Source organism: Ciconia boyciana, chromosome 7 (assembly GCF_034638445.1).
Source record: "Ciconia boyciana chromosome 7, ASM3463844v1, whole genome shotgun sequence".
Lineage (NCBI taxonomy): Eukaryota > Metazoa > Chordata > Aves > Ciconiiformes > Ciconiidae > Ciconia > Ciconia boyciana.
In genome coordinates this window covers 66,956,623-67,239,163 of record NC_132940.1, presented here as the reverse complement: position 1 = coordinate 67,239,163, position 282,541 = coordinate 66,956,623, and the positions used below count along the sequence as shown (strand labels likewise).

At 51.2% G+C, this 282,541-nt stretch overlaps 5 protein-coding genes and 2 long non-coding RNA genes across 33 annotated transcripts; 6 read left to right on the top strand and 1 right to left on the bottom strand.

The window, feature by feature from the left end:
- Positions 1–2,862: 2,862 nt before the first annotated feature.
- SUCNR1 (succinate receptor 1) lies at positions 2,863–7,524 on the top strand. Its single transcript, XM_072868587.1, has 2 exons — positions 2,863–3,008; positions 5,184–7,524. The coding sequence occupies exons 1-2, from the start codon at positions 2,898–2,900 to the stop codon at positions 6,132–6,134; spliced, it is 1,062 nt and encodes a 353-aa protein (XP_072724688.1). The 5' UTR covers positions 2,863–2,897; the 3' UTR covers positions 6,135–7,524.
- Positions 7,525–13,599: 6,075 nt separating this feature from the next.
- On the top strand, positions 13,600–19,420 carry LOC140654842 (uncharacterized). Of its 2 annotated transcripts, none has more exons than XR_012043543.1 (4): positions 13,600–13,802; positions 13,960–15,979; positions 17,507–17,564; positions 18,172–19,420. It is a non-coding gene; the product is annotated as an uncharacterized lncRNA (long non-coding RNA). The 2 variants fall into 2 exon arrangements; XR_012043544.1 differs by having other exon boundaries at positions 17,225–17,564.
- A 5,725-nt stretch (positions 19,421–25,145) lies between these two features.
- LOC140654843 (uncharacterized) lies at positions 25,146–27,498 on the top strand. Its single transcript, XR_012043545.1, has 3 exons — positions 25,146–25,304; positions 26,163–26,387; positions 27,159–27,498. It is a non-coding gene; the product is annotated as an uncharacterized lncRNA (long non-coding RNA).
- Positions 27,499–54,309: 26,811 nt separating this feature from the next.
- Positions 54,310–165,738, top strand: MBNL1 (muscleblind like splicing regulator 1). 19 transcript variants are annotated; one of them, XM_072868593.1, is made up of 12 exons: positions 54,310–54,444; positions 83,073–84,018; positions 85,996–86,076; positions 134,829–134,999; positions 140,994–141,194; positions 148,266–148,523; positions 149,606–149,659; positions 150,583–150,736; positions 156,508–156,543; positions 157,242–157,336; positions 160,734–160,808; positions 162,362–165,738. In XM_072868593.1, exons 2-11 carry the CDS (start codon positions 83,845–83,847, stop codon positions 160,788–160,790), a joined length of 1,281 nt encoding a protein of 426 aa, XP_072724694.1. In that variant the 5' UTR covers positions 54,310–54,444; positions 83,073–83,844; the 3' UTR covers positions 160,791–160,808; positions 162,362–165,738. The 19 variants fall into 19 exon arrangements, with proteins under 19 accessions (XP_072724694.1, XP_072724709.1, XP_072724693.1 ...); XM_072868592.1 differs by lacking the exon at positions 54,310–54,444 and adding an exon at positions 62,610–62,799; XM_072868590.1 differs by lacking the exon at positions 54,310–54,444 and adding an exon at positions 62,975–63,131.
- Positions 165,739–207,681: 41,943 nt separating this feature from the next.
- P2RY1 (purinergic receptor P2Y1) lies at positions 207,682–211,763 on the top strand. Of its 2 annotated transcripts, XR_012043419.1 has the most exons (3): positions 207,682–207,924; positions 208,671–209,945; positions 210,457–211,763. XR_012043419.1 is itself a non-coding variant. In XM_072867697.1 (2 exons), exon 2 carries the CDS (start codon positions 208,739–208,741, stop codon positions 209,828–209,830), a length of 1,092 nt encoding a protein of 363 aa, XP_072723798.1. In that variant the 5' UTR covers positions 207,682–207,924; positions 208,671–208,738; the 3' UTR covers positions 209,831–211,763. The 2 variants fall into 2 exon arrangements, 1 of the variants encoding a protein (XP_072723798.1); XM_072867697.1 differs by having other exon boundaries at positions 208,671–211,763.
- Positions 211,764–259,749: 47,986 nt separating this feature from the next.
- LOC140653958 (uncharacterized) lies at positions 259,750–271,525 on the bottom strand. Of its 7 annotated transcripts, none has more exons than XR_012043296.1 (5): positions 271,047–271,512; positions 269,891–269,979; positions 263,903–264,130; positions 262,063–262,179; positions 259,750–261,493 (listed from the first exon to the last, which is right to left on the bottom strand). XR_012043296.1 is itself a non-coding variant. In XM_072866780.1 (5 exons), the coding sequence occupies exon 1, from the start codon at positions 271,387–271,389 to the stop codon at positions 270,487–270,489; it is 903 nt and encodes a 300-aa protein (XP_072722881.1). In that variant the 5' UTR covers positions 271,390–271,525; the 3' UTR covers positions 259,753–261,493; positions 262,063–262,179; positions 263,903–264,130; positions 269,891–269,979; positions 270,341–270,486. The 7 variants fall into 7 exon arrangements, 6 of the variants coding, with proteins under 6 accessions (XP_072722881.1, XP_072722884.1, XP_072722885.1 ...); XM_072866780.1 differs by having other exon boundaries at positions 259,753–261,493; positions 270,341–271,525; XM_072866779.1 differs by having other exon boundaries at positions 259,755–261,493; positions 264,048–264,130; positions 269,891–271,524.
- A 26-nt stretch (positions 271,526–271,551) lies between these two features.
- Positions 271,552–276,457, top strand: RAP2B (RAP2B, member of RAS oncogene family). Its single transcript, XM_072866786.1, has one exon. The coding sequence runs from the start codon at positions 271,788–271,790 to the stop codon at positions 272,337–272,339; it is 552 nt and encodes a 183-aa protein (XP_072722887.1). The 5' UTR covers positions 271,552–271,787; the 3' UTR covers positions 272,340–276,457.
- Positions 276,458–282,541: the final 6,084 nt, after the last annotated feature.

Genomic DNA, 282,541 nt, shown 5'->3' with positions numbered 1-282,541 from the left:
GCCATTGCAAACTGCCACATGTTCGCCACTCCGCCTACCTGTATTAGCTAAATTAAGTGTTACGGGGAAGTGGCACGTTCTGCAGCCAACCTCCAGCACCCTCAGTTAAAAGGGGGGTGAGCCTGCATCTTCTCTCCTGGTTCCCGTTACTCTGCCTTGACGAACGAGACGGGCGCCTGCCCCGCCAAGCCTGTCTGTCGCCTGTGCTGTCCTTTTCGCTCTGTGCTCCCAGCCCCACCGCAGCACTTCCCCCTGCCCGTCCCCAGCGATGCTCCTGCCGAGGCGGCGGCCGACCTCGCGCCCGTGCTGCGGGGACCGCGGGCAGGGCTGTGCCAGCCGCTCCCGGGCGGGGCGGGGGTGTGGTGGGGCAGGTACCTGCCACTGGTCCCAAACCTGCCCACCTCTTCTGTCCATTTTTTTTTAATCTCATAGTGGGAATTCCCAGAGCTCTTTGAAAGCGCAGTCTTTCACTGGCACTCTGCTTTCCCCTTCCTCTTGCGCTTTGTCCAAGTGTACTTTTTGGCTGGAGCCTTGGGTCATTTTTCTTCTGAGCACTCACTTGCCACGTACAGGAGCTCCTTAGCACTGCAGGGCTATTGGGTAGGTGGAGAGGAGAAGGGAAGTGAACCATATCTTCTCAGTTCTTAGTATTCCCTTCTAAAAAGGAAGGAAATTGCTTTCAAAAGCGGTTTTAGTTAGCCATGCAGTGGCCGTGTTTGCAGACAACCCCAAAGCTTTGCTCTGCTATGCTTTCCGTGGCAGTGACCCCCTGGAGAAGGCTCGATCCCTGCCGGTCAGGATGAGACTGTGTGCTCTTCCCTGCGCGGTCAGGAGCAGGGATGAGCCTGGGAAGACCGCAACCCTGAGACGGAGCGGTCTGCCCAAGAACCGGGGACACCCACCCCAGCGGTGCCCTGCCTGTGGCTGAAACATCCCTTGCTCCTGGGCATGACCTTCCCCAGTGAAGGGACCGTCCCGGCCAGAGCGTGGTGCAGCGCCGCTGTCACCCACTGTCACCTGGGCTTCTGCTGCAACCCCTGGGGCTCCTCTCCCGCCTGAGGAAGCCTTGCCCTCAAGTACACAAGCTGTACAAAGGGCTAACCTAGCAGAGGACAGCTTTTTTAGATACACTTAATACATCGGAACTTAGCTCCAGTTTGTTTGTCCCCGGCGAGGGGGAAGCAGTGGATCGGTGCTGCGAGGACGCACGGTGCCGCTGGGAGCCAGTCACCCAGTGCAGCAGCGCCGGTACTGCCAGTGTTTTCCAGACGCTGCACGCAATCCAAGTCCTGCATGCGTGGCCTGGTTTTGCTGGGACTGGATGGAGCAATTAGATGCCAGCGTACGTGCGCACGTTGCAGATGCGTGGCCATCTGCTCGGGGCACGGCAGCAGCTGGCTGGGTACCTGCAGCTGATTCTGAGCAAGCTGCTGTTAACAGGTGAATAAAGCACTTTTGGCTTGTTTACTAGGGGTGATTAATAAGCCCCCTCAAATGCTGGGATTTTATTTTTCCTGCAAAGTAGGCCTAGCGACTGTACATGCAGCCCTGCAGCCTGCATACAGAGTGAAACGTTTTTTCTGTAGCAGGCTGAAAAGAGCTACACTTCTTATATGAGCCAGGAAAGAAAGACTGATCCTTTTGTCTTCAGTCATTAATGTGTATTGACAGGTCACACAACAGCAGCAGCTTTTTGGCTTGAAACCTCACTTGAAGCATGCTTATGCACAGCAATAAAAGGTAAGTGGAAGTATATGAAAGCTTACATTGCACAGCGCAGGATTTTCTAAGTCTCCCCTGGATACAAACCTGCCCTGCAGCAGTGGAAATCCCAGGCGGGGAGCGTCTCACGTGTGTCGGCCGCACAGCCACCCGGTCACCTTCAGCCCAAAACACAGCTGAGATTGCGCTCCTGCTCGGTTTTATGCGAGAAAACTGCAGCACGCTCGCTTTCTCGTGCAACTATCGGCATTTCCAGCCAGGACACCCAGGCTGGGCATGCCCTGCCTCAAGAAATTGAAACTTAATCTTTTATGGAGGGCCCTGGGGCTTCTGGGCAGTGGAAGACAGCGGTCCACAGGTAAAGCCACGCATAAAAACACCACTGTATAGTTTGAAACCAAGAAATGATTTTTGTGCTGATATAAACTGGTTCAGGTGTGTTAGTTGCAGTCTAGCAGAGTCGTTTTGCATGAGCAGCATTTATTCTCAAACTTAAAAACATCATAATATTACATAGCAATGATGAATAAACTATCAAGCTTTGAAGTGCTAAAATGTGTTACTCTGTGAAAACTAAGTGCTCTTCTTTAGCGCTCTGCTTTAATATAATTAAAATAAGCTGTTTTAATGGGTTTGCTAACTACAGGATGCCACTGGGCTGCTGCATCTGCTGCGTTGATCTCTGAGCGTAACAGGAGAGATGGTGGTTGAAGAAGACTGGGTGTAATCGGGACACGTGCCAGCAGGCTTTGCCCTCCTGACACCTCTGGGGATCTCTCAAGGCGCGGGATGAAGAGCAGCACCCTCTCGCTCCTCACGCCTCCGAGAAGCAGCGCCGGGCTCTCCACCTCGACGGCCGCTGCAGCCCGCCCGTCGTGCAAAGGCGAGTGCTTTGCACGGTGCTGTGTGCCCCGCGGCTCGCCGTGCCATCTGCGGGTTGCCCAAAGGGGACCATTGCACCCCAAATTCTTTCCGGGGCTCCCCACGGCGCGCGGCAGAGCTGCGGCCACCCCGGCCGGTTTCCAAACAGGGCTCCGCAAAGGGGAAGTGTTTGTTTGCGCTCTCCTTGGCTCAGCACGCATTCTGCAGTGCCTTCCTCCCACGAAAGCTGCCCCTGTGTCCCGCTCGGCCAAACAAATCGCTCCTTTGCCTTGACTCATTAATGATTGAATCGTATGCAAACTAGGTTAAATGGTGAGCCGGTGCTGCGCTCCGGGGATCCCGACGTTCTCGCCACGGCACGGCCCGGAGTGCTGATGCAGAGGCAGCGCCCAGACCTGGCGATGGTAAGGTGTCCTTGTCCCCCGAGAGCTGGCTTCTCGAGGAGACGCCGCTAGTCCTCTAGCGAGGCCGTTTCTGAACAAAGCCTTTAATTGTTTTACCCTGACTGCTTATTTTAAAATTGATTAATCGGTCTTTTTCTAATAATTGCCTAAATCAATGTATCTGTCAATACGGTAATTTTTAAATTATTGTTTGTATTTAAAGTGCTAATGTTAGTGCAGTGTTTTCTAGAATTAAAATCTCTCTGAAGCGTTGCGTTTCTTCTCAAGAGCCTGAACAGCCAGTGTTGGGCTCGGTGCTGCACGTGAGGTTATTCTGACCAGAGCGAGCATCCATGGCTATATAATTTGTCTCCTGCAGCACACAGTATAAGTGTAGATATTCGCTGGATGTAACTTTATGAAGTTTTGTATATGCTGTACTTTATTCTGTCTCATGATCTACCTTTAAAATAAAATACGGTGCTTTGAGAGCAGGGACCTATTAACAAACTCTAGACACCAAAACAATTTTTAAAATACTCAAAACAATTAAGTGATTTGTGGAGACTGTCTTTAGCAGATTTTGTAGCAGTCACATTGCTGCTCGTTCAGAGCTTAGACTTAGCTTGACTTCAGTTTTAATCTAGATCCCATTTTTCTAACACTTTGGTTTCCCCTGCTTTCTACTTGTTTTGCTAATATTTTAACCAAAGGCTCTTGCTAAAAGCTTGCTTTATCTTGCAGTTCCCGGGCGGGTGGGTGCGGGCGTCTCTGCCTGGGGAGGGAGAGGAGTGAGCACTCGAGAGCCCACTCTATTTCTTTCCCTGTAGCATGAAAGCATTTTTTTAACCAGCCTTTAGAAAGAAAGCAAAACTTGTCCTCGGGCAAACTCACAGTTGGTGCAGCTTCCTAGAAAGCTTTGGTACTTCAGGAATACCGATGTGCTACTTACTTCCAAGCCGAAAGGAGAAGCGGTTTGTCTGGAGCCAAAGCGAAGATGAAATAGCAGCGTAGGAGGGGTGGCAGCGGTGCTGGCAACCCTGCCGGGAGCTCTCCTGGCTGCACGCAAACAGCCACGCGTTTGCCGGCCCGGTGCTCAGCGTCATCCCGGCAGGGAACGGCTTCTCCTCCGTCTGCTCCGTGGGGCTGGGCTTGGGGCACTGCGTGATAGACGGGGTGAGGGCTTAGCAGAAGCTATGAGCTGTTGTTACCTTGCTATTAAAATAGTCTAAAATACACGCTCATATACTAAAATATTCTAAAATGCATACTCCTTATACACAATTCAAGGGGATACTGTGATTGAATAAATCATATGCAGTGTTCTCAGTTCATAGGAAGTTTGCGAATCTGGCTTTGAAGGTTTTATCCTGATCTTGGCTCTGCTGTCCCCTTAACTACAGTCCCTTTCATACCAGTGAGGACTCCGTTGTAACTGAACCTTCCCTTCTTGAAAGGGCTTTTTGTAGAAAACAGAAGAGACGTGTAAAACCTCAGGAGCAGCAATGCCCTGTGCCTGCAGGAATGGCTCAGAAGCCCTCCGGCACGCCTGCCGTGGCGCGCAGGATACGCGCTTCATCCTCACGGGGCTTTCCGTGCAATTCTGGTACCGAGTGACCAGCAAAACCGTACAAAGTGCACGATGAATGGTTCGATTAATTTAATAAACACGTTCTCTCCTGACTTCTTAATGAATTCCGAGTAATGCTGGCAGAGCATGGCCATATTGCTGCTAATGAGTTAATTCTTTATCAATCGTGCCAGCGGACTTCTGCTTTAGCGATGAGTGAGGAGATCATGGGACAGTGGTTGGGTAACAGGGAGGCAAATGACTTCCAGCTAAGGGCTGTGACAAAGTGGTGACAGGCGAGTTTGACTTTCCCAGCCTCTGGTACTGCCTGGGCTTGGCCGAGTGGCAGCTGGCACGTTATGGCAGATGCCTTCAGGTGATGCTCTTAGCTCAAACTCCTCACACAGGTTTTTGCTCACACAAGTTTTCGTCTTGCTCGGTAACTCTGGTCAATAGCTAAAAGTAGAAATCTTGTGTGTATCTTCAAGTTCAAGGCTCTATTTACCATATAAGCTGTAAGGAAATAGCATGCTATATTCACCTATTACAGCAACAATACATAAATAGCCATGCAATGATATTTTACAAATTTTTGGTGTGTTTTTTTTTTTCTTTTGACTTTCCAGGCTGCGAACGGGACAGATGGCTGTTCGCTGATGAACAGAGTCCTAGAAAGGTATTATCTTTCCTCCATGTACAGCCTTGAGTTCATTTTTGGCTTCACTGGAAACACCATTGCTGTGTTTGGCTATATTTTCTGCCTGAAAAACTGGAGCAGTGGAAACATCTACCTGTTCAATTTATCATTATCAGATTTGTTATTTCTGTGCACTCTTCCAATACTCGTGAACAGCTACTCCAGAGATCAATGGGCAAAGGGGAGCATCTTGTGCCACAGCAACAGATTCCTGTTGCATGCAAACCTGTACAGCAGCATCCTTTTCCTCACCGCTATCAGTATTGACCGATACATGGTCATAAAACATCCTTTCAGAGAACACTTTCTACAGAAGAGGAAAACGGCCCTTATCGTGTCTGTTGCCATATGGATCGGGGTCATCCTGGAACTGCTGCCTTTGATGTATTTCCTGGAGCCTGTAACGCCTACCAATAATTACAAGTGTCTCGATTATGCAAGCTCTGGAGACCCCGCTAAAAGCCTCATCTATAGCATGTTCCTGACTGTCTTTGGGTTCCTTATCCCTCTTGTGATGATGTGGTGCTTCTATGTGAAGATGGTTCTTTTTCTTAAAAACAGGAGCGAGCAACTTGGTTCCCCTCTGACACTTGAAAAACCTTGTACTTTAGTAGTCCTCACAGTGGTTATCTTCTCATTGCTCTTTACTCCCTACCACATAATGCGCAATATCCGACTTGTTTCCCGAATACCAGCCTTGAACGTATCTCAGTACACGCAGGACATCATCCAAATCCTTTACATCATCACGAGACCCATCGCATTCTTAAATAGTGCCATTAATCCTGTTTTTTATTTCTTAATGGGTGACCACTTCAGAGAGCTGCTGATGGCAAAAATAAGGCAGCTCTTGAGCAGGCTGACGACCACCAGCAAATGAACGAATAAGGAGACCTCTCGTAGTGGGAGACGGGAGGAAAACCTCTGAGGGAGAGCATTCACCAATGTACAGTGCCGTTTTTTTAGATAGCTTTATTTGTGCTGTAGAATATGCGTGAGCCGATTGTGTTCCTCTAAATGCACTTGTTCCCTTATTGTACAGGAGACCTCCTTTTGCTAATCTGATTCCAGCAAACCAGACGTGATGCTCGCTCACAACAGTACAGCGGGGAACCGTGCTCTCGTAGCAGGATACACCGTGGCCTCTTAACATTGTAAATTAAAGCTCATCATGGTAGTTCTTAGAGGGAAAATATGCTGCTCTCAGATGGCTTGCTGAGCCATAACTTGATGCTGGACTGGACCTAGGCTTGGATAAAATGTGCCAGGGGCACTAATTCACCTGGTCAACACAATCGGGGGATCAGGGTTGGGTCGTCTTTGTAGAAGTGTTTGCAAACTCTGCATCTCCTGGGAGGTTTACCTTTCAGAGTCAATAACTGGGACAATTTACATCTCCAGCTGATTTGGCGAGGGCTGGCATTGCGGGTGTGGCAAAAAAGGAGGGTATGCAAATGGCTGGGTGGACGTTTTGGTGGCATTGCCGGAAGGGCGGCAGCGGCTAGGCTGCTGGTTTTGTGAGGAGTGCAGGAAGCCGTAACGTTTGGTTGCTGGTCTTAAAGCATTTCGTGGAAGCACCGAGACAGCAAAGATGTGTGCGTGTGCGCAGACAGGTTCTTTCACACGTTGATGTTAAAGCTGGATTCAGCTTGCAGAAGCAAAAATAAGAAAATCTATTGTTTTAGTTCTTAACTGAAATTTGCCTTTGTACATCACTGGGACAGCTATGCAAGCCCATACTGGTGTTTTCGCAGTCATTTTTCAAAGTATAGATTTACTTAACTTTAATGTAATTATCTGTAAGTGCGAGCAGAATGTATAGCTTGAAGCAGAATTTGGACCTCACAGTTAGAACTCCATTAACAGTTCTGGTAATGAAACAGGAGCTAACGAGGAGCCAGTTCTCTGCCTACCATCCCTGCAGAATTGTTGCAGCAGCAGAAGTTACTCTCCAATTGACGGACCTGACTTCAAATATAAAGGGTGAAGAGATCGATGAAGTAATATGCTTGTACGAGCTCGGGCTCGGGAAGGGCCTGCCGAGAGCACCGGACGGAGCGTGGGCAGGGCGCGGGCAGCCCCCTCCTCTGCCTGAGTTCCAGCAGTTCGCAGCGAAGCACGCGGCCGCGCTGCCCAGGGGCTCGCCGCTCCCCGCGGCAGGGAGGAAGGACTGCCGCTCCAGCTCATCAGAGACAACTTTAGTTCTGCTTTCTGACGTGTAGTCCATCCGCAATACGCTTAAATGTTGCACTGATAACTGCCTGCCTGATAATAAACTGTGCATCCAGTTAAAACAAAAAGGCTCCTTTGTGTTGAGAATTTTGTTTTATACGCTGTTCTCTGTAACGTCCGTGAAGCCACTCTACCTGCCTTTCTCCCGCTAGCGGTAAGACTCCAGAAGCCGGTGAGAAAAAGACTCATTTGGCTCAATTTGAGGGATAAAGTCGCCGCTTTCCTCTGCGAGAATCTCGCACGGAGACCCGTGCCAACGCTCCCCTGGGGTGCCTGGAGGCCGTGGCTCGTGCTGGGGGCCGCGCCCAGGCGGCCCCGGGGCCCGGCGGGGATCCCCAAGCGCGGGGCGATGCTGCTGCCGCTCCCAGAGGCGCTGCGGGAAGGGTTTTGCTGTCACGTCGCGCCAGTCTCTGCCGCACCGCTTCCCGACAGGTTTGCGGTGGGAGGGCTGTCCTGTCCTGTCCCCAGCAACGCCTCTGGCACCGCTCTCCGGTGGGGCCAGCGGTGGCTCCCGCGCCGGGAGGGCACGGCTCGGGGGCTGGAAACGGCAGCCGGGCCACGCCGGTGGGGAGAGGGGAGCCCGGGGAGTGCTAACCACGGTTTTGGAGAGAAACGTGCGTAAATCCTTATTTTCTTCTCTCTGTTTGCTGTGTAATAAATCTTTATACATAAGTCACTAAATCACTCTGTCAGTGGTAGAAAAAAGATCCGTCATGTGTGTCATGGCGGCACGGCCTGGGGCAGATAAGGCTGCGTTGAGTTTCCGTTATAAATACCTCCTGTTTTTTAAGGACCGTTGTACGCAGCACCAGGAGGCAATAATTCACCTGGGTGTGACACTGCACATGTTCAGCCCAATACAAACGAAGCTAAGAGCAGAATTTCCAAAAATGAGTCAAATATTCCCTTTGTAAAGTTGGAGTCTAACCCACTAAAGAGGAATTTTCTTCCAGGGAAAGCACTGTCCAGCAATAAAGATTAAGCTGAAACACCTTTAGTAGACTTACCTTTGCCTTTTGCAATGGACGGAACAGGACTTTCCAAAGAAATGTTTACTTTCTAAAACTGTAGCTATTTGGGGCTTTCTTCTATCAGCTCAGTGGCTTCTTTTTCTTGTGAATGGGCTTATGTGGGCCACAAGAGGAGTTGGTGGTTTTTGGTTTTTTAAATATGTACATGATCCCATAGCAGAAGTGGAAAGGCCGTGTACACTCTGCCTGGACGTGCTGTTTGTATTTTTTTTCCTGCATTAGAGATTTGTGGTTGTCAGCTCCCACACCTGACCGTCCCTATTTGCTTTCACTGCTGCCATCCAGCTTGGGCTCGAGAGAGAACGTGAAGAGAGAAATTTTGCATTTTCGACACAAGCCCGCTTTCTGTTTAGCCTGATTTCTTGTGCGTGTCTCGCGTGGGAACCTGCCGAACCAAATGCAACGCCTGTCGCTCCGCAACGCAATTCACTGCACCTTCTGGTCAGCTGGTCGCCTAGCAGAGTTATTCATGAGGTCAGTGTAACAAAGCGGTGAATATTGTTACTGCGGGAACGCCGCACTCGGTTCAGTTTGCGATCCATGCAGCGTTCCTGGGTTTACGTAGGCGGCTCCCTGGCAAGAGGCTCACCGTGGCTCCGGGTGCCCTCGCCCCAGGCCCGTCAGAGGCGATGCCCGTTGTGGGCAGTTTGCCACGCGCCCTTCTTCTTGGTAGTAGTGTTTCTCTTCTGGCGATTGCAGCTATCTCCACGGGGTGCGGAAACATCTTTCTTCACTTTCTGATGTCACGGGGTAGTTCCGTGGTACCAGCCATCCCTTTTTTCCTCCACGTGACGGCCGTACGTGCTGGGCGGTGAGATGGCAGCAGCCCCCAGTCACACAACTGCTGGTTCAGCACCCGCATCTCGGCTGCGGATGGGAAAGCGGAGGGAAGGGGCCGCCAGGTGCTCATTCAGGCCCCGTACCGAAGGCAGAGCAGGAAGGAAGGAGAAGGCAGAAGATAAATAAACCTTCCCTGCTAGCCGCTTTTCAGAAAAAAGCTTGTGCAATACTCGGCTCACGTGGTGCTGGCAGCTCAGCCTCCCCAGCAGCTGCGTGTGCAGACGCGCAGATGAAGACAGGCAGCTTCCCTGGGAGCATCCGCATTGGTAATTTGAAAGGATCTATTTAATTAGGCCTGTATGAATCTGAAATGGTAAGCCACAGCCTACTTTTAATGATACTAGAAAACACATCTCTGCCCCTTCAGAGAGCATGCGGGATGGCCAGGCTTGTTGGGGAGCAGAGCTGACCCTGCCTGACGCTCGCCCCAGCTCGTTCCTGCCCGTGGGTGGGCACGGCATGCTCCGAGGCAGGCACGGGCACGGCATGCTCCGAGGCAGGCGCAGCCACCACAGCCACGGCACAAGGACATGGTCCTGTCACAGCATTATCAAAGCAAGGTCTGGTTTTCCCGTCAGCACACGCTGGCAGCTATTCTGTTACTGCCAGGGAGGTGACTCTGGGCTCTTCATATAAATCAGGAAGAAACTTACAGTTTTGCTTTTGTTTTTTTTTAGCCCAGAAAACAGTCGTGCAGAAGCTCGAGTTCCTTCGACACGTGGAAGGTCTGGGTTAAGATGTCCCCTCAAGGCTGAGTCTGCTGGAAGAGACTGTCTGCTGCGACATCCAGGCGTCACTGCCCTGGTCCTGCCGGGGCCTGGCCCCTCCGCTGCCCTGCCCAGGCTGGGACGAGGCTGGACAAGCCTCCAAGTGACAGGGCCGGAGCCACAGGCCGCATGCCGCTGCCCTCTCCCCACCAGAGATGCATGTGTACAGCACGTGGCATCCCGTGTCTGGGTGATCGATGGCCAGGAGGTATTTTTCTTCATAAACAACATGTACTGACAGTTCTTATGGATTAATATGTTCAATTATTTGTTTTTCTGTCCATTGAGGGGAGCAGGGTCATCTGCTCCTTATTAAGTGCATTGAGTCACGAAGGATACCTGCCTGTGTACACACCGGTGTCGCATTTACCCACACGGCTATTCCCCGTCGGCTTGGTACCCAGCAAGTAATCATCATCTCTAAATATAGGCTCTTTCTGTTAATATATACTATATATCCATCATAAAAAGGGTGCAAAGTTAGGAACTAGTGCCTGTGCATCTGAGAGCCCAGCCCTACTTAACAGAACTCCCATAGATTATATCAACTGTTTTTTGTAATAGTGATGCTATTATCTCTCTAGTATGCGTACTGATCATATCATGGCACATGAAATTTTAAAAGACAGAGGCTAGCTAATTAGAAAATTGGTTATTAATTAATTTAGCTGAAACTCTGAAGGACTGCAATAGCTCTACCTTAAGCAGAAGCAGGCTGGCAGCTGTTAAGCTCAGTTTTGTTTCTATGCAATTAAACTGCCAGAAGAACACTAAAAAATCGCATCAGCCATTCCCCATGAAGCGGCAGGATGAAGCTGCTGACAGGGGCCAGCCCTGCTGCTCCAGCGGGGTCTGAGGGCCACGGGGTGAGCGGGGCCAGGCTCAGCTGGGCGCAGGCTCCGTGCCCCGCGTTTCCCCGCTGGACCCAGGTCCTGCAGCCCGACCCAAAACCTGCTTTCGGTTCCCACAAACAAGCGGGATTTGGAGCCGCAGAACGAGAAACTAGAACTATTTGCATGCCCTGACTAAGCGAACAACACCCTGGGGCTCGCTTCCTTCCCAGAGAGGAGGGCAAGCCCCGGAGCTGGCACCTTCCTTGGCCATGCTCAGCATCCTTCCACGCGCGGCGGGTCTGCCAGGGGTTGGGCTGGGCTCTGCCCTTTCCAGCACCCCCAAGGGCAGACCCGGCTCCGGTACCCTCCTGTCCAGCTGAAAGGCCGTTGTCTCAGCTGTAACAGAATCAGCAGCAGGTAATGTTTGCCTTTACAAACAGTGTGCTGAAACCTCTGAAACCATTTTGAGAGTCAGGATTATACATCCCGATGCTTTCGAAAACTGTCTTTCACAGCACTACCTATTATACAGGCTTGCAGCACCTACAGATCCAGGCACTGTGGAAAACCAACATCTTCTGAGATTTCTCATGGCAGATACCATTTCCCATTTCAAACATTTTTGCCAAAATTCCACACGGGTGACAGTTGGTTTGTGTCTCGTATTGCCATGTTCAGTGTTTCCTTCTTTTTCACGTCTTCGCTGCAGATGCTGTGCTCCAGCAGTTGGATTTGTGGGCCACCTACGATGCAGGAAGGGGAACTTAGATTTTATTGACCATTTATTCTAAGACCAGCTGTTGTTTAATCCCAGGAAATATTTTCTGTTTAATAATACAAAAATACGTGATCTCATAGGATCACAGGATAACTCGGGGTAGAAGGGACCGCAGATCACCTAATCCAAGCTCCTGCTCCAAGCAGGAGGTCAGACCGGTATACCCACAGTAACTGTGAATGGCAAGCCTGACTTCACTCTGCCTCAAGAATTAGACGTACAACAGATATGGACATATAGCCAAAATAAAAATCCATGTTATTTACACAATTAAGTTTTAGAACCAATCTGTTCAGAAGGAAAGAAGACAATGAATTGTAAATATTAAGCAATACAGACTAGTTCCTTCTAGAAGGAAAATTTAGCAAAGGACGTTCATACTGTGTACATCACCAGTGTCAGAAAACATAGGAGTGGGGAAGAGCTGGCAATGATCGTATTAAACTGCAGATATAAAGTAAAGCCACATAGTAAGAAACCTTTTGTACGTGCACCAAAGCCCAGAGCTTTGCCCTTGCTCTTAACTGAGCCAGGTCTAAGAATGAGCCCGTGCCCAGCTCAGACTTGGTCGGTAAAACCCACACCCCAGACCCGAGCTCTTCGTGCTCTCCTGTGGCTGAAAGGCAGCACTGCAGCAGCTTGTGGGGCCATAAAGCAAAGGCAAAGAGAAAAAAGGGAGTTTAATAATCTCTTAGTAACCTACTTCTGAGTCTGGTTTTATCCTGATTATACGATATTGAGTAATATAAAAAATTGATTTGAACCCTTTCGATAATTCGAAATTGTGCCGTGTGCAGCTCCTGCATCGCCCAGCCCAAGGTGAGTGTCGCGGCGGCGGCGGCAGCAGCAGCGTACTCCTCTCCGCTGCCGCCCCCGGTTCCCTTCAGCTCGCTGCTCTGATCTCTAACGCGGCTGCAGCAGACCTGCCCTTTTCTTCTCTTGGACTTCATAAAAGCCATTCTGTTTAGCTGGGGAGCTCCTAGACAGAACCCAGACACCTTGGGTGATCTTAAGACCTGTTGGGCTCTGGTTCCTTTCACCTTCTGAGATAATCCTGGTTTGTCCCTTTGATTTAGTGGCAGTCTCTAAAATCCCCATCTACTTCCATTTCCCCACACTAGTGAAAATTCTGATCATTACACATTTTACTATGGTGCTTCTGGTCTTGCAATTAAAAATAGCAAAAATGTGACAAAAAAGGATCCCTTACAGAAATTATCTCGAAAATGAATAAATAGTCTGTAGCATCCAGCTAGAAAAACATGAAAGGTTCTTCCCAAAGCGGCTAATATTCGAGGACCGTTTTCCTCCCTCCCAAGTTACTCTCCGCAGATGGGCCTGTTTTGCTTTCAAGGGGCAGGTCCCAGGGCCTTTGCATGAACCGGCCGCGTCCCCCTTCCAGGCGAAATGCATAATTCTGTGAAAACCACCCCAAGGTAACAGCGCTGCTCCCCCGCCCCGGGTGCCGTGGCCTTTCCAGCTCTGCGACCCCTCGCAGGCTTTTGGCTTTGCTTTGTGTGTCCCAGGTGACATTAAGATAAAAACCTCGATGTTAAAATTATGTATGTGTGCTCCTCTCTGCCTAATTCTACTCCTGAGTAGTATACAGACAAATTTAAATAAAAAAAAAAAATCCCCAAAGCACAAGCTCTCCTGAGGGCTGTATTTCACCTAGGCTGGGCTAAGTGGGGCTGAGCCGGGGTGCAGGCATGGGGTAAGCGCGATGGGCTGTTGGTGTGGGTCCTCCCGGGGCCGAGCCACGCAATGCCCCGTCACTGCCGTGGCCGTGGCCGTGGCCCAACGCTGACGCCGGCCCGAGCGCCCCGGCCGCTCCCTGTGCCGTCCGGCGCTGGCCACCTCCCGCCCCGCTCGGGATGTGGGCACCAGCACCAGCACGGGCTGGACACGTGTGTGCTGGGCTTCGGTTCGGGTCCAGCTGGGGTTTTTTTGGTTTCATTTTGTTTTGTCTTCCCTCATTTTGGGTGGGGACAGAAAACCCGGCCTCCAGAAGAACAGGAATTCAGCTGTGAGTCAGACCGAAAATAGTCCAAGTATGTTTCAGTGGCGGTAAGCAATCTAAAAATAAATGTTCCTTGTGACGAGCAGTGCTGGGTACGGCAAGGGGTCGAGTCGCAGCACCGGGCGCCCTCAGCTCTCCCCAGTGCAGAGGCGTGCTCCGAGCCCGGCCACTGCTTTTAACCACTGCTTTAACCACTGTTTTTAGGCACCTGACGTGTCATTCTGAAAAAGGGAGAGTTGCCTTCCAGGAGACGCCTGGTTTTCGGGGAAGGAGCTGCGGGAGCAGGACCCGCCTTTAGAGGGAAAGCACAGCTCGGCTCCAAACCCACCTGTCAGAGCAGCGGGCTGAAAAATGCATGAGTGTATTTTTTATTCATGCAAAACCCAAGCAAACCTCAGCTGCTCTGCAGCTCGGAATATGTAAAATGTCCTACAATGTTTTTTCTGACATTTAGAGGGAATTTCCAGGATTTGCCGTTGTGCCCATTGCCTCTTGCCCTGTCCGTGCCCAGGCAGTGCCGCTCCCCGGCACACCTGCACTGGGAGAGGAACCCCGCTCCTTTCCCCGCCAGCTCTCCGGCAGTGCTCTGTGCCAAGGCAGCTTCTGCTCTGCGTTACTGCAATAATTATTTATAAGAATATCTTTCCAGAAGAACAGGATTGCCCACAGGCTGCCGCAGTGGCTGTGGGCCTAGTGCTGTGCCATGCGAAGGCTGGCTGCCTGCAAAGTCAGAAGAAGCCCTGGAAGCTGGAAATGAGCTCCCCGGTCAGCTGCGGTGTACCCGCGCCGCGCGTGTGCCAGCTCCCGGCTGCGCCCGCCGGCCAGGCTCCCTTTGCTGGTGCTGCCCAGAGAGGTGGTGGGGTCACCGTCCCCGGAGGGGTTCAAAACACGTGTAGACGTGGCACTTGGGGACGTGGTTTAGTAGGCACGGCGGTGTTGGGCTGACGGGTGGACTAGATGATCCTCGAGGTCTTTCCCAACCTTAATGATTCTGTGATTCTGGGCTGGCACCCTTCTGCGTGAAGTCACACCAGGGTATTCCCGACAGTGGGGCTGGTACAGCTGGGCAACTTCAGATCTTTTAACTGATGTTGATAGTGATGGAGATTCAGCTGGCTTTTGCTTGTTTTCAATTTGGTTTCCACTTTCTAAAAATATCTAAGCCAAATAATCTTCCTGAAGCCCAGGAGGAACTTAATTCTTTAAGAGAGGCTGTAAGCCAGCCAAATGCACTCCTTTGTTTAAATGTTATCACCTCAGCCGTACCCCGAGGTCTATGGACAGCGTCTGAAGTGTGCAGTAAAAGACACGCTGAAATGCTTGCCTTCCTACCTGTTTGTTCAAAGCAGCTTTATAGCAAGCGATCGGCAACACGGGTCTGTCCTAAATGCATGAGCACCCTGAGGACAGGACAGGACACTGCAGGTGACTGATGTCATGGGCAAGGTGGCTGTTAGACTCATCTTAATTCTTTTTGCTTTTCCGTGTCTTATCTTGATTCTGATCCACATAAGTGGAGCCAGACATTTAACCGCTGCTTTTGACTCACGTTGTCCATTCCTGCACTCTTACTTCACTTCCTGACGTAGTCGCGTAAGAATGGCAGGGTGGGAAGTCTCATGAATAACCTTCCAGTTGAAATAATGAAGTCATTTGATAAATAAAAGCAATTCAGCACCTTGCATGCTGACTTTTGAAATAAATGCTGCGCTCTCAGCTACTGTAAGGCTTGATCTTGCAAATTCTTTTTGCTTCCTGGAGACCTGCTCTGTTTTGGTGAGTGCTGTTGAGCAGCAGACGGCGCGTCCCACCTGCTGCCGGCTCGACTCCTTCTTGCTGAGGGGAAGGACGAAGACCGGGCCTCGCACAGCCCAGCTTCTCAAGCACCTGGAGGCCACACGCCGCAGGTGCTGCTCTGCAACCCACCCGGCCAGGCGCCGGAGCGCCGGGGCAGGGGCTGGGGAGCGCCCCACCGCCTGGGCGAGGGGCCGGGGGTGCCAGCAGCGCCGACGGGCGGAAGAGGGGACGGACCCCCTGCCCCAGGGGCCAGGGGCTCCCCGGCGGGCAGGGCACGGCTGCTCAGCAGGGATTAAATAGGAAGCGATGCTGGCCGCCCCTCTGCATGAGGACCCCCCACCCCACGCTGCCCGCAAGCTGCGGGTGCTGGGCGGGAGCACCCCGAGTGCCGTGCCAAGGGCGCATGAAGAAAGAGCCAGCTGAAAAGGTAAAACGAGATTACAGTTCTCAGATGTCTTTTTCTAACTAAATAATAAACCGCAGCAGAAAATTTTACTGCTGAACGTGGCGTTGCTTGGGAAAGCCTTGTTAGATGATCTGCTGGAGAGACAAAGCTCATAGGAGCATTTTGTGTGTTGTTGGGTTGTGGTGTGAGCCAGCGGATGGCAATATGAGTTGCTGTAGAGAAACAAAGTGACCCAGTTTGGTTTATCTAGCAACGGAAATAGATATTCGGTGTTCATGCGGTAATGTGAAGGGGAACTGGTCTTTGCTAAGATGCTCCTGGAGGAGTGCTGGGCCTCTGCTTGCGTTGCTCCCTGAAAACACTTGATATAACAACAAGATAATCTAGATCTGGCTAATCTCCTGTGTAATTATTTCATATCGACAGAACAGAAACCACTCTTTGATGTTCTCTAATGACACACTTAAACTGTTAGCCTGCTAACTTGAATCATGCTGCCTACTTGTGATGCTGAGAACTGAAAAAGCTAAAGCTAAAAGTGACTGTAATTCTTAGGGACCAGGTCTGAGTTATAGGGGTTGACAATAAAAAACTGCTGAGGTTCAGCAACGAGATCGATTGTGTGCTGATTACTTGGCTGCTTCTGGGATATGGAGAAGCTGAAGTGGCTGTGCAAGTGCAGCTTTCGGGGATGTAAAAGGTGCAATACTCAGTTATGTTTAAGGGCACCTAAAGTACTTTTTTCTTTGAAAATGCTAACCCTTTACAACAGCAGCGAGGATGACTTAAACTTGTAAGATTTTGTTCAGTACGGATTTCTCCACTCAATTTAGGCAGAAAAGAATGTTTAAGTTGAGTACTTGTTGAAGAGCTGGGGCTTTTTTCCCTTGTGCAGAATAAGATGCTGAAATCTGCTGTTTCTTTATGTAGCATTTTATGATAATATTTAATGTAAAGTAAGATTTTAGAGATTTATTCCTTCCAAGATGTAAATGTAACCGTTAAGCCCACTCCTCTGCCAGGCTGTGCGTTTGTCCCGGCGGCTGAGCGGCCCCAGGACGGTGCGGCTGACGGCACCTGGAAACGCAGCCCGTGCCACGGTTCTGCGGGCAGCGGGGGCTGGCCACGCGCAGCCGGGTTCCGGAGCACGCTGAAGTAAATCCAGAAACCGGTGTAGCATGAGCTAGCGTCAGAGAAACTTGTCTGGGGTTTGATGACAATGTGAATTTGACAATACCAAATTTTGATACCTAGATATATTTTCAGAATATTTCAGTGTCATGCCTTCCTTCGCCTCTGTTAGAAGAGTACTTGGCAAAAGAGTGCCCGGGTGGTGCTGGCAGAAGAAAAGGCTTGTGTGCACGGGATGCAAGTCTCAGGTGTAAAACTGAGCTCAAGCGCGTTTTGGCTGCAAATGCTTAAAATGGACCATAAATGCCAAAATCAGTAAATTAAGCATTGACCTATTACTGTATTGGCTCTTCCATGATTTATCATCTGACGTGGATTAAGAACATCCTTGGCTATTGACCTTTCTTTTCCTTTTAGTGATGTGTCATAGATTTATTTTTAAAACGCTGGCTTTTGCGTATTGCAGCATATCTCGGTGAGTACCTGAGAAGACGACGGAGTCACTTGTGTATACACGTCGTGTAACCGCACAGCTTTAAGGACAGCGCTGACCGCTGCAGCAGCGATGCCATTATTGACCCTGTTTGCAGCTCTCAGTGCCAGCCCCAGCTTCCCCGCTCCTTGCTTTCCAGCTGCTTTCATGCCCCCGCACTTGTAGCCGTTGCAGAACAGGCGATGCCCGTGCCAGGGGGTTTGCAAGTCGCTGGGCGTCCTCCCCCCCAGCCCTGGCGACCCCTCTGCAGGCCCGATGGCAGAGCCGAAACGTCTCGCCTGTGCCTGGGAGGGCAGACGCAGAGGTTGTAATAAAAGCTACGGGGAAAGAATATGTCGGTAATAAGAGACTGTCACCTAGGCTGAGTGGCTGGGGCATTGCAGCTTCTTGGGAAGATTCTGTCACGGATACGGGGAACGAGAGGAGAAAGGAGTAGCCATTTCCGTGGATTGACTTTGACTTTGAGGAATCACTTTAAAAAAACCTGTCCTGGGAAACGTTTAAGTTTTTAGAGTGATTCATTTGAGTGGAGGGCGAATGCCGTTCAGCGTGCCCGTAAGCCTAACGCTTGCCTGTTTTCTTCCCTTAGACAGCACTTTCCCCTGAGCCTGACCCCAGGAGCTGCTCCCCTGGGGTGAGGATGTGTTTTGCCGGTGCGGCTCCGGGAACGAGAGCCTTGGGCTGAAGCACGCCGCCAAACACGGTTCCGCTCGGGTGCCATCAGCGATGCCTGCAGCGTGTCAGACCTAAGCTAGCGGGGAAGCGTGCGTTTAGTACCCGTTTGATTTGCTTGCTGTGCGTACCAACCCACACAACTTTCTTTTGAGGTTACTTCAAATGGGAGAAGTCATTGTGGCACACAAACTGGGTTTGTTGGGCTTGTCTGACGCCGAGTCAGGAAGTGGGAAAATTCATCATCATCTTCAATAACCTGCATGTGCAGATGATGCAATTCTAAAGCAAAACGGAGAAATAATATCAGGCTGGAAACTCTTGACTGAAAATACGCTAGTGAACGATATTCCTGTTTGTGTGAGCAGCTGAGATGGAGCAAATCAAACACTTTAAAGGCCGTGGGTTGCTCTGACGGCCGGTGTGTGCTCTTTCCATGTTTCGTCAAGACTACCTTGTGACTTTGAAAACGTGACAGTGACAGTAGCAAAGCAGAGGAGATGCCTGAGCAGATGGCAAGGGCATGGGATAAGGAAAATATACGTCACGTACTGGAAATGCAGATGAGGGTTCAGATCTTTGTTTCGGCGCGTTACAGGACACGCAGAGCATCGCTCCACGGTCCGGGAGCTGTCAGGTAACGTTGGCCTTGACCGGCGTTTCCAGGGCGTTTGTGCCCCACTTCACCTGCTGACACACCTCATCCTTATCCTTCCCCACGACCTTGCAGCTTAGGCTGAATTTGCAAAGACATCTGAAATTTTGAAAGTGAGCAGTTTTTCTGTTATTTGTAGAGGTAACTAAGTGGTGTTTGAATTTGAAAACCTTTAGAAACAGCTGGGGTCAAACAGCACCAGATTTGGTTGGCTTAGTGAGTACTGACATACCTAAGTGTGAAGCACGTTTTGTTTCGATATCATTGAAGGAATTTGCTAATATTCATACCTGAAATTTGGGAACATGCTGTATTTTCAGATCAGCCCTGTGAAGTCTTTTTTTTTTTTTTTGCATTGGAAGTAAACTGTGGATATTCACTGTGCTGTAAATGAAGCAAAAACTGGTATGCCAGCATGCCCCAGAGGAGGGCAGGCCACAATGCCATATTGTAACCGGAGGACTGTAATAAAACATGATTTAAAAACATTTTGTGGCCAATGCGACCTTTAATATCCCCTGTTACGACCAGCAGCATCGCAGGAGAGATGCTTCGGAGTCAGGAAAACGAAGTGACCCACCAAGCATTTGTTACCCAGGTCATTTAACAGCTCCCCGCTCTTGTTATCCCTTCCCTTCTGCTGGTTTAAACACCTGGTGGTAATAATTTGACGCTTTTCATTTTTTCTTCCCTTCAGGCTTTTGCACGTGTGTGTGCGGAGCCCAGCGCTGGCCGGTCCCCAGCCCTGCGCAGCCGTGGAGGGGGCACCCGCACCGGTCCCTGCCTGCGCCCGGTCTGGGGCTGACCCCCAACCCTGCGGGTAGCCTTTGCTACAGCAGGGTTAGGGGAGCCCTGGGGTAACGGCGTGTCCTCGCCTGGGGCGGATCACGCCGGCAGCTCTGGGTTTGGGAGCAGCAACATCAGCCGGCGCTGTCCGAGGAGGGACCGGGGGGCGATGCCCAGGCCGGGCACGGCGGGGGGCTCGGCTGCCGCTGGACACGCACATCTGGCTGCGGGCTGGTGACTGCAGGGGCCGATTGACAGCTGCACTGAGAATTCACAGGGCAGGCCTTGCCGTATCAACATGCTACCATTGTCTACCACCTCCTTTCATAAATGTGTATAATCACATAAGACATATTAAAGATACAGAAATATATAACCCCCCCGTATTATATAATATCTTATATGCATAAAATATATATATTATGAAATGATATGTATCATGTTATATTTGTATCATGTATCATATATTTGATGCATGTATCACGTTATATTTAAATTGGTTCCATGCCCTTGCAGTTGTTTTCCCTTCCCAGTCATTCGTAGTGTTCCTCTCGTAGTCCTCCTTTTTTCCTCCCCTGCCGTCCCTTCGCGCCCCTTCCCAGGCCCTACCTGCTCTCTCCCACCCACGCCGGCCAGGAGGCTCTCGAGAACCTGCTCCGGCTGAGCCGCGATGAGCCTGCAGGACCTGTCCCTGCTCCAGCACCGGGGGCCGGTGCGCAGTAGGGCTTGACGGAGCCTTTGCTCAGCACCCCCTTGCACCCAGCAGCGACGCCTGCTAGCGAGCGTGCTGGCAGGGCTCCCCTCCGCAGCTGCGGAGGTGCGGCCACCGGGACCACGACCCAGCAACCCCACCCTGAGGAGCCCCTTCCCTTTGCCTGTGAGGAAGAGGAGTTAAAATACGGTACGTGTTATTTGTTGAACCCTAAAGCTTGAGATGACGTTACCATCGGTCTATGAGACTGCGCAACGTAAAGCTTACAGAGGAGCTTCATTAAGAGCAGAACCCAACAGCAGTACAGCTAGTGCTGAAAGCAGCAGCTATTTCCATAATTAAAATCTTTACCTTTATAGGTTTCTGAATTAGCTGGAAAAAAATATTGCCCCAGGCTCAAGCTTGCCAGTCGCATTCTGCTTTCCTTTTATTTCCGTAGACGGTAAGTTTTGCATGTGCTTTAACAGCAGTAATTCCATTTATTATATAGATCATTGTCTTATTCAGGTGTGGATAATTATGTTTTGAAAATGGCATGTGAATTTTTAAGACAAATGTGGTGCACATAGGCAGCATTCATACTCACAGCATAATGTGTTAAACTCTATCTGACCTATAACTCGAATTTTAGAGTGCCAGAATATCCACTGGCATACTATAGTAGGTTTTAGTACCTTTGAAGTGACAATATGAAGTGACAATTAAAAAAAAATACTGTTTCAGAATCCCTGAATGAGGATGCAAAAGAAGAGCTGTGATCAGGTTGCAGAGAACTGGGAAATTCTAAGTAAATAATTGCTTGATGGTCATTATACTCAATATTCTGGGTAAATTTTTACACTTGTAGAGCTGAAAACATCAATTAATGGGCCTATTTTTGATTATCGTAGTAAATCACTCAGAAATGTGCAATAAAGTCTCCTGACACGTGGAGCCATCCCAGCAGAAGACTGCTCTAGTGGGACGTAGAAAGTGGGCAAGAAGGAAAACCCCTGGTTTAGGTAACACCTCGACTGACAAAAACCCGGTCCCTGTCTTCTCTCCCACCCCAGGAGGGGCTGGGGGTCCCGGGGCCGCTGAGCTCCCCACCGCCCCTCGGTGCCCCGCAGCCGCCTCGCCCTGCGCCGCCCCAAGTGCCGGAGCGGGGGAGACACCGTCGGCGGGAAGCGAGGGCAGGAGCCACGGCGCTGGTGGAGAGGGTTTTAACCGAAACCAACGCCAAATTTCTTGTAATAATACAGCAAGTAAATTTGTGATGAGACGAGCGCAGGCCTGAATTTGCATCGCATGAATTACAGGCGATGCTAAAAGCAGTGGTCCCTGTGGGCTGCTGCTTCGAGTTTTCGTACATGGTTACTACACCGCCAGCCAACATCGCTGATTTATTAGATATCTCCTGTGGTTTCTGCTCTGATGGATTTGGGTTTTTTAACAATGAACATTAATGTGTAATGGCACTGTATCCAACTTATAAGATTGTTACTTAGTCATCTCATGTATGATTAATGCATGAGATGATAAATATGATAGGATGAAATATGATAAATCACTATTTGCTAAGATACTTTCAGAGGGATTGAATAGGATTCTGCATTGCAAAGCACGTGGCTGCATGCTAAGCATTAGGAAGCTATTAGAGGCTTTTTTAGAGAAGTTTAGAATTTTTTGGTACAAAATTATGCACTGTATGTCTTGCAGTGGAAAACACTGCTTTAATAAGCATATTGGTATTAAATTTAGTATGAAATTGGAAATAAGAGTACTTTGATATGGTGTATTCCTTCCTTCTGCTTTTCCAGCAACAGGTTCCTGGTGACTGATTATTCTCATCAACAAGCTTCTGTAAGGGCTCACTTTCCTCACAGCATGTGTTTCTGCAGCCATAGCAAATGGGAGGTAATGTGCAAAAATCCTATTCCATAGAGCTGGTTTGCAAGTAAAAATACTCAGAAATATCCCGTGTAAATGGAAGTACGCAGACGAAATTTAAGCCAAGTCACCAGCCAGCAGCCAGTCGGCCGAAGGCTCTCCGGGGGTGCCTGTGCCGTGCTGCGCCTCCGTCCGCTGCTGCCAGGGCAATGACTCCGTGTGGGAATCACCAAATCTGCGTTTCCACCCTTGTAATGGTAGCTGATGCAAGCTAGCTTTAAGAAAAATTTGGACTTTCTCTTTTTTCCTGTAAACTAACAAACACCCCCCTGCATCTTATTTCCTCTAATCAGCTAACGGAAAGTTTCAAATTGAGATTTCTTTAAGTGATGAGCCTCGGGCTGCTCACATCTAATCTGTCGCTATTGAATAGCTCACGGCACTTGACGAGTTTACCATTCTTCTAACCAAAGCAAGCTATCAGGATGCCTGATTGTTTTTTACGGGCAGGTTTACTGGAGGAAATCCTCCTTCTGAAGGAGCACAATGGCTGGTGATTTCTCCAGGGTGAGCAGCAGCCAGTAAAAACAAGCATTATCCTGTTACAGTACATTTCTGCAAAGACCTGAATTAAAAAGCTTATGTATGAGGTTCAATTACCATAATTTTATACCTAATAACGTATGTTTGAGTGGAGAGGAAGTACTTTATCAGTCTAATTTTTTTATGGTGTGTGGAGAAATTCTGGTTCCTGTCGTGCCGGTATATTTGCAAAGCCGGTATATTTGCAGGGAATGATTCAGGTATTGACTACCGCAAGCAATGCTCTTCTGACTGAGGTTTGTGTATAGAGTTCTGTCACAGGGAAATAACCTTTCCTGATATGAGAGAGCAATTTATTTTCAGTGCCCGTTTGGTTTTCAGGTTGTTTTCTCTTATCTCCTTTTAATTCATCTTTGTGCATTTTAGGGAGGTCGTTATGAAACTACTAACAGCATGTTTAGTCGCCCTGTGGCAAGCTTCAGTACCTCTTCGGGAACGGGGTTTTGCTTATTTCACGGCGCTCTTCTCCCCGGGCCAGCAACACTCCTCCGCTTGCCCTCCGCGCCCGGGCGCTGCGCCGGGAACCAGGCCTCCCGCTGAGCCCAGCCCAGGCAGGCTGGCATCACCCGGCTCGGCCGCGCGCTGCGGAAGAGCCTTTCCCGGCGGCTGTGGGAACCGCGACGCAGGAGCCGTCCTCGCACCCCGGTGGGTGTCCTCGAGGGATCGCACCCGTGCCGGTGGCGGAGGCTGCTTCACCCCGCGGCTCCGCAAGGCAGGGCCCCGTGAAGCCCCACCTCGGCTTTTGACCACGCGAACCCCGGCAGCGTGGTCCGCCCTCGCGCAGGGAGAAAGCGCCGCGGCACGGTAAGCGCAACTTTGTGCTGTAATAGGTTGAAGGTGCGTCACGGGAAGCGTGGATAACCCTGTCCGTGATGCTGCGGGGTGCTCGAATAGCTCAGGAGTTACGCTGTGAGCTCAAAACAGGCATCTTCTCCCTGGGACGCTTTGTTCGCGTAGTAGGCACGCTCACCGCTGTCTGTGATTTGCACCTTATTCCCAAAGGTATCTTGGGTGACTTTACTGAAATTTGCATGCAGAAAGCTTAAAGGTGTCTCCAGTTCCACGGGGCTTTTGGACGCGAATATAAAGGGGGCAGGAAATAATTCCCTGTGCAAACGGAGCTGAGTGGCATGAGAACACCAGCTCTTGATCTTGTACTGGCTGTAACATCAGCTTAGCATCAGTTTGCATATTAACACCCGTGTTTTGGAAGGTGCCTTTTCTTTTGAAGGCCTCACTTGAATGACTGCACAGGCAGCCTCCCTCCCGGGCAGGTCTTCCAGCCGCGGCCGCCGGTCGCGCGGTGCCGTCCCGGGGACCCGCAGGCTGGAGCCTCCCTGCAGAGGAATTTTATTCCTGGCACAAGCCGCCTCTTCCTGGCCCGGCTCTGCCGGGAGGGGAGGCGAGAAGAGCGCTTCTGCAGGGAGCTCTCCGGGAAAACCTTCCCATCTTCTGCGCAGGGAAAACAGAGGTGCTGGGAAGGACGGAAGGACGGGGCCTTTAAAAAATATCAGCAGGCTGTGCCGCAGCCTCGTGCCGCTTCCGAGCTCTGCGCTGCCTGACGCGCTGGGAAAGCAGACTGCCTCGCCGCCTCCGTCAGAGGCCGTGGCCCCTCGGCGAGCGCCGCAGCCTGCGAGAAGGCAGCAAATCTGCACTGAAATATCGTGAAAATACGTCAGTCCGCAGCCCTTTGGGGATTTAATAGGCACAGACACGGTCCTCGAGTCCTTAGTGCACGCGAACCCACTTGAGTTCGTGGGACGCCGTGGGTGCGGCGCTGGCAGACCCGGGGCCGGGGGGCCGGGGGGGTCGGGGTCCAGCAGCGGCCGCTGTGGGGGCAGCGGGTGCTCGGTGCCTGCAGGTCAGACATGGACATACATGGGTCCCGCTCTGCCCTAGAGCTCGTATATGGCCAAGGGTTCCGGCCGATACGTATGTTTGCTGAGGAGAGTGCTTTGCTGGATCGTTGTTCTGAAAACTGAAACGGGATTGTGAGAGTGATTCTGGTTTGGGGGTTTTTTTTCTCCTTTACTGGCCTATCTGGACAGGATTTTTTATTTATAGTTTTCTTAAAAATGCAGCTGCGCCAGTCACTGGGTCCTTTCTTAAGCAAAGAACTTGGCCTGTCTGAAGCCGGAGCTGCGGCCCGGACTGCCGATCCCTGGGGACGGCTGACCAGGGAGCGTCGCTGGTGACGGAACTACCGCCTGAACCGAAACCAGGAGATGGGGCGCTGGCACGTTCCTGTTCGGCGTTGAGCCCTCTGGCTCCGGTGTGGAGCGGCTGGAAGGGGGAGACAAGAGAGGGGCTCTTTCTATGGGAGTTCAGCAGATTTATCCCATTTAAAATATCAGTGTAATGCAGAGAGCTGCTTCAACCGAATGGGAAACCTGTTTCAGCAGTTTTTAAGGACTAAAACATAAAAGTATGGTGGTAGTGATATTTTTCCTAATTTTGCTTTCCCGCATGCGGTGAAGTTCGCTGTTTCACTATGATAATAGCCCATGAAACATGATCTTCAGGCCATTTGGGAAAACGATGTGCTGGAGTGTTTGCGCCACAGCCGATGTCTGTTCTTGGCAGCTGCCTGGACCAGCGTCCCGCTCTGTTGGAAATAAATCCTGCGCAGAGCCGGAGCCGCCTGCCCAGCCCGGAGCACGCAGCAGAGCCCCAGTCAGCGGGGCTGGGGCCGGCAGGCGCTTTTCTGGGTTTTTTAGTTGGAGTTCTGTGAACTCAAGCCAAGGCGTCAGTGGGTGTAACTTAAATAATGCAGATATATGGTTCTTTCAACCAGCCAGCGTGGTCTGCCGTGATAGAGTATTTTATTCGAGTTTACTTGCTCCATGCCTGCAGAGCTCATCCCAAACCTTAATTTGACATTTGGGCCGTGAAGGTGGCACACGGCTTGTTCTGCTGTCCCTCCTGCCAGGGCAGCCGGACAGGGAGACGGCAGAGCCCTCCGTCCCGCGGCCACCGGCGCTGCCCCGTGGGAGCCCGGCGCCAGGGCAGGGCGGCTCCGTCCCGCGGGAGGCGCGGGACCTGCAGCCTCGGCCGGCACCGCTCGGGCCTGTGGCGTTGGCGTGGCACGGGCGAGGCTGCGGGCGCGGCCGGGAGGGACTCGCGGGGACGCCCGACGGGAGAGCCTGCTCCGGGCGTCGGACTGTCAGCGCGGTGCTTCTTGCTGCCAGTTTTGCTTCACTTAGAGAGGTGTCACAAAGCATTTTAGATGGCTTTATTTCCGTAAAATCCCTCTTAATTCCCAGCTTTTGTTTATGTTTTTCAGGATAAGCATTGCGACCCCAAATGCCTGTCCCAGTCCTCGTCCTCGCCTTCGCCTAGGCCCAGCTGCACATCGTTCACCTTCCTCTTCATCTTGTGCGTGGAGCCCGAGCTGGGGGGGCAGATGCCCCCTCCTTCTCTCCTTTGTTTTAATTTTTGTTATTTCCTGGAGTGATTTCAGTGGTATCCTCAAAGAAGCCAGAAACGAATTTTCCAGTTGCCATCCGAGGTTAACAGATCCTTTGTTTTCTCCTGACTGCAATACCTTTGGGCATAGTATTTGGTAGGGCTTGGCAGGGGAAGAAATAACATCAGAATTGACCTTGGTACGAAAATAAATAGAGAGGAATGAATGTTTAGTTATAATTATCCTGTTCTCATTAACAGTTCCTCTGCTTACTCTAAAATATATGAGGTTCCAAGGAGTTTTGTGTGACTTTTGTCGTATTTATGAAAGTAGCTTTTCAAGACCTACCGCCTGTGCAAGGAAGAACGAATAAGCCTGCATGCTTCTTAAAACGCTTTTCAGACTGCTCTATGTAACACTCAGTATTGCTTTACACAAGCCAAAGAGCAAAATAAACAGACTTAAATGCTTTCTTTTAGCTACTTTTTTCCTATTTTGAATTCTATTGAAGGGAAATCAGCTTTATGACAGCTGCTGCATATCATGACAGTGATTCAACCTGTTGTACAATGTACTGATATCATGGAAAATAATCATTTTCTGAAACAGTGTGTCTAAGCATGAAGTACTTGAATTTGATTCCTTGTGCTGGACTTAAATCTTATTTCTTATTTTAAAGAAGGTTTCCGCTTTATGCCTTTAACAGGCAACCTGTAAGTCTGTTTTAATGGACTTGCTGTCTGGATCTGTACTTTTTATTTATGTTTGTGTCTTTCTGTAATCTCATCTTTCATATCTTTTCTTCTTCATATCCGTCTTTAAAACGTAACAACGAATAACGATGCCCGCGTGATTCGGGACTCTGCTCTGCAGAGCAGGCTGGGCTGTTGCTCTGCTCTGGGCTGCAGCCCGCCACGGGGAAGGCTTCCAGCCTGGAGCAGGGAAGAGACAACCTGGCCGAAAACGCAGCGTGCAGGAGCTTGACTTCAAGCACGGGTAAGAAATGCAATGTGTTTGTGACGTTCCCCTGGTCTTCATCCACATTCGGTACTTTTCCTTCAGGCACCTGAAGGCTATTAACTAAGCAGCGGTGCATTACAGATATTTTGGACTTAGGAGAGTGACATCGGTGACCCATGACGGCAGCGTCTCTCCACAGCTTTCACCCCTGACGCGCTGCTTGGTGTAGGCTGTACCACGATACAGTACAGTAATGGGAAGGTTTGGAGAGCTTTTCTTCAGTCGGATTTTTCAATACCCTTATGATCAGAAGTTGAATGGAATGATGTATTTTGTTTTATATGGAGAAAGTTGAAAAGGTGTTGTAAAAATCAGAGAACTATCCATTTCTTTAAATAAAGTAACAGGAAATGTGTGCATTCTTCAAATCCTGACTTTTTTACTGTAATGAAACTGCCTGCTGTTAATACAAACCTTGTGTCAGGCCAGCGCGGTCACAGTGGAGGAAGCACAAGGCAGGGCAGGGCTTCGGCGCAGGCACGTGACGATGGTGGGGATCTTGTCGTGCTCAGCGCCTGCTTCACCTCTCTTGGGGCAACTCAGGCATAACCTCAGACGTGAAAATGAGGCGTGATTAATAACGAAGCATACTTACTATGTCTTCTCATTGCAGCTATGGCAGCACCGTAACCAACCCTGTGCTCGGAGAGTGGCGTTCCCCTCCTTTACCATGGAGAGCCAGGCGACCCGAGGGCGATGGTGCCAACGATGGGTTGGTGATGGTGCCAGCAACGGGTCGGCGATGGGTCAGTGATGGTGCCAGCGATGGGTCAGCGATGGGTCGGTGATGGTGCCAGCGATGGGTCGGCAATGGTGTCAGCGATGGTGCCAGCGATGGTGCCAGCGATGGGTCGGTGATGGGTCAGTGATGGTGCCAGCGATGGGTCGGTGATGGGTCGGCAATGGTGCCAGCGATGGGTCGGCGATGGTGCCAGCGATGGGTCGGTGATGGTGCCAGCGATGGGTTGGTGATGGTGCCAGCGATGGGTCGGCAATGGTGTCAGCGATGGTGCCAGCGATGGTGCCAGCGATGGGTCGGCGATGGTGCCAGCGATGGGTCCGTGATGGTGCCAGCGATGGGTCGGTGATGGTGCCAGCGATGGGTCGGCAATGGTGTCAGCGATGGTGCCAGCGATGGTGCCAGCGATGGGTCGGCAATGGTGTCAGCGATGGTGCCAGCGATGGTGCCAGCGATGGGTCGGTGATGGTGCCAGCGATGGGTCGGCGATGGTGCCAGCAATGGTGCCAGCAATGGTGTCGGTGATGGTGCCAGTGATGGGTCGGCGATGGTGCCAGTGATGGGTCGGCGATGGTGCCAGCAATGGTGTCAGCGATGGTGCCAGCGATGGGTCGGTGATGGTGCCAGCGATGGGTCGGCGATGGGTCAAGGTTTGGGTCCGTTTGCAAACAGCAGAGTTCTTTGCAGTGGGAGCGGTTTGAAGCTCACTCTGGCCACGAGAGGTAAACTCAAGGCTGCAGTCTGTGAATCCTCAGTTTGTTTTTAAACTGTGACAGCTCAGTAATGTTAGACATGAAATGCTTGAGTTACATGTCAAATAGCAAAATAAAGGATAAATGTATTGGGGTATCATAGAAAAGTAATTAATTACATTTTCAATAGTTTAAATAAGGTAAATTTCCATTAACATCATAACTGCAGAGTCAATCACAGGAAGTGTATCTTCAGGAATAAAAAACTCTAACAAAGCAGTTTTTACATTCCTGCTGCAAGTATTTTTGAGTTTCTTGTTTATAAAATAAATAGCAAAAAACCCCAGATACTTGCATATTTATCTCACTGAGCAAAATGCACTGCCCGCTGGCTTTGCCAGATCTCCTGCAATTCAGTCTGCAATAATTATTAGCAGTTAGTAGGAAGCTAAATGTTTAAAAACATTGCTGAGAAAATTACCAAATAGTACCTGATTAGCTGAACAACAACAAAGCAGCTTGACTAGTGTTTTTATCTAATGGGAATATCAGGAAATAAGTTGGTGCTTATTAAATCGCCCTACTCATAATGTAAGAATAAAAAAACCTGCATGCACCTTCCATGCTGTAGTGCTCTCCCAGGTTCCTATTATAAGGCTGCTTTCCTGGAACCGATGGCAGGGTTTCCTGCAGGCTGGCAGAAGACGTTGCCGGTGCCCCCTCCACCTCCGGGGACAACCCTGGCTCGCTGGACTCGGCCGCGTGGAACCGTCCCCACCTAAAACCCCGGCAGCCTGCCCGGCCCTCGCCCGTGAGCCGGGGCCAGCGTTTCGGTTCTGTCCCCTGCCCTCCAGCTGCCTGAGCTGTGCGTGAGCAGGCTTTCCTCCCGAGAACCTGGCTAGAAACCTCCATCTCGCCGGCGTAGCCGTTCATCTTGGCCGCCCTGTTCCTCCCGTCCGCCCCCTCCCAGCCCTTTGCCGGGGCCGGGGCTGTGCTCTGCTTTGCGGGGTGGTCGTACAACGACTGGGTTCGTGCCCCGCTCAGCAGTCAGTGGCACACCGTGCGTCCTGGTGATACAGCCTTATTGCTTCCCTCCGGGCTCCCTTGGATGGCCTTCGGCGTGCTCATTGCGACCCGCGCCTCGGCTTCTCGCGCGTGTCGCCTGAGCTGCTGCAGAAGCACAGGAACTTCGAGGTTAAACCTTTCTGCCGCGACCGTGTGTTGAATATACAATGTAAAGCCGAGCAGTTTCTTGTGCTTAGGAACGAAGGGTTTGCTTTTCCATAACCCTGCCACGAATTTTGTTGTTTCCTGCAGGATTGGATAAAACCCCAACATAAATAATATTTAAAACTGCTTACATTTACTTACTACTCGAATGGCACTTCACCCATTCTTTCTGTCGGTGGTTAGCGACAGCAGGCTCGTACTCATTTTCTTTTATTTTGTGCTGCGCCTAACCCAACCGAATTCTTCTGCGTGGCTGCTTTATCGGAACCGCTGTCCCCCGCAGGCCGTGCCACCCGCGCCGCTGCAGCGCCCGCCCGCCCGGCCCTGCCGGCCCGAGCACTGGGCCACCAGGAGAGCCCAGTGGGACGGCCTGGGCTGCCGCAGGGCTCCAGACCTGTCCCATGTGCAAGGACAGGCCTAGGAAGATCTTGCAGGAACAGGATTAGTATACCGACAGGCTAGCAGTGGAGTCATGAGAAGCTTTTTTTTCCTGAAATGCCCAAATCTTTCAAAACGGAGGATTCTGAGAGGACAAATGTGAAGCCCCCTCCGCCTGCACGCCCTACTGACGGCACTGTGACTGCTCTAGGTGATCGGCATCGCTGCCGCTTCTGGGACAGGGCCAGACCAAGACACAAACGTGCTCCAGAGTCCTACCCAAGATGGGAATTTATTTTCAGCTTGGAAAAGTTTTTGAGCCTGGCAAGAAAGCTGATCAGTCCCGTGGTCAGGTCATTTTCCAGCATACATCAGCTTCGGACGTGCCTCTCCGGGGCAGGAGGAGAGTCTGGCAAATCATCACTAGTGTCACTCCCTCCGGAGTGGAGGACCTCGACACTTTTGAAATGGGACTTCACAGCTGGAAAAAATACCTCTGCTTTCAATATTATCCAATAATGTGAGGTGGTTGTGAGAATGAGGAAGTCTGAAAGGATTTTTTTTTTCCCCTTCATTAAGTCAGAGTTTCTACCTTCACGTCCTTTCTGACCTTGGAGACAGACTGGTAAATCCACCTGAAATCCATCATGGCCACCGCCATCGGAAGCACCTGAATAACAGCCCCTGGATTAGGTAAAATAAGGGGTAGCAGCTCCTCTGTGCTAGCAGCGGAGCCTGGAGCGCGAGCTCACGGTCGCACAGAGCGGCCAGGGCCGCGGTGCCAGCCACCAGGAGGGAAGGTGGGGGCTGGAGCCGGGCTTTCCACCCCTTCGCACTGCTCCAGGCACCGGCAGCCGGGCTGCGCTCCTGCGCGTCTCGCACCGCTGTGGGGGCAGCCTGGGAGATGTCGCCTCGCTGTTTACAGCTCTTGGTGCTCTGAGACAGCAGCGGCTTTGCCAGCGCAACAAGGCTACCGTCCCCCCTAGTCTGCTGCAGGGATCCCCGCAGAGGTTCTGGATCTTATCACCATTTATGTCATTGCGTGTTCAGTTCATTCGGGAGTGGGGTCACCGGGCTGCAGGCAGCCCCAAGACACCTGGGAGCAAAGCAGGAGGACGGAAAGGCCGCTGCTGGAGGTGGCTGAAGTGCTCTGTCAAGCACGGCTGCAGACGGGGTGCAGAGGGACGAGCTGTAGCGGGGAGCCTGCACTGCGTTTCTGAAGCAGAGATCTCTGAGAACGCGGCCGCTACCCCAGGAACGCTGGGGGGATTCTGCCCTTTGCAGCTCCAAATGAGCTTTTGGCAGAACCCAAACGAAGCAGCCTTTTCGTCTTGAAGTTGTTTCCACTGTTGGCCATCTCAGCTCTCCATCAGTAGCCTGTTCCCCAAATTGCTGTTACTCGGTTGATCCCAGAGGAGACATTTACCAAGTAAATTTTTCAGTTAAAGTGATCTTTAAAAGCAGCTGTTGAATTTGACCTTCCTTTGTTTGCTGCTTCTTCCGTTAGCAACATCTGAAGTTACTACCTCCAGCGCCGTGCGCCACACGGAGCAACAGTTCGGCTAATTCTATTACTGACACACTGCCGCAGCCCCGGCCCCGCCGGTGCCGCGTGGAGCCTTACCGGTTGTGAAGGGCTGTGGATCACCCAAAGGCTCCCACCTTTTCCACAAAAAAATAAATAATTTGACCTAATATTCATTTACCTGAAACCTGATTGTTATGACACGCTTCTATGCTCACTACTTAAATATAAAGTGTACAACTTTAAATATTGAGTTAGACAATCCAGCTTATGTTTACGGAATAAGCTAATCTTTAACCTGAGGCTCTAGAGATGTTGCCCTATGCCCCGGTATGTCCTTAGCCTGCGATGAGTGCGGCAGCGGAACTCCACCGAGCGAGCACGGTTCTGTTGTTACTTCAGTGGCACGGCAGGCTGTGGAAGGGCTGCCTCTGAAGCAAGCGTTTCCAGCATGCGTTCATGAGCCCGAACGCTTTTCGAACGGGATGGCTGGCTGTTTCTACAAACACTTGCGTCATAGAAAAACAGATCGTGGAATTTTGGGGGTTGCATCAAAGTGACGTGAATGGCGTGGTCTCGGTCTGTCTGCTGGGGTTTGTGTTTGTTGCTGTGTTCTGGGTAAGTGGTGGGTACCTCAGCCCGTTCGCAGTTCTCGAGCAATGTGTGATTACAGAAAAATCCCTGAATTTTTTTCTTTTTTTTTTTTTTGACGTGGCCTGACTCAGATCCTAGGTCAGAAGTAATATTTTTGTTGTCTTCCCGTTTTTTTGGTCTGATAACTTTTAATTTGGGCATGAACTTTTAATTTGGACATGAAAGGATGGGTCTGGGTGTGCGGACAAGGGCTGTTGGCAGGGGAAGTTGTCGTAACGAAGCAGTGTGGCCTCTTGAGATGCTGTGAACCCAACGCCAACCCCAAAATACTTTATCTGTGTTGGTTAATTCCTCAGACTGGGAAAGTATGTGCTATAAAAACGCTTGTTTGGAGGGTGTTTCAGAGCAGATGATGTGTTTGAAAGTAGGTCTCAACGAGACCCCTGAGAATTAGCAGCGTCTTCTAAAGAGACTGAGGACTATGGTTTACTGACGAGACAGGGAGTTACCGAAGGGTGAGGCAGTAGTGAGCTGTGAACTAGAATACCTTGGAATGTGAATTTGCAATCAGCAGTGACTGAGAAATTTCCTACAGACATCAGATTTTGATGTAACTTTTGCACGGGAGCCGGAGCCGCAGCTGAGCCCTGGCATCTCTGGGACGAGGGGTGTAACTGCCGACATAACGCTACAGCGCTTCCCTTCAAACCTGCATTAAGTAATGTCTAAATATTTGGTTTAAGCCACAGGACCCCATTTTCTGCTGCGAGCTGTAAAGCATAAAGCACTGTGCGTGCCTGCCCGTGGCAGCCCTGGGTGGTGCTGGCCGGGAGGGCTGCGGGGTGTGGGGACGTGCCCGGCTGTGCCGGCCCCGGCGCGGGGGCTTGTGGCAGCCTCCCCGTCTAACCCATCCCCGCGATGGATCCAGATCCCGCAGCGGAGAGTTATCCCTTCCAGCGTGCTGCTGCCGTCCTCACGGTTTGACTTCTCCCCTTCGCTTTGGGGCCCTTAATGTGTGTTTGTGTAGGCTGAATAAGCATTTTTTTCCTCCAGATGATTACAAGTGGGGTAGATGGAGGGGAGCGTGTGCTGCTTGCATTAATGTTGTTTACAAGACCATTCTTTGCTGGGGGCTGGAGATGCGTGCTCCCACGCCCGCGCCGGAGCCGCCCGGGCACGGGCTGCCTGGGCACGGAGCCCCAGAGGAAGCTTTGGGGAGCGGGGAAATGCGGCTGGGAGAAACGTCCATTCCTACGGCGGCGGCCCTAGGACTGGCAGCCCCAGGATGAAAGCATGTCTACAGCCTCCGCCAGAGCCCCTGGCACCCGCTCCTGCGCTCTGCAGATACGCACTTAATTGTCTTCCTTTTCCTTTCTCTTTTTCGGTCTTTTTCTCACGCTTCTAACATGCTGTAGGGTATTTGCACAATAAGGACTGTTGTCATCTACTACTGCTATGGCAAAGCATCAGATTTAATGTAGATTTTTTATTTTAATTTGAAAGACCCCAAAGCCAGGCTGTGAATTCTTGTTATGCTCAGCACCCTTTTTGGGGCAGGCTCCGTGAAGGGCTGCTGAGAACAACTGCTGTACCCCGGCAATACGTCCATCGGCGCAGACGGACCCCCTGACCTGTAGGAACAGTCGATTCGCTCTTCTGCAACTCGGAAACTGGTGTCCAGCACGTATAGAGCTTTGACTGTTTGTCATTTAGGGACTTAATCACTATGGCAATGTTTTGTAACTTCTAATTACAAGTAATTGGAGAGTAATTCTATTACTGTCTGCAGTAAGGCAATCAACAAATTCCCCCGCATCCCTGTGCATCCTTCTGTAGCTTGCATAGAAAATGTTTTTCAACGAGCAAATTTTTCATTACCTTAATAAGAATATTTAGTGTGAGATTCTGCAATTCAAGGCTTTACCATAGTGACAGTAGCCACAGAAGCCAAACCAAAGTTCTCCCGGCTGCGCTGCCCCAGCCATCGACAAAGAGCACAAAGCCCTCTTCCTAAATATCAAGTTTTCTGGTAGCTTTAATAAAGATTTGGGGATTGACAAGCCACATGTATGGCGGGGACAACACTATACGAATTGTTTGGCCAACCGCTAGAAGAAAAAAAATCACTCAAGCAAAATGTTCTTTGATTTAGAGCACTGCCTAAACAAGGTCACTTCTTCCATTTAGGATATTTAAGAGTATCATTCATCTTAACATATTCCCAACCAATATTAACTAAAAAAAAAAATTATTCAATGATTACAGGAATGTCTGCTTTCAAGAACTCTCATCATTAAAGTAATTTTCAAAATACAGAAACCTCCCAGGCCTGAAGACTGGGAATGTAGGAATTCATCTGCTTCTGGAGCCATTACCAAAGCCTTGCAACGTGCCGGGGTTCGGCAGCCGGCGGTGCAGTCCCCGCTGCCGCGGCCGGGGTCACGCTGCTGCGTGTTGCTGCCGGGGTGGGAAGTCCCATTTCATGCATTGTGTTTCCTACCGTGATTCCACGCGTCGAAGCAGGAAGCCACGAAGAGGGCAGAGATGTAGTCTGAAGCCGGCAGGGTTGTAATGCAGCGCGTAGTGCTTCGCGTACAGGGGACCTAATCGGCAAAAGCAACGTGTACCTTATCGGCCCTCGCTTTATGCTTTATTTTTTATGAAAACTGCTGTAATGTTGTACTTACAGAATCCTGCCAGTCGCACTGCGTGCAGAACGAGGGATGCTCCCGCGCGCCGGCGGGCAGGACGCCGGCACGGCTTCTCTTCTCGGGTGTTGCCCAGCTCTGGTGGCTGCTTTAGCTGACGGTGTGTTTGGGATCGTCCCGCTTCTGGGGAGCGGGAGCGACACGTCCACGGCCCCTCTGAAACACCTCCCATCCCCTCGAGGTCCCCGGGAGTGAGGACGAGCCCCAGCACGACCAAAACCCTGAAACCCTGCCGTGCAGACCCATCGGGTGGACAGAGTCGGGGCATGACGTGGGTGGCAGACCTTGATTCGGATTATTTCCCGTTACTAAATACTTGGAAAATTTAGAAATCCCAAAGACTGATGCTGGCGGTGATGTGTATCTCTGAGGCCCCGTTTCTCGATTTTACTACTTTTAGGTTAACAAAACGACAGGATTTCCCCGATTTTTGTCAGCTCTTCATCTTGGTCATTTAGGGATGGATGAGTGTGCTACTGCACTTCCCCTAAGTATGCAAAATAATCTTTGGGTTTTCTGGACTGGATATAGATTTGTCTCATTTCTATAGAACACAATTTTCTCTTTTTAAAGTTTACGGTCTCACCGTATCTAATGTCCACTCCTTTCCTTTCTCTTACCGTGACACTGAAAACCGATATTTAAAAAAAATTTTAAAATAGGCCAAGTGGCTAATGACTAAAATAGACAAACCACCATTAAATAACTGTCACGTAAAGAAATTAAGGAGGGCAACAATGTCTGAAACCATAAAGCTGTCCCCTTCCCTTGGTCATTTAAATAATGGACGATGCGAAGTGACTGCCTCGCGTGGGGCTGGCGGGTGGCTCGCCCGCCCTCCCCAGATCCCGTGGGCAGGGAGCGATGCAGCCCTCGGAGCGAGGGAACGGGGTGGGCCGTGGCATTCGCGCAGCCACGGGGTGACTCCAGCTTCGGCGTGACAGCGCTCGCCATCCCGCTGATGAAAACCAGAGCGGAGCCAGCCCGCGGGCGAGGGGCAAGCGGGGAGGAAGGGGGGGCGGGCATCCCCGCCACGCTCCCCGCCTCAGGCTGACCCGCCCCGCTCCCTGCCCTGAGCCCTGCACAGCCTCCGAGCCCCTCGCACCCGCAGCCCTGCCGCCCTCCAGGGCCGGCAGCCCCTGGCAGGATCGGCCCGGGGCTCGTCACCCTCGCACCCCAACGCCTCTCCATCCCCGGACACGCTCCGGGTTTGAAAGCTTTCAGGGATGTGCTGTTTTGCAGGGGACGTCCGAACCAGGGCGGCTTTACCTGAAGAGGAATTGCAAACCATCTATGGATTCGCACAAAGCTAATTAACCCCGTGCAAATATTTCCCTCTGCCACCCTGGGGGTCAGACCCTGCCTTCCCGTGGCCCCGGGGTCCTCCCTCGCGTCCCCCCCCTCTCTGGGCGGCTGCTCGCCCCTTCTGGGGGTGAAGACTTGCAAAGGGCAGGGCTGGTGCTGAGCAGGAATCGGGGTTTCTGCCCCGCAGGGCCCCGAGCAGCCCTGGTCAGTCCCTGCCGTCTTTGCCTTGCCTTTGCCGTGTCCTCCCTCCCGCCTCAACGGCAACAGCCTTGCCTGGCTGGGGAACAAGCGCAGCCTTGCTCTGCCATAGCGGGCAGCCACGGCGAGGCCACTGTCTCCTACAGTGTCCTGTCCCGCTGAAAGCCCTCGCGCGAGCTGCGGCCCTGGCAGCGCAGACGTGGCTCTGGGCTGAAGGCGCGCCCGCAGCCGTCCCCAGAAACGCTATGCAGAAGTTAAGGAATCTCTAAAAAGCAGGTAGCACCTCTTGTGTGGCCTGCTCCAACAGTCATCTATGTAGTACTTGAGCTGGTTATTAATTTTTAAAAAATGCACATAGAAGAAAAAGTGGAGCGGAGTATGTGCAGAAGATACATTGATTTGCAGCGGGAGGAGAACTTCAAGCGTCACTTCAATAAAGCGATAAAAAAGTGATGCTCTTTCCCAGCAGGGAACTAACCGGTCCACCTCGGTTGTCTCACGCTGCCTGAGCCTTGCTCTTCCCTGGGCAGCCCCCGGTGCCCGGGGCCGCCCTCCCGCTCCGGAGGGGACGGCGGAGTCGGTCCTCTCCCGGGATGCCGCCTGCAGCCCTGCTTCCTCGAGCAGGTTCAGCCATCCTCCCCTGGAGCCGGAGGAAACGTGCAGGAGCTGAAACGTGGAAACCACCCCCTCGCCACGCTTTTCCTTCCCTGCGAGCCGTGCGCTGTGCCGTCAGTCTGACGCGGAGCCGAAGCCCAAGGCCTTTCATGGCAGCAAGCCAGGGCAGGTCCTGCCACCCCGCTCCCCAGCCCGGCCCCCCAGAAACAGCAACCCCAAACACCGAGACACAGGTATTTTTTCCGTTTGAGCGTTCGCGGCTGTGCTTTGACGCAAGAGTGCCCCAAAGCCTTGCATTTTTCTACGCACGATTCCACGATTCGGGCGCGGCAGGGCTTGCCTGTTGCTGCTTCCAGCGGTGCGAGCAGGCAGGGAGGGCCGCGCCCAAGCAGGCTGCGAGGGGCTGCGGGGCACCCCGGGGTCCCCCAGCCCTGCCCTCCGTCTCCGCGCCCTCTCCCAGCAGCGCCGCTGGTCGACGGAGCCGCGGCCGACGGGACGAGGGCAGGGCGTCCGGCGGCCCGAAATGGGCTGTTTGCAGGAAGATTTATGAAACGACATCTCCGGTAGCAGCCGGAGAGTCTTTGCGGCGCTTTCGCAGAGCCGCTGCCGTGCTTCGCTGCCCGGCACGCTGCCGCTCGCCGCCGGCCCGAGCTGGGCTGCGGGCAGGGCGCAGCTCCCAGGCACCGCGTGCCGCAGCCGCCCCGCCGCCCACAGCCCGTCCCTCGGGGCCAGGCCGTGCAGCCAGCCTTAAAAGGAGAGGCACGGCATTTCCCTCTTGGCACAGGGGCCTGGCGTTCCAAAAGGGGCGTGAAACGGCCTTTGGCTTTGCCGGAGCCGGCAGAAGGGGTGCGACACTAAATACCGGTGTGCAAAAATGCGTCAGCCGCCAAAACAAGGCGTCTGGCTGGAGCTGGGGTGCTGCTGTCGCCAGAGCTTTGAACTCCCTTGCTAAAAAAATGAAAAAAAAAAGCATTCTCTTTATTTGGCTAAAAATATGTGGGGCACAGAAAGTTATGTCTGCTATGCTCATTATAATGTAATTATTTCAGCGCATGTGTAGGCTCACCTGGGCTATCTCTCCGTGTTCACATGGAAATGAAGCCTGCCTTTGCAGCGTAACGTTAGCCGCCCTCCTTGGCGGGAGGGAAACCCTGCTCCCTGCAGGGACCTCCGTCGCGCAGGGCTGCGTGGGCACCGGCAGAGTGACTCTGCATGAAAGGCTGGGTATTATTTCACTCTGCATGAAAGGCTGGGTATTCTTTTGGAGCCGTTCTGCTACTCACAGCGTTAAAGTGAGCCAGCAACATTAACAGGTCTCCGCATTTCAGCAGTAAATCCAGCCAATACCGCTCTGGCGAGCTAATGTTAATCAGCTGATGCTGCTGTAACAGATGTCAGAAAAAAATGATAGTTGTCCTTTAGACTGTGATCCTTTAAAAACGTCTCCGCTCCTGAAATTGCTGTATCCTGTGTAAAGGAAGAGTTGCCGCGTACCTCCACTTGTGCAACTTGGCGATTTTGCAACAAAATACTTTGAAAACGCAATTGCTTTGGATCGCAGATATATAAGACCTTCCCGCGAAGCAAAGGAAATACTTTGATAAAATGCCAAAATGCCAGAGCTCTCAAACAGATGAGAGTTTACCGCATCTGTTAGCGCAGAAACGTACATGCTGCTAGTTAAATATTAAAAGCGATTAATAAGTAGTTGGCTCCAGTGTCTTTCCATGAAGAATTCCTTCATTTCTAAACGTGGCTGGTAAACTATTTGATGCCTCCACTCGAACTGCAGCTCAAGATGTCACCTAACTGCTGAAGCATACAACAGCACCTTGCTGGTTTCACCAAATCCCGACGACGGTCGGGAGGGCTGTCCCGCAGGCGCAGGTCGTTCTTTGCTCCGGCTGTTGCTCTGTTGCTACTGGCACCGGTTGCGCAGGCACGAGACGCAGGGCAAACCCTTCTAGGGGCTCTGGAAAGGCTTGGCCGTTCCCTCCTTGCAGCTGCTTGCTCCTATGGCAGAGCACGGGGAGGGGCGTTGCTGGCGTTCCTGCACGCTCTCGGAGACGCAGGAGGCGGGAATGCCGGGCAGCCTGCTTACGGTGGGTGCTGCCCAGGGCGGGCAGCCCGGGTGAACCCATGGGCAGGGCGCGGGTGTGCGGGCAGGGCGCGGGTGTGCGGGCAGGGCTGGGCAGGGCGCGGGTGTGCGGGCAGGGCTGGGCAGGGCGTGGGTGTGCGGGCAGGGCGTGGGTGTTCAGGCAGGGCTGGGTGTGCGGGCAGGGCGTGGGTGTTCAGGCAGGGTGTGGGTGTGCGGGCAGGGCGCGGGTGTGCGGGCAGGGCGTGGGTGTTCAGGCAGGGTGTGGGTGTTCAGGCAGGGTGTGGGTGTGCGGGCAGGGCTGGGTGTGCGGGCAGGGCGTGGGTGTTCAGGCAGGGTGTGGGTGTGCGGGCAGGGCGTGGGTGTTTGGGCAGGGCGCAGGTGTGCGGGCAGGGCTGGGTGTGCGGGCAGGGCGTGGGTGTTCAGGCAGGGTGTGGGTGTGCGGGCAGGGCGCAGGTGTGCGGGCAGGGCGTGGGTGTTCAGGCAGGGCGTGGGTGTTCAGGCAGGGTGTGGGTGTGCGGGCAGGGCTGGGTGTGCGGGCAGGGCGTGGGTGTTCAGGCAGGGTGTGGGTGTGCGGGCAGGGCGTGGGTGTTTGGGCAGGGCGCAGGTGTGCGGGCAGGGCTGGGTGTGCGGGCAGGGCGTGGGTGTTCAGGCAGGGTGTGGGTGTGCGGGCAGGGCGCGGGTGTGCGGGCAGGGCGTGGGTGTTCAGGCAGGGCGTGGGTGTTCAGGCAGGGTGTGGGTGTGCGGGCAGGGCGTGGGTGTTTGGGCAGGGCGCAGGTGTGCGGGCAGGGCTGGGTGTGCGGGCAGGGCACTGCCTGCTGGGCTGAGGCTGAGGCTGGGGCTGCCCGTGCCACCTCTCCAGGCGGCCGGCACAGCCCTGGCAGCCAGGGACTCTGCTGTGGACTCCCACCAGGCAAAAGATGGGGAAAATGATTTTTTTTTTTCTCCTGAATTTCTGCGTTATTGCCCACTGTGGGTTTTCAGAAGGATTCTTGTCCAGGATCTGAATTCCTGCAGGGTCTCTGCTTATTTTGGTCTCCTTCATTTCGAACAAACAAGCTGGAGTCATTTGAAGTGCAATACTTCAGGCAACTAGGAATTTGCAGCTGCTGCGTTGTTATAATATTTTGGCATAAATAGTATTTTTCCTGGGGAAAAAAGGTGAAAGAGCTCTGGCGGGGGGGCAGAAAAGCGCCTGTGCCCAGGCCCACACGAGTCCCTGGGCGCAGGGCAGGCGGCAGCGCCTTGGGGCGATCCCCAAATCAGCCCCCGGGCCTGACCGGGCTGGCGGCGAAGGCGTGCGGTGCAGGGTCTGGAGAGAGCCGAAGGCTCCGGGGCAGCGAGGCAAACCTCGCTTACCATCCCTGTTCCACAGCGTACTTACGGGAGAGATTTGTTGCTGGTACCAGTTCCCAAGTGCTGTTTTATTTTATTGTTCACTCGAGTGGCTGCGGGACATTTCCTGCTGTTACAGTAAATGCTGTCGTGTGCTCCCAGTGTATGAACTGGGCGCTCGGGCTCTTTGGAGGGAGGGAAATAAGGTGGAAGGGAACGTTTCCGTGGTACAGTATCAGGCTTTTACTGTTAGGTGAAAAGGCCACTTGTGCAAATCCTGTGGGTCTTCAACTGTGAAATAGCATACAAGTCTGATACTGTGTATTATTCAGTTAAAAAAAAAAAGAAGTGCTTGGATTTGGCCCGTGAAGGCCAATTTAGAATACTGAAGGGATGAGTTTGGCACAAAGAAATGATGGTTGGTCACCGGTAAGTAAATGTGATACTTGCTGGGCTCTTCCTTTCTTATTAGACCTACAAGAGTTGTTCAGTGGCTGTCCAAGGCCTTGTTTGTACTAAGGCTTGGGAAGCTATGTCTTGTCTGCAATACAGGGTCATAAAATGTAAAGAGTTAGCTTAACAGACATCTGTATTTAAAAAAACCCACAAAACCCAACAATCAGTTGTTTTCTTTCTTTTTGAAGATATTTCTTTCTTAGATGAAGGTATCGGAGTTGCCTCTACTTCTGGCTGGCTTCTAATACCAAGTATTTCTAATTCCAGTAAACATTTAAAACTGTTACGGATTTGATATCGGTTTGAAAACAGAGTTATTTATGCTGATCTAATTTACTTCTGGGGGACTGTCATAGACTGCTTTGTTAAGAATTAAGATTTAAACATGGATAGAGTTCAAGTGTTGTTAAGGAGGATAAATGGAAATGGCTGTTCATGAAGCTTGCCAAAGCCCGTCGTAAGCGGTGGCAAGGCTCTAACTTAGTGCTGGCACGACACGTCACTTCGAAGGGTTCTCGTCGCCTGCAGGGTGTCCTCCGCATTGTAGCCGCATTTCTCCTTCCGAGTGACCTAAGCCCAGCCTCGGCTAGGTGTGCGCGAGTCGAAAGCACGTGCCTCTCCTGTTCTGCTTAAGAGAATTTCTGTACATTTGGGGAAGCTCAGTAACAACGACCATATAGCAAAACGTGGGAGGTGCAAACGCGGGGAACAGGCAGCGCCTCTCGTGGCTCTTACAGCCGGGTAGCTAATATGTGACACGGTAGGCTTAGGGATGAGATAGAAGCGTCTGAAGTTATGGTCATACAAGGTGGTCGGGTAAGATGCTGGCGTGCTGAGGACGGCAGGAGACGCGGGGCCGGCGGTGCCTTCCTCACCCGCAGAGGCGGGGACGCTCGTGGCTCGCACCCTGTTTTCACAGCTGGAGTGGGGGGCATGGGCCAGGTGGTGACGTCTCCTCCCTTAAGAGGCTGCTAATTAAGTGACTGCTTTAGATGGGCTGCTTTGTGGTAATTAAGTGGATTCTTTAGATGCTCTGCTCTGTGGTTTCATAAAATCTGGAGAGTCCGATGGCTCCGGAGGAGGAGGTTGGTAAAATCAGAGCAGAGTACCCACAGCTTGGTCAGGCTGTGACCGGAGCGATGGCTTCTCTGCGCGCCGCAGCGACCGCCGTGAGTTACCGCCTGGGTGGGGCTCAGGTACCGGATGTGGAGAACTACATCTGTACGGGATTAGGAGAGTAAGAAAAGCTCTTACACCTATAGCACACTAAAGACCCTCTGCTTTACTCTTGTATTTAATTGGAAAACCAGTCTAGCATGCACATAACGCCTCCCAAACTAAGCTATGATACTGAAGAAGCACAAGGGGAGAATCACATGAAACTTCTGGCTGGATGACATGTATCTCAATTTGTTAAGGATTAGTGGCTTTGGAAAACATTAGCAGTGGGTTTGGTGGCTTCCAGAAGCCTTACTGCAGGGGGTTGTATCACCTTGGAGGAGAAAAAGAACTTCCTTCTGCAGTAAATTCAGTTCTAGTCTCCCTGCCGAAGCAAAGGAAGAAATAAGAGAAGCAAGAGAAAATGAGCCTCTTGATGGAAGTTATAACGAGCGAGGGTTTATGGTGAAGTTACTGTTATAAACGGACAGAATGTTTGATAATCTGCCTTAGAAAGTGGTATTGAAGAGACGGCTCTGTGTGGATTTATAGAGGATGAAGGACTATTAAAGGAGGTCAGTAATAAATATCTCTTCACTGATGTCAGAGGTGTGAGGTTAAGTCAAATCACCTTTAACATCATTAAGGATGTGGAAGGGAGAGATAATTATGCTCTCAGATGGCACAGCTCGGTAGGGATCCCCCAAATGAGGCGAGCTTGTGGGTCAGGTAGGGGCGGAGGGGCAGCAAGCTGGCGGGCTGCTCGGAAAAGCCCAGCCGTGCCCGCCTGCGAGCGGCCGCGAGAGAGCGGAACCTGGCACCAGCGACGCAGGTCAGACATCGACGTGCGCAGCGCGGCCGCCGAGGCAGCTCAGGTATTTGTGGCTGTGCACAGCTGCGCGCTGCGACCCGTGCGCCGGGAGGGGAAAGCCGTCCTCCGGAAAGCTGCTGTGCGGTGCCCGGCATGTGCCGGCGGCATCCCAGGCACCGCAATACTGGCAAACCTCGGAGCTTGGGGGGAGCCTCGCCCAGAAGATAAGCGCGCGAGAGAAATGAGGAACGTTTCCAGGAGGTAATATTTAATTTGGCTGAGGCGGTGTGGGCGGGAATGTGGTATTGCTCTGAAAGAACAGGGAGGCTGTGAAAAGCAGGGAAGGAGAGGAGTTACGCTGGCCGTTTGCCAGGCAGGGGGGTGATAACAGGTAGAATTGAAAAATAAAATTAAATAAAGCACTAGGCCTGAAAATCTGCAGAAAAGCTCCACGGTGGTGTACTGCACGGCAGAAGGATCGCCCGGAGAAAGGAGCGTGACACCATCGGCTGGGACCCGCGACGTAAGGCTGCACAGAGCTCCAGAAAACGTGTCGGGAAGCGACGGCACATGCTTCCTTTTAGTAAACGGAGATAAACTTTGCTCATTCCTAAAAATCTATGAGACTGCTATATTAGGCATCTGCATTTGTCTCGTGAACAAGGCTTAAATCACTCTATTCTCAAGAAGTCTGTCCTTTGAGAGGTCAGCGTTGGCAGGATTATTGCAGTAACAAACCCGTATTCCTCAGGAAATAATAAACACTTCAGCCTGGTGATTCACTTCTTAAAGTCCTCGGGATTTAGGAGAAATGAAATTAGTTGTGAATCTTCGGGGGGAAATGGCATTTTGAAGGGCTGTAGCATTCTCAGACTGAAGCTCTTCGTTATTCCCATGGTGTGGAATGAGATTTTGAGAGTAATGTCAAACAGCAAAGCTGTTAGTGACAATGAACGGTGTCACGGGTCTTATACCAGTATTTGATACTAAAGAAAAGGAAAGGTAGTTCGATAACAGAAGGTCAGGGTGGAGGAATGAACTGGTAACCTTACCAGTCCAGTAACTTCGCATTAATGGAGCACTGTATATTGCTCCTGATAGGAAATGGGAATATTTCTGGTTCCAGATTCACAAATCGAGCTAGTTCGAAGGTGAAGTAAAGCTGTTCTCCTGTACTATTAAGAATGAAAGGCATGGGAGCACGGCTGGCTTGCCTATTTTAAATGCCATGTTTACGTGGCGTGTGTCCAAGGAGCGGAGTAGTCCTGAGTATGAACAGACTGCAAGAATCAGCTCTTCGGAGGACTTGTCAGCCTGCTCCCCAAAGCGCTCGCCGGCTCACTTTTTAAGACTATCTATTATTTTATGCCTGGATACATTTAGTTTAAAAAAAAAAGTCCAGCAGAAAGGCCTTTAACAGCAATCAGCATTGTTTGGGATTTAACTTTTGAAAGGCAAAAATGCAAAACACAGAAGCCAAATGAGTATCAGCCACGGTCCCTGGTGTATTTTGCATTTCTATACTGCCCATCTTCCATACTCAGGAATTACATGTTTTACTTCCTTGAGCCAACCTCCTCCTCCTTGGACTCAATGATCTTAAAGGTCTCTTCCAACCTAAATGGTTCCATATCAGATGGAGCTCTGGGAAGGAGGAGAGGAAATGGCCTCAAGTTGCGCCAGGGGAGGTTTAGACTGGATATTAGGAAATTTTACTTCACTGAAAGGGTTATCAAGCACTGGCACAGGCTGCCCAGGGCAGTGGTGGAGTCCCCATCCCTGGAGGGATTTAAAAGCCGTTTGGATGAGGTGCTCAGGGCCATGGTGTAGTGGTGGGCTTGGCAGTGTTAGGTTTACGGTTGGACTCGATGATCTTAAAGGTCTTTTCCGACCTATACGATTCTGTGATTCTGTGAAGCCGAGGTGCTCCCGCTGCTGCCTGTTGACAGCAGAGCGGATGCGCCCATGGCGTAACCCACGGCCAGGCAGGTCTGAGCTGGAGTTACTCAATTTCTCACAGAAAACAGGAAAGTTGCCTAAACAACACAAGAAGGTACAAGAGGGTCTTTTGCAGCCCCACTTTATTATTACAAATTACCCTGGTTTTTAATAGAAAAATATGAGGATCCTGCTACTAGTTCCCATATCAGGGAAGAGACCTTTGTTTCCAATCTGGATCTGTTTGACGTGAGATACGGCAGGAAGGCAAAGCTGTTATCTCCAAAGACTGGGACGAAAATGAGGAGAGAGGATACACTATCTCCTAACGAGGAAGATGAGAGATTGTCCATATGTTTCCCACGTTTCCTCCAATTCAGATAACCCTTTGCAAATTAATCAAAATGTCCTTATTCTTTTCAAGCAAAACAAAATGCTTCTGCCCCTGAAAACTTTTGAAATCATTATTTTTCAAAATAGAGCCAAAGAACTCACCAAAACTCAGAAAAATCATGAAAAGGACAGAGTCAGGTGTCTGGCCAGACAAATGTCAGCTTTAATAAGAAAGTGTTAAAGCTATTGATCTATGCAGAACAGAAAACTCTTCAACACAGAAAAAGAAAACAGCACTGTAGGATCAGTTCTGATGGAAACGGCCTGGATTTTTCCTTTTCCACTGGGAAAACAGTAGAATTCAGGAAGTTCTAAAGGGGTTTTTTTTCTGTTTTATATTTTACTAGATCAGCATTTGAACATGTAGCTTCAGCTTAATATATTGGCTTCCTTTTTTTTTTCTATTGTCATTCATCATCATTCCCATCCCAAAGACACAAACCCCAGATTTAATTGCACAGCTTTTGTACGCAGTGTGGTGTCAGAGACCCTCTCCTTCCCGTGCTCTGCTGTGCCGTCAGTGCGCGTGCTTTCCAGACGGCTCCCGTTGCTTCTTACCGGAGCAGATAAAGCATCGGTGACTATATTTTATCCTTAATGGGGGCTAGCAATTTTTTCCGGTATTTAAAGACAGTCTCTTCTCTCACCTGATGGCCTCGGCAGGCTGGGACATCCATTGACAGTTCCGGATGACCCCGCGGTTGTCTGTGCCGTAAGCGGCGCTGCCCCTCGTTTTGGGTGCGAGGGGCCAGGGCTGGGTTTGGCCGTAGGGAAACGGGAGCTGGGAAGCGCTGGGACTCCCCTGGGCGTGGGGCCGAGGCTCCCGGGAGCCGCCTCCGCGGGCACCAGCTCCGGGCTGGCACCGAGCCCGTCCCGCAGGACCACCGAGCGGGGCAGCCGCCCGGCCCCGGGATGGCACAGCCACCCGTGCCGACCCAAAGGGCCTTGCTGGGCTTCGTTAAGGGCTCCCAGCTTGGTAAAAAAAATTCTAGAACAGAAATTGAACCTGACACTGGCACTTCCCAAAGGGGCTGGCTTTAAAGACTCCCGGGTGGGGATGAGCAACCTCGAGTCCTGTCGTCACTAAAATTTGGAGAAACACACAACGCAGGTTGTCGTTCGGATTTCCAGCGACATCCGGGTCTGCCCCATGCCTTTTGGAAGTGAAACGTTTAACTGTCTCCTTAATTTTTAGTGATTGCTGTATGAAAACCATGTTAGAATTCTCATTTTTACAGAACAAAGTATTTTAATAATGACCCTATTTCATTTTTCTAGATATATACTAATTTGGTCATTTTGCAGTTCCTAGGCGTACTCCAAAGTTTGTTTCCTTCAGCAAAAGGTTTATTAAGGCTTTACCATCTCATCAAAAGCACAGACACGGGTGGCATAAAATGCAAGGGGTCTCCAGGGCAATGGAAACGCTAATTTTGAAATGGTTTTGGCATGTCATAGCCCTTCTCTGCTAGTGCTGTGAAATGAGAACGGAAGAAATGAAAATGCAAATTAGCCTGCTGCCGTTAACAAACAGTAACGTGTACAAAACTGGAATGAGGTTTGTTTTCAAAGGACACTAGCACAAATCAGCTCGTATTGTGGGGTCGGGATCACATAGTGTATAAACATTTTTGTACTCTGCAATCCTGAATTTTTTTAACTATGGACGATATCTGTGATGGAAATGCCACTTGGTAAGAGGTATGCTGGTGGGGCTGTATACCAGAATACAAAAAGAGAGAGAAGTTGGTATATTTTGTTTCTGCTCAGCCCCACATATGCCACTGAAGCAGAAGTACAGTGGCTGTCCAGCTTCTTTACCAAGGAGCAAGCCAGCTTGGGAAGATGTTGGCCAGTTTTACAAATTCCCTCATAGGAGAGTGCTTTTTAGGGGGGGTTTAGAATCTTTTAGGGGGTTATATATAGCATGGGGATGTTGTCTACCTCGACTTCAGTAAAGCCTTTGACACGGTTTCCCACAGCATTCTCCTGGAGAAACTGGCTGCTCATGGCTGGGACGGGTGTACGCTTTGCTGGGTAAAGAACTGGCTGGATGGCTGGGCCCAAAGAGTGGTGGGGAATGGAGTTTACTCCAGTTGGCGGCCGGTCACCAGCGGTGTTCCCCAGGGCTCAGTTTTGGGGCCAGTTCTGTTTAATACCTTTATCAATGATCTGGACGAGGGGATCGAGTGCACCCTCAGTCAGTTTGCAGCTGACACCAAGTTGTGCGGGAGCATTGATCTGCTGGAGGGCAGGAAGGCTCTGCAGAGGGACCTGGACAGGCTGGATCGATGGGCTGGGGCCAATTGTATGGGGTTTAACAAGGCCAAGTTCCAGGTCCTGCACTTGGGCCACACAACCCCATGCAACGCTGCAGGCGTGGGGAAGAGCGGCTGGAAAGTGCCCGGTGGAAAAGGACCTGGGGGTGTTGGTTGACAGCCAGCTGAATATGAGCCAGCAGTGTGCCCAGGTGGCCAAGAAGGCCAACGGCATCCTGGCTTGTATCAGGAATAGTGTGGCCAGCAGTGGTAGGGCAGTGTTTGTGCCCCTGCACTCGGCACTGGTGAGGCCGCACCTCGAATGCTGTGTTCAGTGTTGGGCCCCTCACCACAAGAGAGACATGGAGGGGCTGGAGCGTGTCCAGAGAAGGGCACCGGAGCTGGGGAAGGGTCTGGAGCACAAGGCTGATGGGGAGCGGCTGAGGGACCTGGGGTTGTTCAGCCTGGAGAAAAGGAGGCTGAGGGGAGACCTTATCGCTCTCTACAGCTGCCTGACAGGAGGGTGTAGAGAGGTGGGGTCGGTCTCTTCTCCCAGGTAACAAGTGATAGGACGAGAGGAGATGGCCTCAAGTTGCGCCAAGGGAAGTTTAGACTGGATATCAGGAACAATTTCTTCACCCAAAGGGTTGTCCAGCACTGGAAGAGGCTGCCCAGGGCAGTGGTGGAGTCCCCATCCCTGGGGGTATTTAAAAGCCGTGTAGATGCGGTGCTCAGGGACGTGGTGTACTGGTGGACTGCCAAGTGCCAGGTTAATGGTTGGACTTGATGATCTTAAAGGTCTTTTCCAACCTAAACGATTCTGAGATTCTATAAAGGTCTGTGTGCCTCCTGGCTCCTTTTAGCCAAGGAATTTGCGGAGCTTCCACTGAAGCTGGGAGGTTTATAAATGAGGTTTGTGACGGCAGCGGCTGGTGCGACTTTGTGAGACCACAGGAACAAAGTGGCTGTAGGGCAATATCAGGCTGCAGTGTGCCTGCGTGGGTCTGCCGTGCAAAGGTGGCTTTTCCCTGGTGGCATTTCTAACGATTTTCCATGGGGTTTACACAGACTTCTTTTCTGTGTTAGTGGGACTTTTGTGCAGAGCTACCTGGGACTCTTAGGAACTGGCTGAATCCCTGCTGACTTTCACACAGTTTCCCTGGAGAATGATTTAGTTTTAGCTCTTGTTACTTCTTGGCTCCGCTGTCCTCTTTCAGGTCCTCTTCTGTTGGATATGGGATGTCCTAGCTGGGGAACACCATATATGCAAGTGATGGCCAGTTACATCCTTCATAACATGAATGCTCTGAAGTACCTAGGTGATATTTCTTATATTTCTGCTTCTTGCTCAAATGTCTCTTTGACACAAAACAGGTGTTAATGAGAGTTATTCCCCCCTAAAATACAGAAATTCTTTGTTTAAAAAAAACACCACCAACCAACAACAAGAAAACCCCGATTATAAACTTGGAGCCTTTCAGCATTATGGAGGATATTTTGTTTCAGCAGAACAGTTTGCTTTATGAATCTTTCATCTATTCTGCAGCCGATATAATTTGCATACTTATGAAATCATATTATTAACTGAAAAAACTAAGTACTGTAGGGCTGTTCACAAACCATGAGCAATCATGACCCTGGTTTTGCCAGCAGTTTCCACAAGAGCTGTTGAACTGGACGCTTGCTTGAGTCTCTGCCCGCACAGGCAGCAGCGGCGATGGCGTCGGGACTGGCTCGCCGGGCGGCTGGAGAGCAGGTCACAGCTCCCTGCACCCGCTGCCCAGCACCGAGAGGCTCAGCAGAGCTGCTCTTCCTGAATGGGGCTTTTCTTCAGGCTCTACCCGAGACCTGCTGGTCTCCCAGGCTCTCAGTAGTCAAAATGTACATCTTCAGGTCATGTTTGCCCACCTTTCCAACACCCAGATTCTCTTTATGAAGTGGCATCTCGAATAGAATAATTAAAAATACGAGAATGATCTATTACAATAAACCAGAAGCCCCCCAAACCATAATACGCGTTCAGCCCTGTAGCGGCAGTCCCGGTTTGTGGCTCCCCAGGCCCGCGGGGTGAAGCGTTCTGCCCCAGAAGGATTGCTGGGGGAGGGAAGGAGCCGAAGCTCGCCCGGGGAGGGTTATCCCCCACCACCTCCCTGCTCCCGCAGCACCACGTGCTCCTCTCCTGAGGCTTTTCAAGCGGCTGCCATGCCATGCGAGGGGTCCTTCAGAGCTTTGTCACATGAATTACTAATCGAACGTCTTGACATATTTACATTTTCAAACCAAAAGCCCAAGTCAAAAGCCCAAACCCCTGGAGCGCGGGCGCAGGAGGCGGGCGCGGTGCCACAGCGGCGGCGTTGCCGCTGCCACATGGCACGAGCCCAGGGTGCAGACACCTGCCCTCGGGGTGGCACGCGTGGCCCTGCACGGCCCCGGGAACGGACGCATTCACGGTCCTCCCTGAAGATCCTTCCTCCACAGGGTTAGCAACTGCTAATGACATTTGCAGGGGAAAAAGCGTTTTGCTCAGCTCTTCTGCTTTTGCATACTGTTTTGCTCTCTGGCATCATGTTCCCCTGTTTGCGATACAGGCATCTCCACAGCAACAAGTCACACGCAGGGCTATGACTTCAGCCGGGGAACATGCAGAAAGCGTCGATGAGCTGCCAAGCAGCAAAGATATTGTTCCAGCAGGGATGCAAAAGGCAGACGGTGACGCTGCGCTTGGTGTCTGGCTGTCCTCCTTCTGCTGAGCTCCCGCTGGAGGTAATTTAGGCTCAAGAGAGAAGAAAGCCCTTCTAAAGGAACTCGTTATTTTAACATCTGCGGAATAAGGCCTAAGAAAGACCTCAGGCTTTGGACAACTCTTTAGGAGTAATAATAATAAAAAAGGAAGAAGCTAGACAGAAAGCGTTGCCGTCTGACCGACCACCATAAATCTCCCTAAGCAGTCTGGTGTTGACAACGCTTCAGCTCGGTGCAGAAGAAACACAGACAAGCAAACGACAGTCTGAGCAAAAATGTGTCAACAAGTTTGTCTTTAATCAGTAATTAATGAACAGTTTTACTCATTCATCGGAGCATGGAGACTTCCCCAGCTGCGGTTCTGACACTGCAGGGAAAGCCCTGTTCTAAACATTTTATAAGCCCAGGTGTTAATATCACATTAAAGTGAATTACCTGAAGAGACAAGGAGGGGTGACGTTTGCTGACACGCTATGCCCAGCAGTGCAAGAACTGTACGACAAATGAGAAACCTCTCTTTGTCATTTTAGCCGTGACTTTCAGGCCAGCACAGGACCCCTCTCCGGGGTCACCTCCGTTCCGACGGAGACCTCCAGGGCATGCTGGACTCCTGCACGGGCAGCTGGCACACATGGAAAACCGTATGTGTGGCTGAAATTTCCGAGCGCCTTTCACTCTCGTCAGAGGTTTTACTCTGACCAGGCTGCGGAACCTCTGAAAAGCCCTGACAAATGACCAGCGTGCCTGTGCTTTGCCTGGAAAAAGGCTTCTGGATGGGAAAAGTGGAGCTCCCTCACGCGTGGTATCCACGTCCTTGCAAAAATGCACCAAATTCTACACTAGGAATAGGTATTAGAAGAGTGTTCCAAAATCTTAGTAAATCAAATCGGCTTATCGTTTACATTCTGCAATTTATGTGTATTATTTTGTTTATTAGCAACTGAAATCAAGACTAAAGATTTGGATCTTTGCAAAGTTCTGGATCTTGCTTTACGTTTGAACTCCCCGTTTGGGAAAGATTGCTGGTTACCAAAAGGAGAGAAGCACATTTTGCTGGAAAAGGTAACTACGTTTTTCCTGCTCTGTTTACTGCGTTCTTACATCAGCTGATTAAACTAACGATGCAAACCCCAGAAGGGAAAGATTTTATCCTTGGAACTGACAAAAATAAAGTTTACCCTGTGCCTCGCAGGGCACGTAGTAACACGGAATAGTCTCGTATGCTACATGGTCCTGGTAGACTGGGGGTACGGTGATACTTTGGAAGAGATAAGAAAAACAAGATTTTAAAAGGGATAGCTCTTTGATTAAAAAGCTTTATGTTGCTGAGAAATTGCATAAAACCACTCAGGCGCACCAGGCCATTTTCGACTCTCTCGACTGCTCACCTGCATCTGGTGGCTCAAGAAGAGTTCCTTAGCAATAATATTTGCAAGACTTTTATCTTGTGAGCAGCACTTTGCCGGTAAATATACGTACCGAGATTGCACACGCTGCCTTCTAGCGTTGGCCGCAAACGTCCCTGCGTTGGCAGGGTGCCGGCGTGCGCCCCGGGCACGGGCGGCCTCGCCTGCGGGCAGGGAGAGCGGGAGCTCTGCACAGCACCCGCCGCGTCCCGTCCCGGCGAAGCGTGCTGCCTAGGTGCGTGAATTAAGAAACCTCGCCCTGTGAGGGCATGGGAGGACGTCGCTCCTGAATCACACCATTGAACCGCAGCTGCCCCGCAAAACGCCTCTAAGTCCTTAAAAAACATTTCCTAGGGTTGTCCTTGCGAAGGTGTATTTCATTAGTAGTTGTTGTTTGGGCTTTAACATGGGAAAAGCCTGGTTTGGAAATCATGTCCTAATTTCCAGGTCTAAAGGTGAAATGTGGTGTTATATAACGTGCCAATGTATTAAACTCGGAGCATCCTGCTCCCTAAAAAACAGCTTTTGGTGCTTCATCCTGTAGGAATTAGTAGTTAAGCCCCTCCACCTGCAAAACCAATGTAAGCCTAGTACAGTAAATGGATTGTGCTAAGCACTCTACCTGTTTCTGTTATTTCCCAGCAACGGATCCTTGAGAGATGCTGTCCGCAACGCTCGGTTCTGTGAAAGAGTCAAGCTAGCAGCAAGAGCTTAAAACCTTCAGACAAGGGGGACCTTGGGGGCTGCTGCCGAGGACCAGCACGAGGGTCAGTGCTCCCCTACCTCTCCCCCGGCAAGAAGCCTTCCCCCCAGCCAGCCCGCGGTGCGGAAGTTTGACAGCAGTTACAAAAGGCAGCCCTGGTGCTCGTGCGACTTCTCCTTTCCCCGGCGTGCGGGGCTGTACCCCTGCCCTGCTGCTGCTGGGAAGGGCCACGGCCCAGCACCGGTCCTGCCTGTCCCTGCCAGCTTTCGCCTTCCCACCCCACCTCGGGCTTCGGTGACGCCGATATAAATGACCAGGTCTGGAGAAACTGCATTTCGTGAAACGGCAGCTCTTGCAGCGACGAAACCGTGCAGGTGAAGAGACGTCCTCCCGGTCCCTGGCAGCGGGGCTGTGCCCGCTCTGCCAGCACGCCAGCTCTGGGGTAGCTGGTACGTGCCACGGTGCTGGGAGGGGTATGGAATGGGCTGAGCACTTTTTGGGAAACTACTCTGTTAACTCATGCAGCATCCTGTAGGATGAGACGGTGAACCTTTGTGCCTTGACACCAGCCTTCTGACAGCACGCCAGTAGTAGAGGGAGACACTGGTAGAGGAGTGGAAAGAAATAACAAGAAACCCTGTCCAAAATTCCTGCCAGCGTTGACTGCAGCATCCCTTTGCAGTGGTTTCTGGGCTGCTTTTACCTGCAGGTTCCACCTCCAGCACACCCTGGAAGCACGGGCAGTTAAGGGACGCAGCTCCCGAGAAACAGGCCGCTTTGCCAGCTGAGGTCTCATGCGCCGTACCCCGTAAGTAGGCAGCCCTCTTGCACCGTGCGCGGAAAGCGGCTTACACAAGCAGAAAGGAAGCCAGACGGCGTTTCCGCTGCAGCCATGCCCGCGCTGCTGCTCCCCAGCTGCCGCCCACACACCGCTCCTGCCCTGCGCGATACCCACCACGGGCAGCCGGCTCCTGCCGAGGCGCTGCCCCGGGCTGGGAGCTGCTCTGCGGTTTCACAAAGGCTGGCGGTGGCTGGTGGAGCCGGGGGATAGCGTTTCCCTCCCTGGGTTGAGCAAGGGCCGTTTCTAGCAAGTTCTGCAGTGCGCGGCAAGCTCTCGGTCTGCAGGGCTTTGGGCGGAAGGGCTGTTGCTCATGCAGGAAGCCTGGAGATGATGGCAGCCGCAGCAGAAATAACACAAATGGGTCTAAATGTCTCTGGTCGGTGAGACCGGCCGTGCTGCGGGCGCTGCCGGCAGCGTGCCGGCGGCAGCGCCGGCCGGGCAGCCGTTATCTGCAGCTCGCAGCAGGAAGGGAGCCCCGGGGGCACCACCCCAACCATCGCCCCATTTCCAGGGACTGCGGGCGATGGCCTGGTCAGGCAGCCTGAGCCCGTCCCCCCGCCAGATGCCCACGGGCAGATTAACAGGTCGCAGCAGAGACGTCTTCAACCGGTGCATTTCAAAATGCGCATTTGTGCCCGAGACGCGAGCTTCCCCGGCAGCGAGCCACGCTGCAACTCGAGATGTGGCTGCAAGGCAAAAGCACTTCCCCTTGCGTCTCTTTTTTTATTAGCTGAAAGTAATTTTTGCTGCTTTAAGAAAATATATATGCAAACTACAGCCCGTCGCCATGGTTACTGCTGTATGCTACCGCGAATAGCTTATTTCACATCCTTAGACCTATAGGGTTTGGAAAGCGTAATTCTGGCCTTTCACCATTTCCCCTCTCGCTAGGCCACCGTCCCGCTGTTGCAAAAAAAGCATGTTGTAATTAGCCCCCGCGCGCCGCCGGAGGAGGCGGTGGCTGCGCTGCCAGAGCGCTGCAGCACGCGCCGACGCACCCCGCGCATCGGGCCCCCCAGGTAAGAATCACGCTTTTCACCCCACTTTGCGGGCCTTGCCGGCCATGCAAAGTCGCAGCAGAAGGGTGTACGGTTGTTTAGTGAGTTACGGTAAGCGTTCAGAAAGCTAAATTGTTTTATTATGTCTGCATTTCATTGCGCCTGCTTTGGCATACAGGTCTTGCTATCTGGAGATAAGTTAGGGAAGATTTAAATAATATGTTAAAGAAAGGAGCGCTAAGCGTAAGGTTTTGTTATGCAAAGTTTAAGTAACAAAACTCTGCAGTTCTTAAGAGTATTAAAAGTAGTGGTCAGATTGCAAAGCAGACCCTTCCTGGCGCTTGCCGGGGCCGCAGCGGGACCCCCGCGGTGCGGAGCTCCTCCGGGACCCTGAGCGAGCACCAACCCGCTCCCAGGCATACGTGAGACAACCCAGCGCCGGAGCCGGCCGCTGCGGGACCAGCGGGTGCATCGTCCCCTCGTCTTCTGCTTTACTGTCGTTTTGTCAGTCAGTCTCCTGTGGCGCTTGCTCCGCTGGAAAAGTTGAGAGAAAGGCTTTCGCGTGCTTTCAAGAGCCCCATGAGCTGGTTTAACAGTGTGTTTGGCGCTGTTGGTGGAGCGGGATGCTTGTGCCGAGGCACCGCCGCCGTAGCTGTGCCGCAGCGCGGGTGTGTTTCTCAATAGGGGCCGAGCGCTGCTCCCCCTGCGCGAGGGTCCCCGCCAGCCCCGGGCGAGGCGGGTGGGTGCCCGTCCCCGGAGCGTCGCTCCCCAGCCCCGCTCTGGCTCCCCAGGGGTTGTCGATACAGCCCACAAGAAATTAAAACGGCATTAATCCCTGAGAGTGAACCCTCGGCTTCCTGCCGTGAAACGCGCTGCTGCCGGCGCATGTCCCACCGGTTTTCCGTGATTAAATACGACGTCGGATCGCGGGCAGGGCCCACCCGGACTGAGCGTCCGCGCTGCTCCCCAGAGCTGAAGTGGACCCCGGCCCTGCCAGCTGGGCTCCAGCACGAACTGAAGAGCAATAAAGAAATCATCTTTCCAGAGAATGCAAAGGACGTAGCATATATCATAATTATTCGCTGTGAAATTAACAGTGTGGATTTTGCTCATTTATATGCTTGTAGACTAGTAGAGATTTTAAATACTGTATTACTTTTAACAAAAACATTGTCACTTGATAGTTGCAGGAGGCTTTAAAATAAAAGGACAATACAGTGGAGGGGCCAAGTCTGAAATTTGCACATTATCTGTACTAAAATGCACGTGCAGATAATATCATTGAAACAGAAAAAAAATCCCTTAGCACGGTAGTGCGGAAGCGATGGCCTCCATGTCGCTGCGAAGCAGAAGCGGAAGTTCGTTACTGCAGAAGTTGCACTGTTAGAAGAGGTGTAACGATTGCTGGCTTTATTGGCAAGAGCGAAATTTAATGTCAGACCTTTTCAGGGAACTTGAGTGTGGAACAAATAACAGCCTAAGGAAGCGAATAGCTTCTCCGGGATCGTAATCGTGTTTAGTCTGCGTTTGAAGTAACTTGTGTTACTTTGAAGTAACTTGTTACTCGTGCGCCTTTTAGTAAAGGTCAGGGGAAAAAAAGGAAAATTAGAGTACAAGGTTTATTTTGTGACTGCTGTCTTTCAGCTGTTTGTTATGATAAAATTAAGGCACGAGACATATTTCAAGCTAGGTTGATTTGCACTGTGATTTTGCCGTAGCGGTTTGAGAGCCGGGGGTGCGGCAGCGCCCTGTGCCCCTCGCGCGTGGGAGCTCCGCAGTGGTCTGCGGCGGAGAGCAGCCGGGTGCGGCCGTAGCCGCTGCGCGGATCGGGAGGGCAGGCTGCTAAGGGCACTGCGGGGCTCTTAAGGAGTTACCCGTTAAGTGCTGTGGGACTGGAAGTATTAAGGAGCGAAGCTTTGCTTTCGGATGCACAACCGAAGTGCCTGTGCAGCTGAACAAACCCTTCTGCGCCCGTTCCCGCCCAGGGGTGCTGCGGGCACCGGCGCAGGGCAGCGCAGGCGGGGAGTGTGCCGGGCACGGGGCACCCGAGAGGGCTGACGGTTCACCGGGCTGCTCTCGCCCAGGGCCAGCTACGCAGCTGGCTGGAGCCCGGGGACTTTTTCAGCTAGTTCTGAATTAAATTAGGTTCTTAGCTGACTTTTTTTCTTGTTCTTCTTTAGCAAAGATTCCTGTCTGACCTACGGTCTTACTCAAGCAGGAGCAGGGGTTTGCAGTAAAGCGCTGGTGAAGCCGAGCTGGAGGCTTTGGTCCTCGCTGGCTGCGTGGGCGTCAGCCTGTGAGCTCCAGCCACGCTCGCCTGCCCGCCTGTAGGCACCAGGTCTGTAGGGACCCTGAGGCTGCGTGGGCGGCAGCAGGCTGCCAGGGTGGCTGCTTTTCTGGAGCAATGACTGAAAAACGGTTGCCGAGTTGGCGCTTAAAGTAGCCGTGGTTCGTGCATCCCAGGTTACCTTCTCCTGCCCATACTGCATGTCTTAAGAAACCCGTCTCTGAGGGAGGGCTAGAAATGATCTGCGAGGCTTCCATTATACGAGTTTCTTAATTCTGCACACTTAAGTCATCTTTCAGAGTATTTATCACATTTGTAATGACAACGAGAAAATTTAAATGTATGTTCACCTTAAGTCCCTAATGCCATGCCTGTTACAGGATGACCTGTCGCTCAGAGTTTTCGCTTTAAACTTTTCCCTTCAGATAATTTTGAAATAGGAACTGAAGTGGGAAGTGCTTTTATTCTGCTTGAGGCGTAGCTGTGAAGGGGATGCTGACGGCCACCCTCACGCATGGCACCCAGGACACGTTGGTGGCCCGCTGCTGTGCTTGGAGGGCTTTTGCCAGCCTGGGCTGGATCGTCGTTGGCCCTGCAGCCTTCCTTGCCGGCTTTCGGAGGGAAGGGCAGGCAACCGTTGCACAATTTTTGGAGGTCAGACTCTTGCTTCACTTGTGCGAGGGCTGCGTTAGCTCAGCCAAGAGAGTTCCTCTTTTACGCTCCCGTTGTAATAACACATAGTGACTTTAAAACATAAAATGTCTCACAAAATACTTTCTCCGTACACAACGCGTTTCTTTTTCCCTCGTCTGCTAATTTATGTCTTTTTGTCTGAATGACATATGAAGCTAAGTGTACAATGACATATTTCTTTATCTTTCTCTGCTGGAAGATAATTAGTGCATTGTCTTGTTTGGGATCCTAGACGGTAATTATCATTATCAGATGCTAGGCTGGGAGACCCCTGGGTCGGAGATTTCCTTACGGTTTCCTCTTTGCCATGCCCTGCCTGGACATCTTGTTACTGCAGAGCTGGTGCCTGGCATCTGTGCTCCAGGGTCTAACCCCCTGCAACCTATATAAACCTATGTGAAACAGAATACATTCACTTAATGGGATAGAGCGAGAAATGACATCTCCGATGAACAGGGCATAAACCCGACGGTAAGGCAGGCTGGCCCTGTACCTTGTCAAAGAAGGGACGTGTTTGAGCAGGGTTCCCGGCGGGAGCCAGCCCCAGAAGAAACGCCCGGCGGTGGCAGCTCCGGCAGGGCTGGCAGGGGAGGCTGGAGGGCTGCTGCTGTCGCAGGCAGCAAGGACCAAACCCAGCAGGCGGGCCGCTGTGTGCTGTCACGTGGAAAGGGACTTGACGGGAAATGAAATTAAATAAACCTAATTACCAGTGCAACCAAATAACGGCTGTGGAGCTGGGCCCTTTAAACGGGGGGTGAGGGGGCTGGCTAGGGAGCTGCCATTCCAGCTGCGGGCATCTCCGTGTCCACATACCCGCTCTGCTGCCGCTGCCGAGGCAGGACAAGGAGGCACAGTTTAGACACCAGTTATGTTTTAAAGCTAGCTCTGTCTACAGAAAAGGTCATTTGTGCAGACACTGGCCTACTGGAGTTATTTAAGAGAGGCCTGGGCAGCGAGGAGTTTGTACAGAAAACTTTGTGAGCAGAACAACTGCTTTGAAAATGCCCAGCGTACTGATGTAAGCATATAGAAAGGAAACAGCCTCACGTATTTCTTTGTGATAGAACAGAAACAGGAAGAGCAACAAATGATCCATTACAATATTCGTTCCCAGGGACTGTCAAGGCGTGTGCAGCCAGTGCTAATGTTATCTGAGTGGTACATCTGTACCGCTGCCGCTTTATATAATGACAGGCAAAGTCATGCATATCAGGCAAATATAAAAATACAATGGGATACCAATCGTCATGAATTTTTTACCGATCTGGATTAAACTTCTTTGAAACACAAGTGTAAATTCATGGCGTATTTTCCTGAAAGAAAAAAGAATGTTTCTTTACGTCCTTTCAGTCTCCAGTTTCTATAAAAAAGCCAAAGAAGTTAGAAAATACCAGAAAGCTCTCCCGGTCAGCGACGTGCCTTCGCTTCCTCGGGCACTCAGCACCGCAGGCAGCTCCGAGGAGGGACGTGCAAGGCATCCCACTTCTCGCTACGGTTCAGAAGTGCTGCGCGGTCTGCTGCAGGGTGTGATTAGAGCACGCAGAAAGAAAAGTTAATTATATTAATGCCGGGCGGTATAATAGAACAAAAAGCCTTAAGAAGGAAACAGCTGGAGTTCAGCTCTCTTGAGCAGGTAATATTATTTGTCTCCCAAAGTAAAGTGAGGAGTTACTCATTAAAGCTGAAAAGCACGTTCTCACCTCATTTCACAAAACATAACTCTTTGCTTAGTTCAGCCCTGAGTACGGATCAGGGAAAAAGGCAAATTTAAAGGCAGATTTATTCTAGTCTCCAAGCTTAATAAATTTGAAAGCAAACAGCAAAGTGGTTTGGCTTATTCCGTTACGGGTTGGAGGATGTGGCAGATGTAATTCTGAGCGATCATTTGAAATTCAGAAGTCAACAGAAGCTCGGTATCTATAAATGAATAAAAGTAGCGTTCAGTTGGAGTGGAGATGCCACTTTAGTACCGATTTTTTTCATTTGTAAGGTAAAAATAAACGTATTCTGGAACAGCTGAGTATGGGTAACAAGTGATGCTCAGAATTACAAACACAAATTACAAGACTGGGGGGGGGGAAGACAAGCACAAGAGGGAGAAGGTGGAAAGACAAAGCTCTAGTGGAACTACAACCGCCAGTGTGTTTGGTAGAAAAAATAAAGTTGGAACAAGGTGTCTGTGTTGACAGAGATGTTTAACACCAGCAAGTTACACTCCTGATACTGGAGATAAAGCCTTTGTCTTTTTCCTTGTCTTCCCTGATGTCGATGTGCCTTGTCCTTTCCTTGTAGTCTGCTGTTCACGTTGACTGGGCTGAACACCAGCCTCACAGTTTAAAAAAATACATGGCGTGGGAGTCCCAGCCTCCGGAAACAGAGACAGGCTGAAATTAAACCACGTCTGAAAATGGGAGCCTGCCGGGGGGAGGGAGGCCGTGCGTTCATTTTCTGGCAACAGGGCACCACTGCACGACCGCTGCTTGTCACAGCATCCAGCCCCAAGCGCTGCTGTGGCCGTGTGCTTCCAGTCGAGAGAACCCGGTGCGGTAGTAACAGTGAAAATAGTAAAGAACAGAGGGATCAGAATTCAGAATAAAGTCACCAAGGAGCGTAGGGTGTAAAGGACAGAGGCGTTCGGAGTATCTGGTGTTTCCGCACAAAAGGAGGTGCGCAGGAAGAGGGACGTGGGGCACGGGACATCCCAAGCAGCACGTGCACCGCAGCGTTCAATCAGCCCCTTCGGGGAAGCGCTCGTGCTGGGCGGGGGCGCTGGCCTGAGCTGTTAGGGAGCTAGAAGGGAGATCAGACCGTCAAATTTGAAAACTTAACCACGGAAAAGCCTTCCATAGCTTTTTGTGTTTTAATTTCTGAAGTGCGTGGTACCCAGCTCCTTGCAGCATGCTGCCCTTCAACCCCTTCTCTCGCCGTGCATGCCCCCGTGCTGCAGTCCCTGCCGGTGCAGGGCCGATGCTTAACAACTACGGGACTTCAGAAAAAATTGCCTCCTTATAGCCATTATGATGTCTTTTTCGCACGGTGTAGATTATGCTGGCAGCAGAAGTCGTTTATAGGATTCACGCTCTTTCTCTCCGTGAACACTCATTTATTTGATGGCTCTTCATTTTCCCAACCAAAGTGAGGAGCGAGCTCTATGGAGGTGGAGCTGCGAGCGTTTGACACGTCCATTTGATAATGCTTTCCAAACCTAAGAGCGGTTAAAGCCTCTGTGGAAGCTCCCTGTGGTAACCGTCATTCCTGCGGAGAGGCGGGAGCGCAGCGCTGGCAGCCGGCGCCCGTGGGCAGCCGCGCTGGTCATCCGGCAACCCGCCGCGAGGTACCTGCAGGCTGGGGCCGGGCATCGGCACCCGCGGGAGCTGCTTGGGCAGAGCCTGCGCCGAGGGGGAAGCAGGGATTTCCTTGGCTTGACTAACTGGCCTACCGTTACATTTAGTAACAGGGACCGGGGAGGAACAGAAACTGTTGGAGCGCTCGCCATAAGGTAACGGTTCTCTGAAGTCTTCCCTGTGGAAGAAAACAGAAACTGAAATTGAAAGTTTAAGGGAAAAGAGAATAATTGAGTTTTTTTGAAAACGCATGGGCATATGCATTGAAATGTACTCAGCCTTATCAATAAACAGTTGCTGCATATGATATAATACTTTGAGAAAAAATGCTAAGCGAAACATCTCCCGGAATCATTGCAAATATTTGTAGGGTTTGGGTGTCAGTTTGGCTAAGGCACGACTGCTGCCTTGATATCAAAAGACAAAGTCAGAGAATCCTGCCACTGGTTTTATTAAAATAGTAAAATACAGATAACTGAAAAACATAGTTTTCAAAGGCATGGGAATCTTTTATGGAAGGAAAAAAAAAAAAAGAATTAACAATGTAAGAGGTATATTGTGAGCCTCGGGGATGGAACAGAGTGTACACTTTAAAAGAGAAGTGTAGATCAAAAAGAGTAAACCTCGGCAGGGTCAGAGGAAGAAAGAGCTAGAAGAGGGACCACAAAAGGTCGCTTCATCCATTCCCTCGCCCCAGGCAGGATGGAGTGTACCTAAATTACTCCTCGAGATGAGTGTCTAACCTTGATTTAGTACCCTTGTCAGTCCTTTTTTTTCCTCTAAGTCCAGCCTGAATCTCTCTCCCTGCAGTTTAAGCCCATCTTCTTGTCCTCACCACCATAAATACAGAGACAAGATTGTTCCCTGCTCTTTATAGCGTCCTTAAATCTTGGAAGATCATTGCTGTGCTTCCTCCACTCCTGGCGCTGGCAGGCTGCTTCCAGTTCTTTCCATCGTTTCGTCCCCACCACCGTCCCTGGAGCTCCCATCCCGCTTCCCGCGTCCCGGCGGGCTGACACCGGTGGGACGGGACCCCGCGTGTCCCCCAGCCCCCCCCGCCTGCCTCTCTGCGTATTTAGGCGCCTGTCCTTCTCTTTCTCCGTCCCTTAGGTTAGTGCCACATTGTTTTGTTGAGGTTCCCTCGCACGCGGCCCTAGACGGGAGCGTCCTGCAAGGGACACGTTGACATTGCGTCCGACTGATCTATACTATCGTAGCTCCTTTTTCTGCGCTGCTCCCGTCGGCGTCACCGGCGTGGCGGGACCGACACCTGCCCGTGCGACACTCAGCAGCGCGGACCCGTCACCTCGGTGACGGGCCTGCCGGTCTCGAAGGGACAGGGTGGCTTCGGAGCCCGGGGAGGCTCAGAGCAGGGCCCGGCTGTCGCGGTGGGTGCCGGCCACCTACCCTGGCTGGGGTGCGTGCCGGGTGCCCCGGGGCAGCGGGGACCCCCCTGCCCAGGGCCTGCGGGAGCGCCGCGCCAGACGGCACAGCTCCCCGGGGACCCCGGCTGCGCCGCCAGCCTTCGGGCGGGCCTCGCTGGGACCGAGCGGGCAAAACCCACCGCCCTGCAACGCGCTTTATTTGCCAGGGAGCGGGGAAGGGGACGACAGCGCGGCCCTTTTGCCTGCTCTGGGAAGAAGACGGGTACTCGTGCCTCGTTAGAGGAAAGGCATTTGGGGGGGCCTGGAAAAAACAGCCTTCAACGGATCATGCCGGCCGAGGCCGGGCGGGCGCGGGCCCGCGCCCAGGCCGGGCGGCGGTGCCGGCGGGGCTGTTTTGCCGGAGACATTTTCCGCTCGCTTCCCTCCCCCCGCTTGGCTTTTTTTTTTTTTTTTTTTTTTTTCCCTTTCCTCCGAAACCGGAGGCGGCGGCGGGGCCGGGCACGTGTGCTGGGGCTCGGGCACCGTGACTCATGAGGCGCCGGGCCGCTCCGCCGCGGGGAGGATGAAGGAGGCGAGTCCCCGGGGGAGGGCAGCCCGCGACGCCCCCGCTCTTCACCTTGCCCTCCGCTCCGCGTCGCCCGGATCCCGCCGGCTGCGCCTGGCTTAGGTGAGCGCGGCCGGGCCGGGCCGGGCCGGGGCTTGGGCCCGCGCTCCCCGCGGGGCCTGGGCCGGGGCCGGGTCTCCCCGCGGGGCCGTGACAGGGCCCGGGGCTGCCGCGGGGCCGCGGCCGGGGTGCGCTTCCGGGCGGGGCGGGGGCGGCGGCGGAAGCCGGGGCCGGGGCCGGCGCGGGGAGCCCGGGCCGCTGCCGCCGCCGCCGCCTCCCGCCCGCCGCGCCGGCGGCGCTGTCAGCATGCGCCCCTGACTGGGCCGGGCCGCCGCGGCCGCCACCGCCGTGCCCGGGCAGGGCCGCCGCCCGCCCGCCCCGCGAGCATGCCAGAGGTGAGTGCCGGCGGGGGCGGCTGCGGGTGCCCGGCGGCGCCGCTACCCCCGGCCCGGCCCGGCCCGGCCCGGCGGCCTCCCCCGGCGCGGCGGCTGCGGCGGGCCCCGCGGGCGGCGGCCCTGCCAGGGGCGGCGACGCGGGGGAAGGGGCGGCTCTCCGCTCCGCTCCGCTCGCCGGGGGCGCGGGCCGGGCCGGGCCGGGGGGGCAGCCGCCGTCCTCCGCCGGGGGGGGCGGGGGCGGCGCCCCGGGGCGCGGCCCCCCGCCTGCCCGGCCGCCCCTTCCCGGCGCCGGCGGAGCCGGCGGCGTTACGGCCCCGGCTGCGGCAGCTCGCCGCGCCTGACCCGCCGCGGGTGCCGGGAGCGCTTCCCGGCCGCGGCCCCGCTGCCGTGCGGGGCAGGTGCGGGGGCGAGCGGCGGAGGGAAAGCCCCGGGGGCGGCAGCGGCGGCGGCGGCGGAGCTGGGCGGGAAGGGCCGGGCCGGGCCGGGCCGGCGGCGTCCGGGGGCCGAGGCGGCGCGGGGCGGGCGCGATGGCCGCGGCTGCGGCGGGGCTGCCCGCCCTGGCCCGGGCGGCGGGTGCTGGAAGCGAGCGCGGTTCCTTGGGTTGGTCCGTGAAGGCGGGGGTCACTCCGCGCTCCGGGGCGTGCCCGCCGCGGCGCTGAGCGGAATCCCGCCCTGGTGCGCGCTCGCTGTGCTGCCCGGCCCCTCGGGAGTTCCTGGGTAACTGGGGGAAGTAGAGCTGCTTTTTTTTTTCTTTTTAGAGAAAGTCCTTGAATTCGGAACTTTGCTTTAGTCTAGTTACTGCAAGCGGATCGGTTGGTTAAGATGTTAGTATAGCGGAAGAGAAAAATGCAGGGATGTCGTCTGTATAAAATGGCTATTTTAGATAAATACATGATTCTTCCTTTGAGAAAGAAATTATTTCTGTCGGTGATTTTTGGAGGGGGGGAATACGTGCTGCAAAACATACGGCAGTAGCAGAAGGGCACAGGTGAGAAGCAGAGAGAGTGAACCTGCACTGAGCAGGTTTAACAGCGGGAGGTCATGGGCAGGGGAGCGGTATGTAAATAATGAATAAAAACCTTGAATAAATAGCTGGACTGTATTTTCTTTAGCACTACGGAAAAAAGGCTCTAATGAAATGACAGCACGTTCCAAAGTGACAACAAGGAAATCATTTGCATAATTAATAATTAACCGGTGGTACTTATTACTGCAGGGGAAGTTTGAGGGTGAGAGCCTGAGGCCGGGCACTTGGAAGCAGTGATGGATCGCAGGAGCCGCTGCCGTGCGTGGGCTCCGTCTGCTTTTGTTCGGTGCTGACCCTTGCCAGAGCTGCTGACGTATAGCAATATTACGACAGTTTAAAGTAGATAAAAGAGAAAGAAATGAAAGGCTCGGCATCCCTGGTTTCACTGAAGTGGGTGACAGACTGCTGTACGGGGAAGGTTGGGACGTACCGGTGCAGAAGCCCAAGGTGTCGGAGTCCCTCCGCTCGCAGGGCGGTGCGGGCTGAGCTGGCAGCGCTGCCCGCGAGGTTTTCTGCAGAGTGGAGCACCCCGACGGTCCGTCTGGAGGGGACGGGGATGGGGATGCTGGGGGTACGCTGAGCCGAGCTCTGCCGTTGCTGTGTGTGCTTGTGCAATTTAAATTTTGAGGCCTATGTCACTCTGCTTTCCTCAGCTCGGTCAGAACATTGTAAAATGGAATTGGGCTTCCCTGGATTTAAAGGCTGGGCTTCCGAGCTACAAAACTTCTTTAGGCTTAGTTGAAACAAAAGATGTTTAAATGGAAAAGCGATGGCGATGACCGAACATTCGAAGTTTTATAACCAGTTAGTGTCCAGACTTGAGAAAATTTTGAAAACTGATTACCCTGTATGTTGTATGTATGAATTAACGGTAATCGTGCAGCCTGCCTAGCTTGCGTGACACCTAAAAGCACAGGCTTGTGCGGTTGTTATTTACTCAAGCTACTGAGGAAAGATACGCAGGCAACAGATTTCTTCATCTAATATGTGAGAGAGAAGGCGACAGGGCATATTTATTGTCCCGTTTCCGTAAAGCCGTCATTGGATTAAATTTATTTTGAATGGCAGGCAAGGGTCTGAGTCCAAGGATGCTTAGTTGTACTATGAGGCAGTTGAATCAATGGGCAAAATTGGGGCGTTATGTGAGCAATTTGTAATTCACTTGAGTCAGGAAGCAGTGTCAGAGCTGTCCCGTGAAAACCTCCCTCAGCTGCAGCGGAGGGTATGGTTTCCATACGTCCACTGCGCAGCGCCGGCATTCCCTGCGGTGGGAACAGCCTGGCTTTGTGATTTCTTTTCATTTACCCACAAAATCCTCCTTTATGCTCGCTGTCTCAGGAGTGTTGTGAAGCACAGCTGTGCCACGTGTGGGATCGGCACGAGCTTCGTGTTCTTCTGGGCTGAAAGCTGCGTTGCAAACATGGGGGATCGCCGGTTCAGCTGTATGCAGCGACTGCCTACAGCTCGGACCCTCCTGGGCAGGTGGCTGGCCCGCGTTCTTCACCCTTGTGGCAGAAGACGTTAGAGTTTTCGATCTAGTAGAACAAGGCAATGGGTAGTATCTGTCTTAAGGAGTATCGGCAAAACAGTTTAATTAGCGGAAGCAGAGAATTTTAATTTAAAATTTCTCTGGTATAGTATTATCTAATTGTGGAAGTAATCGTAACCATAATTCCGAATAGTCTTTACTCAAATGTGTGTCTGTAGGCAGTCAGGGCCGAGAAGCTGTTCTTTCGCTGGCTCGCTGCGGTCGGTGTACACGTCGTGAGGGCGTTCAGCCCAGTTCATCCTGGTGCGACTTAGGAGATCACGAAAGCATAATCCTAGGCAAGATACTTGAGTGGGGGTTTAGCAGGGTGCTGTGCAGGTTGCTGGAGTACCTCGCCATCGCAGCAGCCGCAGCACAGGCGCCTCGGAAAGGCCGGGGCTGCGGGGAGGGCTCGGCGCTGGGCCGCGGGCAGCGACGGGCACACGGCCCTCTGCTGCTGCCGGCGGTGGCATGCCTGGGGGGCACGTGAAAATTTCAGGGGGTCTTGCTGATTTTTCTTTAGACTGGAAATGCTCTTAGTTCGTTCTGCTGTGGGAAGTTCAACAGTATAATCGGAAATAAGTAAGTGTGAACCAAGCTGCTTTGAGCGTTAAATGTAGACATTCATTTTCAGTTTTGGAGAAAGGTTTATTTTGTTTTGCTTTATTCCACCTCTTGAATTCCAGTACTCTACTCCACCTCTTGAATTCTAGTACTCTGTTGCTTCGCTAAGTCTCAGATGCTGTTCATCATTTACTAGTATTACTTGGTAGTAATTACCGAGTTTATCTTTATTCTGCTTCCTATAGCGAGGCCAAGGATTGAATAAGCTAACATTTTTAGACCCCTCCATGACGAATACCACACACTGACAAGCATTTGAAAGTAGCAGGTGCTGCTGTTGCTTTCTTTTAAAACCTGTTTTGCATGGAGATTTCTGGTGCTTGTCCAGTTTGCATGTCTCAGGAGCACTGACAATGCTGCTTTCCAAAATTTCATAAGCAGGGAAGATACGATTGGAAAGAATCCATAATGTAATTCACTGCAGTCCTGCAAAATCCTCCAAGGGATTTTGAGAGAGGACTGGTGAATGTACTGTTCTGTGGCCTTTGCACAACATCCGAGCTGCATCACTTTGCGTCCCTGCATCAGGTGCAAGTCTGACTTTCCTGAACTTAGAGCCCAGGTATACTGGAAACCTGGAAAATAAATTTGAAGTACAGGAGACAGTGATGCATCACACCGAACAGCTGCAACAAACACTGAACGGTCAGAAGGGTGCTGCTCCACAGGGCCATTATTTTGGTTGTCCAGAGGAGACAGACCATTAAAGCTGCGTGGCTTTTACCGTATCGTGCAGGATGGGCGATGTGGCCACAGTAAAGGTTCTTAGACATGTGGTGTAGATGAAGATCTCGTGGTCAGTTCAGATTAAAACATACGCTTTCCTCTCTGTTTTTATTTCCTTGAAGTACTTGTTTTATTCTGCTGCTTCAGATTTAATGCAGAGGTGGTAAGGACACAGGAATGTCTGTAATTAGCAGGATGAGCCTTAGCACCTCTTGATGTCTGGAATAGAGGATGATTGCTACTTAGGAACCACATGTATAAACTGCAACCATCATTTTTCTAACAGCGCTGACACCGAGGAAGTCGCACGTGTTGGATTATAAAAGATGCCTCGCAGTAGCTATTCATTACCTTCCAAGGCTTAATATGTGTTTTCCTTTGCCTTATGCACATGTTAAATGCAAATGCTATGAAGAGGTGATTTCGCTGTTAACAAAGACCAGCTCATTAAGATAAAACTGCAAAAATGTTCTGTTCCCTTTTGTTGTCATATTTTTGTGATTTTTTTTGTCCATGCTGAGGATGACTTCTGTAACTATGAATATTTACCAAAAAATCCCCGCAACTGCTCCTGTCCAGAAGGAATTTTACTGTGGTTGTATTTTGTATATTTTTATGATGGTTTTCCAGTATGAGCAAGGAAGGACACTAATGTCAGCGATCAGGTGTTGCCTGAAATGATCTGCTTTTGTCCGGTCGTTCGTTTGTAAGCGATGGCAGAATAATTCTGCACACAAACGTGCAGGTGCTGCCAGAGGGCTCGGAGATCTGCCAGAGGGCGAGCAGAGCTCGGATGTGTCGATCCAGGATCTCGGTTAATGTGCGTTATACCCCTAACGGCTGCGAGGTGTGGAATCTGGCTGGGTTTGAGCACTTCCCTAGGGACTCGGATGTTCAAATCTGCCCTGCTATTTTCAGCCCCGCGCAGGGCAGAGGGGCGGCAGGAGGACCCGGGGCAGGCAGAGGTTCCAGGGCTTTCCTTTGCCTGCGTATGTGGTGGTCTCCACTACTGGTGTTCCTTAGGGATTAGAGCAGTTGCCTATGATTATTATCTTTTTATTTTCTTAACAGTTATATATTGTAAACTTAATTTCCCAAATAATGCAGCAAAGTAAACAACATTTCCTTCCTACTACCCCATAATTATTTACTGAAAGGGTAAACGTGAATGGTTTTTCATTGCTGTCCTCGGTGACATTTGGAGTCTGTTCTGCCATGAATACGTGCAATTGTAATTCCCATTAGTGTCAATGAGAGTTCAGAGCAATTAACAAGGAAAGAGAAGGGACCATTAAAACTGTATCACAGTTGTGAGGAAACTTTAGTACATCCCAAGTTAAAAAAGTACACATTTAATATAAAAAGTTGAGAGGTGAAGGTTTTGCATATGGCATTTTATAATGGAGCGTGGTTCCTGGTAAGGATGTTAAGGCGAGCAGTCGGTGTCACCCCTTCCCATTCTCCCTTCAGCAGTTTGTGCAGGGTGAACGTCTTGGTCATTGCTTCGTTTGGAGAATAAAGCCGGCGACAAATGTTGTTTTACGCTGTTATGTGCATTCAGAACCAGCAGTAAATTTTCCTGCTCTGAGGCTCATCTGAAATTTCTTGCATAGCTTCAGCGGACGCAACAGGCGAGCGACAGCAGCAGTGCTGAGCTGGTGTGGGTCGACGCACACGAGGCTGTCTGTGCCCGTCGGGCGGTTTGATGCCTGTGTGAGGGTTTGAGGTGTGCTGACCTCAGGATGAAATCCAGCTATGTATCGGGAGAATTGCTTTTCCTCTGGGATCAACTATTGCTTTAAATGTCTGCTTGCTGTCAGCTGCTACCCTGTGAAATAGTCTGTGTTTCAAATTATGTGCATATGATGCATTGTTATAAAATAATATTTTTATCCAAAATATCTTTATGTTAGGTAGCTGGGAAAACTCTCTTTTAATGTACTATAAAGAAAAAAAGTCAAAGTTTGAAATAGACATTGTCTGTCCTCGCTAAACTCTAACTTAATTTCTCACTTAAATGCAGCTTGAATTTTCAATGGGATGATTGCTATTTGGTGTTAATTAGAAAGAGCAGCAGCAGTTTATAAGGTAAAAGTATATTCTGTCACTAGGATGCTAAATGGTGCGCTCAGAGTTCGTTTTCGTCTGAATCTCCAGATTGCCCAGGAAAACAGAGGAAGCCAGGACTGAGTAAACCAAAATTGGCTGTGAGTTTTGTGTCGCCAGCTTGTCATTCCCACGAGCCAAGTGTATAATCAGCGTTAACCCAGCGCGGGGGCACGGCCGTGCTGTCCCCCACTGCGCGCAGCCCGCCTGCTGGCTCGGCCCCCCGGGTCCGTGTGTCCTTCCCCAGCCCCGCTACCTCCCGCAGCTGCCACTCGCTGCTGGCAAGAAGTCTCGGAGAGAAACAACTTCCAGCCCTTATTTGAGCACTCTCAGAAAGCGTGCAAGCGCTCTTACGACCTTATGCTTTTGGCAAATATGCCAAATACTTCTTTTCACAGAAAAATATTTTGGGACGTAAATATGCAAGCTGTATATCAGTGGCTGAATCGGAGTGAATTTCAGCACAATAAAAAGAACTAAGTACTAGACAGGTTAAAATATGTCTAGTCATTTGACATTTTGAGAAGTGAGCTTTCACATAGCCCTCCATTGCTAGCCCAGCTTTATTTGCCTCATTTTACCAGTTCTTTGTTTGAATTTACAGGTGGCAGTTTAAATTTCTACATGTAGTCCAGGTTTTCCTAGTGGAAGCATACCTTGCTGTCTGCTGCAGAGGGAGACTGCTGTTGTAAGAGGAATTTTTTTCCTTTACGTACTTGTCATTAACATTATGTTCGGAGTTGGTTCTTACAAAAGTGTGTCAGTCTTGCTTGCAGTGGCACAGGAAGAAATTAACAGAGTGCGCACTGAATTTTCCCCTTATCTCACTATACCACATTTTATATATCTTGTAGTGAGATGTTTTGTTTCTACGGTTTCAGAGTTCGTGTTTCAGAAGATTAATAGACTTAGCAGCCCTGTTTGCTAAGCTTAGTGATGATAACAATGTAATAAGTCATGAGGCGGTTGCAGATCATCTGGCAAGGCAAAATATGCCTTGGGCTTGAACTTGGAGCAGGTATTTTTTGGTGAGAAAAATAAAATGTCTAAAGCATTACAAATAACGCGTCCTGACTTGGGTGGCTGTAAGTTCAAGTTTGCCTGAAGAGCCTGCATGGGAAGCTCTGTTGACGGCATCTGCATTCACCCTCTATACAGATAGAGAGAGACAGCATTTATAAGGTACACGTACGGTATTTAATGCAGCAAGTACGAAGCGCAGAACGGTTCCTCTGGCTGAGCTCGGGTGACGATGCCAGCGGTGCAGGCCGGAGGAGTGGAGGGCAGCACGGTGCCGGAGCCCGGGCTCCCGCAGCCGTTGGAGCGGCTGGAGCGCTCCGCACATTCCTGCTGGCTCCCGCGCAAGGGAGTCCGACTGTGAGCGGTGAGTAAGGACTTGGGAACCCAGAGCATGCTTGGGCTCTGGGCCCAATCCTGCTTCCAGAGAAGTTAACGGGAATTTTTCCTTCTAAAAAAGGGAGAGCGATCGGAGCTCGTCAGCTGGGTTCTGCAAGGCCCTCGGCGCTCCTCTCTCAGGGTCCTTTAACCCCGAGCTCCCCCTTTGCACGGGGAGGAGATGGTCCACGGGCACGCAGCCGAAGCCCGCCGCGGGTCAGCCTGCAGCGGGGCGCGTGGGTCGGGAGCTCGCTCCTGAGACCACTTTAGCTCTGGCATTGCAGTGACAGAGTTATCTCTGCTGCAGTGACACCTACACAGTGTTCAAGGAGATAAGCTTTTCTTTTAAATGTAAGTAAAGTGCTGTAGGAGAAAATGAAGTTTGCTGCGTTAATTGGGTCTAGAGGTACCCGAGGTCTTGAGCCTTTAAACTCCGCGCTCCCCAGGGGCACCGTGGAGGAGCGTGCAGGCTCCCGGAGCTCGCTGAACCAGGCAGATGTGTCAGGTTTTCCGAGCAGGTTGCCAAGCTGAAGGCAGCAGTAATTAGGCCTGGATTCACCATAGAAAATACGTGTCTCTGTGTGCGCAGGCGCCCGAGAGCCGGTGCTCCAACATCTGCTGAGCTCGCTCGCGAGGTGCGGGCGGGATGGCGGCCGCTCTGGGGCTGGCTGTGCGGAGCCGCCCGCCCTTCCTCCTCCTCGCCCATCCCCGAGGGCCGGGGCTCGCCATCCCAACTGGCACTGGCTGTTTCGGTGTTGCTTGTGCCATCTGGTTTCCATGGAAGAGAGGTCCTGTCAACTGCACGTACTGATAAACACAGCATGATTTACTTGTGAGAAATAAACTCTAGTATTTTTTTTTTTCTGGGACTCGCTGAGGCTGGAAAAAAAAAATCCGAGCAAAAAATGTTTCTCCCAGTGTTTGGAAGACTTTTTTAGTGCCTGGGCAGCATTCTTGACTTGGTGTGATCGCTTTTGGTTTTCAGTGAAATCCTTTCCATATGTGATTTTATACGGGAATCCTTCAGTGCTCGGTATGTGGGCAAAGCTTAAACTGACTCTGAGACTTTCTTCACAAGCAGTGAAAAATCAAAGGTAGTGAGTCCGTGATACTGACAATGTAATTATGTGCTTTTCAGCTTTTTGATGTGCAACAGTTAAGAATGTTCTTCTGGGAGTGCAGGCACTTGCTGCTATGACTTAGCTTTGCAAACTGCTTAGAAGAAAATCCCTGGGAAAATATCTTGCTTGCTGCTTATCAGCATTTTATTGAGCTCCTGTATTTATCTGCAAATATATTCCATAAATAAATCTTTAATGATGCGATTTTTTTGTGAAAAGTAGACGCAGCTCTGTTCAATTCTCCTAGTTAAATACAGCTAATGGTGGCAACTAGAATACAAGAATTAGAACTTCTTTCACTCATTTTTCTGCATGACTGACAAAATTATTGCTTTGGGTTTGTTTGTTTTGTTTTCTACAACTTCTAAGCATTCTGTCTTTAATCAGTATTTTTATAAAAATTGCTTTTTCTTAAATCCTTTCAGGAGCTGTTTTCCAAATATTCCGTGTCTTTTGTGTAAGACTAGAATTTTAAACTTTCATATTCAGTATTTTTAAATGGCTTTTAGAGGTAAGAGTGAGAGTACAAGGAAAACAGTAGTCTTTTGAGTTTTTTCCAAAATTCCTTCAGTGTGGTGTTCAATTTGGGTAGCTCGCCCAGGTACATTAATGAAAAAGGGGACACGTCAAGGAGAACTCAAGTAGAGGATAGAGAGGAATCTTCCACGTGAGAAATGCTTTGGGAAAGCAGATAAAAATTGCGGAGGTGGACAGTTACGATAAATGCTTTGGGTATTATGCAAGCCCCTATGCTTGCCGTGCAGTGCCAAGAGCATCGACTGGGCCGGTGCTGGGGGGCTCGCAGGGGCCAGTGCGGAACCGCTGCGTGCTCTCGTCCCTCGAGCTTGAGCCCTGGGCGGCCGTTGCGCCCGCGCCAGCTCCCCGAGCACGCGGGCTCGCACCCTCGCCGTCCGCTCGCCGGGGGACCTCTGCCGCGGCTCTTCTCTAGAAAGAAAACAGACGAGGAGCTGCAGAATTAGCGTGTGGCGTGAGTGGCAGCGGTAGATGGGCTCAAGCACTTTTTTGAATTGGGTTTTCCTATGGCATCATTCTTCAAGCTGTTATTTTGGATCGTTTAACAAATAAGAATGTTTAAAGTAACTCTAATGACAGGGGTATAACCTGAGTCTTTTAGACACTTAAAAAATTGTCTAAAATCTTTGGTCCACACCTGTGGTCCTTTGACACGTTAACATCGGTATTTTTATACTGTTGTAGCAGGCTTTTTGGGGAAAATGATCCATTTTTACGTTGCATGAATATATAGAGGCTGATTCTTCTGCTAGAAGAATTAATGGGATTTGAAGGTTATGTGTTTTGTGATTTGGCACCGGTTGAGCATAAAAAAGTTTGCCTACAGAGCACGCAAAAAGGACACAGTTCACTCCTCCTTTCTCCCAAAGGAGATTGTATCGGAGACCAGATCGCAAGCCTTGTGTGCAGGGCTTTGCTAGAGCGGTGGGAAACGCCGCTGCCTGGGCCTGACCTAAGCAGAGCCGGCCGGGCGAGCCAGTCGCAGGCACGTGTCGCTGGAACAAGAGCGGTCCGGCAGCTATTACAACGCGAGACCATGAGGAATACAAGGGTGCCAGAGGGTAATGAAGGGTCTGCGTTCATTCTGCCTCAGAGACATTCCTTGATTATTCCGTGGAAGATGGGAGCTCAGAAACAGGTCAGATAGCTCAGCCGTGCAACACCTGTAAATAAAAACGTAGCAAGGCGGTGGGTTACGACCCAGTCCATAATTCAGAAACAAAACTTATTAAAGATCTGACTGGCCGAGCTGGAAACCCCCTGTAGCTACCATTTGCGGTGACGCAGAGGAAGATGCCACCACGCTCACTGCTCCTTCCAGCAAGGCTGCTGCTTGCTCTTTCTCTTTTTTTTTTTTTTTAAATACAATCAGTTTAGTGGGCTGATATAACAGCCTGTGGGTGATCTTGCGTGCCTTTGTGTGTTACACCAAGGGTGTCCCTGAAGCAGTTTTTGCTCGGTGGCCCCAGGAAGGCCCCAGGACCCCGTGCCGGCTGGGGTTTCTGCTGCAGCGCTGTCCGCAGGGCTGCAGGCGTGACGGTGTTGCAGCTCCCTCCCGTGTGAGCGCAGACCTTCTGGAAGGGCTGGCTTCTGGGCCTGAAGTAACCAGAAATCTCTTTTTCATCCTCTCCTAAGTTCATCTTTATCACTGGCAGCAAAAGGCTAAAAACAAAAGAAAAGTTGCACGCAAGCATGTACTGAAGCAGCATTACACCAGCTGGGCCATTCAGGCATCGGGGAATCCACGAACAAAATGAGTGTTAGCAAAATTCATCACCAAAGCCAGCTCCTGATGTCATTCCCAGAGCCTGACTGCTCCCGGGAAATTGGAGAGCCTGGTGTTGGGAAGGCTACAACCCAGGAGCTGCTTTTCCTTCCGACTAGTCACAGTCTCCGGAGCCGGGGAGGAAGGCTAGCCTTAAACCCTGCGTGCTGCGCACCGGCGTGCCGGGAGAGCGTCCCCATTAACTGCATCGCTGCCGTCTCTCGCACTGGGAACAGCTTGCTCAGAAGTCCCCTCGTGATTCACCTCCGTCGGTCGTGGCGTTTCTTCTGGCTGAGGTTTTGTGCAGAAGAAGCTGTTCCGAACAGGGGCCGTTAGTGGGTTGTTTTTCATGATTATTGTTAGCTTCGTGAGTCTCGTGATTCAAGATGAACAAGCATAACAATAAACCATAGCGCATACTGATTAAAAAATGGTCTCAAAGACATTTTTCACTTCTTTCCTAAAATAGGGCATAGTCATTCAGTTTTTAGTATTTCTTTTTAATTCTGGTGACTAATTTGGAGGTCTTCCTTGATGTCTGAAGACACACGTATTTATTTAGCTTGGGTGAGATTGTTCACGATGCAACATTAATCGCATCAGCAAGTGTTTCTGTGCTGCTGAGCGCTGTACGTGTCGTGGTCTCTGTGAAGTGAAGGAAAGCATCTCCTGAACTTGATCAGTTTTGCTGTAAACAGAAGAATCATTTTGCTCTTACATTAGTGCATAACAATTATCTCTGGTGCCTCGGATGGTGACAGAGCATAGAGAGTTAAAAACCCCATTCTTTAGGATCTAGATTCTTACATAAATAATGAAAAGAAATTATTTTAGATTCATTGTATTTTCTGATAAGTCGTATAAGTTTGTACTACCCTAGAAGGATATGACTGATAAATATAAAGTAAATGTAAGGCCAGAATGTATTAAAACATAGAAAATACTCTATTTTGGCTTTGAGATTCTTTGAGAAACAGAAAGCTTTGAACTGAAACGCAGTTGTCTTCATCTCATATTTTGCAACAGATGCTGGAGTAGTTTTTCCAGCACCGTCGTTGCCTTGTGATTCCTGTAACGGTAACAGGAGTCGGGCAGTTGTACCCTCACGCCGAGCTGGCGATGCGTCGCTGCTCTGGGTGTCCCCGGCGTGGCAGTGCTGCGACTGTTGGAGACTGGGGTGATTTCGGAGGCGCGGGTCCCCCGCGCCCTTACTCGGGAGGTGCTGCGTGGCGGTGCGCTCGGCGGTGCCGGGGTGCCGGCTCGGCGCTGCCATGGGTCTGTCCGGGGGAGTGCTGCTCTCCTTCAGCCCCTACCGCATCGGCCACCCCATTTTCACCCATTCCCATGTAATTTTCTCATCCTTGAAGAGAAGCATGTGACTGTGACAGCGTTGCCACAGCTCACCGTTCCTGAGCTGAAGTGACCAGGCCATCGAAACCTGAGTTCTAACTCGCTGTCGAAAGCGGAACTCTGTATAACGTGTTCCTCATTATCTGTATTCACGTCCCTTTTTGTTTGCCCTCAAGTCAGATGCAAGATGAAGCAATGCACGTAATTATAACTCCTGGTTGGCCTCGCTAGGAGCGTGCCCGTTGATGCAGCCGGCAGTTAGTGGTAAGGTGCCCCGCACCGCGTGTTGCTGAAGACGCCCGGTCCTCCCTGGCAGGCCCTGCCGCGGCGGTCCGTCTCTCCACAGGGTGAGCAGGGGTGCGCGGCCGCTCGGGGGAGTGGGACGACGTGCCGGTTCAGAGCAGGTGACATGAATGGCTTTTTTTGTTTCTGGTAATTAAGTCCAGATTTAATCTCGCTGATTAATTTGACGTGTGTAAGGATGTGGTGGCTGTATCCAGACTCCTAGTTCGTAATTATTCACATAACAAAGCGATCATCATGTGAACGGGCGAGAGCTTTGAGGGTGTGCCCGGGCTGGGGCAGGTTAGCGAAGCGAAGTGGAGGAGCTTGTTGCCTGGAGCAAATGCTATTAGTAATAAATTAATAATAACGTTAGTACTGACCGTGTATATGCCGTCATCCATCAGGTGCTCACCAGGGTGGTCTCTTGACTCAGTTTACCCACTGCTGGGATCCAGCCGTTTCTGGGGAAAGAAAAAGCCACCCTTTGCAACCAAGGCCTTGTGGCAGCTGCTTCAGGAAGGGAAGTGAAAACCGATATATCTGATTTTAAAATTGGGAACCTTTCTAGAGGTAACATGTAGATCTAATTTAGAACCTTAGTAGTAATGAGGTGCCAGTATATTTTCCCTTGCTATAAAGTAGATGTTAAGGCATCTGACCTGCAAGAAGCTAGGCTGGGTGTCTGCTGCATCTCACGCGAGCGAGAGCTCCTCCGGGTCACTTTTCCTCCCTGAAACCATCGGCATCAGCTGAATTCAATGTTAGAGGGAAGCAGTTGCTTCCCTTGCTGAGTCATGGACGTTGCTTTTTTCTGTAGTAGTTGTTATCATGGATGATGCTAATAATCATGTTTTTAATATATATAACACTTTATATATAGATACACGTGTACAGTTAGCAATCGCCTGTCAACATGGGAGTGTTTTTCAGTGGTGTGTAGCTATCCTTTCTGCCCCTGGTACAAGTACCTCCCAGTTTTGAGTCTCAGGTGTGGGACTTGTCCTGAGGTTCAGCATGTGGCTGTCTTCCCGAGGAAAACACCCGGCAACTGCTGCATGCGGGGCGTTCTTTATTCGTATTTGGCTGCATGATCAACAGGCGCCCCAGCCTGCTCCCGCCGAAACAAGCAGGAGAAGTAACGCATAATATAAAGTCACACACGTGCGTGATGCAGGACAGAGTAGGAAGCATTTTACAGGTGAAATGTGCCTTTCTAGTGGCAGGGGACAGCGTGGGGCGGACGATTCGGAGTGACCGACCTGCCGGGCCAGCCATGCTGCCCCAGAGGAGACACTGGGTTTGTGGGAGACTGGTCTTGGTGCGATGCCATTGCCGTCGGTCAGCTGGCTCCTCTCCTGCATCACTTGGCTTACGTGCATTTGTAGTTAATCGAACAAAATGTCTTTAATGCACAAGAGTCTGATTACTAAATAGCTTTTTACTTTTTAGAAGGGTACATAGTTGTTTGTGTATAGTTACGGCCTCTTAAATGTCTTTGTATAGAAACTTAGCGTTTAAAATTAATATTCATTAGAACAAGCACATAAGACTGATTTTAATAAAAGAGCTTTTGGTTATTTCAATTCGGTTTGTTTTCTTTTTAAAAAAACCTGCTTCTCAGAGTTTTAAGTTAAATGGATAGATTACTGTTATTTTTTAAGATAAACAACTTTTTAGACTTGCATGGGAAATGTCACTTATTTTATGGTTGAAATTCCCCTATGCCAGTAGAATACAGAACTTTCTGTTTCTAAAATATATTATGTAAATGTTATGGTAAAGGAATTGTAGTAAAAACATATCCATACTATCAGAAGCAATATTTGCAACTTCAGTGATGTGGATGGATATGTGAATGCTTTGTAATACATACATCAACGGCAAAATGGATTAAATGCAGAGCAGTCCTTCCTGCCATTTTGTGTCTCTGGCTTACCAGTTGAAAGAGCAGAATAATAGCCAGTATACACATTTCCTAGTCTAGAGACAGACACTGACCTTTCCCTGTTTTAGTTTATGAATACACGCCTATCTAATGCTGTCAGATAATGCGAGTTCTGCATGTCTCCGAAGTCCCAAGTTTTGTAAAGGAGATAGATATATACCATCGGTTGTAAAAAAAGAAAAATGTCAACAGGCATATTTCTTGACTTCAAAGCTTTTTTTAATTACAGTAATAGTGGTTCATTCATAACCATCTACTCTTTAAAGGAGAGAGGGTTTATGGAATTTGCAGTGTAACTTTCTGTCTTGAAAATAGCATTACTCTAATTAATCTGAAGTAAGAAAGGATTGGGCTATGGGATTTGTACGTCAGTGCCACTACACTGTTGTTAGAAGTTGGTTCACAGTTTGATTAGGGACGTAAATCTTGGAGAACTGATTTCAAGGAAATACCTTATTTCTGCACGCTGCAGTAACGCGTGCGCAATTGGGGGCACTTACTTTACGACACTGCCTCTTTTTTCATTATTTATCCAATTTTCATGAACCGAGTACACTTGGATGTGTTAAATTCAGATGTAATGTCACAGTTAGGTGTTTCCGCTAAAACGGTTTCAGAAACTGTGAAATATATCAAGATAAGAACACGTCTGATGAGGATCTGCCTAAGAAGCCCACTGAAGTCAGTGGGAGGCTGCGCTGCCTTCCCAAGCAACTCTGTCAGAGCTAAAACAGTACAGAAATAACCTTTAAAGCACTACTACTAGTGCTACTACTACTAAAACTATGTATATTATGCGGAATATCTGGGTCATAGAAGTAGTGTTGGCGGTTTTTTTTACAAATCCGGTGTGGGACTTGCTTAGTAGTTCAATGCTAATAAGTGCCTGTAGTTTTACCAAGCTCCGTGTACGTCACGAGTCGCTGGGCTGTGGGGGGCTATGAAACACATCTCAGCTGGTGCAGTACCGGGGCGTTCCCACTCCAGAGGTGGCTGTTCTGTTCTGTGCGGCTGCCTTTGCGCTCTGCTTTCTCCCCGATACATGCGAAAGTACAAAACTGAGAGAGGGGTCTGTTTGCTTTCACGTCCTGTTGTATCGGTGTAGTGGGTACAGTTCCTACAGAGATAGAGTACAAGACTGCTTCGGTTTGTTCCGGAGTAGTTTACTAAAGAATATTCTTCTTTAACCAGTCCTTCACTGTTATGTGGCCAAGATGTTAATTAGCTCATTGTTTCTGCTTAATTTTGTGACAGCGCTATAATTATATCCCTCAATTGTGCCATAAAGTAATTGCTGTATCTTTTCCAAATTTTATGTTGAGATATGTTATTGGTAAACTTTGAATTTGGCAGAGGTGTTTTGAAAATACTGTAAGGCAGTCAGTAATTTTTGTATTTCTTTACTTAAAAGAGCCATTTGGCAATTTCAAGCTTTGAGACTGTACTGTCATTGTAAATAGAATATTGATTTTATTCCATTTCCTATCTCATTAGAGTCATTGTCATGAGGATGAATTCACGTTGTGTAATTATCTGTTCTTGCTGACAGTTCTCATGTCATTGAGACTGGCATTTTCAGCTTCCACTTTCTCTGAGCATAAAAATAGCATTCTTCACTGCCATGTTCTTCTTTAGTGTTGTGCTTTTTGCCTGTCCAGCTTTATACGTCTTTCTTTCTGAGAGACGTGTGTGAATTGAGATAGAGAAAACAGGAACATCCAGCAAACCCAGTTACAGGAAGAGTGAAAACAATGGCTCCTCAGGAGCGGTTCCCAGTGCCGTGAGACACCCCTGTTCACATACCTTATTTTTGTGTCAAAGACTGTAACGAGAAGAGGAGGAAGAACGTATCATTAACCTGGCTGTACAACATTTCTTTATAGCAGTAACGGGAAGTAATAAAAATTGAACATATTTAATCAGAACTTAGAAACCATAATCACATGGTCCCTTCTGTCTTAGTTTCACTTTCTTGGGCATTTTCAGGTAACCTTTCCATTGATTTGTGAAGTTGTTTCTTAATCGTTTTCATTGACCCAGCTCAGCAGACAACTAAGTCATCTCTCTTACCCTCTTTAGGAATGACTTCTCAGTGTTATTTCTCTCTTTTGCCTTTTCTGAGAATCACTTTAATTTGCTTTCAATATTTTTAGCTTCATTTTCCTTGTATTCCCAATAATCAGTGAAGGCAAGGTTATGCTTTGTCCAAACCGATGTTGCAAGAGTCCCCAGACAAGTAGCAAATACTTTCACATTTTAAAAGGTGAACTTAAAAAACCACCCGTGGATTAGGAACAGCCTTTAGTGCTGAATGGCCTGCTAGATGGAGTCTGGAAACTGTCAGCCCCCAAATAAATTTTAATTAAAAAAACCCCATTATTAAAAATCAGCTCAACCCCTTTCCTGTCATCTCACTATGGTTCCTCTCTCTGGATTTGTTGCAGTCTTTCCCAGCGTATCAGGGACAGCCCTGAGACACATCCCATGTATCTGCTGGGGATTTTCCAGTCAGTGGTATCCTGTAGTATTTGAGGCTTACTGGGGACTCCTTATTGACTTGGAATATCACCAGAGAATTTCAAAGTGAGGGGAAAATAGTTTAATGCAGATTAAAAAACTATAATTCTGTGCTAACATCTTCCTTTATTTAGTGGAGATATTGAAGATACACCTCTGGTCTGAAGTCAGTCTTTATTTTTGCTAGAAGGCTGTTTTTAAAGCTGACATTGCTGGCTATGTTTTCAGGTAGGTAACAAATTCTGGCAAAACAATTTTTCTTCAAGTAACTGTGCAGACAAAATATACATCTAGCATTTCTTCACATTCAGAAGATTTACCTCTGAGGCATCACAGCTCCTCGGAGTAATACTTATCTTTTTGTAGCTGGCAGCCTGAAGAATGAAGGGTGAAATTCAGCCTTGTTTAATGCAGTTACAGGTATGTCACTGACCTCAACAGGAGCAGGATTTCGCTGCAAGTGGCTAGTCCCTCTCCAAATAGAAAACTTATTACAAAGCTATGAATAAAACATAGTTTTGTGACTTTTACCAGGAAGATTACTCCTTTCACTACATGCGAGCACAATAGTTTTAATTTGTTTTCATTTTGTATGTTGCCTTCATGCTATCTTTCTTTCCTCCTAAGGGGTGACCCCTCTTGTAATGAGAGTGAAATTAAATATTTTGTTTTGAAAATGTGGCCTTTAACTTGCTTTGGCTTTAGCATGTAAAATATATGAATTGCTGCTGTAACTCTTTTTGGTGTTTGGAAAAATCAATGGTTGGTATGGATTGTATACCAAAGTGATGAACAGGAGATAATCCCTGCTTAGAGCTGTTTCACAGCTTTGTTGTAGAGAGCTCTTACTGCCTGCGTTGGCATCGCCCTCTCCTGAGGGTCTCTCAGGGAATAAATGTTCATAACAAAAGAACACTCGGAAGTCGTTATTTTGTGCTGTGCAAGAGCCACGGTAGAAGGAAGCGGATACACCTATCATCTGTACCTGTGGAGGACAGAGTGAGTTGCGGTACACCTTGGCTGGAGGCTGGGTGATGTGTTTTAGGCTTCTGAAAGCTCTCTGATGTGAAGGGCAGTCCCACACAGGGCGGCTGGGGATGCCTGGAGCCTGTCCCACCGGGGTGCCCAGGTGGGCCTGCTGGCACGTGGCCGTGGGCAGGCGGCATCGTGAGGTCCTGGCGTATTGTTCTGTGCTTTCGAATCTCTTGGTGCTAACCCATCACAGTTAGGTAGCGTGGCACCGGTGGGAGAACCAGACTTGTTTGCCTGAGCAGTTGTTCCGGGACGAGTTTTCAAGACCCGAGTCTCTGCTGCGTATCCCCAAGGGCTGATCAGTAGTGACTGCTGGCACGGGGTGACTCTGACTTTTGAACTTCAGGCAGTTGAAGCAAATGAGTATCGGTGTTTACCAAGAAGACACCGAGCTGTTAACTTGTGCTTGCAAGTAATTATGCGCAGTTGTTTGTCTCCTGCTAGCGGGGATTAAAAACGTGGGCATGATTAGAAGTGTCCTGGCAAGGAAACCGTAGCGCCTGTTATAATCTTATTAGCTGTATTAGGTGTGCTTTACTTCTCCTGTAGTTTGTTGTTCTGATCACTGAGGCCCTGGAAAAAGACTCCTCGTAGATTTTCCTCACTCTGGGTTTGCATCCACGCTGACCAGCATCGCTCCCCAAGACGTGTTTGCCATGACAGCGTCAGTGACGCCGCTTTGGGGAGCGGTGGTGGTGGGGAATACGAAGGTCATGGAGCAGTGTCTTTAGAAAGACAGGCGTGTGAACAACCTTCCCCCCAACGCAGGCGGGCGGGACGCTGCTGGGGGTTGCGGTGCTGCAGGAGCAGTCCCGTTGTCGGCGTTGCCCACGGCTCCGGTGTCCTGCAGCGTGCTCTGCGCTCCGGGCTGCTCCTGTAGGGTCTCTGGGCTGGGACAAGAGTTACGGTTTCTTACAGAGCTCTGTTTACACGGGGCACCGGCCTTGTGTGGCACAGCTGGGCACCTGAAACTTGTCCCGACGAAACACCTGCTCCACCTTGGCGTCCGAGGGGAAAGGTTTACCCTCTCATTTCTAGATGCTAAACGCCTGGGTGTTTTTTAAGTGGATGGCGTTTATCACGAAGCTTGTAGTTCACCTGCAGTATGTTAATGGGAGGAAGCAAGCAGAGTGCTGAGTAATCAGTCTCTGCTGGAAGGGGCAGCGCACATGTGCGGGCACGGTATTTCCTGAGGTCCTGCCCGGGTACAGGACCGGTTTGCGGTGACCCCAGGTGCCTGTCCGGTAGCGAGGAGGGCTCCGGCCGAGGCACGCTTGCGGTCTGGGGCCGTCAGCTGCGGCACAGGGCCCAGCCGGTCCCGCGAACAAGCGGCGCGGCGGGGCTCTCCTTCAGAGAAGCAAGCGCCGGCGGGAGCGGAGGGGTGGTGCCGGCCGCGCCGCCGCCTGACCCCGGGCGGTAGCAACCGCACGGTAACGCCGCGCCGTACCGGGCTCCCGGCGGGGCGGCGGGCCCGGCGTTCCGCGTCCGTGCGGGGAGCCCGTACCTGCGGGCCGCGGCCGGCGGGGGGGGCGGCTCGGCGGGGCGGGGCGGCGCGCAGGCGGGCGGGCCAGCGGACGGTACCATTCCCCGCGCCGCGCGTGGGCGCTCCGGCGGCGGCGGCGCCGCCATGGGCCGCCCCCCTCGCTGCATGCCGGGTAGCGCCCGGGCCCTCCCGCTCGTCCTCCGGCGGCCGGGCGAGCCCCGGCGGGCGGGCGCGCTCGGCGCTCGGGGCAGCGCGGCCGGCGTCTGACAGGCGCGACCTTTCATAAGACGGCCCCCGCCATTGGCTTCCTGCCCGGAGTATCGCTGCAACGCTATCTGCGATTGGCTCGCTCCCGATCATGCCTGGCTCCGCACGGGGAAGCGGCCCCTCTCCTCGCAGCCCGGCGGCGGCTGGCGTGAGTGCCCTGCGCGGGACGGCGGCGGCTCGGCGGGACGCCCCGAAATGCCGCCCGGTGAATTGTAACGTGTCTCTTCTCTCTACAGGTTGGTACTAAGAAGTGCCTTTCCTGACGTCTCTGCTGCTTGGGACCGCTTCTAGAGCAGCCGCTGCTTTTTGCCTTGCTTGCTGCCAGCTAGACTGCGACGACAGCGCATCCGCCCGCCACCTCTAGCCAGACACCCCCACTGCCGCCCAAAACCGAGAGAAAGGCGCGATCGGGCCTTGCCGTAGGCTGCTTTACTGTAAAAATAAAAGTTTGCTGAGAAGGTCAGATATCTTCTGCCCGAAAATCAAGGAGAGGAGGAAAAACAAAAAAAAAAATCCAATCCCGATCGTTGCTCTAAACTGCTGCATCTGTCTATGCCAAACTAATCGATACCGATTGCACCACAAAACCCCGTTGCAAATTCAGCTGCGTGGAGATTACCTTTCAGACAACTTTACTGAAAGCAGCTTGGAAATCCCGTGTCAGAGGGTCTGCCACGTTTTCATGCTTGCATTGAGGGCTCCGGTTGGCACTCAGGATGGGTTACTGAGCGCACGAGGCTAGTCCCGGGCCACACGTTCACCTTGCTGGTAATCCTAGGATTTCTCTAAGTGCGAAACCTCTGTCACTTAGCAGTGTCACGCTCTGAACTCCTGGTGGCACGTCTTTTCCTTGAGATCGCGGCCACCCGATTTTACACGTACTTTTAAAATAGGGAGTGGGGGAAAAAAAGTATTCTGGAGGTGGCGCTTTCATCATTTCCAGTTTATCAGTTCAGCTACTCGTTTGTCTGTTTTATTGAAAATTTTAACTACCTGTAAAATCTAAAGATGGCTGTTAGTGTCACGCCAATTCGGGACACAAAATGGCTAACGCTGGAAGTGTGTAGGGAGTTCCAAAGGGGGACTTGCTCACGACCAGACACGGAATGTAAATTTGCACACCCATCGAAAAGCTGCCAAGTTGAAAACGGACGCGTAATCGCCTGCTTTGATTCATTGAAAGTGAGTAAATATTATATTATTTTCAAGGATATGCAGTTAATGAAAGAAGCAGTTGTAGCCAGAGAAACCCTGCAGCCCGAAAGGGAGCAATTGCTGGCTGCCAGCAGTGGGATGTTTTGCTGCTTTTATTTTATTGATGCTTGTTGATTTGTTTTGCTGTTTTCCTCGGGGGAAGGATAGGGGGAATGAAGGAAAAATACTCCTGGCGGGGCTCGGATCCTCCGGTAATGGCTACAGTGACCGGTTCTTTGCCTCCAAATTATTCTCTGCCCGTAGCTGGAATAAAGGGCACTTCACGTAGAAACAGCAAAGTCACTGTAAGGATTCTTTGTTTTTAATAGCACAAACCACGTAAGCAATATGAGGATTTGTTTCCATCTCGTAACTACCAGCGGGTTGTTGGTGTCTCTAGACAGCTGATGGTGAATCTTAGAAGAGTGTTTTCCTCCCGGGGTTATTTGGGTGTCTGTGAGCACCCTGCTTGTATTTCTGTGCTTGGAACTGCTGTGGTTATCCTGCCTTTTTCACAAATGCACTTGCTCGAGGGAAGGACAACGCTTAGCAGAAGGCAAGGTGCCTCTAGACGTGCAAGCAGGGCTGTAGCAGGGAGGCTACAGCCTCACTGTGATTTTTAGGAGGCATATGTGAGTTGGGCGCTGTAAATGTATGGCTGCTGTTTTACTGTAGCTGTAGTTTCAGTAATAGGTGTTAAACGTGTGGATCCCAGTGCCTTCCCTTCATATTTTTATGAATTAAATAGTCTTAACATTTAAAATACTCATCCCACAAACAGTACAGAATTAATTCAGTAGAGTCATAAAAAAATCAGAAGTTGGGAAACAGAAATATGTCTGTCAGGTTTTTTTCTACAGTATAATTTTCTCTTCTTGGGACCAAATCCCGGGAAGCGGAGTAGAGCCCGAGTGCGTGGAGCTGGCTCACGGCAGAGACGTGCTCCGGGGAGGCAGTTGTAGCTGTAAGCAGCTACTGCCGGTCGCGTGTGCAGCCAGGCCCGATCGCAGCGGGAGCTGGGCAGGAAGTGGGTTTGTAGCGGTTTTATATAAATCCTGCAATGCTCCTGCGTTTAAAAATGTGTCTTGTCGCAGGTCAGGGGTAGAGGGTGAACCTTTAAAATGCTCTCGGGCCCGAAATACCCAGCCCCACCACCCCCAGCCATGTTTTAACTTATGGGTATTGAAATGTTTTTGTTTGTGTTGCTCAAATTTATTTTAAAATTACAGTAATTATAATGGGGGGGGCGGGGGGGGAGAAAAATACGTTTTAAAACGTGGAAATAAAATGTTTCTATGCCTTAAAAGAGTGTTGGAGTTAGGAGCAGAGCCGGGGGCCGCCAGCGCCGATGGGGAGTCCCGGCCCCGAGGCGTCACCCTCGGCGGAGGAGCGGCCCAGCGCCTCTGCCCGCCGCGGCCACCGGCCCTGGGTGGCAGCGAGCCCGCCTGACGCTTTCTCTTGGCGGTGAGGCGTGGTGTGGTGTTGGCGCGGGCCAGCCGCCGCTGCGAGGATGCCGCACCGCGGGCACCGCCGCAGCCGCCCCGCTGGTGTGTTGGCAGCGACGGAGGCTGCGTGGCCTGCTGCAGCGGGGACGGCCGTGCTGCGCGCTGCACCCGCGGCGGCATACCTGCCGGAAACGCGGGCCTGGCCTGGGAGACTTAAACCTGCCTCTGCGTGAGAGGGTGTGAACGTGAAGACGCGTTTACTGGTAAAATAGTACCCGCGGTATCTATCCCCTGGTTTAATTTCCCACTGAACTGGTATTGGATTAATTTCCCACTGAACTGGTATTGGATCGCCAGCGCAGTGCGGTCACAGCGGCCTTGCTCCGCTGGCCTTGCGCTTTTCAGAGCGAGGATCCAGCCGAAAAGGTTGAAACAAGACGCCAGAGTTAATTGGACGTGAATCTCCTTCGCTATGGGAGGCAGCACCTGAGTTCGCTGTACATCCGCATCCTCCATGCAGATTTCTGATGTCCGTGGTGGTCAGAAGTGCCTTAAAATCTCGGTGCTGGAGGAGGAGGCCAGCGGCGCTGGAGCCAGAGCGGTACGTGGGCTTGCGTCTGGATGAGAGACAAACCGGGGACCGGCCAGGCTTCCCCGTCCCCAGCGGCACAGCTGGCTCTTCTGTTGCCATCAGCAAGGCTCTTCTGTTTCCTTTTTTAATGAAGGAGGCAGTTATCACCTTTGCAAAGAGCTGCAAGGTCCGTGGATAATAACCGTAGGTAACGTTACAGCGTTATTACATTGCTTCAAAATACCCTGCCGAAGAGTCTTCTGTTGCCCATGTAAAGCCAAACGCAGCAGCCGAGTTGTAAGCTGGGAAGGAATCTGCTATTTAAAAATCCACTGCTTACCAGATACGTTTACTTGTGTTCATGCTAAAAGGTTTACTTGTGGCTGAGGTGCTTCCTCCGGGTGCTGGAGAGTCTGCCGGGGGATCCAGCGGATCCCCTCGCTGCAGCCTGGGAGCAGGGCTGGGTCGTGTTGCTGCTGCCCTCCTGAGCGCCTCTTTTTTTTAGTTAAATAGCTTCTATAATGTATGAAAATACCTTTGGTCAGCAGAACACAGAGTATCTCTTCATTGAATTCCCTGTCCAGTCCTCGTGGTAGAAAAGCAGTTACTCAGTTTTGGTTTTGTTTCACATCTTTGTCGATTTTTGTGTGTGCTAAGCTAAGCAAGTGGTAGTTACTTTGTTACGTTTTCTGCAAGATCACAAACTTTAGATGTTAATGCAAACATAGTTTAGGGAAATGTTATACCAGATTTGTCTAGACCCTGAAAGGTCAGTTAGTAGTTTACCAAAGGAAAAAAAAAAAGATTTTTGATTAGGACATTCAAAAGTAATTTTTAATATTTCAGTAATTCAGTGTGGATGTAATGTCCTTGCTCTTTCCTAAAATAGCAGTACACCTAAAAATTGACCTTAATATTAAAATAACTTATTTCTTATAAACATATGTAATATTAGTACTAACTAAACGGCTGTTCTTGCATTGTCTCTTGGACATAAGACAGATATTTAGTCACTGAATTTTTCTTTACCAACTATGGATGCATCTTTCACTCAGAGCGCTCCCAAAATTAGTGTTAGTGTGCCTTAGAAGAAATGCTTTGCATTAGCTGACACCAGGCAGGTGTGTGCTAGCGCTGCAGAGAGCCGCAGCCCCCGACAGCAGGACTTGCTCATGAGCTGGAGATGGCCGGTGTGCTCTGCTATATTTAGAACATAAACAGGCAAAGCAAATACTTTCTGAGGGGACCCCGTGAAATGGCAGTACCCTTCAGCTCTGCCCGGCAGACTTTGGCCTCCGTCCCAGGTGTCCTCCGCAGATGTTGTGCAGGGACGGAGCGCACGGAGCTCACAGTGGGCCACAAGCAAGTACGACTCATCTGGTCTGCTCGTAGGAGGTAAAAATAGATTTCAGAAGTGGAACTTTCAGCCTGGGTAAAATATTTTTCTTTTTTTTTTTTTTTTTTTTGTCCCTGTGAAATGAAAGCAAAAACTGTGTATGTAGGTCTAGAGCAAAAATAGAGGGGCATCTACTCCCGCGATCTCTCCTCCATGTTGTGTTGCCACCTGCAGGCACCGTGCCGGCGTTTGCCGGGGCTGCTTGTGGAGCTGTGGCACTGCAACATTGATCTCGGGACACGCGTCGGTTGTCGGGAAACGTGTGCACCTGCGTGTGCACCTTACGGGTTCTTTCTCAGTTCCGAATTGGCAACAAACAGCAGTTGTTCCATGTTAATTGGAAGTGTGGGGGAGAAAAAGGAAGACACGTACATTTCTGTGACCTCGAGGAGGTAGAGCAAGGAGGAGGTCAGGGCCATGTCAATCAGAGCAAGATTTTATCATCCCTCTGTTGAATACCCTGCTTCATAATTAGTCGTAATGAAATCTGCAAGGCTTTCCTTAGGGTAGTGCATTAATCAAGATAAATGCGTGTAGGATAATCTAGCCCTTAGATATTAGGAGGATAATTTTAAAACAAGAATGATTATGTAGTATATTCAAATTGTGTGCTTGAGTGACTGAGCTCCAGCTCTGGCTCTGCGTTGTTTAAATGCCGTAGGATTTTTTTCCTAAATTTGGATGCCTAAAAGCCTGTTAAACTGTCTACAGCAAAAATAAGCTCTTGAGTTCCTAAATCAGGAAACCGGTTTGCAACAGAAATTAGACTTTTAGCATCATTTAAAAACATTTTTCTTCATTTTTTGCTTGGAAAAATACACCCAAGTAGGATTCATTTTTGAAATTACATTAACTTCATCAGATGTTCCGATAGATGAGTCATCTGACGTTTCCTGAAAGCTGAGATAAAGATGTCTTAACAATGGGGAGATGGATGTCAAATGCAAATCTTGTGGGAGGCTGCAGATGCGCTGAGGACACCCCGGCAGCCTGCCTGCAGCTCGTCTGTGCGCGCCACATCCTTTGCCTGCCACAGGGTCTTTCCTAGCCATGTATTTTTGAAAGTGTAAAAACAACGAGGAAGAGAGTGGGGAAAGGGTGATGTGGACTCAGGCTGGCTTTTCTGTGGTGCTGCCTGGTTGCGGTCAGCACTGCTGACCGTGGGCGTTCTACGGGGCGCAAACTGTTGTGATCCACAACACGCCGGTTCTAACTGATCGGAACTTCACACGATTTCAGTGGACTCTGTCAACGGTGCAGGCTTTGGGCTGAAGCACACTTTATCCCTTTGGAGCTAATGTTCACTATGGGCACTGCAACTTTCAGATAAATTTTTGCTCTCTTAAGTTATGCTCCTGCTAAGGCAGCTACTTCATGCTCGAGTTGGATGTCCCAATGAAATGTAGAAGTTTTTCCTACTCTTCCTTCAACAGCTGAAAAGTCCTGAAGTTTCACGTTTTTCTGCTTTTTTGGAATTCTGAGGAAAAGCTAGAGACTAGAAGTTCAAGTCTGTTCACTGATGGTGTCTGAGTTTGAAGCTCTGGTGCCTTGTGTCTAAGATCCACCAATACATAGTACGTCAGTATTTTCTCTTCTGTTGTAGAAGTACTTAGTTTTTAAAAATGAAACTCCTGAACTCTGTAAAAGGGACATGCCACTTTTTACCAAGAAGCCTTACAAATATATACATGCATTATTATTATTATAGATTAACTCAGTGAGCACCTTATTTCTGCCACCTCAGAGTTGTAAGTGTTAACTGTTCGAATCTCTCTACTTCGTCACTGCTTCAAGGAATAATGATTTTTTGACTTGGTATTCCCCTTCATGTTGTATTTACCTAAGGGTGTAGAATAAGGACCTTATTTATTTATTTTAATACAAAGAAAAGAAAATGATGGTAAGCGTATTTCACTAGTAACATGAGAATGGCAGATCATTGGCTCTGTAGTCTTTTAATTGAGGCAAAAGAAAAAATCCAGCAACATTACACTGTTAGTGTTACAGACCACTTTAGCAGGTGACTCCCTAGTAATGTTAACTTTGGGGTGTACAGCATGACTCGAGTGCAAGGCAGTAACAGCATTCAGGGTGCAGAGGTTCGGTTCGGCTCAGGGGCTGGGAGGCAGATGGACGCACGTCTGATTCCAAGGAAACTCGTAAAGCAGTAACCCTTGGAAAAAAATGAAAAGACAAACAGTGTTCAAATTCCTAAGATCTGATTTGCCATTTTTCTCCTCTTCAGCCTGTGCATCTGCCAGTAGGCTGAGCTCCAGAAGAGGAAGCAAAGGGAAAGTGGCAAATACATTGGGAAAATAGTGCAATTGCTAGGCTGAGTGGCAAATAGTCCATTAAAAAAACAAACAATCGAAACCATGCATGTTCCTCTGTGGGAATATAAATGGCGTTTTGAAATCTTACCAGTTATTCATGACAAAAGAGTTATGGCTCACTATGGTGTTCAGAGTTCATATTACAGTTTCAGCTCTACATCTGCAGGAAGAAATTAAAAAAAAATTAAAACATTGCATTGCAGCATTTGCACTGTCATTTTTTTAGAGGCTGTACATAATAGAAACCAGCGTGGGTTTCTGTTACGTACACAACTCTGCTGTGTACAGTCAAAATCTGTAGAATTCTGAACTAATTTGCAGGGGAAATTGAGAGACGCATAAAGTAAGAAAACCTCATGTCAAGAATATTCAGTCATTTGTCCCAAGTCTCCAGGTGAGTGGTCAGAGCAGCCTGCGAGGCCTCTCTCCTTCCTGAGATGACCCCAAGTCTTTGCTGCTCTGTTTTTCTGAATACAGATGCCTTGTTGCCAAGGATCACTCTAAAATTTGTTGGAAGCAAGAAATGACATCCAAGACCGAATGATCACATCTGGTTTTTGACTTTGGAGAAGCATTAACGTTTCTTCATTGGGACTGCATAGCCTTGTAGCCCAACAGGATGCCTTTTAGGAAATACTGCCCTGGGTGCTTCTTAGAAGTCTGTGCGTCACGTCAGGAATAGCTCCCGCGTGGGGCCGTGTCTAATGTCTGAGAATGGCCAGTCTTGTAGAGAGGAAGTTTCAAAGCCAAGGCAAGTCTGCTGCCCTCCTACCAATTCGGTCAGACTGTGAAAACCCTGTTAAGAGGAAAACCAGCATTGTTTTGGGGATGATTAGTAACGGACACCTCTTTAATCCTCTCTCTCTCTATTTTCTGTGCTTCCTTCTGTGCCGCGTTGTTTTTCCCCATGGGTTGGTGACGGATGCGTGGGGCCGGGCTCGGTGCAGAGCTGAGCGCCTGCTCTCCCGATTCGCAGCAGCGGTTCTCGCCCTGGGAACCAGCTCCTGGCACCGTCCCTGCACCGTCCTGCTCCTGGTCGGGGCCCAGACTTGGGGAGGGCAGCAGCGCCCCGTGCTCAAGCACAGGCTTGGAGTAGAGAAGGCTTTGGGGAAGAGCAATTAAAAAGTATTCCTGTGTATCCTCCATCTTTCCCCTGCTCTGTGTTGCTTTCAAAGGGAACAAAAGGCAGAGAAAGCAGTCTGGTGCCGGCTGGAGCACCTTCAAGGGGGGAGCGCTGCCTGCGGTGTCACGTCGGCGCTCCCGTTCCAAGGACCAGGATCCCAGACAACGTGCAATTTCAGTGACACTAATTGCTTGATTTTGTCCACTGATTGCCTCGCTGTGTGTTTCCTCCCACCGGGATTGTGTTACAACGCTTGGGGGAAATAAGAGGGTGATCTTTCTAGTCTTTAAAGGATATGAAGCCACCTCGCTGAGCCTCTGCCCTGCTGGCTGTGCTAATTGGCGTGCTTGCTGGCAGCCTTAATGGCGAGGGACTGGACTTGTACAGGTGAATCTGCCCGCAAGCAGCACAGCGGCAGCTGGTCCCCGCTGGCCCGACTGTGCCAGACCCGCGCGATGGCTGGGGGATCCAGGCTTTTCGCTTCTTCATCCAGGGCTGCCCAGCAGCACTGAAATTAGTTCCTGTAGAAAATAACAAGAGATGCTTTTATTCTGATCCAGAGTTCTGTCTTTTTCCTTAATTTGCACAGTGCCACTTGAAGGGCTACTGCTGTTGAAATAAGATTTAAGTAAACACTGAATTGTAATATATTGAAACATGGGATTATGCAAATAAGAAAACCTTTTTGGGGTTCATGTTTCAATTTATTGAAATACTTATGACATACCCTCTTTGCTAGGGAATATCTCATTATTTAACTGATCAAAATACTAGTTGCGGTAATTGAAGCAACTCCAAGATTTTGATCAAATAGAGGAAAATACTAACATCTGATAAAGTGGATTTTTTAAAGAGGAATAATAAACCCAGCTACTTCATCCGCAGGGCGTAGCAGTGCTGGAGTGCTTCGCACCAGCAATGGCAAGCTGTGGGACGCAGCAGCTTCGTGAGCTCCTGCTGCGTTGGCAGCAGCGACGTAGGAGACCTCGCAGGACCGCTGCTTCACGTACCCAGGCAATGCCGGCTGAGCTCCGGGAGCTCCGGCGCGTCCCCGTTGGGAGCTGCCCCGCGCCACCCCTGCAGGGGTGAGGGGCTGGCAGGGTCACGCAGAGCGGTCTGTCATCCGACTGCGGGCGGGCAGCAGGGCTTCCCGAGGGGCAGCACGACAGCAGAACCGGTGGGTGCCGCCAGAGGCATTGCCCCCCCGGGTGTCTGTGAGCCCAGCCCGGAGCTGAGATCTGCTCCAGTACAGAGGAACGGAGCTGCGTTTCACGGGCGCTGCCCCGAGAGGTGGTGTCCCTGCTTCAGAGTGAGTAGAGGCATTCCTGGATGTAGCAGATATATTGATGTGGTAAACAGGATCTGTTTCCTCAGATTGCATTTTTTTTATATCCCAGTCCCTGCGTAAACTTCCTGGTTGATAAAAGTGCTGAACTCAGCAGCCTTTTGCACCCCAATGCACTTTGACTGCCAGCTCTCAACCCTGGAGATCCTGAAAAGTTCTCTCGCTTTTCAGAGACGGGATGCTGGGAACACTAGTGCTGCTCCGATGGGAAAATGCTGATACTGTAGAAGTTTGCTCAAAGGCTGCTGAAGAGCGGTGGTGCTTTAGCAGGAGGGTTTGAAGGGGCCGGCTGGGGTAGCGGGTTTGGATCGAGCTTGCATCTCGAGAGCACTTCAAGTCCCATGAAGTTCCTGGAAAGGCTCTCTTCAGCTCCAGATTCCTTTGGACCATTCCTAACTTGGCGAAATAGTACAGACAGTTAGTAAAAAAGGAAGAGTACTATTGGAAGAAAGGAGCAGTTTTTTGAGGAAACAAAGCCATTTACTTTTTGTCGGCATGATTTCACTGAAGTTGAATGGGATTGTTTCCAGGCTTAAATATAAACATAAATAATGGTAAGATTGAGATTTAAATTTGAAAAAGAGGAACGGCAAAGTGTGGAAATTGCCCTTTATGTACATGCACACTGTCTGTCCTGCCGTGCTGGCTGCACGGGAAGGCACATGTCCTTATGTGCCCAGGGGGCCAGGAAGTGGCTGATGTAGAGAGGGGACTGTGGGACGTATTTTGGATCACAACTTGGAGAGGAGGCCGTGGGGACGTATTTTGGATCACAACGTGGAGAGTAGGCTGTGGAGACGCGGGAGGTGGATGCCTCTGAGGCCACCTCCATTGGGGGAGATGCCTGCGGGACCGGTAGGACCAAACGCTCTGTTGAACCCGAGATGGAAGATGGCAGTTTATGGCTGGGGCAGATCATGGGCAGGAGGTGGCTCAGGTACAAGGGGGTCTGCAGCGTACCTGGGGAGCAGGATCATTTGTTTGTGGACACTCTGAAAAAAACACAATCCAGGAGCAGCCACGCCAACCCAGGGTAGCTGCCGGTGTAGTAGGTAACCACCACTTTGCAGAAGTAAAGGTCATTGCTTTCTGCTCTTCTTTCCTCTTTCCTGGTGATGTGTTGAGTTGCTGTCCAAGGGAAGTACCCACCTGCTGAACTTCAGGGACATCAGAAGCCCTATGGCATTTTAGTCCCTAGCAATATTAATGCTTCTTCAGTTTCCAGCTTTTCCAGTGTTGTTTTCCCTTTCCCTGTCCTTCCTCTAGATGTACGTCCTTCTAAAAACATCCTCGGTCTTGAAAGCCCAAATACAAGCTGATCATAAACATTACTAGGTTAAGGTTGCAAGAAGGCCCAAGAGTGAATTTTAACAAATTTAACTAGTGCGTGCTTTATACGCGCTGGAGAGAAATCTAAGGAATATCCACAAGTAAAAGTGTGCAAGCGAGCAAACAGAGTTCCATGATGAATTTATAACAGTGGTTACACTCTGCCAGCACAGACTGATAATCCATTGCAGAAGTCCATTTCTTTACCGTGACGGGATTCAGCCTAAAATCCTATGTGATACCAGTGCTAGTCTTCTATACTGGGCGAAGGAGAGGTTGCACGTTTATTTTGAGAGAAGTCTCTCCAGCCTTGACTGGCCCATGGAGAGGTTTTTCACTTCACAGGAGCCTGGCAGATTTTTCGCTCTGTGTAGTAGCTAGCATAGCAGTGTCAAGAACACTGCGTGTTTTTCCTTCGTTCGTTAATGTAGTGTGCACGTTTAACTGAAGTCTTTTGCAAACAACAGACAGAAGAAAATAGCCTTCTGTGAAATGCTTTCTGGGACCTTGAGACTCACTATAAACTGACATTGGTGAAGCAAATACTTGAACAAAAACAACTGTACGCTTGGTCCTGCTCTTCGAGCAGAATTGAGCTGTCAGTGTGCAGCAGCTCCGAGTGCAGAGCGCGTTGTACAGCTGGAGACAGGGCGAGCTGAAGCGGGGCAGGCTGCGCCGCTCTTCTGTCACTTCCCATTTTCTATGGTGGAATCGGGGTTTAGAGCCAGCTTTTGATGGGTAAATTGTGTCTGTAATTCAGCTTTCTAGTGGTAGAGCATGTTCAAAAGATCATTTGCATTAACATATCCTTGCTTGTCCGGTAGCCTGGTAAAATCTTCCCTGCAATGAGCTGAGTTAAGAGACAGCTCGGATTTTATGCAGTGATTGCAGCCGAACAGAAATACAGGCAAGTTAGGAAAAACCCTGATTGGGCAAACTGAATGATTAAAGATTTCACACTCAAACTAGACGCTCCTCGAAGGAAACAGAAGAGTCAGTTCTTTGCATTTATTATGTTGTTATTTATTCCTCTTGTTCATTGAACGCTGAGGCTGCGCCCAATGTTTTATGGAGCAGAGTAACATGTTTCCCTTGCAGAAGGCATGCAGGTAATGGATGGACGGATACCCATGGATGTATACGGCAGCTTTATTTCAAAGTGAAGTACCTTAAAATGCAAAGCTCTTTTTGATAGTGGAGTGTGAGGAATTGTTTCATAGAAAAAGAAGTAATTTGTGATTTAAATATTTCCAGTTGATGCTGGGGGGCCTTGTGGTGGGGTTTGTCGGTCAGGGGAATTTCTCACTTGGCCAAGGGCCAAGCGTTTGTTGCGCAGAAGTGAATGTGCATGGAGCTGCGAACTGGCAAAATATACCTGCAGCAAAAGGGTAAGCACGCTGCAACCAGAGCTAAGTATTTTAGTCTTTTTCTGTGGCTGGACTGAACAGGAGGAAAAAAGGGATTTTTAGAGCAGTAGCACCATGCAGCTTCAGTTAAAACTGGCTTGAGAGCACTAGTTGAAAGGGTCTCCAGACTGTGAAGCCAACTCAGCTTTTCCCTGCATTGAAAGTAAAACTATCTGCACTTTCCTACTGGTACTAGCAAAGGTAGTATCAATATAGGATTGGATGATGGTTTAAAATATGGCTGGAAAAAGTGTTTCGAAGTATGTAAACCTTCCCCCCCCCCCCCCCCAGTAACTTCCTTGTAACAACTTATTTACAAGTTGTATTTTGTGTTCAGAAAACATTCTTAGTGTTGATTTCATTGATGTGCAAACAGAGCAGTGAACACGAGGGTGCCATTTCTGCTCTCTCCCCTGTGAAAATGCACGATATATGGAGCAGTATTTGTGCTGAGGGGAGGTAAATTTGCAAGGAAGCTTATTGAACTCTTTAGGAAGAATAAACCTAAAGGCATATAAAAGTGTGATAATGTTGGTGAGAAATCCACCTTTCTGCATGCAATTGTTAAATAAGCCTAATGGCAACAAATCAACTAAAATACGTGTTAAATATGAGGAAATGGATGCGCTAAGCAAGGACCATTTTCAAAATGCAGAAGAATGTATTACTTGAGGACCGAAAGGAAGCAGAAGGGGAAGAGCAAGACGGAAGCGCAGCCAGCGCGACCCGGCAGCCCGGGCAGTGGGGTCTGTCAGCTGGCGTGGAGTGAAAGAAACCCTCCGTATTACGGCCTCTGGGCTTGGACTTGGCCCCTGATGCAGCCGCCAGCTCGACCCGTGCTTCCAGGGGCGGCCAGGGATTGCCTTGCTCTCGGGAGCGGTTGTGGCAGGCCTCGGTCAGCCCAGGTAAACGGATTTCAAACATACTTAAATGGCATCCCCGTAAGATGCAGCACACTGCACTGGCCATTTGCTGACACAGTGAGAGGGCCCGTCTGAAGCATCATGAGTAAAACGGAAGGGAGACAAGTAGAAACACGTGTAGTCTTTTTTTTTTTTTAAATCAGTGGTTTTCCTAGTGACTTGAATGAGGGAAGAAGAGAAGAATGGGTGCTATTGCATCAGTTGGAAAATAAGACCAGCCATATAAATAGCCTGCATAATTTTTCAGAAATATCTAGATAAGTACGTGAGGGAGAAGGGCACAGTGGTTATATATAACCCAAAATTTAAATGCCTGCACAGTGTGATGCAGCTGACTTTTGTTTGTGGTAGAGCTACTTGTGTCATTAAAATAAATGAATTGGCAAAAGTAAGAATGCCATTGTGAGAAGGCAGAAATACCAGCTTTTTGGCAACTGCATTCAGTTTATTAGATCATGGATTACTGTGTTTAAAGCTTTCCTGGAACATTACTTTCCTAAAGCCTGGAAATTGACTGAAATAGGCTGAAATTGTACACAGAGTCACTCTGGTTTATATACTCTGCCTGCTTCAGAGGTCTCACAGCGCTTGTGTTCTCTTGCAATCGTTTAGCTGCCGCCTCAGTTACATTTCAGCGGAGCAGGACCTTGCAGCCCTCTGCTCAGAGGAGGGTTGCCTTCAGCCTGGTGGAGATGCTGCGAGAGATCCCTCGGGTAGCGGTCAGAGCCGGCAACTGCCTTTTCCTATAGTCGGTACCACTAAAAGGCATTAATTAAAGTAGCTGTAAATGATTAAGGCTTTTTATGTGCCTGCTTCCTTTGAATAGAGATGAGCGTTCCAAAGTGCAAGTTGTATGCAGTGTTGCTCATTTTACTTTTAAAAGCACGCTTTGAATCATGCAGATAATTAATTCAAATGCTGATTTCAAAAATGCAGAAAAAACTGGTTCAGGAATTATTTCTCATTTGGTTTTAAAACTTCCTTGAAGTGCTGGGGGTTTTTTTTGGTGGGTTTCTTTTTTAAGTATCCACTGCAGGTATAAGTTGATAAAGGCTTCTTTATGTCGAAGTAAACAGCTCTTCCTAAGCAGGTGTGCCAGTTGTACTGGTTAAGGTCCAGAATACTAGAATTTCTGGCTGCTTTTTTATGTCACATCTCCTATTTGAGCTATGGATGGCTTGATTTTATACTCAGAAAAAAAAAAAAAGAAGGGAGAAATAGAAAGAAACTTTATTGAGTATAACCTCAAAAATCTCATACCAAAATGATCTGGAAGAGACACATCATGAAGTGGTTAATCATCATTAATATTCATTTAACTATCATCACGATACTGCCCGCGTGGAGGACCTGGTCAGACGGGCGGTGGCAGGGTGTTCGTTTGCCCCGGCACACCGGTTCCTTCGGGCCGTGCCCCATCCGCGCTGGGCTCTGTGGTGCCGGCCGGCACTGAGCGAGCGGCGTGGCCCCGCTGGAGTGCCCGGAGTCCGTGTTCGCTTCACTCTCGGGGGTAGCTCGCCAGCAAGTGTTTTTTCAAGTACATAAATGTTGACAGCATGGGAGCCATGAATATTTAGATGAACAAAATGTGTTACAAGTAGTTTCTTTAAAATATGTACAACTGTGTATAGAAGGAAGAACATAATTTTAGCTGCTGTATGCAAGATTTTGAATGCATATACTGCACTTACTCCTTCCTTTTTAAAGTATTTCTTGAAATCAGAAGTTTCTTTACTCTCATTCTATTTGTTATATAAGAAATTAAACCAATTTTCTTAGATCTATTTTTATTTGCTGTAGTACATTAAAGGCACGTTTTTGCAGGAAGTTCCGTAAGGAGGGGCTTGGTTGGTTTGTTTGAATTCAAGGCTGGAAGAACAAAGACATTTGGGTGCTCAAATTTTTATGTAAATGGCCTTATCGTAGCCAGCTAAGGAACTGGGACATTGTTAATGCCATTTTGCCTCATTTTTTACAATACATTTGGCTGTAAGTGAAAGCAGATAGCGTATTCATGTGTTGGGTTTTGGAGGAGAGCTGGGGGACGAGAGGAGGAGCCGCTGCGGGGCTGAATGGATCAGCAGAGCGGGCTGCACGCTGGTCCCTCACCCCTTCTTTGCCTGTGTGTTTCCACGTCACATCTCGGAGGAAAAAACCCCGTTCAGACAGAAGGCTGCAGCTATCCAAAGGGCGTCTGGCTGTAGCGATGGCTGGGTTCGATGTTCTCGGGCTGGTCGGTGCCAGGCAACCTCTCGTAACGGTGGGACCGGTCCTCCTGCTCCCGAAGGCGCCTTCGCCTCTGGGCTTTGTCTTGGTGGGGATCGCTAACCCCGTTCCACAGACCTCTGAGCTCGGCCCCCGCCACGGCTGGGCTCCTGCAGGAACCCGGGCACCTGCCACGGCTGCCGCGACGGTTGGCCCCGGGCGCGGGAGCCCGGCTGCAGCTGCGAGCAGGAACCGCAGGAGGCATGGCCGCCTCTGGCGTGCCCGCTGCCTCACCGAAACCGCAGACAGGCACCGGCGTGGCCGGGGGAGCGTCACCACTGCTGCCTCCCCACGCGGGGCTCGGCGCTGGCGTACCCCTGCGCCGAGGTAAATCACGGCGCTGTTAGCTTCCCGGCTTTACCCCCCTCCGACAAGCACGGCACAGGGGGTCTGCGCGGGGGCCGCGGTCGGCACGGGAAAGTGGCCCCCGCGCTGCCGGGCTCCTCTTGGCCACCGCACCGTGGTTGAGGCCCTGAGCAGAGAATGGGCTGTGGCGGTGGTGGCCGGGCTCAGCCGCCCCTCCTCGCCCCGGGGCTGAGCCCGGTCCTGGGGAAGGTGCTCGGGGGTGAGATGGCGCAGGCCATCGGTGAGAGGGCACGTTCAACGTGCACGGAAATGGAGATCATCAGAGGGAAGTGAAAAAAGAAAGTAGTCAAAGGGGAAGAGGAGGTGACGACCACGGGCCTTCTTCAGCTTATAGAAATAAAATGTGTAAGGAGGTGATTAAATCTCTAAGTAGAAAAGAAGACAAAGCAGAATAAAGAAAGGAATTCAAAGGAGAGACAGAAGACAGAAAAAAGGCATGAGGTTGAAGGAGGTCAGATGCTGTTACGCCACCTGAAAGGTACCAGAGGAGAAAGGACTCTGTTTTAAAAGTGTGAGCAGACAGAAGGGGAAGAAGCAGAAAGAGTAAAACACAAAGAGACGTCGAGAACTAAGCTCCTCAGGGCGATGCGTTGGTTGGATGCAGCATACAGAAAGGCTCTTAAATTCCTTGAGAAAATGCATTTCTTCTCAGTTTCTGCCAGCTCTTTTCAAGACAGTTTTTTGTACCTAGTCGCAAGCATGGTTACTGGTGTGTTTTTAAATATATCTGAAGAGAAAACTAATACTTGTTGATGGATTTTTTTGAATATGGAGGAAAGTGCACCTAATTTTGCCTTGCTGGAAACTTTTAACATTTGGCTTACTTAAGTAAGGCACTGAAAATATGAGGGGAAGCAGAGGCTGCCTCTTAATGTTTCAGGCCATTAGCTGAAGATACTTTTAATGTCTGTAACAATGTAAAATATTTTTACACGGTGTTTGTCTCACATTTATCGTTTAGATGTTTCTGGTGATTTTAGATGCGTAAATGCCTAAGTGGTTAGACACTGAAACAGGGGCTACAGTGGAAGTTTAAAGTTACTTGTTACAAAGCTTTCAACGAAGTGTTTTACCCTGTGCTATACATACATGTGTATGTACACACCGTGTACTATTTGTATATAAGTGCTCAGTATGTACTATATATTATCTATATGTCTGTATGTATGTGAACATCACAGATTAATGACAGAAAATAACACAAAGCAAGGTTCACTGAAGGCAGGTGAGGGAGAGGAGGAGTGAACTTCTACAGCTGTCTTGCTTCGGGGGGTTTGTCGGGGCCGATCACTGCCGCCCAACGGTGCGAGGCGCGGAGGCCCTGCGCTAGCGGGAGCAGCTTTCAGGAGATGCTCAGCTTTCGGTTCCCCCGGGCGGCCGCGCGTGCCGCGGTGCTTCCAGTGCCGCCTGCGATGAAGCCCGGCCTCGCGCCACAGAGGATGTGCTGCGAGGTGCCTCCCGGCCCTGCTTACACAACACGGCTCTCTTGTAATTTGTGTGCAAGCTGACTGGCTTTAGATCCAGGCAAACGCTGGAAAGGATCATGAAATTTAAGTAGATCTGTTATCAAAATTGCTCTGAGGTTCCAGCGACGGGGGTGGATTCCGATGAAGGCGTTTGGCACCCAGGCACAGAGCGGTGGTGTTCATTAATTAGCTGTGAGCAGTCAGGCTTGCGGTCCTTGGGAGCAGGCGCGCGCGTGTGTGTACACACATCAGCAATAGTTATTTGTAATACCCGTGTTGTGTTTTGGCATAATGTGTATGCCGGGAGCAAGAGGTGTTCCAACTGTTACATGATTTACTAATCATAGTGCAGTGCTTTCTTCTGGCTTTCTATACATCTGTATCATGTATAGCTTTTTAAGTCAGGCTGTTTTTCAAAATTCTCTTGTACGTGGTTTCTTTTTGGCGTCAGTTAACTAGCGTGCAGGAAACCAAAAGGGAGCTCCCCCCAGCACACAGGGGTGAAAGGCAGGGGAAGTGCTTAACAGAAGCAGGGCTTTGGGGTAAGGAGAGAGTTTTGTTCCCTCCAAAGACACAGGGGAAACACCAAGTGACCTGAGTAGGATTAGACACCCGCTGACTATTTTTTTTTTCCCAGTGGTAAAGCTTAAAGACTTAGTAAAGTACAGGAAATGCAACAGATAAACTATTTATTTAGTTTTTTAAAACACCTGTCTTAAACCCTAGACTGGCAAAGTCTGTAAAGAAAACTTTTACAGTGAAGTATTTGAAGCATAAAAAAACATTTTAGGAAGAAGAAAACATTCACAAAAGCTAAGGCTTAGTCAGTGTTTTCCTTTCACACCCTGCTGCAAGACATCCCCTTCCTCCATCGAGTTGAGGCTGGGGAAAAGGCAGTGTCCCCAGTAGGCTGGGACTGGGCTCGATGAGCATGGCTTGCTGGCAGCTCCGCAGGCGCCGTGGGCGTTGGGAGCCAGAAGTTTTGGCAGGATCGGCAGGTGCCCAAGAGTGTCTCATTCCTGCGTCTGCGGCGTTTGCTGGTTTAAAGCTGACGGGGAGAAGAGTTTTTACCCCCCTGGCCCGGCACGGCTGGGGTAGACGCAGCACACTGCTCAGCTCCCTCGCGCTTCCCCTCCGGAGCCGCCGACGCGGTCACTGCGTGTGGTGAGCAGGACTGGCTCCGCTGCCTGCGGCGGTCTGCACCCGCGCGGCGTGTCTGGGTGCTCCGGGGCTGCGAGTCGTGCCCCGGCAGCGAGGGCGGCCCGCTGTAATTCAGAGTCAGACTCTGCTTGGGACGACGCTGGGTTTTTAGGTCAGCACCCCAGTACAGCTCTCCCCATGCGTGGCTGTTTGGTGCTGGAGGTCTGCTGGACCACCAGACAAGTCTGCTGAAATAGCACAGAACCAACAACTGCAGTACGGGTGGAAAACACGGACGTAGTGAGCCCGCTGCGCTCCAGGTAGGTCAGGGTAGTATTCAAACGGGCTCTTGGATCTGCCTGCCGTCAGGCCAGTCTCACCGTGCAGTCTGTCTCATGTACCTACTGTTATTCAAAGGGGGGAAAAAAGACCCTGGAAGTAATTTGATTTTTATTTCTATGTATGTTCTTCTCCCTTATTAACTGCACTGGTTTGAAAAATAGCTGAGCTTGGCATTAATCTATTTTATTTCACATGACCATTTTTAAAAACTAAACCTTATGATGTAAATTACACTGACAAAATTACTTTCTTGGTTTTACACTTTATCTACTGCTGATTCCAGAAGGGCTCGGGAGCTGAAATGTCCCTTTCCTGTCTGACTTTTTTCTGTCTCTGTGTGCATGTGTTCCGATAAAGTTATGGTTGGTTGTGGTGGGTTTCCTTGGTTTGTACACATGGACGGGCATTACTGCTGCATGTATTTTTGCAGTACATTGATGGTTGGTTTTAATACTTTTTGAAAAGTAATGTTTTCCTAATTTCGTTCCCCGTATACATTGCTCGAGGCTGGAGAGAACTGCCGTCAGTCTTTCGGCAGGTGCAGCGGTGACGCCTTTCTGACGCCCGCGGTGTGAGCTGGCGGTGACGCTGAGGGCGTTACCGCCGAGGCCTAGCAGGAGCGCGCAGCCCTTGGCCTCCGAACGCGGCGCGGTGCTGCTCGTGTGGCGCTGGGCAGGAGGGTGCGGACGGGAACGGGGATTTCCCTCGCGATGAGAGGTCGGTCGTTTGGGACGACAGAGAGTTGTTATCGTCGTGATACACCCTGTGACCCTGCCTGTAGCGAGGAGATAAAGTGGCCGTGTGTCACTGGGGCGGCATCCTGAGACGCCGGCAGTTTTGTCCCATGTCTCTTGAATTCTTGGCCTTTCTATGGATTATTCCAGCAATTGCAGCAGCTGGTGCCAGGTGGCTCCTCCAAGGTTTTTTCAGGCTGCTGTGTTTTGTGTATTGACTTTGATCTTGTGCGTAAAAAGGAGCCTTCAGCAGCTGGAAAGGCCTTTTGTGAATTAAGAAACTCTGCTTTGTGCTTAAACAAATTGAAAGGAGCAGTTACTAAAAATAAACCCATATTTAATTTTTAAAATTTGGAAAGCGTTGCTGGATTTTATTGCTGTCTGGAGTACAGCAGAAGGTTACTTGTCCAGCACCATCCATAGTTGCTTCATTCTTTCTCTCTGTTCTGTTTAAATGACAAGCAGTTAAATGTTACGAAGTGACTGAAGTTCTGTTTTGATCACCTGACAAATTACTCAGTTCAGCTTCTGCTCCTTCACTTTGTTTAAAAAATGTCTTGGCCCTCGGGAGCTGAGAAAGGCAGGGGTTTCCAGTGGCAGTGGTATGGCTGTGTCGCTTCGAGGGCTCCGATGGCTGGGGGGCGCTGGGCCCTGTATGCCCAGGCAGAAACACTCAGTGCTGAGCACTCACTGGAGGACGGGGCACTCTTTTTAAGGGCCTGCCTGATACAAGTTCACATACTGTCGATGGGGCAAGTCCAGGAGCACATGAAGGCATCAGCAGTTGGGGTCCTCCTTGCTCTCTGATCTTGCTGTCATTACAGTGAAGCCCGAGGAGGAGGATGGTGCATGGTGGGGCACCGCCTGGAACAGCGGTGGGAGCAACCACGGGCAGCAATGCCAGTTCTCCCTCCAGCCTTCTTCCTCCTTTCTGTTTGTCTTGGCTTCTGGTCCCATCTCTCCTTCTCCCTCCCCTTCTCCATCCTCCTCCTGTTCCCGTGACAGCAGCGGACAGGCTCCAGCCCTCGTTCTTGGAGTGGGAAAATTAATTTTGCCAGCACTGCTGAGAAGCCTGACATTAAGTGGCTTCATCCGAGCGGAGGAAGAGGAGGGAGGCGTGTGCTGGTGAAGCCGTGTCTTGTCCTTCGCCATTGCCCTTGGAGGTGCCGCAGCGGAGCGGGATGCGAGCGCCGGGGCAGCGCAGGGACAGCACCGGCTGTTGGGAGCCGCGCATCCCCAGATCCCGTGAAATACCTCGCTGGGGCTTTTACGGCTTGGCAGCAGTGGTAGGCAAAGCTTTCGGCTTGAACTTGTTTTATTGCAGGGAGGTTGTAGTGTAGAAAGTTCTCGTTTGCTATTTCACTTCTTTCTTGTTTTACTACTTTTGGAGCCAATCTGGTCTCACTTTTTTTTTTTTTTTTTTTTTTAATAAAAGGTGGGGGGAAATAAGGGAATTTAATGGTGTTTTTATTTTCTTTTACTACTGAGAAATTAGTTTCCTCCCTCATAGATCTGTGTGAAATATATTAAAGGAGAATTTATGTTCTTGAAGAGCGAACACCTGTAACGCAGCTCTCCAGCCCAGCCCCGAGGCCGATGCTCTCATGTGTGTGACTTTGATTCTGCCTCACACATGCTGAACTTAGGGAAAAAGTGCTTCTCAAATGAGATCATGATACGCTGGTCTTCCTTCCTAATGTTACTTTTTGTTTCATCAGTTCACTTGGCTCCCACACATGGAAAATTTTTAATTTCCCACCAGCTATGTGGCTGAACACTTCAAGCGAGAGCATTCAAGTCTTCGGGTCATAGGCATGTTTTTGAGCTCGTACGCACTACAGATAATATCTGCAGAGGTTGTATTTTCTTTTTCTCAGTGTATACGGGAAAGGTAGTGGAACTGTTGAACTGTCTTACACTGAACTTAACTTAAACTGCCATTAGTACGAATGCCACTTGCTACAGAAAGATTGCTTCTGTAAAACAAATGCTCCCCCCCGCTTTTCACTGTTGCGTTCGAGATTTTGTACCTTCCTCCTGGTGGGTGGGACCCCCCGTGGGACCCCCCAGCCCCCGGGGCAGCCTGCTGCCGCAGCCCGGGCGCTGAAGGGACCTGGGAACTGAATGTCCGTCCGGGGGAACGCTGCTGCTTCTGTCTACACAGTTTGCTTTTGTGACAGGACATTTCAGTTGTCAGTGCCCATGTGAAAATAAACGATTAAAGGGAATTCTGAGCACAAAGCAGTATTTTGGCATATTTTGTAATTACTTAACTTTAGAAAAATAAATCCTGCCATCTGTGTTTCCCACTAATTTATGTCCATTGCCCTCCTCTATTCAACAACCCAAGCAAAACAGCAAGGGCAGATTAATCTTCACCTCTTTGTTCCTTCAGAGCCCAGATGCACTGTAAGACCTGTAAGACAGATGCTGAAAAACAGTTTCTGCTGTTTATCTGTACTTTCTGCTCCTCTAATGTCATTGTCACATACTTCATAAGCTTTTCTGAGCTATCACTGCCTTTTTTCCCTCCCAATACATGACTTCAACAGAGTTCAGCTTTTCAAGGCTTTGATACTGAATATTCATCCTGCAGCCACGTTTCTGAGGATGTATGGGCTTTTACCTGGGTCCTTTCCAACAAGAACAACGCGTGTATCTCAAAATCGTGCTGGGGCTGCTGGCCGGTGCCAAGGCCAGCGAGCAGCCTCTCCTTGGGAACGGGCGGGGGGTGCAGGGACATGCCTGCAGCCGAGGGGGACAGACCATCACCGTCCCCGACTGTGCCGAGAGCTCCCAGCCTGCTCCACGACGGTGCTGCGGTGTGTGGTCCGTGTGTTACCAGCGTTGGGGCTGTACAGAGTCCCAGCTCCTCAAGTGTGAGAGCTATTGCACTTTTCTGACAGCGTGGGTCTATGCTATGTATGTATTTCCTCTAACAAAGAGTTGCATTTTTAAAAATAAAGCCTGTACAGGGGCTTTAACAGAGAGAAGATAGAGAGCTCCTGAGAGTAAGTGATGCTTTCCCGTAGGCTTAATTGTATTTGCACTGCACTGGTACGGACAGCGTAGATACTATCTTTGTTTGCACACTGTGACTTACAGTTATTGCCGTTTTGTTTTATGTAGAAAGTGAGCAAGGCCAAACCTCTGGTGTAAAAGCTAAAAGGGATACAGAGTGTGTGATTACAGCAGCGCTGCTTGTTAGATATGGTTTAATTAGCGCATACATCCGTCACGCAGCTTTGTCTTTGTAAAATATTGATCTACAATATCAGTGTTGTGAGGCCTGGAAAGCACTTAGTGCAGGAAATATTCCCTAGCTGTATGAAAAAAAAAAAATCTGTGACCAATACAGGGCCTGTTGAGTCCAGCTTTGCTGCCAGGTCAGCAGCCTCCTGCCATTCCCCTTGCTTCAGGCGGTGCAGTGCAGAGCTCTGAGCAAGAACTTCTTCATCGGTATGGGTTGAAACTTTCAAGGTTTGTTAGTGTTTCTGTGTCCCAGTGTTAATGGTTATTGGATCACGTCACGGCGTGTTGGCGGTGGAGCCGGATGCTGGCCTGAGCCTGTGCCTCGGGTGTTGTTTCATTCCTGCGTGGTGAAGGCGAGCCGTAGCTGGCCACCACAAATTAGAAATTAAACAAAACTGTACTTGTGGCATCGGGTGACCCCCTCCAGAGCCGGGCAGAAACAGGCTGGGCTGGTGGACCCGGTGCCGCCTGGCTCAGCCATCCTGCTCCGTCCCCTGCGGAGCCCCACCGTCTCGCCCACGGCTCTGCCGCCGTCCTGCGCCGCCCGTGGCCAGGGAGCCGCTTCCAGAGCTTTCCTGGCTGCTGGCCTGCCCTGGCTGTCCAGCTGGGACGGTACCAGCAGCGGAGACCCAAAGGGGCCGGCGTCTGCGGCACTGCCCGGTCCTTTGGTCTGTGGAGGGCCGCCCTGTGCCCATTGTGCCGCGAGCGCGGGCTGTGCACGGTGTCCGCCGGGTGAGGTTTGCAAAGGCAATGCTGGCTCTGCTCGGCCAACCTCACCCAGGCGCCCCGCTGGCCGGCCCTTTGCCCTCCGCCTGCGTGTCGGCAGGGCCGTGCCGCGGCGTCCGGCAGTGCTCCTGCCGTGCTGCTGGGCTCGTCCTGCGCTGGCCCGTCCTCCACACGCGTGCTCTGTTGTGCTCTCCCTCACAGCCGCTCCCCGCCACGCCGCACGTGTGGTGTGTCCCTAGGGTGCGCGTTTCTAAGGAGGCAATGCAAGCTTCCCTTCTCACCGGCTAAGATCGGTGTCCTCTCACTCCTTTTGTTTTTCCACTTAGCTGTTATACCACTTCAAGGTTGTGTTTGGTTTTGTTATTTTTAAAATAAACACGACAAGTGCGTCCCAAAACGTATCGTGCTTTATGTGAGGTCTTACGTGTTGCTCCGCTGCTTGGATTCACTGGCCCAGGCCTCTGGCCGTACACCCACTTGCTTGATTTTGCCACAGCTGCGGTTAGCCTGCAGGGGCTGGCAGGTTGTTTATTTGGTTAAGAAGCTTTTATTGTGCCTTAGCACACACTTGCTAGGTAAAACAAACCCGATGTATCAGCCTTTATTTGCCCATGACACTTTTCCTTTGCTACCCTTGCTTGCTTAAAGTTGTTCTTTGGTAACTTTCTTTAACTCTCCCTCTTCCTCCGGATATCAAATATATCAACTGGTTCTCTTTTTTTGCCACTGGAATCTGAATTATAGACAGATCATCATTGTAGTAATTTTTAAACCATAAACTCGGTTAAGTTTTTGTATTTCTCTGCTGCTGAACTGTTTGTTCATTACATCCTTTTCTTCCCTTATTTGCCTGAGTAGTAAAAAACTTTATTAATCAAGCTTGTCTTAATTTTGGCATGGTTTGGGTGCCTTTTTTTTAATCTAGCCTCCAATTATTTAAAATTTGTCTTTCTCTCTTGCTATGCATGCTTCTCCAGATGATGTAGTAAAATTTGAGATTTGTGTTTTTCTAGCATAGTCCCTTCACTAACATCCAGTGCCGTTATCCCTTCATCAGTGAGCAGCGCAGACCGTATTTTAAGGGTAACGAGTACTTGTCAATGTGGAAGATCGCCATCAGGGAAATCTAATCTTCTTTTCAACTTTTCTCCCCACTTCTGAGGCTTCTGCAAAGTACCCTTATGGTCTGAATACCGTATTGCTTGAGAGCTGCCAGAAATGTGCTAATTCTATACACCAGCAAAACGTTCTCCAGGGTTACACTTTGGTGTGATGGTCCGCGGTCTGCCCGTCGTCTCCCCGCCTGGGTCCCTTCCTCGGCTGTGGTTCGCACACTCCCATGCAGCCGCTGGTCACCTCCAACGCCGTTTCTGTGGCGGTGCCTAATGGGAGCGAGCGATCACTGTGAGAGGTGGTGGGTGTCCTGTGCCGCATCGGTCGTACTTGACTCACCTCCTGAAGCTGTTCTGCGGCAGGTTTGAATGATAGTGGTAATGGTTCAAAATTAAATATATCCTTAAATTCTAACTGCTGTATTTCAGCCCTCCTTGGCCTGCCCTAGTTATTTGCTTATCTGTCTGCAAGCTGAGCAGTTGTGGTGCTCTCCGTGCTTAGGAAGGCGGAGGAGAAGCTGGGGATGTGGTTTAACTAGGTCACAGTTTAACTTCAGTCATTATCACAAGTCGTCAGCTGGAGTCGCCTGGGGATGAGCGGACCCTGCGCAGCAGACCCTGGCAGCAGACCCTGGCAGCAGACCCTGGCAGCAGACCCTGCAGTATTGGCGAAGGGTTTGCTGTAGCGGGGCTGCCCGTCGCCCTGGCCTGGCACCCCGCGGGGGCACCCGGGCAGGACAGCCCTCCTCCGCCCGCTTTGGGGACCGCGGCAGAGCGTGTCCCCTGCCCGTGCCTGCCTGTCCTGCGAGCTGAGCTCCGCTCTCCGGGCCCTTCCAGCCCAGCCGCTCCGGCCTGCTGCTCAGCTCCCCTCCCACCCCTCTCACATACGCTTTGCTTTTTTTGTCCAGAAGTGACTAAGCTTCCTGTTATTACACTCTGTCAGTTTTTCCCCAATACTGGTGTCGTGTTGAGCAATATTTACTTGCCAGCAGCTTCCTCTGCTGCTGTCCCGCTCCAGCTCCGTTGCGTTCCCACGTACCTTTCACCAGCCATGCTGTATTATTAGCAGCCCTTACAGATGTTCGAATTCGCTCAGTTGGACTTGTATCCACCAAACCCAGTATTTATAAAGAGAAGTCAATCCCAGAAGAGCTTTAACTAGTTACTCCAGGAATGCACTGTGAACCAGCGTTCAGTCTGCAGAAGGAAAGTTGCACGTTGGTTCTTCCTTTAAGCAATGGTATTGGTGCAGCCAGGGTGGGCATCATTAAGTTGTCCTCGGCTGTCTTGAGCTGATAAACGCTGCTCGTGTGTATGAAGGAATTGTTTCTGCCTCGCTGGAAACCGTGGGCACATTTTGATTTAGAAGGGCTTTCCTCCAGACGATTGGAAATCAAATGTTTCTCCTCCGGCAGCAGCAGCTCAGGCGAAGGCTTTCCTTCTGGAGCTCCAAGGGCAGCATGGAGGCGCTGGCTGGTGCGGGGTGGAGGTGGAGGATGGCTCTCTCCGTGTGCCTGGCACAGCTGGCAGGGTGGGCAGTGGCTGAAGATGTTTCTCATAGACCCCCCCGGGTACGAGGACCTCTCCCAGCCCCGCAGGGCAGCCCTCTGCACCGAGGTGGGATGGCCAGGCCAGACAGGGACATCCCCGATCCAGGGCCCTGCGGGGCTCACGTGCTGGCCCCCGCCGCGTGCCTTCGCTGGGACCAGCGGCAGCAAACCACCGTGGATACCCGGAGCTGCCGCTGTAAAAATAACACATCAGGAGGAATAAACAAGTTATTTTTGTGTATTGGGGTGGCCGTGTGTAACTGACTCGGGCCCTTGCCTTGCTCTGCCACCGAGGGCTTGCTCAGACATCCCGAGCATTTAGAAACAACTTGAGGCGTTTCCCCTGTTTTTCGGAAGGTGGGACGGGAGCCAGTGGGGCACAGGGGGGTGTCGGTGCCCCGGGAGGGGCCACGGGCCACCAGGCTATGCTGCTGTGTCTCAGAGGAGTGAGTATCCGAGTGCCAGGTCCTGAGGTCCTGCGGCAGGACAGGCTCGTCCTGCCGGAGCCGCTGCCAGCTCTGTGGTGTTTGTGCCCGGGGTACCATTAATTACACTGGCGTTTCAACAAACTATGAGGGATACGAAGCACTCAGCCTTTCTGAAAATCAGCTGATTTATAAAAATATCTGAAATTTATACCTAAATTCTTTAACTAGTAATATTTGAAATGCTGCTGGCACAGTAAAATGGAAGGAAAAGAGCCTGTTTGGCAAAGTTAATGGAGCTGACTGCCACCTCCCCTCCCCGCTCCTCCGGCTGTGCTGCAGGACGCTGTGGCGATACGTTCTCTTCAGAGAAGTTTAAGATTTTTCTTTCCTTCAGAGAAACATTTTCTAAAAGTTAATAGAGATAAAGCTGACAGAAAATGAATAGCGCCCAGAAGAAATTGGGCATGAAAAATAACACAGAATGGAACATAGTTTCTCTCATGTGGAATTAAAGCACTTGTCACCTACAGACTACAGCAGGCCTGGCTGCGCGGGGGAGAGCAGCTCCCTCTTTGTTTTTTTTTCTTTTTGGCAGCACTGTACCACTGTAAAATGTATTAATTTTAATTGTCTTAATTTGCATGTGCTGAATTCTGTCAGCTACTGAATTATATGGAACAGTACCCATTCCCAGTTAGGCTCCATGGGTTTTATGTTGACGAGCAATGGCCATATAACAAAGCACTTCTCATTTCTGTAGGCTTTCTCCCTATCCACTTCTAGAGGTTTTCTTCTATAAGAGCAGGCAAGGCTTTAAGCATGCTGTAAGTGCTTGTGTCAGAGCCCGTATTTAGATTTAATGTTATCCCTGTTTTACTTACACGGATAGATCATTTGCACTGGACACGCTCTCTCCATGGCCGGGGAGGAGCACCGCTGGGTGCCGTGCTGGTTGCCCAGCCGTCTGCGGCACGGGTAGGTGCGGGCAGCTGCCCCGGCCGGTTTGGCCAAAGGGCCACCGGAGCAGCCGTTAGATGTGTGTGGAAGGAAACACCTCTTTTTGACTATAAAAGGTATCTGTGCAAGTCCTCGTCGTTTGTTTGCGACCATATAAATAGCTGCCCGCGTGTACCTGGTGGTGCGAGTGCTTTGGCTAGCGTTTGGCAGGGGGCTGCCTCCGAAGCTGGCCTGGCTTGGCTCCCGCTGCCGGCCCCGCAGCTGCCTCCGGCACTGACTCAGCGTTCTCTGCAGCTCCTAGTATTGCAGGCTCGGGGACGTGAATTATGGGCGTCTTCTGGATCTCTACCAGGGCAAGAGGAAGCCGCCTGCTCTCTGTTGAAGGAAAGCAACAGGGGTAACAAGTGGATCTGAAGGATTTAATGAGCGCTGGCCTGGGGAAAGCTTAAAGGAAGATGGGGCAGCATGGGGAATTCGGCTGGGCTGTGCCATAGCTGCAGGCAGGACACATGGTACCCCGTATGCGCCGAGCTGTGAGCTGTTCAGAGCCTTCTGCCCGCAGTCCACGTTCAGTGCCTGGGGACCAGAGATGCGACCTTCCCACCGCAGCCCCCTCGGGTGCTGCTGTCGTGGTGTGGGCAGAGCCTGGGCCTCCGGGCTTTCCCTCTTCCTCTTGCAAAGCCTTTTGTTCTCTGCTTCAGTCCTCCTCCTCCACCCCCTCTCCTTTCCACCCACTTGCCTTGTGGTGGTGTGCTCTCTGCAGGGCTTTTTCCTCACCTTCTTTTGTCTTACCTATCAAAATCAATTGTTTCTATTTTCTCTTTTATTCCCTGCCCTTTTTTTTTGTAATGGCACTGGTTTTGAGGGTTCTCCAGAGCTTTGCTTACCTGTCCTGAGGGCATCTCTTTCTGTCAGCAGCTATTCCTGGCACGTTTCATAGAGCTGGCCTCCAGGTCTCTGAAAAACTCAACTTACTGCATCTCCCCTGTGTTTCAGTGCCTGCTGTCTGACAAATTTCATGTGTGATCTCTCTTTTCCACCAAATCCTCTGCTCTTCAAACATCTCCTTTCTTTCCACACCCAGTAGACAGCAAGGAGAGTGAGAAGGACTTGTGAAGAGCAATGGAAAGTACCCCTGCCTTACCCTGTGGCAGAATGGGTAATTTCTTTATTTTTTGTAATCGGAGAGGTTTCCCTTGCCAGAGAAGTTGTGTGCCATATAGCCAGCCCTTCCCCTGCCTTCTTTTGAAGTGTGTTTACTATTCCTTTACATAAAACTTATATATGATTTCCAGTAATCAGTCTAACTGCAGGAGAAAGATTTCACTATTTGGTGGAATATAAAGTTCAGCTAGCTAGGTGGGGTATAAAGTTCAGCTAGGGCCAAAGCTAACAATTTTACTTGTAATTATGATGCAGTAGAGAGAGGAAAAAGGGACGAGCAGTGTTTGTTCTGTCTTGCACGTTTAAGGAAAAATGCAAGTCTAATTTTCTGTCAGCCTAATCTTTATCGTTTAATGATTGTTCTTTGATTTTCACTTCAAAGAAGACAGAATTAAGCTTTAAAAGAAAAATTTCAAAGGGATGGGAGTATTTAATTGCTAGCCGACAGAAATCAAGAGGAAAAGTGTGGGGACATGTCAGTGCCCTGTGGGTGGCTGGACACCAGGTTTCAGGGGCTGTTGCTGATCTGCGGATGCTTTTAGGCTCGAGGTCTGTGCGTTGTCTTTGCTCATAGTGCATGCTGCTGGGTTCATTCGTTCCTGTTGACCTACTGATTAAGTCTTGCAGAATTCCATTGCCGTTGATAACTTGTTAAGTGTAGTAATGTCAAGCTACGGGAAACTTTGTAGTTCTCTACTTGCAGCACAGGCAGCATGGTGAGATGTGGTGAGGAGCTGTATTTCACACTGACCCTTGGACAGCTGGCCTCGTCCTGTGCTGGTGCATGATTGCGCATTAATTACCGCTTTGTTTTGGGTACTTCTGCTTACAGCAGCTTCTGACAGCTCCAGCTCCATCAGTGCAATAAATAATAATCAGATGCTGACACTTCTTGGCTTGGTTGGATATGCAGACCAACTGTTCGCTCTGCATTCTTCTTGCGTCCATCCCAGGGGTACAGTTAAATTAAATACCTGTTTTGTCACGGTATGTACCTGCCACCGCAGGTATGTTTCTGTGGGCTCCAGCAGTCTGTGCCCGCCAGGCTGTGGGGCACATGGGGGTGCCAGAACCAGGGTCACACGAGTGGCTGCACCTCGAGGCATCAGATGGTACTGGGAGCAATGCCTGGTGTCCTTTGGAGACGGGGCAGCAGGACCGTGTGCCATGGGGGCTGTTGCAGTGCAGGAGCACGTCCCTGTCCCAGGGCTTGCCCGGCACGTGTGCCTGAGCCTGGCTGTGAGCCGCTGCTCCCAACGCTCGTTTCTGCCGTCGGTCTTAGGAGGACCAAGTTGACTGCAGAGGGGTTGGTGGTTGTTTCTTAAAGATGCGTTTTGTTGGCAATCACTGTCTCGTCCAAAGCTGAAGCCATTGGCTTCACTGAGTTCCCTGTTGTTGAAAATGGGTGGAATTTTTTCTTAAAAATTGTTAAAGATTTCCTGATTATTTTTGGGGTTTTTTTTCAGAACAGAGATTCTTCAGCTGTTATTAGTTTCTAAAGTTCTTGTTGGACAGGGAAAGTATTTTCTGCTTTACTCAAGTAGGTTTGTGGTTTTGATCTTTCAGTCACAGCAATGATGCTGGCTAGAAGAGGGACGTCCTCTGGCCTGATGTCTCTCGCTACTGGAAGCTTTAAGTATTTTTCCTCCCTTTTCTATGTATTGTGAAGTTTGTCTTTTGCCTTTCGTGTCTCTTTTTAAACGACCCCATAAGGTCAGCCTCTGTTGTGCCATCTCATTGTCCTGTGCTGACTTGCTGGACGCTGTCTCGTGCCTGGCGCTGGGATTAGCTGGACCTTTGGCAGCCGGGCACAGACGAAAGGCGTGTCCTTCCTCCTGCGGCAGAGGATGCCCTGAGCAGCAGCCGCCAGCGGTCCCCGAGCGGTGTGGCACAGCAGTGTCTCAGCATCGCCCGGCCCCGGGGAGCAGCGAGCCGGGCTGGCACCGCTGGGGTTTGCGAGGCTGGGTGGCACTCGGTCGGTTCTCCATGTGCCTCTGTCAGTGGTACCATGGTGGTGGCAACCGTGAACCAAAAGCAAGCCTTCACTGTTAAAGTGTGAGTCAGCCCCAGACTGGTGCAGCGGCTCAGCCCGGGTTTGTACGTGGGACCTCGCACCGTCACTCTAAGGGTCGCAATGTCCAGTTTTTGCCTGCTGTGATGGACGTCAGTGGTCCATCAGCCCTGGCATCCTCACGTACCTCAGAGCTGAAGCCCTCGTGGAAATTACATCTCGGGGCTTAATGTTTTGTGGTGTAGTGACATTAGACTAAACTGGTTCTGAAATCCAGTACAATTAGGGGCAAATGTGAACCATGCCTCCTGCATAGACCTTTCTTGTGTGGCTGTGTGCTATTTCAGTCTCTCCTCTTTTTTTTTTTTTTTTAATGAGCAGACTGAGTGGCCTTAATTTGGTTACTGTGTAAGCAAACTGTACAAAAAGGGCCAGAAGTTTTAAGTTTTCGGTGTTGCCAAAGGCAGCCTGTCCTCCGCTGTCACACGCCCCTGCCCGAGCGGCACCCACGCGGGCGTCCCCGCAGCCGTGAAGATGCTGTTATTTGCTGTAATGCCCGAGAGAGTCTCTGTCGCAGTCCCCTGCCGTCTCTCCCCCTTCCCCTCCATAGCTACTGCTCTCGGTTCATTTTGGCAGTACTGGGTATGTGCAGTAATTAAGTAGAAAGGTTTGGATGTTATTGAAGCAATATGTTTCCATCTAAGAAATTTTACTGTATTGTAACGTCTTGCGCATGGCGGGGTTAGGGACTGGAGAGCTGTTTGCATTCCTGAAAATCAGGTCACTTCTCCGTGCCTCCTTTCAGCGACTTTCAATGGACGGCTGTGCCCTGCAGTTAGTGGGTTTTCCTAGCAAGCGAAATGTGCTGGGTTTATTTTGTCTGGTTTGACTAAAAATGCTAGCCAGCTCTTACAGAACTGCACAGAGAAGCAGAGCGTGTTGCTCAGCGGAGATTTCAGTGTGGCATTACTGAAAGAGATTCAAGATCATTTCTCATGCTGGTAATTCAAAATTGTTATCCTTTGCAAACTTCTGGAAAAAAGTTTTTAGCGCTGAGAAAGTAGCTATTCACTTTTCCAGGTAAAAATAGCAGTTGCTTCCCATAGTGCCACTAACCTGCTCTTGGTTACTTGTGTGAAGACTCGTTAAGAGCCCCATGCTTGGTGTTTGCTTGGTGAAGATTCACTTTCTGCTTTTCACATTGAAACAAAAGTGGCATCTTGGAGCAGAGCTCAGTGGACACATTTGAAATTATTTCCCCAGGCTTTGGTATTGATTCACAGAACAGTTCCCATTTGAGTGGTTGACCTTGGTTTCAGGGAAATGTTTTATTTATCTGAAAATAATTTCCATATTCGTAAGGAGTACCTCAAGTCCTGGCAAATTTCACATTCTGTCTTTTCCCCTTCTCCAGAAACGGGTCCTCTCCCCCTAAACCGCTGGTATCAGCAGGGAGAAGGCATCATTTAGCTCTTTGCTCCTGGTGCATGCTCAGGCATCTCCTTCGCTCTCTGCGCGAGTTTGCCTGCTCACGGGAGAACCGCTGGTCCTCCTGGCTGAGACCTCATCTGCCTTTTGGTGGTGGAAAAGACCATTTAGATGTTTAAAATTTGAACTACAAATTCTCAGTATTTGACTGAAACATAAGATTTTTCAGCACAGCTTTGAGATACCAAAATCAGCTGAAATTAGCCCGTACCCAGTGTAGTCCCTTGCAAAGGAGGGAGAGCAGTAGGAGTGATGCAGGTAAGTCTTGCCAAATATTGAGTACCTCCTGCAGGGCACTGAAAGTCTGCAGCTTCCAGTAATTTCAGTTAACATGTGGGGCTGGTAGCATCCCCAGAGAGGAGCTGACCTCGCCCAGTGCTCCTGTGATGAATCCCAAGTTGGTGGGTCTCTCCTGTCACGGAAGAGGTGTTAGAGCAGGTCCTCTGTGAGCTGCCTGTGTTTTGGGTAGGAATCACAGTTCTGGTACTTCCAGCCTCTAATTAACGCTTTGGCCTATCCATTCACCTCTGACTTTGCAAGCTTGAAGCAGAGGGTACGCAGCGGCGAGGCAGCCCGGGCTGCGGTAGGGGAGTTCTGCCGCAGAAGTGGATCTGAACAGGCACATCTTACGTTTGGATTTGCTCGGGGAAAGAATCTGGTTGAGAGAGAGACTTTGCCAGGAGGAGAAATCAAAAGCACAGAAGGGCGGTACGGCACGGACGCCCGAGCGGGGCAGGGTGCGTGGAGCGCGGTCCGCGCCCAGCGCAGGCACGGGACCGTGGCGGAGCAACTGTCTGGGGCCCGTGCGGTGGGGTGGGTGGGTGGGAGAGCAGCAGCACCGTCCGCTGCGCCCGGGGTGCTGGAAAGGCTGCTGGGACATCTCAGCATCAGAAAGCAAATAGGGGGGTTCTCTGTTCAGATCCTGTGGCCGCACAAAATACACACTCGGAAAGCTTTGTTTCACTTGTGCTCAGTTGTAAAATCAAGTCCTATTTTGAAATTAAGTTTAATAATTTTCCATATTTCAATCAGAATTTGTCATTTAACTTCACTTGAATAAAACAGTATTTTAACAATTACTTTCCCTGCTAATGTTGTTAGGTAATTTTTAGTAAAATTTAGGAATAGTTTCAGTCGTTCCATATTCATTATTTTACAATCAATAAAACATTTGCCTGACAAATTTATTCTAATTGTATTTAAAATAACGTGTCAAGGTGCTGTATTTACTAAAACCAAGGAAAAATACTACAAAAGGGATAGCAAGAAAATAGAGAAATGTATATTTCTTATGTAAACCATGTCAATAGAAAACCCCAAACATGTCAATGTGTTGGTGTTTTCAGGTTGGGATTCCAGCAGTGATTTCCCATATCGGTGGTGCGGGGCTGCAGTTTTCACCAATGCTTTTAAATCAACCTCTCTTCAATAAAAATCCAGCCAAAAAATAATGACAGCAATTGACCTTCAGATTGCTAAAGGAGGGCCGTTGGTGTACTATTGGAAAGTGGAGAACAATTTATTGATGTGACGTTCATTTTTTTGTTATTCAGCAATGACCTTAACTATAAATGCGAGAAGAGGCAGCACGGCGTTGGCAGGCTGCTCGGCCACTGACATCTTGCCCGGCACGGCAGAGCATTGCAGTCTGTGTCCTCGTTTCACCTGGGGCTTCAGCCCTCAACAGCCAAGTTACTAATTGGGATGGAGGCAGATTAGACACCTCCCGAGCTTCACTACCTGCGTAATACAATATGCCATTTGCTTAAAACCTACCCCTCCAAGGGACCCAGCGTGGGTAAATTTCAGGAGAAATTAAACACGGCCGCTGCAGAAATACACTAGCAAAAGTCACGTGCGTTGTAAGGGGTAATACTGCATGCAGCTTCGTAGGGATCACTTCTCTTAATGGAGTAAATACAGAATGAGCCTTCAGAATAAGTCTGATGGTTGTCGGACGCTACAGAAGAGATTTAGCAGTGAGGATTTCCGACACGCAAGGAAGACTGGTGAGATTAATACAGGCGAGTAGGGTGGGGAATGTCCTGCTTATCTGTCACTGTCTGACTGCCTGGGACCGGCTCCCCTTTGCAGCGTTGTCATGGCTGTACCTGAACATCTGCGTTCAGGCTTTCCTTTTCCGAATGCACCTCCACATTGTGTCTTGTTTGAGTGTTGTGGCAGCCTGTTACCAGCTCTTGGTTTTATCTTTGTTTTTAAATTAGTCCCGCGGGTCTACAGTGCTCTGCTGTCTTTGTGCCTTGAAAAACAGGGATACATTTCAGCAGTGGGGTGAGGTGTAACGTGGGCAGCTCCAGATACCGCTGTATTGCTGAGGATTCACCGGCTTCTGCTGCTTCCTCCATTATGTAAAGGACTGCCTTCAAATTACTATTATTAAAAAAACCAGGCACTTTGCAGAAGCAGTGGAAGTGCAGGCAGGCACAGCTGTGAGCGCAGCTACAGCGTCGTGGAAGCTGTTGGAGCAACATGCTGGAAATGAGATGCAGAGCTTAAAGAGGGAAATTAATTGCATGTATAATTACAGTGAAATTTTCTGAAAATATTTTATATCTTTTTTAAAGGATATTTTTGGTTTTGCAGTGGGTATATTGTGAACTGGTTATCAAATCACCCCCTTTCAGAAAGAAGCATGGCAGTTTGCAGCTGTAATCTGTTAACGTTGCTCACGTCTCAGACACCATAATTGCAATGCAACGGTGTATGATCGCCATAAAGCCTCGGCAGAGCTTGAAGGAGGGGAAAGCGCGCTTCCCCTTTCTGAAGTAAATGGTTTCGTATGAAGAGGAGAGACTTTCCCCACTCCCCTCCTGGTCCTTGTTCTGGAGCTTGCCCCAGGCCCCCCATGCACGTCCTGAAAGGGGCCCTTTGGTCTCTTTGGACCGAGACCTGCCGGGCTCGGTCCCGGGGCTCTGTGCAGAAGGATCGGCGCAGTGATGGTGCCTTGCCCTGGCTTGTGCCGCCTGTTTGCTTTGTGTGTTCTGTATGTTCCAGGGTAAATTTATTATGAAGATGCCATAGCAGTGCTCTGTGTCGTGCCTGTGCAGTTTAGGGAAGAGCTTTATAAATCGAGCATCAGACTGGCATCGCTCCTGCCGCAGAGGCACGGCTGGCGAGCTCGCCGTATTGGGCCTCAGCTTACTCTCTGTTTGCAGGTGTAAGCAAGAGGTGATGGCAATTTCTCTCTCTTGAAATCACAAAAGCAAGATTTTATTTTTAAACTGTAGCAATTCAGTTTTAAATATAGCACCTATAATGGAGGATTCTGCTGCGTATTTACACTTGGGTGAGGACACTAATTATCCAATTTGGATCACCATGCCAACCACCTCCCCTTTTCACCAGGTAGAGACTTAAAATGCCAGTGCACTGCAAAAGCAAATGCAAATAGTTCCATCTGGGGTTTTTTTTGTATTTTACGTGTGCGTATATCTACCTTAAAAGTTACATTTGATATCTAATAAGAAAACTATGCTTGAGTCAACGGAACCATAAAGGGAACCACCTGCAGGCAGGCGCCGGAGGCAGCGCGCAGCGAACGCCATGGGCGGCAGCAACGGAGCCGGGGCTGGGACAGTGGGAACACCCCTGCAGACAGCCAGGGCGGGTTTCTAAACAATTTTAAAATACATCGACTATGTAAAAAGTATACGATAACATACATGGTGTCATCCCTCTCGTGGTATTCCCTTTTTAAATTTGCTGTAAATAACATCGACCTGTTTCAGCAGCTCTGCTGAACAAGGGCCGCGTCCTTTTTGTTTGTTCCCCCAGCTTGGATGCAGCGTTTGACAACTTGCCTGTTTTCTGTCATACCACACCAAAACAAATCGGAAGCCTGAAAATATTATTAAATATTAATTATGCTGCAGTACAGCCATTAAACGGTTGCAGTGGAACCCGATGGATCTTCAGCTTACTGCTCATTTTAGTAATTTACTTGGAACTACTAAGATCCTAAGCGCAGAGGCAAGACAGCAAAGGGACTGTTTTTCAGACCGTGTCATTTACAGGGAGATTATACACTGTGAACAGAAATGTTGATAAAAGCAATCCTCGGTACCTGCAGCTGGCGAGGCTTTGTACAGCGCTGCTTTGTTCACAGCCGCTTGCTGGTCGGCACTGCGTGAAGCTGTAACGATAAATAGATTAAATCTTGAGTGTGTTTTACTTGCTCTTGACATAAAGTTGTTCATTTTCCTCTTAAAATGTTAGTTATCATATGCTTGAGTAAAGATCATACGAATTACTAGAGATTGCTCTAACAGGATTTTATGGCTTTAGGAGTTTAGAGAGAGCAGTTTCTGAAGTCCTTGCTAGAAATTTGTAGTTTCCAATACTGTCGTTATCCACGTGCAACCCCTGGGAGATAACCGACTCTTGGGGGGCGTTTGGTTTTCCTATATAGGCCTGGAAAAATGCAATGCCCTCTCGTCCTGCAGCACAGCACTGGTTGGGGGGCAGGTGGAGGGTTACTGGGGAAGAAATCTGGTGCTACTCTATCTCAGTCTGCAGAGTTTGTGTGACTTGGGAGTGGCGGTGGTGTAAATAGAAATATTGTTAAATCGATACATACAATGTATATATACAGACACATGTGGATATACACATATTTGTAATAATACAAATATCAATCCCAAATTGTATTAAAGGATTAGAATCATATTTATATTTCCGGAAGCTATTGATGCATTTGCCGATGGCCGTTACGAAGCAAAGATTTGGGGTGGTTTGGTGAAGTCTCCAGCGGCCGCCTTACCCCCGGGTGACAGACTGACCGGAGCTGGACGGACGTTTCGGTGATGCCATTGCAGGTGCTGCGCAGGAGGAGGAGGGTGCAAAGCAAAGTGGTGCCGGTGTGAACGTCCCCATCCCTGTCCCCGTCCCCGTCCCCATGCTGATCCCCGTGGGGATCATTCTGCGTTTCGCCTCGTTTCTCCCTGTCTGCTCCTGCTCGGGGCTGTGCAGTTTGAATTGCCGGTGATGACAGGGCGAGGGCTTGGCCGGGCCGGAGCAGAAGGTGCATCCCATCCCACGCTGCTGGCTGGGGGAGAGGCTCGGGCGAGTCCCGGAGCGCGTCCCGTGCCTCGGTCCCGAGCGTGGGCTGGCAGGAGTGCTGAGCCCTCCCAGCAGAGCCCGGGGCAGCTCCCGGCAGACTTCAGAAACAGCGGGGCGGGATTCGCTGCTGTGCTGTTTTCTTTCCTCCTGGGTTCATGCTGGGAGTCTGCTAACTCTGTTTTCTTTTTTTCTTTCTTTTTTTTAAGCCTGTTGAATTTCATGGCAATTTGATGGCTTCTCTGCGTTGCTTCCCGTACAAGTGCCATTAGCAGTATAAGCCAAACGGATATATTGGAGGGTTTGAGACTTTTATCTACAAGGTACACACACAAAGACGTCATTAAGTGGTCACTTCAGTGTGTTTTATGGCTACACTGGACATGAAAAGATGCACAAAGATAATTAAAATGCATGAAGCTTGTAGCCGAATCAATTTAATTATTATAACCAAGATCACATAATGCCAAAAAAGTGAGACAAGGCATCTTAGCAAATTCAAATGAGTCAGATTTCTCCTTTTGTAAAGGCGCCCGCGACACCTCCTGGAGTGCTCGTATGGGGCAGCGACATGGGAGTGAGACGTGTGGTCTGTACCGCATCAGTATTTTTGAAGAGGTTGATTTATCCAAGTGCTAAGGAAGTCATTAACCTGTTGTTTATTATTATTAAATGGTGAAATGTAAGCTAACTGGATACATAAAGCAGGTGCCAAAGCAAATTGAGGTTTGTAGGAATATTAATATACCAAAAATGTTGCAGTTAATTAGGAAAGGGAGTGAATGTGAGGGTGGCAGCTTCCAGTGGTTCCCTGTAGTTGTTTCTTTTTTCCATTTGTGATTAATGTAAGCAATATAAAATTCATAATTTACTAACATCTGTTATTTTGGCTGATGAGTTGCTGGGATGAGATGGGGTGCTTGGACATCGTCTCTCTGCCCCGGGCTGGCAGCCGCAGTGCCCCAGCGCCCCGGGGCCATACCGGGTTGGGTACACGGGGTGGCTGCACACCGCAACCTTGTCTCGGCGCATGTGCGGCATGGATGCAGCCTCTCCTGGTGTCACTTGGTGCTGTGGCCATGCACTCAGTGCCATGCTCCTCAGCTTCGGTGTTTTATAACAGGGATATTCAGCTGTGACTGGCCGGTGCGTCTTTATGTGAAATCCTTTGTTTAACAGAAATTCAGCAGTTGTTGTCAATATTTATTCTCGTCCGCTGCTGTTTAGTCAACCCCTTATCACATTATCTGCTCCTTTCCCTCTGTGAGCAGGGACTCTGCCATGGGTGTCGTGTCTGCTGGTCTCTGTGTGGCCGTACCAGCTCGGTGCCATGCCGTCCCCGGGCTGCTGTCGGACCTGAGTGCACGCACCCCATGGCTGTGGGAGGGGTTTATCTCAACCACTGCAGCTCTGTGCTTGGTTTGTAGGCTGGATTCTACCTTACTTACAAGTTTCTTTAATTATTTTGAGGCTAGTATTATAAAGTGGGGGCCAGTGGCAGCCCGCTCGCCTCGGCAGCTGCCGAGGAAGCAGGAGGTGGGACTAGTGGGGAGGTGGAATTGGGCTGTCGCTCAGCAGGACATTTAGGGACGATTTTCCAGACCAGAGAAGTGTGCTTGGGCGGATCAAAGCGTGGCGGTGATAATTGGGGAAACAGATGAGGTCTGAAGGGCAGCTTGAGCTGCTAACGAGGGGAGAGACATAAACTGCCGCATCCATCACTGCCGGCCTCTGGGCCTGCAGCCCTCTGACACTCTGCACGTCGCCGGGCCGCTCGCTGTACTCAACGGGAAAATGTGCGTCTCGAGGGGGGGGCATTTGCCTGGACCAATTCTCCATGTGTTTGTTGTAGGCAGCTGCACCGGCACGTTTGCTCGCGGGGTAGCCCGACCACGATGGTGCCAGGAATGATGGTTATCATACATAGAAACAAGAGCCTGCCGGCGTTTTGCCATGCCATGGTGTATTGTCATTTTATGCATTGAAACCGCATACAGAAACAGAAATGTGCAGATGCTTTTCATCTTTTTCACTCGGGCACAAAGCATTGATTATCCCATCTCGGCATTTGCTCTTCTGCTGGTGCTCTGGAGCTGGTCGGTTTTCCTCTGGCGTGCCAGTGCTGCGGAGGAACTGGCAAAGGAATGCACTGCTCGAATGGCTCCAAAAACAGCAGAACGCAACAACGTCCCTGCTTATCCTCTCAGGGTGAAATCACCGTGGTGCAGGAGGTGCGAACCAGCGAGGCTGCGGGCAGACCCTGTTTTGAGATGCTGCATTGAACTTTGGGCCGGAGCCCAAGTCCCCCTGTCCCTCCGCTGTCAGGAAAGTCACCGGTTTGACATCAGGAGCGGTGTGTGCCGAGACCCAGCCCTGCCAGGGCCTGCACAGGGCAGAGGGGCACTGCTGACGGGGCTGACTGCCTGGATCTTAATGAGTTTTGGAACAGCCTAATGTAAAAAATAGAGAGCATTTGTTTTTAGGGACAGATCCTCAGGATGGTTTGTGCAAAGTATAAAATAAAGTATTTCCATCCCAGGACGGATAAGTACGTACTTCTCGTTTAAAAGCCTGTGTGCTCACTGGGATGGAGTGCTGCTGACAAGTGTGGTCTGCACCTCCCGCGGTGGTCTGGTCCCTCGTGAAGGGCTGCGTCGTGTGGTTGTGTGCTCGCAAGGCTCAGGTGAGCAGCTAATGACAAAGCGCACCTCGTCACCGGTCAGCGAGCGGTGGGTTTGTCGGGCTCAGCCTCCAGAGGAACCTCAGGGATGCATCAGGGTGAAGGATGCCCATACCCTCTTGTATGCCTCTTGGGGAGCAAAAAACGAGCTCCCCACACATCTGGAGTGTGCAGTTTTGGACAAAATAAAACAATCACAGCCATTTCCCCCTGGAAAAAAAACTGGATTCGTCTTCAGCTTTCATCTTAAGCGGAAAAAGCATGTCTGCAGAGGGTGCGAGCACCAGCTCCTGTGCCGCTGTTGGCATCCCCAGGCCACAGCCCAGGCCTGGAGGGGGCTGAGGGGTCTTCACAGGGCCGGTGCCCTCACCTCCTTCCCACCTCCTTCTCACCTCCTCGCCTCCGTCCCCTGAAGCCGTGCATTTGCCACCCAGGCGTTCTGGTTGCACATGGAAGTTATTTGGCGGTATCCAAGCCTGTGCCATCTCCGTGGCAGGCTGTCGGGCTGTGAGCCGGGGCCTGGCTGCGGTGGGGGGTGCCGCAGGGCCAGCCTCCTTGGGCACGGAGGGGCAATTTGCCTGGGGGTTCGTTAGCAAGCATGGCTCCCGGCCGGTGGGTTTGGCGGTGAACCAGCAGCTGGGTACGGTGTCAGACCGGCTCTGGGCGAGGCACCCAGGGCCCCACAGCAGCGGGGGGCGGTTGGCCGTGCCCCGGGGCAGCGGAGGGGCTGAGGTGCAGCGAGCCCTCCTCCGGTGTGTGTCGGGCTGGGTCTCAACATGGGCTGTACATCAGCGTTGGGTAGTGCCTCAGCAATCGTGGCCCTGCCTCTGGATCGCTGCCTGGCTTCGGAGCTGTAAGCGTAGCCGTTGACTCGCCAGGACGGCAGTTCGTATGCTTCAAGTCAGTAAAATAGGGCCAGTAACTCTTTTTGTTTAATATTAAAAAAGTTCCTCTGCATGTATGCTTGGCGGGCCAGCTACTACAACAAAGCAAGTGCAAAGAGTTTATTTTTAAAAAGCAAACCATAGCTTACGTGTAGTTAAATGTTTTCCTGTAAAACACATGGGCATTGGTATAAATAGTTTTACCATTTACAGGCAATATTCGGATTTTACGTAACAGCCATCTTCCTGCTTGGGTTTTAACGCACCAAGCTCTCTGCTGTCGGAAGGAATTTATACTCCCTAAAAGAGGGAGGTGTTTGCATGTTTGTTTTGGATCAAAAATACTTAATCTGTTACAGCTGTGCCGTTCGGCGTGGCTGCTGGTCTGCTAGATCTGGCTCACCCAGATGCGAGTTGGTCGGGTACCTGCAGCACGGGTGCGGAGGCAGAGCCCCCGGCCGAGGGGAGACGGCAGCGGAGCATCCTCAGCTGCGGCTGTTGCCATTCAGTATCGTGGCGCGTTCGGAATACCCGAAGTGGTTGGTTTACTTATGTCAGTCATTAATAATTGTTAAATAGTGATGGGGTGGTAAATATTCATGCAGTGCAGATGGGATGTGCAGCACTCAGGAGTGTCTGCTGGCCATAAGAAGCTTTTCTTTTGTTTTTAGGAGGCAGCCTGTTAAATATTAGAGGGTTACACGTCTGATTTTGAAAAGCAGGACTTGGTAACTCTCGTGGCACAGAAATGCTTTGGTGAGTCCATTGTAATGTTGCAGGTGGTTAAATGCCGTGGCAGCTGACGAAGACTGTCAGCAGAGATTAAAGCCTGTTTCTGGTAGACGCTTTTATGTTTAAAAGCCGAGTTCTTTGCATCCTGTGGCATGGAGGTTGTCTTATTGATTTAATGGTAGCAACAATGACAGCAGTGCTGCATGCAGGATAATACATTTAACCGTCATTTCACAAAACCACCTGAGGAAACAATGTTTGCTCAAAACCTGGAACAACTCCACAGGGCTGGTGTTTCATTCACTTCAGTTTTGTTTTGGAATAAGCAAGAGCAGAGTTTGGGCCGCAGTTTGTGTTTCCCTGTGGCACTGGAGGGTTGTTTTCACCTGTTGCACCCCAGGTGCCCCGCGGACGCCTCCATCGAGGCAGGGGTCTGGCACCGGTGCCGCTGCGGGCTGTGCGCCTCCTCACACCCCTCCTGCCTACCCATGGCCAGCCGCCACCGGCACCCCGCTTTTCTCCCCTGCATCTCAAACCCCGTTGCTAAGCAACAATTTTTAAATGAAGAATTAATTTGGCTCCAGGACATCCTGAGCAGCAGTGTGGGCTAAAAATCTCAACTGAAAGGCTGTTGCATCAGTCCTGTGCTTGCGCTGTCTTTATAGGTAACAGTCCCTCTTTTTTTCAATTTTGTTAGCTGAGGGGGGCGAGGGAGGCGGCCGTGGTCCCAGCGGGGCAGCGCTGCGGGGCTGCGGCTGAGTGTCTGGGCTCTGAAGCGAGCGGCCGGCTCGCGGTCGGGGCGAGCAAGCCGCCCTAGCATCTGCGGCCGGTGGTGTCCCCGCCGCAGCGTGCAGGGCTCCATGCTCCCCTCGGGCCCTGCCAGCCGGGCGTTGTGCCTCTCCCTGCAGCCACGGGGCCGGTGCGGGGACCTCGGGGGAGAGCAAGGGGTTTATTCCAGGGACCCTTGGGGAAGAGCCAGGGTTTATTCCAGTGACGTCTCTGCATGCAGTGAGTAGCACGTTGGTGCTCTCGATTCTGCTCTGCCCCTGGACTTCGGTGCTGATATTTTAATGGCACGGTGTTGGTGGATTGATGAAAAACAAGAAGCCTTCCCGTTTGCTTTTGTGAGCAGTAGTTCTTGTATAAACACGCGCAGAGTGGTGTAGCAAGTGCTCGGTAACTCGGGTTGTGCTACCGCAGTGGTATAAAAATAGCATAAATAAACAGACCCAGCAGGCTGGCGCAGCTTAGTTTTAAGACTTTCCCAGACCAACTGCATTTATGAAACTCGTCCGTACAGATGTATTTACTTCAGATATGTGGAGGGCGATCAATGTTAACCTAACTCCAGCAGCATAAGAAAAGCATGTGGAACCAGGCGGCTTGCCCTGACTGAAGTGAGGGGTCAGTGCCGTACCGGGGACCTGCAGAGTCAGTGGCACACACCGGCTTGCTGGGACTGTTTGTTTTTTTTCTGGTTTTATACTGCTGCAAAAGGATAACCTTCAACAACAACAGCAGGATTGCTGTGATCGGTGTGCGCTCTCCGGTGTTTATCAAATGACAGCAGTAACTGTGATCTTTATTTAGTCTCTGTCCATGCAAAATTCTTCTGTATTTCTACTTTGGCTGTGCCCAATCTGATGTTTGCTGGTCCTCCCAAATCAACTCTTCTGCAAAGGTTGCCCCCTCTCCAAAGCTGCCGTGGGTTTGGTTGCAACCGTGCGGTGCCGAGCAGTGTCCGCCCATGGCTGTGCACACCCCATCATAGTCCTGAACCCGTCCGGATGCTGGAGGGAACACTGACAACCGATATACATTACATTACTGCAAATAGCGTCGCTGTGGAAATACCCAAACGCAGGGTAAGCCCTGCTTTGAGGAACCTCAGCCTGAAATGCAGGGGGGCACTGGAGGCAGCGGATGCGGTGGGCTCCCTGGGGCTCCTTCTGGGAGAGGAGGGTTCATGTTGGGTGTCGCACTGGGTGACGGCACCGCGGGTGCCGAGCCGCGGCGGGGAGGTCTGGGTCCTCCCTGCCTTCCTTCACCCTGCAAGGACTCAGCGTGGAAAACCTCCCGTTGGCTGCTCGCAGAGTTTCTGAGGACAGGGCGTCTCAGCTTTGGCAGTGCCCGTGTGCGGGGGCTGCTCTGGGATCCTGCAGGTCCCTCGCGCAGGCGCCGTGGGGCCCTGATGGCTTGCGCCCGCAGGAGTAATGACCTTGCGGGAGCAGTTTGCTAATTAGACCTTATTTGTTGCATCACCAGCAGGCTGTGCTTTCCAAGAAAGTTGTAGACTGGAGCCAAGTCCACCAGGGTGATGAGTTTGCTGTTCTTCCTTTGCATGACAGATTAGACGGTGTTTCTAAGGAGAGGTATTGGAAAGTAATCATTTTGAATTTGAATTGGTTTAAAGTTTATGCGGGTACGGAAGCCGTAGATGTTTGCAAGTTCGTAAAACAGCTTTGAAGGCCTAATAGCAACTACTCAGACTCAAACTACTCGGGGACCTGCTTTTCAGACCTCGGTGCAGATATGTGCACAAAGTGTGTGTGTGCTTTGGCCTGAGCGTGCATGAGATTGGGGGTTCACATGCACCTTACCGGAGGTGGAGGTAGAAACCAGCAGCGGCGTGCCGGAGACGCCAGGGCCACAGGTGCAGGAGCTGGACCTGATGCCACCCTGAGATCTTCTCTGCAGATTGCGTGGTTGGACAAGAGCAGCTTGGGTGCCGTTAATTTGTAAACCCACCCGGTGCTGCCGTGATCTCTGCTGCTCCAGTGGGTGAGGGGAAGGCTCGCCTCTGGCCTTTGGAAGAGCGTTTGCAGGGCGCAGAGGGTTTTGCCCGAAGCTGTGGGCTGTGCCGCAGCCGTGGGTGAGCGTCGGGGCTGTCACAGCACTGTGCCGCGTGCCTCGGGGCTGCCGGTGGGTCACGCTTCTCTGCTGGGCGGCGGCACAGTTGCACAGAGGGCTCTGCAGCACACTAAGCTCAAATTATCTTCTTGTTAATTAGTTATTGGCTTTTGCTGATATTTCCATTAAATATTCCCTCAAGGAAAAAGTAAAAATTGTTAGTACCCGTATTACCTAAGCCGTCACTGCGGTGGATAAAGGAGCTTGCAGTCTCAGAAGTGAATCCCAAGAATACTTTTTCGTTATTAAACATGCAATCAGGGTCTTTTCTGGAAGGAAACTATTTTCAGAGAGCAAGAATTGCTGTTGTATTTCTAACATTTAGTATGGGATCTGAAAAACAGGACGCGCTGCACTTCACAGAAAAATGGTGGTGTAGAGAAGAGCATGGTAGTGACCTCACAGAAGTGGCCTCATTTCCTGCCTATCCGTGTGAAAGTCTTAACTATCTAGGTGTAACATCAAAATCCAACATGTTTGTCAGGTGATCAAGTCTTGTAGAAATACTTACACTGTATTTTCAGAATGCAGAATTTTGGGGGTGATTTTTCCAGGACAGGATTGACTATGGTTTCTTTCTTGTCTGAGTCCTGCATGTTTTCTCTTCCACAATTCTGCACATATCCACATGTAATGCCTCCCGCTTTGTGGGGAATGAAACCAAATTGCATAGCTGGGAGGTGCTTCTGGCGGTCTGTGGGAAGGCTCCTGGGACAGGTACGGCGTCCCTGCTCCCCTGAAGGCAATGGGAAGGAAAACTCCCGACCTGGCTCCTGGTCACCAGACCTTGCTTCACCCCGCGCTGCACCTCGATGAGGCGTTACAGGAGACTGAACACTGCTGGCGTCAGGCACGCGCGTCCAGGCTGCGGCCGGTCACGATCCCATGACCGGAGTGGACTGTTCTTCTTTACAGCACTTTTGAGCAGTAAAAGTGAAGTGTACAGAATAGGAAATAAATTTGTATATTAAAAACTAAGACAAGAATGGAGAGCCAGCATGAGTTTAAAAGATTTACTTCTGTAACAAGAGCAGAAGCAAATGTGTACTTGACCCCATATTTCAAATAAGGCCTAAAAATCTGTCTTTGTATAGTAGCTGCTGTCAGCTAAAAAGATTATATTTCTTCCTGGGTTTTTACCAATCATTTAAACAGAAATCTGCACGTCTAAAATGTGTCTGCCCCGATAAGTAATGATTTTTCTGTGAGAGAATTTGAAAACTAAATAAGTTACCCGCATTTCCCTGTGGTTGGGAAGTAGTAACGTAGCACGGAAAGGTTCGCCCCCTTCACTCTGTCCCTTCCATGTCGCAGTGGTTTCCCAAATATAAAGGCAAGTGTGTTGTCTGGCACTCGGAGAAGGCAGGGCGCATGCTGAGAGGCAGCGCTGCTCATTTCCACCTGTCTGGGGAAATAAATAGAAAACTCAAAGAAAACAGGCATTTTCTGTCAACAAATGAATAAAGAAAGTAAATATTTTCCTATGGACGCTTTTTTATTAATTCCTATTTCCAACTAAAAACTCCTCAGCACAGTAATCTGACTGGCGGTTTTTACAAAAACACAGTAATCTTCAGGAAGTTATCTAGATCGCAGGGGTTGGTGCGTAGGTCATAACAAAAAATTGAGATTAGTGATAACCAATTCTTTAAGGTACGTTTTGGGGTCTGTTTTTTATTTCTTAGGAAGCTGTGCAAGGGTGAAAAAGCCGTGTTTGATGGCTTCCGTGTAGCATCCCGGTGTCCCTGGCCATTCGGGGTCGCTCACCCCTGCGCTGGCTCCTGGTGCAGCGTGGCAGCTCCCGCTCTTCTGCAGTTGCCGTCGGTGCAGCTGCTCCCGGTTTGGCTTTTTTCACTTACCTGGCTGCCGCAGTTTTGGCTGGGATGCAAACCCAGCTTCCCCGGAGCAGGGCCGGGTGCTGATGCCCCCTGGCAGCGCTGGCACAGCCAGCGGTGTGTGCTGAGTGCGTGTGAAGCCGGTGACAGGTCTGCCGGCGCCCTCCGAGCGTGGCACCTGGCTGTTAGCGGCACGGAGCGAGCGGCAGACGGGGACCTCCGGGCATTTTTGAGTGGAGGTGCAGTGTGTCCCCGCAGCCGGGGCCAGCTGCCCGCACTGGGGCACGGGAGCTGCACCAGCTCAGCATCACACACAGGCGTGAGAAGGGCTCTTGGAGACGCTGCTAGGAGGAGGAATGGTGCAGAAGGTAACACGCAAGTAGATCAGCTTGCAAACAAATGTCTCTCCTTGGCACTGCCCTTGCGAGCCCTTGCCATTTCATGATGTTTGCGTGGCGTTTAGATTAGGCAGGTATGCAGAGGTGGGCCTGATCCAGCAGGCAGTGGGGGCGGACGGGCAGACAGAGCCCCCGGGGTGATGCTGGGCCCGCAGCCCCCCGGCCCCATCCCTCCTGCCTCCCCGGGTCCCCCACAGCCCCCCTGCAGCTCGGTGTGCGCTTGCCGTGTGCTCGGGTCGGTGACCTGTAAATATTTAACACGGCAGGGGCAGGCAGCGAGGCAGGAGGTGTTACCAGCAAAGAATGACACCCTCGCACCCCAGCCCTGCCAGAGCCATGCCTAGCACCGCGGGGGAGTGGGGGGCACCTCCCGGGGCCCCACACAGGTCCCCGGCGGGCGAGCGCCACCCGCTCCTCCCTGTCCCCATCCCCTGCTTTTGCCAAGGCTAGACAGCTTAAAATACTGCAGACATCATGCTGCCCTAATTTAATGACAGTCAGGCTGGCTGTTTAGTTCAGCCTGGGCTCTCTGCCTGAACGTTGTTGATATGATAGCTGGAGAAAAACATCATGTGAGAGTGGCCTGCATGTCCTCCCGCTCCGGCGTTCCTGCTGGGAGGACGCCTGGCTGACGGGCCGAGCTCGACCTCTTCTTCCTCGCTCTGCAGGGTGTATTTGTGAGCAGGCTGTGCACAACGGCTCATCACGGCGCGCAGGGCCGCGTTCTCGCGGTGACGCTGCTGTCGGGAGTGTGGTACCTGATGGGTGCTGGTTAGCGACAGCGGGATTGCTTGGGGACACGTGTGGGGACACGTGTGGGGACACGTGTGGGGAGGGCGCTGGCGCTGCCCTGGGTGGCTGGCAGGCCGCACAGGCCACACAGGCGGCCCGGGCCTGGCCTCCCGCGGGAGGCTGCTGGAGGAGCCGCAGCGTGGCCACAAAGCGCGGCTCGCTCGGGCCGGCGCGCCCTGGGCGCCGCAGCGGGGCCGTGTCCATGCCCGGCTCCAGCAGCATCACCTGGGCCCGGCCCAGCCTCTTCTCCTCACGGCTGCTGGCGGGGAGTTGCCGCCCCGGCTGTCAGCTGCAGTGTGAGCGAGAGCCGGGTTTCTTCCTGCAGGAGTCCTGAGCGCAGAAGTAGACGCGGCATCTTGGCAACAGGATTTTGCCCAAATACCACATAGCTGTGTGAGTGATTCCCCCCCCCGTCGTGCTGTGCACCCGAGCTTCCCGGCTGGCTCTGCCCGTGGGGGAGGCCCTGTCCCGCTTGTCTCGAGGGACGGGAGATCTGCGGGCGGCCTCTGCTGAACAGCATGCCTGAGGAGCATTTTTAATAACTTTTAGTCCAGCAGGATTCTGGTAAAACCCTACCAGCGTAGGGACAACCCGACCAGCGTTTTGGGACACTGCCAGCGTGCTCAACTTCCGCTTCTCTGAATTTACTCACTTATAGTATTAAATTTTTTATGATTGAAAAAACAGCAAAGGGTTCAGAAAAGGTTCAGAGAGATTAAAATCTGCCTTAAACTTTGTTGACTGCAGTTACCAGAATCTAGTGAAAAGGTAATTAAGAAACTACTTGCTCGCAGTATAAAGGAGAAGAGTGCAGTCCGTGTTCTTGATCGAGATTTTTGACAGTGGTTTTCACCCTGCGGTTTCTGACTCCTGGGCATTCTGTGGACCATTTCTGAAGGTCCATGGAATATAAGTAAGACAAGAAAGCCATTTCGCAAACAGAGAAGTCCGCATTTCTTTTGGAAAATTTGCTAGGATCTGAAAATTCGAAAAGGTTGAAAGTTAAATGCTGCACTGGACTCCAAAGGAACATACAAACAAGAAGGATGTAAGCTTTTTGATAGTAGCTAATGATAACTAAGCATAAGCACAGTTTACCTGGGGGTGTGGTATATTCTTGTAGTCTTTAAGTCAGAGTAAATTGTCTTCCTTAAAGATCAGCTGCTAAGTGAAGAGAAATGATGGCCTTGATGGGGAAACAATGGAGGGGGCTCCTTGTTTCCCAGGAGCCTGAGGACATTGCATTGGATCACTGGAGTGGTTTCTGGCCTTAAAGCATTTGAGTCCATGAAGTACATTAAGCGGTCCTGATCCAGGCTTTGGATCCCATCTGGAGAGGTGTGGAGCAGCCTACACCCCACCACTGAAATGAGGACATTGAGTTTAATCTGCATTTTGGAATCAGGTTTGTTAATTGCTCCTCTCTGATTCCAGCAACACATGTTGTAGTTTCGTGTTACTCATTTAGCAGTAATTAAGTCTGATTTTTACACTGTGCTAATGTAAGATATCATCTTCCAGGCAGCTAGTAAATGTGTAATTTTGCCCTGTGTTACTTAGTGGTAGCAACAATTAACACGGGTTTTAGTATCAAGAGAAAAATTGCCATAAATAAAGCTGTTCCAAAGTGCTTGCCTTTTACCTACCATTTCATATAATTGTGAAATGCTTCGGGGGGGGTGGGGTGCTGAAATGAGGTTGGTTTATTTGTGCAGAATGGCTTAAATACTGAACTGTGTTGTCAGTAAGGCATTAGAGGAGAGAACTGAGGGTCATTTTGTCTGAAAGCATCCCCCCAGGCTGAAAGCGTGCTTTTCCTCGAGCGTATGGATGAGCCGGGTGGGAGATGTCCCGCACGCCATTTTGGCCGGTCCACCGCAGGCTGTGCTGGCCCCTGCGCGGGTCTGGCCGCTGCTCCGGGCTGTCGGGTGCTGGCTTTGATCCCCACGGACGTGGACGGGCGTAGCCCTGCTGGCGGCTGCCCACTGCCCTCGCCGAGCGGTGCTGGAGGTGTCGCAGGGAGCTCCCACAGGTGGAACAGCAACCAGCAGATGCATATATGCACGCATGTATATGTCTATATACACACACGTATAAAATTCACGCTCCATAAACACCGATTCTTGTTGCCACCATCAGTTTGTCTTTTCTACTTATGAATCGTTAATGTTTGTTACTGACCTTATTTGCAGTAGGAAACTCCATTCCCCTGTAAAAATATTTTCTCAGGCTGCACATGTTTTTTTCCCCTGTCTTATCTGTAGTACAGATGTTGTGCTTTTAGCTCTTGTGCATTATCTGGCCCCTGTCTTGATTGCTTTCCAACATTTGGAGCTGTGTTATTAGGGAGATTTTCTTGCCAGTCACTTCAGCAGTCCTTTCCGCGCGCCAGCTCTGCCGAGGACAGCCCGTAGCACCCCTCAGTCCAACGAGCAGACGCCTGCGGGAGCCCTGTCACAGGGCCGTGAGGCAGAGGCGAAGACCCCACGCCAAAGGGCTTGGGGCAGCCCTCCGACCCGTGCCACGAACGAGAAGACCGACGTCTGCAGCCGCGCGGCCCAGGGCCAGCAAGGCGGCAGCGAGCACGGCACGGCCGAGCGCCGGGGCAGCCTGCGCGGGGGTTGCTGTTCGTCTGCGCCTTCCCGCTGTGACTGGCAGCACTCGCTCAGCTCTTCTGTGTTGTCTGGATCATGTAATGGAAAATGCATTTCGTTCAAGGAAACACGCTCAGGGACTACGAACGGATGCTCAGAAAGATGAACTTTCTTTGCCATTCATTACAGTCGTGGTCTTCATATACATAGGGCTTTCTATAATCTTAGTGTGTAGCCTAAAGATATCCACAAAACTTTACGTATTTTTCTTTGTATCAGGTATATATTCCTATGCAAGGATCACTCAGATGTCAGTTGAATAACTATGAAAATGAGTTGTAAGAACATTGGACTGCCAGCAGGAGAGACGGACTGGGAGGCGGGCAGCAGCAAACCATTTATCCCAGCCTTAAGGGGAGACAAAAATCATAGTACAAATTAGATTTCTGGCAGATCTTATAACAAGAATACATTTTAACTTTCTGAGCAAAATTGCAGTATAAGGTCAAACTATATTGAATTAATTTGTTTCCTGATAAAAATGGTTTCTTACTTAAATTAAGACTGTCTTTTGCTTTGTCATTGTTCCTGTTTGGATTTATTTCAAAGATGAATGAGTAAAGGAAAAAAAAATGTAATTTAAGGAATCTGTTTTTTTCCCAGAAAAGGATTCAATTCTCCTTTTTAGTTGGGTTTTTTTTTTTTTTTTTATTGTTATCATCCCTTTAGTGAAAGTATGGGCTCCAGTGTTAGAATTAGTGTGTAAAGCTTCCATATTAAGGAATTTGCATTTCCTGAAGTCTCATGGCCTGCGAGACCACAGCTCACATGCCCCGGGAAGAGGGGATTCTCTTCCCCAGGAGGGGGGCTTCTCTTCCCCGACCTCCTCTGCCGCGCATGGTGGCTGAGCGGCTGTGCAGGCAGTGCCCTTTGCTCGGGCCCTGCCTTTCATTTTAGAGGCTTTCGCAGCAGAGCCACAGCTGGGGGCACTTGGGGCCGGTTTTCAGAAGTCACGTTTGTGCCCAGCTCCCGGTGCCCCGGCCACCGGGCAAGCACCCAGTGCTGCTGAGCACCAGCCGCCCCGCTCCCAGCTGGGAGCCCGCGGGCGGGGGCACCCAGAGCGAGAGGCCGCGTTAAGAGAGTTCACCGAGCAGGGTTGTCTTATGTGCGAAGCTGGTTTACTTGGTAACAAGGAGGTGCAGTGGGGTTTGGATATATATTGTACATAGAATTATTTTTTATTATTTCTTGATGTGAATGGTTGTCAAATTGATGAATGTCCTTTCATCCAAATAAAATTAGCGCATGAGATCTGTTGTTTACTGCATCTGAATTTAATGAAAAATTTAGAAACAAGTCAATTCTGATTTTCTTGTTTGTTTTACACAATGGCAACAAAAATGCATCATATGTAAGAGGTTTTCTTCAAAGATGCTGTATTGCAGGTCGCGTGAAAGCGTAGAGCTGGTGCTGTTTTCCTGGTAATAATGCTGCTTTGACCACACGTCTTGCTGTGCGCTCAGTGCTTCTTGTGCCCTGCCACAGCAGAAAGATAAGCGAGCCTTTAACATTTTCAGAGTAGCACGTGAGCTTTTGGAGGCTCACCACTGCAGCCGGACCGCACTTCTGCTGGGTTTCTGGCTCCGCAGCCGCCTGGTTCCTGGTTCTCTGTGGGCAGGGGCAGCCGTTCCGAGTCCCCACCGGCATAGCTTTTGCTGAGCAAAAACGTGTGCCTGTAGAGGATGGCCATGCTGTACATTCAAAACAACTAGTATTTTGCTTTTAACTTTTAAAAGAAACAGTATTTTTTAGAGTGGTACTGCAGAAATACATAGTTTAGAAAAGCAAAGCAAGCAGCTGATACTAGAATTGTCAAGTCGCTCGGCTCAGTATGTGATAGCCTGGAGAAGCCGGGGGCTTTCCTCCTAGGTGTGTGGCGTGTGTTGTGTTTGTTTTAGCTGATGCCATAAGAAACGAAGATACAACTACAGCTTCTAAGCCAATTGTGTCAATTCTCTTCTTCAGGGTCGATGTTCAAGGGAAAACTGCAAATATCTTCACCCACCACCACACTTAAAAACGCAGCTGGAGATAAATGGACGCAATAACCTGATTCAGCAGAAGAATATGGCCATGCTGGCCCAGCAGATGCAGCTTGCCAATGCCATGATGCCTGGTGCCCCGTTGCAGCCTGTGGTATGTGCGCTTTTTGGCTTCGATCAATGAGTACAGTGAGTTGTGGGTGAAGTAAGTCAGCAGGTGTGCTGACATGCCTGTAGAATCCCACCAACGCTGGTAACTGGTGGAGAAATCCAATACGCTGAAATGCTGGTCTGTATGTCTTTGTACTGCTTAATTCTCCCTTGCCTGAAGTAATATTGATAATTTAATTAATTCTGTCAATCTTTTGTTAATTTAATTCGGTTTTTGCAACTTATTTCTTAAGAGAGTGAGTGATCTGCGTGGGATTTTCGTAAATAGGCGTTTCCTTTGCCATTTCACGTGCTCTAGGAAGTTCCCAGCTTTGAGAAGATTCCCACTGGATGTTTTCCATTCACTCAGGGGAACCTTCTCAGGGAATTACTTGCTGGAATTGGACTTTGGTTTTTACAGCACGTTGTCAGGCAGAGCAGAAGGCTCGCCCTGAGTGATGTATGGTGCATGTCAGTCTGACCTGCGCGATCCACAGCACAGGCTTGGCAGGAAGAAGGAGTACAGATAATTATACTTTCTCAAAAAGCCAAGGTGGGGGGGAAGGAGAATCTATCAGAAATCTCTCATTTGGTCACGGTAAAATGTGATCATATATTACATCATACCTGTTTCTCTTATACCTTAGTAAGCAAGCGCAGTGCAGTGGTCCACAAAGTCGAACGCCATGGCTGAGTTTTTTGCTCTGCAGTAATCCCTCGTTTCAGCAAATGTAAAGACGATTGGCACCAACCCGCCATGCACATACGCATTTGGGAGCTGAACACCCTGTGCCAGATCCCTCTCTAATGCAATCCAGAGAGGTCATTTGAGCTAACCTATGGATAAATTTGGCCCGGAACCCTTTTGATATAAATTTCTAGCTCAGACATTAGAGGGTACTGATTAATGTATGAGCGGGACTGGCACTGATTAATGTATGAGCAAGGCTGGTATATTCTACATAAAAAGGCAAACAGTGCTCCCCTGGCTGAAGCTCTCTCTTTCAATGGGTAAAATGGCAACAAAGGAAAAAGATAAGTTGAAAAAAATATGTAAAATAAATATATCTGCATCAGCACTTCTCTGACAGTTCTTTTATTCCTTTCTTGCTGGCAAAGGTTGAATTTAGGGAGTTTAATTTACCTCTAGATACCTTCCGTTAGGAAACCTATATTCGCTCTGTTAGATGAGTTCCTCAACTTTTATTTCAAAAAACATAGTGACAATTAATACTCCTCAAAATATAGCTAAATCCTTAGCAAAAATCACTCAGCAGAAAGGCCTCTCATACCTGTGCCACATGGTTATTTGGCCTCACGTTTTGTGGGTCTACAGAATACCAGTAAATATTTTGTAGCTTGATTCAGTTAATATAACTGTTATTCTCCCACAGAGCTCTATGCCTTGGCTGTTTCAAGAAAAAGTGTATGTGGGGGAGAAAAGCAGCAAATGTTGTGGTAGGAATGTCACAGCAAATTCACTTTAGTACCTGTTAGCACAGCATGAGAAGATACCACATTTTGTTTTCTCTCTTTTGATTGGCTTGTCTTTAAATAAAATTGTCTGCATCGCCTAGGCAAGGAGGCGAGCTGAGGCAGCATCAGCGCAGACACCAAACGCTGTGGCACCGCAGTGCTTCAGGGGATGCCCTGAGGCTGCGCCGCGCAGCCCGCTCCTTGCTCCCGCCTCGCGGGAGAAATAGGGCTGCCTGTGGGCCGGTGCCCGCTGCTGATGGCTTTCAGATCAGAGACAAAATTAAGTGTCTGTACAGCCAGACAGCTCAAAAGCAGGCTGTACTTTACGTGCTTTAACTCCAGAGCAACCTCAGAATGATTTTTCAATTTCAACAACTCAAAACAGACGTGTGCACATGCCACAATTTTATTTTTGTTTCCTGGTTTGAGTACAGTGATACAGCCTTAGTGCCAGCAGATTCATAGCTGGGACTATGAGAAAGCTTAAGTCAAAATGCAGCCACCAGTAAGAACCCTTGCTTAAAATATTCTTCTCTGTTAACCTGTTTGTTTGTTTGTTTCATGAACTGTAACCAAATAGGGCTCTCTCAGGTTTATACAAAGCAGTGTGCAGGCACACACCAACATTTGAGTAAACATGAAAAAAAATAGCAGTGCAGTCCTGTGGATTAACGTTCCTTTTTAATATAAAGAGAGGCTAGTGTGAGGATAACATTTAAATCAAATTTAAATTCTCCTTTATGCTACACTCATACTGTCCCTAACAAGCAAAATTGAAGTCAGTTAAGTCAGAGCAAAATTTTGAAGTGCAGCACAAACCTTCTCCCCGTGCCTGGGTAATTTCTGTGTGCGTCGCTTGTGATGTACAAACATTACAGACTGTGTATTTTCAGAATTCAGTCTCATTCACTGCGAGGATTCATAGCAAGGCCCATTGGCTGTCCCAGCAATAGTGTTTCCAAATGGATGTCATCCTACTAATTTGGCCTTTAAATGACTTTATTTTTTAGCACGGTTGAAACGGATGTTATTTCAGGGTGTTCTAGCAAGTGATTTATGTCATCCCATCTGACAATGTCAGTTTGGTTTGTTTTACAAAAATCAATACCTGTGCCGTAATAAAAGTAAGTGAACTAACTTAATGAGAGACTCTGATTTGGTAAGAAATGCAGTAGGATCCTTTCACTCATATTTCTGTTTGATAAATGTTTTAATTATCTTAGTCGCAAGTAATGTCTGCAGACTTTTCCCATCTTTCCTTTTTAGTTCACTCTTTTATCTGTCTTTGGCTGGCACTTGAGGGAGGGGATTTCAGACGGTGAGCGGGGATTGCACGTCCTGCTGACTGCAAGCACCGAGATCCTGAGGAAGAGCTCTGCCTGCTCGGATCGGTTCTGCCTCCTTGCTTGTAAACTGGTTTAGGGGGAGTTGGGCTCAGCTAGACTATGGCTTTGGTACTAGAGCATCAGTTGGTATTAGCACATCAGTTGGTACTAGCACATCAGTGGGTGCTGCTGTGCTGCTTCACAAAAGCAATGTCAGACCCTGGATTTGCCTTTTCCCATGTGGAAGAGTGTGAAAAATGCTAAACGGAAGCGGGAAGATGCAGATGTGAGACCAGAAGAGCGGAGATGGACCGGGAAGGTGGCCGGAGACTGGGGCTGTTCCTCGCCTCCAGGGGCACGCAGGGCACCAGGAGCACGGGGACCCCCAGGCTGCTTGCTCTGTACAGGGCTGAACCGCGGGGCTGTTCGTCAGGCACGCGATAGTCGCCCGGCGCTCCAGAGGCGACCCGCTGCACGCCGCAGGTGGGATGTGCAGCAGAGCAAGGTCCCTGACCTTCCTGCAGGTGTGTTTGTAATTCACAAGTAGCTGTAGGTTGTCAGTGTTTCTCTCTGCATAGGTGGTACGCTCTTGTGCTTTCCTTGGCATGGCAGGCGCTCGGTAGATGACTGTTAAAGATGCATTAAACGAGTCCAGCTCCTTCCCTGCGGGCAGACGGCCCTGCGGGGCCGGTGAGCTGGGGCGCTGGCAGAAAGCCCGTCTGTCTGCCTGTCCAGCGAGGAGCCGTGGCTCTGCTGCGCTGCAGAGGCCAATTTCCAAAGGTGCCCCGGTGTCTCCTTCCCAATCGATAGACCCCGTTAGCGAGCAGTGCCTCTGAAAGGCAGACCCGTGGAGATCAGACCTGCTGGTGAGGTTCATGTTGGTTGTGCGCAGGCGTTTTTAGAGCAGAATTATTCAGTAGCTGGGAGGATGTGGATTATGGGGCATCTGGCAGCACAGAGTTGCATCCAAGGCTATGTCCTCCTTCACCTCTGTTCCCTCTGCGGATCTACAGGAGCTGCTTTTTTCTTTTTTTTTAGCTGGTTTGCATGATGCATGGCATAGTAGGGCCCTAACTGCAAGGCCAGTAAGTAGTTGTATGGTTTGGTCATGGTGATAGAGAAATACTACCTCTGCTTCTAGAGATGGGAAAGTGAAAGCTCGCTGGAAAATAAGTGAGCAGTAGGCAGCAGAGACGAGCCCAGCGGCTCAGACTGACCTGGAGCCCCCGCCCTGCCTGTCCTCTCCAGCATGGCATCACGGTCCCGGTTCTGACCAGCGTGCAGTTACAGGTTGACCCTCAGCTGATGCTTGTGGACGGCAGGGCCGTGCTTAGGGTGACCCTCGCAGCAGAGGGAGCAGTGTGCTGGCGTCCCGCTCCTCCCCATCCCGCAGCCGCCCGAGCCTTGGGTCAGTGCTGGGGCGGCTGGGGACAGTCCCTGGGGAGATCCAGTCGGTGCCATGTGTCCTCGGGGGCTGCTGTATTGCCAGAATTTTTTCCTGGGTGCAGGAGTGTTTGGGCGGCTTTGTGCCCTGGCAGACTCCTCTGCGACCAAGAAGCGGTTGTTGTGCTGCCCAGGTCTCACCACTTCATGGTCGCTTTCTGCCAGCAACGTGGCTCCGAGTCTGGGCTGGTACGACTGTCGGATAGTTTTTTATCTCCTAATTGACATGTGTACAGCACATTGCAAAATACCTGTGAGTTTCAGAATAATATGACGTGGCTCTGATAAAATACGCTATTATTTTGCAGTGGTCTAAAGGCCGCAGGATATTTATATTAGTATAAAATTATCTCAGAAAATAAATGGGATAGTCTTTTATGTACTGTACAGTGAGTATATGGGGCTGAAATCAAACACTGATACCTCTTAAGGCACACTAACAGACTGGTTTGTAGTTTTATTTTCAGTATTCATTATTACATAGCTGAGAACACAGTAATGAAAAGCGCAGTTAATTAATGGTGTATTTAAAAGTAATATTTTATTTCCTGTAAAATTTGTCTGTTTGTTTTTCATTCACATGGATGAAGAACCAGAGACAGTAAAGAAATTATTCCCATTTACACATTTTTCTTCAGTAATCTCTGCATGTGTTTTTGTCCAGTGTTTCAAATGGACTTGTTCTTGCTTCCAAACAGTTCAGTCATTTCCTCAGGAATACAAAAACATGTGGTGTTATATGCTGTCTGGCTTAAACAGATATGAAACAGAGAAAAAGAGTTGCGTTAACTCTGTAGTTGTTTTTCCTTCTAAAAATTAGTTTGGAAGAAAAATCTAAATGCTTTATTTAGACACTAAAGATAAACACTCCAGACTAAATTTTTTTTGGCAATTACACTGGTAGCACAGTGCCTTTGCATTCAGTGAGGCAGAAGAGTTATTTAATCTTTACTGCAGTGTAACAGCTCCGCATTTGGTCTTACAGCATTATTTGGTCTTCTACATCCAATTATCTTCACAACATGTGATAGCCTACAAGGGTGTCTGACTCTTCCTTTTTTTAAAACAAGCAAACAAACAAAAAAAACCAGTATTTGCATGCTCGCTCTCTCTCTTTGGCTTCATGTTTTAGTCTAAATAAAGCATATCCTTGATGCAGTGTATTTCTTTCTGAATATCTGCGTGCACAGCCTGTTTAATTTTGTAAAAATAAATGGTTATGGTTGTCTGGTCTTGTTCCTGTATTAAACCTCTGTAATTTTTGAACCAGTGCTGGCTGTCATCAGGGTCAGAAATGCATTTATCGGTGTCTGAAGTTGACTGTGGTTTGATGGTGTGTCGGGGCTCTCGCGCAGATGCCTTTTCCCCTGAGAACGGACGTTTGTACACGTTTTGGACGTGTCCCTCTGAGAGCCTCAGACTTTCTCCTGTGGCCATGAGGAGTGCTCATTTATGATGGCATTGCTGAAGTGCGGATCAAATGAGAGTTTGCTCCAAGAGCTGCCACGTGGTGTGAGCGTGCAGGGGATCTTGAGCAGGAGAACCAGCAGAGGCTGGTGAGGGATGCCTGTGGTCTTGCTCATATGCGACGTTTGCACGGGTGTTCCTCGTGTCCCACAAACACAACAAACGCTTCTTTCCCATCGGTAACAGAAACTCACTGCCATTGTGCTCAAGATGATAGCCAGAAAGTTATTATGCTGACGGCATAGCAAGTATAAATATTAAAGTGTCCTTCTTTTCTCTGATTGCAGCCGATGTTTTCCGTTGCACCGAGCTTAGCCACCAATGCATCAGCCGCCTTCAACCCCTACCTGGGGCCCGTCTCCCCAGGCCTGGTCCCAGCGGAGATCCTGCCCACCGCCCCAATGCTGGTGACAGGGAACCCCGGTGTCCCGGTTCCTGCCGCTGCTGCTGCCGCTGCCCAAAAGCTAATGAGGACAGACAGGCTGGAGGTAGGAGCCAATATGTGTAACTTACTCTCACAAGTTGTATCATTTGTTGTGTGTCCTAGATATAAAATATTTTTCTTGTGAAAGAAAATAATGCAGGTTTCACTTCAGCTGATAATGTCTTATCTTGGTGACGAGTAAGGACGGGCAGTGACTGAGTGATCATACAGTAACCTAATGCTTGCAGTTCTGCTTCTGACCCTCCGTTGCAGAAAGAAATGGAAATATTGAGCCCTTTTAGGAATGACCGTGGCAGCAGCAAAAGTGCCTCAAAACTGTGTTAGTGTGGGCCCAGAAGGTGTTAATGTGGGGTTGCATGGGCGCGGGTACCAAGCACCAGGGGTGGGTGTCAGGGCAGAGCTTCAGCTACCTGGGTGAAAGATGGCTTTCAGCCTCTCTTACTTTCGCTCTGGACAGATGGTGCCAGCACTCCCCCACCGGCCTCCCGCGCCCGGCTTATCATCCTTGCTACAACCCTGACAAGTATTAGTGCTCTCTAGCTGGTACTCTGCCTTGCCCTGAATCTTTCTTATCTGAAAGGCCTGACAGTGTTTTCAGCGCCTTATCGGCGCTGCGGCAGCGTGGGCGGTGAGCCAGCGACGTGCTGCCGGCTGCCCTGCGCTTGGGGTGCGCCTGCGAGCGCAGCCTGCGTGCGGGCGCTCGGCAGCTCTGGTCAGGTCTGGTGGTTAAAAGGCGGCGGTGGGAGAGGCCGAGCAGGCGGGGTGATCCGCCGTCACCCCGTTTGTCTGTTGGACACAGCGGTATGTTAGGGCACGCACCGCCTGCGAGAGGTCGGCTCTCCCTGTAGCACGGCCGCTGGTGCTCTCCCTCTCTGGCACCGCGCAGCAGCCAGCAGCAGCTTTGATGGGCGGTGGAGAGAGCCGAGCTGTGCCGTGACCGTCCCTGCAGCCGCAGCCCTCCCGCTCTGCCTTCAGCCCCCGCCCCGGTGGCCAGTGCTCACTCAGCACCGGCGTTCTGGAGCGTTAGTGCAGTGGCAGGTCTCAGAGATCCTGGTACTGCGACATCTCCTCTGCCTGGGGAGGGTGTGAAGGCTTGGGGCTGTGGGGGGTGGGTGGGTTCTTCTGCTCTTGGATATGGTCCCTGAACTCAGGGAGCACTATGGGAGGAGTGAGAAGGACCTCTGTTTTAAAATGCAGCCAATTGTAATTGTAATGCTTTTCTTCCTGCCCATGCATCTGCATTAACAGGGATTAATTCTCCTTACAAGGAAAATTAATTCCTTTTTCTTAGTTGCATCTCTGACTGACAAGCTGTCGCTCAGAAGGCTGTGAGCTGGGAGGAGTGTGGAGTGTCTTCTGGCAGCGAGCGTTTCCCGCTGCTGCTGTCACTATTCTCAGAGCTCACGTCACCACAGGTTCCCCTTCTGCGGGATCACATCATTTCCCTTTTTAGAGATGTTTTCTGCAAGGAGAGCGTTCCCCAAAGCATGGTCAGGTTACAGGAGAGGCAGCCGCACCGAGCTGAGAGCTGGCACACGGGTGGCTGTTTGGAATCACCAAGGGATGTTTTTCCTTTGAGGACTCTATTTCACAGTGGATACCTGCCAGATGTGGATTAAAACCAAAATGCAATTAGATAAATTCATAAATAAATCATGCTAGATTCAGAAATGAGTGCTGAGAGGAGGATGCCGATGGCGGGGAGCCCTTTGGGTCACAGTGCCGAGGTCAGCTGCTGTGTTCGATTGTGCTTCCACCCACGTAGAGGCCACGGCGCTGGTCAGTGGTGTTGGGGACGTGGGCTCAAAAGCTTTCTGTTCATAGCAGGAGCAGGATGTACCTGAAGTCCCTAAGCACCAGCTCTGCCCATGGCCAAGGAAGCATGGACATTGGTGGGAGCAGCTCTTCATGTGGAGCCTCTGGGGCAGAGCTTGTGCTGGCCGGCAGACTGTGACCAAAGTGCACAGGGAGATCATGAAATCTGGGACTTCAACATGCAGGACTTGATCCTCCGGATGCTTGCATTCTCTTTATATAGCTATTTAGAGAGGTGATACAGTGCCGAGCCAAACTCCTCTGCACAAGAGGGAGTTGTGAGAGCGTTACTCTGACAAAACACCCAGGGGCACAGTCTGCAGTGAAAAACATTTTTATCAATTAGGAAAAGCCAGCAAAACATCTGAAATCAGTAAAATTTTTTAAAAAAGGCCAAGTGGTTTTGCTTAGAACTTGTATGGAAAGGAAAATGATGGCCAAGTTGGAAACCCCTGAAAATAAGTGCTGAGACTTGGCGAGTGCCTCTTTTGTCACCTTTCCTGGTGAAATGGCACTGTGTGGGGATTCCTCCAGAAGCAGACTTCGTTCGCTGCAGGAAACGCTGGCGGTGCAGGAGCGTGCCGAGTCCCCGCGTGCTGGCTGAGGTCCCGCAGGGCAGCACCCTGCGCCAGGGAGAGCCCTCGGCAGCACCGAGGCAGCACCAGCCCTCCCGGGGGCTCAGCTCACAGCCAGGACGCGGTCGAGCAGCACGCCTACTTCTCAGCCATGTTCTCCAGTTGACTCATGTCCCAGCTCAGTCAGCACCCAGCAGCCTTCTCTGATCTAACTGCGTTTCTCTCAGAACGCTCTGCTCTTGGGAGATGTCCTTGTCGTAGGAGGAGGGCCGTCCCAGCCCAGCCTTCCTCACAGGGCCCTTCCCTTCGCTCTGCTCTAGCCATTGCACCATGTAGATCAGTTGAGAGAAATCCAGCTTCTTCTACCCTTTAAGCTGTTCAAGTTTTGCTTTTTATTTTGACCAGGATCAAGAGCACATGCAGGCTGACCCACCGACTCTGCAATTCCACACCACGCTGCTGTCTTACAAAATCAGTACCTGCTGGGGGGAGGGAGTGTCTTTTCCTCCTCCTTTTTTCCCTTCAGCAAATGCAGTTTGAATAGTGAAATATGTAGTCGAGAAGATAATTTGCCAGTGCTTTCCAGTGTATTGGTCATTTAATCTGGAGTATCCAAATTTAGTATCCAAATACCAAATAAGCACATCATTTTTATGAACAGCAAGACATTTTAATGTACTTTATAGATTACAGAAATGTAGAACTGATTTGAAAGATTTTGCACGTTACCTCTCGGAGAAGCCGGCATGCATCTACCTGCTCTTTAAGTGAGCTTATTGCTGTCGGTATTGTCATTTGTTACGACATGATTAGAGAGCTTTATAAGGCTTAGCTAGCTCTCCCTTGGAATGAACTGTCCTTGAGAAAAACAGCCGCTATGATGCTAGCATCTAATCTTGGAATATGATTTGTTCTGCTTAGAATTTTAAATACTTATTTTCAAGAATGATGTACTGTGGCATTAATTAAGTTAGCACACGTGTTCTGGGATACTGAATCAGACTGTTGCACAACTAAAAGCTCTCAATACATATACCTGGGATTTTAAGGAAAGCAGGCAGACAACACAAATCTGTCAGGCAGTGTGCCTAGTCTCCTGAATTAATATGAATATTCATTAGATAAGGTCAGTAGGCTTGATTTTGTAAGTATTTGGACCGTGTCGCCTGTACAGACAGCATGCAGATGTTTGGGTGTCCAGCGCGTTCAGCCACTCCCGTAAGGAATCTGGATCTCAGGGTGGAAATTTCATGGCTTGAGGCTTTTCCTACAGCTTTCCTCACACTCCTCTCCTGCCAGAAATATCTTGAACAAAAGTGTGGCTCTTCGAGTGAACTAGAAGAGAAGCGAGAAGGACAGGGAAGTGAGAGAGAAAGGAATTGCCTAACCATTTTATTTAAAACGCATGTGTTTCCATTTGAATGCCATCATTTTCTGTTAGAAGTATTCAAAAATCAAGAATAACCGCAACCAAGCTGCTGTTTCCTGCTTGCTTCATATATACCATTTTTTGCCAGAAAGAAGCAGCTTAGAAGTTCTTGGAGATTTTCAGATCTTGGGTAATCAGGAAATCTGACCTAGCGGTGCCGTTTGTGTAAACGTTCAGAACATACTGGATAACAATATGCCCATTTTAATAAATTCTCCTCAATGCGGAGAAGGAGACAGGAGGTGTGACTTGCTCGTGGAAGGGCAGGGGTCTCAACTCTGCTGTCCATGTCCCTCCAGCCAAACCTCTGCCCGCTTTTGGGTGAGCAGCATGGGACTTCTGCCATAGCTGAGGTGACGTGGCGGTTGTCTCCCCACCAGGGTGGGCAACTTGAATCTCAGCAGGGCGATCAAAAGAAACTCAGCCCAAAGTTAGAATGAGTTAGGTGGATTACGATGAATCAGGAATATTGCAGCACTAACGCAGCATTTTTGCAGACAGGCTAGAGACGTACAGGTGCCTCCTTTGTTTATGTTTCTTAACATGCTGAGTTGAAAATTATGATACTAATTACAGGGCTGTTAATAAATAACTGAATAAAAGCTCTCCAGATCTGAAAGAGCAGACAACATACCATGCTTCCATGCCTCTCTTTACTCAAGCAGATGAATGATATATTACTGCATGCCTGCGGCAAAAAATAACACTGTTTTCAATGTTTGCTTTTAAATAAACAAGAATTGGAAACATTCTTGGTTACCATCACAGTGGTTGAAAAGCCATTGCTGGTCACACTGATTAAAAGGACTAGCAGTATTATGGTTTGTGTCTGGCTGCTGTAAACCCTCCCTCAGAGATCTGTTAAGGAGCACTGAGCGAGAGCCATTCATTGCCTTATCTCAGCTACTGCATGACAGCTCTGTGAAAATTTGCTCTGGACATGCCAAAGATTATCTGCCTAACTATTTCAGTTTTGTGGTCATTCTTCTTTGGTTTTTAACTATGATAAAATTAACTTATCGTGGATGCATTTTCTTCCTCTCTCTCTCTGTATATAGATACTTTTATATATATATATATATATATATATATATACACACAGACTTATATATGAATTTGTATATATCATCTTTGTGTTATTAATGGAGTAGTTCTTGCTTACATGTGGAGTGGTTTTGAGGCCTCGGTGTTTTGGATCACCAATACAAGACAAAGAGCAAAGGCAGTCAACTGACATTAGTTGCATCCTTTTATCTTCAGAGGAAAAGACTTCAGTTCACTTCTAGACCGCAAACAAATAATCAAAGGAAATTATCCATTTTTGTCTATTTGGGAGGCCTGTGTGTGGGTAGAAGACACTGGTTCATGGCCCAGAAAGTATTCCTAGATGGTGAAACAGGGCGAGTCGTAACGCAGGCGGTGGGGCTGGCCAACCCAGCACAGCTCTCGGAGGAGCGATGATACGCCAACTCCGTTTGGTGTGTGCTTGAGCGTGAGGGGGGAGAGAGACCAAGGAGCCTCGTGCGAGCAGGGATGGTGCTAGCACGCAACAGATACCAGAAGCAGACTTGTTTTTTTTGATGGCGTAAACAGGCGTCACCTCCTTCCCCAGTCACTCCCTGTGTTATGCTGGCTGGCAAAGTGGTCCGTGTCACTGCGTGGGGACTAGACCGGGGAACATATCCGGCTGAAGAATTACCTGGAAGGCAAGTGGTTATCTTCCAGCTGAGGAATTTGCCCAGTCTGTTTCATGTGGGCTGCAGAAACAGTTCTGCAAGCACCAAGCCGCGAGCAGTAGGGCCACAGGGATGAACGAGAGCGGTGGAGGTGCCTGAACTGGCTCATATGGCTCTGCTGCAGGTACACATCCAGAGTCTTTGTCACCGCATGGAACAGACTATAAATAGGGTCATGCTGGAATGACCCTGGAGAAACGCACGTTTCCTGCGAGCGGGTTCACAAATGGCATTGCTCTTGTTCTTCGGGGATGTCGTTTCCTAAGTCTTAGGTGATGGGCAGCTGGGACTTGGAGCAGCACAGGGGTTAAAAAGCAGCTAGAGCACTAGCATGGATGGAAACCAAACAACAACCAAATTTGGCTTGTTGCAGGGATCAGAGCCAAGGTCCTTGAGGAAATACTGATGATCCAAGCTCATGGGCACCCACCTTTAAAAGGAAATTCCATCTACTAAAGGGGTTTTATTTTTGTACAAACTTGGTTGCTTTTGTCCCTTTCTGTTTCCTATAGCCTTTGGAAAACTAAACTGACAAAGGCATTTTTGTTTGCGGTTTGTGAAGAGCTGACCATGAAAAGAACACAGCTCATTTTTTTAAACACAGGGTTTGCAAGGTGTGTGAAGGGGGAGCCAATGCTTGTCGCACTGGTGGCGGAGTTAGCGTCTGCACCGCTGGCGGTGGCCGGAGGCCCGGGAGGGGTCTCTGCCGGCGCGGGGCCTGGCTGGAGCCCGCGTTCCAGCGACGGGGATGCTGCAGGGGGATGCCCTCCAGCCAAGCAGGTTTCTTCCTGCGGTTTCCGATTCCTTCAGCTTGCTTTGGCTGCTGTCACGCGGCAGCGGTGTGACAGCGGGACTGGTGACCGCTCGCGCTGCGGCCTCCGCTCTTTCCCAGCGCGGCCCACCTTCCGCTGAGCCACAGGGCCATCGCCGGGCGGCCTGGGAGAGGCAGCCACTGCCGCTGCGGGTTTTGGATTGCCCTCTCGTGGCAGACGCGTGGATCGTGGGGGACGGTGCGGTGCCGCACGCCCCGGTGGGCGCAGCTCACTCCCGGGCACGGGCACGGGCACGAAGCGCCCGTCCGGTGGGGCTGCGCGGGGGTGGCCGTGCGGTCACCCTCCCGGCACCTGCGGCTGGCCACCCTAACTAAGGCAGCGAGCGTTGCGAACTCGGGCACAGCCAGATCGCAGTGGAGCGCGACCGCGTCCGAGCACCGTGGTGCTGGGGGTGATCTCTGAGAGCTAGCCACAGCACGTTTCCTCAGAAAACAGAAAAAGCCCTGTGGGCAGCTAAGCGGGAGCCACTATAAAACCTGCTGTGTGCTTGGCTCTTGGTCCTGGGGGGTTTTGATGCTCTTTGACATCAGAAGTGGCTTTAGAGAAACCAGGTCCCTGCTGCCAGGGAGCCAAGCCCGCCGTCCCACCACCCCTCTGCTCCTCCTGGGGCCGGGCACCTGTCCTCGCGGTGCTCTCACAGACGTTCAGAAATCCCGACTCCGCTCCGAGCCGTGCCCGCGACACCCATCACCCAAATTAAGTGATTTTCTTTTCCCGGTGTCACAGGTATGTCGAGAGTACCAGCGTGGCAACTGCAACAGGGGAGAGAACGACTGCCGGTTCGCTCACCCCGCCGACAGCGCGATGATCGACACCAATGACAACACGGTCACGGTCTGCATGGATTACATCAAAGGGAGATGCTCACGGGAAAAGTGCAAATACTTTCACCCTCCTGCACACCTGCAAGCCAAGATCAAGGCTGCCCAGTACCAGGTTAACCAAGCTGCAGCTGCCCAGGCAGCAGCGACTGCAGCTGCCATGGTGAGTTTGGAAAACACCCCTGGAACAGAAGTATGTTGAGGAGAGGCGGTAATTGATGTGTTAGCTGTTCTTGCCGGAGGGGGGTGCGTGTGCGTGTGCTCGGGGATCCCAGTCACTACACGGTGCAATGAGCTTTCTCAGCATGTGGTGCCAGATCTGCTCTGAAGTAGTTTCAGACCGTTAAGGTGTTTCACTAATTTTGCCTGCTGACGTACAGAGTATCTATATGTACATATATGTGTGCATACGTGTGTGCGTGTACGTGCGTGTGCATATATGTATATATAGTTTATTGTATGTTTGTGTGTGGGTGGATGCGTATCTATCTAGTCGCACAGATAGATCAACCCGTATTTCAGTCACCCTAAGTCCGTGTTGTAGAGACGTAGCTTGCAGTCGCTCTGACCGCGGTAACGCTATCGGTAGCCCACCTCCCCGGGCCCCCCGCGGGCTGTCGGCAGCTCTGCCAGGGCGCTAGAGCAAGCCTGGGAGCCGCAGCAGCCCGATCTGGAACGATCAGGGACCGGCTTCCTAGCGAGGAGAGGACAGCCCCGGCGGCGGGCTGTGCTGGCACAGCGTCCCGGCCCCGCCGACCCCCCGGGGGGGGGGACCAGGAGCGCAGCGGGCGCGCCGGGGCGCGGCGGCCCGGAGGAGGAGCGGCGGCGGCGGTGCGAGGCGGCGGCCGCGGGCTCCCCGAGGCGCTCCGCCGCCGGGGGCCGGGGCCGGGGCCGGGGCCCGGGGCCGGTGGCGGGGAGCCCTCTTCCCGCTGCCGCGTAGCCGTGAGCGCCCCGCGTCGCAGCCGGCCCGCCCGCGGGGGGGGCCGGGGCGGGGGGCGGCGGCGGGCGCTGCGCTGCGCTGCCCGCCCTGCCCGCCCTGCCGGCGCGGGGGCCGCCCGCCGGCCCCCCGTGCATGCCTAGTCTTGTTACCGTTGTACACGGCATCCGGTGATTTGTTTTTATTTGTTTTTTCTCACCTACCCAAATGCACTGCTGCCCCCATGATGCACCTCTGCTTGCTGTTTATGTTAATGCGCTTGACCCCACTGGCCATTGCCATCATGTGCTCGCTGCCTGCTAATTAAGACTCAGTCGGCTGTCAAATCACTGAAGCGACCCCTCGAGGCAACCTTTGACCTGGTACTATGACCTTTCACCTTTTAGCTTGGCATGTAGCTGTATCGTAGAGTCGAGTTTGGGGTTAATGTGTAGAAATGGAATATCCCCTCCCCGTCCCCCCGTCCCCTTCCCCGATCCCCGGCGAGGGGCGCGGGGATGGCCGGGCCGGGCCGGGCCAGACCGCAGAGCCGGGCTGCGGAGCGGGACCCCGCCGCCCCCGCGCCCCGCCGGCCCCCTCCCGTCCCGTCCCTGTCCCCTCCCGTCCCTGTCCCCTCCCGTCCCGTCCCCTCCCGTCCTGTCCCCTCCCCTCCCCTCCCGTCCCCTCCCCTCCCGCGGGCGCGGCGCGGGCGGCCGCGGCGCAGGGCCCGCCGGCGCCGGGCGCGTTGGCATGGCTTCGTGGCGCGGAGGCGGCCCGGGGGCCGGCATGCGGCGCGCTGTGCATGCCCGGGCAGGCGCTGGGGCCCGGGGAGTGGGTTGGCGCCGGCGGCCCTGCCATCCGCTCCGGCCGGTGACTATTAACATCGCTTCTACGTGTTGATCCTCATGGAGCTAGCAGTGCTGCTTCCCCCACCCCGACAGCCTCGCTCCCCATCGAAACCCTGAAGCTTTACCGTAGCGTAATAGTTACGCCGGTTCCCATAACGTACGGCTCCCACACGTTACCTGTGCCGCTGTAATGGTAGGCTAAAGTAGCGCTCCCTTGTAAATCTTTTACCTCGCCTTTTATTTGGTAGTTAAGTCTGCTATGCTGCTTGCTTGCTCATGGATAAACATGGTGCTGCCTGGTTTTTTTGCCTTCTACTGATTTTTCTTTTTTCCTTTCTCTCTTTCCTTTTCTTCTCCCTCCCTCCCGCCCTCCTCCACACCCCACACCCCCCTCTCCCCCCCTTTTTTTTTTTTCTTTTTTTTACTGGACTTTATTTTTATACCCATCCACCATTCAGGGAATTCCTCAAGCTGTACTTCCCCCATTACCAAAGAGGCCTGCGCTTGAAAAAACCAATGGTGCCACCGCAGTCTTTAACACTGGTATTTTCCAATACCAGCAAGCTCTTGCCAACATGCAGTTACAGCAGCATACAGCCTTTCTCCCACCAGGTAAGTGCTTCTCGTTTGCCTTCTTCTGGGGAGGGAGAAGGGGGAATTCTGGAAAAAGGACACTAGGAAATAACTGTTTGTTCCTGCCGGCAAATGCGTAGAGGTATTTGCGTGGCAGCCGCTGGTGCCGGGGCGGCTGCTGCCAGGTGCAGGCAGCCTCTCTCCAGGCTGAGACACTGCCGTGCCTGCGGGCCGCGGGCAGAGGAGGTGCTGACTGCAGGAAGGCTGGCTTCTCTCTGCTTCTCTCGGAAGCTGGGTGGGTGTTTTCCAGTCTAATATAAAAATCAGCGTCATGCTCTGTCATCCCAAATCAGAATTTGAAATCTCCTCTCTCGTTCCTCTTTCCCTCGATTAACTACTTCTCTTCGTTCCACATCTCTTAAGCTGTTGTATTTGTTTCTCTTTGCTGTAAGACCCCTTTGCCTTCATGTGCTTAGCAACAGTTGTTCTGAGCCACACACTTGAAGGTTTTGATTTTAATTATGGTGCAGTGATCATAAAAGGCACAGGCAGGCAGTCTCACAGATAGGCTAATCATGAACCTACACAAGAAATCAAGGGTCAGGCCTCTACCGCTAAAGCCTCAGGGCTGATTTGGGTCTAAGCAGAACCGAGGTGCACTTGCTTTTATTCAAGAGTGATCAAATCTACACTTGTCCTAGTGTAATTGCTGAAAAATTGATGCCTGTACTATTTACCTAAGCAGAAGTCCCTCTGAAGTAAATGGGACTTAAAGTTGGAATACAAAAGTGCAAACAGCACTTCATTAAAAATTATGTATCTAGTATGTCATGTGAATTTATGCCCATATTAACACAGCTGAGTTAGTGTTTTTACATGCGAACCCACATTAAAACAGCACTATCATTCTAGGGGGTAAGTGATGAAACGCAGAGGACATCTGATAGATCTGTACTTAAAATATTGGAAAGAGTCTGTGAGGATGGCCCTTCGTAACGCTGACTAGCTGAGGGGAGGGGAGAAAAGAAAATACAACTATTTGATCTTTACCAAAAAAAATGTAAGGATTTTATCCTAAACAGTTCTGGCAGGTATGTTCCCAGGAATTCGGTATAATGCCTTTTACCATTCTTTCTTGATGGTACAATCTGGCATACAACCAACATATATAATTTAAATGGTACAAAAATCAGTTGCTTGATGGACTACATTGTAATAACTTACTTAGGTTCCAAAAATGCATTGCAACCACTAAAATACATTAATAAAAGCTTGTTGCAAAGCTTGTTGGAGTCAATAGAAAGGCTCTGGTTGAGTAAGCTTTAGGTCAGGTCTCTAGCCCACACACCAAAATTCATACAAAGATGCTTATGCAGTCACAGTCCTTCCTGCAGATATAAAACAATTTCACAGATTTGTTTTGGCAAAGCATAACAGATGTAGTTAGTAAACCACGCCATTTTCCAGCTTCCATTAAATCAGCGAGGGGCTGGATGATTTCTGGAAGTACTCGAGCTGCTTTGAATCACGCCCTTTGAACTTAGGAGCTGGGGTTGTGGTTCGTGTGCATGAGACCTCGCTTGCACTACACCAGTGACCCGGATCTGTCATGCTGGCACTTACGCACAACCTACCTCAGCTTTTCTTCTAGCAAATCTATACCGAAACCCACAGGAGTTTGCGCAGTGGTTCTTGATGCTTCATTTGACCTTTCTTGGCCACTGAAGTTTAGTATACATTAAACAAGATGAGTAAAGGATTTGTTTAGCATGAGCTACTATAAATTCTCTTTTTATATTTTTCAGATAGCAGCAGTTTGAGCTTTCCAGTAATCCAGTACTTTTCCAAAAGTTTGAAAATTTCACTTGCCACCGTGCCCCACTTAAGTTTTACCCACTTAAAATTAACTAGCATCAGTCCTGTTTGTGCATAGTCATCTGGAAATAGAGTTTCTCCGTCAGTCCCTGAGAACCGACGGGAGAGCACAGCGTGTGGGTGCCCTCGGCTCCGCTGCCATGCAGCAGAGGCAGGTTAATTCAGTGGGGTCTGAATTAAAGTGACATTTTTCAGGTTCAAACACCCAAAGTGTAATTACTCATATGTGTTCTTAGTTTCTTCAGCTGCAATTTATGAAAATGCAGCAGGTCTGGAGGGCGGGACACTCATAGAACCTACACGGTACAGGTGTGTACCCCTATGGAGGATCTTGGCAGGACCCTCCTCTCTGCAGGACACTTCACTTTCCCTTGAGAGTTTTCCACTCATGTTCCAGACAAACCCAGATACCTTTTCCAAATTGTAAGGCTTAATTCTGGCTGCCTGTATGCAAGGGCATGTGAAAGCAAATAAAGGGATCGTCCATGCCAGGGGATGGGCACTGCCACTCCAGCACACTTTATTTAAAGATCTCTTTTAAATTAAGAGATTAAATGCTCTTAGATACTCATCTCACCACTCTCAAATAAAGCTCCCTCTTTGCACAGCTCCCCTGTTCAGGTCTCCCAGAAACTTGGCTGCTAGAAGCTGTCCCCAGACTGAGAGGGAAGTCTAAAAGGTGTTGCAAGAAAGAACTGGGAACACTTGTGGTGGTGGCTAGTTGAAATAAGTGGAGTTAGTCTGCCGAATGAGGAGGCTCTGCACGACTTAATAGATGTTCACAGCTTGTTTTGGTACTTCGGTCCTGGCTGCCGACTCTTGACCCCTTGGCAGACACACGGGCAAACGTTTCACTGTGGGGCTGTGAACTTGCAGAGCACTGGTTGCTTGGCGTTCACTACTGCTGCACACGCTCTTTGTCCTGCAGTAACTGTGAGCTGGCTGGGGGTATGCTTGTACGTGCAGATAGAGAGCTCCTGTGTGCAACTAGGTGAAATTCACGCCCTGGTGCTTGTTACCATCCTGTGCCTCAGCTCAGTGTCTCCTCACTTGTGCTGGTACAGCTGTTCCTGCTGGCCTGTGCATGTAAGCCGGGTGACCAGGCGGTCTTTGAGAAGGGTAATCCTCCAGAAGAAAGGGGTCAGGTTTACAGGGTACTCCCGGGAGCTGTTGTCCTGATGCACCTGCAAGGGGCAGAATTGCAGCAGGGCAGCTGAACCACGTAGCCAGCAGTGGCGAGGCTTCAGCCACCTCTGCCGTTAAGTTAATGCATTGCATATTTATTTAGTTACTGCAGCTTCAACTCCAGAGAACTTACTTGCTCATCGTTGGGACTCACTCAGTGCACAGATGCTTTCCTAAAGCAGTTTCGGTGTAAGCACCTTCCTCCGTGGGGCTTCTGGGTCTGTGTAAAAACACTGCTCTCCTCCAGTGTTAGGGAGGGAAAGATCAGGAGCAACTGTTCACCTTGACAGGAGCGCTTATGCCCTCTATGGTGACATTTTTAATTAGGATTTAGTAGATTGGACAGAATATATAGACTGAGGGGAATACTATGAGGGAGAGAAGAGAAAAAAATGCTTAAAACACCAGTAAACCTAGATTATTTATAAAAATAGCTTTATTCCACTGCAGAAATAATCTGGTTGTGAAGTGATGATCAGTGAACTGGGCACATCCTTGAATTAAAATTCTGCCTTGTGCTGAAAAGCTAGGGAACATTTGAAACTGCACATTTATTATTCATGCATTCTCATTAGTCAGTCAAAGCTCCTGAAAGTCAAGATGAATATTAAGGTCATAGCAAAAATGATTTTTATTACTGGTAAGAGGGTCATACAGCATTATGTCTTCATATTTGCAAGTTATTGCACCCTAGCTAGTATTTTCATTTCTGCCTTATGTTCATTTGCTTCGATTCCCTTTCAAAACTGTGTGCGCTGGTTATAATGTTAATGATGATAACTCAGACTAAAATTATGAGCTGAAAAGCTTTACAGTGATATTTCAGAGTCATTATGAAAATCTAACTCGTCTTTAACATGTAGACCTAATTATGCATGGAATGACGTAATATTCCAGATCTAATGAAGTATGTACAACCTTATGAATAGGGCACTTCTGCAGAGAGACAGAACTCAAAGGTTCTTCTGTGTAACCTCATTAACACCACAGAGATGTCATAAGAGGGACCAAGAAAGCAGTTTTACTTACTGTTTGCACTTTATAGCCAAATTTTGCTCCATTTTTTAATCTTGCAAGTGGTCGCATTGACTTCACCCATGATTCGTGCATGGGAAAGTCAGAAAAGCTACCCTTCTTTTATTTAACCTTTCTTTGAGAGTATTTTCAGTCTCCATGACACAGAAATAGAAGGGTAATTGGGAAACATGATTATGCCCTTTTCTTTGTAGCCTTGCAGATGCGGCAATGACAGAGAATAACCTTGTCCCCAGCAGTAATTATACAGACTGACTTTTTCCCTGCTTAGTTAAATGCTGTTGAGATTGTGCAAGCCACTACAATGCTTGGCACCAGCTCAAACAATTTCCTGTCCGCCCTGTTACGGTCACGTAATGTCAAGGAAGCAGCATTGCCGTGGCTCCCACTGGCAGTCTTCTGGAATACGTTTCCACGCCTACTCCAGTCTCTGTTCCCAGATTTCAGAGTTGATGTCCGTTTCTGCTGTGTCAGGCATAATGAGCAGGGTTAATAAATGTTATTTGTTAAATAAAAAAGTAAATCATTTATTAAAAATGGATATCCTGAAATATCAGTATATCTTTATCATATGGGAAGCAAAAAATAGAAGATTCTGAGTTCAGTTTGGTGGAAGGCATTTTGCTATGTAAAGTAAACAGAATTACCAACGTAGCGATAGTTAAAAAGGATACCGTAACGTTCCTAAAAGCAGCATACTGCTGTTGGCTCTCTAGTTGCAGGGCAGAATTCGCCAGGTGCTGTCACTTCAGTTATTTTTGAGAGTTGCAGGTTGTGAGCCCAGACACCAGCAGCTTAAAATACGCCCAATAATGTAGAAAAAATGCCGAACAGGTATTCTTAGGTGCTGCCATGAGCTGCATGGGAGACTTTAGCTGTTCAGGCACTCCTCTGACCTGCACGTTAAGCAAACAGACCAGAGGACAGTCAGGATCGTTTCCACTTCACCGGCAGCTCATGGGTTGTACAGATACGACAAAAGTACCGCATGCCAAATTCACCTGGGTTTTTCCTACGTATTACCTCAGTATTGGAGCAGTCAGACTGCGGCTAATGAAACAGTGTAGATCAGGTCATCGCTCTGCGAGGAGTCGTCGCTCCAGCCCATCCGAGAAGGGCCCCAGCTGAAAAGGCGGCTCTAGCAGGAGGGGAGAGCCTCGCTTGCCTCCGCTCGCCGTCTGTCTTCCCCGGGCAGAACAAGCCTTACGCTGCGCTCCCCGAGCAGCTGCAGGGAGGGGGCACAGCAGCGCTAGGCCCTCGCTCTGGCTACGCCGGGCGTCCCGGTGTCCTAGCAGGGACGGACCTCAGGTACCTGTAGGCAGGTGCAACTTTAAAGTGTTTTAATCTGAGGAAACCAGGGTAAAGACCCTTGCAAAGCTTATGTCAAAAAGCAAAAAGATTTAAGACTAAAGAGTTTTAAAATAAAGCTAAAGAAACTTTTCCTAGCCATGCTAATATTCCACGGTGCTACAGAGGCAACCACGATATACCAGCACACAGTTGGATCAGCTCTTTCCCCTTCACTGAAGACTAGTTCTAATGGATCACTGTGCTATTGTATGGTTTGATTGTGCTGACAGTTACATGCCACTGTTCCCATAATAACAATTTTTCTTCTTTGTTCAAATGAAATTTTCTAATTACACGTGTGATGGGTTGTTTTAATTCTTTTCCCTTTCCAAATCCACCTTCCTGTTGCAATGCATGATGGGCAGGCTCAATATTGTGCATGACACCCGCTACAAGTGTTGGTAGGTGCCAGCTTTGTTTCTTGATTATCTTAAACCTGTGGTGCAGCTCACGGACCCTCAAAATCCACTGCTAGATTTTAACTTGTAGCTCTTGTGCCAATCCATCTGCCTTAGCCTCCTGCACTAACACCTGTCAATTAAATGCAATTGTTTTATTTAATTGACATGGACACATAGACGTTGTTGATTTTGTATAGCAGTTGTTTGAATTGCACATTGTTCCTTGGTGGATTTTGATTGGACTATGAGTTCCAGTGTTTAGAAACTATCTTGTGTTAAATAAAGACTGTCTCTTACTATAGCCACATAGACGTATACTGTCCTTCAACAAGATTAATTTTTGTTTGCAGTAAATATTTGGGTTGAATTCTTAAAAGACAAAAATTTGTAAATATAAGGGCATTTAAAAAGTCTTCTGTTGATTTTTTTATTGAAATGGTTAAGCTTGTTTGTGTTGATTTTCTTGATTTGATGGTAACAAGCATTTTCCCCTTTTTTTCTCTTTCATTTCCCTCCCCTCTTTCTCCCTGGAATGTTGTCCTGCTTTGCACTGTGATTGCATGTCACGCGCTGGCAATGATGTCTCGGGCTTTTTGCTGTGATAAATACCATGCTCAATTATCCTACCACATGTCGCTCTGGTTCCCATACTGCTACACTCTTCTGTATGTTTGCTTATATGATTTTCCTTCCGAAAGTTCCCATGGTGCACGGTGCTACGCCAGCCACTGTGTCTGCAGCAACAACATCTGCCACAAGTGTTCCCTTCGCTGCAACAGCCACAGCCAACCAGGTTTGCTAATTTACAGCTTTGTTCCTTACAGACAACTTGAAATTGGTGCTTTTAATGAGCATGGGGGTTTTGATTTTACCTCTTGTTGGCCTACACATTCTCTCTAAGACCTGCAGCACAGCTTAATAAGCCTTTATCCATGCTCAAAAGGTGCTGCAGTTCCATTTCTGATGCTAAAAATAATTGATAATAGAGTTTCTGACTCAGTCTTAACATTTATGGGCCGTGCTGCTTATTTCTGCTCTCAGGGATGTAAAGAGAAAGGGATAATACCCAGAACCCATGATTTATTTCTATTTCTGTGAAGCCGACGGTTCCTTTTAGTGCAGAACTCCAGTGAAAGCCAGTAAAACCTTTGTGCGGAGGGGTTGCAGGATCAGAATTTCAACAGTCTGAATTGAGCAGTCTGAACATGTTCTGACTCTCCTCTTCCAAGAGCAAAACAAAAACGTTTGAGCATGGGCCACACAGAAACTTCTTTTAAACCTTTGTTTCAGCTTGTGATTCTGCTAGGAAAGGGCCGATGACTTGTTGTAGTCGACAGATGTCAGTTAAGAAAATGTCCATTAGAGTCTGGTTTTATTTCTAAATAGCTACCCCGATTGCTGCCATGTTTGGATATATTTCAGGAATAAAAGAACAATGCTGTACTAAATAAGTGATTAAAAGTCCTCCCCGAAAAGCCAGAAACGATGCTCCAGAGATGAGTACCAGGGGCCAGAGGAGCTGCACCTGAGAACAGAACATGGCCTGTTGTTTTTATCTAGCTGGGTTGTCAAAAATGCAGATTTCTGCAGTACATCTGGCTGAAAGTGCAACAGTAAAAACTTTAAAAGACCCTCTTCTTTCTCTTATAAAAACAAATGATTTTTCGAGATTTACCAGGAAGTTAGCATTGCCTTATGTCATGAAGCCATCAGTTCTGGTCTAACATGCAGGTATTACTCTCGACTCAGTGGGAGTCACACATGTGCCTTTTAGGAAGGGGAACTAAACATTTTGTTTAGCATTTTGCAGTTGTGGTTCTGGATGTGAAATTCATTCTGAGGATAAATGTCAGTTTTTAAGGCAGGCTCACCTGACATACTCAGCTCCCTGAGTCATCACAGCTAACGCCTTAAACAGTTTCAGAATCCCATCATAAAGCTGTCAGGTTTGCAGCCGCAGTTGGACGTTAAGCAGCGATACCCGTGCCCGTGCCCTGCTGCACCTGCACCTCTGTGCTTGGGGTGGATGGCGCCGGCTCCTGCAGAGCCAGGAGCCCCGGCCTCGCTGCGGTGCGCTGGGCGCTGCGGGCACCGCGTGCTGCAGGCTCTCGCAGGGCTACGTCCAGAGGCTTTGGCTTCGAGCCTTTCCACCTTTGCCTGTTGAGCACTACCATTTTGTACGACGCCCAGCTGTACGTTCTTTGTTAACCTGTCTGCTTACTGATCTCTCAAAAACATTATTGCAAAAATTACACTATTGCAGCGATACATAGACGTGCACATCCCGAGTCTCAAAAGGGACCTGGATATTTTACAATTCCAAAAAATACTCAGGTTAGTCTGCTTAGCAAGGAGCAATTTCTGCTCTCGAGAAGCATTTGCTGAGTGACCATGTCACTCATAGATTTAAACAAGCATAGGAATTACTTTACATTTTGAAAAGCTAGTTTATAGGTATGATGACCTCTGCAAACGTGTCACCTAAGCAAGCAACCACCTGTATGCCCAAAGTTTCTTAATAATGTAATTTATTGCACCATACAATTAATTTAAGTGTCTCTATAGCCTCCGTAAGTCCAGAGAGTTGTGGGAACAAGCCAAGCCACAGAAGAACATCATTATTTTTTAAAATCATCTCTGTCTAAATAACCATGCACTTTCCCCAGTAGATTACAGGGAAACTTTCTGTTGTAGAATCTGATCATTTCATGCATATCCTCCCTGGAGCCTCATAACACACTTAGTGAAGTACTGCAGCCAAACCTCAATATATACATATATAACGAATATATGTATATACTATGTGAGCAATGCTGAAATTATTTAATGCCACACGATGCAATGTGCATGCATGCCAAAAGTCTTAAGATCTGGCCCTTCATCTTCATTGACTGGTGTTGAAGGTCCTTGGTATGTTCCGACAGCACTATCCCTGATGCTTCTACACAGTTGGGTGCAACAGCCTGTCCTGCAGCAGTAGAAAAAAATGGTATGAGAAGCTTCGTTACGCTTGAAGCACATTTCTGTACGAGTTGGCAATGTTGTAGAGTTGTGTGGAGCTGCTAGGGGAAGAGAGGAGAGGGCACAAGGGGTGGAAAAACCGACAGCAAGACCTGTAAACGATTTAGTTAAGAGGAAACCTCCCCATTCCCTTTCCTGTGCGGATTAACAGGTCAGCCTTAGTATCCACTGGGAAAAAGGGTCTTTTCAAGTGCAACAGCCGTTTGTGATGCTACAGATCAATTTTGTGTCGTATGCCCCAGCATGTTTCCCTGTACGTGGGCGCATCTGTTTGCTCCCTCCGGCCGGACGTCTCGTCCTGTCTGTAACGCAGGGTTGCTCTCGGTTCCCCAGCACCTGCGTGCCTCAGTGCAGTCCCTTCTCAAGGGCCTGACCTGCGACGTCTCTTTGGGCTCGCTCCCATGGACCACAGCCTGTGCACTGCACGCAGGGGCTGCACGGCTGGGACCCCAGGGTGGGGTGTGGAAGATAAGTTTGTTATTTGTACTGCTGGTAATCTGCTCTGGTTCCAGTTGGTTTGGTTTTTTTTTAAATGGGAAGCTGAGTTGATGGGGCACTTCAGGAGAGCCCCGTAGTGAATTCTGTTTACGCAGACAAACATTTTGAGAATTGTTTCACTGCTTTGGGGAGTCTTAGCTTTTCAGCTGATCCACCGTGATGCCCGCAGCGGCCGTGGGAAGAGCAGGCAGCTCTTCTCGACAGTGGATTTTCTCCAGCCATGAAAATCAAGCTTGGGGCATCTTAGGTTTGGCGTTCAAAAACCAAGACAGTGAAAGCAGTGAACACTTCACAAAATCAGACTGAAACAAGGCCACTGTGGAATTTGTCATTTTAAATGATACGCTGAAAGCACAGAATTTTGTGTAGGCCAACAAAAAGGGCTATTTTCAATTACTGCACTGCATGACTTTTGTAGATTTTAACGTCCTATTTTGCTAAACAACCAATAATACTTATTTATATTTGTCAAGTAGTACTTAACACAACGTTTTCCAGTTTTAAGTTGCTATTGTAGCACTTCAGTTGACTTTAACTTATAGTTACAATATAAAATCCACCAACTCACAGCTGATCCTCACTTTTCCAAACTTATGTTCTATAGCAAAATGCTGTGTCTCTGGGTCAGCTCATTGCCCATGTTATTCATTGTTTACATTCTTTACCTATAGATACCCATAATATCTGCCGAACATCTGACTAGCCACAAGTATGTTACACAGATGTAGACATTTTGTCATCAAACAGTAAGTTCCCAATGCGTTGTTGTTTGCAGTTTTCTTACCAATATGTGTGCATAATTTGTCTTTTTTGGGCACAGAATGTTTTTATTTTCGTTCTAAGATAACTAATAGGGTACGGGGGGAGAGGCTCTGCCCTCCCCAGCGTGCCGTTCTCCGAGTGGAGATCCCGTGGTTAGCAGCGACCACGTTAGCTAGTGTGTCAGACCAGATGGCGGTATTAGTTTGTACATATAGAGGAAACATCCTATACGTGTGGATAAACTTCAGACTAGCAAAATCAGAGAGTCTAAAATTAGAGTTTTATGTTTTGTTTATAAAGGCTGATGGCTCTAGCACTGATGTGAGCCAGGTCTAGGGGGGAGGTGGTTACGTTAAGCTGTCTTTAGAAAGAACTAATTTTAAATCTCCAGATTTGAAAGCCAGCATCTCTGAAAATGCAGGTTTAGCCGTCTGCCTAGCTGCAGCCTGATTTCTCTTGAACACAGGTTGTCAGGGTACGATGCGTTTCGGACAGTATTTTCCTGGCGGGGGTGGTACGGCAAGGAGAGGCCCCGCAGTGCAGGCGCAGTTCATACCTGCGTTGTGTTGGTGTGAACGGCGATTGCCGCCTCTGTCCGCTTTTCATGCTGCAGCCTTTCATTCCACAAAGTTTGAAATCTAGGTTTGTGTGCCTAAGCTTGAGAGGTTTTTTCCCCTGTATCTTCCTATGAGTAAACGGTGGTTTCCAGTGTGTCACTAGTCTGCCTAGTCTGTCACCAGTCTGCCTGTTGTCATTCAGACCACCCGCAGCACGTCACCTCCCCTAGGATAGCTTGTCATTTGTATTACCTTTCTCTCCCTTGCACTCCACTTCTGCTGTGTTTTTTATTGAATGGCTCAGCTGTAATGGAATTATTACTTAGGGTGAGGATTAACCGATTTGCCACAGTGGGTTTATAATAATAGTTATTCCTTTCGGCTGAGCATAAACATTTTTACGCTGCTTAAGCGACTCAGGTGGCATGCCTCTAGTCTGCAGCCTAAGCTTGCTGCCCGGCTTCCCTCCTCAGCCAGCTGGGACTGGGGTGTCCCCGTTTTAGAGACCCTCGAGAGGTGGAAGAGCAGCCCCTCTCTAGAGATGTCTCTCGTGGGATAGGCCATAGAGACCAGAGAAATAGCTACACTATGAGCGGTTAAGTAAGAAAAATTACCGTGGGGACGCAGGGCCTAGATTTCTAAGGATGTTTAGGTGCCTCTCAGATACTGGTTGGGCTCCCAGGTTTTACAGGGCAGCAGCAGCAGGGTCTGGGCTCTGGAAACTGTCCCCCAAATTCTGATCCCACGGCTGGGGGCTCGGGAACAGCGGGAGGCTGCGTTTTTATCGCTGCAGCATTCAGATGTAAAGCGAACCTCTGCTGCAAGAACGTTACTGACGGGAAATCCCGCAAGGGTTTGGGTGCAAGCTTCCCCGACACGCGGTGGCAGATTTCCCTGTTGCAGATGCAAAGTTGGGCTGATGTGGTGCTAACAAGAAGTTATGCCTGTGTTGAAAAGGCTTTATCTTCTTTCCTTTCCAGATCATAACTAAAGAGAAAAGGACAGTGTGTTTGGGTTGAGAAGAGGACAAGCTCATTAGCCATAATGTATATACTGTCAAGCAACACTCGGAAACTCCCTCAGCAGTAAGACATCCACACATTGCATGTTAACGAGATGAAACAAGAACTTGGAAATCCACTGCACACTGTTGCCTATATACTTTGTACATTTAATTGATATTTGTGCTGAGGTGATCTTATTGTCTAAAAACTACACCATTGTCTATCTTTTCTAGCACAGAAGTATGCATATGGATTTGAATATGCATATGTAGTCTATTTCCTACATAATCATGTACGTCACCTTGAAAAGACAGACGATGATGTAACCATGAATCTATTATGTATTGGTACGTCTGTAGACCAAGATATAATTTTTTAAAGTAAGTTTATTTCTTTCAAGGTTTACAAATAACAAAGGTGCACCTTGTATTTAAAATTGCCATTATAGATGAGAGCGTGCATGCACAGTAATTTTTGTTTAAGAGTAATATTTTTAATGTAATAGATTGTAAGAAGTGGTAAGAGAGGTATCTGACAGAGATGAATGTGCCAAGCAAAACCACAACTGTGTATATTTTAAAGCACATCAATGGCTTTAAATACCATGTTGTTAAGGATTCTCATGAAGTGCCATAGACTGTACATCCGAGTAGAGTATTATTTCTGCAGTGTTATTTTCAGAACCACGTTTTCACTTACTTTATTAGTACTAATCAGTCAAAGGGCACCATTCTGTTTCAAACCAAAGCTGTCTCAGAAATGGCCAACTATTCCTTACAGTAACAGTAGACAGCACAAGAAAGATACTCTAGCCGTACAAATTAACCCATACTGGACATATATATAAACTACTTAAGGCATTGTAGTGTAATATTTATGCGTATTTTACTGTATAACATGATATACGAAAGGGAAAAGCCATTTCTGAGACACAGTAACAAATGTTTGAGGAACTTCTTTTGCTTCTATTTATAGCCTCTGTCGAAAGTCAAAAGGACTATAAATGTTTTGCAGAGATGGGTTTCACTTTTACTTCATCAAAGTCACGCTTTACATGGTGACTCTAAACAAAGACGAAAGAAGCACTGACATCAGATGCATGACAAACCAAAATATGAAAAAATGGAGATGTTAATTAGCGTAGAAATTGGGTGGGTTAAATACTTGGGTGAGTTTTATATGTGACTTTTTTTGTTCAGATTAACTGCTTATAGCCTTAGAAAGCCTTTACAAAATAAAAACAAAAAAATAGATGTGCATTCAAGTTTTAAGAATGGATTCATCCAAAGGAATTCCTTTTCGTGGTTTGGATGTTGCAGCTAGTAAAGGATATTTTTGCTCTGTTCAGCAAAGTGCTGAAGTGGGGGCCAGGTCACTGGTAGCGTAGCGTGGAGTGGAAGAAGCGCGAGTTCGGTTGTAGAACTCTCCATACTTCCAAGTTTACTGCGAGTTTTTATGCTTGAGAGAGATGCTTTATAGTAGAAGAATGATGTGTTGATTTTCCTGATTGTACTGTACATCTATTAAAGCCTTAGATTATTACATTACGGGTTAAAACCCATACCAATGTAATTTCAATCGTGTTAAGAAAGTATAGGTGACTTCACATGTTATTGTAGTTACTTAACATTCTAGAATATTATTTTTTTCTTGTTAAAAGTGTAGTTTTTATTTCTTACATTTACTAGATTGTTTTCATTTTCTATTACCAGTTGAATACCATTTCAGTTTATAGAATTTTGTTTTATTAGAGTTTACTGATGACTTTTTCAAAATACAAAAAAAAGTAGTTTCCTTCATAACATACTCAGTTTTGAATTTACATGTAGTGTCATATGAGTATTCGTATTATTGTTAACTAAATGATTTATATTTTACTGATTTAATATTACAATGTAAGAATGTCAGTCATCGTTAGTTCTTGTCTAGTTTTCATTAAAAGAACAAAGATCTTTTATATGGATATCTTATAATTATATAATCATTGCTAAGTAAGAAGTTAAGTTGTTGCTATCGCAACAATCCTGGCAGACAATTGAGTAATATTTTGATGATTTATTTTGTTTGTAATTAGTTATTATGAGAAAATCTAGTTCCTAGATATTAGAATAAAATTTATTTTCTACTGTATCCATTTCAAATGTTAAAATATTGTTTAAATATTTTTTGAAATCCCTGAATATCAGGCCTTGTTATAAATAAGCTGCATAATCAATAGATCAAGGGACTTTTTGTTGATAATCCAAATACTCAAAGTTTACGTAACAAGAATTATAGTGTGTGTGTGCAAACTCTTGAGGGTTGATTATGCTGCAGTTTAGCATGTGGGAACGTATAGAGAGAAGGTTGACTTTTTGCACTTCTGTATATAGTCAAAAAAGAGAGAAACCTGTATAATAGTAAGATCTTATTTTGAATAAAAATGTCTATAATTACAAGGAGTTTTGTTAAGGCTAATAAAATGACAGGCTGAACAAAATTGCTTGCAAAAGTGGCACAGAGTTAGCACTCCATACCCCTTCAAAAAAGTTGCTTTGCTTTATGTGGACAGCTTGTAGTTTGCCAGGATTTTTTCAGCTGGAAAGATATGCCATCCTTCCAAGATCTCATGACTGACAAAAGCTCCACTGGTTCAAATCTGCCTGAAAATCATTACTAAAGAAAAAAAGAAAAAAAAAAAGAAAAAAAAGCAGGTACTTCAAACCATCAAGGTGAAATCATGGATCAAATATTCCGTACATTATTCAAAAACTACTGCATGTTTAAAGTATCAGAAAAATATATTAAAGATATATGCTATTCAAACCAGTTTCTGACAATTTCAGTGGTTTATTGTTCACAAAAAAAGATTCTTCAAATCCAATACTGACTTTCACAAAAGAGTTAAATCATGAACAGGCAAACCAAACAGCACACCGTAGCTGTAGTTGTTATGTGATTATTTTTTATGGCTGTAGTGGTCCTGTTCTTTTAGCAGGTGAAAAAAAAACCCTGGGAAATTGTACCGGTTTAATGGAAAGCGTTCAAGGAACCTTGTCATTCTGTATGCCAAAGCTGGAAAGAAAAAGTGATTAGGCCATGACTATCTGATCTCTCCAGTACTCACACTGAATAATTAATGACGTTGCACTTATTTGCAACCCCGCAACTTTCATCTGCTGAAAGGACAGATGTGCTTGGTTTTACTATTATGTAATCACAGACTTACTTTTTGCTTGTAGTTGCTCCAAATTATGTACTCTGTCCTGGGCTGCAATTTGTTTTTATGCTTATTTTATTATTACTGCTATAGTTGACCTTGCTGTATGGAAAAAATAAAGTGAAATTGCCCTAATAAAAATTCTCTTTCTTAATTCTGTTTTTCTATATCAGGTAAAAAATGGCACCGCTTTCTTTTGTACACGTTTTTCATTTTACCTGCATGTTCGTTTGACTGAAGGGATATAATTTATTTCTCGAAAAAACCCTGTGTGCTGGTACTGGGTTTTTTTCTTCAGCAGTGCATACTGTGGTGAATACACAGGACGTAGACTGAGGATGCTGAGTAGACAGGATACTGTTGTTAAATCCAGAGGGTAAATATAAAGCAAGAGGATACCGTGGATCCGGGCCGAGCTGTTATTACCCCCTTTGGCGATGCTTCCAAGGTGCAGGTGGAAGGAAGGGACCCTCGGGGTCTGCCGGCCCCGCGTCAGGGCCCGCAGCAGGCGGGGACGGCCAGGCAGAGACCGACGTTAGAGGGAGCCCCGTGTCCACGCGCCGCTGTTGCTTGATGAGTCTCGCACAAATCACTCTGATAATCAAAATTATTGACCAAAAAGTCACGGCCTTGGTCGGGAAAAGGCGACGCGTCGGAACGCTTGTTCTCCGCGAGGATTTCGGGTGTCTCCGGGTTTGTCAGCGCAGCCTGAGAGACCTCAGAGGAGAGCTCGCCTTTCAGAGGCCGCTTTTATTTACTGCATTTCCCGGCTCAGCGCATCGGGACGCCTCATTCCCATGGGCTGAACACCCAGCTCATTTGCGCTGCGCTTGCATCGATACCTGCGATGACGTTTTAATTTGTCATTGCATTTAGCTGCCAAGTTAAAAATTAATGTGTTGAGCAGCGTGAATGTTTTAAATTAGCAAAAACACCGCGACTTTATTCTCCTTCCTACCCATCGAAGGCGGCCGCGGCGGTGCCCGTGGTTAGTCAGGCAGCTCCGACAGCGGCTACCGGTGAGTGCTCCCGCCACCGAAGTCGGGCCGCAGGCTGCTCGGTGGCCCTGTCCCGGGTCGCCAGCCCCGCGGAGGTCGGTGTCGCGCAGGAGCCTGCGCCGCAGCCGGGTCGGGTCTGTCCCGTGGCACCGGGCGGTGCCGGGGGGGCCCAGGCCACAGCCGCCGGTAAGCGGGTACCGAGCAGCAGCTCTGCCCGCAGCGGGGCTCTTGCCAGAGAGCTGAGAGAAAATAAAACGGCTCCGATGCTGAGGAGAGCCACGAGAAGGAGCTCCTGCCAAAGGCGGGAAGCCCGTGGCCGTGGCCGCTCGCCAGCCGGGGCTGGGACGGTAGCAACTGCAGGAGCAGTAAGAACGGCACCGGGCGTTCAAACCAAACCAGAGGATTTTGTTCAAAGGGATCCACGTGTGTCTGCAGCTGAGATGCTTCCTGAACTGAGGAAAGGATTCTCAGCCTTTGGGGAAGCAGCAGAAACCTGAACAGGGGTTTTAATGGCCTTTGCGTGATTTGAGATGAGAACGGGGAATGGCGTCAGGAAGAAGGAAACAGAATAATTATGAGGGTCTTTTTGCATCCAGATGTCAGTTGTAATTAAAAAAGCCTATTTTTTGCCCAAACAGAGCTGATCACACCACTCGCTGCAGTCCCGGCAGCGGCATCACGCGATGCCTCGGTGCGTTGCGCTGGCTGCCAGCGCAGCCTTGGCGCTGGGGAGCGGTGCTGGCTCGGGCACGGCTCTGCCTTCCGGCAGCGCCCAGGGACACGCAGCGAGACCTGGGGCCGGGGAGGGCGGCACGGCCAGCCCGCACGCCCACCGTGCTGCCGCGCCGCGCCGTGCCGTGGGGTGCAGCCACCCGTCACGGCGTCAGCTCCCGCGGCCCCCGAGCGCAGGGCGAGCGGGTTTGGAGAATGGCAGAGGTGCCGGCGGCGGTGCTGAGCCCCGGGGCGGCGGGCGTGGGCGCGATGGGGCGCGGGTCGGGGTAGAGGCCTGGAGGCGGCAGGGCAGGGCTGGAGGGAGCGGCGGCTGCCGGAGGGAGCTGGGTGCTGCTGGTGGCTGGGGCGGGCACGGCTTGGGGTCCCTGGGGGGGAGATCCCCCAGCAGACAGCTCATCTTCGGCTCCGGGAGGACGCCAGCGCCGAGGGAGAGCTTGCCCCGGTGCCTGCGCAGCACTGGCCGAGGTCTCGTCGCCAGATCAGCCTGGCCAAGGTCCTGCCCAGCTCGGCCGGCTCTGGCTAACGGCGCGGGGCGGCGGCGGGGCTGCGGGGCCCTGGGATTCCCCTTGGGTTTGTGGCTGCCGTGGCTCTGGGAGTGAGTGAAGCGCGGGGTGGTGACGGGCCCTTGGTGCTGCTTTTAAGGGGTTAAGAGGGGGGCACGGACCCCCTGCAGCGGGCCTGCCCGAGGCGGTGGGGGCCTTCCATGGGGGGACCTGCCGGCGCGGGGTGCAACCCCCCAAAATCCTTTCCAGCTTGCCGCTGTGCAGAGCTCTCGGGCGTTGGGAAGGCAGAGTGAAAGGCCCCAAAGCAGCTCGCGTGCAGCTGCGTTAACTGGCGTTTCCCATGGCGCGCTGCAGGCTGGTGCCACGGGGAAGCCCCGAGGGGCTGGGGCGGCTGCTGAGAGCCACGGTACCCGATGGTGCTTTGTGGGGCTTCTGCAAAAGCTCTGTCCGGTGAAGGAGCTGTGCCGCGTGCCGGAGGAGGCCCGAGCGCCGCGGCGTCTGCGGCGGGTGCCCTACGCCGGGTGCCCTGCGCCGGGTGCCCTGCGCCGGGTGCCCTGTGCTGGGTGCCCTGCGCCGGGTGCCCTGCGCCGGGTGCCCGCTGCCGGCAGCCCCAGGGCTGGGGGAGGGGGAAAGTCTCTCTGGTTTATATCGACTCAAGGAACAACCTGAAAGCGGGTAAGAAGCCAGTGCGCTGTTTTTCATGGCGTTGGTGAAGATGTCAGAAGGTGCGGTATCCCTGCGCTAATAAACCACAGGAGGAAATGAATCGCAACGCTATTTCAGGAGCGCACTGGAAATAACAGTGCAGTTACTCCTAAGCACCCTAAAAGTGCACCGGGGGTGCAGCCGAACAGCGGCCATCACGTGTACGTTCTCGGTACCAAAAAATAGCCAGCTTGGAGTCTTTTCCCCATCACGGGTATTTAGCAAGCTTGTTGTGGCATATATCGGCAATTACCTGGCGCCAACAAGGAAACATTCAATTAAATAATGGCGAGAGTGACAATTATGGGATGGGAAAAGACAGGTTATGCTCTTCCGAGAGCAAACAGCACGTGGCACAGCACCGCACTTCGGTCCCCCTTGGGGCGATGGGAGCGGGGCCCCTCCCTGGCAGGCACCCTGTGAGGGGTGGGATGGGGGTGCCGCCGGCCCGGTGCGGACCCTTGGCTTTGGGGGTGGAGAGAGCAAAACTGCTCTGACTGCTTTCACGTGCCCTCAGCTGCAAGGGGCTGCAGCGGTGGGAGGCACTTGCGGCACTTCCCGGGGACGGGGGATGTATCTGAGTGCTTGGGAGAGCGAGCCCACCCCGTCCCCGGGCTGGGGGAATGGGAGTGAAACCACAGGGCCGAGTGCGGGTGCCTGAGCCGTGCGGTGCTGGAGGGATGCCCAGGTGGGCTTGGCCAGGAAGAAGGTGGGATGCTCGTGCTGGAGAGCAGCGTCTGCACCGGAGAAAACATCCAGTTACAAGGGAACTGTTTTTTCTCTGCTCTTTCTTCGGTGCTGTTATTAATCCCAAGCCACCCTTGCCTGGATATGCCGGTTACCCAGCCCCGGCTGTATACAGAGCACAGGGTATTTGGGGCTCTACTCATGGCGGGGAGCGCAGCGTGCTGCGTAGGGCCGGGCTGGGCACGCAGCCCTGGGAGCAGCTTCGCAGCTGGGCCGGCCGTGGGTGCTGGTTTGGGCTGGGTAGAGTTAATTTTCTTCACAGTAGCTGGTATGGGGCCGTGTTTTGGATTTGTGTTGGGAACAGTGTTGGTAACCCAGGGATGTGTTAGTTATTGCTGAGCAGTGCTTACACAGCGTCAAGGCCTGTTCTGCCTCTCGCCCCACCCCACCAGTGAGTAGGCTGGGGGGGCACAAGCAGCTGGGAGGGGACGCGGCTGGGACAGCTGAGCCCAACTGCCCAAAGGGCTATTCCAGACCATGTTGTGCTCAGCGCATAAAGCTGGGGGAAGAAGGAGGAAGGGGGGGACATTCAGAGTGATGGCGTTTGTCTTCCCAAGTCCCCGTTAGGCGTGATGGAGCCCTGCTGTCCTGGAGATGGCTGCAGACCTGCCTGCCCATGGGAAGGAGTGAAGGAATTCCTTCTTCTTCGCTTGTGTGCGCGGCTTTTGCTTTACCTATTAAACTTCCTCATCCCACCAGGGGGGAGCGAGCGAGCGAGCGGCTGGGGGGGCTGAGCTGCCGGCTGGGGTTAAACCACGACACCAGGGCACTCTGCAGGGGCATTGCAAAACGCTGTTTAAGGAAAACAAAACAAACCCTTCTGTAAAGCAGCGTTGCTAATTGCCTTTTCCACCCACGTCTAGTTTTTCTCTTCTAGATGCATACGTCTGGTCCAGGAAAAGGTCAGCAGTGGAAGTTGCTGCTTTCTACTTTCCTCTCGAAGTACAGCTGGTTTTTAAGAGCCCTAAACCACACTTCATACAAAACAAACTGTGTATCTTATTGTTAGCATCAGCAGGGTGCAGTGTCATGGGGGAAACTCCTGCGGCGACAAGCTGACCTCCGCCGAGCGGGCAAGTCTCAGCCGAGCGGCTTGTCTTGGGAGGGCTAAAAACAGACGTCTGTGTCCCGCCGATAGCACGCGCACCACGGGTCAGGCACTGCGTTTTGCCATCAGCGCACACAGGAAAAGCTTCTCCCGGTGCTCGCTTGAGCACGGAGCCTGTCTTGGTGTTTGCGTGCGGGTTTGGCAAACCCAGGTGGACCGGCGCAGGGTCGTGCCTTCGCGCCGTGTCAAGGCGCAGAGCCCGGGCGGCTTTGGAGGGGCTTTGCTTGTCCCTTCCCTCCTCCTCCCGCACCCACCTCTTGCTGAGCAGCCGGGAGCAGCGATGCCTGCCCTCGCCGCCCAACCCTTGCCTTTGCTGCCCCGCAGCAGAGCCGCTCCGGCGCTCGCCGGCTGTTTCAGCAGAGGCACGTTCAACACTGGGTGGGCTTGGGGGCTGGCTCGGCACCGAGCGGTGGCAGCGGTGCCACAGCCCGGGGTGCTGCCAGCTCCGGGTGCTCCCTGGGCACGCGTGCACGGGACCCGCCGCAGCGGAAGCGTGAAGTGCTGAAATCCTGACCGAGAAGCACGAAGAAGAGCCAGGCTCAGCACTAAGCTCTCAGCGCACGCTCATCAGCGGCAGACGAAAACCAGCGTCAGGCCCTGACAGCCGCCGTGCTCCTGTCCGTAGGATGCGCTGCATCTCATTTCACGGGGTATTTCTGCCACCAGTCAGAAAGCGTGGCAACAGCCTGCGCAGGGTGTGTACACCCAGCCTGGGGCTGCGGGTTTGCATTTTCTTCCCCGCCCCAGGTCCCCCCGGGCGCCCGGCAGCGCAGCAGTCCCCGCGCTGCCTCCCCCACGCAGCACCGTGTGCAGCGTGTGCAGCATGGGGGGCAGGAGCGGGGGCCCCGTGCCGGGTCCGGATGACTCCAGCGATGCTCGGGGGCAGCTGGGAAGCGTGGCCCAGCCCGGGGGTGACCGGGTCCACGGGCCCAGCGCAGGTGCAGCTGGGGTGGAAATAGGTCTGAGCTCTGGGTGCCGTGAGCCTGGGCAGGAGGTGGTGGGCACCCACCCACCCGTGCCTCGTCCTTGCCGTTTGCCGCGTGCTCGGCACCGCTGGCCCGTGTGCTTCTGCTGCGGCGCGTGGGGCCGGTTGCCGCCTCTCACGGGGCTGTTGCGACCGTCCCATGCATCCTGCGGCAAAAGCGATCTGGTGGTGAAATAACGCCTGTATTTAAAATGCCACCTTCGTAATTAGTACATATGTACGTGCTAAATGGATCAGTCTCTCTCTGGTGTCTGGCTGGGTACGCCGCCGCGCCACCGGAGAAGACGGGCGGCTCCCGGGCCGGGCTGGAGGAGCAGCCGGTGCACGACAGCCGGTGCAGTGTCCGGTGCATTCCTCGCAGTGCCAGCAACCGCAGCCCACCTTGCGGTGCGTTACCGGAACGTGGGGCTTGGGATGGGAGGGACGTAGGAGACACCGACACCTGATGGTGAAGGGGTCTGTGGCTGTGGTCACAGGGCCTGCGGCATCGGCAGCCATAAGCAAAGGGGGAGAATATACCCAGTGTGTCACTTTACCCAGCCTCTGACAGCTGCTGCCGGCTCCAGCTCCTTCCTCTGTTCGTAATTGCTAGTGCAAAAAGGAAAATGATGTGAAAAGACCGTTACTGCATGAAACCCAGCTCTGAACATCTGTGCTGAATTGAAAATTTCATCCTAAAATAGATGCACAGATACAGAGCGAAAAGGAGCAACTTATGGAAGAGAGCTTGAGGGAATTAAAAAGAATCTAACTTGCCCTATAAAATTGCTCTGGGGCTATCTGAGCATCTAGCAGCATTCCCTCCTAACTTCACTTCCTGCTGCGTTGCTCTATTAATTTCTCCCAATACCAGGCATCGGTCACCTTAACTGTGTCCGTCCTCCGAAACAACGCCGTGCTGTTTGGAGGACATGCATCTGTACAGTGTGGTGCACGCGCTGGGTCTGTCTTGCCCTTTTATGTGTCTTATCTGTGACAGGAAATCAGTTGGCCAGGAGATCCCCGCGTGCTTTGACGCCGGCAGCACCTTGGGCACAAACCGCCTTGCCGTGAGAGCTGCTCAGAGAACGGAGCTTTACCGATTTCCATCGCTGCAACACTGTGACCCTGGTAAGCTGCGCTTTGTTTGCAAAATCTCCTTCGGTTCAGAAACCCCTTTGCATTCGGTTCACCGGGCTCTGCCGGAGCCGCGGGGGCCGCGGCCGAGTTAAAGCAGAAAGCGTTGTGCGTGCGGGCTGCCCGGCTGGCGGGAGCCCCGGTGCTCCCTGGGGTGCTGCAGAGGGGGTTAAGCAAATACAAACGCACCGCAGCGGCGTTTCCCCGCTGGCGCACTCGCCGCTGCAGCCGGGACGGCTACTGCTCTTCTAGGGGGGCCAGCATATTGAAAATCGGGGGGTTTATTCGTTACACTGCAATTACCGTGTGCAGCGTGGAAAACCAGGATGGTAACGTACGCCTGAACGTAACCTACCTCTTCGGCTGCTGCTTGGTTTTATGCGTCGCTATAATGGAGTTTCAATTTAGTCTGCAATTAAGTTATCTCTGCTCATGTCTTCATGCGGCTTGGAGCAGCCCGTTCCGAGAGCCCCGGGCTCTCGGCACAGCCGTAGTTCGGCAGCACTTTATAGGGGTGCATGGGCCAGCATCTGCTCACCTTTAGTCTTGAGACAGGACACAGAATAAAGGGCGGTGGCAGCTGAAGACGCCGGCTCGGCAGCTGACAGAGGCCACGTGCCAGCGCAGCGGTGTGAAGGCGGTGGTGCAGGTGACGATGCCCGTGTGGGTGCCGGCCCGGCAGTGCCCGGCGGGCACGCAGGGGTGCCATGGCAGGCGGGGGTGCCCAGAGCTGCCAGCCAGCCCGGCCTGGTAAAGGCTTCCCCGAGCTGTGCTGTTCGAGGAGAGAAGGCAGGATTCATCCCGCTGACCCCAGGGCTGAGAACTGCCCTTCCCCTCCTTCGGCTTCATACGCGGCAGAGGGAAATCAAGCACTGTGTGGCTGGGTTTGGGGTTTTTTCATTGCATATCGTCCATAACATAAAGCTCTATCTTGTCCTCTCGTTCCATAAGCAGCGCTGGTTGATGCTGCCAGCGGGAAGCTCTTCAGCCACCTCCTGGAAACCCCCCCGGAGCTGCAGCTAGCCCGGTATATTTTGTAGGGAATTGCTTTGATCTTTAGTATTTTTAAAGAAAATTTGGAGCTTGGCTTGAGCATGCCAACTTAAACTGCTTGGAGAAGGGCCAGGAGGTATTTTATCACTTGAGTAGGTCGGGGAGAGTAAGTGTGCACATTAGGGACTTTACCAAAACCAGCTGAGATGTTTGTCGTCTTGTACCTATTACATGCTTGAGAAGGGTGAGCAGCCCTTCGTGTTTTTGAACAGAGAAAATCTAAGATGGCCTAAAACCAAAGAGTTTTTAGCTGTATCTACAGCTCTGTTCTTGAGTTAAATGACCGAGCTGGGGACTTGCAAGAGACAAAACGGAGCAGCTCCGTCATTTCCGCTGCAGTAACTCCAAACCCAGGCAGGGCTCCTCTGGCTCTTGTGCTTCAGGGATCGCGCGCTCCCCAGCCTAAGGAGCACGAGCCCTTCTGTAGCCGCACGTGGATCCGTCCCCGGCCGAGCCCGGGGTTGCAGCTGGCCCGTGCCTGGACACGGGGAAGCCCGGGCGGGCACGCGGGCTGCTGGCAGCGGGACCATCGGACGTGGTACGTGTGGAAGGAGCTCTGGTCGGGCTGCTGGTGCCCACAGAAAAGGGGGCTTTCTCCGCGTCCTGAGCCCTCCCCTCACCAAATGCCTGGATAACCAGCTGCCCACCGGGGTTGCCGCCCCGTTGCAGTCCCTGGGCCTGGGAGCAGGCAGTGCGAGAAGTTTAATCGTTGCCTCCCTCCCCGGCCCACCTTCCCGCTCTCGCCTCCCTGCGCAGGCCCAGGCTGGGGCTGCGGGTCGTCCCCCCGCGCCGTGAGGCTCTCCCGGAGCTCCGCTGCGGCCTGCGGAGCCAGCGGCGGCGCTGGGAGGTGGCAGCGGCGCTCAGGGGCTGGGGGGGCCGGGGGGGGCCGCTGGTGCCTCGGCAAGGGAGGCTGCTGGGGGATTTGAGCCGCCTCAGGTCGCGGGCGCCGGCCCGGCCTTCGCGGCCGTTTGCTCGCCCGGGCGCGGGCGACGGGAGCGGAGCAGGACAGGGCCGCGCTCGGGGCCGCGCCCAGGTCCCGGGGCTGCGCTGCGGCGTCTCGGGCGGTTCCCGTGCTGCTGCGGGGCCCGGCAGCCCCCGGCCGGGGACAGCCCCATCCCGGCGGCCTGGGAGCTCCTGGAGCCCCGCCGCCGGCGTGTGCGGCGGTGCCGCGCGGGAGCGCAGAGCAGCGGGGCAGAGAAGCGTGGCCTTCCTCTGGCACGGTTTCAAAACAAGACCGAGGCAGCGATATTTTCCAGAGTATTTTCCGGCCGATCTCAAAGCGCTGGCGCTGCTGGGGAGCGGGACGGGCCACGCAGCCGCGACTGCTGGTCCCGGGGGGGGCTCCCCCGTCCCCCCCCGGCGTAACACGGGGCAGCTTCGTGGCAAAGAGCGTAGCGGGGAGACGGCAGCGCCGGGGACCGTCCCCGGGGGCTGGGGCAGGGGCAGGGGCAGCACCCGGGCTGCGCGGGGCCGTGGGGCGCTCGGCTCTGCACGCCGGTGCGGGACGGTTACAGGCAGGCCCGGGAGCGGCGTGGGAGCGGGCGGCCCGGCCCGGCCCGGCCCAGCCCAGCCCGGCCCGGCCCGGCCCGGCCCGCAGGCACAGAGCTCCCAGGGGCTCCCCGCTGCGCCCTCCGCCGGTGCGGGGGGGAGACCCGGGTACGGCCCCCTCGGGCCACGTCTCCCTTTCTGGCCTCCCCAGCCTCCAGCCTCCCCGCTCCAGCCTCCCCCCCCGCCAGGCTCCCCTCCCCTCCCCAAGCCCCCTCGCCCTCCCGTGGCCACCCCGTCGCTCCCCCACCCCCCCATGCCCACTGCCCCAGAACCTGCCCCTGCACGTCCTCCCCCCGCTGCCAGCCGCCTCCCCGGTCCCGCTCCCTCTCGACCCCGGCTCCCTGCAGCCCCCGCTCCCTCACCACCCTCCCATTCCCTTCCCAGCCCCACAGTTTTCAGGCTCAGGTTTTTCCCCAGCCTCCCGCGATTTCTCAGCCCAGCTCTGCTGCTGCTCACCTCCCAGTCTGTTCCTGGCTTCATGATTTTTCCCAGCATCTCATTCCTTTTGGCTAAACCTGATTTCTGCCCTCACAACCCCTTTGGCCTCCATTTTCTCCCTGGCCTCCCACCCCCTTTTGTCCTCCACTTTTTCCAGCCTCCCACCCCCCTTTTTGGCCTCCCACCTCCTTTTGGCTTCCCATTTTTTCCCAGCCTCCCATCCCCTTTTGCCCTCCCCCCCCCCATCCCACACGTTTGGGGCCTTGACTTTTCTTGGGGCCTTGACTTTCGCTTCCCAGACCGGGCGAGGCAGGAGGAGCCGGTGTGTCGGTGGGGCCGGGCGCCTGCCGGCGAGCCCACCTCGTGCACCAGCTTCCTTTTCAGTGTCCCGGGCAGCCGCCGGCAGCTCCTGGGCAGCCCGCGCTGTGCCGCCGGCCGGGGCGCGGGAAACGGTGCCGCAGTGCCGGGGGAGCCATGAGCTGTGGCCTGAGCAGGAGCACTGTCCGCGAATAGCCTGGCACATGGCGAAAACATGAGGGCAGGCGCTGAGCTGTGCCCTACCTTAGCCACGCCGGCCTGCCCGAGAGGCTACCGCAAGTGCTTGCCACCTGGGCTCCTACTCGTATCTCAGGTTCACCTCGGGTTCGGGTTTCTGTGTCCAACGCTGCCTCAGAAATTGAACATTAATATGCTGTGCGTTCAAATTTACTTAGATTGTTTTCCTCTGGAGAAACCTCATATAACTAGGCGTTGGCAAACACGGGCGTTGGCCCGTTGTTGGGGGCAGGCTTCTGCATACCCCCACTCGGCAACAAACGTGTAATTGCAATAACAAAGCGACGGCTGCAGGGTTAAGGTGGTTGTTCACTGTCATTGCTGGAAGGGGTCAGGAAAGTGCTGGGCCTTTCACTTCTCGTTAGCCCCCGTAACCCCGGCCGTGGTGGTCCCCTTCCCCGGCGGTGGCCACGCCGCTGAGGCAGGCTGTGTCTCGGGGACGACGGGGCGAGGATGGTGCCGGCTGGGGCACGCCGCGGCTCTGCAGCCCCAGGTCCCCGGCGGGCAGCCGGCCAGGGCTCGCCCAGCGCTGCCGCAGCACCGGGTGCCAAACCGAGCCTGGCCCCTTGGAAATCTCTGCGTTCGGCAGCAGCACGGCTCAGCCCAGCGCGGAGCCTGACGTGCAAACGCTCTGCCAACAGCGCGAGGGTTTGGTCCCCCCCAGGTATTTACCGGCTGCCTTCGGGTACTCCAGTCAAACAAAAAGCGCTCGCTGCCGGGGAGCAAACGTGCCAGGTTTGCCGCTTTCTGACTCACCGGTAGGTAAATTGGGCAATCTCCTGTTTCCCAATCTGTTTTTCCTTCTCAGGAATTCAGCCTTCGCTTTGCTTTCAGGACAGCAAAAGCTAATCCAGCTGCTAGTTCACACATGTATCTGCCTCCCTGCTCAACGGACGCCAGCAAAAGCCCGCATTTTTCACAAGAAGGAAGATGGGGCTGTGTCCGGCGCCCCAGCGGCTGCGCGCCCGCCCGCCCAACCCCGCCGGGCTGTGACCTGCTCCCCTGTGGCCCCCTCCTGCGGCCGGAGCTGCACCCCGGGGTCCTGCCGACCCCAAACGGCTCCCAGGGCGAAGCTGCAGCTGGCAGCCACGAGCCCCCGTGAGCTGGGGGCTGCTGCGGGGCCGAGCCCTGCCCTGGGACGGGGCGGGATGGGGTGGGATGGGATGGGACCAGACGGGACGGGACGGGGTGGGACGGGATGGGATGGGGGGGATGGAATGGGATGGAATGGGATGGGATGGGGTGGGATGGGGTGGGATGGGATGGGATGGGGTGGGACGGGATGGGATGGGATGGGATGGGATGGGATGGGATGGGATGGGGTGGGATGGGACGGGGCTGGCCCCATGCCCCAAGATGCCCCAAGGCGCAGGCGCAGGGCGACGTCCCACGGGCAGCACCCAGCGTCAGAAACTGCCAGAACCTAATGCTGTTTTTCACATGCCTCTTCTGTGTCATTTCGTATTCAGCGCTAAAATGTAGGCCTCGCCACTTCCCGATTTATTTTCTGGCATTTTACATTTCACCCTCTTCCAGTACCTGGCAGCGCTCCCCTTCCCCGCTGCCTCGCAGCCCTGCTCCTGGAGGGCAGCGCCGGCACCCCGCTCGCCGGGCGGGTCGGCGTCCCTGCCGCCAGACAGACGGATGGACAGACAGCAGGGGAAGGGATGCGCTCCCAATCCTTTCCCTTGGTTTTTTCCTCCCTTTTTTTTTTTAATCCTCTAATCCCGGGCAGTGGTTTGTAGTGCTGCAGTTTGAAGGTACCCACTTGCGACGGATGGGCAACATTTTCTTCTACTTTATTTGTAAATTCTTTCCCAATAGAGCGGAAATTAACCATTACATGAACCAAACTGCTACTTAAGTCTTTTGCTTTCCAAGTGGCATCAGTTCAGGCTACTACAGGGCAGAAATCAGTGAAGAATTTGGCACCCTGTTTCGAGCGTGCTGTGACAGTCCTCTCAGGCAAACAGAATTTTGATTAATTTTTTAATCCCTCATGTCCTACCCTTCTGAGCTGAAGACTCATTCTGGGAAGAAATCTGTTAAATACGGCACGTGACTTTCTCGCAGCACTGCTTGCGATGTAGTTTTGAATGGGAACAGGAAGAAATGTGTCAACAACTTCGTGTCTCTTCTTGTCTGGAAAGCAGCATCCCTTGCCAAGCCGGTAATGCCTTTCGGCGAGGCACGCTGCCTGCCAAGCGCATCTCTGCCGCGGGCACGAGCACCCCCGGGACGCTGCTCGGAGCCCTCGCCACGGCCGTGGAGCAGAGGCGCGTGACGGGGACACCTCCACCCGCCCGCCGCCGGGACCCACGTGCTTTGCCTCCGCGCGCCGCTCCTGCCGCGCTTCGAGGGGGAGGCTGAGTCATCCCCTCGTTTTTAATAGTCCGGAGGAGGCCCAGCTGTCTCCCCGCCAGGCGTGGAGCGTCTGTGCCGCACAGCTTCAGCCTCCCTGCCAGCGTGGTGGCTTCCCACTTCATCCTTAATGTCATTGTTCCTGGAGAACAGCGTGTACCGGCAGCGTACCGCCCTGTCGCACAGGTCGCTCATTGTCGCCGCATATGTTGGGATTGGCTTAATTAGGGCGAAAATATGCTGTCTTCACACCTTCTCTCTAGAAAAAAGGAGGAGATGAGCATTAAAACCGTCCTGGGGCTTGTATTTTGTCCTACAGATTTGCTGCAGTTGAGGCGTGCGGGCTGTACGCACCTCTTCCAGGCTTGCTCCAATGATTGGCTCAGGGTGGTTTTGGTAAGGATGTCCTCCCACCAGACCTCATCCAGCGCCGTCGGGCCGTGCCGTAGAGCCGCCGCCAGCCCCCCAGCTCGGCTTTGGGCAAGGCTCACATGCTGAGATGCAAAATGTCAAAGCCATGGCCACAGGGAAGCTGCTGGCTTTTATCAGCCGTACGCAACCTGCAGCGACGGGGGTTTGAACGCAGCGCTGGTGCCGGGACGGAGCCGGTGGGGTGCTCGCGCGCGGACCCCCCCGTGCGCGGTGCTGCGCCCCCGGTGCCCCCAGCCACGGCGGGGACAAGCAGTGCTGGGCCGGGTCCCCCGGGCACGGCCGGTCCCGTAACGCCCGAGTCCCTCTGCGGGCATCGCCACGGCACGGCGGCACTGGTGTCTCCAGGCGGGTTTTGGTCTTTGAATGTTTGTGCAGGGTAAAAGAAAAGGTACAAGGAAATGAACATGTACTCCACCAGCTGATGGGAGATGCCGCGGTACTATACAAGCCATTAAAATATTATTCTGACGGGCAATGCACTGTAATTAAAAAAAAAAATTGTTTGCAAATCATGCGGGGATTTGTTTTAATTAAGCGCTGCCTTGTCAGACACACGCTGGGTTACAGAGGCTGCGAGAGCCGAGTTTATCTCTTAATTAGCTGATTAGCTTCCCTGGCCCGAGGAGGCCGGCGGGCGCAGGCCGCAGGGCGGGGGTCACTTACGGTGGCCACAGCGGGCGTGTTTGCGGGGGAGGCGTGCAGCAGCGCGGGAGCTTGACTCCCTGCGACGGCAGGCGAACGGGGACGTTAACATTGAAACCCCACCAAACCAACCCACCAACCCCGATGCCAGCCCCGCGGCCCCGGGCAGTTCCCTTCCCGGCCGCCCCAGGCGGGCTGTGCCCAGGGGGCCCGGGGACCCCGGGCAGGGACGGTGCCTCTGCCCCTCCGCGGGCGACGGGGCCGCAGCCGGAGCGCGTGTACCCACCGGCGGTGCCCCGCCGAGCGGCACGAGGGGCAGCAGGCGTGCCTCAGAGCCGCGTTCCCGCGGCGCGTTTGGCGTTAAACTGATGCGGGCATGACGGCGGTAGCAGAAAAAAGCATGCCACGCGTTGGGCAGAGGAGGAAAAGGGAGCACCCCACCCACGGTGCCGGTGAGGCCGCTGCTGTCCTCGCTGCTCAGGGGACCTCTTAGCTCAAGCGTGGGGACGGCCCCTCCGCTGGGACAGCTGCCGACGGCCCCAGCCCGGGCAGGAGCTGCTCCGACGTACCGAATATTTTTTTCCCCACCCAGGCTGAATCCCGGGTTTGCCATGGCCTGCCAGGGATCGCAGCTAGCAGGGGAGTAAATGCGGTGAGCGAGGAAAACTCCTTGTGACTCGCTCCGCAAAATGGCACAGATCTTCCTTTTTAAAAAGGAAATAAACCGTGAAAATTGTCGAGGGTCTTTTAAAAACAGGGTTAAACGAGGAAAACTTTGGAGATGAGAATTACAGCGTACAATTAGGCTTTGGTGAGGAGAGGTTTCATTTCCTGTTAGTTTTCTTTGTGAGTTTATGTTAGTTTTACGAAGTCGTATGGTGTAATTTATCTAGCCTTTCCTATTTATGGGAACGGTTCAGAGTAAAATGTTGTTAACAGCTTGAAACGCTGCCACGCTCCAGCATTTTTTTGTTTTAACACTATTCAATGTGAAAAAATTAATATTTTGACTCAAAATACTGAATAGCAACTATGAATGTTAAAAATTCGCAGCTCATTTCAAAATATGTCAAAATTTCCCAGGGAACAGAAATGCCGATGTATTTATTTTTTGGACCAGCTCTGATCGGGCCAGCGAGCTGCGATGGGGCTTTGCAGCAGAACTGTCGGTGGCCGGCGAAAGGCGCGGGGTCCCCGGGGCAGAGCCCCGTCCCACGTCCACGTCCAGGCCCTTCTGGGGAGGAAAACGCCCTCGGTTTTCTGTGCGGGGAAGCACTTTCAGGTGCGGCTCGCTTTCCATCTTCGGGGTTTTCAGCAGGTACGCGATGGTCTTCAGAGGTACCGGACACCAACCAAAGCCGCTGCTAGAAAATCACAGCATTTGGTGACTGAAAATGGGTGACGTACTGAGGCGGCCCGCTGGTTTCCATGGCTGGAGACTATCCCCGGGGCCGTGGGAAGGGGCAAACTTTAAAAACTTCACACGTGTGACCCCCCAGTGGGTGTCAGCCCAGCTAACGGGGGTGCTTCTTGGTGAGCGCGCTCTGCCCTCACGCTCGGGCTGCTTCGCTTCTGCCGACGCCTATTAAAATGCCGAGCGCGGGTCTGGTTTCCTCCTTCAGTGCACCAGAGGAATCTGCGCAGTATTCCAGTAATTAAAAAAAGTCATTAATTATTAAGCAGGCATGTATCTGGGGTCAGTGAGATAACTCAGCCTAAGAGATAACTCTGTTTGCAAAGCCATTTGTGCAGATCATCCGTTTCTGCGGCGCAGCGTGTTGTGGAGGGAAGAAAATGTATAAATAAAAAAGTTATAAAATGTCAACAAAGACCCTGGTGTGAGCAGCCAAAAGTTCAAACGAGAGAGGAGCCTTTACAGACTGCTTTTCTCAGCCTTTCAAAACCAACTGGGATTTTTCAACAGTAAAAATGGTTTGACCTGCCTGCGAAGCCCCGGGGTGACCCCAGCCCCGGCGTCCCACTGCCGGGCGTGCTCGGGGCAGGAGCCCACTGGCCCCCGGGCTCTGCCCTCCCACGGGGCACCGCATCCCCCGGCCCCACAGCGAGGGGCCAGGAGCTGTGTGGGAGTGGGGCGGCTGGTCCCGTCCTGTCCCACCCCATCCCGTCCCACCCCATCCCATTCCATCCCATCCCATCCCATCCCGTCCCGTCCCGTCCCATCCCATCCCATCCCATCCCACCCCATCCCATCCCATCCCGTCCCATCCCATCCCACCCCATCCCATTCCATCCCATCCCATCCCATCCCATCCCATCCCATCCCATCCCACCCCATCCCATTCCATCCCATCCCATCCCATCCCATCCCATCCCATCCCATCCCACCCCATCCCATCCCTTCCCACCCCTGCCCACCCCTCCCCTCCCCACCCCGCGGGGCAGGAGCAGAGCCTGGCCAGCCACCCCGCCTGCCCTTGCTCCGGCCGGCTGCGAGGCGTTCCGGCATCCCGGCTGAGGAGACCAGCAGCCGCTCCCCGCATCTTCTGGTCTTGTTATCGTCCACCGTCACTTAAACCCCTAACAGCTTGTGCAAAGTTAGCTTTACGGGTGAAGCGTGTGTACTTTAGCCCTTCGCTCCTAATGCATCAATTAAGCCCGGCATTATCCGGGAAAGGCGCGGGGAGGCCGGCAGGAGCGGAGGGCAGCGCCTGCAGAAGCCGGGCTGCGGGCAGGGAAAGGGGAAGCCGCCTGCCAGTGCCCGGGGCTGTGGCAAACCCTCGCCCCGGTGCCCCGGTGCCCGCGCTCCTGACCCGCGCCCCCGCTCCCCGGTCGGGCAGACGCGCCGTGTCCTCCCGCGGCCCTGCTGGGGCGAGCGGAGGGGACGGCAGCCGTCCGTGGGCTGGGGGTCGGCACCGGCCCCGCTCGGCCCACCTGCCGGCACGGGGCGCGGGGTCCCTGCCCACCGAGCAGCAGCAGCTTCCAGCGGAGAAACAAAAGGGGCTGCGGCACGGAGGGCATTAGCGTAGAAACGCGCTCCGGACCGTGGGAACTGCCAACTGTGCGACTCAAGCGACGCTTCTCACATCCCTGCAGGGACAGGCACTCACGGGTGTGGTTGCCAGTTGCGTGAAGAGCGCAAGGGGGTTTTTTATTGTTTAAATAATAAAAACTATGTGCTTAAAAAAACAAAACCAAACAAACCGCAACCCTAAGCGGATGCCATTAAGATCCTTCACCTGGAATAATGGGGAGATCAAGGAGCAGAAGGAGACCCGGGCTCTGGCTTTGCTTTACCCCGTTGCCCGGCTCGCCCCTCTGGCTCCAGGCTGCTGGGAGGAGCTGGCTCTTCTGCAGCCAGAACGGGTTGGTTTTCCCCTGGCTGTAGTTACAGGTCAGATTGAGCTCATACGCGTAACGTAATGCAGTTTCCAGCATCAATTATGCTTTGGCGGAACCGGCGAGTTTAGCAGACGAGTGGTGAGGGTCCTGGAGGTGCTGGGGAGAGCGATGTGAGGGGAGATGCCGAAGGGCTCCTCAGGAGCCCCGACCAGGGAGAGGAGTCTGTGTGGCTGGCTCACTGTTCGAACACTGTATTTCTATCTGAAAATTACCTCGTTAACCAGGTTTAAAACCCCCTGTGACGCTGTTCCTCCAGCCAGGTCGAGAGCAGACCCCCGGCACAGGACCCCCAAGCAGCCGTCCCGGTGCACGCCATTCCCCGAGGCAGTGGGTGGCCCGGGGGAGGCTGGCGTTGGGCACAACTGGGCTGAAAGCATTGGCCTTCGGTGACTCCGTTTTGAGCGAGGGGGGTGGCTGGGGTCTAATTCCAACCGGGCTGACGGAAAGCTCGTTTGCAGCGGGCTGAGTGCTTCCGCGCCCGTGTGCCCGGATCAGGCTCTGCTCTGCTTTGGCCAGAGGTAAATCAGCCGTGGGGGCTCCTGCTGTCGGATGCGCGTTAAGTGACTGCACACTTGAGTATGTGCTGGTGCAATGCGCTGCTGAGGGTTTATTTTGACGCCGTGCTGAAGGCCTCCGCTACTCTCGGAGGAGTTTTTCCCAAGGGGTTTTTGTTTGGTGCCAGCTTGAACAGAAAACAGAGATGCTGTAGAGAGACCGGGCTCCCTGGAGGAGACCTCGTCTGCTCTCCTTTGGTGCTTTTCCGTTTCAAAGAGGAGAAAATAACCATCAAGCAGTTGTGGTCAGGCTGCAGCAGCAGCAGAAGGCACCAGATAGAGTCAAATCTGCTTCCTGCCTGGTGTGACCCGTGGCAGCCCTGCCGGCCCCGGATGCTCCTGCGGCTGGAGGAGCGGAGGGGGTTTCTCGGTCTCGAAAAGGCTCAGCAGGCGGCCGGGCGCCGCAGCCCTCGTCCTGCCGCTCGCTCCTCCCGGCCCTTCCAGCACGAGCAGCAAGGGTGCTGGCACCCAAGCATGGTCTCCAGGGAGAAAGCCGAAGGATTTGGCTACACACGCTCTGAGGACAGCCAAGGATGATTTGAACGAGCTGATAATGCTGTTTCCTTGTTTTCAAACTGGACTTCTGAGGGTTTTCTTCCTCCTCTGCTTCTTTTCGACTCCTCCTTATTGCTCCCGTTTGAGGAGTGGTGAGCATCGCCCTCTGCTCGTGCCCCGTGGCCGCAGAGCCCCCCGCACCGCACGGGCCGTAGGTGCAAACCCACCACTCAATCCCAGTGCGTGTTTGCAGCTCTTAACTCTTGGGCCATAAATAATACCTATTGAACGCTGAAGTTCTATTATCCCTCTGCAATAGATTTAACTCTTTTACAGCCCCTTGCATTTCTAGATTTCCAGGTGTTTTACCAGGGCGGTTAATTCTGATTATTCTCATTTCCTACCAGGGAACTGAAGCTGGGGCAAGCGAAGGGACTTGCTCCCTGTCGAGCAGGTCACAGCCAGAGGAAAATGCCGGGCTGCCCTTGGGCAGCCTCCTGCCCTCCCACCAGCAATCCTGCCTCCACTTTGCTGTTAGAAAAGCCCTGCATGGCCAACCACACTGGAATTAATTATTCTTTTAAATGAATCACACTCAAAAATTCATGACTCGGGAGCGGAAGGATTCTTTTTCAGAAGAAGCCTTGCCTGCAGGAGGCACGGATCCTGGCGAAGCAAACCTTGATCCTCCCCGCTGCCTGCAGCAGGCAGAGCCACGAATAATGAAAAACCGCCCTCCTCCTGAAAAGCCCCTTGGCTCCCACCCTGCGCGGGGCTGGCAGCGCCCGCACCGCGGCCGGGCGAGGCTCTGCCGGGGCTGCAGCCCGGTGCTCGGCGGGGAGCGCGGCCTCGCTTCACGTCGACGTGATCCCCGTGGGAAGGCTCAGGTCAGCAAAACTCATCTTTTTTCATTGCCCGTCTCAGTAAAAGCGGGCCCGGAAGGAAGATTCACCGGCCCGCCAGCCAGCTGCCCCCTCCACCCACACCCCTCGCTGCCCTCGGTCCCTGCCCGTCCCTGCGCCCGGCTGCCTTCCCCCGACGGAATTGCTGCCGGTGACTCGCTGCTTCACGGGCAGTGACCTCCCTTCCATCAGGACTGGCCGTCCTGCACCGGGGCCACCCCGCGGCGCAGCCGGCGAGCCTGTGGCACCCGGACAGGGGACGCTGGCGTTACCGCACCCCAGCGTCACACCTGCAGGCTCTGCGGCACCCTAAAGCCACAGCCCGCTCCTCACCTGCACAAACGGGCCGCTCTTACACTGCTCCCTCCCGCCCCTCCAGGACTGCGCGCACACGCACGTTCACAGAAAGGCCCCTGAGTTTTGTTTCAACCAGAAAACACCAATTTGAAATGCAATGTGAACACAGACGGCTGAATAAACCCAAAGCTGGTTTCGAGCCCCCCAGGCCTGCGCTGGTCCCTGGGTTGCCCTGCCTCGCCCCCGGCCGGGCAGCGAGCCCCAGCAGGGCTGCGCGCGGTCCCGCAAGCGAGCACCAGATGTACCGGCAGGAGCGCCTAACGGTCCTGCTTTAATGGCCGCCTCCCTCCATCGTCCTCCAGACGGAGGGGGAGAAGGGACGCGCCGCTCAACAACGCTTCTGAGACGCTTGGGCACCAAAGCGTGGGGCTTCCATGGGGGGAGGGAGGGAGGGAGGGACGGGCTGGCGTTTTGCTGTGAATCTCTCGGTGACGCAGAGCCGCAATGCACGCGCGGAAGGCTGTCCGGTTCCTTCCTTTCTGCAATGCTCAGAATTTTCTCTGCACCTTGGTATCCAGAACAACCACTTGCTACCTAACGCACCTTGCTACAGCGAGCAGCGGCGCGCCTGGGAGTTAGCAGGGGAATTCATTCCAGCAGCAGGATCTCAGTGGCCTGAGAATGCGAAGCTGCATTTCTTTGCTGCTTTGCAAAAGTTGGGGCAGCCGGAAGGCGGGCTTGGCAAGCGCTGGCTGGTCTTCTGGGGTTGTAGCCCTTCTACAACACGTTGCCGCGGGAAAAATGTGAAGTCTTTGAGTTAAATACAACTTTTTCCTAATTTGCCCTGGTAAAGAACACAGGCTCCTGATCGATTTTTCTTTTGATTCGAGTCTTAAAATGGTTTCTCCAATCAAGTATGTTATCTTTAAGGAAAAAAAAAACCAAAACCACCTCCAGAAATCCTCTTGCCTAAGGCGTGAAGAGAAGCATGTAGTGGTTTGTTTTCATAGGAAAATCAGTCTTTGTTCAGAGAATGAATCAAACATGCAGGGACTTTGACTTGGATGAGTTAACCAGGCCTGTAGCAATAACACAGTTTTATAACATGTGCGTGATTTCTAGTGAACTGCATGACAAGAAGTGGCCAAAACTGCGACTGGCAACAGCCGGGCTGTGCTTGGTAAGGAAGCTCTGCTTCGGCATTTGGCGTGGTCCTGCCTACAGCCAGAAACCCGCTCGCTTATTGCAAGAGCTTACATATGACTTTAAAATATGCACATTTATGCAGTAAATAACATCATCTGCTTGGAAAAAAATGTCTGCATTTACCTCGGGAGATATTCCCATCAATATGTAATGGGAGATTGTTGTATGGGTAAGTGTGAATTGGGTCACGCTGCACCCAGCCCTGAGGCTCGTATGACAGGCTTTTTGTTTGGTGGCTGATTTCGGAAGCCCCTCTTCGGGAGGTCTCTCTGTGCTGTTGCTTATCGCCGCCGCCGGCCCTACCTGCTGTGTTTGTGGTCCAGCTGCGAGGGGGGTCTGGTGCGGCCGGCGCCCGCGGGGAGAGCGCCGGGGCTGGGACCGCGGCCACCACTCGCCGTGCTCGTGGCCTGGCAGCAGCCGAGCCGCGGAAGGGTTCTCTGCGCCACGAGAAGGTGGGAGCCGGACGGGGCGGCTCTGGGTGCGCTTCTCGGTCTGGAGAGTTAGTCGCCCCGTTTCTTGGCTGTTTTTCTTTGCCTTGAAAAGCACCTTCCACGCAAGGCGATTGCTACGTTTGCAGTCCCTCCTATGCTCAGCCAGAGCCTGGAGACCCCTCTTCGCCCTGACCCAGCACGGTTGCCCTCGGGCCCTGGGGATGCTGCTCCTCTTCCTCCCTGCCCTGGCTGCCCTACGGAGGGTCCTGGGGAGAGCCCACGCATCACACTCTGCGCTGGGGCTACCTCCCGGGATAGCAGAAAGGCTGAAAAATGAGCTTTTTCTTGGCAGTAACGCTGTGGGGAGGGAGTGGAGATGGACTCCCAACTGGAAAATGCCTTTTCTGCCCTCCTCTGTTGAAAACCATCCTACTGTGAATGTAATTCTTTTTCCACAGCTCTAGGAAATACAATAATAGGTTGCACATTCAAACCAGCTGCTCGTTTATTTTTTCAACTGCCTCTGAAAAATGCTTGTAATTAGGAAAAATCTATAACAAGAAGTACAAACAAATCAAAGTCTGTCATTAGCCAGAAAGAGTCAGCTCTGTGCCTTAGCTATGGTTTTATTAAATTAGAATAATGAAGCAGAAGCTATACAAAGAAAAACAAGCGCTTTGGAAAGGTCTGAAAATATACAGCCATCAGTTTAGGAAACACATTTTCAAACTTAAACGTGAAGCTGTAAACATGTTAGCTTGTGCTGTTCAAATGCCTCCGTCTGTAAGGCTGTGCGAACCTTAGGGAAACACCCTATAAAAGGGAAATAGGAGGAAATCTTCTGTAATGCTTTAAACTTAAACTGCGGAACTGGCAGAACCGGTCCCGGAGCAGATCCCCACGGGACTCGGAGGTGGCTGGGGGCTGTCCCCGTCAGCAGCGGTGCCAGCAGAGCTGTGGCAGTGCCCGGCTGGTTTGAAGGGCGGTGGAGAGGCCGTGCCACGTGGGGCTCAAAGGTGGCGGTGGCTTTATGGATTTGCCTCGCCTCGTCTCCTTTGGGAGATTTAGTCCCCCCCCGCAAAACGCTCTGCTCGCGCACGAGGGGCGTGACGGAGCGATGTGCACTGTGCAGCTGGGACGCGGCGAGGAGAGGAAGGACATCCCGGGGCAAGGGGACGGCCCCAGGGCCCCCGCACCATGTCACACCTATGGTCAGAGCTTCAGGACGGAGACACGCTTCCATAGGTTTGATTTCTGCAGGAAAGGTTTTCCTGGCTCTGGTGCAGACCGGGCTCGGCAGCTGTAGCCTGCAGATCTTCCCGTTCGTTGCCTGGCTCCATACTTGCTTCGTTCAAGTTCATTTTCAAAGTTCATTTTTTCCCATCCGTTTCTTGTAATAACTGCCATATGGTAGTTTGTTGCTTTCAAAAACAAAATAAAAATGACCTTGCCATTATGAGCAGAAAAATACGTGCAAAAATCTTGACCTGTGTGTTTTCGAATGCACAGCTGTGAGCTGGAAGAGTCAGTCTTGCCCTTGATGCCCTTCACGCGGAGGGGCTGGGGGGCCACGGCCGGGGCACCCCTGGGGCAGGGCAGGCAGGGCAGGCAGGGCAGGCAGGGCTCGCTGGTCCCGCTCCGGGGCCCGGGGCAGAGCTGATGGCCCTGTGCAGGGTCACGGTCAGGGTCAGGACCCCACAAGTGGCACTTTCCATCGTTAGATGGACATCGTTAAATGGGCAACCATCTCGGCTGTCCAGACGACAGCCAAAGCCAGACCCGGGGCTCGTCAGCTTTTAATGGCGTTGGCACGCTGGGGTGCCACCACTGGGGCGGTGATCTCGTCCTGGTGCACAGCGACGGGGCAGCCGTCCCTGCGTCCGCGGGCTCAGCGGCGTGCGGGAAACCGTGGCACAGTTGCCACGGTGCGTCTGGTTTGAAAGGTAGTCTTTCACTGTAATTATTTCTGGTTTATTTAAGCCATGATTTCTGAAGCCTCAGTCCGTGGAACGCAAACACGTTACTCGGTCGGAGTGTGTTTGCAGTGCGGTGACAGGGTCATCGCGCGCGTGCGTGCCGATATTTACCCGCAGGCTGCAATCCCGCTCCCTCGTACCGAGAGGAAGGACCGCTTGCGAGTCAGGAGCTTGGCTGGCAGCTTCCTTCAGCTGGTGAATTCAGTGAGCGGGATCACTCGTGGCAGCGCTGAAGTAGAACAATAAAAATAACCCGGTTTGGAGTTCGAGCCCACCCTGAGCATACGAATCCCTGCTCTGGGCCCCACCCTCTGAATTTATCATCTAAAGGGTTTCTGGTTGTTTGTGACTACAGGTAACACCACTCACGTACTCTTTGGTCTGCCCTTCCTGGGAAAACCTCTGTGAAGAGGAGCGGGTTTTGATTACAAACTGTGCAACTGTTTGTGCACAACCTTTTGTAAACAAGCCGCCAGCGCAGAGGCGAGGGCTTTGCTGCCCGCGGCGGCTGGGCGAGCCCCTCCGAGCTCCGCCATGCTCCCTGCAGAACCTCCTCGGCCCTTTCCCCCAGCCGCTTTCCCTCCGCCGGCGCCCGCCGCCGCTCCCGGCTCTGGTAACTGGGAACGGTGCCCCGGCCCGTGGCGTGCGCTGCCCGGAGGCACGGGAGCGTCCGGGGCACGGAGCACGGCCCAGCCTGGCCAGCCCAGGGCTGCCAAAAACGGCACCCAGCAGGGACCCGCCGGCCGACAGCCCTGCTGGCGAGAGCTCGCCGAAGGAACGTTGTTTACCGCTTCAGCACCAGCCCCAGAAAAACCCTAAACCCGGATAACTGAATATTCGTCTTCTGTGAATTCTATTAATTCTGCATTCCGTGTTCTGAAGAGCAAAATAATTGCCGTAATTTCATTTCAAAACCTAAAGTAAATAACCATGAGCCTGTCATTTTTCTCTGTGTTTTCACTGAAAGGAAATTCATCTGCCTGCCTGCTTTCATTATGAAATGATCGGTGGGGCCGCTGGAAGAACAGCATATTTATTTTTACATTTCTCTGCAAAAGCCTATTTACTTTAAGTGGCACAGTTAACGTTGCCAGTGATTTCTTTGTCCTGATTTTAAACAGCCTTTTAAAACCCAGCATTAATTTAAACAAGATAATATAAATTAAATTATGTGGTTTGGTGCAGTTCGGTGTTCCCCCCTTCAAAGGCTCTGCCTTTTTTTTTAACGACCCCTAAGGAGATGCACTTTAATATTAATCAGTGCTAAAAAAAAAAAAATCATTTTAAAAAAAAATCAGTTTTTATCCGCTGGAGAAAAGCGCAGAAGGGAGATGAAGTTTAAACGTGCAGATGGGGGACCTGGCACGCAGGACGCCGGGGGCAGCGGGGCAGGGGCTGTGGGGAGCGGGGGAAGACCCGGGGGGGTGCGTGGGGGGCGGCAGCGCTCCCCTCGAGTGGCCGTAGCGGAAAGCTGCCTGCGAGAGAGTTGTACGAAGGCGGTTTTCTGCTTCCTACGCGTCTCCCGGCAGACGTGGCGGAAGCCTCCGTATCGGGCCTTTTCTCTTGCCCCCTTATCATCTCATCGGTGCTCACCAGACACGCGCTTTCCTCGTGACAGAGAAACGCCCGCTTTCAAACTGGGGGTCGTTTGGTGTCTGCGTCGCTGGCACGCGAATTCCTTCGGCTGGGGCCTGCGGACGGGGTTTACGCACCGGAGCGGGGGGGTGACGGAGCGGTGACGCTGGGCCGTGCCTCCGCTCCGGCGTGCTCGGCTGAAGGTCGGCAGCACGAAGGCGTCGCAAGGCGGCCGCGGTCCCGCTCCGTGCGTGCGGGCGGGCTCCGTGCGCGGCGCAGGCAGGCCCCACCGGGGGACGCGTACGTGTTTGTCGCTTGCTATTTAACACGTCAGGCCTTCGCACGTTCTGTTTCATCGAGGACTAAAGTTTAAACTGCCTCAGCCTCCAGGAGCGGCAGCGTCTTTCCGCCACGTTGTAATTTATCCTCTTCCTGCTGCGGAGCGCGGCAGCGCCGTCACCCACCCGCCGTCCCGGGGCACCCGTCCCGGGGCGGGCAGACCCTCCTCGCGCAGACGCTGCAAAATTTGCTCTTGCCACAGCGCACGGGAGATTTCCCTGACAACCCCTCGCTCTGCTAGCCGGGACGAGCCGCCCCAGCACCCGCAAACGCATCCGCAGCTCGCTCTCACGGCTGCTGCCAGCGGGCCGTGCCGGTGGGCGCAGCACACCCGCACGCTCCCGCCGCTGGCCTGCCCCGCCGCAGCGGCACCCACCCCGCGCGCAGCGAGGGGAAAACGCTGGGCGCCTTAAAATAACTGGCCCAGGTAGCTCAGACGGCAAGGCAGGGACCCCAGCAAAGACGCGGCATTTCTCCTTCCCAAATCGAGGGGTTACCCCCCCACCCCGCTGGCTGCCGCCCCTGCAGGGAAGTGTTTTGGGGAGCCTGCGGAGAGCCATCGGGCTGCTCCCCGCAAGCACTGACCCCCTTCTGCCCGGTGAGCTTGCAGACTGATTTGCAGCTGAATTATGACATCCTGGGTTGGTTGTTTGGTTCTTTTTAATTTGGAGAGTTTGGGGAAGGGCTGGGGAGCCCACGCAGCTGCACGAGCTGCTGCTCCACTGAGCGAACGCCCGGTGCCGGTGCATGCCGGGGCACGCTGCTGCCGCGAGCGGGGCGACGGGTTGTCCCCTCCAGGTGCCAAGCCGCCCGGTTTTGTCAGGCTGCCGCGCGCGAGTGCCGGGCCGGCCGGGGCCAGGAGCAGCGCGTGGGGCTGGGCAGGGCCCGGGTGCGAGGCACGCAGCCTCCTCCTGCCCTCGTCCCCCTCCCGTGCTTGCTGGGACGGCGGGGCCCCGGCGGGTCCTGCGGCAGTCGGTGGGGCGGTGGCGAGAAACCCTCCTGAGCCAAATGCCACGGGGCAATGCCTCGGTGCCGCCACCCGCAAGCGCTTCTGGGCTGCGGACCCGGCACAAGCTCAGGGCCCCCTCCAGCGTAAACCGGTGCTGTTGTTTAAGGGGAACTGAATTTGGTCCAAGGAACTCCCCGTCTCTTTGCAGGGACGCGTTACTCTGGGGCAGGACAACGTTGCTGGGAGAAGCCCTGCCGTGGAAGAGGAACGCACCCTGCTCTGGCACCCTGCTCTGGTGCCGTGGCTGTGCCAGGCCGTGCTCCCGGCGAGGAGCCGGGCGTGCAGCCCTGCTGCTCCGGGGAGCAGGCGACTCACCGAGCCCCTGCCCACCCGCTGTGCCCCCTGCCCGCACGGGCTGTTGGAAAGCAAGGCAGGGACTGATTCATCCCCCGGGTCCGTGGGTCCCGTGGCTGCTGGGGAGGGGGCCGCTGCCTCTGCCCCAGGCGAGACCCGGCACCGCAGCGTCACCAGAACTGCCGCTTCTCCTGGCTGCAAACCCTCTTCCCCGACCCTGGCACCAGCGCGGCGTCCCGGGGTGCGCGTGCCGGGTGCGAGGGAGGGGAGTCGCTGCCCAGCGAGCCGGTCCTCCTCGTCAGGCTGCTTCGCCCAGACCACCGTGCTGGGCCGGAGGGCCGATGCCATTCCAGCCGCTCGCCGCTCAGCCGGCTGGAAGCAGCTTTCGGGGCTGGCACCAGGGGCCTCTCTGCTAGTAAGACCCGAAGGCTCCTGCAAAGCGCTCGGGACGTTCCTGGTGCAGCAGAAGCGAGACGTGTCTGCAGGGGCGTCCGTCACCTGGGGGGTCGGTGGGGGACCCCCGCCCGCACCCTCGCCGGGTACCGGGGCAGCCTCAGGGCGAAGGGGATCGGGGCTGTTGGTGCTGGAGGACCCTGCAAACCGCCCTGCTTCTGGAGCAGGCTGCCGGACACCTGCTCCCCGATTTTTTCTAGAAATGGGTCCAACAATTAGACCTGTCAGTTTACACAGAATTAATCCTGTTCACTTAACCACCAAATTATGACTTCAGAGATTCAATCTCGTTATTTGGCCAGTAAGCTTGGCAGGATGATCCCTCTTGTCTCATTACTTTACAACAGTACTAAGCCTTTGCCCTGGCTGCTATTTTCTCCGCTGCAGCCGGGACCGAGGGGATTTGGCAGGGTTCTGCGGCAGCCGCCTTACCCAAACATTAGCGCCTGTCTCAGGCAGGGGTTTATTTCCATTAAGACAGCGTGGAGGGTGCCTTCCTGCCGGGCACAGCACAAACACGGCAGGAGACAAAGTCCTGCTCCCCTTTCCTCGAGAGCTCCCTCATCACTTAGCATCTATTTACGCTGGCTGCCAAAATCGGACTGAGCCGCAAAGGAGCTTGTCCGTGGCTCTGCCCTCCCCTCTCGGCAGCCAGCGCTGGCACCCCGGCGAGCCCGGGGGCGCGGGGCCTCTGCAGCCCCGGGGCTGGGGCCGGGGCCGGGGCCGGGGCTGGGGCGAGGCAGCCCACCAGCAGCTCTGGGGCGGTCAGCACGCCCTGTCCCCGAAACGGCTGCGGAAGGGCTGCTGGCGCGAGCCTTCGCTCCGCGTCTGGTCATCCGCGTGCTGCGTTGCACGGCACGGGTGAAACCAGTGATGCAGACGGGCTTAACCACCGAGCTGCTCACTGGGGGCTTTATGCCCAGAAGGGGCTTGCTGGTACCCTGCCACCAGAAAACAGGAGCCCCGTAAGCCTCCAGGGGTTGTTTTTAATGTGCTGGAGAAAGAAGGCACAGTCTTCACATTCCTCCCGCACTTCAGCAGACCCGGGCTGACCCGAGCCAGCGTTCTGCACCGGGACAGGCAAAGCAGGCGATGCTGAACCCCGGCGAGGTGGGGCAGCGGAGCCAGCCCCGGGGCGGGCAGGGGTACGGGCAGGCTGCCTCGCTGCTGGGGCTCACAGCGGCCCATTTCCACCTTCTGGCGTTTTTAGGAAGCCGTTCCCTGGGGTTGTGCTGCAGAGGTGTTGCTCCTTGCTCCTCCTGCCCCTGCCCATTTTTTTTTTGCTAAATTAGAACTTCATTCCTGTACAATCTGTCCATCGGTTTTCTAGCCAGCGCAGGACAAAAAATCTCAACCTGTAGTCTGCAACCAAGCTGTCAGGCATGGAGGACGCAGTCCGCCAAGGAAAAACCCGGGTGCAGGACGTGGCTCGGGGACGGCGGCACGCTTTGTAGGACAAGCCACTACTCGGTTGTAAGTCTTTGCACCAGGACTGCACAAATCTACTACAAACGTCGCTATTTTGATCAGTGGACCTCTCTCTGTCTCCTACTGTCCTTTTTTCCTTCTCAGTGACTCAGGCTGAAGGAATTTTCTCCCTCTTTGTCCCCTTGTCCCTTCTCATGTAGAGATCAGGGGAAAACGGCCAGTAGCAATGCCCGAGCTCTCTCATAGAAAGGGAATGATCACCAGACGTATCTCACTGGTGTTTCCTCTTCCAGACGCTGGAATTTCGGTAAATCACTCTCTGTGGTTGGGCAGTAGTAATAGATAGCACACAAAAGGGCTCTCCAAGCCTGAAGCAATTTGTCTGTACAGCTTACAGTCACATCGCCGGTGTTTCCCGTAAAACCGTGCAGAGTCATAGGGAACCTTCCCTTTTCTTAACATTTACAACTGTGTCAAATCAAGATTTTAAAAATGTATTATTATGTGTGGTGATGCCATTCCTTAAAGGTCAGGGGTACAGGAAGGAAAAAGGAGGCAGCTCGGTGCAGTTTGGGCTGCCGAAGCCAGGTCGGCGAGGCTCTGGCGGCAGGGGAAGCCCATCCCTGCCCCGTCCCGCGCCGGGGCACGGGCAGCTGGATGCGTCCTCCTCAGAGCAGAAATGGCCTGAGCAGGCAGCGGGAGGGAGAGAGGGTGGGGATGGGTCCCGGGAAGGGCGCTGGGGTGATCGCGTCCCCACAAGGCTCCCCACGGAGCCACGGCTGCCGGCGACGCTTCCCCTCTCCCTCTCTCGCGGCGAGTACGGAAAGAAGCTAAAGCAGATTACAGTAAAGTAACTATCAGTGCGGGCAAAATACCAGAGCACAAATGACAGACGTTGTGAGAACAACTGAAAAGCATTTAATAAGATACATCTTAAAACAGAGTTACGTTTCATTAGTTGGAGAATTAGATAAACGGCTCCTGGGGATGAGCAGAGGCTGCACGGGAGGCTGCTCCGGACAGCCAGGTCGGGGCTCTGCAGCAGCGAGTTACCTGGCTTGCTGTTACATGCAGAGCGGCAAATTCTGTGTTGGTGCAATTCCAGGCGTGAATTAGGTTCAGGCCACGCTATCACCACTTATATTTGGGCCAGGATAACAAAATTTATCCGCAAACAAAGCAAACCCTGCTGTCCTGGAGATGGCTGCACACCTGCCTGCCCATGGGAAGGAGTGAAGGAATGCCTTGTTCTGCTTCGCTTGCGTGCGCGGCTTTTGCTTTCCCTATTAAACTGTCTTTATCTCAGCCCTCGAGTTCTCTCACTTTTACCCTTCCCATTCTCTCCCCATCCCACCGGGGGGGAGCGAGCGAGCGGCTGGGGGGGCTGAGCTGCCGGCTGGGGTTAGACCGCGACACTATCTCAGTACCTTACAAAAGGAATCTTTAAGGAACCCTTAAAGGAACTTTTAAGGAACAATTTTTACAAAGTGACCGTTGATTACGTGGGATTACACGGGATCCATCACGTGGGACCCACCATGGCCGCAACACCAGCGCTTCCCAGCAAGCTCTGCGTGATGATGCTGGTCCTGTGCACGAAGGACGAGTTTCTCTTCAGAACCCCATATTAAATAGCAATACGTTTGGGTATTGATCCTTATCTGAGACGCCGCTGCAGTTCTGGGAGTACAGCTTCTCTACCTGCCCCCATTTATAATTGCTCTTGATTTTCCTTATATTAGAAACCAAAGTGGCAAACAGAAACTCCCAGAGGACTTTTTGCCTTTCTACACACAAGTTTGCTATGGTTTTAAGTCAGTGCTGATCCTGCTCCCCATTAAATACCAGACATTAAAATCAATCATTAATAGCTTTAAAAGGTTCGTACAACAACAGCCATACTCACTTATGTTTGAACATTAACAGAGGTATTTTTCCATGACAGTGGGCTCTTTTAGATAAATTCTAGAGATTATAAAAAAAGATTATCTCTGCCAGTGATTTTTTTTCCAGTACATTTTTAGACTAGGCTCCTGAAATAAGCTCCCGAAGCTCCAATTTTAAAAGCCAAAGGTTAATCCCTTAAGAGCTCAATAAACAATCATTAAGGGGATGGAAAGCATTAGTGCGGCACAGGCCGAGGCTGAAAGGCAGGCGGGAAAGATGTGCCCGCAGCGGGCAGCAGCCACCGGCCTTGCCTGGGCACGCGGAGCCGAGGGTCCCGCTGCTGTAGCGGGCAGGCACGGCCCCACGGCACTGCCCCACAGCACAGCCCCACGGCACGGCCCCACTGCACAGCCCCACTGCACAGCCCCACGGCACAGCCCCGCAGCACAGCCTCACGGCATGGCCCCACTGCACAGCCCCAGTGCACGGCCCCACGGCATGGCCCCGCAGCACGGCCCCATGGCACAGCCCCACGGCACAGCCCCACTGCACAGCCCCACTGCACAGCCCCACGGCATGGCCCCATGGCACGGCCCCATGGCACAGCCCCACGGTATGGTCCCATGGCACGGCCCCATGGCACGGCCCCATGGCACAGCCCCACGGTATGGTCCCATGGCACAGCCCCATGGCACGGCCCCACGGCACAGTCCCACGGCACAGCCCCATGGCACAGCCCCACGAGCGCTGCCAGCTGTCAGGGGGTGCAGCGTGCCCAGGGTGAGCTGATTTGATTTCTAGGCAAAAAAGCCAAATACTAAAAGAGGGAAAGAGCGTAAGACGCACCCGAGGGGAAGGAGGGTCTGTTTGGTTTGCCTGAACGTTTCGGGGGAGGTTGGATGGCTCCACGCCTCGTTTGTGTCTGTGGGGTTTGTCTGGGAAAGAGTCAAGAGCAGCCGGGCAGCGCGGGCATCGCTCGGTGCCCGCCCGGGCGGGCATCTGGGAGGAGCTGGTGTGCAAAATGGTTGCGCGCCGTGGGTGGTACAAAATCAGAAAAGTGACTTGTTTGGTATCAAACAGAAGACAAAATCAGGGACATAAGGAATGGAAGCTCAAATAAATCAGATGTAATGAGAGACCTGATCCCGGTGTGATTTGCTGAAAATAGGGGGGTTCTGATGGGGATGAGCCATTTGCAGGGACAGCAGTCACAGCTGACCTGCAACGCTGCAGGGACCGACGCAGTCTGCAACAGCACCGTGCAGAGTCGTCTGAACGTTCATCAGCTGCTCTGAAACTGGTGCGTGATTTCCTGAGGGAAAGAGGAAACTCGTCTGGTTTAGCCAGGACTTCCCACCGACAGCGCGCTGCGGGCTGCTCCCCGAGAGCATTCCTGTCCTGTGTCCACATGCACACGCCACCTGAGGCATGTGCTCACTTTGCTTTACACCATCTCAGAATAGGTTTATATTCATGATTTTTATGTTTTTTCTACGGTCAACATGCCTATAATTTTTTTTTATAATGACTCAGATAGATACAAACCCGGTGAGTCTGTATCTGGAATTTAAGGAAGGGAGGTAGGGACCTGGGGACAGAGGAGTCCCTGCAGCGGTGCTGCTTCCAACCAGCGCTGCAGTGCTTCAGCTTTTGCAGCTTAAACTGAAGCTGTTGCTTCAGCAACTGCACGTTAAATCAGAAATGGCCTTAGTAATGATTGCCAGGGTATTTGTTTCCAGTAAGAGCTGAGCTGGCATTTCTTTGTACTACATGATTAGTTTTTCATTAAGCTTTTTTATTTCAGGTACTGACGTATCTCTGTTTATTCCTTAGCATCACCTCCTTCCTAATTGTCAATGGGAGCTGTCGAACGTTACCTTGAGTTGCCAAACGCTCACTGAAGTTTCACGGAGCTACAGAGAGCCGAGCGATGCCCGGGTGCTCTGAGGCACGGCCAGGAAAACGTCCAACGCGCTCGGTTTCAGCCCGGCGGCAGGGAAACCAGCCGAGAGCATCCCGGCAACGGGAGACGGCTGCAACCCAGGCAGCGGCTCCCAGGGAGGAACAGCGCTGGGAAGAAGGAGGCCAGAGCGGCTGGGAGAGAGGAAGAGCTGCCGGGTAACGAGGAAGGGAGCAACAGCGGGAGCAGGCGTGGAAGGGGCTGGCCGCGCCGGCATCCGTGCAGAGGTACTGCTCACGTGCTCACCCCGGTCAGCTCCAAACCTGTCGGAAGAGTCCGGAAAAAAGGGACTGCTAACACTGAGTTTGAACTCCTGTCACTTCTTGGTCATTACCATATTTTCAGATATTTCCAAAATAAAATACAATAGAGTATTGGCATCAGGACAGCTAAAAATCCAGGATTTGGTATGCGGCAGCACTAAAGTGAATAATTTTGTTTCCGTTTCCATGACTGGTATTTTTGAGGATGTTTCTTCCCCAAACGAAACCCTTTGGGCAGGAGCGTGAGGGAGGGCAGTCTGCGAAAAGGCCACCGATCCCTGACGGGAGGAGGGGACGGGCAGGGCTGGTGCTGCGGGCAGGGCGGGCAGGGCGGGCAGGGCAGGCAGGGCAGGCAGGGCAGGCAGGGCGGGCAGGGCAGGCAGGGCAGGGGGGCACCACCACCGCCCAGGGCCCCTTGGGTTTCATCACCGGCAGTGAGACGCGGGCAAGGATTGCACCTGACTTATCCTCGTTGTAAAACCAGTGCCAAAGGAGATCCGTAGGATCCATTAGAAAAACCATCGATCATTACTGGTAGCTTTGGACCCTCAAGTTCGAGAACAACTAAAATATAGCCAGACTTCAACATGGCGCCCAGTTAAACAGAGCCTGTGCCATTAGCAGGGACCTGGTGAATAACGTCCAGTTACGCTAACAGCCTTTGAAAATGCAGTTCTAGGGTTAGATATTCAGTATTTCCCTGTTTGAATGCATAAGCACGTAACTGCTGCTGTACAGCAAAGCAAACGGGTACGTGGATGTTTATTTTTATCCACGTGGAAACAACAATCCAACAGAATTCAGAAGTTACCCATTTTCCAGCGAACTAGCGGCGTTAGTTCCACTCGGAGCAGGGCAGTCGCTACGGCTCCCGCGGCGGCAGCCCCGCCTGGGGAGGCTGGCGAGCGTTCGGCCGAGCCCAGCACGGCTGCCGGCTGCCGGGATGGCGCTGGCCCTCGGGCACGGCCCGTCCTCGGGGCGCGGGCACCGCCGACGCCGGCCCGAGCCCCCCGGTGCAGCAAAGCCAGCAGCTGCCACGGGACGCGACGGGGCTGGCGAGAGCCTGTGGCACGGGCGCCCCGGCAGCGCCGGGTGCCCTGCAGCGCAGCAGGCGGGGTGCCGCTGCGTGGAGCGCCCCGAGTCGCCCGCTCCAGCTCCGTCAGGGCAACAGCACAGGGTGAGATTTCCGCAGGAAACACTCCGCCGTGCATGGGTGTACGGCGCGTTCCTCCCTTTGTCTGGATCAGCTCATGGAGAACCCATTGGGAAAGAAAATGTGGGTACAGAATAAAGAGAAGCGGAGGGATTAAAGCTCAGAAGGGCTGCAGTAAGTGGTTTTTGCTGACAGCAACAAGAGGTCACCTCCACAACTTCTAAATTGCGGTTGTTGCTACCTCCAGTCCGTAGAAAGGTAATATGCCAGGCTTTCACCTATTATTACGTTACTGTTCTCTGATTTCTCAATCTTACCTTTCAAAAAATTGTTACAGATCAGTTTTAACATCTTCTTTCCGTGTTTCATACACAGTAGGAAAGTTTAGCACCTGAAAACATTGTCTGATTTTAGCTTTCCTATATTTTTAGCGCTGACAAAATTCATTTTAACCAAATCGGTGACCTGATCAAATAGTACATTAAAATGTCAAGAAATAATTTTGCCTACATTTAAACCTGTTTATAGAGACATATCGAAAGGGAAATTTAATTGAAAATCCAGTATTACCACATTCTCTACTATCTGCTAAACGTTAGCAGATGACGTTTACCATTGATGGGGTTTGCCGGTGATGCCATTGCAGGTATTTTCTAAAGAATGCGACTTCCTCCGTTCCAGAACTGGACGCTGCCTCCAGCCGTGCCTGCTGGGCCCGCAGCAGGCTGAGCTCTCTCAGCAGCCCAGTCAGCTTTGGGAAGTGCGTTCAAGTAACTTCCCCCCGCAAACCGGCGTGAAGCCGGGGTCCGGGCGCGCGCTCGGGGCCGACGCCGTGTGAACGTGCAAAGTGGCTGCGACCCGATTCCTCGGAGAGCATCTGCTGAGCGCCCCTTGCACATCTGGAACTGGCCGGGGAAGCGGCCCTTGCCATCCTGCCCCGGCCAGGGGACGCAGGGCCGCCTCTTTCCAGTCCCTGCCTTGGGAGGGGGTCCGGGATCCAGCCCTCCCCACACCCGCGCTGCCATCCCGGGGGCACGGAGCGAGGCCGGGCCAGCTCCCGCACGCCGGGGTCCCTGCGCGTTATTCGGGCTCGGGCTCATGGCCGAGACGTCTCCTTACACAAACGGCAAGTCGTCGCTGTCAGCCGCGACGATCCAGCACTGCGAGTGCGTTTCCAGCAAACGCACCGTGTGCCGTGGCCACGGCCAGAGGTGCCCTTGACGATACGCCACTGGGGCCCGGGGAGCGCGGGTCTGCCGCAGCCAGGCCAGAGAAAAGCGAGAGCTTTGCTCCGATCTCTGCAGCCTGAAGAACACGCTCGCTATGCTGATTACCAAATTTGTTGTCAGTACGGGCGCCCCACCGTACCTGTAAGCCACATGGAGCTACAGGAGGCCAGGCAGAGCTGAAACCTGCCCGGGAGGTGAGGAGGGAGGACGTATGCAAAGCTCCTGACTTCTGAAGAGCTGTTCTCAGGAAACCTGGCGCTCACACCCATTTCCATCACCTCAACCAAGATCACCACCGGCATCACTAACACGGAGTGCAGAGTTAACGATGCTCTTGAAACCACCCGAAAACTCCCCGCAGCAGCAGGGCTGTGCGTGAGCGGTGCTGTGCAGCTCCCCCAGGCGCAGGCTCCCTCTGCGCCATCCGACTGCGGGACGGGCTGGGAAAACCCAGCTGCCTTCCCTGCTGCTAACTTTGGTCTGGGTAATGGGGAAAAAGACGGAGAGAGGGCTAAAAAAACCAGCCAACCCATTACTCAGGTGTACACAACTGGACACGTAAGTGCAAGCTAGCTCCGGTGAAAATCAGAGTTAGGTCTCGAGTTAGGGTGAGGGCGGTGCTGCCGGCACGTGCTCGGCCGTACGGGGAAACCCAGCTTTGCTGCAGCGGCAGCGTGGATCGGGGGGGCAAAAGGCTTTGGGGGAGCAAGAGGAGCCAGGCAGGGCTGGAAGGAGGCACCAGGATGCTTGGGCTACAGCACCTCCGAGGGAGTGCTGGGTTCATTTCCCCCCATGCATTAGGTAGCAAGCACTTAATGGAGATACTGAAATTAATTGAAATTTTGTCTCCCTCGGTATGCGATCTTCACTGTTTCCTGCCTGTTTGTCTTCTTGGCCATTTGAGGAAACTGTGTAATGTGAGTATTAACGCACTATTAAACCTTCTCAGTAGAATTGTCTTTCCTGGCTGGTAGCTGAACAAAAGATCTTTTCTACTGAGAATAGTAATTTCAATTTAAAATGGCAATATAGGGAGGAGGCAAGATGCTCCCTGCTGTAATTAGAACAAGTTTTCCAGTACTCTGCGTTATCTTTAGACTCTGGAAGTGTAGTTGCTCTACTAGGATTAATAACTCCCCGCCATTAACTCTATTTATTGTTGTGTTGGTATCAGAGGGGCATCCCAGCGGCAGTGCTGATCAGGAACCATTTGCATATTCTGGAATACAGAAGGCACTCTGAAACAGCGGTTTCATTATTCTTGTCGGTTTATAATATTAATAAAGGCAAATAAGGAGAAGAAAAGACGTATAGTATTCATCCCTGTGGGAATATATGACAGTCATATCGGGTACTTACCAGGGCCTTACGGACCAAGCTCTCTGAATCCTCGTGCTATCCGCTCACCGCATTACCCGCTATTGATTATAAAATGATAATCTTTTGCGTGCACAATCCTGTGTCATTCTGTCTTCCAAAGTTCACACCCTGTTGGGACTCTGACGCTACTTTGGGCTTACATTATGCTGTGTGCAGATCTATTTAATTAGCCCATGAACAGCTTTTGTTTTCAAGACAGCAAAATGTCAGCTCGGATATTAAAAATGCACACAGGCGCACGCTCCTCTCGCACCGGGGTGGGGGAGAGCAGCTTCCCGTGCCTTAGCAGCAGGCATCGGGGGTATCTCCACGAGGACCGGAGCTCAGCAAGATTTTTTCACCCTCTAAAGAGCAGGTTGACAGTCTCCAAGAAGAGCAGTAAGGACAGCAACTTCCACTCTGCAGGGACAGCAAGCACAGGAGGGCAAGCAGTGGCGAAGCAGGCTTGGCTGGCTGAGCACCAGTGGAGCTTTGGGCGCGTATTCTGCTGGCAGTTTTCGTGAGCAGGCTGGGAACTCGGTTGAGACTTGCTTTGAGCCATGGGCGCACGTCCTAGCTGCAACAGACACATCTAATTATTCTTATCAGCTCTTGAACTGTCATTTCCCAGGTTTGTTTTCCGAGGAAAGGCAGAGGCAGCCGAGGCTTGCAGCGGTGAGCAGGGCCCACGCCGTGCCAGGCTCGCTGCGGTGCTGCGGCGGGGCGGCCGCACCGGGGTGGGGGTCCCCTGCGCCCCCTCCACGTTCCCGGGGGGACGGGGACCCCCTGCAGCCGAGCGGCTCCTGCGGTGCCCTGTTCAGCAGGGTCCCTGGGGCTGGTGCAGAAGTGCAGACCAGACGCCCACCCCGTCAGCCCTTCACAAGTGGGAAAAGGGAATACTGGGCATCTCTCGTGGGAGATCTGACCCGCTTTCCTGGTTTTCCTTACTGTTACGGACATTTTTGTCTTGCGCATCCTTTCCTTGCCAGCGCTCAGCCCTCCGCCTCAGCTGCTAAGGGCCACAAGTTCTTGCAGGACGGTGACAGAAATTGCTTATTGCACAAAAGCAACTTTCCACATACCTGCCTGCTCACCCTCGAATTTCCCAAACAGATTTACGCACAAGTCGAGGCCAAACCTCGGCGTTTTCAGCATGTGAAGCTAAGGCTGGAAGGGAACAAAAACTGGGGTAAACAGCCATTGCTCACAGTCTGTCTACTACATATTTTTAGGTATTTTTAGATAGACAAGGATGAGGTTTGCTTTTTATGTACAGGTAAGTGTTTGCTCGAAGCCTTTCAACCAAAATTTCTTCAGTTCTCACCTATGTGCAGGTGGCCATTGGAAGTCCAGCTGAGGGACCTCTTACAGCTTCGAAGGGGTAGGGTTTTAAATACTGCATGCAGTAGTATTCTAAAATAAAATAGATTAGTATTTCAGGCTCACCATGGAAAATCTGCACGCCGTATAAGGGGTGCTGGGAAGAGATGCCATCTTCTGTGACAAATGAAGAAGGAAGTTATGCAACTGCAGGGACTGGAGAAAGAGAACGCAGTGTGATCAAGCATTATTTGACCTACAGAGTTTCCTAATGAAAAGGGGAATGAAGCTCACCAGAAGCCAATAGGTGGGTCACAAGCCAATTCAGGCAAAATGTGAAATAGGCATTTTTGCAGCAGCTAAGATGATGTCCTGCAGCAGGCAGCGAAGAGCAGCTCACCCTGCGAGCGCTGTGCTCGCTCACCCCTTCCAGCAGCACTCCCGAGTGAGACACAGCGTGCCTGATATACCTCTGTGTGTGTGTGTGTATATATATCTACCCTCGCTATGAGCAGGCATTGCGATGATCATTTACGGGGGTCCTTTCCACCAGCCTCTCGGTCTGCAGCTGGTTTGCGCCCATTGTTCATACTGGCACACTTTGAAATCTTGAAATCTGCATCTAAGTCTTCCTGATAACCAAACCCAACAGGTAGGAACAGCTGGATTTATGTCCAGACCGTTCCCTTTGCACACCCACACACTGCGATAGTTCAGCACTAATTGGACTGACTGGGAATTTCCATTTGCTCTCGAGCATGCTTTTTCTTCTCGTTAAGGATATATCATCCGTCTGAGTTAGTTAAATCAGCTGTTAACAGAACAAAACATTCAGTTTAATGGAAATCAGTGGTATAAAATCCCAGATTTGCATTAAATAATGCATAAAAAGTGCATTAAGAAGCAAAGCTGGAATGAATTCAGTTTCAGCTATACCAGACAGAAACCTATTCAGCTACAAGGCATATGCTAAGCTATGGAGGAAAGGTGCTAATGCAACAGGCTGCATGGTTGTGGTCCAAAATAAGAACAGACCAGTGATACGAGCAGGAGGACACTAATTCGCTGGCTGGGTATGAAGGCATGTAACAGTATGGCTGCTAAAAAATAAATATGCCTCGTTCTTTACTCGTGCAAGTGCTTGGACCTTTCGCAGCTGAAGCACTGCAGTCAGAATGAGCAAAGTGTTAAAACCAGTATGTGAGATTTCCATTTCCAGTACTGGCAGGCTCAGATGGGCGGTGCTGAGACGCGGGCTGCCGATGAAGCAGCAGGGACGTAGCTGCTCACACAGCACGGGCTGCACGGGTCCGGCTGCAGTGGGCTTTCCTTGGCAGGTCCAAAGTGCCACTAAAGCAGGCGAGGAGCGAGGGTCCCGGCCATTCGCACGGCTCTGCCCCCCATCAGCAGCGCCCGGCTGACCCCAAGTTGTAGCAAGAGGGGAAACGTAGCGTAGGCAGAGATAACAGATAAGGTTTGCAAGGCTAGGCAAAGGATGACATGTTGAGCAGTCACAGTAACTGGGGTATAAAAAAGGAAAAGGGACGCCTGGGTGAAGTGCGGTATGTGGGGCAGGAGTAAGAAGGAGGCAAGAATGCCAGTGATTCAGAAAGTGCGCATAAAAAAGGGAAACGCTCTTTTCCACTCTTGTGAGGAGAGGTGAGTGTGGTTCTGGAAAGGTGCTGCTGTTTGTGGTAGCACCTGATCTTCTGACGGTGGAGGTTCTTCCCCAGGAGAAGCTGGGAGACGATGTGGGAGCGTGATGTGACCCCCCGGGTACCACCAGAAACTGCTGGGCGCGGAGGCAGCCTGACGCTGTCATCAGCGTGAGCAACACCGCCACAACCGTGTCTGCTTCGGGTGCCCACCCTTCAAACCAGCCACTGAAAAATGAGGTGACACGCAGAAAAAAGCGACAGGGATGAGTCGGGTATCTTGGAAAATCCTGCCCTGGCACAGCAGACTAAATAAATTCAAGTTTCTCAGACCAGATGTTGTGGTTTAGCCCCAGTTTTAACTCTAATTCTGGTTTAGCCCCAGAATTAACTCTATCCCAGCCGAAACCAGGACACCAGATTATAAATCTGAGCTTGGAGTCTCTAGTAACAGATCAGCAGTCCTGCCGCCGACGGGTGTGAAGCACGGGTTCGGTACAGATTCACTTCTGCCTTCGGATCCTTACACATTTGTCTTCAACCTTGAATATGCGTAGTGGTCCCACAAGAACGCTACGCCAGACGAGGCGTCCCCTCTCTATGCAGCCGCGGCTCCATGCCGGATCAGGTGCTGTCTCTCCTGTCCCCACCAATGTCATGTTGTCCCCACCAATGTCACATCGGCGTTAAGCCTGAGGCCGGCCCGAACACTGCCACGGTGCCTGGGCAAACCCGGCACGCGCAGCCGCGTCCTCCTGCCGACTCCTGCTCACGCCGCTGATCTCGTACTTCTCCGAGTGCCATACTAACGTTCACAGGTGGGCTCACAAGCCCAATTCCAGAGAAGGCTGAGGCGTCCCCGCGGCCGGACGCCGCGCCTGGCGCTGCTGCCTGCACCTCGGCCTGTCTCAGGCACAGGCACGAATCCCCCGAAGTGCCTCCTTCCCCGGCAGCTGTGCGATCCCGGCGCTACTGCTCCGACCTTTCGTCGCCATGGTTTGGATTTATGGCGCTGCTTAGGTAACAGGGGAAAACGGGCTGCAGTTCATAATGCATATTTACTGATGCTATCTAACGCTGCTTCGGGATGACTCAAAATTTGCTCAAGACAGGGAATTCAAGGAAGCTGCCAAGAGCAGCTACGTGTTAGCAATGGGACTGAGAAAATCACTAATGAAATAACAATTATAAAGGGAAAGATAAACTAAAAGGCTTCTCTTATGCTAACAGCATCGCTTTGTAATTTTTTATTATTTTTTTTACACAACAGTCCAAGTCCTTTATTAAAATGAACGCTGGTTTTGGCCATGCAGCTGATTCTCCGAGGAGCAAGACGGCTTTTTCATAAACCAGCATGGTGGGCTTGGTATTATTCTACTGTATTCTCCGTGCGTCTGGCTTGTGGGTTGGGTGTTTTCTCTTGTGGGAATGCCGAAGCTAAGGATTAATTTTTGCTAGCACTTTAAAATCCTAGAGGGCACCACTGAACAGTTTTGTAAACCGGGCTTGCTTTGCAACAGATTTTACAGGTGTTGCTGCTCTTGTCTCATTTTTTGCTTTCCTTTCTCTTCACATTCGGTTTGTATTAAAATTAAAAAGAATCTTCAAAGTAGTAACTATGCAGTTAGTGGATGAGTACAAAAAGAAAAAAAACCTAAGATACAAGGAGAAAAGGTCTTAGATTGACAAAATTTCAGCCGTTGCTTCAAAGTTGTAGTCTGCGTAACTTGCCCCAAAAGAGATGCCAGGCTGGCAACCCCATCTGCATCCACTTGCATATTCCTACAGGGGTACAATATGCAGCTGATTTCCCAATTAAGCTTTCCTAACAAAGTAGCTTTATAATTTAGACAGACTCAAAAGTTTGAAAAATGAATACATATTCATGAAGTACTAATAATCCTCCGTCTAGAACACAGCTTTTAGCTGAGAGCAGATATGACTAGCTCATGTATCACTCACCACACAGCCTAACTAAAATGCGAACAAGGAAGAAATGGCTGAAACCAGCAGATTGTGTTTCGCTAAGACAATAAATAATAAACGTATTCTGACTCAAGTGCCAAATGTATAGCGCTTAATTAGAGGTCAGTAGAGCATATTTCTGCTCAGCTGTTCCATTTACAGCAATTAACACGTTCATGGAGCTTAAACTGGATTGCAGAGCAGATTTCAAAGGGTTGAGTGAAAGCAAAATCAGGACAGCGTTGTTCGGCCGCTCGCAGCAGCTCCGAAGCAGCACACCCGGCACCCCGCTGCCTGCGCCCCGCTGCCTGCGTCCCACGGCCTGGGCCCCGCTGCCTGCGCCCCACTGCCTGCGCCCCGCTGCCTGCGTCCCACGGCCTGCGCCCCGCTGCCTGCGCCCCACGGCCTGCGCCCCACGGCCTGCACCCCGCTGCCTGCGCCCCATGGCCTGCGCCCCACGGCCTGCACCTCGCTGCCTGCACCCGCCCCGCGCTGGCGCTGGCAGGAGGGCCCTTCGCCCAGGCGCGGTGTCCCCCTCCTCATCACCGCGGAGGGGGCCGGGGGGGACCCTGCCCTCCTCTGCCTCGGCTGCCTGGAAGGGCCGGGCAGGCCGTGCCTGCGGCAGCCCCCGGACGGGGCTGGGGACACGGCCGAAGGCGGGGGCCCTGCCCGCTGGCGCTGGCCTCGCCGCGCGGGCCCACCCGCGGGCCCGCCGCGGCCGCACGCTGGAGCAGCAGCGCCGGTGCCAGCCTGCGCGGCCCCGGGGGGCCGGGTGACCCGGGTGGGGGCCGCGGGGTGGCGACGGGGCGCGCCGGCTGCGGCTCACAGGCCGCTGCCCCGGCCGAGGCGGCCCCGGCCCCCGCGCCCCCCCCGGAGCGCCCGCAGCCCCCGGCGCGGCCCCGCAGCCCCCGGCCGCCGCGCGGCGCGGGCGGGCAGCGGGGAGCGGGGAGCGGGGAGCGGCGAGCGCCGCCCGCCTGCGAGGGCGGCGCGGGGGGCGGGCGGCGCGCCCCTGGGCCGAGCCGGCGCCTCGTCCCGCCCGCCCGCCCGCCCGCAGTCCGCCCGGGCCGGCGCTGCCTCCCGCAGCAGAGGGGCTGCGGCCGCTCTCCCCGGGCGGCGCCGCCGCCACGGAGGGGCGCCCCGCGCCCGAGGCGCCGTAGGGCCGCTGCCGCCGGCCGCCCTGCTCTGCCCGGCGATGGGCGCCGGCTCGGCCGGGGCAGCTGCGGGCGGGACGCCGCCCCCCGCCGGGCGGGCGCTGCCGGCGGCGAGGAGAGGCGAGCGCGGGCCGCGGAGGGCGCCGCGGGAGGCAGGTGGGGGCGGCCCCGGCGCTCCGCGGAGCCGGGCTGGGGCGCGGCGGCGGCTGGGGGCGAGGCGGGGAGCGGGGCCGGGCGGGCTGAGGTGACCTGGGGGAGCCGGCGGGCTGAGGCGACTTCGGGGAGCCGGGCGGGCTGAGGCGACTTGGGGGAGCCGGGCGGGCGGAAGCGAGCGGAGCGGAGCCGGGCGGGCTGAGGTGACCTGGGGGAGCCGGGCGGGCGGAAGCGAGGGGAGCGGCGGCGGCGGCGGCGGCGGGACGGGGCCGGCAGCCGCGGGGCGGCGGCGCTCGCCCGAGGAGCGCGGGCCGAGCGGCCGCCCCCGCTGCCCCCCGCCGGCCCCGCTGCCCCCCGCCGGCCGCGCTCCGGCCCCGCCGTCCCTTCGCGGCGCTCGCCCTTCCCCTGCCGGCGCGTCCCCGGGCCGGGCCGGGCCAGCCCGCCGTCTCTCTCGCCGCCGCCCCGCCTGCCCTGCCCTGTCCCCCTCCCCGTCCCCGTCCCCGTGCGCGGCGCTCCGCGGCCGGGGAGGGCCCCGCCGGCGGCAGGCAGCGGCCCGCAGAGGTGGCCCCTGGCTCCCGGCGTGCGGCGGGTCCGGGCGCTGCGGAGGGGACGGTCCGCACCCCGCGCTAGACCGAGCTGCGCGGGTGGGAGACGCTCGGCCGAGCACGGCCGCTGGGAAACCCTCTGAAGACCAGCAGGGCAGGTTTTACCTTCCAGTTAGGTTTTCTTTGCTCTGTTCTTTTTTTCAGATGCGTTACTGTTCCTGTAGAGACTTCGTTGCTTCACCCCAGACCTATGTGACTCTGGTGGAAGGATCATGACCGAAGTCCTCTTCTCTGCTGCTTTGAATGGAACTGAACCCAACCTGTTATCCGGCAGCGGCTGGTCTGCGGGAAACGCCACCACCAAGTGTTCCCTGACCAAAACTGGCTTCCAGTTCTATTACCTGCCCACCGTCTACATTCTGGTCTTCATCACTGGGTTTTTGGGAAACAGCGTGGCCATCTGGATGTTCGTCTTCCACATGAGGCCTTGGAGCGGCATCTCGGTTTACATGTTCAACTTGGCGCTAGCCGATTTCTTGTATGTCTTGACTCTGCCCGCCCTCATCTTTTACTACTTCAATAAAACAGATTGGATCTTCGGAGATATCATGTGCAAGCTGCAGAGGTTCATCTTCCACGTGAACCTGTACGGCAGTATTTTGTTTCTAACTTGCATAAGCGTGCACAGGTACACGGGAGTGGTGCACCCCTTGAAGTCGCTGGGGAGGCTGAAGAAGAAGAACGCGGTGTACATCAGCACCCTGGTCTGGGTCATTGTGGTGGCCGTGATTTCTCCCATACTCTTCTACTCGGGAACGGGGATAAGGAGAAATAAAACCACGACGTGCTACGACACAACGGCCGATGATTACCTGAGAAGTTACTTCATTTACAGCATGTGCACCACAGTGTTTATGTTCTGCATCCCATTCATACTGATTCTTGGTTGCTATGGGCTCATTGTGAAAGCTTTGATTTACAAAGATCTGGACAATTCTCCTCTCAGGAGAAAGTCGATTTACCTGGTTATTATTGTGTTGACGGTCTTTGCCGTGTCTTACCTTCCCTTCCACGTGATGAAGACCTTAAATCTAAGAGCCAGGGTGGATTTTCAGACTCCCCAAATGTGTGCCTTCAACGACAAGGTTTATGCCACTTACCAAGTGACGAGGGGTCTGGCCAGCCTCAACAGCTGCGTCGACCCTATCCTTTACTTTCTGGCAGGTGACACCTTTCGAAGGCGGCTTTCCAGGGCGACCAGGAAATCGTCCAGAAGAAGCGAACACAACGTGCAGTCCAAAAGCGAGGAAATGACTCTCAATATTTTATCTGAGTATAAACAGAACGGCGATACGAGTTTGTGAACGGATGCAAAAGATTTGGGAACAGTTTGAAAAAATCCTCTGCTTTGAGACAGTGGGACACGGTAGTGCTACAAGTGTGTGAGGAAAACCTACCAGTCTCTCAAATTCGTTTTAGGTAAAGCCTCATTTTCTGATCTTAGAAAAAGCTTAACAAAGTCAGCGGAAGAATTTTAATGGAAAGTAACGTGTCAAAATCCAGCTTTCCTGCTCCTTACAACATTCTCACTTCTTTCTGACTTGTGTCAGATAAAGTAAAATGAAGTAAATCCCCTAAAGGAAGAAAGCAATCCAAGTGCTTCTGTTTTAATGACTTAGTCTCCCACATTCAAAAATGTTCTCAATCGGCCTCTCTCTAAAAATAGGAAATAAAAATAGGAAAGAGCAGTATCTTATCTTCTGAGGCTCAGTCCACAATCCTAGCCTTTTGCTCACTTGCCGTTGTAAACAAGTATTTAAATCAAGGTCACGATGCAGTTATCTCACCTTTACGGTTTTATTCTTTCTTCATCTACTTCTAGTGTTGATAATTATTTGATAGTTTGATAGCATTTATGATTCAGTCTTCTTTGAGTGCCGGTGTTTTACAAAAGGTAGGCTTACCGAGGTGTGCATGATTATGCTTTCAGATTACGATGGTTGCTCATGAAAAATCTGGACCCCCTTAAAGGCAAATTGGCTCCCAGGTGAACTGACACCTCAGCCCCTGGCAGAGAAGCAGGTCTCTCTAGGAGCCGGTGCAAGCAGGCACCTGCTTTGCACGTGCACGCAGCGGTGCGTTTCGTGAACAGATGTCGGCGTGCAAACGCGTGCGGAGGCGATTTGGTTCTGAGCAGCCGATGGTCCGATCCTGCCTTCCGTGCCGAGGAGAACGGGCGCGTTGTCAGCCGGAGGAACCGCGGGACGGGGCCGAGCACGGACGGGGCTCGCCTGGGGAGCGCCTGCGCCGGCTCTGCCGAGCCGGGGGCGAGCCGCCCTCGCCAAAGGCTGACCGACACCTCGCTGCAGCGCAAACACTTGACTGCCGGTGTTGGGAGCCTTGCTGGAGTTCTTTACGGGTAGAACATGAGAAACGTGTGTGCTGAAAATAACTGCACCTTTCAGACAAGTAAAACTACAGTTGCTTGAGTTACTTGCGTTTTCATTTGGTACGAGAATATTTCTGTTCCTGGCAATCTTTAGAGATAACGTAAGAGTTGTTTCCCAAGAAAATAATTCTTAACATGGATAATATAAATGCATTATATATTATATATATAAAAGTAATTGGGGGGAATTAATTTTTTTGTACTGTGACAAATAAATTACTGTGTTAACAAGACGTTGCAATATACCACAGACTAAATCCGGCCCTTTATTGTATGTCTTCTCCAAATGTGGAACAGGTCATCCAAAATTAGCCAAACTGCAATAGTGTGTAACACAAGAGCTAGTGATCAGAGCACAGACGAAACCCTACATGGGCAGTCTTACTAATTTCTCATATTTTTAAGAAATGTATTTGAAAATATTGTGTGCTAAAAATGGTATGAAAGCATGCTCTGAATTATAAATTTAGTGTACAAAATTAAGGTCTATGTAATCCTAAGGGTGATTTTAGCAGGTCTTCGTTCCTCCAGTCTTCATAGTAAGAGTAAAATATTGATATTTTACTTACTAATGTCCGGTGATTGGTAACAAACAAGAATAGCTCTAGTTATTTTTTGACAACATTGTAAAGCAGCTTCTGTTCCGCGTACAGCTTCTTAATCTGCAGAATTCCTATTTATTGAACTTATTTATTAGAAAGCTAAATGTAAAGTATGTAAGGTGTGGTTCTCCGTATTCATATTCAGAATTGGGCATTAATGGAAAATTTAACAGCATGTTTCAATCACTGTAATACTGTGTCTTCTAACAGGACATCTTTATAATAAACTCAATTCTACCCTGACTATTCACTGTTGATATGTAACCTAGTGATAAGTTAAACTACTGATTTATAGCCTAAAGAGAAATTAAACTGCTGCTTAGGAAGCATAGCTTCGTAAAGCAATGGTAAGATCTTATTTAGCCCCGTAAGATGAAAGATGTAGAGGTGGTGAAGAAATCCCAACCAAGGGTCAATTGCTAATTAATCCCTACTGACAAAAGACCGTGGAAGAGCACAGCCTATTTATATCGCCGGAGAATGAGCCTGATTCACAATACATGACTTCTCCTGCTAGGTGATTACTTGAGACTTCATTCAGCTGAGGCATGTCTTGTTTGGAACGGCAGTTGAATTAGACGGGGAGAGAGCATAAAAATAGGATATTCTCTTAATCTGCTTCTCTAGGTTTAAAATCGTGTTCATTTCCCAGCATTTCGTGGTCTATTTCTCTCTTTCAGTTAGGAAATAAAATGTTCCGCTAATCCCTGTCTGAAAAAAGATCCTAAACAGACACAGCAGAATGTAAAACCGTACACCCGGGTTGGTCCTTATGTAGTTACTTGCAGTCTTTTTGCAATATGTCTCTTTAATATGGCAGAGTTGGATGACTGCTCCGGCGTGTGCCAAATCCAGGCGCAGCACAACTCTCGGGGCCCAGCTAGGGCAGGCTGGGCGTGCAGCGGGGGGACCCGCCGTCCGGAGGGACACCCACCTTCTGGAGCGGGGGACGGCCACCTCGTCCCAGGGCCCGCCCGCAGCCTTCGGGGTCTCGAACACCGGCAATGCTTTCGTGCTTTCCTCGTGAACCGTCGAAAGCTCTCCCTGTTTCAGCTTGCCTCACTGAAGAGAACTGAGCAACTGGCCAGGTTGTTCACCCGCTTCATTACTGAGGTCTGCTCTGATTCTCTAATGAAGATCACTTCTGATGACCGGCCGAGGCAGGCAACCGCACTCGGCATCCTCACCGCACAGCAGCGAACGGGAGCCTCCCACCGGACACCGAGAGGGATCATTAGACACGTTTTACACACAGTTTATTTTCCATCTTCCAGATCCTACGACCTGCAGAGCAAACCACATCCTGCTCCGATGTGACTCCCTGCTGTGCACGTGCCAAGATGTCACAGCCTCCTCCGAATCCAGCTGGAACTTGAAGCTGAGCCTCGCAATCGCGTGTAAAGTTCCTGCTCTGTTTTTTAAGCATTGCTACGTTTGACCTGGGGTAGTCGGAACCACTGCGGAGTCACACCAAATTCATCTCTCCTCCCACGCGATTACTTTTTACCTGCAACGTGACGGAATCGTGTCTGTGGGGCCCTCCCGTCGGGGAGGAAGCTGGTCAGGCGGGGGGGTGGACACCACCGGGACAAAACCACGCAGATCTTCTCCGGGCAGCGTGATGGCCGGAGCCAGGGGCTCCTGGGGAACTTGGCAAGACTGTTCTTAAATATTTGCCTTTTGGCACTTATCCTCACTATAATGTATTTGTGGAAGACAATCAGTCTGGCAGCCTTAGAGGGCCAAGGTGATCCCTGTGCTTATACGTAAACCTCTGTGATGGGTGTCGTCGAAGAAGCCTTTCCCTAAGCCGCTCGCCTGGAGTTTCTGACCTATCCAATATGCAAAGAGAATGCAATCTCAGCTACAGCCTTTGGGCTGTTAATTAATAATCAATGATGACGATGGGTTGTGTTTACTAGGAGCAGGATTCAGCTCATCCTCTCACTAGAGGAAGACCACCTACGGGTTCCACCTTCCCTCCTTGTGCTGCATTAGCCTTCAACTAGCAAACGAGATTCAACAGTTGGTGATTCCGTGCTCATGCTTTTAACCTATTTTTCCTCTGGGTATATTTGGGAATCTTTTAGTAACTACAAATCATTCACTGAAGACGCCCAAAGGTTTGAAGTAAATAAGTTAGTTAGAGCTTAAGTTTTGCCAAAGCATTCTACAGTGATCCACGCTGAAACAAATTATTATTCATTAGCTATATTTTGTTTCCTCCAGCTCATCGGGTTAATTTTTTTCCTCATTTATGCCCATTAACTCCCACATATGGTAATCTTTAACACGAAATGAAACCTATGATCTGCTGTCAGTTTGTACGTTTTCATAACATAGCGTGTAGGATTTTTTTGTTTTAAGCCAGTTCATCTGGCACCAAGTTAATGAAGTAATGGTCAGACCTAGGGAACCAGAAGTGTCTTGCCTGACCCTGCTTTGAGCCGGAGGTTGCACTAGGTGCCCTGGTAAGCTGCCTCCCAGCCCGAGCTCCCCTGCGACCCCGTGGAAGGTGACCGTGGGGAGCTGCAGGGCCGTTTCTGTGGCTGGTGGCCCGTGGGTGAGAGAACGCCGCAGAGCATCCCGCTGTCCTTCCAAGGACAGAAGCTGGAGAGTTGTTTCCCATAGACTAAACCCTGGGGGTCACGCTGTAGGAGCCCAAAGAGGGCTCACGCCAAGTTTTCCTGAGCCTGGCATCCTCCTCTCCCCTTTCTTGATGAGGAAGGACAAGGGCGGGGGGACCAAGGCCCCGGCACCCCCGGGTGCCTCTGGCACAGGAGTCTTGTGCGGCAGGAGCCCTGGGGAGCGGGCGCTGCTGCCGCGGCCGCTCCGGCTGCAGGGCTGAGCCCGTCGGAGCCGCCGAGCACGACGCGCTCGTGCCGCCAGCTCTGCTCCCGCTGGGAGCCGGGCGGAAGGCGTTACGGACAGGGCTGTTCTTCCCCGCTGCCGCCCACAGACGGTCCTGCTGGAAAGTCAGGTCTGTAGCAGTCAAACACACCGGCCCCGGGGTGCCAGGAGACAAGAAACCTGCCAATTGCCTTTCTGGGATTCTTTTTTCTTTCCTCGTTACTAGTTTTTGCCTTCAGATTGGTCCAGAACAAAACCATTAATAAAGAGTGATATTTCTTAACACAGGTATTACTTATTTCTGTGATAAGCTCATTATTTTTCAAGTCTAGGCATTCAGATTTGTTTCCCGCAGTGGTTAGTCTCCACCTCTGGTAAAATTTGTGAAGGAGCTATAGTGCCGAAGTTGAATTTGAGTCTGAAAAGTGTATTCCAAGCTCCTGAGCAGCCGCGGCCGACAAGTGCCGGGGCACACGGGGACGGCGCAAGCAGAGCTGCGGGGGGATGCTGGCCCTCGGGTGGAAGCTGGTTTGGCCCTACACGAAAAGCCCTTAACTTAAAAAAAACCAAACAAAACAAAACCAAACCCACAAAACAATTATAGCTGCTTGAATAGGACTGTTTCACCCTGCTTACGTTTGCTGTATTATTCCCAACTTCAGGTGCTTCGCACTGAATCAGAATGTTACTTCTGGAGCCTAACTGTATTGGCACGAGAATTTCAAATACTTTGAAGACATACGACTTGTGAATTAAACCCACTACTTATGTTGTGGCTATGAATTACAGTGTGTTTCAAGGATATACGTGAAAATGTTTATTTTTCTATTGTACTGTGATTTTAATATTGTTGAGTACGTTCAATTTTTGTGTAAATACTAGTGAAATTTGACTGCAATATCTGCAGAGACAGTGCTAGTTGGTATTTAAGCTCAGGCTATGTAACTGCTTTAATTAAACAGTGGTAAAAAAATCCCCTTATTTGTCTATAATTTTAACGAATAAAAAGATTTTGTTTTTTAATAAAGCACGGGGTTGTTTGCATGTACATTTACTGTTAGGCATGGCTTTTGAAGTTGTAACTATTTTTAGTGGCAGCAGAACTGCAGCCACAGAGTTACCGGCACTGTACCTAGCAACCTCACTTTGAAACCGCTCCAATAAAATTATGAAACACTTTTTCTGCCTTTTGTATTATTGCAGTTAATTCATGTTTCCAGGTGATTCTTCAGGCAGCGATACGTACTTAAAAACAGATAATAAAAGATTTGCAAAATATGTAACGTTTTAAAACCTTGGGAAGAACCAGGTGGATCAACTGCGAATCGAAATAAGTGAGTAAATGAACGATGCTTCGTTTTCCAGGACTTCAGGGGACGGCACGGCCGGGGGTGGGTGCCCCACCGCCTAACCCCGACGGCGGCAGCACGCTGCGGTTCTGCGGGCAGGGGCTGACCCAGCACCCCCTCCCCACCCGCTCCCAGCACCTCTCCCATTCCCAGCGTTCCGCCGGAGAAGAACCTGCTCCCAGTCCCTTTCTGCCTTTTCCTCGGCAGCTCCCACTTGGCCTCGGGGATTTATTCTTGCAATTACTGTCCCGCGTGTGCGACGGCAACCTGACGGCCTGGAGTGCATCGCCTGGTCTGGGCCGGGCAAAAGCTAAATCTGCCTTTACAGAAACTTTCTTTTTTCTCTTTGGCAATGGCTGCTGCTTGCTGATTTTGTTGCAGGATGCAGAATGATTGTTCCTTCCCAAACAGCTTAACATTTAAAAACCAGTTAAAATACTCACCACCACCCCCCCTTTTTATCCATGGTCCATAGCCTGACAGTATCGGTATTTCAGATTTTCTGTCAACCTCTGTTTTCATGCCATTGACTTGTTTCGCTGCCTGCAGCTACCCTAACTTCACACAGCGTGGAGTTTCGTTCTGCTTACCTCGTCGTTCATGCCGGGCGGCTGCCGTGCCCTGCGGCAGCCCCGCTCCAGGGCCCCGGCCTGGGGATGCTGCTGGCAGAGCCGAGGGGCTCCGGGGGGGCTGGGGCTGCCGGGACCTGTGCCTCTGCCCGCTCCTGCGTCCCAGCTTCCCGCAAGCAGCACGGCTGCTTCGGGTGACCGGGGGACAATTTCTGCCATCTTCTTCCCGTTCCAGCAACTGCAAGAGGCAAGCGCCGGTGCAGAGCCCGGGGACCTGGCCCTCGGCCGGCGTCGCAAGGGGAGGGACAGGTTCCTGGGTTTGCGGGGTTTTTGCTCCTGCGAGCTGAAGGTGCAGGTGCGGGGCACTGACAGGGATCCTGTGGTGCAAACTGCAGGTGCGTGGGATGTAATGGATCTGTATTTCTTTTATTGCCTGTTTTATTTTAAAATGTATTTACCTATTTTATTTTCATTTCTTTTTCCCGTTCTTGGTTTATCTTTGCACTTCATGAAAGCTTTTTAGCTTTGCTGTAATATCCCTTCAATTGTAATGATATTTTCTTATCAGTAAATGGATTCCATCTGCAACGAATTGTGCTGTTTCACACCTTTCCCATCCGACACCCACTAAGACCCGACGGCCTCTTGCACCCTCAGCCCAGAAGCCTTTAAACACTCACAAGTAAGTCAGGTCTAGAAACACGGGGGTTTGTAAAGCTCAGCTCTTGCTGATTATATTTAACATAAACAGCAACATACAGTATGCAAAGGCCATATTTTAGTACTTGAAATGATTGTGACTTTATTTCTGGCTTCCTTTAACCTTGTGTGCAAACGTGGTTTGCAGTTACCCTGGCAGATGTGAGGCAGCGCATGACCATAAGAAATATTTGTTTATAAACTTTTTTAAAATTATCTTACAGCATTAGAAAATAGAAGACAGGCCTGCGGCGACAGGCAATGGGCTGAACAGATAAATAATTAAATAAATCGGGGTTTTCAAACCGCGCAGCTCAGGTTTCTGCTGCCAGCATCAGGCTCTGCTCCGATGCGAGCGGGAGGGAGATGCCGGGAAGGCAGCTGTCTGGTTCAGGCTGAGCTCAGGCGGGCTGGGCTGGGAGCAGGTCAGCGCTCGGAGGCTACCCGGAGAAGTGACACATTCCCGTGGGATTGACCCCGAATCATCGCCGGCAGCGAGGCGGGCAGCCAGTGCACGGCCCCGCCGGACGCAGAGGGGTCCCGGCCCCGCTGCCCATGCAGGCAGCCCCGCAGCCGCCTCCCTGCCCTGCGGCTCTGCCTGCGTCCCTGCGGGGTTAAACCTGGCCGAGGGTTAGGCGCGAGCGATGCGGAGCTGCTGGGTGCTGAGACTGAACCAACCGTGTCTGCTGGCAGAAATATAAATACCCAGAGACTTCACGAGTTACATGGCAGCTGAGTGTGGGTGTCACAAATGCTAGCAGTGCCTCTACGTGAGGTACCAAGAGGACAGTGAAGCGCAGGGTGTATTTATAGCCCCTGGGGCACACACGCCAGCACAGCGCTCCTTCGGGAACAGTGTCACCGCCCTGCGAGGTGGCAGGGACCCCCCGTCCCCCCCAGCCCTGCACCGGGAGCGGGGTGCTGAGGTGCCCGGGGCAGGCAGCTGCCCCTCCTGCCCGCTCCTCCGCTGCCCCTGGCCAGCAGCCGGGCTGCGTGAGCGGCTCATCGCTCTGGCAGGGCAGGAGCAGACGTGCGGGAGCTGGACGGGCTCTCCGCACCTACAACACCTCCACGCCCGTCGGGGCTCTCGCTCCCCAGCCGGGGTCTCGGCAGCGGGCGCCGGGCAGCAGCCAGCAGGCGACTGCCCTGCAGCCCGGGCGGGCGCTGGACTTCCCAGCCGAGGCTCGGGCAGCGACTCCACGGGAGACCCTTCACCGGGGGCCTGACCGGCTGCACCTCTGCCTGTGCCTGCCCCACTGGGCTGCTGCTGCCCGTGGGAGCATCCTCGTGTCCCTGAGTGACCCCCAGAAGATCCACTCATTTAAAGTGCTCGAAACACCGGTTACCCTTCCTGGCATTCCCACGTAGCCAAGGAACAGCAGAGCTATTGAAGTAAATAATTCATAAAAGTCTTCCCCATTCAGTTTATGACTCCTCCACGCAGCAGCAGCAGCACCGGCAGCCGCCCTGCACGCTCCTCCCGGAGACTGCGGCAGCGACCCGGGGACAGACTGAAACCCACCAGCAAGAGCCCTGCCGCTCTCACGGACCTCACCCAGCAGGGCGAGTGCCTCAGCTCTGTTTTGGTGATGTTAAGAGCCAAAGCCAGGTCCTAACACGTGTTACCGGCCGTTGACGGGACCACTTCCCCGCTTGCACTGTGTGAAAGAACAAGACGGCTGCGAGTGCAGCACAAGGCAGGGGCTGGGGCATCCCTCAGCCTCTCGCCCAGACACCCAGGACACGGTCACGCTGGGCTTGTCCCCTGCCCGCGGAGTGCAGAGCTCCACGCTCCGGTGCCGCGCGTGGGCACGCAGGCACCCGCCCCCGGCAGCACGTGCTCTCCAACAGAGATTTCTCTGTGAAAGTGGGGTTGGTTGGTTAAAAGAGCGAGCGCTTAAAAATGCGTTTCCTTCCACTGCGAATAACAGCCTGTTGTAGGAAACTGATTTTTCTCCAAGGCCGTGACTGAGAAACGGCTCAGCTACGGAGTTAACTGCTGACTCGGAGGAGAGGAGGGTGCTGGGGCCAGGGAAGCGGCACAGAGGCGGAGGGCGCGGGGCACGGCACCTCGGCCGACCCAGCGAGCAGCCGGGAAAGCGGAGCAGGGAGAATGCAAGGGGCGAACGCCCAGGAGAACGCGGAAGCAACTTCTGAGCTGTAGAGCAGACAGCATTTACTACGGGACATCGTTATCCAGCATTTGGATTACGCCAGTGCCGAGGCCCTGCCCTTGACACCAGGCCACCCAAACAGACCGAAGGGACTGACGGAGGCGGGGAAGGGACGATCCTGCCCGCAGCCGAGCATCCCGAACGGATGCGCCAGAGACTTGGGGCACAGCCCTGGCACCTCCGCAGGAGGACTCGCTCACTTGGCCTCTCTGGGACCCAGCTGGGAGAAGCTCTGTGTGAAACTATACAGTTTTCATACCAAATATTATGCTATTATTAATGTCAGAATTAAAAAGTACTTTTAAGAAACCACATAAGTTTAATTCTTCACGGACTACTTACGTGGTAGAATTTGAATATCCTCAGTATAAACACCTGAGAAGTTCAGTCACACCCGGAAGATAAATAAACTTTACATTGTAGAGGAGAAATGATTTATTTGTTTGATATTGCTGAGCCCTTTTTTATGGGAGATTCATCAACCGCCACTGCCCTTGCTGCTATTTCCGTAAAGCCCTCCCGACCCTCCCACGAGCGAGCAGTGTCAGCACTGGCCCTGGTGACCAGGAACAACGCCGGCACGGCCGAACCCCTCCTGTGCTGAGCCGGGACGGGCATCCGGACCTGCCGCCCCCGCCTCGCTGGCCGGGTGCCGCGGCTGCTGGAGCCGACGACGCTGGGCTCAGGCAACCCAAAGTTCATCTCTCCCCCTTTGAAGGCCGTGCTCAGCATGGCGACGTGCGCGTCTGCATTAAAGAGAAGAACCGGCGGTTCCGTCGTGGCTGCTTTGCCTGGGCATGGCCCTGCTCTGCGCGGCCCCGTCGGCTGGCTCTTCCCTGGGCCAAAGCGCGCCGAGCAGCACTGTCGGGCGTCCCCGGCACAGCCAGAAGCTGCTTCTGCACCACGAACACCGGCGATGTGGCTCACTTGCCACCCTGAGAAACTTTTTTCCACTCCGAGAAAGCTTTGGCAGCAGAGAGGAACCCTTCCTGGACCAGCAGGTGCCTTCAGAAACAGAAATGAGTGCAAAATGAAGTCACCCAGGTTCTGCCTCAGCGTACGGACAGACGGGTACATCCCATGTAACCAGTAAGAGCAGTACACTGTGTGGATTTTGTTCCTGCTCCAGGAGAGTTGTGAATTAGTGGCTCTGCTGCACAGCACGTCCCGGGGGACACACGCAGCTTCGGCAGGAAACTTGGGACCAGCACGGGCAGAGATTATAAAATCCCAGTTAAAAATAATAAACCACTTTGCTATAGGGAGGGGACTGTGCCTACGAATTTTAGTTTATGAAGCCAAACGTAATTTTTGCAAAACAAAATCACAAATTACCAGCCCCTTTGGATAATGTTGTAGGTGCTGCTCAGCCGCTGGCAGTCGGAGGAGCCGGCAGAGCCCGTGGCTGGGGCGGCAGCGGGGCAGGTCGGCGCCGCTGCGAAGGGCCCGGGTTGTGCTGGCAAGGGGCAGGAGCCGGGACGGAGCTGGGTGTGCAAACATGTAATTATTTTTTCCTCCGGCAACTCCCATTTCCCTGTTTTTCTATCATATTCATTCCATAACCGGCGATGTCCCATAACCACATACCTCCATGGCAGCTGCCCGGTGTGGCACTGCCGGCTGGGGACCACCGGCTGGAGCCCAGCTGCCGAACGAGCCCATCCCCATCCCCGTCCCCATCCCTGTCCCCATCCCCATCCCCGTCCCCGTCCCCATCCCCATCCCCGTCCTCATCCCTGTCCCCATCCCCATCCCCATCCCCGTCCCCGTCCCTGTCCTCATCCCTGTCCCCATCCCCGTCCCCATCCCCGTCCCTGTCCCTGTCCCCATCCCTGTCCCCATCCCCATCCCCGTCCCCATCCCTGTCCCCATCCCCATCCCCATCCCCATCCCGTCCCCGTCCCCATCCCGTCCCCGTCCCAGCTGCAGGCTCCGTACAGGACCCCAGGACCCGGCCGGGCGCAGCAGAGGATGGGTTTTGCCTCTCCCTGCTCCCCGCAGCTGCAGTTAGGCAAATAAAACATGAAAAATGGCCTTGCAGGGTTTTTGTAGCAATTACCAACGTGGCGACAACAACCAGGCCAGATAAAAGCAGCGCGCCCAGGCTCTGCCTGTGCTTTCTTTTGAGCTGCAGCTTTCATCTGCCTCAGCAATGTGTCGGGACATGTTTGGCACAAATAAAAAAGTAAGTTGTTGTTTAACATTCTTGTGTATTACTGAGCGGTGGCAGTGATGCTTCCTGTAAAACATATCTGCGAGCGTGGCAAAGCTGTTTGATATTACAGCCTTATTTAAAACAGCATTTAGATAGTAAAAGCAGTCATTTCCCTCCATCCCCACATACCAGCTACCCATTAAAATTCCTTCTCATGCTCTTGCACAAAGACTAATTTTGGCAAGAGCCTGACTTGCCCTAGATTTTTAAAAGACTACTTGTTTTAAAACAAAGTCCTTCAGGGAAGGGAGAGAGCTGGGAGAAGGACTGCTTCCTCTCCCTGCCTGCCCCAGTCCCACGGTGGCCCCGACACCCCCCAGCCCATCACCCCCGGCCCCGACACCCCCCAGCCCCGACACCCACCGGTCCCATCACCCCTGGCCCCGACACCCCCTGGTCCCATCACCCCCAGCCCCGACACCCCTCGGTCCCATCACCCCCGGCCCCAACACCCCTCGGTCCCATCACCCCCGGCCCCAACACCCCTCGGTCCCATCACCCCCGGCCCAGGCGGGTGCCACATCCTCCTCCTCCCCCAGGGAGGGGGCTCCCGGCCCCGCGGCGGGTGCTGGAGGGGAGCGGGAGCTTTGGGCACCGAGCAGGAGGAGCCGGGGGGAGGATTGAAAGGCTGCCATTTGCCTTGACATTTACACGCTAAAAATAAAGTTCCCAATGTTAAACACTTTTGAAAAAAATTATGCCAATATTCAGATATTACTTAAGGGACTCAAGTCAGAGTAAAAACTCTGGTTTTATAAGCCGGTTCTTGCTACAGTCAGAATAGCTTTTCACCAAAATGAGCTTTTATTTCTAAGTTGTTTCCTCTCCTTCAGGCGCTGGGCAAAATGTCACTTGCCAGTGATAACCGAGCGCAGCAAAAATCAGAAGAAAAATGACCTACAGGTGTCCAACATAACGCCACAGAAAATAGGTACAGAGAGACCCACGGAGGCAAATTAACAACTAAAAACTCACTTCAAGCAGATGGAGAAGGCTGACTTGACTGTTTGGATGTGATTCAATGAAAATGTTCTCTAGCCTTCCCTTTCTGCATGGGGAATAAATCTGCAAAGAAAAACATTTCTCTTTGCTGCTTGCTGGCAGGACCGGTACCATACCAGCGATATCTTGCATTGCTACGGCCAGCTTCATGTGTGTTTCTTACTCAGTACACAGAAAAGCTTCTTTGGCTTGCTCTGGGATCATCGACAGGCTACTAGACCAACGTGAGGTTAAATACCAGTGAATACCGGTGAATACTGGTGAATACCAGTGAATACCAGTGCACACCAGTGCAGACCGTTCCCCAGTCAGTGGCTGTACAAGCGGTTGCCCTTCATGCCCGTACGTAAGGCAGTAGGGCTGCATTTTTGGCTGGCAGCTCTCTGCAGCGCTCCCATCCCAGGCCACGCTGCCCTGCCAGGGACGGCTCCACGGAGGGACGCTGCCTCTGAAACCTCTGTGGGGCTCGCGGGAGCCCTGCCCGCAGCCGGGGACGGGGCCCAGCGCAGCTGCAGCACCCACCTCCCCAGTCCCAGCCGCCAGCCGAAATTCATCCCATGGCCCCGCGCCGGGCTCAGACAGCGACAGGGGGCCAGAGCTGGTCCCCGTGCTGTCACCCGTGGGCCGGATCCGCGGCTGCTGGTGCCGGCGGAGAGGCTCCAGGTTGGCTTCGCGGCCCCGGCACGTGGCCCCGAACCTTCGCCAGCAGGTTTGGTCACCGGCTCTGCTCGTTTAAGCTCTCCTGCAACTGATACTGGAAGGGATGACTCAGCCCTAAGTATAGCTATCCGTACCCGAAATAGAGCCGAGCCCTGCCTGCCGCTCGCCCGGCTCGCGGTGTGCGCGTCAGCCTTGACGGCCCCCAGGCCAGCGGGAGCTGAAGGTGCGATGCAGAGCGGCAGCCGCAGGCAGCACGGGAGCTGCAGGCAGCGCGGGAGCCGCAGGCAGCGGCAGCGCAGGCTTTTCACCTGCTTAGGAGAAATCACCAGCTGTCCTGGAGGGGACTTCGAAGTAAACCTTCGAAATTCATTTTGAATTCAGTTTCCTTTCCAGAATTGCATGAACACTTTGCATTTTTATAGAAACAAAAGCTTTCAGTTGGTGCTTTTCTTAATCAATTTATACTAACCAGAGAGCTTATGAATAGGATCCATTTACACTGCATCTAAAAATACACCATGAACTACATACACATATATATGGGGGGGGTGCATAAATACATGTGTGCGTGTGTACCTAAAATGCTAAGATCCAATTGTAATTTATACTATTTTTTTCCACGTTGAATGACACATTTGAAATTGCTTACTGCAATACCCATCCTCGCAGGGAGAGAAGTTTTACAGCTTCTCACCGAGATGGTTCCTACCACCCTCATTTGACAGTGGCTGAAGAAACAGGCGCTACCACCAGCACGTTCCCCCGAAGCCCCGCGTGCCGCCTGGGGCTCGGAGCCGCAGCCCCGGGAATTCGCAGTGGCCAAGAGCACGCGGCAGGGAACCCAGCCCCGTCCGCAGAACAGCCCCGCTTCCCCAGAGGTCCGGTATCCCAGTGACCAGCCTGCTTTAATATGGCCCTTGCAGCAGTTACCGTAAGCGTTTCAGGATTTCAAAGTTAGAAGTTCCCGATACTTTGCTGTAAAGACAGAAAACATGATGCACTGGCAACGCACAAATGCTGCTTTTGTAATTTGCCCGGCATGCCGTGAAGGTCCGGGTGCCTGTAAGAGTCGGGAGCAGATCTAGAAGCACCGGTAAGTTCACACCGGTGGGAAATCTCCCGGAGGGAACGGAGGAGCCAGCGCCACTCAGCCCCATCGTCCTTGTCATCAGCATCCGACGCCAAGAAGATGAGGGGCTGCGTTCTGGGCTCTGCTTTGCCTCTTAGACTGAACTGTCTAAAATATCAAACAAAAGAATTTGCCTCTTAGGCTCAGATAAACTTCAATGAAATTGTGACAGGGTCTACCCCAGCAAACCCCAGAAATAATTTGCACATTGTGAAACGCTCCTGCATCTCGTCGGCGCGACCCTGCTGCCAGGAGGAGAGGCACTGGCTGCGCCGCCTCTCCTTCCCCACCGCCGTGCTACGCCTAATGGCAGCTGGTGAATACAAACCTCGGGCCTAATTACTGCATTATGACTAACCTCGCTGTCATCACTACCTGTAATTAAACGCCAGATTTAATATTTGAAGCTAGGCAGGTGACACGGCAGGAACAGAGGCCGCCCGGAGGAGCCTTGCCGGGGCACGACATTTCCCGGCCGGATTTCGGAGCCAGGGCGCTGTCAGCAGCAGCTGCCAGCTCCGCTCTCCCCGCACCGCCAGCCCGCAGGCGGGACGGGTGAGCCCGTGGGGCGGCCAAGGGGGCTCGGGCAGGCTGCAGCCCCTGGCCGGCCGCCCCGGGGTGCTCTGCGTCGGGCTGAGGCGAGGGAAGAGACCCAACCTGATGCTGGGAGGGAAAAGGATTTAGGAAGTAGAAGTCAGGTGGCTTTAGCCAAAATGAGGACGGCAGATTCATTTTACCATGGCAAAGGGCAGCAAACTACTACTTGTCTACAGTTTTTCTCGATCTTCTGAGATATCCTCATCCCTCTCAGTGTTGCCAAAGCAGCAGCTCCTCAGTTTGCCCGTGTCGGTGCCTCTCGAGCTGGACGTGCTGCACCGCGCCTGCAGCAGCAAGGGCACCTTCTCAGCACAAGGCACTGAGGGGCCCCGGGACGCTGGGGCTGACCCGGGCTGTGCACCCCCAGAAATCCCCGGGATGCCGGGCTGGTCCAGGCTGTGCACCCCCAGAAATCCCCGGGATGCCGGGCTGGTCCAGGCTGTGCACCCCCAGAAATCCCCAGGACGCCGGGCTGGTCCAGGCTGTGCACCCCCAGAAATCCCACAGGTCACTGGGCTGACCCGGGCTGTGCACCCCCAGAAATCCCCGGGACGCTGGGATGGTCCGGGCTGTGCACCCCCAGAAATCCCACAGGTCACTGGGCTGACCCGGGCTGTGCACCCCCAGAAACCCCCGGGACGCTGGGCTGACCCGGGCTGTGCACCCCCAGAAACCCCTGGGACGCTGGGGCTGATCTGGGCTGTGCACCCCCAGAAACCCCCGGGACGCTGGGGCTGATCTGGGCTGTGCACCCCCAGAAACCCCCGGGACGCTGGGGCTGATCTGGGCTGTGCACCCCCAGAAACCCCCGGGACGCTGGGGCTGATCTGGGCTGTGCACCCCCAGAAACCCCCGGGACGCTGGGGCTGATCTGGGCTGTGCACCCCCAGAAACCCCCGGGACGCTGGGGCTGATCTGGGCTGTGCACCCCCAGAAACCCCCGGGACGCTGGGCTGGTCCGGGCTGTGCACCCCCAGAAACCCCCGGCTGGGAGCCGCAGCAGCACGCCTGCCGGGCTGGTGCTCCTCGAGAAGCTTTCACTCTTCTTTCCTAGTAATACTTTTAAGGGTATGAATATGCATATGAGATCATTCAAAGTGAGTCATACTTCAGTGTCATCTAATTATTAGTTACATTATATGATATTTGCCAGCTCATATTGTAAACAGTTACTTTATATAACATATGGAGAAGTGTGTCAGGCTGCCAGTGGTTCAGAACTCTGCTTTGAAAATGATTTGAGCGTGATGCTCATTTTCATCGACTCCAGACCTGTAAAGTTGTTGACACGTTTTATCCAGTAAAACGAGGTGTAATACAGATGCAGTTGCCATGAAACCTTTTGAACTACCCTTTGTGCATGAAGGAGATCATTTCCCAGATGCCTGATGCCCTTGCTAGCACTGATGCTGTGATTTAAAGAAAAGTCAACAGCAACAAAAGAAAAAAAAACGTCCCTGTAAGACTATTCAGTTCTATGCAGGAAGCGTGCGTCAGGGCCGGCACCGCTTCCCCGCCTATAGATCTGCTGGGGCTCTGTCACTTGCAAACTATCAGCTGATCCTGAAGACTCCTGCTCTCCTTACAGGCTTCAATTTGCAATTGCAGACTTTAACATAAAAATATGTAGGTGCAACCTGGAGACATGCAGCTCCCGGCACTGAGCAAGGAGGGTTACTCCAAACCATTTAGGTTCCCCACCGCCACGCGCCGTCGCGCACGGACAGCACAGAGCAACTTAAACCTCCAGCGAGGCGGGAGAGCAGCATTTTGGTTCCACTTTGAGAGAGGACGTGGGGTTTGTGGTGTGCAGGTGAATACAACGGCCACGGTCTGCCGCTGCCTGGGCGCAGGCGGGTGTCCCCGTGCCCTCCCCAGAGCCACCAGCCCTGCCCCGGCGACGCGCACGGGCGCTGCAGGACGGACCAGGTCCGGGTCTGGGCTCCCAGCCCCGGAGCTCAGAGCGGGGCCTGGCAGCCGGACCCCTCCGCTGCCTTCCCACCGCTCCGACGGACGTTTGCCAAGCCAGCCCCTCCGCCATCTGGTTTTGTTCTGCGGCTGCTCAGACCAGCCTCAGCAGCGAGCGCGGAGGCACAGCCCGCGTCCCGGCTCGCTCCCACGGCTGGGCTCGGCGGGAGCAAGCCCAAGCAGAAACAAACGCGCCGGTTACCGAAACACGCGGCACGGCCCGGGTGGGCACCTCGCGGGTCGGAGCGGGCTGGCGAGAGCCGTGGCACAAGCCCCGCACCTCCCGGCCACGCAGAGCCGTGCCCGTGCCCTGGGCCCTCGCAAGCGGCTGTGCTCGCCAGCTGCTTTAGCTAGCACGAGTTCACCCTTAGCCCCGCGGGGAAGAAAGCGGCCTTGTTTCAGGACAGAGCTGGGCTGTGCGACCAGACTTTGGCCAGGGGCTTGCCTTTCCTCCTGGCCACGGGCACGCTGGTCCCAGTCGACAGGGACGGTGGCCGCGGGGAGTGGGGAGGGGAGAGGCAGAGGTGCAAGAAGCTTGTCAGGGCTTTTGGGTAGCTGCATGGAGAGATGCACATCGTGGATTTTATTTTGCAGAACTTGCACAGTGGGTTCAGCGCACACAGCACACAGACATGCACAGCATCCACAGCGTGCCCGGCACGCAGGCAGGGAGAGGGGAGGGAAGGGAAGGGGAAGGGGAGGGGAGGGGAGGGGAAGGGAGGGGAAAGGAAGGGAGGGGCAAGGAAGGGCAGGGCAGGGCAGAGCAGGGCAGGGCGGGGAAGGGCAGGGCAGGGCAGGGCGGGGAAGGGCAGGGCAGGGCAGGGCAGGGCAGGGAAGGGAAGGGCAGGGAGGGGGAGGCAGCTCAGCCTCTCTGCCAGGTCGGAGGCAGCGACATGCGCAGTGCCCGCAGGGCCCAGGCTGTGACGGTGCTACCGCCCACCCCACGGCTGCCCCACCACAGCTGTGGGGCCAGGACTTGTCCCCATCACCCCACAGAGCCCTCCGAGCCCGGCCAAAGCGGCCGCCCTCAAAACCAGAGGTTGTGCAGGAGAGGCTCCAGGGACGGCACAGACACTGCCAGTATTCAAATGGGCTTTACTGGGGCGGGCAAGGGGCCTTTCTGGCCTGGAAAAGGGGAAGACCACAGCTTTTATTTCCCCTCAGAGTTCTGGGCTATTTTAAAATAAAAGCAGTTCTGCTCCAGCCCAGTGCAAGCCAGTGCTGTAATTACTCAGTCACCAGGAACGCTGGATGCGGGGAGCCGAGCGGCACGCGCTCTGACAAGCTGCTCTCAGCTTTTTCCTGCTGACTTGATGTCTCGTGGCTTGCAGGGAGAGATGTGTGCTATTATTTCAACTTTGTTTTGACTGATGATGAGAGGGAAGGAGCGCTGGAGGCTGCTGGCATTGTTTGAGTTAAGTAACTTCAGAAGAACTTCTCAGTGCTTGTCTCTGCTCACATAACGATCCACGGTGCTTCGTTAACCGTTCCCCGTGCTTCTGGCGTGTCAGGAGGTGGTTATTGGGGAAGTGGTGCAGGCAGGGGGGTGGGCAGCAGCAACACCTCCCGAGAGGTGCCGAGGCTCCCGTGCCGGCGTTCCCCTCCGCAGACACCCTGAGCCCGGCTGGTTACTCCCTGCCTCTCCCACGCGACCACCAAAGCCACCACGAGTGTTTCAGCCTCTCTGGCCAGCGTTGTATTGAGCCTCGGTGCCTTTGGCATCTGCTTCCCTCCCCAGCCCTCCCCTGGGCTAGGGGAATGCTGCCACCGGGAGAGCAGGGGACGAGGAGCGATGGGGATGTCCCAAACCACGTGGAAAGCCTGTGGAGCGGCAAAGCACTGAGTCAAAAGCACTAACCACTGCGTCTCAGCCGGGCTGGAGCTATAAAAGCCACTTAACTAGGATATAAACTTTCTCTGACATATCTAATACACTTGTCTCAATGCCAAGTGACCATTAAATGAACATAGTCCAAAACCCACATTAGCGCATCCTAACCCGGGAGCCCCAGGGATGTCGAGGGCGGCTGGGGAGAAGGGCTGCGAGCTCCAGCCCAGCCCACTTGAGCCGCAGCCTCTCCGGCACAAGGATGTAAGCTGGGGGTAGACAGACCAGGGTCAGCACGTGGGAGCAGGGATCAGTCTTAGAACCAGCAGCTTCAAGACCGATGATGCAAGGCCGGATTTGGCCAGGCAGCACTGGTGCTGCTCCCGAACCCTGGGGTGCCGGCACAGCCCTCCATTCCCAGCACAGCCCTTCGTTCCCAGCACAGCCCTCCGTTCCCAGCACAGCCCTCCGTTCCCCAGCACAGCCCTCCGTTCCCAGCACAGCCCTTCGTTCCCCAGCACAGCCCTCCGTTCCCCGGCACAGCCCTCCGTTCCCCGGCACAGCCCTCCGTTCCCAGCACAGCCCTTCGTTCCCAGCACAGCCCTCCGTTCCCAGCACAGCCCTCCGTTCCCAGCACAGCCCTCCATTCCCAGCACAGCCCTCCGTTCCCAGCACAGCCCTCCGTTCCCCGGCACCCTCAGCACAAGCAGTGATGCCCAAGGCCATGCCAGCAGCCAGCTCCTGCCACTGCATGAGGTAATTGATGCTTTGGACAAATCCTCTCACAGCTTCGGGAAAATAAGTGGAGAGAGGAGCCGAGGAGAAGCGAGAGCTGCCGGCGTGCCCTGGGAGAGCCGGCGCAGGAGTGGGCCCATGCCCGGCTGCATCCCACGCTGCCCGCGGCACTGCGGTCCGGCCCCTTCCCCTCCCCACCCCTTCTGCTCCCAACACGGTTCACCTTAGCTGTAAACTCTCCACAGAGATTTCAAATCAGCGATAGCACGTGCCGAAGTGTATTCCCAGCTGGCAGCGCGACAGAGGAGCTGCGTTATCGCTCCTGGCTGCACTTTCGGCTCCGGCAGTGAAGCGTGAGCCGGCGGACGCTCCCCCTCACCAGCGCTCCCCAGTTTCCCAGCCTCCCTTCAAAACCTCTTCCCAAGCCCCGCTGCTGCCACCGCTCCGCAGCTATATTTAGCCGCTGGCTGTCGTGCTCTCTCTTAATTGTCTGGGTTAAAACACTCGGTAAGATTTCAGAGCTAGGTTTAAAAAATTCGGTGAATGCCTTTCGCATGGCCTGTCGTTAGCAACGCGCGCCGGCGGCGGCAGGAGGCTGGCACGCGTGCCCTCCTCTGTCCTCGAATAGCACCCGGTGCTCGCATCCCCCGGCTGCCGGCAGGGCAGGCAGGGAAGGAAAAGGAAAAGGAAAAATTGTGACCTTTCTTAGCAGGCTTAGTACTGGGCGGAAGGGCTCTACGGGGCTGAAAACTGACCCCGAATCAAAGCTGCTTTGCACGAGACACTCATGAGGCAGGGACGGCTGTGCGGGGGGAAGCCAGGGCTCCCTCTGCAGCTCTAAGACGCGACATTTCTCCTGTCCCAGCCTGCCATTTCCACCACCGTCACCGTGCTCCAGCAGAACCAGGCACCCCGGCACCCGCTGTGGGCTTACGGAGCTGAAGCCGCAGGCCGCTCGTCCTCGGCCGCCCGCCCGCGCTGCCCCGCCGCGAAGAGCGGCCCTGGCTCCCCCGGCCTGGGGACGCACGGCGCCGGCGACAGCGGCGGCGCTGGCTCTGGACTGTCAAGTCCGCCGAGACCCTCGGACGAGTGACCCCAAGGGGGGCTGTGGGGGGGCTGGCGGCAGGACCCCGCTCGCTCCCGCTCAGGAAGGGGCATTGCCCCCGCAGCAGGGCCCGCAGAGGAGCCCAGCGACGCGGCCGGAGGCCGTTACGGCGAGGCAGCGACGCCAGCCAGCCGCACGCGGATCGTGATTAATTGCTGAGCAAATGTCCTCGCGCTTTGAGCGTTTGGCGCTAAGCTCGTACGCGGTGAGCATCAGGCAGCGCCAGAAATACAGGGAAAATGGATTTCCCTGTAAAGCACAAAGGTATGGCTGTCCCACGGTCATGGTCGTTGACTCTTCGGCTCACATTTGGGAAGGGTATATAAATACTGATACAAGTGCAGTCTCCGTTTTCGAAGCCACTTAAAAGGCTACAGTTTAAAAACTAAAACAAAAATAGAACTAAAGGCATTTCTTTAGCAAGGACTTAACTGAAGCAGAGACGATTAAGTGCAATCCACTGTATTTCCAACTACTTAATTAGAAACAGGACACTGTAGGAAATTATCATACCACATCATTTCAGTAAAAAGCTTTTCAATAAAAAGATTAAACATGTCTATAATGCGTGAAGATATGAGCAGGTTATAATTACTATTGACCTCACCTCATCAGCAGTATTTAATTGATGTCAGGGTCTTTGTCTGCTTGTTCGAGTTAATCAGCATCCTTGGTGCTCCAAAGACCACATTTGCAAACCTCCTAAGGAAGCAGAAATCGTTCTGGGTTTTTTTTCTCTCTTTTTTCAACACGTTTCTCTGAAATGCTGGCACCTCTGGCTCTGCCAGGGGCACTCACTGCCTGTGTTTTTAAAATAAAACACTAAAATAGCTGCTCAGAGCCACCTCCTGCCACTTGTGTTTCCCAGCCACTTGCAGCATGCTCGTTTTTTCTGGAAATGTGATTTCACACTTTCGGGAGCGAACTGCTCCCGAGGGGGCTGCAGGTGTCACGCAGGGTTTTTTCCAAAGCCGCGCACGCCGACCCGGGTGAGGACGCCCAGGCTGGGACGGCCACCGGTGAGTGCCAGGGCCCCGGCCCCGGCCCCCATCGCGCCCTGCGGCTGCAGCACGCCCCACCAGACCTCGCGTCCTGGCAGAGGGCCGGCGGCCGACCTCCGGCTTTTATAGAGATGCACATATCGAGGGTTTATAAATACGCCGGGAGCCGGGTATGCATATGCATGGGCTGCAGCAGCACGCCGAAGGGGAGGTGGGTTGGCTCCCGCGGGCTGTTCTGCTCCATTGCAGGCATACATATTTATACGCAGAGTTTTTTTTAAATATCAGATTTTTTTTTTACCCTGCTGGCCACCGAGGAGCTGAATGCCCTATATAACGGGTGTTAAAAGCAAATCAGTGCACAGACTTTTAAAAAAGCGATGCGACAGTTGAAGAGACAGGGATTCATGCTGGGCTCAAGTGCAGGAAGTTTGAAGCGTACAAAGCGTACGAAAGCTCGTGTCCAGACTCCAGGATGGAATAATCACAGGCAAACTTTTCTTAAGTGAAGCAGATTATCTGATTATACCAGAATGAAACAGAACCAGGACCAGGAAACTTCCCCTTTGGCACTGCCATACCTTTACCATAAAATCTGCTATGGAAAAAACCCCCAAGCCCCAGCAGTGAAACGTTTCCCCTGGCCTTGAGCACCCAGCGCAGCTCTGATTAAATCCCCAGGTGCTGGGAGGGGGTGGCACCTCGGGGTGTTGGGTGCTGCCTCGGGCTCCCACGTCCATCCCGGCTGCGTGGGGTCCCTGGGGACCCTCGTCCAGGGAACATCCAGCAGAGATCAGGGTGGAAGACGTGTCCCTCCACACCTCCTTCCCCCTCCCCTCCCACCCTGCAGATGCACGGCAAGCCGGTTTGGAGACAGGGCACCGCTGGCTAACTCCACAGTGAGGTCAGGATTGCAAGGTTTTCTAAAATTACAAAGCAACTTCTCCACTGCGCCTTTCATTGTGGTAAGCTGATTAGTACCATTTAAAAAGAAAAAAAAAAGTAGCTTAATTCTGTATTTTAGCAAAGCTGCTTTACCAAATGCATTCAGGAGAAAAATACCTCTTTTCAGAGGACCTGAAACTATTAGGAGAGATTTGCTGCAGGAGTCCGTCCCCTGCCCAGCTCCTTACAGCCATCTCTGTGTCCTGGGTTTCGTTCAGCTTTTTATTTATTGAATACTCAGGAAAAATATGTCATAGCTGTAACAGGCTGAAGCAAGGAAATGTCAAACAAGTTCTGTGTCACCTCCGCCAGACACAGACCCGCTGTTGGTTTAGGCAAGCCCCACTTAGCATAACTAAAGTTTTTTTAATCTCTCCAGCTTAGAAAACCTCCTGACTTTTGCCAGCCTCCAGCTGAACTCCGTGAGAAGCAGCATCTCTGCCAGGAAGCCTCGTGCGCTGGAATTAAACCTCGCCGGGTGCCGGACTTCATCTGCTGTGAGCAGCCCCCTACGCTTGCCGGGACCGACCGGGCGCCGGTGCTGGCAGCTCCCCGGCTCTTCCCAAGCACTCCCATTTCAGGCCTCCGTTGCAACATAATCATGCAAATTATTAGAGGCTTACATTATTTCCTAGAGGTAAGCGTTTGGTTATAACCCACAACATTTGAATGGGCACTGCAGCCTCCTGGCAGGGCTCAGCGAGCCCTCGATGGACGATCCCACGCCGTTTACCGGCACACGGCCGGGCAGCACCTCCGTGAGCGGTGAGCTGTGCCCAGTGCATCGCACCGAAACGCCCGCGGGAAATAAAACCCCATTACGGGACACCGTTTATTCTATTTTTGCACTTGCACAAGGTGTGCTTTCAGCTAGGGGCTACAAAAGCTAAAAGTAAGTAAAGAAAAAACTATTAGAGACCTATTATTCAGCCAGTGCTGGAGCACTGAGCACGGCTGGGAGCACTGGGAGGGCTGGGAGCACTGGGAGCGCTGGGAACGCTGGGAGGGCTGGGAGCACTGGGAGCGCTGGGAGGGCTGGGAGCACTGGGAGCGCTGGGAACGCTGGGAGGGCTGGGAGGGCTGGGAGCACCAGGACCACTGGGAGCACCGGGACCACTGGGAGCACCGGGAGCACTGGGAGCACTGGGGGGGCTGGGAGCACTGAGAGCGCTGGGAGCACTGGGAGGGCTGGGAGCACTGGGAGCGCTGGGAGGGCTGGGAGCTCTGGGAGGGCTGGGAGCACTGAGAGCGCTGGGAGCACTGGGAGGGCTGGGAGCACTGGGAGCGCTGGGAGGGCTGGGAGCTCTGGGAGGGCTGGGAGTGCTGGGAGCGCTGGGAGCGCTGGGAGCGCTGGGAGCGGCAGCACTGCTGTCGGGAGCAGAGGGGCTCCTGCCCCGCTCTGCCTGCAGCGGGGAGCGGCCCAGCCCCACACCGGACCCCACGGCGTCTGCCAGGCGAGTGACCGGTGTCGGTGCGGGCAGCCCCGGCAGCCCCTGGCCGTAGCGAGGAGGGTCAGCCTGGCTGGGCAGTCGGGAACCAACCGCCGTGTCGGGCCCCGGCTGCTCGGCAGCGGCCGTCGAGCCTGGGCAGCTGCTCCGGCAGCTCCCCCCGCTCCCTTCGAAGCAGCCTGTTATCGCCTCTCCCTTCAGCCTTCCCGTCTCTTCCCAGCTCCGCTTCTCCCAGCATTTCCTCCCAAGCCAGCTTTTCCACACTCCTTGTCGCTCTCACTTCGCCCCCCGAACTCCCGGCAGCGGGTTTGCATCTCCCGGGGTGCAGCGCCCACGGCCGCGCCTCGGGCTCCGGCTGCACTTCAGCTAACATTTATTATTGCACGGTAGACGAGGAAAAATGTTATCCGAGGGATACCACACTCCCACGGCTGCTTTTCTTGCAATAACACCACATTTCTGGCTCCCGCTCAGCCCCCGCGCTGCGGCAGCCTCAGCCCCCTCCTGCCATGCTGCTGCCAGCCGGGGCTCGGGCTTCTGTGCCGGAGCCGCGCTCGGCCGTGCCGAGCCTCGCCGACGGTGCGGGCTGGACCCGCCGCTTGCCTACCGCCTACGCAGCCGTAGCCGGGGCCTGTGGCACAGGGGCACGGTGACCCCCTGCTGCCCGCCCTGCCTGCCCTGCCTGCCCTGCCTGCAGCTTGGCCTCCATCCTCCCCTTCCAGCGCCTGAAGAAGGAGCACGCGGGGGAAAAAACGAAACTTTAAACTACTCTTATGCTCCACCGGTTTGGCTGTCCGGAGCTGATCCCGTTGAGGCTCTGCCTCCCGCAGCCCCTCCGGGCGCTGGGAGCGAGCGCGGGGGCACGGGCTGCTGCCGAACTGCCCATGCTGCCGAGCAGGATCAGACCCGGCTGCAGCCCCCAGCCCGGCGCGAGGGGACCCTGCGCGGAGGCCGGCCTCCAAGGGCAGAAAGCAGCTTTCTTGTAATTAAAAAAAAAAATCAAGCTGTGCACACTATGACCAACAAAAGGAGCAAAACCTCCCCTACCACCCCGGCAGGGCCCGACGTGGCTTGTGTCTGGCTGCAACACGCCGCGAGTCCGGCCGTGCCGGGACGGGGACGCTTTTTCATTTCAGACATCGTTTACAGCAGGCTGCAGCAATTCAGAAGTCAGCAGGCTTTCCAAAGTAAATGAAGGAAAAACTGCTGTTGATTTAGAAAGTTGTTTTGTGCTTGGAGCCAGAAAGTGGCTGTTTTCTGCCAATTACACTTTTGTCACAAGCCTGCCATTTATTTCGGCATACTGTGACTTGGAGACGTGCTCGAGGCCCAGGTGCATCACGACATGCCGACGGGGCAGTGCTCCCTGCTGCTCGCAGACCTGTACCAGGGATGGAGCCTTCCCCTGCCGCCTCTGACCCTCTGGAGCTTGGGTGACGGCTACCAACTACCTCAAATGCGGCCAGTGGTGCCCTCCCGCCTGCCCCGGCCCCTGGCAGGGGGTGTGCCAGCCCTCTGGCCGTGCTATCCCGCCTTCAGCTCATTGGACCCACAGGAGAAATCGCCATAGGGTGCTGGGCCGTGCGGGAAGCTGCATGGAGCAGAGCCTGGGACGTGGCACCAGCGGTTTCCCAAAGGATACTTTTATTTTCCATAGGGCTGGAGTGGAACACATTCGAGAAGTCAAACGTGATGAGCTGGGATTGTACCCTGGGATCGTACCCTGAAGGTGTGGATAGAAAGCTGGTGGTGAAAGCCTTCGTCCTTCGAGAACTGGGATTCCTAAGTCTTCATCCATGAACGTATGTCCCAAAAGGGGAGTCCCAGATTAAATGTCCCTGTTAGTGCAGTCCTGGAGCTTAGATGCCCCCTCGCCAGCCCGGGGCCAGGTCACGTTCCCCAGGGGCTGAGTGCCACAAGGTGAACGTTCCCAGTTTCGGGAAGAGGGGTCAAGGGCTTTCTCTTCCGTTCCCAAACGGGGAACTTTCCGCCGGCCCTACGGAAGCAGAGTGAGGTATTCTCTCTCGCTGGAGAAGGCAATTACTGCCCCATGCCCATTTTAATCCCAGCATCGCTGTGCAAGGCCTCCGAAGCACCGTGCCCTTTCCGAAGGATGCTCTCTGCGCCCGAGCCGGCAGAGCCCAGCACGGCGGAGGACCAGGAGAAGAGCTTTCCTGCGAGCTGAGAGCAGCGGGACCTGGCGGGGGCTGCGGGCACCGGCTTCCACGGCAGCAGAGGGGAGAAAGCCTCGGGTGTGCTGTGGATAACGCGATCTGACCAGAAAGGGAAGGGACAGAAAAGGTGTGTCCGAGTGACAGGGGAGTGCCAAAATTAAAAGCGCTTCTATATTCCTTGCATAGTGAGAGCATAACCCTGCCATCACACAAGACACGCTGAACACCGCAATTCGGGACTGGAGCTAAACAAGGTGGGTGTAAAGAGGCTAAGAAAGGAGTCGTGATGTTTTGGTAAAATGTAAATTAGAGCTCTAGCAGCGCGCTCGGCAAACAGCGATCTGGATGCAAAAGCAAATATGTTAGGATGGAAGCAGGGTGAATGAAACAGCCTTCTAATAACCCCAGCAGTTTATAGGAGGAGTGCTCTGGCGTTACGGTCTGCTCAAATGTGTCGGTAACAAGCAGTTGCGTTAAAATCATGAAGCGGTTTATTTTTGGAAAGATGATGCATTTCTCCTCTTGAGCTTAACAGTGTCCTAATCCCACTAAAAGAACGATGGTCTTATAATGTGAGCTCCTAAATAATGTATCACAGGTCAATTTAGGAATACACTAGAAAGCATCGTTTAGCACTGAAGGTTTCTTATTCCCGGTAGGTAGGGCAATGCATTAGTTGGATCCCAGCTTCTTAGGAACTGCGAGTGTCTGGGTGTCTGCCCACCACACGCAGGCTACTTGGCATCAGCTGGGTTTGCTGTTTGTAACGGGCCCGTGTCTTGCAAAGCTCGCTGATCTATCTCTTTGCAATGTGCGATTTGTGAAAACAACACTTTGCAAGTGCCTCTTGTACTCTCGTACTCCACCGAAATAGCAGGGGCAGGTCAGGTGCGGGGTTGGGCAGTGTAAGGAAGCGTTAGCTCTTCACCAAAGGATGGACAGGGAACAACGACGTCTTTCACTCTCCTGTGGAGCTGGTCTCATCCTGACCCAGATTTTAGCTGTGTTTAGCAAAGCATATACTTGTTTATTCTCCTCCTAGATCTGCTGCAGTTAGATATCACATGTTTCGGTATCGTGGTACTGGGGAGCTGGATACAATCCCCAAGACGAGCTGTCTCATTAAAGTGCCTTTGAACGGGGGCAGGGATATTGAAAGCCCCCAACAAAACTCCTTCCAAACAGAGGTAATTGCTGTGAAACCTGTTTTAAGAGATTCACCCCCTTTATGGGAACCACAAACACGTGCAGCGCCTGCGAACACGTTCTCGCTGGACTGGGCCGTTTCCCCTCCCGGAGCAGCCCCGAGACGCCCGTGTGCCCCCCACGGCTGATGTCCACCCGCTGCCTGCGGAACCGCTGTGAGGGCCAGGGGCCGGGCAGAGCTGCCTCGGGGGGGCGAGGAGGGTCTGAAGGGTGGGCCACAGCAGAGGTGAGCTTGTCACCGGCACGGGCCTGGTAACGGTCCCCATCCTGGAGGCGAGCGCCAGCTCCGCGGCTCGGCTGCTGGACACCATCGGGTTTGTGCTGGGCAGAGCAGCCCGGCTCCTGCAGACCCAGGGTTAGCCAAGCACCGGCGCGGACGTTCAGCAATACGTGTGAAAAACAAGAAGGGGACGATGGCAATTAATAGTTTGCGTTTTTGCAAAGCAGCCTTTCTCTTCCTCTGCAGATCCACCGGAGGACGGAGCCCGGAGCCGCAGGCATCTCCATGGTTACTGCTCGGCGCGGGCTCCCGCAGGGTGCTGGGGCAGCAGCGGTGGCTCGGCTGGGCTCAGGGAGCCGGGCAGGAGCCGGAAGGAGGACGCGGAAGGACGGGGTTACATTCGGCAATGGGCTGCCATGCAGAGGCCCTTCAGGGCCGGCACTGGGCAGAGGCACGGTCTCAGCGCCCGGGAAGGCTCAGCGCAAGCCGAGACGTGCGAGGGCAGGGGCGGCTTTGGCGCTGGCGTTGCACCGGTCTGTGGTGATGGGTAACGCACCCAACCCTGTCCTGCCCCGCAGCGACCCATGGCCACGGCCCCTCTGGTACGCTCAGGTGCTGTTAGCAATAGCTGCAGGCTCATTTATGCCTATTTTTAAGTTGGTGATATTGTCTCTGCACTGGCTAAATATATGTCTTGTACCGAGTGGTGAGTAACGTTTGGCGAAGAGCCACGGCAAAGCAGCATGTGGCCGAGCTTTGAGAAAGCTGCAAACGTGGTGCAGTGGGGTGGAAGAAGATGAGATAAAAAACACCAAACACCCAAACTGTTGCTTGTCACATCCTGGAAAGACACGTGACAGAAAGGGCAGTGCTCACGGGTAAGCCGGCAACGTGGCGCAGCGGTGACAGGAGAGAAGCGCTCGGCACCCTGGGCAGGAGCAGCTCTGGAGGGATGCCTGTCTCCACGTGGGCAGTGCACGGACCGCGTGGGGAGATGCTGGTGCAGGTGGGTCCACAGGACCCTTTGCATTCGCAAGGAGGTCCCAGGTCCTGGTCCCGGGTCTGCGGGTTCAGCGTTGTGCTGCCGGCTGCGTGGCACTGACCCCGCTGGGTGCCGTGTCCCCGTGGCCCTGCACGCCCCACGGGAGCCGAGCCGTCCTGCCCAGCCCTGCCCACACCCTGCCCGCTCTGCTGGCCCTCGCCCCGGCCCCAGTCCCCCAGGAGAGGCTGCGCAGGCGGCTGGCGGGCACCGCGCCGGGCCCCCTTGGATCCCTCATGGGAGCCTCCGCTGCGCCGTGCTGCTCACACAAATTAATCCACCTCTACAAAGTGTTTGCCAGACAATTAACATACTCCTTCAGTGATAATTATGCAGACCCCTCCATCTCCCACCACCGAAGCCGACACCCCCTCCCCAGCACCCTCTCTGCGGGCGGCCGGTGGCCCCACGCAGGGGGCTGGAGCGGGAGCGCGTGCGGGCACAGCGGCTCCTCAAGCCCCGTCAGATTTCGGAAAGCCCAGGCTGCGCTGGGAGGAGCTGAGAGATCCGGTCTGGTCTTGGGCTGAAATGTCACAGCCCCCCCACCAAGTTTCTCCAGCAAACATTAGCGGGCGCCTTGCGTTACAGGCCCCGTGCATGCAGGTTTATTTAAGAAGCCTTAAAGAACACATTTTCTCAAAGACTAGGAAATATATGAAGGCCGAGCTAAAGTCCCCCTTGGAAACAACTGAACAGAAAGGAGCTGACATATTATACCACTGCAATTAGTTACAAACCAGACTGGAAGCAAAGGGGCTGTGCTGGGGTTTTGTTTTCCTTTACAGGAAAGGCATTTTATTTTCTGTGTCTTTATCCTGAACTCCCTCCTGGTGATTCTTGATTAATAAAACTGCAAGCAGAGGACTGGGCCGGGACTAGGTCACCGTGCCAATCCTAAAACTGTCACCACCTGATGGGCGGCCCGTGGGAAGTGACGGGCTCACCCGTGCCCAGCCACCAGCCGGCCATTTGTACCCGTGAGGGGCAATGACCGCAGCGGTGCTCAGCTGCCGCCCCGGGACGCGGCGTCCACGGGCTCTGCTCCGCTCCCTCCCAGCCCCAGGGGTGACATCCCAGGGCTGGCTGTGACCGCAGCCCGCAGACGTCCCCTGCCACGGGGGAAAGGGAGCGATGCGGGACCGGCCCTGACAACTGGCGGTACTTGAGACCGCGGTGGCCGTTGCAGCACAGGGCCAAGAACGGGCACCGGGGTCTCTGCCCTTCTGAGAGACGGCTGGTTTTCATTTTCCTCTCCGTGCAGGCAGGAAACCGGGGCAGACAAACCTGCAGGGGTTGTCTCTGGGTAAGGACGCCGGCCGCGACGCCCACAGCCCCAGCCCCATCACCAGTGCAGGTTCTCTTGTTGCTTCACCCACAGACCACCGAGGTCAATGAGTCTTGCAGTAATTTTGGTCATTGTGGCACTGAAGGGGAGTAAAAGACACAAAAAAATGTCATTTATTATGCAATCTTCAGCATGACAGAGTTAAATGGCATTGGCTTGACAGCATTAAGGGCAAAACCCCCACTTTTGCAGTTCCTCGCGTTCCCTTGGAGAGGCCCGGCTGCTCCCAGCCCGCGTGGGGCAGCTCCCAGCCCGCGTGGGGCAGCTCTCCCGTGTAGCAGGGGCCGTGTCCTGGGATTCGCTTTCCCGGGACCTCCGGCCGAGGAGGCACCGTCCCCTCTGCTCCCCCTTCTCGGGTGCGGGCGGGCAGCCACGGCAACCTCCGCCTCCGGTACGGGCGAGGGGCAAGTGCCGCTGTCCGGGCGGGACAAGCAGCGCTCCGGGGCTGCCGCTGCCGCGCCGCTGCGGGCGGGCATCCGGCGGCCCGGCAACCCCGCTGCCTTCCGCTGCGCTGGGCGCGGGCCCGGGCTGCCCCGGCCCCGGCCCCGGCCCCTCCGCCTGGCACCGGCCCCGCGGGCCGCTCGCTGCCGGCGGGTGCCCCCGGCGAGTCCTCCCGGCGAGTGGCCCCGGCGGGTGCCCCCGGCCAGCGCCCCCGGCCAGCGCCCCCGGCCAGTGCCCCCGCCCGCCCCGCCTCCGCCCCGGCCCCCCAGCCGGGCGGGCCCCGCGGCCGTAAGAACCTGCCGGTGCCGCCAGGTGGCGCCAGCGGCGTCCGGTTGGTCCCTCCCGGCCGCCACCGGCGCAGAGACACGGGGGGACCCGGGGGGGACATGGGGGGGACCCGGGGGGGACACGGGGGAGGACACGGGAGGGACACGGCGGGGGACATGGGGGGACACGGGGGACCCGGGGGGACACGGGGGGAGGACCCGGGGGACCCGGGGGGGACATGGGGGGACACGGGGGAGGACACGGGGGACCCGGGGGGGGACACGGGGGAGGACACGGGAGGGACACGGCGGGGGACATGGGGGGGACACGGGGGAGGACACGGGGGACCCGGGAGAGGGGACATGGGGGGACACGGGGGAGGACACGGGAGGGACACGGCGGGGGACATGGGGAGGACACGTGGGGAGGACACGGCGAGGGCGGGGGGACACGGCGGGGGACACTGCGGGACCCGGGGAGGACACGGCGCGGGGGTCACGGGGGACACGGGGGAGGACACGGGAGGGACACGGCGGGGGACATGGGGGACACGGGGGAGGACACGAGGGGACTCGGGGGGGACATGGGGGACACACGGGGGAGGACACGGCGGGGGGACATGGGGGAGACACGGGGGGAGGACACGGGAGGGACACGGCGGGAGGGATACGGGGGGGGACACGGCGAGGGGCCGGGGGGAGCCGTCCCGGCGGGACGGGCGGCAGCGCGGCTGGGAGAACGGGACGCGAGCGGAGCCGTGCAAGACCCCGTGCCCGGGCACGGCCCCCTCCTGCCCCTGCGGTTCGGTGCCGGGCGGGCGGGGCGACCGGCGGGGCCTTGTCACCGCCCGGGGTTCGGCGGAGCAGCCCCGGTCCCGCGGCGCCCGGGGATTCGGAGCCCGCTCGGCCGCGCGCCTTCTCCGCGGCGACGGGAAAACGTCCCCGGGCGAGGACGCGGCTGGGTGCCCCCGGCACGGACGGAGCGAGGCCGACCCGTGCGGGATGCGAGCTGCTAAATGGCTTGGCCTGCAGGAAGCGGCCCATGGCACTGCCTGCTGTGGCTTTCAGGAATTACTTGGGTTCTTTTCCCTGGGATCTCTCAGGTATTCTGCTGTGCACTTCGCAGGCTCTACTTGCTGCAGACTTACAGTCGACATTCAAGGAACCCAGAGGCGGAAGAAATCTCCCCAGTTTTCCAGTGTGACCTTCCCCATACTACAAACGGCAGCACTCCCCCCGCCGCGCCCCTGCCTGCCTGCAGCACCCCACGGAGGAAAAAACCCGTTTTAAAAAACCCACCGGGGGTAGGAGGCTGCTGCGAGCGTTCGGGGAACTGCTCCACGCCGTGGTTATCCGGGCTCCTCACATTTGCCCGGCTCTGCCGTTAGAGCTTCAGCCTGCAGTCACTGGATCTTAAAACACGTCCGCCTGCTAGGCCAGAGAGACCTAAACCTCGCACACCTTCACTCTCCCTGTAGGTGTTCATAAGCCGTAATCAAATTACTGTCATTATCTTCCGTTAAACTAAAGAGATTAAGATCTTTAGTTCAAAGAGTGTTGAATATTGTTTAAAACAGGACCTTCACTTCTGACTCACCAACTTCCAGCTCTGAATGAAGAGCAGCAGCTGGTTTTGGGGGGTCTTGTTCTTTTCATTTTTAAATATAACTGAATCTAAAAGCAATTCCACACCCAACCTACATTTGAGAAAGGCAGAGGTGTATAAAATAAACATAAATACACTCATAGGGTTGCAGTGCTGGAAATACTCAGCAGGCTACATGTGGGCTGTTAGGGCTGACCCGCCAGAGAATCCTGCCAGTTGCCCACATCGTCGAGAGCCCATTCAGCTGATACCGCTGAACAGAACGCAGCTCCTGCTGCTGCGCACCGTTGCCTTGGAGATATTTTACAGACAACAGTAGGTACGAGGTTTCCTTTGTGCCCAGGTTGGTGGTTAAAAGCAGTGCATTTTTCTTCACGTGTTGCCATGTGCAGCATTTTGGCCCCTTGAGGATGCCTGTCCCAGGCAGCGGAGCAGCCGGGCTCTGTGCCGGCATCCACCCGTCCCGCCCAGAGCTGCGCTGCCTGTCCTGCTCTGCCCCACTCCGCAGGGGCCGGCGGCCAGGGAGAGCAGCATGGGAGAAAGGGTGACACAGGAAGGGTGTGCGAGAACAAGGTACAGGTCACATTGCGTGTGATTTGTTAGCCCAACACCTCTCTCCAGCAGTTCTGTGGTGCTTTGGGGTAGGAAACCGAAATTATTTGAGATGAAGCATGCAGTTACAATTATTGCTTGTCAAGGTGAACGCAAGCATATTGCTCTTCATGTTCAGCCCTTCTGGGACCTGGAAGAGAAGGTGCTATTGAGTTCAAACTGCCAGAGGAGCAGGGACTCAGCAGATGCTGTGTCTGCAGCCGGCTGTCCATGTAGCCACACACGGCCCGGGAGTTTGGGAATGTCACCGCAGCGGTAACCACAAAGCACCAGCACTACTTCCTTTTCCTAGGCATTAGGAGAAAGCAGAGCCCAGCCCCAGAGATGCCACCAGCCTCGCGGTGAGCCTGGGGAAGCCAGGCAGAGCCAAGCCACAAGGCGCTTCAGTTCAGAGCCTGCCCTCACGTTGCTGGACCCCGGGCCGGGAGGCAGTGCGGGGTCCCCGGCTCTCCCGCACCTCGGCAGAGCAGGTCCCAGCGGAGCAGGGCTGTACCGCTGCTGCTGCCTCCCCACCGTGGCCCCATGGCACTCGCTGCTCCGTCCCTCCAGCTGCTCTCTGCTCCTGGCTTGCTGCTCCGTCCCCTCCGCTTGCCATGCTGCTCCGTGCCAGCGGCACACATCCGTCCCCCCGGCGTGCTCCGCGGACGGGAGGAAGGCTGAGCCTGAGGCCTGCTCCCTCCCGCATCCACCCCACCCGACGCCGTAGCCCGCTCCCCCTGGCGCTGCCCCGCAGCCCCCTGCCTGCTTGGGCAGCTCCTTCAGGGGGACGTGAACCCTTGCTTCTCTTTGGGTAGAAAAGAGGTTTTCATCGGGGTGTCCCACGTCCCGGGTGCCAGCTCTGATCTCCGGGCTAGCACGGAAAGGGGCAGCAGCTGCTCCCGCTGCGCTGAAAAGCCAAGTGTGAGCACATGTCAGTGCTTTTGAGGGGGGAAAGGGGAGAGAAGACGGTGCCAGTGCCAGCTGGTGAGGGCGGGCAGCTGGTGCTGACTTCAGCTGAGCCCTTCTCCGTGTGCGCGCTGCTCCGGCGCTGCTCGAGGGGTCTGCCTGTGCCGGGCTCCGCAGCGCGGCGTCCCCCGCTCAGACCCGGGGGGCAGTGCTTGCAAACCCCCCCGCCGGTGTCTCACGCTGACGTGCGTGGAAGAGGAGGATGAAGAGGGCTTGCTCTTCCTCCTTCCCCAGCCCTGGCTTCAAGCTGGTCTCCGCTGGCGAACGGTGCGCGCAGGGCTTAGCCGGGTGCAGGTCACAGTGCTCCCCCGGCCAGCGAACGCGATACGAACCCAGCTGCAGGCAGCGAGGGGGAGTGTTGAACTTCAACACTGGATATAAAATTATTCCAGGATTTGTGTTTTGTGATTACACAGCATTTGTGCCATGGGGTGAGGAAGCTAGGCAGTGCTGCACTCTGCCTCCAGCAAAGTCTGCAGCCGACTGCTCTCATACCTGCTGAACATCCTCTCTCCTATGCCTACGTAAATCCTCCAACTAACAGCTCAGGTGAAAAATACACCATTTATTCATGTACCTGGTGACTGGACCAACAGCTAGACCTGTTAGGAGAGAGGTTCCAGGTCACGAGGGGTTTGGAGACAGGGTTACAGGCTTGCCTGGGGTGGGGGTGATAAAGAAGAAGAGTTGCTTTTAAAGCTGGTGGTTGCTCACTTACTTCAGAAGAAATTTTGGTCCCACACCACAACTGAGACCAAATGCTTATCTGCTACTGGGTTAAAAACAAAACGGCAGCAGACGTTCCATGAGGTGGCATCAGGCCATAATCCCAGTGCTTACAACTCTCCCAGGACTCAGTATTTATCATTTGGGGTAACTCAGTGGAAGCCAGTGGAATTGCAATGGTTTCCACCAGCTGCTGACCCAGTCCTTGAATTCTTCTTGCTTTGTCCTCATCGCTGGGATATTGTTGGGCCTGGGCCAAAATGACCGACTCCTGTCAAACTCACTGGTTTTTATAGCGCAGACCAAGGCACGTGTGAAAAGCGGTGGCAGTGCTCATGGGAGTGAGACAGAGCTCTGTGTGTGTCGCATCCTTATGCGAGCGTTCACTTGCATGACAGGAAAGGGGAGCCTCTCCAAAATCCCCTTGTCAGCTCCGTGCTCTGCCACTGCGTCCATCCCGCAGCTTTGGCTACTCTCAACCACGATCTTGCCTTAGTGGTTGGAAAGTTTCGAGTACGTACCTATAAATGCAGTGCTGATGAAGGTAAACAGACGTGGGCTCACCTCTTTGGATGTTCTCCAGTTTGAACATTCAACATCTTTTTTTTGTTTGACAAACTGCTTACGCACCCCTACCAGAAGACTAATCCTGTTTGTTAATCTGACTCTTTTTGTCACCTTGTTTGGCTAAGAGAACTGATTTTAAAATAGATGAGGCTGTAAACCAGAGTAGCAAATGGTGCTTGAAACCTCCCGATGGGTTGTTGAGCCTCAATGTTCCCTTTGTTCCAGCCTGCGAGGAAGCAGCGGCTGGAATTGGGGCTGCGTGTGTCAGACGGGACCTTCCCAGCCTCAGACCCTCCGGGCTGGGGGAGACTTTTGTTTACAGATGTAAAACCTCAGCCTGCGTTTGGCCTTCCCGCTCCCATCACTAGATAACCCCGTTTGGGGCAATTTGCTTAACTTTGTGCCAAGCTGTCAGCAGTCCCCTCTGCTAAGGAGGGATCCTGAGGGGATTAGCGTTAATGCAGAGGCTTTGCAATAGACCTTCAAACACAATACATGTATGGAGCTTAGCTTAACACTAACAAACCACTAAAATGACCCGGCCATTTGAATAAAATGTTTATAAGATTTTAAGTATTCTCATACCTTGCACGAGTGATCCTCATTTCCAGGGCGCTGTGAAGAGACAAGCCAAAAGGCCTTGGGGAGGGATGGATGCGGCTGTCTCACCCCACGGCAAGAAACAGCAGCTCTTCATCCCACCGTGGAAATCCTTCCCCTTTCCAGTTCTGCGCCAGCCTGGGTCTGGAGGAAGAAGGCTGAAAACACAGAGGAAACCACCATAAATTCCCACAACTGTCCAAGGGGGATAAAGGATTATTTAAGATTTCAAGGAACTTTGACACTTTTTTATTAAGATGGTGCAAGGAATTTTAAATTGTCGTCTGCAGAGGCTCTCATCTCCCCTCTCTAGAGACTGACTTGATTTCGGCTCAGGTCACCGTATCGAGTTGTATATGGATTTGCCGTGCAGCCCCTTGAGTATTTGTGACTGAACAGGGGCTGATCAGCACAGAATTTGCCCCAGTGCAAGAAAACCAAAGTAAAGCTGGGCTGGATTTGTAAGCCATTCATTGAAGTTAATGAGAGTCCTTTTTCCAGTAAAATAAAATTTGGCTCCACGTGATTGAGCAATCCCAGAAATGCAAAGACAAGCCAGCACAAAACCAAACACTTCTCAAGGGTAGATTGCTAACGTGCTGATCGCAGTGCTAGCACTAGAAATATGAAATTAAGTACAGTCTGTGACCTTACCTATATTTCTGGCTTATTCCTACGCCCAGATCAAAGCCTGAAATTGATTGTCAGCCAGCCCTTCGCAGGCTGAGGTTAAAGTAACCCCGCTGACTCCAGTTCGTGCAGCTCACATGACTCAGGCTCCGCAAGCATCAGTCACCAGGCAAACCCCTTCTTCGTCCCTTGGGTATGTGAAGTGTGTAAGTCTGTTTTCTGGAAACATTCCTTCACCTTCACTCTTCTCCAGAGGTAGGTATTTGAGCTGGAAGGTCTCCAAACAATTTAAATAATTGCTTTTCTAATTATCTTCTCCATGGGAGATGAGGGATGCTGGCTAGGGACAGTGCCCCGCTTTAACCACGATGGCTGCTTGGGGAAGGTGACAGAAATAACCTGTCCTTCTCTCCTGAGCACTCCCACCAGAAGAGACCTGCTATCTGCAGGGCCAGGGGACGTTTCAGTCCGAGTTTTCTGTCGGGATGAGCAATCACAGAAAAGCTGTCATGTAAACAGCTGATGGGTCTGGCTTTTCCTATATACCATTGGCTATAACCTTTGCTTAAGCACAATGCTTGGCACGCAGATGCTGTAATGGCAGAGAAAAAAGACAAAAGGCAGCTCCGTTCGGCTGAAGGTGTTTCAAGCACTGTCTTTTCCCCCTGGGACTCAGAGAAGCTCAGTACCTGTGGCCTCTTGCCATATCACCCCATCAGCTCCCCGTGGAACCGCACCATGTCCCAGTGCCTGTGCAAGCACCGAACACACACATCTCTGACTTCTTATCCCAAAAGCATTAACTCAAAGGTGCTTAAAGAACCACTTAATGATGAAATTTCAGTACATTTAGACTGGCTCAGTCAGTGCACTCTCATTTTTTATTCTGTAGACATGTCTAAGTGAATTTAGCACCACATTAAAATACGAGCTTTCAGATTTCTCAACATCTGTCACAATTATTTATTAAGCGTGAGATCCAGCGCTGTGCCGAGGACCGCGTTCAGCCCGCAGTGACTGATTAAGCTCCCTGCGCCTGACTCCCACTCGCTTCATTCTCTGCCTTGATAACGTGAAAATGCTGCACACCGAGAGCAGTGGGGCAGCAGTTTTTATTAATACCCCAAGAACTTTTATAAATGGTAGCTGTTAATTAGTTTTAAGAGCTTTGCTTGGTTTTTTGTGTGACTTAATCCACAAACAGCATGCGGAGAACTAAAAACGTTCATTCGTCTCCAGGTGAAACATGGCTAGAGTTGTAAGAAAAGCTGGTTGGTACTGCTCCGCTGGCACTCGCCAATCCTCCTCCTGACAGCCGCCCTCCTCCGTGCAAAGAAGGAGCTGAACTGGGCCAAAGACCTTCATTCTGAGGACCATTCGCACCACAGCAGTTCGACGGCTGCAGCTTTGCATAGATAGCTACACCTAGCAGGTCGGTGAAAACTGGGTTTCTCTGTTTTCCCTCCCCTGGAAGGGGTGGCTTTGCTGTTCAAAGGTGAGTTTCACCTTTGATAGGGAAATTTCCAGAGAGGTTTCTTCTCTCGCACTGCTACAGACACTGATGCCTGCTCTCCTCCCAGGCGGGAAAGCGGGGCCGCATCCCTGGCCCACCCCCGGCAGCAGTGGGGCTCCGCCGCTTTCGTACAGCACCCGGGGCTCCGTCCCCTGGAGACCACGCACCGCTGAGACCCCCCTTGGCCACTTCACCCGGCTGTGAAATGCTCAGATCCGTGCCCAGCAGACGAATCTACAGTGCCGGGTGCTCCCGGGTGCTGGTTCGCCGAGCACCACCACAGCATCTCCATCGGCAGCGCTGGGTGCCGCCGGGATCCCCGGTCCTGCTCCTCCCGCTGCTCCCAGCCTTTGTCGCCCCAGGGACAGGGTTTGGCTCTCCCAGCTGTGCTGTGCCACTAGTTTTTCTGTGTGATATTTGCACCATCCTGGAGCTGAAATCTCACAAAGAGTCTCGATTTGATGTTTTGCCCTTAGTCAAATCTCGGGCATTTAAAAAGCCCACGAAAACTGTAAAGAAACAACATTTCTAAAGGGAATTTAGTACGGATGAAATGTAAATAACAAGCCACGAATGAACTTCTATACACAAAGAGTCGGGAGAACTGTTGAGAAAGACGAGCCCCGCACCGCTGTTAAGCCAACGCTGCACCTGAGGTGAAAGGCCAGAGCTTTTATCCACTTAGCTACCAAGCCTCTGGTTTGAAGCACAAGTATAAACCCATCTGCTCAGCAGGCAGCACATAAGAATCAAATCAATTAGTGCCACATTATGTGTCTTTGGAACCTTTATGCATTTGGAGGAAATCATCTGCATTTATTACTTGCTTAAGAAAATAATACTACCTCTAGCTTATTTTCCTAATAACTATTTTTTCAGTTTGCTTCTGTAATAATTAATCAGAGCACCGCCGCCTTAATGGAGTGCAAAAACCATCCCACCCTTATCTATCCTATAGCAGCAAAATGGCATTTGCTGTCTTAAGCAGGAAATGAGCAATTAAAAGGCAACAGGAGGTTATTTTTTATTTCCCTCTCTCCTCTGGAGTAATAAACATATCAGACGTATGTGCTGCGTGTGTTGATTACTTGGACAATTGGATGTGAGGCAAATAGTCCTTAAACATGATGGCAATAGATGTGTCCATTACAAATTGAAAAATTCCATTAGCTTTTCAAAATAACTAGGTTTATATCTTTTCCAGAAGCACAGGGTAAGCAAAAACCTTTTAAATTAATCAATAAGAAGTAAAATAAATTAATTTTCCCCCACTGCTTCAACATGAAGGGATGCAACAGTGCAAGTACATGCAATTGATCATTTAGCTAGGCCAAAGCTAGCACTTGTTAATACACAGCGTTCATCGTATTAATTCCAACCTATTCAAAATTCCTGTCAAAAACACTAAGTGGAAAAGACTAAAATAATTTGGCTTGTAACAGACATTGGCACAACGCAGGTTGTCTGCAATAAAAATAACCAGTACTTGGCAGTGCCTTTTGGAGGATGCGTGCTTAATCGAGGGAGTAAACTTCAAGAAAAAGGTCACAGCCCAACTAACAGTTCTCCACGGCACCAGCGTCATCTCGCCTTACACGTGGTTTTGGGTTCGCAGAGCTCTCCAGCTCCAAGGGCCATCCCCGCCACCTCTTGCGGGGAAGCTCCCCGCAGCACCCTGAGACGCGGGCAAGGGTGCCTGTGCTGAGCGGTCCTGGTCCTCGGGGCACCACGGAGCATCCGGGGGCAGGGCCATCCCTTCCCCATGGCCACAGCCTGAGCCAGGAGGCGAGAAATGCCCAGGGCAAATGTGGTGGAGATTGAGAACCACCAACTGTTACTAGATAACTGAAACTGGAGAGTGGCCAGACAGAACGAATACATCTCAAGGTATGGACGCACACAGTCTGATTGCGTATGGGCTTCGGTGAAACCCATCAGACAGCGCTGTGTTTGCACAGTAACAGCACAACGGGACTCTGCCGTGACCAGGATCTACAGACACCCCCATACTTCAACCCTCAAGCCAGGACGCTAGCTGTCGTAGGGCAGGGGAGCCCCTGCTGAGCTGAGGGGCTGTGTAATTAATGCCTTCTCAGGCTGCCCCTCCGCCAGCACGCTCTGCCTCTGAATTTTGCAAACAACCGGTCTCACATCCCCCTGCACCCACTGCTCCCCACAGGGTCCCCAAACACCTGAGTGAACAGGGCTTTCAGAGACTTTGGACAGTGCAAGCCTGTGCAAGATGCATCTCCGCTGGACCACAGACTTATCTCGGTATCTTTAAGGCCTGCCCAGCCCACAGAAGTGAAAAGGAGAGAGAAAGGAACAGAGATGAAAGTCTGAGGAAGAAAGAGTACATGTCCTTGAGAAGCCCAACTTCATTGTGAACCAACATTGAAAAAAGAATATACGGGCAAATTCCAAGTGGAAACGTGAGGTTTTGCTGAAATGGCTTGCTCCCATCACGTTATCAAATACAAATACCTAGGTTGATCCCTGTTAGCTTCTTGCACCTCCATGGAGCAGCGCAGTCTGAGATGTCATCCATCTAGCTGGAGCTTCATCTGCCCGAAGCTCGCTCTTTCTCTCCATCAGTCGAGTACTAAGGCACTGTGGCAACCTGGTTTCTAACATAAGCATCTTCCGTAAGTGTGTAAAAGGGATGAGCCCAGGTGTAAATTCACGTCTGCAGAGTTGGGCACCCAGAGACTCATATTTACGTTGCCCGTGGCTAGACCTGAGCGAGCTCCAGTGACTAAGTGGGACAGCCACGCGGCTGTGCTTGCGCCACGCTGAGAAAGGCGTGTTGTTTTGGTGCAATGCTTCTAATGCAAATATTTGGCTTCTCGATTGGATGCAGCCTATACCCTACCAGCTTAGAGCACAGGCAGGGTAAGCTTGGGTCTGCCTTCACCAAGTTAGCAAAGATGTATCCTTCGGTTCTCCCCCAGCGATGGATGGCATGCTGCGGGTGGGTCGTAGTTCCTTTGGTCATCCTCCACTGCTGCCTGTTCATGGTTTGGTGGATGGTTGCTACTAATATAGTGCACGTATCTCTCTAACCACGTATAGAATAATGCTCCACACGTACAGACAAGGTTTATCACCTTTTCTTGCCATTCAGCGTACGTGTTTTATATATACTACATATATACCGCATATATACTATACTATATATGCTATACTATATATACTATATACTGCAGCCACCTACATCTGCGGAAATGCAGAGAGATCTGTATCAGAGCCACAGCCCACACAGATACCTAGTAAGTCCATGCTTGCGCCAGCCCGGTAATATCCTGGCATACCTTACGGGACAGGGAAGCTTTCCCTGTCCCGAATCCCGTGCCATGGATTTCGGCACACAGTGGCACGGGTCACGTGGCAGCAGCCGTGCAGCCGCGGTCTCTGCCAGCGAGGGGGCTGAGCGTGCCGCCTGCCTCCTGCCTCTTCTCTGCCGGGCATTCCTCCCTCTCTCCTGGCTTGTCTCCGATGTGCCCTGTTAGCTAAGCCGCAGAAAGCGTTTTTGTGAGATAAACGGGGACGCTTGCATAGCTAGCCCAGCTGTGCTCTTGAGCAAAGCGTTGAGCGAGTCCAGCTGGAGAGGGGTGGCCAGGGCCCCGGGGCCAGCGCCTCGCCCCTCGCCTCTCTGCGCTGCACAGGTCACGGCAGGGCGGGTTAGATGGAGATCTGCGCTCATTTTCTGACCCCTTGTCTTGGTTCAGCCCTTTATTCACTTTAGGGAGGAATATAGGTTAAGATTATTAGATTGCATCACTTATGCTATTGGAAAGCGTTAACATAAGCATTACCAAAAAATATATTCACAATCTTTAATAGATCATTGTTAAGAACTATATGAATTAAATTACAGCTTTGCACAGAGCAAGTGATTTTATCTGCATTTGTTCTCATCGCTGGGCCTTGAACATAAACAGTTTAAAGGCGTCCGTATTCCTTTTTACCAGTAGTGAAACAATAGTCAAACGTCAGTCCAAAAATTAATTAGTAGATGTTCATGATATGTAACAAATCAAACTACTTTTCAGCTAGATTTTGGACACCACTTCTGTTGGTTCTGCCCAGGCTACAGTAGCTGGAAATCTCTCCCTCTCTCATTTGTGTCCCTCACCAAAACAATTAGCCTGCTCTTCGCTCAGCCTGAACTGCAGCCGTGCTTAATGACAAGGAAGGAGGGGAGAAAAGCCTGTCAAACAGGATTATTCACGAAAAAAATAGCTAAGTGGATTTAAAATTGCAACCTGTCACTGCCTTCTGCAAGTCATTTAGGAAGAGCTGGAAACCAGAATAACAATTTTATCAGGAACAGAAAACCTTAGAAAGAAAGAAAAAGGGGACTTGTGGGAGAAGATAGATGGACCTGGCTGTGGGCAGGAAATGGTGGTGGTGTGTCCAGGTCACAGCAGTCCCGATGAACGGGGGAGACGAGAATGATGCCTGTAATTCCCAGGAAGAGAATAGCAAGAGATAGAGAATACAGAATTTCGTATGTATTTTTAATATGGAATATATATATTCTATTAAATATAGAGTTATATATAGTATATATTGCATATAAAAATACATAACCTATAATATATTTATGTATTTAAACATCTATTTAATATTTGTATATGTAAATATATGATACCCTGGTATAGATTTTTGTATACATATATATGCACATATATATAACTTCCTTAAACTCAGTTGTTCCTGTGATGGCAGAAATAACGATGCTTCGTTCCTCTTTGCCTCCTTCCTTTCCACCCCAAAGACCACTTGCAGGCAGCTCTAGGAGGTCTCAGAAATCTCATGAAATAACTAACGGAAGATAAAGACAATTTAGTTCTCCGGTGTTCAGCTCCTTCCGTAGCCTCTTAAAATCCAAAAAACTCTCGTAGCTGGCCCAGGAAGAGAAGGCAGCTTGTGGGTCAGGAGCTTTGCCCCCATCCAAGGCTGCGTCTAGAAGCAGTAGATTGAGTGCTGTCCCTCTCCCGTACTGGGGAGATGGCATTCCGTAACTACTCTGGGTCCTACACACTAATATTAAAATAAGCTAGAATATTTTAAAAATCCTTAGGGTGCCTTAAAATATGTATGACAGGGAAAAATAATGCTAAAGTGGAAAGAATATGGACATATTGGTGGCTACGTGCTGAACAGGAAAATAAAGTGAGGGCTCCTGTTGTTTCCAAAGATGACGTGAAAGTGGTGACAAACTGTGAAGGCCCACGTTTTACATTCTCCTTCCATAAGCTCTTCAAAAGAAAGAAATGATGACGACAACGATGTTCTTACAAAATACAGTTAGAATTTTTTTATCCTGGCCAATGGAGATATGAACTTTTGTCTTCTGAAATTTATGAGCTTCGGGCAATTTGAAAGCTTTCCCTCTTGGCCGTAGCAAGGCTTTCTTGCACTAAACGAGAAGAAAAAGATGCTATCCTTCCATATCAAAAGTAATAAAAATTCTAGTAGAAAATGAGAGAGAATGACTACACCTACCATTCAGAGACAGGAGACTTGAAAATCTCTTAACATGCTGAAGATATTCCTAGGTTAGAATTAAAGAATAGTATTGACAAGCTCTACAAAACCACAGCTCAAGCATGGCACAGGTCTCATATCTAGACTGTGGATGGACAAAATTTGAAAGTCTAATCACAGAGGCATTTAATCACAAATCAGCATGACTCAGGCTGAGTTGCAAGGCAGGGCAGATGCGGGACCCTCCTGCATGGTCTGACAACTCACCATTCAGCAGAGATGACCCCTCTTCCATGCCTGAAGAGCAGGTTTCGGTAACTCCAGACTCTGCTGGCCAGAGCAGGAATCCCTCGTCTGTGCAGTTCCTTAAAAGGTTCTATTTATTTAATGATGTGACCCAGCAATGAGAACATGAACTGAGAACAAACGAGAACATGAGCAAACGCAATGATTACATGCCAATACTTATTAGCCTGTGTTCTTCTACCCCCTGCACCGAGATCTGCAGGAGAAAGCCAGGATCTCTCGACCAAAGCCCACTGCCATAAACAGGGCTTAGCCACGTATATCAGATTACAGGATATCGGTCCTGAACTAGTCTTGAACCAATGATCTAATCCCATTACCAGTCCTGTGAGTCATTCAGCTCCACCAGGAGCTTCTAAAGTATTTTGTATTGAATAGAAACATACAGGGAAGACACAGTGTGTTTGTAATACGCTCTCATTATCTCTGCAGATGTACTGATAGCGGAGAGAAGTCTTACAAGTCTCAGACCCCTCTTGCTCAAACTGAAGATGTAAGAAAAGCATAAACAGCCTAAGCTGTTGGTCCTCCACTAGACTGGGTCCTAGCTTTGAATTCTCTCGAGGCAAATTAGTGCTGAGATTTAGGGTTTCACTCAACTGTTCAAAATCCCTGGAAGCAGCGGTATCTGACCGGACTTCCTCATCGCTTTGAGAGATCTACAGGGGATCACAGAGTCATAGAATGGTTTGGGTTGGAAGGGACCTTAAAGATCATCTAGATCCAGCCCCCCTGCCATGGGCAGGGACACCTTCTGCTAGACCAGGCTGCTCAAAGCCCCGTCCAGCCTGGGTCTTTAAGGGATCTGCCCCGAAGAAGCATAAAACAGGAAAGCAAAAGAGAAAATACATTCTTCAGGACATAACTAGTACCAGCAGTTCTTGGGTCTAGTTTTACAGCTCTCCGAGTGAAGTCTCATGGCTTTTGTCCAAAACAATGGACGAGGAGAGCCCATTCTCTTACTCTGTGTAGTGCAATAATTTCCTCCTTGAGCGCAAACTGTCATCTTCTGATGAGCAAACATCCCAGAGCATTGCAACCGAGTCTCTTGAGGTACTCCGTACAGAGAAAAAAAGGCAATTTAAAGAAGCGTTTTGTTATTTGAGTGAATACTAACACCATTCCATAAAATAACAGCAGAAAGAAATTTTCTGCTGTTAGAAATTTCTGGATGAATCAGTTTTATCACAGAATTTTATCACAATCACCTGTTTTTCATTGGTAATTGCTGTGCTACGGCTACACTCCGCAAAGGCCCTCCGTGGCACTTTTCCTGCCTCTTCCCTTCACAGGCATTTTGCAGGTGGTTCTGTTTGGTGGCTGAAGTCCCAGCTCTATTCAGGCTGCTGTCCTTTCTGTGCCGTTGGTGCTGACAGCCGATCTGTGCCTTGCCTTCAGTTCTGGCAGCGGTGTCTGGGCAGCGCAGGGCAGAGCTGCTCACGGACGCCCCAGCTCATCCCAGCCGAGCGCGAGCGAGCGCCGGGAGCAGCGCAGCGCTTCCGTGGCCGCGCTACCCGGCTTGACGTGCCCTGCCCAGAGGTGTTACGCTGCCGTGACAATGTTCCCTCCCGACTCAAGCCTGCTTACAGCTCATTCAAGCGTGTTACACAGCACCGTGCAAGCTTGCATCTTGCTCCTCTCAGCCACTTGTCTGCTTTTATTCTGCATGCACAAAGAGCGCAGTATTAGGCCCTAACAGCTCTGATATCATCAAAAGTAGGAAAGGAAAACAAAACCAGAAGCTATAAGCGCTGTCTCACTTTGACTGAATGTCAGAAAAAATTACTATCAGCAGTTTGAACTTGGTAGGACCATGCAAGCACTGAGGTATCCATCACACCTCCCCGTGCCTTCATTCTGTACAAGACCGGCTGCGCTCAGGGCAGGGCAGGACCAGCTCTCGTCTCACTATTCAACTGGAAGTGGTCGCTTTGACTTTTTGTTTTATACTGCGAGCTAAGTGGACAGTGTGTCCTCTGTCCTCTGAAACGGTTCCTTTGTCATTAATCAAATTCAAATGTATGCCTCAGCTGCTCTCTTAAATTCTCATCCATGAACTATGAAGCGGCAGTGGTTATCTGCTGAATTAAGTAGTTCGACTAAAAGAATCACATATATTGTTTCCAGTCAATGGACACTATGAATAGATTTTATGTAAAATTACTGGGAATGCATAAACCATTTTGCCAAATGTTATGGAATTTCTTATCCCAAACCCTGTGTGAAACGTAATCTACGTTCAGATCCTGACAACTGAATCATACTCGGCATTTATATAGTGCTTTACATATGCAAACTGCCATAAAACATTAATTAAGCAATAGATTTCCTAATGCTGAAAAAGTACACTTACACGAGGCTCAGTGTGTTCAATGTTTAAATACTGTCAATGCTTAAATACTATTTACAGAATTTCATTGTACTATGAGTTCAGTTATTGGCATAGCTGTAACATTCAATGGCTTTTTACATACGGTAAGTAGGAGTAGGAACGGTGGTTTGGTCTTTATCTACACTAAACTTTACTTTGAAATTTTACTTTTGCTACCAATATGCTATTTTAAAAATGATGTGACTGCAGTAAGAACACAGCCTGTCTATTTGTAGACTCACGGTACATCTACAATAAAGAGATAACACAACAGTTTATTGGGTTTTGTTAATGTTCCAGATGACTTTTGCTCCTTTTTCACAATCTATTCTTTCATATTTGAGGACGTGCAAAGGAGACGCTTCGAGAAACCCTCTTCGTCCCCAAACCACCACCCACAGTCCCCAGGTAATGACTGTACTGTTTCTGCTGCTGCTACATCCTAACAGGCAAAACAGCCGGGCATCAGCTGCTGGTGGGCTCCGAGGCTTACAAGGGCAAGTTAAGTCAAGTGAAACTCCTCTTCGCTGAAGGTTTGCTGTGCTGTTAACTGAGGGTCGCTTCAGTTGACTCTAATATAGACAGGACTTAGAAATAGAACATTAATAACTTTGGGCATTTAGCTGTACAGTAATAGATAATCTTTGCTAAATGAAACTTGAAGAGCCTCTTGCCTCCAGGGGAGCTCTAAGAGCTCACACCAGGGTGATTTAAAAGGCTGCTGTCTGTGACTGCCTACTGGAGCCCTTGCTAGAGGCTGCCCTTGCCCTTCGGCAGCAGCAGTAGATGCTTCTGATCGGTGCTGCTCCCAGCCCAGCACCTACTGCAAACAGGGGCAGCAGCTTCTCAGCGCAGAAGAGGGTGGCACGCTGCAGGTAGCAAGCTGCCCCGTCATGAATCCCCAGGGCGTGCGTTTGAGCACCGTGCATTCAATGTACTGCAAAGCACCAAGAGTTCCGCAGTCTGCTGCACGCAACGCTGTAGGTGGGTACGGTACGTGCCTGTGCACACACCCGCACACGGACGTACGCCTTTGCAGAAGCACGCTTCTGTCCCGAGAACCCTACAGTCTGAACTGGATTTAACCGAGTGAGGATGGACGCCCGATGAGACAGGGAAGCGTGAAGCCAATGGCTTTCCTAACGCAAGACAAGGTTTAGATAACGTTGTAAATGTACTGCATAAATGATAGTTGGGCTGTAGCCATTATATCTATCCCGTGGCTTAGGAATACCATTACAATAAGCATTCATTTGATGTCTGTAACTGCAATCTTAGCAGACCTCACAACTCAAAGGATCAGACAGACATAAATTTGTTTTCACGCATGAAGCTAAGCAACACCAGTATTGCAAACTTTCATTCTTCGTCTTCGTGTCGTCTTTAGTTTTGCTCACAAAAAATCTGCATTCAAAATGCAGCATTTATTTTTATCTGTTTCTTTGTACAGCTTTTACTGTCACATCAGTGAAAAAAGCCTTTGGATCCAGAGGCAACTTCACAGCCCCAGCACATGTCCCCTGGCCAGGCCGGGCAAGGCGTGCAGCTTTTCTCTCTCCAGGAACTATTGTCAACTCCCTTAAAATATTCCCTTACTGGTACAGTGCAAGTAGAGTCCATACCATTAAAAATGGAAATTATCTTTGTCCCTATAATGATCAGAAGATGAGGAATTTGAGAACGTTACCTAATTTTTGCAGCCATAATCCTACTTCTCTTTTAAAATGTTTTACATGAGTCAACGTTACCTTCAGACAAGGCCCCTTGCGCTGGAGCCTCAGTCCTTCTCTGACGTGGAACAGAAGCACAGACTCACCGGTAAAGCTATTTGCAGCACCAGTAAATTTAACCGTGTGACTTCTCCAGCACATCATGTATTGTAACTACGACTATGAAATAGCCCATATAGTTATATTCACTATATAACAGTAAAGTTAATAATATCCTGGGTATTTCTTGTTGGAGCCTCTGCTCTTTTTCAAGTGAAGCAAAACCCAGGGTGTATTTTCTGTGGAGCACGTTAATCAGCAAGAATAGACTATGCCTTTGCTTCCACATTCAGCTCTCTCCTTCTAACACAGCTTGTTTTTCTGAGATCACAGGTTTTTAGGTATTTGGTTAAAAAAAAAAGAGAGAGAAAAGTTAATTACATATAATTATAGCTTCTATAAGGTTTCTAACTGATGATGGGAATAAACGGCTGTGTTACATATAAAAGAAGAGAATTAGCTTTTAACGAATTTGTCATTTGGATAGCATTTTTTTAATCCTTCAGATCAGTGATGTTTGTCACTAAAATAGGAAACCCACTTTTGTCTTCCCTGGTGGTGCCTCCTCTCTACAGACATGCGAGTGGCAAAGAAGATGCAAGGAATTTGCCCCAACTTCTGCCATTCTCCACAAATCCCGCTAGAAAGCAAAGCCAGGTCTTTGCATTGAGAGAGCACCAGACTGCGTGGAGGCAACGGTGACCGCGGCATTAACCACAGAGGACGGCCAAGCGCGGGGGAAGCACCGCGTCCTCTCCTCACGCCGCGCAGCACAGCTTGCAGCTGCACCTCCTTCCCTCTGCGCAGTGCCTCTTGTAGGATGACCTGGTTTTGTAATAGCATCTAGTAATCTCTTTTATCAGTGCTAGCGGTAAGCAGACTTAGTTTAAATGCAACCAATTTATTAATAGATGTCAATCTTTTCATGACTGAGCTTGATAACTACATGCTGAGAACCAAGGCAGATCTCCATATAAATGTAAGGCTACCCAAAGCCCACGTTTATCAGCGTGCCGAGGTATTCTCCCCACGTTCATCACTGCAGAAGCAGCTAACTGCATTGCTGCGGTGGTTCCCAAGCCCTACAGCTCCGAGCCGTATCCTCCTCCTGAGACAGGATGGTAGGTTTGGTGCTCAGTGATCTTACGTGGTACGGCAGACGGTCAGTTTGTGCTGTTTAAGTCGTGGGGTTTTGTTGTTGTTGTTATTGGTTAATGCTGTTTATTGGTCAGGAAAATCGTAAGATTTGGCTGTAGCTAGCCTGAGTCAGCACCACACCTTACAAAATGCCCCAGGTATTACGTGCTCTCCCCTTCCCTCCGCTCCCTGGAGTCCCAGCAAAGGCTTTCAGTCCTGCACAGGAGGCATGACTCATGTTTTCTGGGTGGTATTTATCGCTACTAACTGCAGCACGCAGGTACTGACATTTCTGCGCTCACACCAGGTATGAATCTGGCAGACAGAGAGCAAATACGACTCACGCTTGCTAAACACCGGTAACTGCACTCCCTAAAAGCCTTCGTCCTGCTGTCAGGCCTTACCCAGTCAGCCAGCGGGGTGAGCCGTGCCACGAACAGCCGGGCCAGCCCCCTCCCCAAACGCTGGCCGGAGGGAAATGCCCAGACCAGTCACACACGGAATAAGGATCTCAGCTGCTTCTGCTTCCAGTTAACCGAGAGTGAAACTAAATAGGAATTTTTTTTTTTTTTAGCCCTTCTTTGACAGCCTGCCACAGCAGTCCTTCCTGGGTGAGGGAAGTCTTTTCAGATGAGAGCCTTTAATCAGGAGGACTAAAAGGACTTAAAATCATTTTAAGCAATGACAGTGCAGAATGAGTTCATGCTGCAGAGAACGGCATGTTCCCTCCAGATCCCAGCAACCGTGAGATCCCAAACCCTCCTCCAAACGCTTCTCCAGGCTGTGAAGACCCCAAACTGTTCTTGCTTTAAGTGCTATGCACTACAGTGCCGGATGGTTTAGTTTAAAAAAATCAACAATAGAAGGCTATTTTTAATTGATTTGTCAGTGCAACCGTGAAAGTCCCACAGGGTTTACTTTCCTGTTCTCACTAATGTATTTGCTTGTATTTGCAGAAGGATTCATCTGATGTAAACTATGAAATATGTTGTTTACTGTACAAAGACACCGAGGCACTAGTTAACGATGAAATCAAACCCGACTCTTACACATATATTCGCATTAGTCAGTCACCTCAGTGTCAGCATACCTGGCTGAATACTACAACGCTTCATTAAACAGTCTGTGAAAGCATCTAGAAGATAATAACCTGTTAAGAAACTTCTTAGGTGAATCCAGACATAGATATGACCAAACCACACCACAGCGTACTACACAGCTTCCATTTCTGTCCGAATGAATGGCCATACATTACAAGTGGGAGCCAGTGGATCTGATGTATTTTTGACTGTAGAAAAGCTTTTCCCACACCCCCTATTTCTAGTAAGAAAACAATGTTGATATATTATCATATTGTATTCACAGTAGTTATCAATAGTCTGCCATAAAACTGGAAGACATATCAAAAGGTTTGTACTGCCGTGTGTATTCGTATTAACGCCCTGAACACCAGCCGTGCAAATGCAAAACTTGCTGATGCTATCAAGTTGGTTGTCAGCACTCTGGAGAACAGAATTGGAATATCAAGTGATTTTGATAAATTGGATAACTGTCAGACATCTGTGCCTTGGATGCCACCTTTAATGGTGTATCTAGTTTTAATTTTTAGTTTACCACTACAGAAAAAGAATCTGCTCATAGGGTGAAGTAGCCTGCAGGCTTCACTAGTAGGGTGAAACCAAGCAAAAAACCCCTGAAGTATAGTCGAAAACCGAAACTCTCTGACCATCTTGACACTTTGTTTTGCTTACAGTGTTAAAATGCCACATCTGTTTCATTGATACTAAGAGATCTTCAAAGTTCACCTCTTCTTGAGCAATTGAGAACTGGCCAAAAAGAACAGAAGCATTAGTAAGATTAATTGGGATAGATCCTAGGACTAGAGATCTTGTTTGCTGTTTGCACGTGGGACAAACAAGTAGAATTCAATTCTGTCCTGGGGAATATGCTGTCTGTAAATGAAGTGTCTTTTTCCCATTTTCTATGGATCAGCTCCTGATACCACATTACTCCGCTTTCATTCAGACATGATTCTCAGGTAAGTCACAATCCATTTGATGAAGAACCGTGGGATCTGTCCCTGTGAGCCTACTGCAGGTCCCTCACCCTTGTTAAGTGATGGACTACAAACAGAATCAATTAACATTTGAAGTAATTTTTAGTCTGGTCTTTCCAGTATATTTTTCTCACATGACAGGACTACTGCCATTGGTACTCCTGTGGTATCTCCTTACTGGAACTACTTATGACAAAGTATACAGAAATGTAAATATATCTCCATTCAGTGAGTGATAATATTTTATATTTATTGTTGCAGTTACGGACTGTGGCATGCAGAAGGGCCTACAGAAAACTCAGAGCGGTGGGTTTCTGCAGTAGGGCAAGGAGTTTGCCTGCCAAGAGCCGGCCGGGGGATGAAGCCCTAAGGGAGCAGTCGGTGTCCTGATGGTGCGTGATGATAGCCAGCCTTCAAACAAATTCTCCAAGGGCTTGTGGTCACATCAGCATTCCTGACTGCCCTGGCTGACAATATCAAGCATGGCTTATAGATCAAGTAGTATCAACATCATTTTGTCTTATCTGTTCATTCTCATGAGGTCATCTGTCAATACGAGATGTCGGTTGTGCCGTGACTTGGCCTGCAGTCACGCTGGGTGGGGTTATCTGCAGAGGCCAGGTGTTGCAAGAGTCAGTTTGCTCCCACATTCACGTTAATCTGGCCCAGCAGCTGAAGGCCTGAAAGATGAAACAGTACTTAGGCTGGTGACACAATCAGCGATCAGCCACAATGATCCCTCCAACCTTGACCAGCCAGAAACAACCTAAGTGTAAGCAAGCTATAAGCAGCAGCCCTTTAAAACAATCAGAAAATGTGGCATTTTGTTAAAGTAGAGGACTTCAAGAGATTTGAAGGCTATTGAGGCTGCAAATAACTTATGTCAGTCTGAGCCTATCATGGGTCTTAGCTTTCCCTATCAAAAAACCCCTTATCTCCTTTGTTGATATGTTTACCCTCAAATTATTTCAAAATACTCAAATACAAGGCTACACACATGTAAAGAATAACAATCAGCATTTAAACTCAAATGTTTTCAATTAGCTAAGACATAGCAAAAGAACTCTGCTGGTTACACTGGAAGTTTATATACTATATTCAGAATAGTGAAAAGAGCTTCAGAGCTGAAAGTTCAGAAAGTTTCAGAGCTGTGAAATGACACCATCCTTTCTAAAATCGTCTTACATATTCTTCTCAGATGACTGAAGAGCAAAATTATACAACTGGCATTGAAATGGTTTTCACTGACCTGCCATGTGGTCATTGTCAAGGCTGCCAAATCTGGCACGGTTGTTTCATAAACTGCCACTGCCCATATGGCCACGTAGCTTGCAGAGATTTGCTGACCTTGCAGTCTGCCTGTGCACTACAAAATAAAGCTCAGTTGAGCAGCAGTTCCTCTTGTCTAGTTTAAATTCTTTTCTCTTGCAGTCTTAAGGACTCAATCAGGGTGAGGCTGAGGGATATGTCTTGGGAAGACAGGCGAGCCACAGAGAGATGCTCAGCTTCCTGAAGGGCCATACTGTAAATATCTTATGAGTTTGTACCAAGTGCCTAAAAACAGGTGCATTTTTTGTGAGCTTCTGCAAGTCTAGTAATATCATCATTCCTGAAAAAATAATGTGGGGGTAGATTCAGACAGAAAGCAAAACATGCATGTGTGGCAACTTTCTCTTGCGCAGCCCTTACCACAAATACAAAACCAAAAGCAGGCAAAAGGCCTTGATGGTTGCTCTGTATGTTTATTTGCTTTTAAAGCTTTGATTGTTCACCAATTGCTGTGCGATCCTTGTTAAACCTGGAGACCCAAACTGCAGCTTGTCTTCTACAGCCATTGCCATCAGAGAAATGCTATTTTAAGTCTCCTTCAGTATTAACTGATTCGGCTCAGGAGCCAAGAGGATAAAATACGGTAACACAGGACAGAGAACAATGAGTCAGTCAGCTAGTCCATAGTCATCTGTCAGGTAAGGTGTGAATTTATACAAACGTCCCTGGAGGTTGAACAAGTGAAGTTTTTCCATAACTCAACTTGTTTTGTTGCAACCAATGTTCCTAACTTGGCATCTCCCCTTTGCAGCCAACGTAAATCTTCACAGCACAGAAGTATCAAGTGGCAAAAAAGGAGACTTTGGGTTTAAATATATTCACTTTGCAAACACCTACTGTGATTTAAGGCTCAGCTTTCTCCATTCCTCTTACAACTGAATCGACACTCGAGGCTACAAGAAAGCAGGCAAAAAAAGGAAGCTGTGGACAACCTCCTTGTAGTTCAGTGCAAGGTTAGCTCTCTTAGCTTTAACCGACAAAGGGTGTTTGGGCCAACCTGGCTGGCTCTGCACTGAACTGGCCTAGGGAGCTGTCATGCAGCTCGTGATGCAGGGCAAATTGTGGATGTAGACATTTTCAGCTGGGGATGATGAAGTCAGCAGGTGCTCCATCTGAATCCAGAAGCGGATATATTGTCCACACTGTTTTTAAAATGTAGTAAGAGAAATAATGTCAGGAAATTGAAAGAGTTTACCTTGACAGACGCGTCATGATAATTTGAACTAGATGAAAGCAAGCACTAGCAGCTATTAATTTTTTACTTGCTATTAGGGTGAGTCAACATGTACCACAAAACACTGTTCAAGAGATAGCTATTTCAATTAAATGACATTGTAGGGGGAAATTCCATGCTGTCCTTTGAAAACTATAAAAGCCCCTCAAAATTAAAACCTTTTCTGTATTTTCACTATGGTTAAATAACTTTTTCTTGTTAATATGGACTAAGTATTTTGATTTCTCTTGTTCTGGTACACAGGGGAAACAGGTCCACTTGCTTCACCCATCTACTGGCCCCTTGCTCACATCAGTCCCACAACATCTACATAATGGCGATGGACGCACTGGCTGGTTGGATTCACCTATCACTCCATAATGTCCATAGGAATTACAGGCAATGAAAAAGGAATGGAATACAACTCTGGTTTTATCTAGGAGATTTCCTTCCATAGATGTACTCTCATTTTTTAAAATGAGAATGTGTTTCTTTCATTATTAGTTAGGGAAATAATCCCCAGACCTTAATAACTACCAATACTTACAACCACAATTTTACACCACCAATCTGAGTCCAAAGGCAGACTGTTAGAGTGATTCCTCACACGGAAGAAAAGACCAGAACCTGGTGACCTGCAAACATCACTTTCTGCTTCTTTAGGACTTCTGGAAATCTCCCATCTCACTTACAAAACATGATAAGATCACAGTTGAAAGTATTCATTCCTCGCTGCCATTTGATAGAAGACTCTCTCAGGCGAAGCTCTTTGCTCCTGGTCAGGAGACAGAGGAATTAAGCAAATTAAAGAGTGAAAGCTCTCCAAATTACAACTTTTTGCTGTATCTGAACACTACTGCCAGCAGAGTTAATACTGCAATGTGATATAATGCCATGGGTCAATGAAGAAAATGCATTTTTCTACAAAAGGGCTTTTGCTGCAGACAGAAAGTTTATTTTTTGAATTAGTCACCGGTTTCACTTCATGCTGATTATACCATTTTCATTAACATACAATAGCACTTTCCATGCAAGTGCTATCAAGATTACATTTATGGTTCCAAAAGCTGTTTCACTACACCTACACACAACTTGACTGCCGCACACAGTAACAGACAAGTGCTCTCTCTTTGTTTCGTATGCTTACCTAAAATCCTAATCTTCATCACCTTTTATGTAAACTGCTACTGTGGTAAATAGAAGGGGGTTGAAAACTAATAAAGAACATAGAAATAGACCTGAACGTTGACAGTTATGCATATTTTGATTATAAACATCACATCTATGAGTGGGATATAAACATGCCATTGAACACACTCTTTGTAAGAAAAATAAAGTGGCATTATTACACCAATTCAAGTGAGATGATATGTAATAAGTTCTGGCAGCACAGGCTATTTTTTCAATAGTGATAAGATCTCTGGCAGGACTTTTGATGGAAATAATGAACTTTTTCTTCTGTGTATGTGTCACTTTTTTTTTCCTTTTTTTTTTAATATATTATTTACACCCACCAGCAGCTGCTATTATTTCTTGAAAAATGAAACTTGGCTATTCTCCATTTGAGAATCTTTTTGCAGAGGAAAGTCACCGTGGGGCTCCATTTCCCAAAGACACGCACACTAGACTCACTAATACAGACAGGCAGGAAAAGGATGACTCTGCATAAATCAGCTCCTACTCAGGAAGTAGCTGGCAAAAGGGAGACTGTTCAGCTGGTTGAGTCAGGGGAGAAACCAGCTCACACGACTACAAACATACCCAGTTACAGCATTAAGCAGTACCTTTGGCCTGAGTCACTTAGCAATTTGTCTTATCAGTTTCTTTCTGATTATCTGGGTGTTGAGCAGACGGAACAGTTTCACTTATAATAAAACTAGTCTACCCATGGAATTACCCTAATTGACTATCTCATTTAACTCCATATGTAGACATTTGATTCTAGAATAAGAATACCTAATACGATTGGATTAAGATAAACAGACATTAGGCAGTCTTCTTTCAGATAGGTATTCACACAGAATTATCAAGAATAACTCAAGGTGCAGACAAGTTAATTATTATATTTAAATACTGTTGGAATGCCAGATTATTTTTGATGAAGAATTTCAAAAGGTCTTTTCTCTCTTAAATATGAATGTCCGGCAATGTAGAACATAGGAAAACAAGTGCACTTTTATAAACAACCACATAACCTGGACACAAAAAAGTCCAGCTTTTTGCACAGCTTTCTGGGCAGAGCATGAGAGCAGAATACTTTACTGTAGCAATATATTGCATTACCTTCTGATCAGTACTTCGGCTTACTGGTATGGGAAAGAGGAAGGATGAAGTAGGAGAAGTAAAAATAAGAGGACAGAGACCTTCAACCCACCATTGCCAGGATGTGGACAGATTTTCAAAAGTAGTCAGCTGCTTCCACTGTTATTCTTAAAATGAGTTTATACCTTCCATGTAAATCTTTCTTGCTGATTTTTGGTTAAAGATTGCCAGCAAATTTTTAGGGCTGAGGACTGAGCCTCTCTCTTGCGCACCACTATTCAATAGGAGCAACCCAAATTAAATAAAGAAAACTAAAGTCACTGGTTCAGAACAAGAGAGACGCACTGAATGTCAGTGCCAATATTATTAGACACTATCGTGACAAATGTAACCAATACCACTCTTAGCTACTGTTAAAGGGGAGAGGAGGTTTTATTGATTAAATACCCACACAAAATCTTAAAAATACTATTGTTTATCAAGTAGTTATTAAAACTTGTAAATACTTCAATTTTTGTGCTCAGATCATCTTTCTCCTTCCTCAACCCCCATGAAAGGAACCCCAAACCAACCTAAATCATACTGCTAGTGGATCCAAAATAAAGGCTTCTTTGTATGCCACTGAATTAAAAACTAATTCGGGCCCAGAAATCTTGCTCAATTTCATACATTCAAAATGAATAAACATTGAAAAATTTATCCAGATTTGTCCAATGCCAGAAAACACTTAGTGCAATTCTGTACTTTGAACTCTTAGAGATTATTTAATCTTCTTAGTTTCCCTCAGTATTTATTCTCCCTTTACCTTAAGGTTTACTGCTAATATTAATGTCACATACTGACAGTATGGGAGTGACAGAACAGCATCTCTTCCCCAAACGATTCTGAATCTTCTCAGTTTAACCGTTTCATATCAGATTCTGAACCAGTTAAGTCATTAAAATGTAAGTGAATTGTAACATATCTCTATTATATCCAGGGAACATTTCGGATATTAGGAAGTGAAATGACTGCGTGCAGTATTCTTAGATCATGACTTCCCTCAGAATTTTCTCAGCAGCAGTGCTAAATTAAGACATTCTCGGACCCTTTAGTTCTGCTGAAAGCAAGGATCAATTCACCATTCAGCTCTTTGCATTTGGCCCCAGTGGCCCATAAGCAGTTAAGCAGAACCCACAACAGAAAGGCCTGCTCTCATCACAGATCAGTGTTGTTGCAGGGCCCGCTGACACCATGGGCCTAAAAATTGCTGCTGTACAACTGAGAGCGAAGAAGGGTATCAAGTCCATTAGTCACCATTGTCACAAAGGAAAGGAGGGGAAAAAGTATATGGAACTGCATCTTCATGTTGAAATGAAAGGTATTACATAGAGATATGTTATAAAATTATTATTAAAATCACTTATCTCAAAACTTCAATGTCAAAATACAACATTTAGTATTATTTGTAGCCTTAAAATTCAATTATCACCATGCCTAGCTAGTCCATGGCAGAGCGCTATGATCTCAGAAGAGTCTCTTTCACAGTCACAAGAGCTTCCCACATGTTAATAAAAACTATTTAAATGAGTAGTCACTAACAGAACCCAGAGAAAATCTGAATGAAGGCTATCACCTCTTTCCACTTGAGCATTCAGATTCCTGATACAAGCAAATTCACACCCTCACCTCATTCTGAGCATATTTTCAAAATGTCTGTTTTAATCAAAGCCACGCATTTCCCACAAATTCTAGCTCTGTTTCATTTAAAGAGCTCAGGCCTTCCAAAATTCAGAAGCATACAAATGCTACGCAGGACGTATCTTGCAACTCAAGCCACTGCTCACATCATTTTTCTGTTCCACGGATACAGCACAGCTTTTCTATAAAATACTCATGCTAAATAAACACAGTGGTACTTAATGAGTTCTCAGGAGGCTATATATCCCTTTGCAAACACCAGCCTGGGCTGGGAGTTAATCCCATAGCTGTAGGTGCTTTGGCTATGCCTCTTTAAAGAAGGAGTACGAGAGGACCCGGTTAGAACGTCCCTTCAGAAACACCGGAACATCTTTACCTATTTTTATAGCACTAAGTCTTGCTGTCATCAGGCATTGACAAACTCTCATGGTACTGAAAGTTTAGATACCATATGTGTTACTGATTTAAGTTCAGTCTTTGCCTATAATAAGTGAAACACATTTTTTAAAAAAACCCACACTGCTTTACAGTTCTACAATGCTGATACTTGTCCGGACAAAGGTAACTATAACAGAAGCAGCTAATTACTTGATCTTTCTAAACTATGCAAAGAAATCATCTTTGCTTGTATGAGTAGTTTTCCTGAATGAGCAGGGTTACTCAACACAGTAAAAGCAAGTTATGTATTGTATGGCAAATTGTAAATATTGTATGTATGTAAATATTGTATGGCAAACTGCTTAGTAACCAAATTTATGCTTTTCAGCCGATTTTTATTTTGACATTTTGAAGATAGTATCAAGCCATCTTGAAATTGGTTTTAAAATATACTTGATCATTTTGAAAATCAAATTATTACAGCCAACTGCCTGATAATTATATTTTGCCTAGATTCTGCTGCATTGTAATGCTTTCATGTTGCCCAAACAGAGCTTGTTTCAGGACAATTTTCATTTATTCCTGAGAGAGTCTAAACCACGGTACCATTCATGAAGTACAACAACCCAACATAATGCATGCTTCATAATTCAAAAATGATGCGCTGAATACTCTTGTGATTTATTTAAATTAAATGTCTAAACCCTTAGCTGGGGATTTTCAACCTTTTCAACTCACAGATCCCCTTAGCGGTCTGTAGCCATGCACAGAAGATTTATTTCTAACAAAACCAGACTTGCTTCTTTTAGTTACTTCCCACAGACTCCTTGCTATTACTTCACGGACTCCAAATTTCTAAAAGCATTACTGCAGACTAACTAATTACCTAGAGCTGGCTGGTAACAAGAGAGTTTACATTAATAGATGTAGTAGAGGACCAGGACTTGAGAAATAATATTCCATATTTAAACTCAACAGCATAAAGACCATTTGTTACTTTGAACATGATACATTTCCTTCTTCAGAAACAGCAGCAATTAATAGCATAGTGTAGGATGAAAAAATATAGAGAGTAATTTTATTCTGTCACTGAAAAGAAAACCCCACACCACAATTCAACAAATTTTGATTAAATAGACTGGATTTAAATCAACATTATAATTGTCTGGTCTTTATAAAATCTGCTACTGCCATGTTAGGGGAAAGTGCAAGATAAGTAATTTGCATGTGGGCTTGCTATAGAGGTGACGAAGGTAAGCAAATCCACATCGTGCCCAAAACTTTAGAGTAGCGTAAGCAAAGTGTGTCAGCAGTACAAGAAAATAAAATATTTTTGCAGTGATACTGTAGCCTTTCAATCAATTTTTATAGCTGTTTTTAAAGATAACTTTGCAAACGCTTGCTGGCCGGTGACTGGTTTTGGCTGGCTTAGACAAAGGTGGGAGTGCGCTGCCAGTGGGTGACGTGCTAGCTCTGCCTCTGGACTGCTTCTAGAAGGGGGAATCAGAGGGACCGCTGAGAAACAGGAAGAGGTGGGGAAAGGACTTAGAAGCCTCGTAGTGAGCTCAGTTATTTTGTTTCCAAACCCAACATCCATGCATGTCTATGCATGAGCTGAGCAGTCATTGAGAGGAAACGCATTCATGGAACACGAGGTTATAGGTACTTGTAGAGGTCTTCTTCACTTTTTCAAAGAACTGTAGTACTGCCCTGGAAAAAAGATGGCCTACGGGTTCGTCACAAGGTAAGGGTAACGTGGTTAGCAGGCAGAGTCTAGAACAGAGATACGGCCAAAGCCCAGCCCTCAGGATTCACTATAAGATAAAACATCTGATCAATCTTCAGCTTGATCTGTACAGCACCTTGAACTAGCTTAGGATCAGCCTGCAGCTGACAAATTTTGCAGGTGAGTGAGAAGACTGTGCACCTGGGAGAAACCAGCCTGGCAGACCAGCATCCCACCTGGGGCCTCCCAACCAACAGGTACAGGGCACGACTACACCTACAAACTGAATACGGAGAGTGCCGGGCTTCAGATATGCGATATATTTAAGAAAGTTGTTTAAACTGTTGCCCACTCCAAAGCAGGGTTGGCGGAACGCAACTTTTATATTCGTCGGGACAGGCTTCATTTGCAAAGACTTACTCAAGCAATAGCAGAGGGGTTTTGTTTAAGCTCCTGAAGACAGGAGATCACCAGAGGTGCGGTACTCACCAGAGGATCAGCGGAATTGCAGTACTCGCCAGATGACCACAGGGATGCAGTAGAGCTAGACCCAGCACAGTGAATCCCCACAGTGAACTCTGGCAAAAATAATTTAAGTAGAATTTAGTCTATGTGAAAACTGTTCAGGAATAACAGAATGTTGCTTACAAAACTTATTTCAAATCCTTTTGTCTTTGTCTACCACAGCCTGTTTCCCCAAGTGCTGTGTTTAAATCAGGTCTGTAAACACCAAGGTGGGGTAGAAAGGACCCACATGCCACAACTACTTGAATAAATACTGAGAACAGTAAAGAACTGGGTAGGATATAAAACCAAACACTGAAGGGTGCCAAAATAACTAATGATATTTTCTTGAAAGGAATGTCTGATTGATAAAAAGTCCAAGGAACCACTTCTACAAACAGTGGCAAATAGCCAGTCCCTGTGAGTCAACCCCACCAAGCTAAACTGCTGTTCATGGGCCACGACGTGCAAACTGCATCAACAGCTGGCAATTGCCACAACTTCAGCCCGAAAGATCAGCTGGTCCCGACTTCGGATGGACGGGGCGGACACAGGAACTGGGGTGCCCTGGAAGGGGCTCCTCAGGAGCTGCCGACGGCCAGAGCTGCCACGGCCATGGCCTCCCACCTCGGGGGGCTGTCCCTGCTGGGGCAGGAGGCAGACAGCCCGGCCGGCTCCAGCCCAGCCGGCTCCAGCCGCCTCTCCCGCGGAGCCCCGGGGGCCGAGGGAGCCTTTCCCGCCAGGGAGGGTTTTCCCCGGCAGAGAGCGGGCACCTCCAGCCTCCAGAGCCGGCTGGGCACGGAGGCTCTGGGGAGAGCTAAGGGGCTGCTCGGGGCCCCAACGCCCGCCAGGCCCTCCCGCACAGGGTGCGAGGACGCTGCCAGCAGCCCCTCCGTGGCGGGGGGCCCGGTCCCGGCAGCGGCTCCCTCCCCTCTGGCTGCCTCTGTGGGGCCGGAAACGCCGTCAGGTGCCCGTGAGGAGGCAGCCTCGGGGAGCGGGAGGTCCCGCAGCTGCCCGGGCACAGGCCCTGGCGCCGGCTGCGAGGGGCGCTTCGTCCCCTGGCGAGGACCGATAGGGCGGGAGGGCCCGCGGTGAGGAGATAACCGGGCCGTGCCCTCCGCCGATAAGGGGGCAGGGGGACCTGGGGCTGCCGGTCCCGCCGCCCTTCTCCCATCGCCGTGCCGGGCACGGGATCCCGCCCGCCCGGGAGCAGCGCGGTTCTGCCCGCGCCGGATGAGCCCGCCCCGCTCCTGAGGGGGCCCCGCCACCCCCCCGGGCGCGGCGCTGCCACCCGCTCCCTGCGGAGGGCGGCGGGGGAACACGCGCGGCGCCCCGAGCCCGCCCCGCTCCGGCCGGGCGGCGGCGGCGGGGCCTGACGAGCGGGGCGGGGCGCTGCGCGCGCGGCTCCCCGCCGCCGGGAAGCCAATGGGGGCGGGCGGCGGCGGGCCCGAGCCAATGGGCCGGGGCGGGCCGCGGGGCGCCATGGGCCGCGGCAGCGCCGTCCCGCCGCGGGGCCGGGGCCGGCAGCGGCAGCGCAGCGCTCCTGCTCCTGCTCCTGCTCCTCCTTCTTCTCCTCCTCCTCCTCAGCGGCGGCGGCCCCCGCCTCCCCCCGCGCAGCCGCCGCGCAGGAGCCGGCGCCCGCCCCCGCCCCGGGGCTGGCCCGGCGCGGCTCCGCGAGGCGTGGCCGCCCCTTCCCCGCCCCGGCGGGCCCCGCGCGGCGCCAGTGAGCGCCCGGCGGGGCGTGCGCGCCCCTCCTTCCCTCCTTCCCCCCTTCCCCTCTTCCCTCCTTCCCTCCTTCACCTCCCTCTCTCCGCCCGCCGCGAGGGCGGGAGGGAAGCGGCAGCCCCGAGCGGGAGGTGAGGGAGGCGGCGCGCCGGGAGCCATGCGGGAGTACAAGGTGGTGGTGCTGGGCTCGGGCGGCGTGGGCAAGTCCGCCCTCACCGTCCAGTTCGTGACGGGCTCCTTCATCGAGAAGTATGACCCCACCATCGAGGACTTCTACCGCAAGGAGATCGAGGTGGACTCCTCGCCGTCGGTGCTGGAGATCCTGGACACGGCGGGCACCGAGCAGTTCGCCTCCATGCGGGACCTCTACATCAAGAACGGGCAGGGCTTCATCCTGGTCTACAGCCTGGTGAACCAGCAGAGCTTCCAGGACATCAAGCCCATGCGGGACCAGATCATCCGGGTGAAGAGGTACGAGAGGGTGCCCATGATCCTGGTGGGCAACAAGGTGGACCTGGAGGGCGAGCGGGAGGTCTCCTTCGGGGAGGGCAAAGCCCTGGCCGAGGAGTGGAGCTGCCCCTTCATGGAGACCTCGGCCAAAAACAAAGCCTCGGTGGACGAGCTCTTCGCGGAGATCGTCAGGCAGATGAACTACGCCTCGCAGCCCAACGGGGACGAGCAGTGCTGCTCCTCCTGCGCCATCCTCTGAGGGCGGCGGCGGGCCGGGGCTGTCTGCGGGGACACGGCGGTGGCGGCCGGCGGGAGCGGCGGGAGAGGAGGCGGGAGCGGCTCCGCGCCCCGGCCGGCGCAAGCCGCGGGGCGGGCGTGCTGTCCTCGGCAGCCGCCAAAAACAAACACACAAAAAAAAAAAAAATCGGGGAAAAAAAAAAATCGTGTTGGAAATGTGGCTTTTTTCGGCATGTACGTTTCGTCCAGTCTTGGTCGTTGCATATTTCCTGTCAGTGTCTGCCGCGGGCTGCTGCCCTGCGCTGGCAGCGGGCACGGGGGAGGAAAGCTTCGGCGAGGAGCGGTCCCTGCCTGCCTGGAAGAGCGAAGCACACGCGGGGAGCCCTCCCCGGGACAGGAGGAGAGGCCGCGGCAGCCGTGAGGAGCCTCCCCCGCGGCCACGCGTGGAGCCCCGCCGCCGGTCCCGAGGATCTCTATGCAAAGTTGGGTGGTGGTGCCGGGGCGTCCAGCCTGGAGAATTGCACATCTGAACTGGGACTTTAACTTAAACACTGATGCCAATACAGTGTGGGGTGCCAGAAAGTGTCTGCTGATGATTCGTGAAATAATTTTCTATTTTGTTTACCTGCTGTATGGGATGGGAGTTTGCAGGAGAGTGGTAGCGTGTTGGTTTTTCCTGGTTTGTTTTGTTTTGTTTTTTTTAAATCAGCTGTGAAAACGTTACAAATCTGCACAATTTTTTAGGTGTGCGTGTGTGTGTGATTTCGTTGTTATTTTAGTTTTTCTTTGGTGGGCGGGAGCGGCGGTGTTTTTGTTCCGAGGGTTTTTCTTTTTAGGTTGGCAATAACTGATTTTGATGACTAGCTCTCTAAAGTGCAAAGACTTCCTACATGTGATGCAGGGCCAACAGCAACCCTGTGTCTATAGAGTGCCTTCAAAACTCAGCTGTTCCAGCCGGTGCCAACCTGTGAAAGCTCCACAGAATCCCATTATCTACTACTCCAAAAACTACTTAACAGTTTCCTTGCAGTAATCATACCGAACAAGCCAGGACAAAAGGGCCTATTGTTAGTGGAATTTATTTCTTATTTCCATCTGAGCCTTTTAACTGTAATTTCCATGTCTTGCAAGTTCAGGCTTCATTTACTTCAAATTTACAAGAATTTAGCCTTTTGGGATTTTGGGGGGGTGGGCTTTTTTTTTTTTGCCTTTTTTTTTTCCTTTGGTTTTGTTGTGGGATGTACCTCCAGCCAGCAAAGAAGGAAATCTTATCGTTGTGATGTACCAAGAAAAGTCTAACAACTGTCATTTTAATTCCAGACATGCATTTAAGAGATGTCTATCCATTTTGAGAATTTTAATACAAATGCTGTTTTTTAGAAAACAACTTTGTGCGCTTTTATGTGTTACATGAAACACTAACTTTCACACAGGCTGTTAATCCTGATTTATATCTTAATAGAAGTGAAAGATGGGGGGGGCCTTGATTTAGCTAAGGAGAGTGTTTAAAAAAAAAAAAGACAGACAAACCACAAGATTGGTATTTTAGCTAATATTTAGTAATTTTTAATACAGTTTTTCATTTGTGTTTAGGTCCTGACCCTATGTGATGCCAGCATGTGAGCAGAACGCTATGTTCAGTAGGCAGCTTTAGGAAGGTAGCGTGGCTTTAATGCTAAAGGACTTGTAAGATTAGGCCCTTATTCCTTACTGGGAACAGCATGGTTTATTGGGGTAAAATTCTAAAGGTCGATTATTTATAAAATTTAAGCTTTTAATCTCATTGCATTATAACTCTTTAAAATTATGCATCAGACCATTATTTCTTTCCTGGTTTGCAGAGGGGTTGGAGTGGGAGGAGACCTGTTCCTTCTGTCATTTGGAAGATCTAGGGAGTTTGTTTACCTCCATCATCTTCCTCTCTTAGCCCCTTCTTTAAAGATTAGCAATCAAAACCTGCCACTCTTTTTTTTCTCTCCCCCCCCCCCATCCCAAGAAGACTTGAAATTATTTTACCACATGAAAGCAAAAGTTGAGCAATGATGTGTAAAGGGGTTTTTAATCAGGCCAGCTGAAAACTAACTGCCATGATTCCTACTGTGAATCTGATAATTTCTTCTGTTTTGAGTAGGAAAGCTTTCTGCTTGAGCACTGGAAGAACAGTTTTTAGTATTAGTTTAATTCTGTGTATTGAAATCCCAGTGATTGAAATTAAAATTATAATCTTGTGTTTTGGTTTAAAATTGGATACCTATTTTAGCAACATCCAGTATCTACTGAAACTTTGGAAAAGATTATATAGTTAAGTATTGAATGTATCTCTTCTCCTGAGCTCACATGTATCCTTCAAAACAGCAAGGACCTGTTCTGATACAATCCTTTGGGTTGTATGGGTCAGACTGATACAGTCACAGTTAAAGAGGGTTGGAGAAGGCAACCCTAGTGTGGTCCCTCAGCTTGTGCTTGGGGCCTTCATATAACAGACAAATTGATCCAGCCCCCAGTTTTTAAGTGAAAACTGAAAACCTCTTTGCAGCTTATCTTTCAGAAATTTCCAAAAATGAATTAGAAGCCAGCTCCTCAAGGCCTTCCATGTTAGAGGGGCAGGGGAATAATGCTTAGTAATAGTAGGGACTTCTTTTAACAAAAATACTGCACTGAAAACTAAGGAAGCTTGACTACAGCCATGCCTCACACTGAAGTTTAAAAAAAATGCCATAAATTTACATCTCAGCTGTTGCTATGGTTCAATTTTGCCTTAAAATCAATGGGATTATACAGTTTTTAGCACCCAACAGGCCTTGCTCCAGATCAGTGTATTGAAAGCAACTTGTTCCGCTTAAGAAAAGCAGATACTTATTCTGTTCTCCCCAACAGACAGCAGATTCTTCATGTTTTCTAGTGCCTCCTGTTTCCCTACTGCCTGTGTGGTGATTGAGGAATGATGCAAATGGGTGTTTGTAGCACACAGCAGCACATGGAGTCCAGTTTTTCTCAGCCTAGAAGAGCAACTGAAGGCAGCCTAGTAAGTTCTGGACCATGCTGGGCTTTTTTGTAGATACACTCTATTTCTTGCCAAAAAGGTGTGTTTGTTAAATAGTGAAGGATTTAAGAAACCATGGCATGGGTCTAATCAGAGTTTTGAATGTATTTAGGTGTTTGATGTTCTCTATGACTTGGTGAGGACAGTACAAAGAGTAGAGCTCAGTAGTCAGATCTTCCAAATAACTCTGAAGTGTTGTGGTGCTTGTTAAACATAGGCCTTGTCTATAAAGTAGAAAAAAGTCATACTGCTTTAACTTGACTGAATAATGAAAGCTATATTAGCTTCTACACTTGAGGAAAATGTTGTATCAATATAAAGGTACTCTTTTATTCCTTTTCCCTGTGGGAATATGTTATACCCATGTCAATACAAAGGTGGTATATAGCTCTTTTCACAGTAAGAATTGCAAATATTGAATTGATTCGGAAGAAAAATGACATTCCCGGCCAAAATGCTTCCCGACAGTGCAGAAATTGTATAAACAAGGCCTTAGTTTAAGGCTGGTCTTATGGCCACATATTTTGCTGTACATAATGATTATATTTTTAAAAATCCAAGCTTGTTCTATTGCAAGAAAGCGTGTCTTTGAAATCCTCGTCTCTGTGATTGTAACCGTGCAGTATTCTCAACCTCATTTTCAATACAAGTGTGGTTCTTCTCAACACGATGCTCAGGCTGTATTGATACTTATGGTTCTGGAGATGATGTTGGATTCTGTGGCTGTGGGATTCCTGACAGTTCTGCTTCTCTCAAAAGAATGTACGGCAAGTTTTTTGCAAAGGGCATTTTAAATAAAGGGCAGCTGGCTCTTTATGACTTCTTCATTTGGATACTCATTGTGTGCAGGTGTTGTTAAGTATCAGATTTCCTCGAGGAGTGACAAAATGCAGAAACCTCCATTTTCTTTAAGAATTTTGTATGAAAAGGAGTGGCATGTGTGTTCTCTTGAGTCTTCTCCCATTCAAATTAATGGACAACCCCCATGACTAAATGGAAAATGGTTGGAGCTCTACTGCTATCAGAAGCTCTCTTACTCTCCAGGTTTGTATAGCAGGCAACCCAGACACTCTTCTTGACAGACCTTCGCTGTATCTTTGCAACCTATTATTTGGAGTGCCCATTCATGTTCTGGTGAGATTTGAGACTTGCTGTAGAAGCAAGTATGTGTATGAGCTCTGTTCAAATGTGAAATAGTTTTAAAAATTGATCTTCATAGCTTATAGCCTGCTCCAGCAGTGTTTATAGCCTCATGCAAAATGTGTATGTTAAAAAGATTCTCCTTCCTTCACACTGTTATAGCATGGTGCTCTAGAATGTCATTTTTGTAGGACTCCAACATCTGCCCAAGTTCTAAAACTTTTTATTTGGGGCTGACAACCTTTGGTAAACGTGTGCATCGGAGATGAGAGTGATTCAATAGCAGATTTCTAGTTCAAACAGCTAAAGATATTCCCGTAAGTTATAGTGATGAGAAATGAAGTGGAAGTGCGTTGTTGGGAGTGGGTGCATTGGGCTTGGGGGTTTTTTGTTGTTTTTGTTTTTTAATTTGAGAAGACTAAGGGCTTGTTAGCCTGTAATCGAGAATCTCACTGTATTTCCCAAGTAAGAGTCATGGAGTGCATGTATGTGTGTCTTCTGACTTCATTGGGGTTGGAATTGAAATTCTTGCCCTTACCACAGATGATCTCAACCTCTGGGATCTCAGTTCTGCGTGTAGTCAGTATGACGCTGAAGAAAACGCCCAAAGAAACCTGAACTGGTTGACCGATAATAGGCTAGAGCAGAGAGATTTACATGCAGAAAGTTTCAGAACAGCCATTAAAATTTCCCTATAGCTATCTTAAATTTTTTGAGGGGTATGACTGCTCTAATACGCATCAGGTGCTGCTCTGATACTGTTGATGCTAGAGCATAGTGATTCAGTAGATGACATATTGTGCATAAAACAAATACTATACATAAACACTTAGTCTGCAATATCTAACAAGGTCTTACATCCAATATAAAGCACTGTAAAATTAAAAGTTAATCAGAATGGTAAGTTGTTCAAATAAGTCTCAAATATTGGAAGCAGCTGTTCCGTAATGACTTTATTTTATTTTGACAGTCTCTGGGTCTTTTGGAGGTTTGGGCAAAGAAGACACTAAGTGATCAAGAATCCATAGCTTTGCTTTGGTAACCCTTGACAGAGAGATATTTTTAGGAAAATGGTGTCTGACGTAGCTTCAGCCTTAATGATTTAAAACCCATTTATTTCTCCAAAGTTCTTTACAGGAACATTATAAAAAGTGCATGGTTAATAGATCTGATGTCCAGGTAACAGGCGGATGCCAGATGTTTCTCCTCTGCTTGATTGTGATTGTGCAAGAAATGCTGCAGCAGCTAGGCTGATCAGAATGACATTGCTAAATTTTTTGCCTTTTGATACAGCCCTGTTATCCTGCTGTATTATGATGCTAGGATGAAATGGGATGTTGGTGGTTGTTTTTGAGGATGGTTGTAAATGGACTTCTGGGTGAAAAACTAATCTGAAATGGAAGTTGTTTTTTTGTTTTTTTGTTTTTTCCTTTGAATTTGGTATTGGAAAAGGTACAGGTCAGCATTTGTATCAGTATTCCCTTACCAGTTTCTGATTTATGGGTATATTCGTCTAATGCTTTGATTCTGCAGTGTTACTACTGTTATCCATTTAAACAATTAGGATGAATACTTACAAATTCAAGTTATTTTGTTAGCGAGAGAGTTGCAGGTAAGGCAGTAAGCACTGAGCTACAGTTGAATGTTTGCATTTGCTCTGTTGTTAGTAGGCAAGATATTCAGGTGTGGAGCCTGATGTGGGTATCCGAAAGAAGTCTTGTTTTAGCTGTTAGAAGCGATAAACCTAAAAGCGTTCCTGGGAAACATGACTGTTAATACCCTTGTGATAGCATTTGTTCTGAGGGTTGAGAACAGATACAAGAGTAAGATGCATTTACTGTTGAATTAACTTAAGCTGTATCATTTCCCTGTCTTGCCAAGAGATGACGAAACTGGTAGTGTTCCTTCCAGCCATGGTGTCGGCAGTCCTGAGGTGGGGAAGCATTGCGCTTTCCTGATGTGAGAGGTCATTTCAGTTCCTTACCATCTTGCTGCCTCTATAAATAGTTTACTGCATCTGTGACAGAGTTAGAAATTAAAAGGAGAGAGCAAGACATTTCTGACTTACAGAGCTTAACAGGGGTGTCTAGCTTAGCCCTCTATCAAAGCCATGCCCTGCTTCTGGTTTCCAGCCTCAGCACCGATTTGATGCATGTTTCCAGCAAACTTATAAAGCTTCCTACACCTCAGTTTCTCCAACTCTGTATTTTGTTGAAATGTTGATTTCAGTGCAGATGAACTGATGTTGTCTGAGTGTTTGGCTCTGGAATTGCAGCACCAAATGAAGTAAGGGAAGAAGATTGAGAGAGGGGGATTGAGGACGCAAGAAAGTATGCAGAAAGGATGCTGTCACTTAAAAGAGTACGTGACTTCTTTTCCTCTAAGACAGACCTAAATATTGGAAGTAAGTTTTTGAATGGTAAGTGTCTAGCAGAAATCTTGGTTTAACCAAGCCTTATGCTTAAATTGGAAAAGATACTTGAAAGCCCTTTGAGTTGGAGGTATGGTACTTGAACGATTTCAGAGAATTATCTTTGTAATTTTTCACTGACCTTGGTATAAATATTCTAAGATTTTTTTATTATTGTGATAGTTATCACTAGATAGAGGATGTGTTTAAAAATGATTTAATATTTATATTAACTTAGTACTATAAATGTCTCCATGTTGTAGCGATTGATAGACATGGTAGGCATGAAGTGAAGGCCTTACGGGAGGTAAAGAATCAAAAGATCCAGGCTTCTGTTTTCAAAAATGATGATGATGCAAATAAGAACGCTTAATGTAACTTTTTGAATCTACAGATGACTTCTTGTTGCTTGGAATAATAGACAGTCTTTTAGACAGGAGATGACTACCCCTTCTCTTCACTGCTGTGTGACTAGCTGTGCCATTGCATTTTGTTTGCCTATAGTGAGAAAAACTATGTGATCCTTCTGCTGCCATGGATGTTTGTCAGACACGGGCTGACTTCATGACTTCGTTGCTTACTTGGAGCTCTGGCATTCTTCCTCTTGTAGGCTGTGTGGGGGAGGAGGGAGCCCAGATGACGCAGTGATAACAAAGTGATTGCTTATCAAAACCCTGGGATGGAAAGCTGGCTGACATCTAAACGTTTGAGAGGGTGTATCCATTGTTGGAGTTACACTTGAAACCAAGCGTATGTACAACATATGAACTCCTCGCTCTTCAGTGTTATGTGTTTGTTGCAGGTTTTTTCTAGGAAAGCAGAAATCCTGCAAGGTGAACGGAGACCTTATGTCATACTCCTATGGCTAATGTACAGCAGTGGTGTACAGCAACCTTATGTCATACTCCTACGGCTAATGTATAGCAGTGGTGTACAGCACGCTCAGAGGAAAGTAGTTGGGCATTTTGAGGAAGAAGTATGCACGTGGGTTGTATCCGCTCTTGCTCGTCCAGAAAGGTAGTTTGAAAGATAAGTCTTCTGCAGATACCCTGAAAATACTTTCTGGAGATGCATAAAATAGCTAAATTTTAGAGGTCAAAACAGTGAATCTTTTTGCGTTTCTTAAGAAGTGCATAATGTGACTTCTGTTTAAGTTCCTCTTCTGGATCATAGTTTCTTCCCCTTGTGCATCACCACTAAAACAGCGCAAGAGTCTGCTTCTTCAGACTCTCGTGAGGGATCAGAAATTGAATGCATGTTCAGTATTTTCCAGATCTCTAACAAAAGTAAGTTTGGGGTGTTATTGTACATACATGTCCATGACATTCGGTGTATTAAACAATGCACCTCCCATGCATTTTTATGAGAAAGATATAAGTGATCAAGAAATAGGAGCATAGGGCTAGTAAAATACTGGCTACATAGGACAGGAATCTGCGATGGAGGATTGTGTTTTGGGTTTGTGGTGTGAGACTGGAAGCAAGACACACTTTGCCAGGTTTGCTAAACACCAGACCTGATTTGTGTGGAAGGGTAGGAAGCAGGATGTCTTCCTGGGGGCAGGGGGGGTCGAGAGAAGATTGGTTGAATTGTTGCATTTCAAGCAAAAAGAAACATCATTCTGTGCGTATATGTTGTGGATTTTATTTTTTTTTCCCCTCTATGGTGCTAAGCAGATTTGGAAGTGCAAAGAAAGTTTGCGCAATGAATGTGTTATCCACCAAGGATGATTTTATGTTCTAAGTTTAAACTGAGTTTCATAGCTTCCCTACACCACTAATCACCAAAATCTCTTTTAAACTGTGTGGGACTTTGTAATAGTGATGGTTACAATGTGACTCAAGGTGGTTGGGAGCCATATGTACTTAAGGATGAGATTAGTGATAATTTTATTCCTTGAATGAACTACAGTAATATTACGTACCTCAATTTAGTACTGGGAGTTTGCTGCCAAGTTTACTTGATGATTATCAAAGTTAAGATGAAAGCATGCTAATGAAGTACTTGAGTAATTAAGTTTCTGATGTTTGAGATCTTGATTTCCCTCCTTTTTGGAATACTCTGCTGCACTCCAGATTGGCTGTCTATTTTCTGCTGGGTTTCTCGTTTCATATATTATGTTTGCTTTAGTGTGGGTTTTGCTTTCTCTTTGGTTGTTGGATCTTTTGGTTTTTCCTTTAATTAAAGGAAAAAGTAGAGAGGAGATTAACGTTTGCATTGCCGTATAGCACAAGCTGCCTAGATTCTAGAAATATGTGCCATGCACTCCACGTATTTTTGCAATAAAAACAAGTTTCAGGAGAACACTGTATGTTTAAGGTATTTCCAAGGCCTGGACTCTCAGCAGAGAAACAGCTTGAAAAAGCTTATTTACCAAAGAACTAGGTCAGCCTGGGAGTGAATTAGAGTGTTCACAGATCCTTAGATATTTATTCACTTACAGTATTACTCTACTCCAACCTCTGTAGTGAGAGTGAAAGTTACAGATTTCTGAGCATAAATATTTATGCATACATACAAAGTTGTATCTGGTATCCACAGTTTGGAAAACATCCACATTTTTCTACTCTGAGCACAGAAAATCAGGAATTAGGTGCCTGCAGTCACTGAGTATCAGACCAGCGGCATAGAAACTTAGGTACATATTTATTTAGCCAATTATAAGCGCCTAAAAAGAGTTTTCTTCATTCTTTTTGGGCATTTTTGACCTGGCACAAATTAATTTTCAGCATTGCTAAACCAGAAAATCACTGTGGTTATTAAACGCGTGCAATGTGCAGCCTTTTACCAGATGTTGGGATAGCAACCTGTCGAACTCGTCTGAATTGTTTGTGGTCAGTGCTCTCTGTGAATAAAACTTCTAGGTTGTGTTTTACCTCTGTATTTCTTGTGATAAGGACATGGAAACCAAACCTGTCTAGACTGAAACACTGAGAGTTCAAGGATAGATATTCTTGGATTCTTTACAGACTTCATGATAGATTGGAATTGCTCAATGTGCATCTGGTCGCAGCTTGTTCCAGGTGTGCATAAGACACTGGCTTCCTTCATCATCGCTCAGGGTTTTTCAGCACTTAGAGTAGTTAACAGAAATTAATTGATGGGTAACTGGAGTTCATTTGGCAAGCGTGTTTGTGCATACTAATATGAAGACATAAACAGTATTATTCCAGGATATAAACAAACTCTAAACAAATGTGTTAGGTATCCTAATTGCCTACAATAGAATTTTTAATAGAACTTAATGACTGAAGTTGTATTTGTGTACTGACTTACACTGTTATGAATCTGAACTTATTCTCTGATTCTGTAAATAAATGTAGGCTGAGTTCCCTGTTCTTTTGTAACCCTATTGAAATCAGAGCCTTATTTAAGCAAAGGAGAACAGAATTTAACCCCAGTCTGCAGTTTAAATATTTCACATGTACCTAGCAGTGTGATCGTTGTCCTTTTTAAAAGTTGTAATTTCATTTTAAAAAAAAAAAAAAAGCCTTCCCCTCTGCCTTTAGTTGGATTTTCACATGTCTAAAATCTAAACTTTTTTTTTTTTCCCCTTCCATGGGTGTTTCTTATCTTGAAGTGATACTGGGTTTATGTAAATTGTGAATGCCATCTTGAAATGGCAATAGGT

Excerpts from the sequence above, each read along its gene's own strand:
- LOC140653958 (XM_072866780.1), bottom strand. The coding sequence starts at position 271,389 with ATGGCGCCCCGCGGCCCGCCCCGGCCCATTGGCTCGGGCCCGCCGCCG.
- RAP2B (XM_072866786.1), top strand. The coding sequence starts at position 271,788 with ATGCGGGAGTACAAGGTGGTGGTGCTGGGCTCGGGCGGCGTGGGCAAG.
- P2RY1 (XM_072867697.1), top strand. The coding sequence starts at position 208,739 with ATGACCGAAGTCCTCTTCTCTGCTGCTTTGAATGGAACTGAACCCAAC.
- SUCNR1 (XM_072868587.1), top strand. The coding sequence starts at position 2,898 with ATGCAAACTAGGTTAAATGGTGAGCCGGTGCTGCGCTCCGGGGATCCC. Across the intron at positions 3,009-5,183 it reads AGCGCCCAGACCTGGCGATG|GCTGCGAACGGGACAGATGG; the intron begins GTAAGGTGTCCT and ends TTGACTTTCCAG.
- MBNL1 (XM_072868593.1), top strand. The coding sequence starts at position 83,845 with ATGGCTGTTAGTGTCACGCCAATTCGGGACACAAAATGGCTAACGCTG. Across the intron at positions 84,019-85,995 it reads CCTGCTTTGATTCATTGAAA|ATTTCTGATGTCCGTGGTGG; the intron begins GTGAGTAAATAT and ends TCCTCCATGCAG. Across the intron at positions 148,524-149,605 it reads CAGCGACTGCAGCTGCCATG|ACTCAGTCGGCTGTCAAATC; the intron begins GTGAGTTTGGAA and ends CTGCTAATTAAG.